Source organism: Ambystoma mexicanum, chromosome 8, assembly GCF_040938575.1.
Source record: "Ambystoma mexicanum isolate Mex_15411 chromosome 8, UKY_AmexF1_1, whole genome shotgun sequence".
Classification (NCBI taxonomy): domain Eukaryota; kingdom Metazoa; phylum Chordata; class Amphibia; order Caudata; family Ambystomatidae; genus Ambystoma; species Ambystoma mexicanum.
The window spans coordinates 509,797,633-510,085,990 of record NC_090929.1 but is presented as its reverse complement, the minus strand read 5'-3'; positions in this window follow the sequence as shown (position 1 = coordinate 510,085,990).

Sequence of the window (288,358 nt, the reverse complement as noted above, 5' to 3'; positions counted from 1 at the left end):
TCCGGGGTGTTGAAGACTATAAGGAACAACCTTACCCTGTCTGATTCCAGTCTGCGGGACTGCACCACTGCGGTTGATCCCGCTAAACTTGCACAAATCAATGAGGAACGTGGGGTCTTCGAAGCACATGTCACCAGGGAGGTACGCTACTTCAGTCACCACAAGCTGCACGGAAATATAGAGAGGGCGGTAGACCCGGGAAGACACTTGCCAGGTTGGCGAGGGAGGAATAGGGTCAGACCCAGATTGTGTCCATTAAGGATGCCCATGGTGTACCACAATGGTCAGACCAGCAAATACTGGGGATCTTTACTGAGTTCTACACTAGCCTCTACGCATTGCGGCCAGAGCATAGCGAACAACACATGAGAGATCTCCTCACCCAGATCCCCATGACTTACGTCTCTGACTCAACCAGGGATCAATTGGACTCCACGATCTTGTTGAAAGAGATTGTCAGTGCGATCTAGGACCTCCTGAATGGGCTAACCCCTGAGTTTTACCAGGAGCATGTCACCATTCTATCTTCCAAACTTCTGGAGATCTGGGATGAATCTCTCCGTCTGGCTGTCATTCCCCCCTCCCTACGTGAGGCTGTCATAACGGTGCTCCTCAAGCCAGTTAAGCCGGGCGATGAGTGCAGCTCATACAGACCCCTCCCACTTATGAATATTGACATCAAGATTTTTGCCAAGGTGATAGCTAACTGCTTTCTCCCGATCATGGCGCACCTAGTGCATGAAGAACAGGGGGGGTTTGTGCCTGGTAGGTCTACCTCCCACAACATTGGTCGAATTTTTAATGTCATGGACAGAATTGACCAGGACTCTTCTGCAATTGCTGTTACACTTGATGCCCAGAAGGCGTTTGATATGGTTTTGTGGAAATATACGTGGCTGGTCCTGGAAACTATGGGAATTGGTCCTGGTATAATTGGATATATTAAATTGTTGTACACTGCCCCGGTGGCTAGGGTCCGGGTCAACTCCTTGACTTCTGCGATATTAACACCCTTTACGGGAACCCGCCAGGGTTGCTCATTCTCCCCGATTCTGCTCGCACTAGTAATTGAGCCTACGGCAGATCATGTTAGAGCGCAACATGCCCACAGAGGGGTTCGATTGAAGGATACCCCGAAATAATATCCATGTACGCCAATGATGTTCTATTTTACATTAGAGATCCCACCACTCACCTTCAACCCATTCTACGGGACATCACACGCATTGGCACCTGCTCAGGCTTTACAATCAATTATGCCAAGTCGGAAATGTTCCCGCTCACCAGTAATACCCAACAACCTGTCTCAGAGTATCCACCCCCGTGGTATTAAATATTTAGGCGTCCAGCTGTCCCTGTCCAAGTCCACCCTATTGGCAGATAATTATGTAGCCGTTGCACAACTTGTCGAGTCAAAAATGGCCAGATGGCACACCCTTCCGCTGTCGCTGGCTGGGAAACTTTCCCTTATCAAAATGGTTCTGGTCCCCAAACTGCTGTATGTCTTTTGCAACGTTCCAATCTGGCCTGGGAAACAATATTTCACGAAGCTACACAAAACTTGTGCACAGTTCCTGTGGCATTCGGGTGCAGTCTGCAAAAAATGGCTGGGCATGGTGCTCCCATACGAGAGAGGAGGGTTTACAGCGCCTGATTTGATGTTGCATTGGACGGCCGCACATGCCCAATATGCAACATACTGGTACCCGAGCACTCTGACTCGCCCGCAAGTTAAATTGGAGACACTAGCTGCGGATAAGACCAATATTATGACTCTGATATTCCGGCACGACTATGTGCCTGATTCTCAATTTGATCTAGTTTCAGCTACCGTACTTGCTTGGGGCCGCCTCCTAAACATCACAACTGGCTCATGTCCCTATTACAAGTGGCTGCCCCCTTGGAGGTTTCCCGAGCTGGAACCCACACATGATGCAGCTCTTGCTCAGCACTGGGGGGCTTTGGGCTACCAGGCAATCACTGACTTCTTCCCCGATGCAAGAATTATCGACCAACGGTCGTGGAGGCCGGGTCATTCCGGGTCTGCAATTGAAATGCTACAGTATTACCGCCTTCCGGGCTAAAAGTCCCACCTTCCCTGATGAATCCCCTGATGACCCTAGGTTCGCCTTCATAGCCAACTCAGGCGGCATCCGTGGTATTGTTTCCTCTCTATACAAATTGCTGCTGGCTGGGATCCCAACCCAACCCTGCAAGGCCCGCACTGAGTGGGCGGACGAGCTGGGCCTCGAGATCTCTGACCATCTATGGAAGAAGATGTGGTCACACACCAAAAGAGTATCATTTAATTTCTGCTACTGTGTCGTGCAGTTTAAACTACTTAATAGGTTGTATCCCCCCCCCTGTAGCATTTCCAGATTCGCTCGCACAGACACACGCGTGTGTGCCCGCTGCTCGGAGGAGTCTGAAGACCATTTACATATGTTCTGGACATGTCATAAACTGGGAGGCTTTTGGGAGGGGATTGTGAGGGCCCTCTCTGATATCACCGGAGTGTTGATCGAGCCCAGCCCGCTGGAAGCCTTCTTTGGGATTTGGGAATCTGATGACATCAGGCGACTGGCTAAGTTTCTTGACATGAGCTGCATGGTAGCCATGAAATGTGTGCTTCAGTCCTGGAAAAGCCCCTCCCCCGACCTTTCAGAAATGGCTCAATGCACTTACCTGATCCCGCACCTGCGAGGAGGAATACCTGACAATGCTCCCAGCACACTCCCGCCCCAAGAACGTATGGTCTGCCTTTAACAGTTATCTTATGAATCAATCTGAGAGTGCATCCGGTAGTAGCTCACCTGTGGTCTCCTAGGTGTATTCTTGAATGTCATGGTACCTCATAAATGCATGCCTTCCCCGGTTCGATGTGTTATCTGCTTCCCATATGTACTTTTTATCGATAATCTATTGATTGTACAATATGCTCTGCCATGTGTGTTTGCTGTAAACCTCTGCCTTTAAATAAAAAATGTTAAAAAAATTAATAATGATAATAACATTGGTGAGCTCTACACGTTTCCAGCAATGCCCTTCCTGACGAGCAAATATCTTTTGCAAATTTCTACTTCTTCCAATTGTGTGATGTATCTAAAGAATAAGTACATAATAAACATATTATCAAAATCAACATAATAAACATATTATCAAAATCATATCTAATGACAATCTTCATTTACTTTCAAGCACATACTCATTGAGAACTGGTTAACTTAATCGGTTATAGGTTATAGTATCAAATCAAAAGGGTCGAATGACAAAAGGGTCGAGTCAATTCGACCGAAAAAAAGGATACAAATTTTTTAAAACCCCCGTTTTTGGTGTAAAAACACCTTTTTTAAGATAAACTAGAGCAAAAAATATATATATACATTTAAAAAAAAATGTCGATCCTTTTGTTTTCGGTCGAATGCACTCTCACCTTTGGCATTCGATCCTTTTGTTTTCGAAACTTTAACTGGACACCAACTTAATCACCTCAAAACAGAAGTCAACTAGGTGATTAAGCAAACCAGTCCTCAATGATGAGTGCGTGCTTGAAAGTAAATGAAAATTGTCATTAGATATGATTTTGTAATAGGGTTGTGTACTTTTAGAGGAGCAGCCGAATGCCTCTGCAGGAAGTCCCGCCCCCTACCCCCTATATGTTGTAGGCCTGAGATTGTGCTATGCTTGACACCAGCAGTTGTGACCATTCCGCAGCAAATCTTCGAGAAAAGGTATCCATTAAGAAAACCCTATAAAATGTACTCCCGAAGAGATGACAATCTAATGGAGGGAATCATAGAAGGAATATGAAAAAGAGCAAGAAAAGGAGTTGGTGATGTGACAAGAAACGGGTGTGATGCGCCGAGAAGACTGGCTGAAGAAGATGCATGACCCTTATGGAAACTGATGACAAAATAAAGAATTGAGTAAACTTTCATATGCGAAGAGAAGATTGCACGTGTGAAGGGCACTTCAGAAAATACAAGCTGTTTAATAACTGTATAGCTGCAGCAACGCAAGTAGACTAAGTAATCTAGAAGCTGGCTACACCTGGTGAATAGACTGCAGGCGGAGCTGCCATTAAATAGAAGCTGGACATCAGTGTCATAATTTAAGTGAGCTCAGACACATGGAGAATGAAGTCCGAGGGCTGTGTTGCAGTAAGAATTAGCTGAGATTGTGAAAAATGAATGGCAAAGATGCCTGGCCTGGTGTCAAGGCTGAAGGAGCCAAGACTGGCTATCTATTCTTGAAGGCGGTGAACGTGAGATGCTGAATCATCCTCTGTTAAGGTGCAAAGAAAAGAACACCATGAGTACCAACTTTTATACATTTAAGACAATTAAATGCAGCAAAATGGTCCAAATCGTGGTCTCTTGTCACGTGAGGCAAGGATGGAAATAGAGTTGGGCGAAGAGTTGTAGAACGATGATAGTGCGTGTTTGCACTCCCTTATATTCCCAGAGACAAGAATACACTTCAAGGCCAAGTTCAAAGACAATCTTCATGGCAGATGGCATGGGTAATGAGAAACGTTGTGCTAATTGGGTGTGGAGGTAAAGTCGAGTCCACCTCCTGGCACCTGGGTATGAGCTTACGTGCTGCTAAGTGAACCCAATGTTCCAGACATTGCACAAACGTGACAACCAATTGTAGAAGGCCATATAACGAAGGGCTTTATAGCTTGAGAGCCAATGATACACTGTGTACTTAACAAAGTTGAAGATGACTTGCACTAGAGGTAGGCACAATTTGTCCACCTGACAGTAGATATCCAATCACAATCCCATCCCTTTTAGAAAGTATACTTAGATGTTCCACCTGAGCGTATCACAATCATTCACAGTTTCTCGTATTTGCCACGTAGTATGACGTCACGTATGATGAATCTTTGCTATATAACTGTGATTTTTTATGAAATGTATATGAGCTTGAGCGAACCTCCGTTGATGTCCGTTGTAACTCGCTGTTTTAGACAATTGATATTAAAACCGACAACTTTGCTATCTTCCTGAGTTAGTTCGATTATTTGGTGTCAGAATTATTCTGCATCCCATCCATTGCATGTGTGTTACCAAAAAGGGCTCTAAAAGCTTACGTGTTAGCAGAGGATGGTTCAAAAAGATCCAATCTAGTTCAGCTCCAGTATTTTGGACAATAGGACATCCTCCACCATCTAGCGGGAAGATCGCGGGGTGTCCTGTGGAGAGAGGCCAAATAGAAATAAACTTGCAAGAAGAACCGAGAAGATGGACAGGTCCCCCTTTGTGAATTCTCCGTCCGGTTTTCACGGGTGCTCTGTGGACGGAAAGCAAAATGGTTGGTTGGAGGAGGAGATGATACCGAAGGCCTTGAGTCGATTAAAGAATTAATGGTGAGTAGACTAAGGGGAATGGCAAATTAAGGGGATGGGATTGTGATAATATTTGAGTAACGGGAAATATTGTGTGAAGAAGAGATAAGTGCCCAGAGTCCTAAACTCAAACGAGTTTCAGAAGGTGAAGTTGCAAACACCAGTGGGAGTAGAGTGAAATATATAATGCATGAACAGGTTTGTGTAAGGTGACGACTCAAACCCTGTATAGGGTGTAAGAAGGGCAAGGTAGAAGAAAAAGTGTAATCACAGTATTTATTTAATGTGTAAAGTTGACTAGTCTTTGTGTTGTTTGTTGAGTAGATATATTGAAAAACGATGGAAGTTGTGAAGTCATTGAGAAAAGGATTAAGGAGCTATAAGTAACTACCTAGTGAAGAGGTTGGTACCAATCCAGAGGTAGAGATAGATGATTAAAGAAACTAGAGGCTTGTGCAGTGATTGTTGGTGCACGCTCATATCTGTTGTTTTAGATTGTTGGAAAAGTTGTGATTTCAGTAAAAAGTATACAGGTTAATTCCTAAGTCTGGTAAGTATTGACAGTCAATTGGGACTTGTCATCATGGGAGACACTCCTCTTATGCACTTGTGTGAGACACTGCCAAAGCACATGCCCAAGCTCAAGCAGTATAGTGCGGAATGGGTGAATGGCATGGCAGATAAGATGTTTATGCCGTGGCCACAAGTGGGATTGCTGTCAAAAGCAGTATTGCAACACATGACAACATACTTGCACACTGCATACACGTGGAAGAAATTAGAGAAAAGGTAATTTGTTATAGAGCTCTGGAAGATGTACCAGGATGAGAGAGAGGATCCGCCATCTAAGGAGTGGGTGCTTAGTCAGCGAAAAGAGGAAGGTGTGAGCCTTCAGCTCCCCTAACCTCACCTGTAATAAAAAAATGATACTATGGAAGAAGCAGGGTTATATCCTTTAAAGGAATTGAAAGAAGCGACGGAGTATAGTTATCCAATATTCGAACCTCCGGCTTATAGCAGTGACAATAGCCCAGTGGAGACTAAGAGAAAGTAGATGATCTTTAGGATACTGCAAGCCAAAGAAGAGAAGAGTGAGCGGTCGAACATATTGAGAGAAATAGAAAGGGAAATGAAGAGATGGAAAGGAGAGAAGGATAAAGCTGAGGAAGTAACGCTTGTGCAGAACAAATGGATGGGTGGACAGATATTACTCAAACCAGATGGGAAAATCCTCGAGGAAGCTAGGCAAAGAGAAGATAAGGATGAACAAGATAAAAAGGACAGAGGACAGGAGAAGAGATTGAAAGAGGATGAGCAGAAAAGGAAGAACAGTGAGCGGCGAGAACAGATGTATCAGGAGGAGCAAGAAAAGAAAGAAGAAAGGGCAGAAGAGCAAAGAAAGTATGACAATAGACATTCATAAGGAGCCAGTAGGGCCAAGCCCAGCAATACAATGGGACAGAATAGGAGAGTTCCTTCCTATAAAGGAGGCAACGTCAGGGGCAACTAGAATAGTATTGGAAGAAGAAAACTTTGATATAGAAAGCATCGGAGATAGGATTGATAAGGCCTGTCAAGAATTAAAGAAAGGTAGCTACTACGGAAGACGAGGGAAGAGGGACCCATCCCTAGCATTTCAATCATGAAGCGAAGAACATAATCTGTTCAGTCTCGAGCATAGAGCATTGTCCTTAAGCAGACTGAACTTAGACCGGGGTGAAGGGGACGATAGTCACACTTCTTGGGGACGAGAAATGTCAAACAAGGAAAGAGAATCCTTCCTTGGGGAAGCAGGAGGGAGCGCATGCTCCCCGAGGGAAGCCTGCGGATAGGCAAGGAAGTAAGATGGTCGGATTTAGAACAACCTAAGGGTAGGGCGCCCGATCATATCATATATCCAGAGCGTCCAAAAGGACATTCGTATAGTGAGAAGGGAGAATCACCGCCATATGTGAGCAGACTAAGATCGCTACCATCAAGGAGACGGACAGGGACGATCGTCCCTGCCAGGGATAAACTGATGATGGGAGCCGACTGCGGGTTAGGGTTTACACAGTTTCCCTTATTGGAAAAAGGGGGAGTAAGACCACAGTATATTCCATGTACGCAGATGGACAAGGATAATTTAAGGTGCAAGCTCCCGAGTTTGACTTCGGGCGCTGGGGAAATGGACATGGGAGTTAGAAAAAATGACAAGAGGAAATAGGGGACATTAAGAGTCTCCTGGCAGCTTTCCTTCGAGAAAGGGCTGATGACATATGGAGGAGAGCAGGGTATTCAAGTGTGACAGCACAAAACACTGCGCACAACAGAGCGCCTTTTAATTATTGTAGAGCAGATGTGTGCAGGGCTCTTAGCGTACAGTATCCCAATATGTCAGATATGGGTGTAATTATGACACATAAGATGAGGGAAGATGAAGACCCTATTTATTTTATTCAGGATGTTAAAGAGAAATGGCAGCTTGAAACTCGGGAGCCTTGGGAAAAAACTGTGGCACTATTTTACCACATTTTATGTCAAGGGTTGCCTGAGCCAGTAGAGAGACAAATTAAGAAACAGGTGGGGATGGAAGCAAAACCATGGCCTGAGATACAGTTGATTATAATGCATCATTGTCAGTTATTGCAGGAGAAAAATAGAAAAAAGGATGAGGATATGAAAATCGAGAAAGCTAATTGCTAATCCAGAAGAAATTGTCAAAATATGCTATAGAAGGGGTGGTATTGACAGCGGGGAAGGACTGGGAATGCAGGAAGCAATGGGTGTATCACAGGCGAATAATCAGCACCCGATGGACCACGGTTGGTATGGGTTCATGCCACAACACAGAGGTATGGGCAAGAGAGGAAGAGGGGGATTACAAAATAATCAAGGTGGGTTTCCGAATGCACTGAATGAGATCCAGAGCACCCAGGGAGGATTTAACTAAGGGGGACTTGTCTGACGAACAGCTCCTAATATGCTGGATTTGTGGGATGGCAGGGCACATTGCACACGTATGTGGGAGCCAAGAGAATGTACAGAATGGTAAATTCTTAAGAGGGGGGACGGCTTATCCTCCACCATATAGCACACAAACTAGAGAAGGGTATGCCCAAGATCAAACAGTGTATCAGACACAAGCACCACAAGCACCACAAGTGCAACAGGTACAGCAATCAGAGCAAGTGCAAATGAATCCACCACAAGGACAGTCACAACACGCCCATATGCAGACACAGTAGTATGCAAACACAGGACAAGTGCTGACACCCAGAATAGGAGGTGCCACTGTCGTAGGAGGAAATCCATTCACAGGGACAGGAGGATGCCTGTACCAACAATAGGACAGCTCACAGGGTGACTTTATGTGTTCAGTACTATGTGTGACACCAGACCCCAAAAAGGCACCAAGGGTCGATGTGAAGATAGGAGGCAAATACCTTTCTTTTCTAGAAGACACTGGGGCTACTCGTTCATGTATATGAGAGGGAGAATATCCATTGTTTGGAATTTCCATTAATGCTGAAGTGTTCTCTGGAGCTGCGAGCTGAGTTCCTTTTACTGATGAATTACCAGTTTCTATAGGAGAGTGTGACATGTCTGTTCTTTATTATATTCGTGACAGAAACCAGGTAACATTTTGGGATGAAACTTAATGACAAAACCTAGCATTAATTTACTGATCAAGGGATAGTGTGTGCCACTCCAGGAATACACTATTTAAATATATGCAAATTTGTACTGGCGTTCCCAGGGCAAGTGGCTCTGTGAGGTGTTCCAGTGGATCAAGAAGTTTTTCTTTATGGAGTAAGCATTCTACTGACATGGCTACCTGGTTTAGTGGGAAAAACTGTGAGGATACCTGATGAATTCTTGTTTATGCCACAGATACCTATGGATGAAGAGGGGGGACAGACTATCCCTATAGAATGGGAAGCAGCCATTATATGGAGGGAAATGGTGTTGCTCGAAGAAATAGACGATGAGGGTAGACCATGGAGAACAGTAATTACTCTCGAGACGGGTACAAATTGACTGACATCACTGATGACGACATGCTTAGAGACGACCAAACAGACGATGAGGTAGTGTTCTTTATGAGCATCACATATTGGATAAGAATAGAGAAAAGGGAAGCAAATGGCAATATTGCGGCAGCATCCACCCTTTTTTCGGAAAGACTTGGAGAAGATGCCAAACGTCTTGTGGACCACAGGCCCTTGTGAAGTAGGCCTTTAAAGGGGATAGGGGAAGTAAAAACAAAACTGAAGCAAGGGGCGCTTTTACCTGGAGCAAGACAGTACCCCATGTCTAGAGAGGCTGATGGGGGAATATTTCAGACTATTTCAGCACTGATGAAACAAGGTATTCTGGTGCCATCAGAATCATTGTGTAATACCGCAGTGTAGGCGATCAGAAAATCGGACGGAGGGTCGTGGAGATTTGTACAAGTTATGAGACTGCTTAACCAGATTGTAGATGCAGCGTTTCCTCTAGTTCCCGACCCGGCGATGACACTATGCAGTATCCCAGTGGAAACTCGATATTTCACAGTGATTGATTTAAAAAATGTGTTTTTCTCAATCCCGCTGCATAAAGACTGGCAAGACTTGACTTCTTTTATGTTCTGCCAAACTCGACTGAATCCTACTCGTCTGACCCAGGGGTACTGTGAGTCCCCATCACATTTAATAGAGTCTTCAAGATGGACTTAGGCAATATTGATCTTAAGAGTGCGGTGGTACAGTTCGTAGATGACATTTTAATTTGTAGCACGACGGAAGATGAGTGCAGGCAAGACTCAATTAAGTTGATGACTATTCTAGCAGACAAGGGATACAAGGTAGACAAAGAGAAGTTAGAATACTGCCAAGAAGAAGTGGTACACATAGGGCAGTTGATTTCACATGAAGGAAAGAAGGTGACACTGGAAAGGGCTTAGGTGATTATGAAAACCGCAAAGCCAAACACATTGAAACCGATGCAACATTTTCTGGGACTATGCAACTATGTTAGGGCCTGGGTGTTTGATTACAATTCATACACAAGACCCCTTTTGCAAGCTTTAAAGAAAGCACAAGTGGATAAAGTGAACACAGAGTGGACTGAAGAAATGGAGGAAGGGTTTGAGGAAGTGAAAAAAACAATTTGTACATTGCCCGTTTTAGGAATTCCCAGTTATCCCCAGGAATGTTATCTGTTTTCACACACAAATGAGATGCCATGACAGCAGTACTTACACAGCGGACCACATTGGGTTACAAGCCTTGAACATATTACAATGGGATTTTGACCCACTTTCCTTGTGAACAGTCATTGGCAGCCACCATGTTCGCAATTGAGAAGTTTACAAGTATTGTCATGGGCTGCTCTATTACTCTCTTCGTGGAGCATGCTCAGTTTGCCATTTTAAAAAAATAAAACAAGGGTACATTGACATCCCAAAGAGCTTCAGCCTATGAGGTAATGATTTTGAATCCGATGATTAAAATTATGAGATGCAAGATAGTGAATCCTGCCACGTTTGTAGCCGAGCCAATAGCTGACGGCGCTCATGCGCATGACAGCGCAAATTGTGTTGTATTTTATCATGATATACCCTGTGTGAAAGAAATAGCTTTTTCAGGAGGGGAAATTCTCTTTATTGATGGTTCTTCAAAAATGTATCAAACTAGTGGGGATAGGCATTCAGGCGCAGCAGTAGTAAGGCACAAGTTAAATGGAGAATTTGAAGTTGTAGTAAGTGCAATGCTACTGTCTCACTTTTCAGCAGAAGCAGCTGAATTGGTGGCACTTATTGTCGCACTTGAGAAGCACAAAGGGCAGGAAATTACGGTGTACCGTGACTCCATTTATGTGATGTCAACCGTACACGCAGGGCTAGCACATTGGAAAAGGAGGGCCTAACTTTGTGCGGATGGCACTTCAGTGCAGCACGCATCCTTATTGTACAGGCTTATTAAAGCACTACAACTCTCAGTGGCCATAGTGGTCATTAAGTGTGCAGCTGACACTAAGCAAACAGATTTTGTCTCTTGCAGGAACGAAGCCGCAGATGTAGAAGCCAAAAGGGTTGCATACTCTCCAGATATTTAGAGTTTTGATACTCCGAGTGTTAAAGAAAAGGTAGTCCTGACCATGGTAGTACAAGAAGGGTTTAATAAATTGTCGATGACCCAATAAATGGAGATACAAGGAAGTGCAGGAAGAGCAATTATGGAAACAAAGGGGGTGTTCTTTATCCCCCACTGAAGCATTATGGTGACAAGATAGCACTGCAAAGCCGGGGATGCCAGTAGCATTGTTAAAAGTTGCGCTTGAACAGCTGCATTACCCTGCCCATGTAACTAGGGAGAGTCTTGCTGCAACAATTGCAGAAGACTGGTTAATTCCAAATCTTTTAGAACACATTGCATTCTTTATGGTGAATTGTATCTTGTGTCAAAAGTTTACTGCTTGTGCATACACTGAGAACAATTAGAGGGGTAATACCTCAACCAAATGATCCTTTTCAGCATTTATATATTGACTATGTTGATATGCTGCAGGTGTGTAATGGATATAGGTATCTATTAGTGGTGGTGTGTCCCTTCTCTAGGTGCATTGAGGCAGGTCCGTGTACACACCCTGATGACTCTTGTGCAGCAAAGTTATTTACTACGCAAAGTTTTTCCAAGATGGGTTGTGTGTGAGGTTCTGAGATCAGACAATGGGCAACATTTTGTGATTGAAGTATTTGAACAGATAGGGCTCATATTGAATATAAAACACAGGTTTTCTTCTGCTTATCACCCGCAAGCAAACAGCGTATAAGAGAGACTCAACGGCCTCTTTAAAGAAAGGATTGCCAAGATTAAATTAACATTGAAGGAGGGATGGCGATATTGCCTACCCTTAGCTTTGTAGGGCCTTCAGAATCAGCCTGGTTTGGAACACCACCTAACCCCCACAAACTAGTGACAGGGCGGAGAATTAGAACACCTCTCACACCTCTGTCTAGAAGTAGAAGTGATGTCCAGAATGTAGCTAAGACTTTAGGTGAAGAACTGCATGATTATTTGACATGTATGACCTCTAGCATCTCTTTCATTTCAGATCAACTCAAGCATCAGGGGGGTCGATCTCAGAACACAGATGAAGACAATTCAACAACCAGAACAATTAACTTTTCTCAACACCCATATTGTTTGTTGGAGATTCTGTATTAGTGAAAAACTTTACCAGAAAGTGGCACGAGCCACGTTTTTATGGCCCCTTTTGTGTTGAAAACATAACCCCCTTAGCTGTGAAGGTCCAAGGGAGATGAGCTTGGCTTCTCTTAAATGATGTACAAGACTATATAGGTAAGACCTACCCTCCCACCATTGATAATCCAGAAGCAAGACAATAAGAGGAATTTCAGTGTGTGCAGACTCGATCGATGACCAAGAGGAAGGACGATAAGGCGACAAGTTGATAAATGCAGATTTTGCATTTGGACTAAGACTCAAACGGACACTCCTTGCAGATATTTTAGTAGGAGTGCATACCAATGCTGAGAGTCTTAGGAATCTTGAAAACTGAACTTTTTAATTATATTGACATATCAAATTTATGCCTAAACGACAGTTCTTGATCAGAAATTGGAAACAAACTCAATATCCAGATTAATTTCTCGGTGCATACTTGTTCTAAGTAGGTAACGTCTATGGTCCACACAGAGAGTAATGTGCATAGGCTTGTGCTTGCTGTTTTTGTATTTATCCATCAAGATTATACTGCTCTTCTCAGACAAGACGTTGATATTCACACTTTTTTACAGGATCCCAAAAATGTCCCTGTCATTAGAAGGCTGCTAATTGCAATCATTGAGCAGATACTGCAACTGCAGGTATAAAATAAATTGACAAAGTGTATTAAAAATGAGACAGATAGAAGTTGAGACGGTTCTAGAGAATGGCCACATGCAACCAGCACCAGGATGGCACGAAAAGTGGATGTCAATGGTCTTGTGCATAGTATATGCCTATACAATTACTCCTTTTGTCTTTCTATTCCTCCTCTTTCAAAGTCTCTATTATACTGGTACTACTGCTGAGACAAAGACCCCTGTGGTTCTCCGCACTATAAAAACTGCTTTTGATTCACTTTGAGGGCAGTATACAAACCTTGCGTATGGGAGATATAGGAGAAATTCAGAGGAAGATAGTGAGGGGATAAATACATATCTAGACAATGCAGCACACTTGGGTAATAACATGTGGTATCAGAACATGAGGAAGTTGGGAGAGAGAACATCCAAGGAGAGTTGTTACGTCTGCGCTCTCCTACCTTATGCCATGAATACAGTACGAACTTTCACTTCAAGAGAAGTTCCAGAACACAATGCCAGATGTCTTGTTCATCTTGCAGCATGCATATCCAGAGGAATATTCCAGGGAAATTGGGCCACTCTGCGGTGGAGATTGAAATGGTTGTTTCAATTCCAGGATGATTATATTAAGATTTCACAGATGGAAAAACAACCTGGATGGGAGAGCAATATGATTGTGTATGATATAAGATATGATATGATAGCTTATTTATAACACGCTTAATACCCAGAGGTTTCTAAGCGCGGACCCGGTATCCTACAAGTTGCCAGGAAGAGGTAGTTATGAAAGACATGAAGAGGATGGAATGACCTGATAAAACAGAAATAGCTGAATCGCCTGGATGTCGGGAACAAACTCTAGCCTTAGACTACGGACAATTGAAATCCAAGAAGGAATGGGAAGGAGGACTGATGTCCTGTGCAGCTCATCTACTGAACGCTTGCAAACCTAAGAGAGACTAGAGGACATTTTTATGTGGACCACTTTGAAAAAGCCCTCTTTATATAACAACAATACAATATATTTGTTCAAAGGGTCACTTGCTTCCCATAACCATTTGTGTCGGCCCAGTCGTATGTATTAATATCTACTGAAGCCAGAATATGTGCAAGAGGTTCAGAGAGTAAACAATGGGTGTTTGAAGTCATGGGCCAAGTATGCCAAACTGCTGACATGGGTAGAAGATAAATCAGGTCCAATGATTGTGGTTCCATTAGCGAATGTGACAAAGGAAGCATGTTTGTTTGTTTGTTTGTTTTTATTATTTGTAAAGCGCACCTAACCCGTGGGTAGCTGGGCGCAAGCAACAAGAGGATTGTACAACTTAAGTTACAGAGCACGCAGTAAATTAATCCAACTAGGTTACAGTGTTGGAAGCATCAAACATTTGGACCAATACATCAAAGTATAAATTATAGGTGAATAGACATAGTTTACAAGTTGTGGATATATCCAAGCATAGAGGTGAGAGGATATACAATTTATACACAATTTACAATAGGCGCGGCAGTGGAAGTGAGTAGATGTCCTAGCATTAGGTGTCATGTTCCTTGATCCAGTAGATAGTATTAGATCTGAATTGTGGCTAGGTAAGGTCTTCCCTAAGAGATGGTGGTAAGGAATTCCAAAATTGTGCTGCTTTGACAGGAAAGCTGTTCCCTCCAGACATAGTACGTCTGTAATGCTCACCTGATTCCCGTAGAGGCGCCGGTCTTGACTGGGCGTATACCGGATCTTCAAAGGTGATGTGTAACACACGGCTGGCTCTTTGGGCTGGACCTCTGTGCACTGTATGTCTGACTCGAAGGGTAAGATGTCTGCAGATAGAAAATATGGGATTAATGAACTGGGTTATTGAATGTCTCTCTCTTCTTCCCTTTCTCTTCTCCTGTAGAACCCCAAAGGTTAACGCTCTCACCTTAGGTAAGTGAACGCCGTGCTCTCCATCTGCCTCGGGGCAGGGTGCTGTAACCAGTTTCTTCACTGGATAAGGGGAGCAGGCCTCTTGACTTCAGAGGACTGCTGTCCGTCGTTTACTGCACGAACTGTAAGTTTCGAGTAATTCTAATGTCTTTAAAAGTCTTTAGTAATGATGTCCCTTGTTTTGCAGGGTTCCGGCGATGGCGGATGACGGGCTGAAGTGAGTTGAAGATGGAGCCCGTGTGATGAATAGAAGCGCCTGGAAGCACGTAAGTAAGCGCTTGTTGCCTGCTTCACGATGCTCTCTAACTGTCTTTTTATTTTGCAGGTACAAGTTCGGAGCGGCTGCAGGGTGCCGGAATACCCACTGGGTTAGATGTGGAAAGGAGTAATGGCACGTGAGTATTAAAGTTCCCCAATGTCTTTAAACGCACCTTGTTTTGTCTTTCAGATGCGGGATGCAGCGCCGAAGGCCTCCGGAGCGTGCGAAGAGTTGGTAAGCTTTTGTCTTTCAGATGCCGGAATGCAGTGCGAAGACCTCCGGAGCGCACGAAGAGTAGGTAAGCCTTTGTCTTTCAGATGCCGGAATGCAGCGCGAGGCGTTGGTGACAGCCGATGGACCAGGTAAGTGAAGCGCTGTCACTGAAGACCGTAATGCTAACCTGTTCTTTCTTGTCTTTATAGGTATTGCTGAAGACTGGATTCAGGATGGTAAGCCTTTTTCCTTAGGCCCAGGATCAGATGCAGAAGACACGATGAGCGTTCTGCTGCAGAGGATGCAGAATAACGCAAAGCAAGATTCATCCATCGGGTGTGGTTTAAATAGCCTCCTGTAGTGCTTAGGTGTCTCCTTCCACAGCCACGCCTAGGTAAGAAAAGAGTTCCTGCTTTCCAGAAGAGTTCCAGTGTTCTGAACCTAGGGAGTGGCTCCTGCCCCACCCAACAGGAAAAGTAGTTCCAAACAGAAGAGGATCAGAGGCTCAACTGGCAGGCAAGTAAGCAGCATGGTCTGCTGCAGGTAAGTCCACCCAAGCATTATGAGCCCGGCGCTTCCAGCGCTGGGACTGGGCATATTTATGAGCCTGGTGCCACTGGCGCCAGGACTGGGTCCAAAAGGTCCCAATTGGGACTGGTTGGCACTCGGAACCTGGGTTATGGATCTGCTTCCAAGGGAGTTGGGAAAACCCTGACCTTTTGGAAGCAGAGATCATGACAACGTTTGAATCTTGGGACAAGGAGGAGGTTTGAGTTGGCCTTTCTAGAGGGGCGGCAAGAAATCGGCGTAGTGAATCCCGTTATCAAATATTGAGGGGCCGCTTGGTGTAGGCATTTATAGGTCAGAGAGACCGATTTAAGGAAAATGTTATCTTTTGTAGAAAGCCAATTGTACGATCTTCTAGTCTTTGACATATGTGCTTTCCTCGGGAGGCTTAGGGTTGCTCTTAAGGCATTGTTCTGCAGGGTTTGAATTTTATTTGTAATGCATTTGTTACTGCCTACGTAGAGCGCGTTGCAATAATCCAACTTGGATAGGAGCAATGCTCTGGCTAGAGTGATGCAGTTGTTTGGTGAGAGGAATGATTTGGATGCCCTAATGAGTTTACATGTATAAGATGTAGCGGAAGCCATGGCATTGACTTGTTTTTTGAAGGTGAGCGTTGCGTCTAAATAGAACCCTAAGGTTTTAACCTCCTTATCTACGGTGATGATATTATTGTCAATGACAAAAGAGGAGTAGTTTTTACCTAATTTATTGAGGTTGGGTGCGGTGCCTAGGATGAGGAGTTCTGTCTTGTCGTCATTCAGGCATAGACCATGAGAGGCCATCCATGCCTGGATGATGAGGTACACATGATTTACAAAGGCCAAACCCATGTCATAACCCCCGTCAACAGGATGAGGATCTGGGTATCATCAGCATAGTTCGTGTAGGTGAAACCCAGTCCATCTAGATCATCGAAAAGGGGCTTTGTAAAAATGTTGTACAGGGTAGGGGAGATGCAAGAACCCTGTGGCACACCACAGGTAATGGGCATGGGGTCAGCGGCTGCTGAAGGGGAAAAAACTTGCATAGTGCGGTTATTGAGGAAGGACTGGATCCATTCAGTTGCCTCCTGGGAGAAATGAGCTGCCGACTGTAAGTGTGTGCAGAGGATCTCGTGGTTGACCAGACCAAATGCAGCTGAGAGATTGAGAAGTAACAGAAGTGCTGTCTTGCCCTCATCTCTCAGCTCATCTATCTGTGCCTTAAGATCTATAAGCGCAGTCTTGGTCCCGTGCTGAAGTCTGAAGCCTGGCTGTCGGACTCCTAAGAGGTGGTTAAGTTCAAGGTATTGTTGAATTTGTTGGTATTTTATCAAGGATTTTGAGAAGAAACGGCACTGTAGTGATGGGACGGTAGTTGGTAGCGATGGCAGGATCTAGATTCGTTTCTTTAAGGAGTGGGAGGACCCAGTATTGTTTCAGGTTGTTGGGTATGGTACCGGCTGTAAAGGATGCATTTATTAGTTTAGTGATAAATGGTGAGAGTTCTCGAGCTGCATCTTTTATCAGTTGTGCAGGGCATAGGTCCCCATGGCAGTTTGAAGGTTTGAGTGCAAGAATAACTTTTTCAACCTCTTTAGTAGAGACTTTACTGAAGTGGGTTGAGGAGTAGAACTGGTGTTACTCAATTTGGAGGTGGAGAGAAGGGAATCTTTTTTGTTACTGATTTTAGTTTGCAGAGAAGTAATTTTATTAGCAAGAGCTTTTTGAATATCTGTGCACCAGTTTTTGTCCTTGATGCATGAGTCAGGCGGCTGGACGGGAGTTTCTATTTCTTTCAGAATTGAGAAGAGCTCTTTAGTATTAGATTTCGCTTGAGAGATTCGAAGGTTATAAGAGGTTTGTTTTGCAAGGATAATTTCTTTTTTGTACTGGGAAGCTAAATTACTTAGGTTTATATTATTCATTTCAGATGCATCTGATCTCCAGATTTTTTCATAGCGTTGTTTCTCCTGTCTGATAGCCTTAAGGTGAGGAGAGAACCAATTGTTCACATGTTTGCAAGGTTTGCTCTTTCTCACTTTGAGAGGTGCTATTGCATCAAGGGAGGATAGCATTACTTTATTGTACAGATCTACCATGGTTGAGGGATCCATATGGTCGGGAATAGCACTAAGAGTAGGTAGGATCATAGGAATAAGGTTTTCAGGAGTGATATTTCTCTTATTTCTAGTTGGGACAGCTGGAGCTATGCTGTTAGGTTGCAGTGATGGTGTGGGCTCTAGGGAGAATGTGATCAGGTGATGATCAGACCACGGCTGTGGAATCATAGATGAAACTTTAAGTGGGCAGTTATGCACAGCTAGCCAGTCCAAGGTTCTACCTTTGATATGGGTAGGAGCTGTGATTTTCTGAGTGAAATCTGGTTCCTCTAGGGTGTTGTTGATTATAGTAGCATTAGTGTCTAACGGGTCGCTAAAACCAAGGTTAAAATCTCCTAATATGATACTTTGGGAGTTCTTGAGATTATGCGATATAATATTTGTTAAGTCATCTTCAAAAGATCCTAATGGACCAGGAGGTCTGTATATTAGCTGAATGGATACAGTCTGCGTATTAGATAGAGTTAACTTGGCCGTTAAGGATTCACAAGAGCCTATGTTGTGTGGTGGTGAGAGATTCACTGATAGGTTGGTTTTAGCTATAATAGCAAGGCCACCACCTCGAGAGGTGGTATGGTTGAGTCTTAGGAGGGTGTAGTCATCTGGCACAGCTAGCATAATTGCTGGGCCGGCTGTTGGGTGGAGCCAAGATTCAGTAACAGCTAAGAAGTCTAAGTTTTTGTTGTGTAGTAAGTCAGCTATGTCAGTAGCATGGGCTACCATAGAGCATGCATTTATGAGAGCAGCTCTCATTCCAGACTGAACTGGTTTCAGAATTGCTAGTTGTGTTTTAGGTTTGCATTTCAGGGGCAGGATAGGTTCTCGGAAGAGTCTGCTGTTAAGTTGGAGTGGGTGCCGATGATGGCTTGAATTACGCAGGCTGCGAGTGGCATTACTGTGCGCTAGTTTGATTGGAGGCTCATAGAGCCTAGGTAGTCTTGCACATAATTTAAGGTTCCTCTGTGAGACAGTGCATGGTATGGTAATCATGGCAGCCTGTTTGAGGGCATTCTGCGCTGGCGCAGGTGGGGGTGGATTATGGAGCATGATGTGGTCATGTAGGCTAGTAATGTATGGGAGAGTTCTAAGTAGGACAGTGTAAAGCATTGGGAAATACATTGTATACAGAGAACTGGTAAGGATTCAAGCAAAGTATAGAAGATGTCCGTGCATAATAACATAGGTGTAACACAAGGCAAATGTAGAGACCAAATGCTAATCAGTGGAGGCTGGGAAAGTATCGCACAAGGTGTAGAAGCAGTCTAGGGTTAGTAGCGTCTAAGGCAATTCAAATTTAGGGTATCCGACACATTTAGGGCACATTGGCACTTGGTGCACTGCAGCAGTAGCTAAACAAGTACCGCATCAGGTAGGCTATAGGCAGAGTATTCTGGCATGCAATTGAGGCAAGATAATAGGGAATGCTTCAAGGTGTATAGAGGAGACCAAGTACAATACTGGTACTCAAAGTAGGCATATAGAATTCTGCTATGTCTAGGCTTGAATACTAGGCATGTGCAGGTTAAAGAGCTGTGTATGCAAAAGCAGTTGAACATCTAAATTCAATGTATAGCAATCAGGCTGAAAGTAGGGTCAATTACAGTATGCATAAACAGTGGATCATCTAGATTCGATTTTTAGCAATCAGGGCTAAAAGGTAGTATATATGCAACAAAGAGGCAATAGTCAGGCAATAGTCAGGCAAGTTACAACAATCTAAATGCAGTTACTAAGCAGGCAATCTAGATGCAGTTTTAAATAGTCAAGCAGAATCTGGGATACTCTGAGCGCAATTTGCTAATGCAATTGCTAGTGTGGCCAAAAGTTATGCAAGTGACAGCAATCTAAATGCAGTTACTAGGAAGGCACTCTAAATGCAATTGTAGAGCAGTCGAGCAAAAGCAAGTATACTCTGAATGCAATTTACTAATGTGACCATTAATCAGGACAGTTTCAAATAATCTAAATACAGTTTGCTAGGCAGGCAATCTAAATGCAATTTGTAAAACAGTCCAGCATTGAGCAAGATTTTGGCACTCTATATGCCGTTTTCTGGTGCACCACAGGCGAGCGTGGTAGTAAAAGACAGTAAAGACATGCGACTAGATTTTGCACCGCAATGTTACTACTATGAGAGTTTAAAAGTTACCTGGCGTGTGACAGACAGGGGGTCTGGCAGACAGCAGACACAGGCACAAACAGGTGCTGGCCTTGTTGCAGTGGGCTTTGAGAAATGTGGGCCGGCTTCGCCTTCCGGCTTCGCCTTCCGGCTGCCAATGGGGGATCAAGTAGGCACGGCAGCCTATCGGTGGTGAGTGCTGGAGCCTCGATAGGCACTGTGGTTAGGCAATAGAAAAGCGGTCGGCCATTTTGGAAATGCAAGTACCTCGTGTACTTGAATGGCGATTTCAATGCAGCAGCAATATTTTGATTTAGTTTCTGTTGATTTAGGCTGCACAGTAGCCCGATCTTCCTTTAAAATAGCGCAGATCGGTGGAAATTGCAGAAAACATAGGCTGCAAAACTACAGTTGACGTTACCAGAATTGGAGTAGGGACAGCTGTCCTGATGGATCGATATTGGGCTTGTGGGCCTAGAGTCTTCATGAAGCTGCCCAAGGATTGGGGAGGATCATGTTCCTTGGTGCTCATCCATGTTCCAGCGTTGGTGATTCCTCAGAGTGACTTGAACATTGGAGACTTTCCAAAGGTGCATGCCCATTTAAGAAGGAGAAGATTGTTTGAATTTCGCAATCGAAGCAAAAGGGAGAATTACTTCTCAGCAAAATCAATAGACGCATATGAAGCCATTCTGTATTCGCACAAGTTGTTCAGTAAGACTGCTTCAATTTTCACGACAATCCAGATGATGGCTAATGCCGAATGGTTGCAGGTTACCAGATGGGAGCTTCTGCAGTCAATCAACACCACCATAAAGGGATTCAATGCTATCAAGAGCTAAGGGCCATATGATTGAGGACCATGTAGAACAGATATGTCCTTGACATGATCACTGCGATGGAAGGAGGATTTTGCGCCAAAATCGGGCCATCATGTTGCACATTCATACCTTCTCACGATGACAAGAATGGAACCTTGACAGAGGCCATAATGCTGTTGACGAATCTGCACACCTGTCAGAGAGCACCAAAGTATTAACTGAAAAGGATACGGTACTCAAAAGGATACAGGTGGTAGGGTCTTCCGGATCCCTGTTCACACGATTTGATAGTTGTGAAGTCAAGTTAAGACCTTCCAAATGATACAACTCTCTGACTGGTAAAACAGGCAGAGCGATGGATCACTGGAAAGGGCGTGTGTAAGGTATAGGAAGTCAGCCTAGAACAAAATAAAGTATCATAAATAACTGCCCCAACCTGAGTATGATGGAACAGAAAATGACATGAATGCACACACTGACCTTAAGTCTAGGGCAGAAGAATCCAGCAGAGTCTCTTGAGGAAATCCAAGGTAGAACAAACGACAAGGAAGGGAAGATTAGTAAGGGAGACTTATCCCGAACGGAACGAGGCTCACGCTAGATACCGGGTTGAACGCACCACAGGATAGCGTCCAAAGTACTGTTCACTGTCACCTTCCAATAATCCTTGAAAAGCTTCCTTCCCACGTAGAGTAAAGTATAGAAATGAATCAATCCCCCTGTTGATGTCACAGGTGCAGGAGTTGGAATTAGCGCCCTTTTTATGGTATAAACAAAGTACACGCGGTTCTGTACAGCCGCGAAGAAAATAGCGTGTGCGTGTGGATTTACACGCGATTAGGATTCACGCAGTCCAGGCCAACAGCGCTTGAAGACAAAGTGTGCGTGTGGATTTACACGCGAGCAGGATTCACGCAGTCCAGGCCAAAAGCGCTTGAAGATAACATATGCGTGTGGATTTACACGCGAACAGGATTCACGCAGCCCAGGACAGCCGCGTTTGAAGACAACGTGCGCATGTGGTTTTTACACGCGAGCAGGATTCACGCAGTCCAGGCCAGCAGCGCTTGAAGACAAAGTATGCGTGTGGATTTACACGCGAACAGGATTCACGCAGCCCAGGACAGCCGCGTTTGAAGACAACGTGCGCGTGTGGATTGACACGCGAGCAGGATTCACGCAGTCCAGGCCAGCCGCGTTTGAAGACAACGTGCGCGTGTGGATTGACACGCGAGCAGGATTCACGCAGTCCAGGCCAGCCGTGCTTGAAGATAACGTGTGCGTGTGGATTTACACGCAACCAAACAGCTCCAGGAATCAGCGTGTGGCGGAAAACACGCTATAGAAGGCCCAAAAAGTAGCTGTAGTAACCTGCAAGGATGCAGAGCGGAGGCTCAGCTACACAACGCCAAATGATTCGATCAGAAGCAGCGAGTGAAGTTTCCACGCTGCTTAAATACGTAATGCCGTAGTTCACGTGACGAAGCAGAATACACGTGAGGTTAGCGACGTGAAAAGTGCAAACGTCGTTTTCCCGGCAACGTATCGAACAACCGCCATTTGGAATAGAACGGTGTAGCTGTTTTACGAGCGTAGGAGGTAGGACCACGTCCAGCATGCATGACAACACCAAGATGGAAGATGAGACAGAGGACATTGCAGATAACAGTTGGTTTGGGTTCATATTCACCTGGATTCGACAGTGGATGGCGAACATCTTCAAGTTTCTTGGAGCAGTGTTACTGATGGTAATGTTTGGATTCTGTGTGATTAGGGTAATAATTACACAGTGTAAGAAGACAGCAAAGAAAGCAGTAGGGATGAAGATCATGATCGATGTCGAATCATGGTTTGGACACAAAGAATTGACTGATGATGATGTCAGAAACTACAAAGAGGCCAGCATTGTAGCACCTGAGGTAATGAAGTTCCTGCACCCAAAGAATCACAAGAAGTGCGTGGGATGATGGGTCTATTGCAATCTGAATGGACACTGCAGTTACATGACCTGGAGTGTAGATGAACATGTCAAGTCAACTGGGTCCCTGAAGGAAGTGATGAAGATCTGGACTCCAAAGAAGCACTTCTTCAAGTGGAGGTATCAAGATGTGGAGATCGGTAAAGGTTTGGTCGATGACTCGACTAGAGGGGGGAGTGTAGATGACCAGCCGAATGCCTCTACAGGAAATCCCAGCCCCCTACCAACTGTATGTTGGGGGCCTGAGATTGTGCCATGCTTGACACCAGCAGTTGTGACCATTCTGTGGCGAATCATTGAGAAAAGGTATCCATTAAGAAAACCCTATCAGATGTACTCTCAAACAGATGACAATTTAAAGGAGGAAATCCCAGAAGGAATATGAAAAAGAGCAAGAAAAGGAGTTGGTGACATCACAAGAAGCGAGTGTGATGCGCTGAGAAGACTGGCTGAAGAAGATGCATGACCCTTATGGAAACTGATGAAAAAATAAAGAATCGAGTAAACCTTCATATGCGAAGAGAAGATTGCATGTGTGAGGAGCACTGCAGAAAATACAAGGTTTTTAATAACTGTACAGAGGCAGAAACGGCAGTAGACTAAGTGATCATAGAAACTGGCTATAAGTAGTGAATAGACTGCAGGCAGAGCCACCATTATATAGAAGCTGGGCATCGGTGTTATAATTTTAGTGAGCTCAGACCTATGGAGAAAGAAGGCCGGGGGCTGTGTCCCAATAAGAATTAGCTGAGATTGTGAAAAATGTGTGGCAAAGCTGCCTGGCCTGGTGTCAAGGCTGAAGCAGCCAAGACTGATTATCTATTCTTGAAGGGGGTCGAACGTGAGGTGCTGAATCATCCCTTGCTAAGGTGCTAAGAAAAGCACAACATGAGTGGCAAGTTTTATTCATTTAAGACAATTAAATGCAGCAAAATGATCCAAATCGATAGTCTCTTGTCACATGAGCCAAAGATGGAAATAGAGTTGGATGAGGAGTTCCAGAATGACGATAGTCCATGCTCGCACTCCCTTATATTCCCAGAGACAAGAATACACTGCAAGGCCAAGTTCAAAGACAATTTTCATGGCAGATGGCATGGGTAATGAGAGGCGTTGGGATAATTGGGTGGGGTGGTAATGTCAAATCCACCTCCTGGTATGAGCTTACGTGCTGCTAAGTGAACTGAATGTTCCAGACATGGCACAAGCGTGCCAACCAATTGTAGAACGCCATATAACAAAGGCCCTTATAGTTTAAGAGCCAATGATATATTGTGTACTTAATAAAGTTGAAGATGAAATGCACTAGAGGTAGGCACAAGTTGTCCACCTGACAGTAGATACCCAATCACAATCCCACCCCTTATAGAAAGTATACTTAGACGCTCCCCTTGAGCATATCACAATCCCTTGTAGGCTTCTCATATTTGCCACGTAGTATGACGTCACTTATGACAAACCTTTGCTATATAACTGTGATTTATAATGAAATGTATGAGAGCTCGAGCGAACGACTGTTGATGTCCGTTGGAACTCCCTGTTTTAGACAATTGATATTAAAACAGACAACTTTGCCATCTTCCTGAGTTGGTTTGATTATTTGGTGTCAGAGTTATTCTGCATCCCATCCATTGCATGCGTGTTACCAAAAAGGGCTCTAAAAGATTATACTTATTCTTTAGAGACATCACACAATTGGAAGAAGTAGACATTTGCAAAAGATATTTGCTCCTGAGGAAGGTCATTGCCCGAATTGTTCTATATTTTTTCATTAACAGTTTATATATATACTGTATCAGAAGTTGTGTTTTTATGAATTCTTTGTTGATGAAGTTTAACATTGATGACCATTTAATGGCAAGACACATTATTAAAAATGACATATGTAATTTACCACATTTTTGACTGACTCGCTCAGTTAAGAATGTGTCCAAGGGATGGGAGTGTCCATTACTTAAGGACACTTTTTTGTAGAATTGTTATTGAGACCGCTTTCAGTGCCAGAGCTGTGGTTTTCTCCCCACACCCATAACCTCCTTTGAGAAATAAAGAAAATGTACTCTAAATACTTGTTAATTTGGTGTGCAGGTTGCACATCCTTCTCTACATTGTTATTTCCCATTCATTTGGAGTGGCACTAACAGTGACCAGCACTCATATTCATCTACCCACTCGAGAAGGATGTCATTCTCAAATATTAATCTATTGCCTATAAAACACGCAACCACATTAGCTTTTAACGATGAAGAAGCCTCTCGTATATTAGCACTAACGAAAGACACAGAAAGGACCATACCAGCCACAGAAAACCCAGACAGATTAGTGAATAATTTGGAAAGACTTGTGAGAAAAGAAATCTCTCAAAAACTACACGAATTGACTCTCACACAATACTTTAAGTCACACTGGATACCGAGAGGACTAGAAATGTACTTGAAAACAACTCTCTCTAAAGAAAATACTGATTTCATCAAAAAATGGGGGCAAATGTTAAACAAATGTTCTCTAGATCTTATCTTACTAACGATTTCGGAATTGTCAAAATCATTATCAAAAATCGATTGTGAAATCACCAAAATGAAAGACCAATTTAGTTAACACATGAAGATCTTCACAAAATAGTAAGTTAGATTCCTATCAAAAAGATATTGAACAGTGGAAAATTAGAATATTTAGAAGATATATTTTAGAATATTTGAAAGATATAGTCCACTCCTGGCAGGAATATTTCCAGCAAACACAGGCATTTAGAGAACGTCAACAAGATAGGACCCCAAGACCTAACACCAAAGGTAGTGACCCCTCAAGTGGTGCATAAAGTAGTGGAAGGGAATAAACCACCATACTGACCACAACTCCAATAAGGCCAACACCAGTTGGCACATTAGATAATACACAATACCTAATCTCTTCTGGGGATTCAACATCAACCTCAATCAGCAAATGCCCTTTTTTAGGACTAGGAAAACCAGACAAGGACTCGAAAATACTCAGAGCCAAAAAGAAGACCATGAAATAGTTGTTAACATCTCTGACCATGACTTCACCAAACACCACATAGACCTACTAAGTTTAGGACTTCCGTTTGTTCCTAACAACAACTCCACGTTGTTCGAAGAACAAATTAACTTATCTAATTTGACCAGAAAAATCCATCTGAAACTTTTCTTTGACTCTCTCCCCCTATGGAAGAGAGATCTAGAACTTTCGACTTCCTAGAATTGAAACCCAAAAGCACCTTTAATCCGAGTGTAAAAATTCATCATTGGAATTACTTGAGGCAAAAATGGTCAAAGACCTCAAATCTATACATTTCTTTGATCTAAGGCAACATAACATCAGGAAACACCAAAACAAATGACTGCGCCAACTAGCAGAAGATCCCACTATCGTAATAAAACCTACAGACAAAGGAGGTGCGATTGTCATTTTGGACAATAGTAAATATATTACCAGCTGCACTGACCTCTTGAACGGAAGAGACACATACCTCCCTTTGGATAATGACGCCACTGAGACAATTAGACCCATTATCACTAGCGTACTAGAAAAAGATTTGGTGGAAGAGTGGATGACTCAAAAAAGATAAAAGAATTTCTCACAAATTGATTCCCCATTATGCCAGTCTTTTATGTACTACCTAAGATTCATAAAAATCTTACCAATCCACCTTTGCAACCAATTGTCACAGCAACGGGCAGTATTTTTGACCCTGTGTCAAAATACTTGGGCAAGATATCACAACCAATTATCCAAAAAACGCTTACATTCTTGAGAGACACTACCCATTTTGTCAACATTCTACCAACATTTTCAAACATTCAGCCTGACTGGACGCTGTTTGCTTTGGACATCCAAAGTCAATATACTTTGATTCCCCATAGAGATGATCTAGAGGCCTTAGAATGGATCTTATTACAAGAGGAGTATGTACTAGCCAATAAAATCTTCATACTTGAACTAACCAAAATGATACTATATGTCAGGACCTCGCTCAAGTGTGGTTCACATGCCAGGACATTACACCGGTTATCCACAAGAAAACGTAGCAAACTATCCCCTTTTCATTGTGTTGCCAAAAGGAAACGTATTCATAAAGCACTGAGTAACAACAGAACCCTGGTAACGGGTGGCTGGCGATTACCATGGCAATGTTGGCATGCCTTGCATAGACGCGCTCTCTCTTCCATACGGAAAAGAGTCGGGAAGCGGTCATGTGACATTGGGCCCTTAAGCCCCTGCTACGCTTTCCTCAGAGCTTCTGAATTCATTCTGCGAGCCTAGCCTGCATCCATCTGTTCCTTGTTCTCGAACCCTGAGTCCTGTTGCTCTTGTTTCTGAATCCATCCTTGATATTCCTTCATCGACCCTGAATTGTCTACTGGCTTTGATCCGTACGCCGATATTCTACTTTGCTGCCGTCTTGCTTCCCCGACCCGGGCTGCCTATGGTATTCTTTGCTTCCTGATTTTGTACTGTGGCTCTCGAATCCTTACTGACCCGGACTGCTATTGAATTTGTTTTGGTTCTGATTTTGTATCTCTTCACTCTAATCCCATTTCGAGCTGGACTGCTAATTGGATTGCTTTCCCGTCAACCCAGAACTTCTGCATGAACTCAGAACTTTGTTCTTTTCAACGTGCATAACACACTTGGACTAGAGACTTCCTTTGGTGTGTTTGGACACGTGTTAGACGTCCGCGTGCCATTGGGTCAGGTTTACCATTGGATTAACTTGCTGTCACGGACCCTGCAGCCTTTACCTTGACTTCTCTTTACTACTCATGGAAGACTACCTTGTTCTTTTCTCTCTAAGGCTACAATACGGTAAGGCAATTTTGTTTTGTATTTCTGGAATAACAATTATTTCACTCCTTCATTACCCTAAGACCTTTCTGGTTTGTTATTTCAGAAATCCTGTCTCACGCTGTTATACCACTGCCATGCTAACCTTTTGAATTATCTTCTGATGTATGTTAATAACAGGTTAGCCTTTGCACGCTTATGAAAAAGTACACTATTGTGCATACCAATTGTTTGAGTAACACATTTGTACTTATGTTTTCTTGCAGCCACCAGCAGCTTGTGTGTTATCCATCTTTCAATTAATAGTCTCCTCTGGATATTCATTTGTGCATTCAGAGGGGAACATTGGTAGGAAGAACTCTTCGCCTACACTACGGGGTCAACCACGCATCACCATAAGTATTTGGAGAAGAGTTCTGACACTATACAACAGTTACTTTCAATTTGATGAGAAATACTACCTTCAAATCTCTGGCACATCGATGGGTTCAGCAATGGCACCTGCCTATGCAAACCTATTTATGTACGCCTTTGAGACAAAATACATTTTGTAACAAAGAGAATGGGGTGATAAACTACTAGTATGGAAATGATACATAGACCACATCTTTGGTATTTAGAAGGCCTCACTAGCAGAACTTGAAATGTTCTTGACATATTTGAATTCTTGCCACTCCTGAATCCAATTCACCTTGGAGACTGGATCGACTATACATTTTCTAGATGTTGAAATCACCCTACTGGAGAATAGACTCACCGCATCAGTTTACCGCAAACAAACAGATGTTAATAATAAGTTACATTACTCAAGTTTCCACACAAGGCATCTCCAGGATAATTTACCGCAAGCCAGTACATGAGAATCAGGCAGATAGCATCTGACAACAAAACATATGGGCTCGCAGTCAACAAGATCACTGAGAGGTTCAAGGAAAGAGGTTGCCTTGAGCCCATAGTAGAAAAGGCAAAAGAAAGGAGTAACGAGTTCAGTAGATAAATCCTATTGCAATCCAAAATAGGCAAAGAACAACCACACCTGATGCACACAACAAAATACTCAAGACAAAGTGACCAAATCAATAGACTACTAATACAACTACTCGCAAGACCTTTCCCAAAATCACCTATGACAGCCTACAGAAGAGGTAGAAATTTAAGGGACAACCTAATTAAAGCAGAGAAACAAGATAACACAGGACAAACACAACTGAGTAAACCGAAGTGTGGCACATTCCCATGCCTCCACTGCAGCCATTGCAACAACATACAAAAAGGTGATTACATTGGACACCCCTATACAGGACAGAAAATTGCACAGGAAATGTTTGCAACTTGTGATTCAAAACACGTTATTTTTGGCTTAATTTTCCCATGTTGTAAATTTTACGTGGGACAAACTATCAGAAGAATAAGAAAAAGACTTACTGAGCATAAGCCAAATATTAGAAACAACAACCAGAAGTCACCCATAGCCAGACACTTTGCCAAGATGAGGCATACAATAGTGTAACTACGATATGTGGTCCTAGAAACTGTCTGCACACCTACAAGAGGAGGTAATGCAAGCATTCTGTTGGCCAAGATGGAAATGTACTGGATACACACACTAGATGCTATGGACCCGACTGGGCTAAATGAGGAATTTTCTTTGGCACCTTTTTTATAAAGTTAGGTTGCAGTTGTGCATGTGTTGCAATATTGCATAACCAGAGGAATATACACACATGTTCTTTATATGTAATATGTAGACATTTCAATCAGGACACTGTACAGAATATGCATAATGTAAATTTAGAATACTGATATGTAAATGGAACAAACCCCATACATTGTAAGTATTGGGATCTTGATGCAACATTGAATTTGGACATCTTGTTTGAACATTCTGTTGACTCCTAATACACTTCTATTAACACAATCTAGAGAGAGAGAAATCTTAAACACAGGTACACAGCCTGCATCTAAAACACAGCCACTAAATAACTATCATCCACACTTGTCCGAAGGTGGTCATTTACTGTTTATTTGTTAGAGTGATACCCTAATAGTCTGAAAGGATCAGGAATATGTAGCTCCCTTTAGCTGGGAGAGTACTGCAAAATCTGATTTAAGAGAGTTTTGCATGACATGATGTCCAATAGGACATATTGTTTTAGAAGAACTACATATGAACATGGTCTGTAGGTCTGCAGACCTCGAGCAGTTCATAAATTGAGATAGTGCAGCATTATGTCTCACATGGATCCTGCAGACACAGTTTAAAATGGAGGAATTGGTAATATGGCATCATCAGTGCCCGTATGAACTGTAAAAATCAAGCAGACACATTTAGATTGCACCTGGACTGTTTAATTTCAAGATACCGAACTTCTACGACAGTACCACTACAACATTAAAAGCATGAGAGTAGCTAATCCAACTTCAATATTTACTTTGAGAAAATGACGTCATGACGCTACGACGTCAGACGTACATGACATTTTACTAATAGCGGCTATCTTTGACGGCTCACTTAACGTGATGCTACGGGAGAAGACACTGCATACCAAACCCAGCTCCTAACAAAGCGATGAAACAGAAGCAAAGCTAACGATAATATTTTGCCCAATGGAAGTGCCAGTAACTGCTCCTTGGTGAGTTTGAGATTTTCACTGTTCATGGGCGAATTCACCGCTCCCTACTCAAGTAAAGCTTTCTTATGCTTTCCGGCCTACACTCCTGGTGGTTGCCATGGCGCCTCCATCGACGCCATGAGCTCACATCGAGCATTGTGCGTCCGCTCGGGAAGCTGACCCCTGTTGCCATGACTACTCAGCGCACAGCGGTACATCAGAACGTACTGTTAACATCACGCAAGTTTAAAGAAACAAACCTCCATGGCGTTGGTGCTTCTGATTAAAGTAAGTCCCCTTTGTGTTCCAATCCCGTTGTTGTAGTTTCCTGATCACCATTGCTGACCCCTGATTCTGCTTATCTGACAACTCTTTGGACTGCGTTTTTTGGTACTTCAATTCTGGCTTGGTTGAACAAACATTTCTTCTGTTTAAAGGATTGCCTTGAACTGTTTTCAGCTATTGAGTACTTGGTGAGAGCTATGTGTGATTTTGGAGGATTGCCATTATCCTTGCCAACGTTGTGCACAGGACTTTGGATGCTAAGCAGCATTATTAGTGTGCACTTCGTTTGCCGTTAATGCGTCCTCGTTCTGCCTGGGAGCTAGGTCCCTACTAACATTACTAATTTCCCTTCCTGCCCATCTACTCCTTTCCCTGATTCTTCCCCTTGCTACTTTGAGTCTCCTTCATCTGGAATCACTGGTTCCAAGCCCTGAGATTTTTTTTGCCACCAGCTGAATTTCTTTTTCCTCTTTGAGTCAACGTCTAGAGCTATTCAGGTTAGTGTCATCTGAAAACTAGTTGAATTGAACTCCTCTGTACTGAGATACTAAAACACGTTCCTAATTCCTTGCAGACTGGTGTATACCTGGTGGTATTTCTTTTGATCTTCCGTCTGAGCCAGAGCCCTGTCTGTATAGTTTAAAGGACAGGGCAGTGCTTCATAAGAAAGGTCGCCCTCTCTGAGGAGGCCCTTATTGTGCTAGCTGGAAGCAACATTGACAGCTTCTACTCCTCTCGTGGCCAACTCACTTTATTCGGATTACCTACGCATTCCACACGCGCGTACTGACAGAGATCAATGATTGGCACATACTAATTTGTTTCAGGACATTCTGCCACCATTATAAAAATGAACATCTGTTATTAGGAAAACAAAGTCATCAATATTTGAAATTAAGGCAAAATACTCCCAACAATGATGAGTATTAAATTAAGCTGATGAGCCTATATATATCACTAGCCGAACATGCGTATTAGGTCTTCTGACTACACTTAATATACGACTCCACAGGTATCAACTTCCGGGGCACCAGTGGTCCAGGGTTGAATATCGTTTTCTAAACCACCAATCAGCCCCACACCTCTAGTACACCAGAAGAGATCCAAACAGATTGGAAACACAAGCAAATTATAAACCTCCTTGTCCAATTTTGGTAACGTGAACGAAACGGCAGGCTTATCTCTGACAAGTTGTGGATTGTTGGTTAGTTGCTACACAGTGAAAATACTATTTTTACCCAAGGATAAAAAGAGATTATCCAGTCATGGTTGTATACAAATATCTACTTTATTATTATTCACCAGGCAGTTCTAGCACACTACAAAATACAACTCACGATGTAAAGGAATGCAGAGGACAGACAGTTTCAAGGAGGAAAAGGGATGCACTCTGGATACTGACAAGAGGGAGTTGGTAAAGCAATTAATCACAATAGTTCAAGGATACTTGGTTTCAACACAAAGGAAGAAATAGGGCCTTCGGAGAAGAACCAGGGGGACAGAACCACAATGTAACTTGAGCTTGTAGAAGTTCTTGGTGCTCGACAGGGTCAAGTCAGTTTCAGGGGGCTTTGCAGCTCCTGCAACAGTGTTCAAGACAGGAGACAGCTGTCGTTATCAGGTGGCAGGCAGTTTGGCGAGCAAGGCTGGACAGACGGCTTTAGGCTGGCCTACATGGCAGCTTGGGGTCAGGAATCGTCTCAGAGCTAGTCAGTCTGACAGTCATTGGTGCAGGCGGTTGCTGCTCGAGGGGATCGACTGGCTCAAAAATATCCTTTAAGGTGAACGCAGGTTGATGCTTGTCGATGCACTCACTGGGCTTGTGTCGTCCTTTAAGGCAGACGACCCAAAGCTGAGGAGAGTGTTGCAGGCACCGGCCTTGTCTTGGGTTTGGTTCACAGACATCTGGCATTTCCCATCTAGGAAGCTTGCTTACAGAGCCTAGCAGGGCATTCAGTGTGCTGACTAGGCACTGGTTCTGGAGCTACTGGAGGGTCCTCTGGATTCAGTCTCTCCTTCTGTTCCCTGGGAGATGTTTAGGGGAGGGATCTTGCTTCCCTCTTTGGGAATCCTGGTCTTCCTTTACTGGCAGAAGCAGACTGTACCGTCAGCCAGGGTCCAAATGAGTTCTTCTTGTTATTCCTTGCAAAGCCTTCAGATAATCTTCCCAAAAGAGGGGCTCAACCCTCTTTTAAAGCCAAATGGGCCACAGTGATTGGTGTACGCTAAGCCTACCTTAACGAACCAATGCTGCGTCCCCACCAACAATCCCTTTTATGCATGAGGTCATAGCCAGAGTGCTTTGTAGCAGAAAAAGTAAAGGGGTGAAAACATGTAATGCTAAGGGCCTCATTACGACCCAGGCGGTAGGGGGTTAACGGTGCCGGTAAAGGTGCAGGTGCCGTTAACCCCCTACTGCCTCATTACGAGGTCTGCTCGCGGGTAAATCCAGGCTTCCTTAGCGGGTCCCGCGAGCAGACCAGGATGCTAACAACAGGCCCATCATTAACGGGCCCGTTGTTAGCATCCTCCCCATTCCCATTGAACCCTATGGGGGCTCAAATGGGAATGGGGATGTGCCGGATCTGGGTTCCTTGAATGGGGAAATACCGGGCCCTCCAATGTCAGAATGGCCCGGTATATCCCCATTCAAGGAACCCAGACCTGGTACCCGGTATGGGCGTAGCCATGCCGCTAAAAGCGGCATGGCTACCCCCATACTCGGAATGAGGCCCTAAGTCCCACACATTCCCTATCTGTTGCAGATAAAAGGTTCTCTCTGGTTAATTGAGCTCTTTGGGGTTGCTGATTAAAGCAGCATGTCTCCCTTGAAGCTGCGGCAAGACCAGACATTCGGTCGCCACCAAACCACATACTCGAACCTTCTGAATGGGGTCCCCCTGCGGGGATGACTACTGTAAACAGTTGTCCCAGACATGACAGGCCACTGCCCTTGATACGGAGAGTCGGGAGATGGCATCAGGTTGGCACATTGCATATCAAAGTTTGTTGGGGTTTTCCTGTCTCCCTTGTTTTAGCCTCTGCAGCCAGGGCCATTGTGGGCCTGTTTGAAGTATACTCTATGAGTATGTTAATTTTGTTAATTGCTGGTACCATCTGCAGTGCTTACACAAAAGAACAAGGTGGATCCATGGATCCTTTGATAGTTAATTAGGCTGGCCATGGCAGGAGGAAGTTTTTGCCCTCCCTCTTCTGAAATGCCTTGATGTACTCTTGGCTGTTATATCCCAACTAAATATGACAGGGGGAACGGCACCTGTAGGCTGTTTCCACACATAGTACATGGGTCTATGTGTATGTCATGTCGTGAGCATAGGAAATGTGTGCGAATTAACCCCATACACTTTGCAGAGGTTCATCTACAATCAATTTCTTTTAAAATAAAAAATAAAAACAGGCTAGCGCACACCCATGGTGCGGATTGTCGAATTCCTCACAGTATCACATAAAAACAAGAAGCTGTTATACAGGAATTTTCCAACCATCGGGAAGAGACAAGATCATGCCAGCCAGTAAGTGACTATGGTATGTCTTGGTGCATCATTATTGACCAACACTTTTTAATATTTTCAAACATCACCCAGCCTATGGTAAAGCAGAATATATCTTAGTCTATTTTTTATTACAGCAATAGAGTTTGGACAAACGGACTGACCCTATGGAAGAGAGGGTCCCTGAAATGGCCCTTGTGTCACCTATACGCATGACAGCCCGAAGGATGAGTAACAAGAGATGCCAGTTGCTGTTTGGCCAACCCCCAGATGCTCACTTAGACAACCATTCAAACCCTATCCAGCTGATGTCTTTGTGGATACAGGGACTCATCACTGGACCAGGTTGACTAATGATAATGATAATGTCCAGCCGTGCTGATGTCACTAGTCCACTCATAATTAACAAAACAGATCCCACGGACAAGCCTTTGGAATCTCCGGACCACAACAGGGCACTATCCCTGTGGCTCATGTTCGGTCTGCCAGTTTACGAGGAAAATCCAACAGTTCCCCATTGGACAAATTACTTGGACCATGAAAGATCTGTCTAATTGTAAAACGAATCAAGTTGTTTACTGCATGGAATGTCCCTGTGGACTGCGCTACGTGGGTCAAACTATGCGAAACATCGGCACCCAGATATCCGAACACTGGTCATGAATTCGATGTAAGAACCTGTCCTCTCACCTGGTGCAGCATTACATCGAGAATTACCATACCCCCAATGACTTGAAATGGTGAGTTTTAGAAAGGGTCCGGACTGGTCCAAATATACAAGGACGCTTACTGGACCTTGAATGCAGATGGATACACAGGAAGGACACCTTTGATCATGGCCTCAATTAAAAATGTCTTCCTCACACCTAATCTTTTGACTTTCTGAGATCTTTTGCCTCATCCCAACACCCGAAAGGCAGATCTCGACCTGTGATCAAGAACTCAGAACTACTAAATTGCAGCTCTAAACCAGTACACCTGCTCACACAGCCCATCATTCATTCTAAACTCACAATGGTAACCACACTTAGCACAACATTGTAATGAGGGTTTTGATACATCCCTGTGTGCCCCCCGTTACCTCCCTATTGCATACAAGACCCATTGCAACAGTCTATCTGTTACACTGTTTTGATACACTCCTATGTGCCCCCTGTCACCTCCCTAATGCATACAGGACCGATTGCAACAGCCTGTCTGTTACAATACAGAAGTTGCCATTCTCAGCTTGCGATGTTCCCCTGCACTGAAGTTCGGAACTGTTTATGGTGGAGATTTTGTCCAACATGGACGATTGCCCATCACTCTGAACCCAATGCCCACTTCATCATTTTCTTGATCTGGTGGCTCCGTGCACCTTTATATAATTGATTTGAGTACTCACGACTTGTGTGTTTATTTGCCTGCAAAGAATTCACTCGTAGGTGCGGGCTCGCAGAATTGTGCCGGATCGACTGCGCCTGAATATTTCTATCAGTTCAGGTTTGCATCGCTGATTGGTGCCCCGACGCACACCCTTACATGACACGGTAGAGTGTACGCAGGATTGGCTCTTCTTTCAACACATCTCAGGTTTTGATTCGGCCGCATGAAAACTGCCCATCAGCCACGCCTATACTAAATCGCAGGGCACCATGGGAACGATTTCAGGCCTGGAATGAGAGGAGCGACGTCTCTCCATTCCCTCACGGAGCCTGGCTCACAAGTCGGGGAGTCTCCAAAGCAATGAACACTGCAATCGCCCCATGTGTTTCCAGTACGCAGTCCGCGCATCGTTAAGCCTTATAATGAGGTAAACTGAACGACACTTCTTAGAGTGTGGGCACAGACATACTCATACACTTCCATGTATAGATAACCAAACGCAAACCCATCGGAAACTCTTTAAAAAAAAATATCTTCTTTTCCTCTTTCCCACAGCTATTATTTCTCGCAACCACCTACTCCACGTGGGCTACATCGGCCGAGTGGCATTAATTTACCAACGGGGCTGTGCAGCAAGCACGACTCCGTCTGGCAGTTGTTCTGTTGAGTCTTTGAGCCACACTTCAGCAGCTGCCTACTATCCTCTGCATATGTCTAACCACCAGTCGGGTACATCGCCACACCAGATATGAGGCCTAATTGGGTGAGTTTTCTTTTGGTTTCCTTCGCTCCTCTTCCCTTTTCCCCTGACAAAATCAGTCCTCTCTGTAGTAGGACGTCCAGACACTCACATATGACTTCTCTGCATACATGTTTTATCTGTTTATCCGCACAGTGTCCTCATCACTCTCGAACTAACACTGCCATCAACTCAGGACACAAATCTTTTTTGAACATCCACAGTGTGGCGCTGGCCCTTTAAGGGTGCGCACGCGACGGAGTGACGTTCACTCCGTCGCGTGCGGGTATAAATAAACGGGATGTTCCCGGCTGCCTCAGAGCCACCGGGGATCCCACACGAACTACACCGAGTCTCTGTGTCTTGTGTATGGGAGTGGGTGGGGTTCACGGTACGGCGGTTTTGGAAGACTGCCAACAGTGGCGACGAACAATCGGATCCTCACCCGGGACAGGCAGTGATCTTTGCAAGGTGCGCGGATGATCCTACATGAGTTGCCCCTTTCAAAATATGCCGTGGAGAGGGGAGTGACACAGACAGTCGGCGGCCATTTTGCACAATAGGCCCTGGGAGGTCACAGCTTCATAACCAAGTGACGGTGAGCCATCCAAGCCTAATTTTTTGGACAATCCAGTGGCGGATAGCCACTAGAAACAGCACATGCCATTTTTATAGTGATTTATTTACAGTTTCACTGTTTTTCACTGAGTGATTGGGTGTGGCACCACAGAAGTTCTGCATTCTGTACACTTTGGGGCCCACCCTGCTCAATTTTTGGATCCTCTACATTGCATGGCCATCTGATCTGCTACATTGTGGGACTGCTCATGCCTTGCTGCATCTGAGGAACATTGGTATTTGTGGGTTGCCAGTGGCCACATCCAGGCCCATCTACTGCAGAGGAATACTGGTTGGTGTGGTGGTGAGTTGCGGCCCCATTTTCTCTACATCCCTGGGGTGCCTGTGTGCTTGCCACCAAGAGCCAAGGACAAGCTGCAGCTGCTGCCCAACAGTAGCCACCCCTCCTGACACCAAGACCTTTGCCCAAGCCACCTGGCGCCCTACAGCCAATGCCTGAGTTTGATGTCTCGGGCACTCCATCGAGTCTGGGACCGAGGTGGAAAATGTGGATGGACAGGTTAGAGATGTACTTCAGGGCCACAATGGAGACTATTGATGACAGTAAGTTGGCCACCCGCCTGTGCAGGCCCTGCGGTACATGAGATATTCCTGTCCCTGCAACCAGCGGATGGGTCATATACGGCAGCGAAGGATGCGCTCCACAATCATTTTCTGCCATTGGCGAATGCAGATTATGAACGTTTCCTGATCGGGGCTGCACGCCAAAAGGATGATGAGACTCTAGATGTATTCTATGGGAGGCTGCGCAGGCTCGCAGTACCATGTGCATGGAATGACCCAGACACCATGATTCGAAACCAACTCAACCAGGGGTGTGTGTCTGGTGAACTGCGCCATCAAATCCTACGAGAGCCGGGTATCAACCTTCCCTGCATCCTAGAACAGGGGAGGTGTCATGAGGTCTCTGAACTGCGGGCGACCAGAATGGAAGCCGGAGTGCGCCCCAGCAAGGCGGACGACATCTGCGCAGTTGGCAGAGGCCGAGGGTCTAGATGCCCGGCGGGTGGCCAAGGACTAAGAGGGCAAGCAGTGAACAGCTCATGCCTGAAATGCAGATATGATCTCCCGCACCCAGCGGAATGCCCGGCCATTGGAAAAACTTGTGGTCGGTGTGGGGGAGCTGACCACTATGCCCGGATGTGTAGGGCCGTAACTCCGACAGTGGTTCCCAGAGGGCCCGTCCGGGCTGGTTTCTTTTGCCCCCAGAGATCATCTAACGTCACCCAAGTGGACCAAGGGGATGATGGTGCCTCTCCCAAAGGTGACGAGGAAGAAGAGGACGAAGAAAACATGTTCTTTGTGTCCAGTGTGGGCATCCTGAAGAATAACTCCAAGAGACAGCCCAGGTCCAACGTGATGGTCAACGGGGACTCAATACCAATGTTGGTGGACACCGGTGCGTCAGTTAACGTGATGGCCAGGGAGCACTATGACACTATGCAATCCCCGCCAGCCCTGGCTGCTCCGAAGGCACTTATCTTCACTTTTGGGGGCGAACAGCCGATTCCTTTACTTTAATAGATTTGGAGTGCGCAATCCATGGACCCGTAGGCATCAGAGCATGGACAAACATAAAGTGGAGAAAGACCAAGAACAGTAGTGAAATAATCAGCCAAACAAGCCAGGGGTAGAATCAAACAAACATTAATGTTTTCAGCTTTTTCTTAAATGGATCTATAGTTTTCTGACATCTAAGATCTAAAGGTAGATTGTTCCAAGCTTTGGGAGCTGCAATATAAAAAGCTCCTTTTTCAGCCTTCCTGGTCCTACATTTGGGAAGAATAAAGTATTCCTGGTCGCTAGATCTAAGAGATCTCCTTTGAACTTTTCAGTAATAAGATCTTGCAGATAAGAGGGCATTAATCCCTGTCTACATTTAAAGGTAATGACTAATAGGCAGAAAATAATGCCAGCCTCCACAGAGAGCCAGTGCAATGCTTGTCTAGCAGCCGAAACATGGTCTCGACGGGTTAGTCCCATGACCACCCTCACTGCCCCATTTCGGACTACCTGTAGTTTATTGCCCTCTGAGTTGCTAAGTCAAAAATAGTCTATTTTTAACCCAACTATGGCTCTTGCAATTGTCTCTGCGTTGGTCTGTGTAATGAATGGTCTAAGATACGCAAGGAGTTTAATGTAGTAGACCACCGCAGACACAAGACTCCCAACATGGGCCTTCATATTAAGTTGCTGATCAAAAATAACACCCATGGTTTTTACCTTCTTCTGGGGAGTTAACATAACATCTCCAAGTTGAATATTTTTGTAGGAAAGATCAAGTTTAGCTAGCATACACTGAGTACCAGTAATCATCTCTCAGTCTTTTCCCTGTTCAGCACCAGATTGTTCCACACCATCCAGTTGTCAATGGAGGCATAAATTCTATTCAGCCTGGCTTCGTCCTATGCATGGGTTCCAACTATAGGGATGACACACTGCGTGTCATCCGTGTAATTTGTGAACACAACTCCTTCTTGTTCTAGTAGGGCGAAAAAGGGTGCCATGAATATATTATATAGGCAAGGAGAAATACATGCACCCTGCAGGACCCCAAATTTAACAGAGACCGGCAGGGTTAGTGCCTCCTCATGGAAAACTCTGCTCTCCCCGTTGTCCAGGAAAGAGGCAAACCAGCGAGCAGCTGATGGAGAAAAATTAGCCACTTCCTCCAACCTGGCGACCAGAATTGAATAGTCGACCAGGTCGAAGGCGGCCGACAAGTCAAGTAACATCAGCATGGATGACTTTCCCCTATACACACGTTCCAGAAGCCTAAACCTCAGTTCCAGTAATGACATCTCTGTTCCATATCCCTGTATGAAACCCGATTGGTGACAATTAAAAATAGGATGTTTATTCAAGTGTACTGCAATCTGCCCATATGCAACACAGTCCATGATTAGACTTGAAGAATGCCTTCTTCTCTATAACACTCCATCCACACTCACAAGATTTGACTTAATTTCCAAATAGAAATAAAAGTGGAAACACACTTGTCTTCCACAGGGGTACTGCAAGTCCCCTTCCATATTCAAGAGGGTCCTCCAGATGGACTTAGGCAATGTACAGTTATAAAGTGTTGTTATAAAGTACCTAGATGACATCTTGATCTGTAGCAAAACAGAAACACAATGTAGAAAGGACTCTGTGCACATGTTGACTGTGCTTGCAGAAAAGGGGTACAAGATAGACAAACCCAAATTACAATATTGCCCGAAGGAAGTATTGTATATTGGGCAACTGATATCACAAGAGAGGTGGAAAGTGACACCAGAAAGAACAGAGGCAAATTGCTAGACACCAAAACCCATGACCATAAGACAAATGCAACAGTTTTTAGGCCTCTGCAATGACTGCAGAATATGGGTATTCGACAACAGCACGTAGGGCCCTTGTTGAATGCACTCAAAGAAGCACAAAGATGGGAGGGTATATTACAGTGGACAGAAGAAATTACTGATGCGTTTGAGGAGCTGAAGATAGCAATATGCACAGTTCTAGTGTTAGGGATCCCAGATTATTAGGACGAGTTTTACTTATTCTCACAGTCCAACGGAGTAGTAATGACCACAGTACTGGTGCAGAAAACAACCATTGGTCACAAACCATTAGCATATTACAGTCGGAAACTAGACCCAGTATTGAGAGGACACTATTCTTGCGAGCAGGCACTAGCTGCTGCCGCATTTGCTGTGGAGAAATCAGCGAGTATTACCATGGGATGCAGCACCACTGTTTTTGTGGAGCATACTCTCTTCGCAATACTGGAGTGACCCAAAAGTACACTGACTTCACAAAGGGCTTCAGGGTGCCACTTGTGAACCCAGGGACATTTGTCACTGAGCCCATAGAGGAGGATGACTATGTACATGACTGCACTGCAAAAAACCATGCGTCATACCAAGGATAAAGGAAAACGCATGTGAGGGGGAGGACTACTTTAAATTGACGAGTCATCAACAAAAGACCAGACCACCACAGGAGAAAGACATACTGGGACCTACTAAGGGTAGTGAGAGGAGCCATACCTTGTGTCAGAAGTACACAATAATAGAGGAGAGAATCAACACTCTCCCCCGAACCACAGAAGTCGAATGAATTCAACCCTCCCACCGTGGTTGGCACAGGTGCCTGATATGAGTTCCACAGGACACCACGTGGCAGCCAATGGGGGGAAGAGGAGTTAGGGAGAGGTCATGGACGGGGAAGGGGAAAGAGGAACACTGGATAGAGGAATAGGAAATCTCCTAGTTTGGATAGGTAAAGGGAAGCACCGGGAAAGAACCCTCCCTATCTAAGACCTGCCTGAACTTATAGAACCTGATGGCACTCAATACCTGACCAACCTCCTGACACCCACACATCGATACATTAATACTGGTATGTACTGGACACACCTTGATACGTGTGAACATATAACATGGACAAACACTGGTAATAGCAAGCAGTATGGCACAAACCATGGACTTCATGCCCATATATGAAGAACAAACACATATGGCCCATTGGGCAAGCTTGAAGCAACATAGAAACCCAAGTGGGCAACTTTTAGCAACATATAAACTCCACACTTCACCCTCTGCAAGGACTGGGCTGGTGAGGATTTCATAGCCTGGTATAACGAGTTAGCAACACTCGCTATTAAATCATAGATTCATGAATCATAATGTTCATGTCTTAGTTGCATAGCATTTTGTTCTCCTGGTTTCCATGCAAAGAGAATATGAACATAGCAGAGTAAAACACACCCCGCCCCACAATAGCACGGGCACTTATCTTAGCTCCGAGAAGCACTTCTCGGAGGAACTGTAGCACGCCTCAATCAGCCGGCAGCCGAGCCGCTCCTTCTCCGTGTCCAGAGAACACGCCGTGCGCTGTCAGCCAGTCTGGCGGCTCCTGCTCCATACACGGCGAGCACGCTGTGGGCTGTCTGCCAGTCTGGCTGCTCCTGCTCCGTGCACGGCGAGAGCACCGTGAACCAATGCCTCCTGCCGGTCCTCGTTAGTGCCTCGGTCAAAGATTCATTGTCCAAGGAGAAACACGCCGTCCTGCATACAGACCGCACCCAATAATCACAATAAGCCACACCTGATTGCGTGCCATTCCCAACTTTAAGGCTGCTCTAATCCAATGTAGCTGGTCACGCGCACGTTAATTGGACTACACTCAGCCCCAAGGTGTACTGGGAGTTGTAGTTTCATTTAGCCTCCAGTTCCATAGGCAAACTTTGTCACTCCCTGTCGATGCCAGTCCTTATTCCTCACACCTCGCCACTGGGTCCATTCCAACAGCTTCATGTTGACTATGTAGTAATGCTCCAAGTATGTCAAAGATACCGCTACATGATAGTGGTTGTATGCCCATTTTCCAGATGGATCGAAGTTGGCACCTGTTCCAATCCTGATTGCTTGCGAGCAGTATATTTCCTGGTTGGAGAAATGTTCCCAAGATGGGGCGTGTGTGAGGTCCTGCGGTCTGACATCGGCCCTCACTTCGCCAGTGAGATGTTTCATCAGATCACAACTTTGCTAGGTATACAACCCAAATTCTCCTGTGCGTACCACCCACAAGTGGACAGGGTATGTGAGCGCCTCACCGGGCTGCTCAAGGAGAACATAGCCAAAGTTAATAAAACCTTGAATAAGAGCTGGCTCGACTTTTTGCCCTTAGCCTTATTTGCATTGTGCAAAAAACCAGGGTCCGACCACCATTTAACTTCAAACGAGGTAGTAACCGGGCGGCGCACGCAACTTCCCCTGGCTCCTCCCAATATGGCTCTGATAGATGCACAAACAGTGTCTAATATATTGGGCCAGGAAACGTATGATTAGACCACTGCTTTGATAGCTCTCATTTCTCGTCAACTAAATGTACAACAGGAGAGGCCCAAAGGAAAAGAAGAAGGCAACAATACCAAAACAAACAAGGAATGACTGAAACTGCCACAACTTTATCCGGGAGGCATTGTTCTCTTGCACAACTTCAGTAGGACTTTGTTTAAACCCAGGTTCACGGGTACCCATTAGACCGAGGAAATACCAGATTCAGCTTTGAATATAGGGGGTAAGAAGGCCTGGAATTACAATGGCGACATCAAGCCCTGTCGAGCAGTGGCCTCTCCCAGCAATGACAGTGAAAGGGCCAACGTTCCACAAGAGAAAGTACAAAAGGATCACCCAGAAGCATCACAGTGCAGCAGAGGCCAACCCATGATCACTCGCTCCCGAGCAAGTGAGATAGGGAAAGGGCTTCCTACACATCTAGGGTGAGGATACACTGTTTGTTTATTATCTTTCTTTTTGCACACTGACAGCATTCATCATGAAAATTACGACTGTTATCCTCCATGTCCCATGCTTCCGAAAGCCCCTCATCCCGCAACCTTTCAAGGCCAATTTGTCCCATTTGTTAGAAGATTCAACCATGTAAGAAGGCCCTCTGCCAGCTTATTCTTCTGTATTATACTGGCCTATTTTTCCCAAACATGCCCACGACTTTGTCAAGGAGGTCCCTCAGTAATTAAAGTTCTTTGTGACCCTAGAATATGTATACATTTCTTATTGCAGTAGAACAACATCGTGAGCATGGAGCTTAAAGATAATAAGTACTAACAACAAAATAACACATTTCTAGTGCATTTCAGGCGGTTCATAAATATCTTCAACGCTACACAAGATTCCGAAGCAGAGTAAGTAATGAATGCCATTATTAAAAGTGTGATAATGCTGACTTGTGTCCACTTTTCGGTTGGTATCTTTGCCCTTATTTTTTGGCAAATGTCTTTGGTTATAGAAAATAAAGCTGTGACCACTACTAAAACAACCCTGATTCTGGCAGGTAGGGCTACCATGTCAGGTTGGGAGGTCAGAATTGCCTGTCCAGTATGGAGAGGTATAAGCAGTGTTGATGTAGATGTAGGAAGGGCTGATTACTATCTCACAGATACTGCTCGAGTATCCAATGAAATGTGGTACAAACACAGGACTAAAGTAGGTAAACAGACCACTGGAGAGAGTTGCTTTGTCTACTCTCTCATCCCCTACGCCATGAGTGTAGATCTCCTCACAGCAATGGAAGGATGAGTGTGTGCTAAGATCGGGCTATCTTGCTATACGTTCAGCAAATGATGACGCAAACGGGATGCTGAGGCAGTTACCAGATTATCACAAATGCATGCCAAAATGGAAGAAGAAGGTTGGCTGTCATAAATCTTCTCATGGATACCTACATGGATGGCCAACAGAATGAAAGTGTTGCTGATGGCATTGATGTTAGTACTACTGACACTGTGTGGGATCAGGAGATGCCTCACACAATGCGAAAAACAACAGAGAAAACTGTAGGAATGAAAATATTAGTAGAAACTACTTCTGAAGAAGACAAGATAATAGCAGCTCGAGATACCCTATGGAGCACCTTTTGAGGACTCCAATGACTACAAAGAAAATTGGGGAAAATGGCAGTGGTGCAACCCTGAAGAGACTGCTGTTACGTGACATGGAGTTTAGATGACCATGCAAGATTCTATGGACAAGTGAGGAAGATTTGGCTCCCAAGGGCAAAGGTGAATACATTTGGAGTAGTGGTTGACAATTCGACCAGAGGGGGGACTGAAGAGAGGGTCCCTGGAATGGCCCTCATGTCCCCTATATGCATGACAGCCAGAAGGATGAGAAACGAGAGATGTCAGTTGCTGTTTGGCCAACCCCCAGGTGGGCCAGTATATTCCACATATGGGAACAGATACTCACTTACACAACTGTTCAAACCCTATCCAGCTGATGTCTTCGCGGATACAGATGCGTCATCACTGGACCAGGTTGACTAATGATAATGTCCAGCTGTGCTGACATCCCTAGTGACAACACGACATAGCAACGTTAGTCACGAAGTAAACTCACATTCCTGTACGAAGTTACGCAGACACACACATGCATACACAAAGAATATACACACACCATTTTGTAAATAGAGGACAGATACATATACATACTTTCAGAATCCTTTCCTTTTCACTAGCCAAACGCAGAAACGCAAGAAAGCTATATTCACACAGAGCAAGCTTGCAACCGCTTTATTGCAACTAACCATATGCAGCTACAGGGATGTATAAGGAACCTGGACGGGTTTGAGTACTACTTACCACTAAAGAAAATAATACCTACGTCAATCACCATCATATTAAGTTTATTCGGAAGCAAATTAGCCATAAACCATACACAAAATATAACTGCATAGTAATACAAAATCTAATTCAACATTTTTTTGGTTTTTAAAAGTGTTATGCTCACCTGGCTCCCACAGAGGCGTCGATCTGAACTGGACAGCTGCGGTCTCCGCCAATGTGATGCGTAGGGCCGAGATGACAAACTGGACTGGCCCACCTAACTTCGTTTGCTTGGCCCGTAGGAATATTCTTCTGCAAATGGAGAAAGGGAATTAACCACCCGTGGAGTTGAGCGTAAATCCCCCCACCCCCGCTGTTCTCCCCACTGATCACCTTTGATGTCCCCTCTTATAGTCTCACCTGATGGTTTGAAAAGATGAGCTCTCCATCCTGCATTGAGCGCAGGGGCACGTATATAACCAGTTGCTTCACTGGCTTGAAGGAATTGGTGAGTTCCAGAACAATATTGACTCCGAGATTCCCGGCAAGACGCCGTAAGTATGTAATTCGTAAGATTTAAAATGCCTGACTTTCACTCTTGTCCGATTCCTTGCAGGTTGCAGCTTGACCCTAGTGAAGAGTTCCTCGTGGCAACCGGTAATATTCTGGTAAGGATTTGTATTATCCAACACAGTTCGATAAAATAATGTCAATATGTAACCTGTTGCTTTCTCCCTTATTCAGGCGCTGAGAGAAAGTAGGAAGTCTCAGGGAATAATACCTCTAGCGGTAAAATCAGTTAAGTCTATAGTGGTGAGGAGGGTTCCCCTTGTTAGTCCCTTTGTTTCACCTTGCTGTCCTTTTGTTTCCCCTTAGGGACCGGGGTTCGGCGAAGATGCAGTGGAAGCTGCGCCGACCCGTGAAGAGAATAGTACCCCCGGTTGTAAAATCAGGTAAGTCTATGGGGGGGTAACTAATATTCCTCTGTGTATTCCCTTGGCTCATCTTGCTGTTCTTGTCTTCTCCTTCGGTGCCGGAGTGCGGCGGGAACATGCAGGAGGATGCGGTGGAATGTGAAGATGCTGCGAAGGCCGGTGAGTTCAGCGCGGCGCTGCAGCAGGTGAGGCGACGCGCATAAAATAACTTCTTTCTTCCAGCTCGAAGGCGCGATGGATCGGGAATTCAGGTAAGGATCAAATGTATTGCTCTTGTTCTAACCTTTTCTCCTTCTTTCTCCCTTTTTCTAGGAGCTCCAAACTCGAGGCGGGCGTGGCAGAAGGCTGGATGCAGACTTGCAGGCACGGTGAGCGTTACGCTGCTGGAGGCAGATTAACGCAAAGCGTGTGCTGCTCTTCAGGCGTGGTTTAAATAGCTACCAAAGTAGTCCCAGGTAAGTATTCCTTCCCCAGCCCTACCCGAGTAAAAAATAGTCCCTAGGTAAAGTAGTCCCTTCCAAGCCTCTTTTGGCTTGGAGCTCTTGCAGCATGGTCTGCATCAGGTAAGTTTGCAGCATGGTCTGCATCAGGTAAGTTTGCAGCATGGTCTGCATCAGTTAAGTTTTAATCTATGAGCCTGGCACCTATGGCGCCAGGACTGACTCTCCATATGAGCCTGGCGCCATAGGCGCCAGGACTGCACCCAAATAGCCCCTAGCAGGGGTTGTTGGGCTTGCTTGGGATAACTTGATGCCTGCTTCCGGGGTTGCTGGACTTGGTCTGGGTCCCCGGGGGTAGGCATCATGACAAAAAGTCCACGGTATAAACTGACAAACATTAAATATGTATGAAAAAGATTAAAATGTGCATGTGTGTAAATCAAGATAAAATCCACACGAAGCGTCCAAACGATTCAATAAAATGTTCAGGGTTCGATCATATTTTGGACAGTGAATTTAGTTCTCTGATACCAGGCCCTTCTCAAGTAGTCCACCATGGCCCAGGCCACTGGCATCGTAGTGGCTGAAAGCAGATAGCATAAAACAGGCCTAGCCTGAGACAAGCCAGCATACCTAAGTAGTGACAGAAGTGTTTTTTGTCTTAGGTCTGTAATGTGGGCAAAACAACACAAAGTGTAGAAGGTCCTCCACTGGCCACTGACAGCAGGGGCAAGCTGTGGGTTGCACATCATTAGTCCAGCTTTTTGTTCGTGCCCCTAGCCATAGACAATCAAGCCGGGCTCGGGTCAAGGCCCAGCGATCTGCAGGATTATCACTGCGGAGCAAGTACGGCTGAATAGCGTCAGCAGATGTTAACACAATATGCCTTCTGTTTACAAGAATACCCAAGGCAGCGGACTCCCTATTTGCCACCAAGATGGAATTTAACATTTGTTTGTATGCCCTGACCACACAGGGGGTCAAGAAGATTGAGGGGCAGACAAGATTAGCACAATTTAACTGTCTAATGCATTTCTGGATGTACATAATCCAGGGGATTTTCTTTACAGCTGAGCAACTCACCAGGGCTCTTATGATCTTATGAGAAAGAGTGGCTTTCTGGTTAGCCCGTAGTGCCAGCCAATGCGAGACTGGAGCCAATAGCCACTCATCGGCAATGTGTGGACATCCCAGTTCTAAATGTGTCCCATAGTTTGGAGCAGACTGTGGTAGCCCAAGCATTTTTTTAAGAAAGGAGTCCTCCACATTTTTGATTTTTGGAATCCTTTCCATACCCCACAGTGCTGCCCCATAATTAGTGGCAGTTTTTGTTTGAACCCTGTATACTTCGAGAATTAATCTGATTGGGTGCCCCAAGCAGTTATGTTGAAAGCGGGACAAACCCCCAAGCACCTGTCTCATCCTCATACATTGCTTATCGACATGGCCAAACCCTCGCCAATTCTCCGTAAAACAAATTCCCAGATAATCAAAGCTGGTGACCCTCGGGATAGGTTTGCCTCCACTCCATATCGTGCGCATCTTGAGATGTCTAACACCCGAACTCTTAGATGCCATAACTGCTGATTTTTGTGAATTCACAGTCAGCTTATGGGAAGCCATAAATTGGGTGTAGATATCTACCAGGCATTGTAAAGCTCTGGGGGTACGTGCAATTAAAACCATATCATCGGCATAGCCTAAGACTGGGAGGGGGACGCCACCCACCGTGATATAGTCGGTATGGGAGTTAACCAATGCCTGGTAGACACCATTTATCTAAAGGGCAAACAATATCGGGGCCACAACACAGCCCTGGCGGACGCCCAAGAAGGTCTCTAAAAAGGCTGTGCACTGTCCATGTTCCCCGAATCTGACAGAAGCCGATGTATCTTGACCAAATTCTCCAGGCAACCCATGGACCTGAGCACCGCCCAGAGCATAGCCCTGTCTACTTTATCAAACGCGGTGCTCAGGTCCATGGATGCTAAGTACAAAGGCTCACCCCTCACATGTATGAACGTAGCTCCCACCAAATACAGGTTCAAAGCCTGGTCCCTAATTCCTAGGCCCAGGCGAAAACCATATTGAGTCTCTGTAAGAACCCCAGAGTCATATTCCATTGTTCTAGTCGTGCCAAAACCGCACGGCCGAAGATTTTGAAGGAGGTGTCAAGAACCCCAGAGTCATATTCCATTGTTCTAGTCGTGCCAAAACCGCACGGCCGAAGATTTTGAAGGAGGTGTCAAGCAGAGAGATGGGTCTATAAGAAGGGGCTACTAGGGTCACCCTTCTTAAAAATAGGAAAAATGATTGCCTGCCTCCATGTTGCCGGGTAGGTAGCAAGCTCCAAAAATGCATTGACGCACTTAGTCAAAACTGGGGCCCATAGGTCCACCTCATCACAGAAAATATCTGCAGGGATGGTGTCTGGTCCGGGAGCTCGATTAGGGAGTTGCTTGTTAATAGCCATCTCTACCTCGTTTATGGTTAATTGGAGAGGGGAACCACTGGGCCTACTATAGGAAGTTGAGGGAATTGCCCTATACAGGGTGCTAAAATGATTAGACCAAGCCAGTGCACTAACATTATTCTCTTTGTGTGTTTTTACTCTTTTGTGGGGGGGTCCATTAGCCACAAATTCCCAAAAGGTCTTGGAGTCCTTTGACTGCACAGCCTGGATCAGGTCTTCCCAGGCTTGCTCTTCCAGCTGGGCCTTCCTTTTTGCCAAGACGCGTTTATAATGCGCCTGGGCAGTAATTATCTCTTGTCGGGTACTGTCTTTTTCCTCTAAAATACCTTTAAGATCTATCCGGCAAGTTTCATCGAACCATGTTTCCAGGTTCTTTTTCCCTTTTTTAAATTCCCTTTGAAAAGTGGCAGACATATAGTTCCAAATTGTTTGGGATGCCAAAATTATGGAGCCTGGGGAAGATCCATTTGCCAAAATAATAGAAAGTTCCCCCAAACTGGATTTACAAACGGACGATTGAGTGTCCACAGGGTCCAGTCTGGCCCATTTAATTCTCTGCTTGCACAGGGGATTGATGCCACACTGGTCCAGTTGGAGAAAATTGACAAATGGAAACACTGGCGGGTCTATTCCTATGACCAGCCGGAGTGCATGATGGTCACTCTGTAGGTTATTAAGTACCTCGAATTCCTTAATTAAATGCCAATCCCTCATGTGGGCACAGAAGTAATCAATCGTAGACGATCCCTGAGTGCCCACAAAGGGAATGGGGAAATCATAGAATAAATGTAGTGAATTCACATGAAGCCACAGGCCTCAAAATAGGGTATGAAGAGATGTAGACTCTACAGCGTGAAGCACAGAGCCAGTGCTCGCAGCCAAGGACAAGGGCCGGTGGATAGAATAAAATCCTCAATAATTACAGACCGAAAAGCTCAGTTTTGTGGTCCTCAACCACGTGACTCAGCCCAGCCGAAACAATGCCTTTTTACCTGCAGTGGGAAGAGGAGCTGCTCCCAGCCAATCAGACAAGATTGATTGATACATGTGTTGTCCACCAAACTTTGCATCCGGGAGGCACTCTCCCAGGCTAGGTGGCTATATTGATGGCAACAACGGGGATACACAGTCATTCCCGTTAACCTGAAAAGGTACACTGTGTGCTGTGAACAGAACAGGGTCCCAGGCCTGGGGAGACCCACTCCAGCCAAGCAAGACACTCAAATCCTCGGGTGGTGTGCGAGGATGCAAGGGCCAATGGTCATCCTGCGCCCCTGCAAAAAAGTTATAGTTTTTGGGGAAGTCTCAAGTGGACCGACCTGACATGGGAAGACCAATTGAATAACTCATATAGGGGATTTCTATGGGTGCTATTACCTGAGCTACCCAATGGGTGTGGTTCTTAGGTTTGTTGAGGCTGGTTTAAGATTGTGAAGATTGTGACATCATTGCGGGATGAAAGCTAGTGACACAAGCCCAGGGGGTGTGATTGCCAGAAATTCTGATGTTTCCTGCATGATCCCTGCCTGTTTGGAAAAATAAAGGACAGTTCTAATTTTCCCCATGGCTGAGTCCTCCATCATTGCCAGGGGAGGGTTTGTTGGGCCTTCTGTATTCTGCTAAGCTGTGATTTTGTGGTGCGAACCCCCGGTTCACTGGCATACTTTTACACTATTAACAGAGCACCATTGTACTGACATCCAGTACCTGTAATACTAAGGTAATATGACCTAGTGCTTTCCAAATGTAATGTACTGAAAGATTATAGAACTATGATAAATCTAATTGGTGATATTTTGTGAAAGGTACGAACTGAAACCATTAATGAGTTCCATGACATTAACGGACTCGGACATAGATTGAAGTAACGCTCTCAGAGAAGAAGTCAACCAGGTTATTAACCAAACCAGTCCTCAATGATGAGTGTGTCCTTGAAAGTAAATGAAGATTGTCATTGGATATGATTTTGATATTATGTTTATTATGTACTTATTCTTTAGATACATCACATAATTGGAAGAAGTAGAAATTCGTAAAAAAGATATTTGCTCCGGAGGAAGGGCATTTCCCGGAACGCATGGAACTCCCCATTTTACTAATTGTTTTGATAAAAAGTTGATATGTATGCTGTATCAGAAGCTGTGTTTTCATGAATTATATGTTGGTGAAGTTTAACATTGATGACCATTTAATGGCAAGATGCATTATTAAGAATGACATATGCAATGTACCAAATTTCCGACTGACTAGCTCAGTTAGGAAGGTGTGCAGGGGATGGCAGTGCCCATCACTTAAGGACACTTTTTTGCAGTATTGTTATTGAGAAAGCCTTTAGTGCCAGAGCTGTGGGTTTCTCCCCCACGCCCAAAAAACACTCTTTGAGAAATATAGAATAATTACTTTAAATACTTGTTAATTTAGTGTGCAGGTCACACATCCTTCTGCACACTTTGATATGAGGTACCAGAGTAGTTTTCAGATGACAATTAGAGTAAGCAACCCCCACAACAGCATATAGCACATATGAAAGCAGCTTGTGAATGTGAAGGTGATGAGAGCCACATGGTCAAAGATTATATCAGAAGAGTCTGGAACCAATCCACACTACTCTGATCCAATAAGTGCACACAGTCTGCCATGGGAAGACAATATCATGGCATTTTCTTAAGAGCCATTTTTCTCACCCCCCCTCTGCTCAGCGGCCAATGTTCCCAGTGAAACAGCAGTTTCATTCACCACCACTTCCAGAATTGCCTGCAACTGATATACAGCCCAACCCACTCTCAATTACACCCATCTGGAGAATTAATGTGGTGCAATACAGCTGTGGGGGTCACCCCACTATTGCACTTCTCCCTCTACCCCTTCCTCCAGCACTTATCCTGTAGCACTGCACGGTAGGATTGTCACATATCTCTTCCTTTTGATGCTTTTCGTTTGATCTTGTCTTGTGGCGCCTGGAAACACTTGTTTATAGACACCATAACAATGTCCAATGGAATAAAATAAAAGAGGAGGGAAGGTGTTCACTATGTCATGGGCTTGTTGTAGGTCACAGGCATTTTGGATCTTGCTGAGAGGTTTTTCTTTGGATCCCTGATGGCAGGCACCACTTGGCCCAGGGTGCAGCTGCCACTGCAGAGTTCAAGCAGCTGCTGGTAGACCTTGCTTCTATAGATCCAGCAGAGGTCTTCATGTACCAGACAGGTTTTTGTTGGCTTGCACAGTAGCTTCTATACCCGGCAGGCAATGTAAGGTAGGAGGCAGGCTGTATTATTATTTTTTATTTATTTAAAGCATTTACCATAAATTAATACAATTTATGCTTAACATTCTCATTTGTCTTGCTAATGCCAATGTTTTCCATTATATCTTGGCATTTATGTCTTCAGATGTTTAAGAGACCAGGCTCCATATTTGGAGTTTGTGCCTTTAGCACCTTGTATTGAGCGGGACAGTCACTAAGTTCTGCTTTTCTGTAGGTTGTCAACATTTTCCACGCCACTTGCACGTGTAGAGAGTAAAGTCCCAATTTGTGTCTTATTACTCCACTTGGGACACAGTTTGGCAGCCTTAGCATTCTTTTCCAGAATCTGGATTCTAGAAGATCCCAAGTTTCCCATGGCATTCTCAGACAGCACTCTCCCGCGTAGATGATTGTGGGTGTGACTTTTTGATTGTAAAAGTCAATTAAGCATTGTATTGAGAACTTCCCGAATGATTTCTTCAGGGTTAGCGCTTGGGCGATAAATTGGTGCGTTTTTAGCTCGAGATTTGTTTTCAATGGGCTGTCATCACTATCTGAGCTGATCATTGCTCCTAGATATTTCAAGTTGTTGGATAATTTAATGGAGGTATCGTTTAACCTCCAATATAATCCCTTGTTTCTTTTTGTCTTCGGTCTCCTAAAAATTCGAATTTCTAATTTCGTCATCTTTATTTGTTGCTTGCTGTTTGCAACATATGCTTGAAGAGCGTGTAGTTTTCTATGTAGCCCTATAGGAGTCAAATCGACCAACCCTCGGTTGTCTGCATACAATAGATGCGTTATAGCAGTTCCATCAATAGAAGGTGCACATAATCTCTCCGGATCCAACAAACTCCCAATGACGTGAAAATAAAGTTATATAATATTGAGGCCAAGGGTCACCCTTGCTTCAGCCCTCTCGTTGTTTTTATACATCTGCTGAGATTACCTTTTAGATCTAGCCGTATTTTAAGGTTGGTGTTTGTATGGAGGGCTATAATTTCCTTCAGTAGATCAGGTGGGCATCCCTTTGTCTTAAGTTTTTCCAAAGGATTTCTCTATCAATCCTATCGAAGGCTGATGCCATGTCGATAAATGCCAGGGAAATAGGTTGATTATCTTTTGATGATTCCATTTTAAGGATGTTGAGCAGGAGAAGGTTGAGACCACAATCAACCCGTTCCACGAAACCAGTCTGTCTGTGATCAAAGCTGCCGCTTTTGCAATCCACTCTTTTAATCTCTTCAGGAGTATTCCTGCAGATACCTTTCCAAGCACATCTAGTAGGGAAATCGGATGATAATTTTCTGGCTTAGTCTGATCCCCCTTTTTAAAAATTGGGATTACAATAGAGGTTTTCCATGACTTAGGCATTTGTCACGTGGTGTTAATTCTATTGAATAGGACATAGCCTAGATCTGCCCACATTTCTGGATTTAACTTGAAAGTGAAGTTTTGATAGCCCGTCTGGACTGGGGGCACGTGATCCCTTTGCTTTCTTGATAATTGTTAATATTTCACTTTTTGAGAAAGATATATTCCATGGGTCTTTAGCTGGGGTTTCTTTTTTTAGTTGTTTTGAGGTTTTTTTCTTTGGATCATATAGTTTTTTTAAATGTTGCACCCATTGAGATTCCTGGATTGGGTTTAATTGTTCATGTCCTATCGGCTTTGTGTGTTCATTTATTAGTGCTCAAAAAACTTTGGATTTTGATTTTCAATTGTCCAGATCATGTTTTCTCCATCCTGCTGATAAAGTTATTTTGTTATTTCTATTTTTGCTAGGTTGGGCTCGATGAGCCTTTGCCCAATTTCGATATTTTGTTATTTCTATTTTTGCTTCCAATCTTTTCTTTGTTGTTTGTTTTTTCTTCTTTAAGGCCTGCAGGTTTTTTTGCAATTGTTTATTTTTTTCAGCAAGTTGTTGGAGTCTTTTTACTTGGGCGTGTCCCTGCTTGGCGTCAGCAGTTCTAAATAGGCTGAGGCACTCTTCGTATTCAACATCTGAATTTTTTTGATATATCCATTTTTGGATTACTTTGTTTAGACGAGGTAGTTCTCTGTCTGTTAGTCGAAGCCTATTTAGACCGTTGTTAATGCTGACTTTGTGAGGCCATGGCTCTGTGTTTTTTATCTTTTTGGTCTCTCAACGTGCACCTTAGTTGTTCAAGTGTTATAATGAGTTGTTTATGATCACTTTTGTCTGTGTTTAAAATAGCCATGGATGTTACTTTTTGGAAAGTTCCAGAATGGACAAAGAAATAGTCCAGTGTTGCACTGGCATTATAGGAGGAATATGTGGCTGCCCCCATTTGGTCACCTTTGACGTTTCCGTTTACCATTTTTAGGTCTCTTATTTTAATTTCTTTCAGCCATTGTTTGGATCGAAGATTTTTGGCTGTTGTTGTACAGTGTCCCCTATGTTGTTTGTTTTTGTACAGTCAATATTTAGGTCGCCACAAATGAGTAGACTTGACAGAAGGAATTCTGCTCTGAGCTCGTCTATATGTTTCATAACTGTCTGCAGAAATTTCTCACCTTCTTTTGCCTTGCTGTTCCAATACAAGTTGAAAAGTATTTGGGTGATTTTTGCATCTGTTGTTATTTGTCCTTGTTCATCCTGCATTATTACAATTTGTATCAGGGGAGATGGAGAAAGGCATCGTATAATTGTTTTTCTGGCCATATTTTTTATAATGGTTAGCAACCCAGCCGAAGGCCTCCCCTTAGCTCCCTTTTGAGCTTTATTTAGGAGACACGTATGACCATCAATAAAGGGAGTACTTTGTAGCCAGCATTCTTGAATGCATATTATGTCGGCCATCAGAAGTTCCTGATTTATGTTCTTAAAACCTCCAGAGTTCCATGAGGCAATTTGTGTCCTTATTTGATTTTGTTGGTGGGCAGTCTATTGTTTACTTTGCCCTGCAAGATTTGTTGATAGCCATTCCCAAGATGCTTTGTTGTCAATTTTTGTACATATTTTTTGTGAGTTTGCAAAGTTTGTGGTCTCCATTTCCTCGGGGGTTCCTTTGACGATGATACGCAGGGCCTTTGTGCCTCTCAGAATTGTTGGCAAGAATCTGATAGGTTTAATGTTGATGTCGGCATCTGTATCTTCCATCATCTCTCGGCTTGGGCGACTTTGATCTAATTTAATTTGCCGTCCACTGGGCTTTGCTATTTTGGTCACTCTCCTGCAGACTGTTAAGATTGATGCCTATAATTCTTAAGTCTTCCGTTGCTGAGATGATTAGATTCAAGATGGTCTGAGAGGCAAGATGTATATGTATGAGGTGTTTTTGTTTTTCGTACTGAAAGGCCACTATCTTGATGTCTTTTGGCTCTATCACTCATAAGGGGGGAACTGAGTGTAGTAGCCTCATCAAGTTTGCCCTGTTCAAAATCAGACCCTCCTTTGCTTTCAAAATTCACCCACGTGACAATATCGGCCCTTTTCCATCTTCTCTGTTTGTTTTAGGCGCCCACTTTTTGACATTTTCAGTTTCCTTTTGAATGTCATGTGTAGAATGTCTGTTTGGCGCATAGACTTTTTTTAGAGTGCACAACCATGACATCCATTATTTGTCTTTGTTTAGTTTCATGTTTTTGTTTGTTTACCAAGTACTCTCTCTTTCTTTGCAGAGTTTCAAAGATAGGAGATATGGGAGGAGGAGTCTTCAGTTCGTTTCTATCATCAGTCGAACTCTGAGTCTCCTCCAGGTCATTTTCACTCTCTAACTCTATGATGCTTTCTGCCTCATAGGTTGAGAGGTTCAGGAGCACCTCTTGATCTCTTTCCTCTGACATGTTGTTTCCACCACATTTAACTGGTTATTAGTAAATTGTCTTGTGTTTATTTTGCCATTTCGTTCTTTATCTTCTTGTAGTGCTAATTTTATGGTCTGCAATGGTTCTACTTTGGGAGTTGGTTCTTTCATTAGTTTTATATTTCTAATGAAGTTCCTAGCTTCACCATTACAAGACAATTTTCCCATCAGTTGGTTCTTGTTTTTTTTTATTTGCGGAACTGTGTTTTTTTTCTGGCTCCAAGCTCCTTACTTTTCACTTCACCAGTTAATTTTATTGGCTCAAATACTGCCAAGACATCTTTTGTTGTTTTACTAGGGCCTATTTGGTATCCCCCGCTAGCCCCTAGGCCAGACTGTGAATGACCATTTTTCTCTGAGTTCAGAAGCGTGTTGTCTTTGCCTTTTGTCAGCTGCAAATGTAGGGGTGTTTGCTTCGTGTTTGGCAAATCTGGTACTGTATAGTTTACAAGTGGTGTGTTTCTTTTGCTTCCTGGGTTAATTGCACATGCACACATTTAACTGTCGAAGGTAGGAGACTTTCTGGTAGTAGATGATCAGTTGTTGTTTCCTTCCTATCATTTGATCTCAACGGCTCTTTGCTTCGCTCTGGCGTTAATAGCTGTCTCTAAAGCCATTTAGGAACGATCTCTTATCTTCGCGTGCATCCTCCATTAATTCAATCAGAGTTTTGAAAACTACATTTTCTGGCTCTTTTTCTCTGGCTCTTCTCTCCTTTGTGGCTTCAATGTACGACTGTATGTATATTAATTTTGTCTGCATAAGAGCCAGTAGGGTACACTGGTCCTTGTAGTTTTCGTGTAGACCTTCACACAGTTTAAGGAACGGAACCAAAGTTATTGTCAACATTGAGCCAACTGCCATTTGTAATTTGGTGCATTGATCTGCCCATGCTAGGATAGGATCTTTTGTCAGATTGTTACGCTCACCTGGCTCCCACAGGGGCGTCGATCGGAACCGGAGAGCTGCAACCTCCTCCAACGTGAAGCGTAGTGCAGAGATGACAGACTGGACTGGACCGCCTAACCTCATCTGCTTGACCCGTAGAAGCATTCTCCTGCAAGTGGAGAAAGGGATTTAGCCACCCGTGGATTCTAGTAATGGCACCCCACTGTTCTCCCCACTAATCACCACCGATTCACTTTCAGTAAGCTCACCTTATGTTTGTAAATGATGAGCTCTCCATCCTGCGTGGAATGCAGGGCCGCGTAGATACCAATTACTTCACTGGTTTGAAGGCGTTGGAAGAGTTCCGGATGAATATTGACTCTGAGGTTCCAGCCGAGAACCCGTAAGTATAAAGTTCAAATAGTTCAATATGTCCGATGTTCACTCTTGTACATTCCTTTCTTGTGTTGCAGCTGGGTCCAAGGGAAGATTGTCTTGTGGCAGCTGATGGTGTTCAGGTAAGAGTCTGTATTACCCAACACTGTCTGGCAAAAGATGCGTGTGTTTAAATTGCTGGTTTCTCTCTCCTTACAGGTGCGGCGTAAGAAGTTGCGGTTTGTTACAGAATAATGCCTCCGGTTAATCAGGTAAGTCTATGGTGCAGAGGTTGTATTTGTTGGCTTTTTCGGCTCACCTTATGTTTCTTTTGTCCCCTAGATGGTGGAATTTGGCAGAAAATGATGGAGGCTGCGCCGGATCGAAAAATGCTTTGAGGACTGGTGAGCATGGCACAGCGCTGCAGCTGGCGATGCGACGCGTGCAGAATAATGTCCTTTTCAAGTTCGAAGACGTGATGGATCCGGAATTCAGGTAAGGATTGAAATAATATCTGTTTTCTAACCTTTCCTTCTTCTTTCTTCTATTGCTAGGAGCTCTGGAATCGAGATGGGCGTGGCTGAAGACTGGATGCTGACTGCAGGCACGGCGAGCGTTACGCTGCTGGATGCAGAATAACGCGAAGCATGTGCTGTTGTTCGGGCGTAGTTTAAATAGCCTCCAAAGTAGTTCCAGGTAAGAAGTCCCTAGACCCACACCGAGTAAAAAGTAGTCCCTGTAGTAAAATAGTCCGATCCAGGCCTCACGTTGGCTTGGATTCATTTGCAGCATGGTCTGCATGAGGTAAGTAAAGACTATGAGCCTGGCGCCTATGGCGCCAGGACTGATTTCTATTATGAGCCTGGCACCTAAGGCGCCAGGACTGAACCCAGACAGCCCCCAGCCGGGGCAGCTGGGGTTTTATTAAATATCTGGATGCCTGCTCCCGGGGCTGATGGGCTTGATCCGGATGCCCGGGGGTAGGCATCATGACAGCACTCCCCCCCAAGGCCACTCCTAAAGTTCCTCTTCTCCTTGGTCCTGGTTTGTCTGGGAAGTTCCGATGGAATTTCTTCACCAACCGAGGTGCATGAATGTGGTCGCTAGTCTCCCATGACCTTTCTTGTGGTCCGTAACCCTTCCAGTCGATTAAATAAAAAAGTCTTGATTTAACCATCTTAGAGTCCAGAATATTCTTTACCTCGAATTCAGGTTCTCCATCTATTAGGATGGGGTCAGGTGGGTTGGTTAATATTGTCCAAGGTTGAACTGGTTTTAGAAGTGAAACATGAAAGACAGGATGAATCTGCATACTAGAGGGTAATTCCAATTTGACGGCCACCGGGTTGATAATGGCCTTAATGGTGTAAGGTCCCAAATATCTAGGATTGAAAGTTTGAGTTCCCTTTAGAGGTATGTGTTTTGTAGCCAGCCAAACTTGATCTCCAATCTGGTATTGTGGAGTTTAATTTCTATGTCGATCAGCATTTTTCTTGTATTTCTCCTTTGCTTGTTTTAAGTGTTCTATTGCTTCCTTAAAGGCTTGTGTAATAGTAGAGTGCAGATGAGTCACTGCAGGCATTTCTAAGTGTTGAGGCGAATCGAGTTCTGAGGTTCGAGGATGATGTCCATATATGGTATAAAAGGGGCTTTGTCTGGTTCCTGAATATACAAAGTTATTGTATGCGTATTCGGAAATCCATAAAATATCTTTCCAATTGCTTTTGGTTTGGTGTAGCATACAAAGTAGGTATTGTTCAAGAGTCTGGTTGGTCCTCTCCGTCTGACCATCAGTTTGGGGTGGTGACTGGTTGATAGCCTTACCTCGATTTGCGCCAATTGACAGCATTTCTTCCAAAATGGCGAAATGGATTGACTACCTCGGTCAGAGACCAATACAGAAGGAAATCCATGGATTCGAATAATGTTTTCGAGAAATTCCTTGGCCAAAATCGAAGCGGAAGGTAATCTTTTTAAAGGAATAAAGTGGGCCATTTTGGAAAAAAGATCCACACTAACTAGAATGGTATTAAATCCATTACACGGAGGTAGATCTGTAATGAAGTCTAAAGACAAGGTGTGCCATGGTGTAGGTGGAATATCCAAAGGTTGTAAAAGGCCAGCTGTTTTTTTCTTCTGACTTTTGTTTTGGGCGCAGATACCACAAGACATCACAAATGACTTTACGTCCTTTAGCCAGGTGGGCCACCAGAATTGTCTTTTAATTTTAGCTTCAGTTTTTGCGATACCTTGGTGTCCTTCCATAAGGGCGTCATGATAATTGGAGATGACTAGTTCTTGTAGTTCCTTGTGTGGTAGAAATAGACGTCCTTGATAGTAAGGCAGGTCATTGATGACTGAATAATCTTGGCCTTTCTTTACCCAGTCCTGCAGGGCTGCTGGATCGAAAAGTTGTTGGATTTTTAAGTGAATGTCTTCTAGAGTCTGTAGAGTAGTCATGCCAAGAATTCTTTGTTCTGAAATTATAGGCACCGGTTCCGGGTTCGAATATACTTCTCCCATCCCTATTCAGGATAGGGCATCTGCCTTGCCATTTTTACAACCTGGTTGATAAGTGATCACGAAATCGAATTCGGCAAAGAATAATGCCCACCAAAGTTGACGCGATGATTGGGCCTTGCCTGTTTTCAAATACTGCAGATTCCTGTGATCGGTGATTACAGTGATGGTATGCCTGGCACCGAGAAGATAATGCCGTCAAGCCATGAAGGCGGACTTGATGGCTAATAACTCCTTATCAGTAACCGCATAGTTTAATTCGGGTGCTGAGAACTTTCTTGACCAGAAGCATGCTTTGTACCCCTTTAACTGAACTGGGTGATGGCCACTTGAGGATTGCGTCCACCTTTCGAGAGTCCATTCGAACTCCTTTTGGAGTCAGGATAAACCCAGGAATTCAACTTCTGTAGAATGAAAAACACATTTCTCCAATTTTGCGTATAACTTGAGCTGGCGTAGTTTCTCAAGGACTGCACGAACGTGCTTCACATGGTCTGATTCTGAGGAGGAGTACACTAGAATATCGTCTATGTATACGACAACACAGACGTCAATGAGTTCACGAAGGACATCGTTCATAAAATACTGGAAGGCTGCTGGTGCATTGCACAACCCGAAGGGCATCACCTGGTATTCGAATAACCCGTACTTGGTGCGAAAGGCAGTCTTCCATTCATCGCCTTTCTTTACATGTACCAGATGATAAGCCCCTCAGAGGTCTAACTTAGTGTAGATACACGCATCCTTTACATGGTCTAGTAATTCGGGGATCAGAGGCAAAGGGTATCGTTTTTTTACCGTAATCTGATTTAATGCACGGTAGTCTAGGCACGTTCTAAGGTCACCTTCCTTTTTAGGCACAAAGAATAGAGCTGTGGATGCAGGAGATTTGGATGGACGAATGAAGCCATTAGCAAGGTAATTGGCAAGATATTGCCGTAAGTGAAGATTTCCGGGTTCCGTAAGGGCGTAGATTCTACTGCATGGAGGTTGTGCACCGGGTACTAGGTCGATTTGACAATCGTATGATCTGTGAGGTGGTAAGGTATTTGCCTGTTATTTTTGAAAAACATCTTGAAATTCTTGATATTCCTGAGGTAACTGCACAACTGGATTAGTAACGGTGGCCAGGCTTTTGTTCAAGGTTTTTTCCGGGTAACAGGTGCGTGCACAATCTGGGGAGGTCACTCTCTTCTCTCGCCAATCAATACAAGGATTATGTGTTTCCAACCATGGCATACCCAGAATTATTTGGAACTGCGGGGTCTTGATTAAATCAAACACAATAGTTTCTCGATGCCCATCTTGACCCAACAGTGTCAGCTCAGTAGTGGAATGAGTTACAGGCCCAGAGGCAATTTCAGTACCATCGACTGTGGTGATGACATCCGAAGCGGTCTTTTTGCAAAGGGGTCGATTCATCCTTGAGGCCAATTCATGGTCCATGTAGTTTCCTACGGCCCGCTATCAATGTATGCCCTTACTGCGTGCATACGTGATGGCTGCCTTGGATCAATTAGGACCATTGGTATAATTAGGTGGGAGGTCTGAGTGTCCTTCTTTATGCTCGGCAAGCGGACCTCTACGCTTGTCGGGCGTGGTTGTTTCCCGAATCAGGCTCTATTTGACTTTTGTCAGCAACTCTTAGTACTTTCTTGGGTGGTTTTATAGGGCAATCCCGTAGAAAATGTCCTGCGGTTTCACAGTACAGACACAATTGCATCTGCCGTCTCTTTTCTCTTTCCTTTTAAGTAAAGGAACCTTTGGGGGTATCATTGGGTTTAACCCATACCCGACTCTCGAATTTAGCTCGATCAGCCTTTCTATTCTGAAGTCTGTGGTCTAATTGGACCACTAAGTCGATATATTCTGCGCAATCCTGAGGTGGGTTCACAACTTGAGCCAAAACATCTTTGAGTTCTCCCCGAAGCCCACGATGAAATAATGTAATTCGTTTCTCCTCAGGCCATCCAGTTTCCACCACCAACCTATTGAAGGTTGCGATATAGGTTAGCAGATCCTGATTACCCTGTCGTAGGGATAAAAGTTTGTTATCCAGGGCCTGTGACTGTGAATGTCTGGCGAACAGTCTTTCCATGCTTCTTTGAAAACCCAGAAAATTCCGAAGAAGATGGTCATCCTGGTTGACTAGTGGAATTGACCAGTCAGCTGCGCTACCACTAAGATATGATAGTACAAAGGCTACTTTGGCTTGGTCATTCGGAAAAGCTCCAGGTCTGCATAAAAAGTGTAAGCAGCATTGATTCATAAACACTGCAAACCTTTTTGGGTCACCAGCAAAGCGTTCGGGTGGAGCCAAAGGAATAGCCCCTGGTAGTCTTACTTGCACAGGATTGCTCGAAGAAACAGGAGCTGGGTTTCCCCCGAGTCCAGGTAGGGGTGTTTGCCCAGCTTGATTTTTCAGCAGTTGTCTAGCAAGATCATCTGTGCGTTCCTTTGACACAATCAGTTCTCTCCTGAGGGCATTAGTCTCTTGGCACGCAGAGTGCACTTCCGCCCCAAGCTCCCCTAATAATTGGGCTAGTTGGTCTGTTTCGGAGGTTTCCATAACGCCCGGTGGGGATTTGTAGATAGGCTTTGCGTTCTGTTACGCTCACCTGGCTCCCACAGGGGCGTCGATCGAACCCGGACAGCTGCGACCTCCTCCAACGTGAAGCCTAGTGCAGAGATGACAGACTGGACTGGACCGCCTAACCTCGTCTGCTTGACCCGTAGAAGTATTCTCCTGCAAGTGGAGAAAGGGATTTAGCCACCCGTGGATTCTAGTAATGGCACCCCACTGTTCTCCCCACTATTCACCACCAATTCACTTTCAGTAAGCTCACCTTATGTTTGTAAATGATGAGCTCTCCATCCTGCATGGAATGCAGGGGTGCGTAGATACCAGTTACTTCACTGGTTTGAAGGCATTGGAAGAGTTCCGGAGGAATATTGACTCCGAAGTTCCAGCCGAGAACCCGTAAGTATAAAGTTCAAAGAGTTCAATATGTCCGATGTTCACTCTTGTACATTCCTTTCTTGTGTTGAAGCTGGGTCCAAGGGAAGATTGTCTTGTGGCAGCTGATGGTGTTCAGGTAAGAGTCTGTATTACCCAACACTGTCCGGCAAAAGATGCGTGTGTTTAAATTGCTGGTTTCTCTCTCCTTACAGGTGTGGCGTAAGAAGTTGCGGTTTGTTACAGAATAATGCCTTCGGTTGTTGATCAGGTAAGTCTATGGTGGAGAGGTTGTATTTATTGGCTTTTCGGCTCACCTTATGTTTCTTTTGTCCCCTAGATGGTGGAATCCGGCGGAGAAAATGATGGATGCTGCGCCGGATCGAAAAAAGCTGTGAGGACTGGTGAGTATGGCGCGGCGCTGTAGCTGGCGATGCGACGCGTGTAGAATAATGCCCTTTTCAAGTTCGAAGACGTGATGGATCCGGAATTCAGGTAAGGATTGAAATAATATCTGTTTTCTAACCTTTCCTTCTTCTTTCTTCTATTGCTAGGAGCTCTGGATTCGAGACGAGCGTGGCTGAAGACTGGATGCTGACTGCAGGCACGGTGAGCGTTACGCTGCTGGATGCAGAATAACGCAAAGCATGTGCTGTTGTTCGGGCGTGGTTTAAATAGCCTCCAAAGTAGTTCCAGGTAAGTAGTCCCTAGACCCACACCCGAGTAAAAAGTAGTCCCTGTAGTAAAATAGTCCCATCCAGGCCTCACGTTGGCTTGGATTCATTTGCAGCATGGTCTGCATGAGGTAAGTAAAGACTATGAGCCTGGCGCCTATGGCGCCAGGACTGATTTCTATTATGAGCCTGGCGCCTAAGGCGCCAGGACTGAACCCAGACAGCCCCCAGCTGGGGCTGCTGGGGTTTTATTAAATGTCTGGATGCCTGCTCCTGGGGCTGATGGGATTGATCTGGATGCCCGGGGGTAGGCGTCATGACACAGATCTTGCGGAGGTCTTTTCAGTTTATTATGTACTTTGGTTGATTTGCAGGTGCATTTGGCTTTATTTTCCTCTTTAGTTCGGTTTGTACGGTGATCTGTTTCTTCTGAGTCATCACTGTAAGTTGATGGTATAGAGGTATGTATTTCACTGAGGTCAATTTGTTTTTGAATCACTGACTCAGTTGTGGCTTGCTTTTGCCTTTTTGTTGTTGCTGGACTCTCATCCGTACTTCTCTGACAATCATTCTCTCTCTTGTTGCTTACACCTGTTTTAAGTTTTTTTTTTGGGCCATTTGCGCAGTGGAGTGGTTTGGATCCACTAAGAATATGGTCTCTACGACCTTAAAGAGTGGATGTATCTGGCTGTTTTACGGACGTTATGCTGCAGTTTCCTAGTTCCAGGGATTTAGACAAGGAAGGATTGACACAATTGTTTTGAACATAGTTGTTGTTTTCAGGTCCTTGTGAGCAACCAACATTCCTGTGCAATCTGGGCCATCAGAATCTTCAAATGACACTGCTATGATATTATTTTGTGCAAGTTCGTTTCATCCGGACGCTTCAAGTAGTTCGTTGTCCGTTAATTCCCTCCATATGTTTGAGTCAGCTTGGACCAAGGTAACTACTTTTTGTGGAGTATTAACCAGATCTTTATTTGTTACCAGGTGGTCTTTTGGCTGAAAGTGCCACATGATTGATTTTAGCTCTGAGGGTAGATTTGTTTGTGTTTTTGCTTGGCCCATATTAGTCCTTTGAGTGGGTATGATGGCCAGCGTCGTCTTTTTTTGATAGGTTTGAGGTTTTTCTTTTGCAGCAATAAATGTTTTCTTTGTGTTGGGATTGACTCGTATTACATTTTTTGGCACAATGTCACTTTCATGTACAGACTTTTCCGTTTGTGCAAAATTTATCTTGTCTTTTGGCCGAACTATGTTCAGTTTTTCCCTTTCCTGTTGTTGATTTTTTTGTACACATAAGGGGCTTTCACTGGGCATTTTTTTATTGTCACTGTTTGAGTGGGGCAGCCTGTTTTTTTCTGCTGTGAAATGATCACAGAAAAAACCTAGGGTGTCCATATACGCCGGTGATTCCTCGGGTGCTTCCTCCAGTTGAGATTTTGTCATCAAAGGGCCTTCTTGCGGTGTGAGGTGAAATTAACTATACTTTGAGGTGGGGCTACAATAGAGGGCAGAGGCCGGCATCGGAAGGGGCCTCGCAATTGATCCGCTTTCGATGGAATCAAGCGGGTCGACACAGGCAGGGCTCCCGCCTGCTCCACCCCCCGCCTCCTGGCACACACACGCCAACCCGGACAGAGCACCACAGAGCGCCCGCGCGGGAGCCAATCCATCTAGAAGGGGGAGCTATCAGCAAGGTAAACCGCGGAGGGGAACCGGGAAGAGTCAGGAATCGCTTGGGGTAAAGCGAGGGACTCACTTTGAAAGTCTCAGGGCCTCATTACGGGTTTGGCAGTAGCCATGCCCTTTACAAGGGCATGGCTGCCTCCAAAACCGTGTCCGGGTCCGGGTTCCCTGAATGGGGAATTACCGGGCCATTCAGAGTATGGAGGGCCCGGTAATTCCTGCTTCAGGGAACCCGGGCCGAGACCTTCCCCATTCCCATTTGAGCCCCCATAGGGCTCAATGGGAATGGGAGCGGGAGCTAACAATGGGCCGATTACCAGGCGTACTTACAGGGTCCCGCGAGGGGACCTCATAATATTGCGGAATGGTGTTAACGGGTCCGCCACCATTAGCGGCATCCGTTAATCCATTACGCAATTCTCGTAATGAGGCCCTCAGTGTCCACGTTTTCCATGTCCATGAATTTGGGCAGTAACGGTGCTCACAGTGCCCATGTAGCCTATGTCACCTTCGGAGCCTCAGCGTCAGTGTCCTTTTCGCTTATGTTTTTGCTCGTGCTCAGCTCCAGGCACACAGAGCCCTGCTTAGGCTGGCGAGGGCCCTCCTCACATCCCACTGAGAAGGTTTTCGTGCGGCTGCGAGTTCTGGGAGTGGGCTTAATAGTGTCAGGAGGAGGCATTTCCATGACTCAGCCCCCTCAGCTAACACTCAGCCAACACTCTGGGAACGCTCTGCGTTCTAGTGATGGAGTAGTAGGAAGCAGAAAATAGTGCTAGTAGACAGTGGGTCTCCAAAGTCTCCAAGTGTTTACTCTAGCCAACACTCAGCCAACACTCCGCCACTCGGAGGCAGGCTGTATTGTAACCAGGGGGCGCTTGTGCGACCAGAGCAACGTGGACTGGCATCTTTTGCTGGTGCCTGCATCTTCTGACCCTACTTGACTTTCCCACTAGAATCACACAGGGAAGATGGCCTTGTACCACCCAGTTAGAGCCGCTTTTCCCAGGTGTGCACTGGGCATCCCGGGATGGTAGAGGAGATACTGGCAGGTACGGCTTGCTGCAGGAACTCTGCGCCCTGATGGGAAGTCATATGGGCACAGACTCAGCAGTTGGTCTTATTGAGATTGCGTGCCACAAAATGGCAGATCGGGTGGAAAGAGTTCTCTAGGTTGTCTCTTAACACAGGAGAGAGGAGCATCAAGCATTAACTGGCTGATGTCGGATATTACGGTTGGCTTTGGGGGCCAACGGGGAGCAAGAACACCCGGTTGGAGCAGAGCGTGTGCAGATGAGTCAGAGTCCCTCTGTCCTTCAATTCCTTGGGGGAGCAGATGAAAAGTTCACTAGGTTACGGGGAAAGTAGAGATCTCACAAGAAAACAAGCTGAAAAGAAATCAAAGCTGGTACATAAAGACGGGATGATGGCATAGAGCAATAACCAAAGATGAAAGGCAAGTTTGGTAGGCTGGAAAAGAAAATGCAAAAATAAAATACACTTAAAGCAAAGTGAGCTCGGTGCACTGTAGCTGTACGATGGTCACACTTCAGAGGCTGGGAGACACTCAAAGCAGATCTGTCACACCCCAAACCCAGATCAGAATCCAAACAGATCATATTCTAAATATAGCAATTCCCAACTGTAAAAAATGCAAAAATATTCAATGTGATATCAAATTTTGAAAAACCAAAAAAAAATCATAATTCAGCAATATCAACATTCAAACATATCAATATACAAAAATATAAAACTTCAAAAATATCAAAATTCAGAAATTGAAAGATAAAAATATCAACAAAGTTCAAAAATATCACAGTTCAGGCAGTGCTGTCTACAGTGCTGTCTGCCGAACACAGGTCACTTCCCCACGGTGACCGAAGACAGACTGTTCACACAATGGCAGGGTTTCATGGCAGGGTTTGGCAGAGACCAACTCTGTCCCTTCACCTTCGCCAGGGACCATTGAGGTGATGCTGGAACAGGACCAGCCAGCCACAGCGGTACCCAGGACCTCACCATGTTGGAGGGCCCCTGATGTTGTGTGCCAGACTCCCCTGTGTTTGGGAGCCCGAGAACAAGAACCCATCCTGTCCCTGAGCCCCTGGATTCAGAATCACGGCAACATAAGAAGTGACCTTCTGCTGGAGCAAGTCTACCTCTCTGCCAACCATCGTGTTTAAGGACCCCTGCAGCGGTGTGCCAACCTCCCCTGTGTTTGGGAGCATAAGAAAAGGATGAATTATGTCCTGAGCCCCTGGATTGGGACTCACAGCACTCTGAGATCCATGTTGGCTGAGATGCTGGTGTTTTATGCCATTGCACTGCTTTCAGTGTGTTTCAAGAGCTGTTTAGCACATTTGGACCTGCTTTTTGCTCTCTCTCCCAATCTTCGCACAGAGTTTAGAAGTCTGATTATTGCTGCTGAACCACCAAAAACTGCAAAGGGGGTAAGATTGAAAGCTAACTGCCCCTTTAATCAATTTATGGACCCTAGAGACTGCTTAGGTCACTTTGAATCCTTTTTGCTCACAAGTACATATCCTTTTTCAAGAACATTGTTGCTTTTCCATGCCTTTCAACCCTGATTCATTACACAGAGTACTGCATCTACTATCTTTGCTAATTCTGTGTTTTCTACAGTAAGGCATCAAAGTAAGACAGACACAGGTGATCACAGTTCAAGGGTGTTTATTACAATGTAACATGGGTGAGATAAACACATAATCTTAACCTAAATCTATGATGCGAGCAAGCTACGACCATAAAATAATAATAATACAGTCCTAGAAGAGTCTAGTCAAGTAAAAGGGTCCTACACTAAAAAACCTATTGCCAATCCTTACCTCTATGCTATAGACAGAGTGTGGGATAATGGTCACAAGAAAAGAAAGAAGTGTTCACAAAATGATGAGTCAGGATATGATGCCGGGGGCTCCCTTCCCCACGTTTTTAGCACGGGAAAAGGTGGGACTCTTGAGCACAGCACACTCCTGAGCTTCTCTAGCATAAGCTTACAGTTCCTTTTATTTTTATCAGGGCCTTCTGCACCCAAGTCTCTTCTCATGCAAAGTCTCTTGCTTCAGAAGGCCTGATATGTCATGAACAACAAAACAAAAGTTCCTTCAATAGCTCCACGTCGGGCGATTACTCTTTACCCTAGGCTCCCCCTCAGGCGGTTTCCAAACCTTTTTTCAGCATCTGCCTCCCAAAGCACTTGCCAATTCAAACAGAGACTTCCGATGGGTGATCCCATCTCGCTGGGTCACTCTGTTAGCCCATGGCAAGTGCAGGCTTCAAAAAATCACAGATCGCACGGCGTTCCCCTCAGCCGGGCGCAAACACCATTTTCACAATTCCCTTAGTCAGGTTCACAATCATCAAAATCCTTCTGTAATGTGTCAAGGCCGTTCGATTGTACAGAGGGCTTGGCTTGACCCTTGTATGACCACCTTGACACCTCCCGCTGGCCTTCCCTATGGCCTCTTGGTACTTGTTGTTTCAATACTATTTTAGTTCAGCACATTCCCTTTGTTCAGGAGAGGCATGGCAGCCAGAGACCTTCGAATGAGCGCCCACGTGGTGCCGGACCACTCTGTCTCTGGTAGCAAGTTTGCTTAACAAAAAGACCTCTGTCTATTAATCTTCTTAATGTTGCCACTGCAACATTGAGCATACTACAGTCTGGTCCACTATCAGGTTCTTCCGAGTCACCGGCTGTGCTGGCCTCATTGGCGTTTCTTTTGCCGCTGGAGTCAGGATGGTACCACAATGGCAACCGCGTCTCCCTGCCCTGGCTTTCAGTGTGGGAGGGTTCCATGTACCGTTGACATCTGTCACACCATTCGCCTGCTGCAATTCCCAGTGTTATGTTTCCTTTGTCGGAGGCTTCACAGGTCTGGGTTGAATAGGGCCAGGGCAACTCCCTCCTTGACATCCTTTCAGGTCACACCGCCTTTCTCCTCCATTTGAACTGCCGTCCTGGAATAACTGCTTCCTCGTGCAGTCGACCTTGCTCAGAGTGTGCTCTCATGGTCTGCCTTTTATGCCTATGGGGAAGAGAAAGAGCATTCAGGTGTGTGGAATTGTAGGGAATTGCATGACTCTGCCTGACCCTTGTGTTGGGGCATGTCCGGTAAATGGCTCTGGTTTTACCCCGTTGTCGCTCACAGTGTGAGAAAGGGTTTGTGTTGGAAAGGGGGTGGGGAGTAGAGTTTCTAAATATCCTACTGGGCAGGATGGGGGAAAAGATGTCATAAGAAAGGGAATACCGCATCTCACCCTTCGGTGTCCCAGTTCAACTCCCCGAAGACCCCCCAGCCAGGTGATCCTCCCGCACTGGTCCACCCCCAGGACCTGGATCCAGTGGCGATAGCTGTGTCATGGCTATCTGGATGACAGATCCCTGGGGAAAAGCGGGTGAGACACCTTCAGGTTTCTCACATACCCTTCCACCATGCGATGTAGAAGTATCTGTTTCACAGGGAAACCGGGAAAGCAAATCTACATTCCTTTGGTCCTTACCTTTTCTGTGTTCTGCAGTGAAACAGTGGGGCTGCAGGTCTAGAAACAATCACATGACACAAGGATTGGAGTCTTTGCATTAGCTAACTCAAGTTAGGGGAGAATGGTCTGTGACAAATGTGAACTTCCTTCCTAAGAGATAGTATCTAAGGTGGATAATGGCCCACTTGATAGCCAAGGCCTTTAGTTCCAGCACAGAATAATTTATTTCACATGGGAAATGCTTGCGAAACAAGATGGGATGTTCTAATCCATTGCAAACCTGAGATAGGACTGGTTCTAAGGTGTAAAGGAGGCGTCTGTTTGCAGTATGAACTCTTTAGAGAAATCTACTACCTTTAGGATCGGGTTCTGGCACAAGGTTTGTTTTAAGGTGTTATAACATATATCATCCTCTTCCATCCAATGAAGTTTCGGTGTTCTTGAGTTTATCAGACAGCCTAGCTGTTTTGTCCGAAAAGTTTGGGATAAACCCATGGTAGTATCCTATTAACCCTAGAAAGGCTCTAAGATCTCTCTCAGTTTTGGGTGTTGGTGTATCTAGGATGGCTTTCATTTTCTCATGTTCAGGCTGCATTTTTCCTTTCCCTACAAAGAAGCTGAGGTATTTCACTGCTGATTGGGCCAGTCTGCATTTAGATGGATTAGCAGTTAGGCCAGCCTCTCTAAGGACTTTCATAATAGTAAAAAGATGATGGAAGAGATGGTCCTCTCAGGTTTTGTTACGCTCACCTAGTATCCACAGGGACGCCACCCAGCCAGTTGGTCGTTGGTGCCCTTCCCAGTGATTCCCTGGTGTGGTCACGGTGTCGATGGGATTCCGCCTGGTTGTCGGAATCGGTGGGCTCGCCGTCCTGCTCTGTGGGCAGGGGCGCGTTGTCTTTTGTGGGTGCGGGCAATCCAGTTACTTCACTGACTGTTGCCCTTGTAGTGTCTTTCAGGTAGGTCTTATTGCGATTGATGGCGTTGTAATTTATGCATGCCTTTTCTCTGTTCTAACTGTCTCTTTTTTTATCTCCCTAGGAGCGCGGAGTGTCCGCTTGGAGAACTGGATATGCTGGTTCTCACCGGGAGATGATGGCGCACTATAGCGCTATGATGCGGTAAGGAGGCGCTTTGCGTAGCGCAGCAATGTCTTGTCCTCACTGACCTGTGCTTTTCTCTTTTCGTAGGTAGCGGTGAGTTCCCAGCGCAGATGGAGTTCCGGAGCTATGCCGGCTGAAAAGCAACCAAACAGGTAAGTCTTTAAGCGCTTTGTGGTTGTAATGTCTCCATTACCTCTTTTAATGATGTCTTTCTCCTTTTCTCAGGTCCTTCGATCCGGGCGGTGAACTCCACCAACAGATCTGCCCAGGAGCTGCGAGCAGTGAAGGATGATGAATGCAGGTAAGATTCTGCTGCTAACAATGTTGAGGCCCAAACCCCTTCCAGTCGACGAGATAGTACAACTTGGCTCTAGAGTACTTAGAGTCCAGGATGCCCTTGACTTCGAATTCTGGTTCTCCATCTATTAGTATAGGTTGAGGTGCTGTCTTGATTCGTGTACCGGGTTGCATTGGTTTTACGAGGGACACATGGAATACCGGATGGATTTGTAGATTAGATGGTAAATCCAATTTGACGGCTGCTGGGTTGATAATTGCCTTGATGGTATAGGGTCACAAATATTGAGGATGGAAGGTCCGGGTCCCTTTGATGGGTACGTATTTGAAGGCTAACCAAACCTGGTCTACTTGATAGTCTGGGGCCTTTTTCCGATGCTGGTCGGCGAAGTCGGCGAAGTGCTTTTGTTTTTCTTTAGCATGAATAAGATGTTCCTTCGCCTTTCTGAACGCCTGAGTGATGGTTGTATGAAGATTCTTTACTGCAGGCATTTCCAAGCTGGCAGGAAGGTCAAGTTCTGATGTACGTGGATGTCTGCCATACAAGGTGTAAAAAGGTGTTTGGTCCGTGCTAGAATGTACGGAGTTGTTATAAGCGTACTCGGCTATCCACAGTAAGTCCTTCCAATCTCTCAATTCATGGTGCAGCATGCACTGTAAATACTGCTCGAGGGTCTGTTTGGTCCTCTCGGTTTGGCCGTCTGTCTGGGGGTGGTGACTGGTGGATAGCCGGACGTCAATCTGTTCCATTGCGCAACATTTTCTCCAAAAATTGGATACAAATTGGCTGCCTCGATCGGAGACCAGAACTGATGGAAAGCCATGCAGCTTGACAATGTTTTCCAGAAATACTTCTGCTAGGGTGGATGCATCCGGGAGGCCATTGAGAGGAATAAAATGTGCCATCTTTGAGAAGAAATCCACGATTACAAGAATGGTGTTAAAGCCTTGACTCGGTGGCAGATCAGTGATAAAGTCGAGGGAAAGAGTGTGCCATGGAGCGGAAGGGATGTCCAGTGGTTGTAGGAGACCCGATGGTTTCTGTTTCTGTGATTTATTTTGTGCACAGACGCCGCAGGACTGAACATACTGGACAATGTCCTTAACGCCAGGTAGGCCACCAAATGTTCTTTTTTACCTTGGCTAAAGTTTTAGCGATACCAGGGTGTCCTTCGATCAGAGAGTCATGATAACCTGAAATTATATGCTGTTGTAACTCCTTCTCGGGTACATATAGCCAGTCCCTGAAATAAGGTAACTGATCCTTGATGCAATATTGTTCTCCTTGAGTTTGCCATGCGAGGAAACCATCTAGGTTCATTGACTCGAATTTTGTTTCGTAATTCAGCTTGTGATAACGCTGTTGTGATACCCAGGAATTTGTCTTCAGGTATGATGGGTACCGGGTCTGGAGTTGTATACACCGTTTCATCGATGCCCATTCAAGATAAGGCATCAGCTTTCCCATTCTTGACCCCTGGTCGAAAGGTGATCACGTAGTCATATTCGGCAAAGAAGAGAGCCCACCATAACTGGCGTGAAGACTGGGATTTGGCTGTTTTGAGATATTGCAGGTTCCGGTGGTCTGTGATCACTGTAATGGTGTGTCTAGCTCCCAGAATATAGTGTCGCCACGCCTTGAAGGCGGACTTGATGGCTAGGAGCTCTTTGTCCGTGATAGCGTAATTAATTTCCGTGGGTGAGAATTTTTTTTGACCAGAAGGCCACAGGATGCAGCTGGCAAGTTTCTGGGTCCCTCTGTGAAAGGACCGCTCCCATTGCCATACTGGAAGCATCCGTTTCTACGACATAAGAGAGGTCTGGACGCGGGTGCCGCAGGATTGGAACTGAGGTGAACCTTTGTTTCAGTTCCTGAAAGACTCTTTCTCCTTCCTCATCCAAGCGAACTTTTTATAGCTTTTTCGTAGCAGTACTGTGATCGGGTGCACAACCTGAGAGAAGTCTGGTATAAACCGGCGGTAAAAGTTTGCAAAGCCTAGCATGCTCTGTATCCCCTTCAGAGATGTTGGTGATGGCCATTTTAGAATAGCGTCAACCTTATGTACGTCCATTCTGATGCCTTCCGGCAAAAGGATGAAACCAAGGAATTCTACTTCGGTGACATGAAAAAAACATTTCTCCAGCTTTACATACAAACGATGTTGGCGGAGCTTGGTGAGGACTGAACAAATATGCCTGATATGATCTTGTTTTGAGGGTGAGTAGACCAAGATGTCATCACTAAGGCGCAAACGTCAATCAGTTCTCACAAGACATTATTCATGAAATATTGAAACGCTGCAGGAGCATTACATAAGCCAAAAGGCATGACTTGATATTCAAACAAGCCATATTTGGTACGGAAAGCAGTTTTGCACTCATCTCCGCTTCTGACCCGGACCAGGTGGTATGCTCCCCGAAAATCTAATTTGGTATAGATCTGGGCATCTTTGACCTGGTCTAGCATTTCCGGGATAAGAGGCAAGGGGTAGCGGTTCTTCGCGGTTATCTGGTTTATTGCGCGTTAATCAATACAGGTCCTCAAGTCCCCTTCCTTTTTCGGTACGAAGAACAAAGGACTGGCTGCTGGGGACTTAGATGGGCGGATAAATCCGTTTGCAAGGTACTGGTCCAAATAGGATTTCAGGTGAATGTTTTCTGGTTCGGTAAGAGCATAGATCCTGCTGCAAGGGATTTGTGCCCCAGGAATAAAGTCAATTTGACAATCATAAGGCCTATGCGCCGGCAATGTGTTAGCCTGGTCTTTTTGGAATACGTCCTGAAAGTCACGATATTCATCTGGAAAAGTATTAGTTACTCCCAAAGTAGAGGCTCTAGTATTGGAAGTCTTGGAGACACAGGAGTCGGGTTCCGGGTCCGGGTCGGGTTCCGGGTCCGGGTCAGGAGAGTAGCAAGTTAGGGAGCAGTTGCTGGAGAAGGTTAATTTCCGTGCCCGCCAGTCTATCAAAGGGTTGTGAGCAACCGGCCATGGCATCCATGCACGGAAATTAACCTTCTCCAGCAACTGCTCCCTAACTTGCTACTCTCCTGACCCGGAACCCGACTCCTGAGTCTCCAAGACTGAGGTGCCTTTATAAGATCGAACGGAATACACTCCCGATGTCCATCCTGGCACAGCAAGGTTACTACTGCTGTGCACTGGGTTACTGGTACGGAGGCGATTTCTGTCCCATCAACGGTAGTCACCTTGTCCCTGGTAGACTTAGAACACAAAGGGAGCCCCATCCCTGCTGCCAACTCTTGATCTATGTAGTTCCCAACTGCTCCGCTGTCGATGTACGCTTCTACGGCATGCATCTTTGACGATTGTTGGTGATTTATTAAGATCACTGGTATCGCAAAGTGTAAGGTCACTGGCTCTTTCTCATCACTCGACAAACTGACCTCTACGGTTGCCAAGCTTGGTAGTTTTCCGATTCCTTAACTTCATCCTTTTCTGTGGCCCCGACTGTCTTCCTTGGGGGTTTAATTGGGCAGTCTTTCAGAAAATGTCCTGGTTTTCCACAATACAAACAAAGTTGCTGTTGTCTTCTTTCGTCCCGCTCTTGTTTTGTTAAGGGAGGTCGTATCCCTCCGATCTGCATGGGTTCTACGGCATTGTCTGGCCCCCGTGGCGCATTGTCTTTAGGCCGAACATAAACTACTCGAGAGTCTGCTTTGGACCGGTCTGCTTTTCAGTCCTGCAACCGATGGTCTAGCTGCACAACCAGATTTATGAATTCGGTACAGTCTCTGGGGGGATCAACTACCTGGGCCAAGACGTCCTTTAATTTGGCTCGTAAGCCTCAATGGAATAACGTGGTTCTTTTGTTTTCTGGCCACCTGGCTTCAGCAACCAGTCTATTGAAAGTCGCAATGTATGTCTTGGTTCCCCTGCCGGAGGGATAAAAGTTAGTTATCCACTGCTTGTTCCTGGGTATGGCGAGCAAACAGTTTTTCCATTTCTCTCTGGAACCCCCCATATTCCTGTAACAACGGATCATTATGGGTCACCAACGGCACCGACCAATCCGCTGCACTTCCAGTCAAGTATGATAGGATAAAATCTACACGAGCTTGGTCATTTGGAAATGCCCCAGGGCGACAAAGGAAGTGAAGGCGACACTGATTTATGAATGCTGCATACTTCCGTGGGTCGCCCGAAAACCTTTCTGGTGGTGCCAGGGGAGCTGTTCCAGGCAGCGTGATCTGTACTGGTGTGGGGGTATAAGATGGTGAGATAGGATTTTGCAGAGGAGTCTGCCCTGCCTGCGATTGCAAGAATTGTCTGCTGATTTCGTCGGTTCGTTCCTTGGTCACTATTAGGTCTCTCCGGAGTGCTTTAGTCTCTTGTCGGGCTGAATGAACCTCAACACGAAGGTCTCCCAACAATTGGGCCAACTGGTCAATTTCTGATGTTTCAATGGCGCCCAGGTGGATTATTTATGTGAGGCTTCGCATTCTGTTACGCTCACCTGGTATCCACGGGGACGCCACCCAGCCAGTTGGTCGTTGGTGCCCTTCCCAATGATTCCCTGGTGTGGTTTCGGTGTCGATGGAATTCCGCCTGGTTGTCGGAATCGGTGGGCTCTCCGTCCTGGTCTCTGGGCAGGGGCGCGTTGTCTTTTGTGGGTGCGGGCGGTCCAGTTACTTCACTGACTGCTGTCCTTGTAGTATCTTTCAGGTAGGTCTTATTGCGATTGATGGCATGCCTTTTCTCTGTTCTAAATGTCTCTTTTTTTATCTCCCTAGGAGCGCGAAGTGTCCGCTTGGAGAACTGGATATGCTGGTTCTCACCGGGAGATGATGGCGCGCTATAGCGCTATGATGTGGTAAGGAGGCGCTTTGCATAGCGCAGCGGTGTCTTGTCCTCACTGACCTGTGCTTTTCTCTTTTCGTAGGTCGCGGTGAGTTCCCAGCACAGATGGAGTTCCGGAGCTATGCCGGCCGAAAAGCAACCAACCAGGTAAGTCTTTAACCGCTTTGTGGTTGTAATGTCTCCACTACCTCTTTAAATGATGTCTTTCTCCTTTTCTCAGGTGCTTCAATCCGGGCGGTGAACTCCACCAACAGATCTGCCCAGGAGCTGCGAGCAGTGAAGGATGATGAATGCAGGTAAGATTCTGCTGCTAACGATGTTCTTGGTTTTTCTGCAGGTCCGGAATTCACCAGGCTCATGAGAAAGTTAGTCCGGTTAGTCATTTTGAGTGTTAGTCCCCTGGTGGCAGGGGCCAATTTATTTAATTGTTGTTCCATAGTTCACACTGTAGTACTTGTTGTGGGATTGGTCCATGCCATGGCAGAGTCGGATACCATCTCTTTTACAGAAGCTCAGATAGCTGAACTCGTTGAAGGTCCGTCAGTTTTTGAAAATCTAGAATTGCAAAATCCAGATAGCAGTACTTCATCTGAAGCACTGCTTAGGCTTAAGAAAAAACAATTTCGTACAGAGATGCATGGGCATGTACTAAAAGAATACCTAAAGTCCAGTATAATACCACAAGGGCTCCAAGTAAAGATTATACCATGCTTATTCCTAGATGACACAGAGTACAAGGTGGCAATTAGTCAGGTGGCTACCAAGTGTAGTAGAGATTTATTAGTACTCACTATAACTACAGCTCAAAGAGTAAGTCAAAAAATTAAAGAAGCGCTTGTTGAGCAAGAAAAACAATTTCTGAGCAATGTGTTGATAACTGAAACCAAACAAAAACTTGAATTAATAGAGAAAACTTTCCAAGAATTTAAAAACCTAACTATTGAAAAAAAGAAAAACAAATTGAAGAAAGACCTTTTACAATTCAAGAAGGAATTGGTATATCCATACTTGGCAGATGATTTTAACCCTCAGACTTTTTGGAAACATAATAATAATTACAACCAGGACTCAGGTAGAAAAAGATGGGTCAATTTTTCAGATACTTCCTCTAATAATTCCAGCAATGCGTTAGACCCTAATTCCAATATGGGAGCCCACCCTTTTCGAGGAAGGGGCGGCCGGAGAGTCCACAGAGGTTTCTCACAAGGCAGAGCAACCCGCTATATGCAAATGCAGAATGCCCTCCTACAAGGACCGTCACACAGAGAATTCCAAACGCGGAATCGGGCATACCGCTGGTAGAAGATCCATTACCAGTATTTAATTTATCATCAAGGTTATTAACCGAATCTGAGCTATCTATTCTTAAACAAGGACTCTCGTTTGTGCCTACACAAACAGCAAGTGCAATGACCCTTTTTGAGGAAAATCAGACTGAAGGCTTACTTTGTAGATAAAGATGGTCCAATGGAGCAAAACCTATCAGGATTGGCTAAACCATCTTCTTTTACTCCCACCGCATGAGAGGTCCCAGTAGAAGTGGTGACATTTGAAAAAATTGTTCTTAAAGAACTTGAAAAATCCATTCAATTTGCAAGGAACAATGGTGACCCTAGCCCTAGCTTGGCCGAGTTTCACGCCATAGATACTTTGTCCAATGATCCATCTATAGTGATTAAAGAGGCCGATAAAGGTGGTGGCATCGTGGTTTGGGATGCCAATTTATATGACCAAGAAGTACAAATGTTGTTGGCTATTCCAGGCCACTATTTGAGAATCCATGGAGACCCCACATTGGCAATAAAAGAAAAAATATTGGTTCTCAGTGAAAAAGCCCAATGGGAGGGCTATCTTTCCACAAAAGAGTTTGAATATATTAATCATTGTAATGAACGGATTCCTCTGTTCTACATAATCCCTAAAATTCATAAAAATATCACTCAACCCCTGAGATGCCCTATTGTGTCCGGCTGTGGCTCGATTTTAGAACCCTTGTCAAAATACATTGATTTTTTCATTAAGCCCCTGGCCATGGCAACACCAACATTCCTATTGGATTCTAGGGATGTTATCAATTTATTGGAAGGGTCGATATTTGATTCCACTAAACAAATTCTTGTCACCCTTGATATTGAAGCACTCTACACTGACATCTCACAGGATAAAGCAGTCAACAGCCTACGAATTATGTTGGACAGGCGCCCACTACCACATAATGTGCCAACTCAATTCTTGTGTCAGGCTGCAGAATTGGTCCTGGCAAATAGCTTCTTTAAATTTAAAGAAGCCTTTTTTCTGCAGAGCAAGGGAACTGCAATGGGCTGTACATTTGCTCCCAACTTGGCTATCATTTTTATGGCCCTAATTGAAGAAAATAAAGTGTTACATGCTAGTAATCCATTTTTCCAACAAATTAAGCTATATCGAAGATATATTGATGATATCTTATTAATTTGGGAAGGTAATGCGGACACACTTCTCCAATTTGTGAATTGGCTAAATCAAATGGATGATGACTTACACTTCACTTTTGAATTCTCCACTACGAGGATCTCGTTTTTAGATCTCTCTATTTACAATGAATCGGGCCTATACAACTGGAGTTATTTAGAAAACAAACAGAAAGAAATACCTAACTACAATTTACTAGCCAACATCCCAAAAGTCTACTACAGAATCTTCCACATGGCATGTTCTTACGACTTTGACGTAACTGTTCAAATATAGCCAATTTCAACAAGTCCTTCCCTATCTTTAGGAAACTTGTTATAGGCTGGTTACTGAACAAAGAGTAGCTTTTAACCTCATCTCGAAACTCTAACAGCCGTAACCACACCTGTATTATACGTAAATTGTTGTACGTTGTAAAACTATTTGATGTACTTTGTAATTGTAAATGCTCTTTGTAACTTGTTGTACTCTGTATCTGTAAATGCTTATTTTACGCCTGTAACCGATTCCTTAAGCGCCCTTTTACCCACGGGTCCGGAGCGCTCTACAAATAAATAAACAAACAAACAAACAAACAAACAAACAAACATGCAGAGGTTTTGGAAACTAGGCTCATTAAACGAGGATACCGCAGGAAATTGGTTAGACAATCCAGAAAGCGAGTAGGATATACAAATCATGAGGCACTTCTAAGTCCTAAAACTAAGAAGTCAGACCAAGAACAACTGGTGTGTGTCTCCACTTTTTGCCATCATAGTCAGGCGATTAAAGGCATTATTTTAAAAAACTGGATAATCCTCAACTCAACTGGTATGAAATTACCGAAACCACTCTTTGCCTTTAAGAAAGGGAAAAACTTAAGACAAAAACTAATCCGCGCTAACCGACTTCCAACAAAATGTCACTCCATTCGAGACATTGGGGGTCATTCCGAGTAGGGCGGTAAGGGTTAACAGTCACCGTTAACGAGACCAGTGCCGTTAAACCCTTAGCGCCCTATTCCGAGTTCCCATTGCGGGTTGGTACTTAACACCTGCTTTTTGCAGGCGTTAAAAAACCAACCCGCAAAGGGACCTAGGAGATAATTACGGCACCGTAATTTACGGTGCCGTAATTAGCGCCTTCCCCATTCCCATTGAGCCCTATGGGGCAAAAATGGGAATGGGGAAGGGAATGAGAATGGGGAAGGGCCCTTGGTGAATGGGGAATTACCGACCCCGCCAACCTTGGAATGGGGCGGTAATTCCGCCATTCATCATGGCGGAGTCGGAAAAATAACGGCGTCAACCAAAGCGCTAATAGCGCCTTGGTTAACGCCAGGGTCGGAATGAGACCCATTAACTTGAACCCAGTGGTGGGTCACTATCCTTGTACTTCATGTACAGCTTGTAAATATTCAAGAAAAATGGGACTTAAGGACCCTTACCACGTGTAAAAGCAAAAATGTGGTATATGCAGTCCAGTGCCCTTGCAATAAATTGTATATAGGAAAAACCTCAAGAGAGGTACATGTTCGTATCAACGAACATCGTTGAAAAATTCAAACCCGCAACCTCAATGCCCCCATGGTTCTTCATTTTGTGGAGGCAGGCCATAATGTAGAAGATCTCACATGGTTCTGTATCGAGAAAATTGTCACCAGTGGACTGATTCAGACTAAGAACAAGTTGTCATACAAAAAACAATTGTGGATTTTTAATCTTAAAACACTGGATAAAGGACTTAATACGGTGGAACCTTGGGAGTTTAATTCACGTTGATACCATATTATTTTTCTCTATGTTATAACATCTGTTTATTGAACACATTATGAGAGGCAAGAAGAAAAAAACTCTATGGTTGTTGAGTTATAATTGCAATTCTTTAGTGGCTCTGCACCATTTGATTAACAATTATCTAAAACCTTTTTTGTATGTGTTTTAACAATACACAGCATTAGTTTTGGTACTTAAGTGGAGCCTCCTTTTCAATTGTGTATCCTACTCCTTTTCAGTTGTGTATCCTACTCTTAAAGCTATTTTGAATTACGGCGGTACACTCCTTTTGGCCCCTTTAAGAAGTGCATGGTTCGGAATCATGTGACGGGCTTCCCCAGCGATCACATGACCACTGAGGGAACCTCCCTTCACTTCACGCATTTAATGTGTAAATATACCTGGCCCACCGCGATAGAACCCGGAAAACTTTGTGGTGTCGACCCAGCGGGTGAATGCCGATTTAACGGCAGAATAGGATCCAAACAGGTTCTTTGGCAGCATGGACGGCTGCCTCCCGCAGGCTTCGATTGTAAGTATATTCGCTGATATAACCCAACCCCATAATGAACAGCGTGAGCTCTTAGGACCTCACTTACTTGCACGCTCTAAGCGGTAATGCGTGCTTTTGCAATTAACTCACCATGAATGTTGTTTCTTTTGGGAACGCGAGCCGTTGTTTTGATTTCAACTAGGAGGTAATGCGTGTATTTGTATTCACGGACCATGTTGTTTCTTTGGGAATGCAAGCCCTTTTTTCTGATTTCAATTGGGCGATCCTGGCGGTGCTCGCTCTTTATTGTGGGTTTACACGGAGTGGGCCCCTGCATAATATAATGGCACAACGTGAGGTTTGTCCGTTTTAGGAGTCAATAATTATATTTGTTAAATTTAGCCTATTCTAAAGTGAACATAACGACTCAAGAGCTATTTAGAATTTCTGGAATTTTTCGAGTGAAACTAAAAATGATTTGATTCCATCACATTGAGTTCACCAACCTCCCGTCCTGGTTTCTTGTTCCCCTTTTCTGGACAGACTTGATTGAAACCTTAACCACCCGTGCCGAGTTAACATTGATACCGGCCACAGTTGTCCGAATACTGGAATAATTCAAGCTCATCTTCAAGGTGAGTGGCGGGTCACTTACGCCCGAGCATATTGGGTTCCTTTATTGCTCTTAGATATAACTCAAGCCATGACTCCTCAATTCAAGATATTAACATGTCATTTCAGATTCTTGGAATTTGGTGGATTGTCCCTGAGCCACATTTTGTGGTCCTTGATCCTTTGGAGCATATGACATTGGGAGCCAGGTCAGTCTGGTCCCTAGACTTCTGTATTGGGCCTTTGGTGTTTTTGATTCCTCACATGGTGGTGGTGTAATTCCATCTGAGACACAGTGGTCTGAATTGGTTTAAGGCTTCACATACCTTCGTTTCAGACACTTTGGAACAACAGGGACACTTTGGGAGTAGCCACTACATGGGGTTTCTTGTGTATTTTAAACTTTAACTGATGATATAAAGAATTGCATGTTGGTAGCTTAAGCCATCCAGTATAGGTAGTAGATTCCTTTATATAATTGGTCTGTCTTGGTTTTTTTACAGTGGTAATATTATCAGTTATTTCTCCTGATGAAGACGTTATTTCAATCACTTCATAAAACGTCGATACCGGTAGAGAAGAACATCCGGGGATGGAATTTATCATTTATTGTTGAACATACCCACTCCGTGGAATAGAGCACAATCTCTGGTTAATGATTGTGCTGCTACACATTACATGTGGATAAAATGAAATATTAAAGACTCTGTGGGGATAATTTATGAAATTCTACCACTTATGAATTGTACTAAATGTTTTAGTTCAAAAGTTTTTACTGTGAGTGAATGAGGCTGATTGATTTGTGTTGCAAATGCTGGTGTGACTGTTGATGAATGATGGTGATGTTAGGATTTTATTATCTGGTGTCTTATGCTCTCCTGCAATGGTAATGTAATTTCATATGTGTGTATTCATTAATGATGAATTCTTTTTTGTAAATGATGTATCTTAATAAATACATTTTTGATACCTTTAAAACTAAGAAACAACCTCTGGATAAATTATTTCAGTATACTGTGTTACATTAATACGCTAGTCCAGGGTGTGGGGTTTTCCTGCGGTTTTCAGAGTGCTCATGAGAAAGCTGGACATGGTGAGCATCACGTTGCTAGAAGCGAAGTAACGCGAAGCGTGTTGTCTTGTTCGGGTGTGGTTTAAATAGCCACTGTAAAGTAGTCCAGGTAAAGTAGTCCCTAGGCCACAACACCCAAAACACTAGACCGCATAGCTTGGTTCTAGAAATAAAGCTATGTGGATGCCTCCATGTTGGCTGAAAGCCTAACTAAAGTAGTTCCTCAAGCAGATGTCTTTCCTTACTGATGAGCCTTGCGCCAAAGGTGCCAGGACTGGACCCAAGAGGGCCTGAGAAGTGGGTGCCAGGCCTTATTAGTGATCCGAGCCCTGATTCCACCTGGCCAATGGGCATGCCAGTGGGGATCAGGGCTGAGGGTCGTGACAGGTTTTACTATAAATGACGATATCATCAATATAAGATCCACAGAAATCGGAATAGGATTGCAAGATTTTATCCGTGAGGCTTTGAAAAGTGTCTTGCAAGGTCTGTAAACCGAAACAGAGGACCTTGGATTGAAATAGTCCTAGGGGCATTGAAAAAGCAGTTTTCTCCTTACCTGGCCCGTATACTGGGAGTTGCCAGCACCCTTTTGTTAGGTCTAAGGTGGATAGAATGGTGGCTGCTCTCAGTTGATCAATTAGGTCATCGATGAGTGGCATGGGGTAGGCATCGAAGTCAGAAATTGCAATAACTTGACGGATGTCTATGCAAAACCTCCAGGAACGGTCAGGTTTAGTGACCAACACAATAGGGGAGGACCATGGGCTCGAAGAAGGCTTGATAATATTTGCTTTCAACATTTTATTTATCTCCTCAACACGATCTGTCTACATGCTTCCATGAGTCTATACGGTTTTAAATGAAACACTTTTCCCTTAGGTGTTCTAATGTAGTGCTAGGTGCCCTTTACTCTGCCTGAATTTTCTGAACATACATGGGGAAATGATGTGATTACATCTTTTAGATCTTCTTGTTGTTTAATAGATAGCTGTAGAGGACTTAATTCAAAGCTGTCTATTTTTTCTGGAACCAAACAGGATAGTACTTTGGCATGGGTGGCTGACGGGTTCTCTTTCCACTCTTTTAAGAGATTTACGTGATATAAATGTTCTAATATTTTGTAGGGCCCATGCCACTTATAGAGAAGCTTGTTTTCTGAGGTGGGTAAGAGGACCAGTATGGAAAAGGGTCTTAAGCTCACCTTCCTGTCATAAGTGGATTTTTGTGGACTCTGGGCTTTTTTTCAAATGAGTACAGACTAGATCTGGAACAAGACTCATATGTTCTCGCATTCTAGTAGCGGTTTGCGAGATGGAAATGGGTGCCTCTTTTAGTTCTTTCCAGGTTTTGCAGAGCATGTCCAGGATATCTCTGGGCTCTCTACCATAAAGTAGTTTGAAAGGAGAGAGTCCTGTATAGGGGTGAGGGGTTTTTCTCAATGCAAATAGTGCCCAAGGGATCATTCAGTCCCAGTCTTTCCTGTCCTTATCTACCAATTTCTGTAGGATTAATTTTAGTGTTTTATTGAATCTTTCCACCAAGTCATCGGTTTGGGGGATGGTACACAGAAGTTCGTAAGGTGGTAATATGAAGCATCTCTTTGAATTCTGCTATAAGCTTGCGCATAAAATGTGAACATTGATCGGTTAGTATTTCTTTAGGAAAGCCGACCTTGGAAAAATATGGGCAGAGATGTTTAAGTATTTGTTGTGTGGTATTGTTTTGCATAGGGAATGCTCTGGGGTATCTGGTTGCATGGTCAACAATCACAAGTACATACTTGTTGCCGAATTGGGATGTTTCTAAACAATGATGTCCATCCTGATTCTTGAAAAAGGGACTTCTGTGATTGGTAAGGGATTCAGAGGGGCATGTGTGTGATGTGTGTGCTAGTTTTTTGACAAATGTCACACGTCTGAACAAAGATTTTGATATCAGTGTGGATACCTGGCCAGTAAAACTTCCCACTGATATGTGCCTGAGTTTTGGATTGTCCTACGTGCCCACCCATAAAATGGGAATACGCAATCTCTAGTACAACCTTTCGGTGGGTCTTGGGCATTACTAACTGTGTCTTCAATAAGCCTTCTGTAGATGTTTCTCATCTATATAGCAACCCCTGCTTTAAGAAGAAAAAGGGGCTACCCTTCTCCATACCTTCTCTTTCTGGAAAAGCTTGTAAGAAAGCTACAGCGAGAGCTGGTTCATTTCGCTGGGCGAAGGCTAGGTCGGGATAGATGGTAGGTTCTTATCCCATTCTTTCTTCAAGGTTAATCGGTTTATCAGCTCCCCAAAGCCTAATGTACCTCTTTCTGTTTTGTCTGGTTCACTTTCTTTAAACTGAGAAAATAGAGCCCTTTTCAAAATTCCTTGAGCAATTTCATCCCCACAACGTACTTCAAATGAGATTTCACCATGATTCTGTAAGAGTACCTTTACGTCTCCTCGGAAGTCGGGAACGATGACGCCTGCTAAAACGTCTATACCGAACTCCCATGCTAGGCCAGATTTTGCAGCCAACCTTATGTACTCCCCAGGTAGAGGGTATCAAAACCAAATCGATAGGATAATAGCCTCCCTACTGCTACAGATATCAAAACCAATCAATTCTTTTGTGGCAACAGAGGGGCTAGAAGCTCTATGACTGTGTTTTTGAAATTGCTGGGTTTCCCAATAGTTTCAATTGAGTCGTATCCCACTTATGACACCATATGTAAGGAAGGCATGGTATCTAAGTAAGACAGGCACAAGTGATAACAGTTCAAGGGTGTTTATTAAACTGTAAAATAGGTGAGATAAACGCCTAATCTAAACTTATATCTAAGATGGGCGCAAGCTACGACCATCAAATAATAATAATACAGTCCTAGTAGAGTTTAGTCAAATTAAAAGGGCCTATACTAAAAAACCTATAGCCAATCCCTACCGCTATCCTACAAAAGAGTGTGGGATAATGTTCACAAGAAAAGAAAGAAGTGTTCAGAAAATGATAAGTCAGGATGTTTTGGCCAGGGTCTCCCTTCCCCACGATTTTAGCAGGGGACAATGCAGGACTCTTGAGCACAGCACACTCCTGGGCTTCTCTAGCACAAGCTCACCGTTCCTTTTCTTTTTATCAGGGCCTTCTGCACCCAAGTCTTTTCTCATGCAAAGTCTCATGCTTCAGAGGGCCTGATATGTCATAACCAACAAAACAAAAGTTCCTTGTGTATCTCAACATCGGGCGATTACTCTTTACCCTAGAATCCCCCTCAGTCGGTGTCTGATCCTTCTTTCAGCATCAGCCTCCCAAAGCACTTGCCAATTGAAAAACAGACCTCCGAAGGGCGATCTCATCTCGCTGGGTCACTCTGGTAGCCCATGGCAAGTGCGGGTTTCACAAAATCACAGTATGCACAGCGTTCTCCTCAGCCGTGCGCAAACGCCTTTTTTACAATTCCCTTAGTCGGGTTCATAATCATCAAAACCCTTCTGTAACATGTCAAAGACTTTCGATTGTACAGTGGGTTTGGCTTGACCATTGTATGACCACTTTGACACCTCCTTCTGGCCTTCCCTATGTCCTCTTGATACTTGTGGTTTCAATATTCTTTTAGTTCAACACATTCCCTTTGCTCAGGAGAGGGGTACCAGCCAGAGGCCTTCAAATGAGCGCCCATGTGGCACCGGACCACTCTATCTCTGGTACCAAGTTCTTTCACAAAAAGACCTCCGTCTATTAATCTTTTTAATGTTGCCACTGCAACCTTGAGCCTAAAACAGTCCGGTCCACTATCAGGTTCTTCCGACTCACCGGCTGTGCTGAACTCGTTGGCGTTTCTTTTGCTGCTGGAGTCAAGGACAGTACCATGATGGCAAGCAGTTCGGGCGAGAGGGTTCCATGTACCATTGACATCTATCACACCATTCGCCAGCTGCGATTCCCGGCCTTATGTTTCCTTTGTCAGAGGGTTGAAAAAGGCCAGGACAAATCCTTCCTTGACGTCCTTTCAGGTCTCGCCACCTTTCTTCTCCATTTGAACTGCCATCCTGGAATAACTGCTTCCTCGTGCATTCGGTCTTGCTCAGAGTGTGCTCTCGTGCTCCGCCTTTTATCCCTATGGGGCAGGGAAAGATCAGTCAGGTGTGTGTAGAGTTCAGCAATTGTTGAAACATGTCAGGTAAATGGCTCTGGTTTTAGTCCGTTGTTGCTCCCGTTGTGAGAAAGTGTTCATGTTGGAACAAGAGGGGGGTAGAGTTTCTAAATATCCTACTGGGCAGGATCGGGAAAAAGTGTTATAAGGAAGGGGATACCGTATGTCACCCTTCGGTGTCCCACTTCCACTCCCCGAAGACCCCAAATCCAGGTGATCCTTCTGCACTGGTTCACCCCAAGGAACTGGATCCAATAGCGATGGCCGTGTCCTGGCCACCTGGATGACATATCCCCAGGAACTAGAGGGCAAGATACCTTCAGGTTTCTCACACTGCCCAGCTGTGCCTTTTCTGTAGTGTTTTTCTAGTTTGTTATTATCGTACAGGGTGTGTTTAATTAAAGTGTATATAATATTATAGAACCTTGATTGGACACTCTTATATTTTGGACTGTAATGCTTCACTGTTTGGGTCGCTACTGACCCACATTCACACCCCTCTTAAGAGTAAAGCCTTCCCTAGGCCCACATTACCACAAAAGACGAAGGAGGCATATCTCTTGACTTTGCCTGTTTTACCTTTATGATTGTATTGGCTCTTGGTTTGTATAAGTGAGAATGCTGTGGTGTGTGAGGAATCCTTAGATGTCATTATTTTTCCACAAAGGGGAGCCCCTTCCATTGAGGCCAGGGAGTTGAGGCCGCTACCCGAAACACAGGGGGAGGATCGCAAGGGGAGAGACTCCGTCTCTGGGGACAGGGACCTGACATCTAGGGAAAAGGCATTATGATCCCCTCTCAATCACCCCTCCTAACCCTAGACCTGTGGTTCAACCCACTATTACACCCAACCACCCCATGTACCTGTGTAGGGCCAGTGACATGAAAACCACTGAGTTTTAGAAGAGCACAGGAAGATTAAAAATCAGTAACTGTCAAAGTACTGGGATGAAGAAGAGGCACAGAACCATAGACAATGCTCTATGGAACCAAAAGCCACGTTCTAGTGTTCCACGAGAGAATGGACCATACTTCGAAACCAAAGAAGGACTGTTTTCTGAGTCAAGCCATCCCTGGAAGAGCCGCAAGCAGGTGAGCCGATCGGAGTGGAAGACCGAAGAGGCTGGTGCCCTGGCCACTCGTGAGAAGGTAGGGGCATCCCTATACAGTCTGCCATGGACAGACTGACTGTAAAGCTGGTGCAGCAGAAGTCCAGGTGTGTGAGAAAGCTTGACTGCGCGGTTGAGTGAAGATAGCCAACCACAGGCTGTGGAGCCGCCACATCATGCTGAAAAGCAAAGCAGAAGAAGAGTTGGGATGGTTCGTGGGGGCCTAATAGAGTGGAGTAAGACTCAGAGGAACAGAGCAGACAAGAGCCCACAGAGCAGGGGCAAGAAGGGGACCTGTGAGGGGAGAAGTAACCACAGAGAGAAAGACAGGTCTGGGATCCACACCTACGCCATCATTAGAAATGACCGCCAATCCAACTTGTCCAAAGGAGGAGGAGTCGCATTTATACACAGGGACAATATCACCATGAGAACAACTCCCAACTCAGCTCTGCAGAATCCCTATCAGTGAAACTATCCCTTTCACCGACTAACACAGCTACACTACACCTCATTTACAGACCCCCAGGACCACCTGGCTCATTCACTGATGATATTACATCTATACTGTCTGCCAACACTAAGCCTAACTCACAGGTATTGCTACTAGGTGACCTCAATCTAGGCCTCTCCGATCCTAAGGACCACATGGCTATCGAAGTAGCCACCACCTTCGCCAATTTAGGATTCCAGCAACGCATTCTTTAACCTACTCACAATAAAGGTAGAATGCTTGACTGGATATCAGACCTCAATTGTAATACCACGGTCAGCTCTATCTCTGCTTGTGCTTGGCCTGACCATCATATCATTACTTTCCACATGCCAGCCACCAACCCTCAACCCAAACCCACCATAGCCCCTGCTATACCCACCAGGAACAAAAAAGACATTACTAGGGACAAATTGCTCCCTCTCATTCTCCCAATCCTGAACAAATGCGCCGCGCAACACAAGGGCCCCACAGTCTTAGTTGACACGTTCAATCTTACTCTGCTGAAAGCCATTAAGACTATAGCCCCGCTTAAAATACGTAAAGCCAAACAACAATCCCATCTGAACTCATGGTTCACCCCACAGCTGAGAGTTTTGCGCAAAGAAAAGTGTAAGGCCGAAGCTCTTTGGAAAAGTCTTCCTAACATGGCTAACAAAGGTTCCCTTCTCATCACCTCACTTAACTACAAGGAAGCCATCCTACAAGCCAGAAAAGAGACGTATAACCAACATATATCTCAAGCCGAATCCAACACAAAGGAGTTATTCAAAATTCTCAAAGAATTAGAATCCCCTTCACCCGTCCCCGATTCATGAAATAAAGACTGCACCTGGTGCAATAACATTCAAAAGGCACTTCTCAACAAAATAACTACTCTACAATCTAAAATCAATGCCAAACAAAACTCCCTTCTCACTCCCCCCCTAACTAAAACCCTGCCATCTAAAATGACCACTCCAGTCTCTCGCATGCCATTCAGTTTTACGCCACTCACCATCTCTGAGGTTGAAAAAATCATCTGCAACCTCAAACCTTCTAATTGTCAAGGTGACGCCTGCCCGGCACCGATCATTAAGCAATCGGCCCACAACCTCGCTCCTTTCATAACTACTCTCATTAATTCCTCATTCCAATCGGGAGTAGTTCCCAACAATCTGAAAGATGCTTGGGTCATCCCTCTCCTAAAAAAACGACCCTAGATTCAGAGATTCCAACTAACTACAGGCCCATCACTACCATCCCATTTCTTCTAAAAATATTAGACAGAGCAGCCTACTTACAGATACAGAATTACCTGGAAACAAACTATCTCCTAGTCACTAGACAATCCGGTTTCAGACCCAAGTATGGGACTGAAACAGCCCTCTTATACCTCAAAACCCAAATCGAGAATCTAAAAGATAACGGCAAATTGGCACTACTACTACTACTGGACTTATCTGCCGCATTCGACTTAGTCAATCACCAAATCCTTTGTCAACATCTGAAATCTGAAGCCCACTTTTCCGATAATGCCACCAAGTGGATCAGATCATTCCTAGACAACAGACACATGAGAGTATTTTCCCCAACCTCCTCTGCAGACCCAACGCCAGTCCCCTGTGGGGTCCCTCAAGGGCCTTGAGTATCCCCTACTCTCTACAATGTGTTCACTAAACCCTTGTTTGATGTGCTTGATTATCTGGGTGTCACTTACACTAATTATGCCGATGACACCCAGATACTCATCCCCATCTCTGGTGACTACACTGTAGACTTGAAATCCTTAAACGACATTTACCAAGTTATCCAAGCCTGGATGGTACAACATGAGCTCTGTCTCAATTATGACAAGACAGAGCTCCTCATCCTAGGTACACAACAAAGACTCAATAAGTTGAACCCTTTGTGCAGTTCCTTCAATATTGATGGCAATTCCATAAAAGTATCCAAAGACACTAAAACCCTTGGAATCCACCTAGATTCCACTCTCTCCCTCCACAGACAAACCAATGCAGTTGCTGCCGCATCGGCCTACACTTGTAAGTTGATCACAGCATGTCGCCCTTTTCTCTCCACTCAGAATTGCATCACCCTTGCTAGGACACTGGTTATGTCCAAACTTGACTACTGTAATGCACTGTATCAAGGCACCAACCAATGCAACCTTAATAAACCCCAGATCACTCAAAATAACACCATTAGAGCAGCCCTCAACATCCCTAGATCAGCACATATCTCGGAAACCAGGTAGAACCTCCACTGGCTCTCACTAGCCCAAAGGATTTCACTAAAATATCTCACCCTCACTTATAAATGGATAAATAACCAGGCCCCCATCTACCTAGCCTCACGTTTCACTCAATATGTCCCACCTCGGTCACTCAGGTCTGCTCATAGCCAGAGCCTCATGATCCCTAGGCACAAGCTCCAACCAGCCGGAGGGGTCAGCTTCCCAGTCCTGGCAGCCAAACTCTGGAACACTGTGCCTCTACCTATTATAAATCTATCATATCTGAACCTATTCAAACACAAAGCTAAACTCTGGTTAGCCACCTCAGATGACCAACTTTCAGCCTGAAAACCCGATTAACTTGACTTTATTTATGCCTGACTAACCTGTATGCACTGTGCCTGTATTTCTATGCTTTGCACTCATTGTTTTCTATAATGACCTCCATTGTTGTAACCACTGTTTGAAGATATGTGTCCGGTTGCCTCCGGGCCTGGTTTGCGCTATACAAATAAAACAAATACAAATACAAATACGAGAGAGAAGTAGTACAAATGATCTTTGTGGCAGTACCTGGCGGGAAGGTAAACCAGGTCTGCCAAACCAGAGCATCAGAGAAACACAGGTCTGGGACCCTGTCAGGAAAGAGCACTATTCCAGATGGTCCATGTGGTTCAGATGGGTAAAGCAGCGGTTTATAGACCATGTATTCTCTGACATTTTACTACTTACGTAGAAGTTCACTTAGACGACATTCTAGTTTTTTCCAACACCCTCCAGGAACACATCATTCATATAAAAGAAATGCTATGAAGATTCTGATAAAATCATTTGTTTGCTAAGCTAGAGAAGTGTACTTTCCATCAAGCAGAAGTACCTTATTTATTTTGTCTGAAGAAGGCACCTCATTGGATCCCTCAAAGATCAAAGCCATCCTTCAATGCAAGGCACCGTCTACTGTAAACGAAATTAAACGCTTTCTAGGCTTCTCAAACTTTTACAGGAAATTCATATCAAACTTCTCCAACAGGATCAAACCCATCACAGAACTTCTGCAAAATGGAAAAAGATTTGTGTGGAATGCTTCTGCTCAGTCGGCCTTCCAGGAATTAAAAGAATCGTTCACATCGGCTCCTATTCTAAAGATCTGAAACCAACAATGTCAATTTATCTTGGAAACCGATGCATCACACTCCGCTATCGGAGCAGTGTTAAAACGAAAACTTACAGACGGGTTTGAACACCCGGAGGCATACCTTTCTAAAACCCTAAGCAAATTGGAGTTCAATTACACTGTATTATAGAAAGAGCCACTGGCGATAAAGATAGCCGGTCAGGAATGGCGTCATTTTTTGCTAGGCTCTGTTTACCCGTTCAACATTCGAACCGACCACCGGAATCTGAAGGTCCTTCAACTAATGGAATGCCAAAACAGTAGACACGCTAGGTGGGCTTACTTCTTCTCCCAATATGACCTTGTTTGGCATCTATTCCTGGAATGCAAAATGTTCAAGCCGGCGCACTATCGCGTTCAGCAGAAGCCACAGCAGAAACCCCTCAAGGATTGAGAATATTCCCTCAGGCCACCTTTGTGTTTTCTGTAGGAGACCTTATCGAACTGATTAAAAGAAGGACACAAAGTCTACTACCTGGGTTACAACAGATTATCCATCAATATCAACTCCCAAAGTCTCAGGATTTATTGTTTCATGATCAACAACTGTTGTACCGTCCAAAGCACTGCAAATTCAAGGCCTATCAGTGTGTCATGATGCCAAAAGTGCAGGGCACCGTAGAATTCCCAATACTTTTGAACTCATAAATCAGCATTTCTGGTGGCCTACAGTTCATAAGGATATCAAAGACTATGTTTCTCCATGTAACGTGCATCTACAAGTTAAAGTTCCTCGTCGGAAACCATTTGGACTATTGGTACAACCTGATATACCCATGCAACCCTGGCAACATATTTCTACTGACTTCATAGTGGAATTGCCAATATCCTTTTATAACACCACTATCATGGTAACTGTTGATTCACTCACCAAAATGGTTCATTTTCTTCCTCTGCCACAGATTCACACAGCAAGCCAAATGCCTAGATGTTTTTTGCAATCTCTTTCAGTTACATTGATTACCTGCGAAGATCACCTCTGATAGAGGAACCCAGTATACCTCAGCGTTTTGATCTTGCTTATGCAAGTCCAGTTATTGGGAATAGAAAGAGCTCTGTCATCGGGTTATCACCCTCAGACAAACGGGCAGACGGAACGAGTAAACCAGTCCCTCAAACAGTATCTTTGTTGTTTCGTTTCTGCGACACAGGACAACTGGAGTGAACTTCTGCCCTTTGCAGAGTTCGCATACAATAACACTTTACATTCCTCCACTGGAGTTAGTCAATTTTTCTGATCCTATGCCTTCCATCCGGTTGCTGTTCCTACAGCCCAAATAACAAACCAGAAACTGCCTGCTATCGATGCTCTCATAGAGGATATCAAGAAAGGTCAAGCTACCACCCTTGAGGCATTAGAAAATTCCAGAGTTACCATCAAGAACAATGCCGACAAAAGAAGGACTCCATACCCTACCTATGCAGTGGACGATAAAGTTTGGTTGTCATCTAAGTTTCTCCCCAGTCGACCTAAACCTACAAAATTAGCTCCAAGATACTTGGGTCCATTTGTGATCTCCCACATCATTGGACCAGTGGCTTATCGCTTAACATTACCTCTTTCCTGGAAACAAATAAATCCTGTTTTTCATGTGTCTCAATTTAAACCACACATCGCAGACCATTTTAAAAGGGCACCTTTAAGACCTCCTGGGGTAGATACCATTCAAGGACCTGAGTATGACATTGCTGCAATTTGTGTTTCCCGTAACTTCCATGGCAGACTTCAGTATCTCAATGACGGGAAAGTGTACAGACCCGCTGAACATTCCTGGGAGTCTGCATCTGATATGCATTCTACCAGACTGCTACAAAGATTCCAGAAGAGACATCCCTGGATACCTGGGGCAAGTACGCTATGGCAGGGGCATACTATCAGCAATCAGCACTATTTCAGATGGTCCATGTGGTCCCGATGGGTAAAGCATCGGTATTGCCATTCATTATTACTTCCAAGATGGAAACAGACTGCTCCGGCATCGCAAACCACGCAACACAGTCTAGTTGTTTTCCAAGATGGCGGTCTCCCGTGCCTGGCACCGGCGGCAGAAGCAGATGATAGACCCGGATAAAGGACCTGCGTAATGGTAAGTGGATGCATTGATTCTGTTTTGTGGCATTGACGTTACCTAATCTGATTCTCTTCTTCCTTCCTTTTTACGGCACCTGTGTCGCCCTGTTACATTTGTTCCCTCTTGTTTCTCTCTTTCTTACGTGCTCTCGCAGCCCTCCAGTTTCTCCCCCTTCTGTCTTCTCCTTCTTCTCCCCGTGCTACCGCTACCTCCTGCTGTTGCCATTACGAAGTTGCTGCCTCATCTAGAGATTTCAGTCCACGCCTGAGTCACCATCCATCTCTCTGTCTTCCTGGCAATTCGTTGTCATCGGCTCAACACAAGAGTTTTTCTGCCACAAGAGGGTTTTTTTCCCTAGCGGACTTCCCAGAGGATTCTACTGATTTCCTTCCTATGGAGTCACAAGAGTCTTTGGGGCGGTGTTGCACATTTATCAGCAGCGTTCTTTGGGCAACTTTCAGGTCAGTGCTTACTCATTATTGGCAGGATAGTGGACCAGGTCTGTCCAATGAACCAAGTGTGAGTCAAAAGAACTTTGTAAATCATATTCTTTGTGACAGTTCTTGGCAGGATAATGAACCAGGTCTGTCCAACGAGCCGAATAGAGAAACACAGGTCTGAGATCCACGATCTGAAAAGGCAAGATAGAGTGCCCATCTTCCTAGTTCTTAAGACAGCCTGGAAAGTACCACAATTGCACAGAGGTTCCGGAGCCAGATCAAATTAGACTCAGTGACGGAAATAGGCAAAGTGCCCGGCAAAACCCAGCTTTAGTAAAATCCAAATAAAGCAGCGACAGCTTACAAGCATAAAATGTTGTTGTTCTCACCATACCTATCCAAACAGTTGCTTTAATGCTACAAATGTGTCATCGATGACATCATAACATAATGTCAGTTCACAAAACCTACAGGGAACGGAGATTGGATGTTAATAGTGACAGCATATACATTCTATAAGGGTTAGAGTTCTGATTGGGTTACGCCTGTATGATGGCTCCTCTTTAGACCACGGGCCTCATTATGAGCATGCTGGTCCCATTAGGACTCAATGGGAATGGGGAGTAACTTTTTCTGGCGACAGGGCACGGTTCAGGGACGCCCAGTGATTCCCCATTGCCAGGCGCCAGATAAAAAGCATAACTCCGGCGGCAGCCTACCGTTTTTATCAGCATGGCTACCGCCAGAGTTATAATGAAGCCATCATCTCGACAAAAAACTATTGGTTGGCATAAGACGTACTGGGCTGGCTAGCATTAGGGGTTTTCATTGGTTGTCTTCATACTAACCAACCTTGGGCAACTGGCAGGTCGTCAAGACATGAGCCACAGAGGAGTGGGGGGAGAGAGGCCCATGGACTGCTTTCCCTCAATTAAAGAAAATATCATCCCTCATTCCTAGGCCCATTTTCATGGTAACCTTGGCTTGGGTTGCTAGCTACTGTCTTATCTCTGCACGGATCTGTCTTATTGTTATTTCGGCACTTTGAGTTTTCATGAAGTCTTGAGGCCTTTCATTTACTTAGCAGCTTGTTGCGGCTTCCATTTTGAAAAAATGGCTGCCCATTTCTCTCGCGTTTCTATGTCAGTAAGCTTTAGTCGCGCACCATTTATGTTGCATTCAGCTTGTACATTGTTTATATTAGTGTTCTTCATGTCTTATGAATGCCATGTAAATATTCTTCATGTATAAATGCATGTATTAACTAGTGTTCTTTAAGTTGAGTGCACATTTGCTTCATTTCTAATGCATTCACATGTATTGTTTCATTGTCAGTTTATTTATTCTTGCCACCTTTAGCTTAGATCATGTCCATCTCCTGTTGTACCTGCCTGGGATATGGGCGGTATGATTGCCGTAGTGAGTAACATTTCTCACCTAAACGGTATTGGGTCAGGGGAGGGACAGTAGTTATTGAAGACCTATTTATCTGTCTCCCAACATTCCCCCTTCTGGTCAAATCCTCAACCACATTCTCCTACTTGTCCTGCCCCACATATTCTTTTTCGGGCATTGTGAGACAGGCATGATATCAAGAGAGACACAGACTCAAAGGTAACAGTTTCAACACCTTTATTTAATAAAGTTCTGGGTTGGTGTAATACCTAACTGGCCTTAGCTCTAGCTGATTGTTCCCTCAACTGAAGTTTCTAAGGGCCGTCGATTTCTGAAAGTCTAAAACCAAAATCTGTCTATGTCTAAACCTGTGCTTGCACTCACTCTTTGACAAAATGTGATAGGAAGTATTCTTAAAGAAGAATAGTGGTTAAAAAAGAAAAGGTATACTACAGCTGGTTTCAGGTAGTCTTACCAATAGGTGTAGTGCTGCCAGTTCAAAATAGTTAAACTCAAAAGGGTTGCCCTTGGATCCTTCCACGAAGGGCTCTTGCAGTAAGTCAATGGAGTTTACAATGCCTGTGGGTCTCTTGGGGTTGCCTTACCCAAGCTCTGATCTTTCCAAACAAAAACAAAAAGGGTTTCCCTTGGTTCCATGTAGGGCTTTTGTAGTAAGTCAATGGAGTTTACAATGTCTCTGGGTCTCTTGGGGTTCCCTTCCCCAAGCTTTGGTCTTTCCAGTTCCAGATAAAAAAGACACAGTTCCTGTTAGGCCTCTCAGGGTTTCCTTCCCCAAGTCTAGGCCTCTCTTCACAAAGTTCAACAATGCCTTTAGTGGGCCTCTTAGGGTTCCCTTCCACAAGTCTAGGCCCTCTTTACGAAGTTCAAAACAAAACAAAATTTAACACAATTCTTCTTAGGCTTCTCAGGGTTCCTTTCCCCAAGCTTATGCCTCTCTGTTTCCAAAATAAGTATTCAGCTTTATTAGGCATCTCAGGGATCTCTTCCCCAAGCTTAGGCCCCTCTAGTTTCAAACACAATTTCAGCTTGTCAGGATGTACCCCTTTCTTATATACAGTTTCTTTCACATGCAATAATTTGATGGGGTAGAATCAGAGACTTTCGAAAACGCCAGGCTCTTTGCTCCTCCCAAGCGCAACCACTCTGATCTTTCGACCCTCTCTTTGTTTCTTGTACTTGTTTTCCTTTTAACCTTTCATCTTCAGGTACTTTCTACACCCCTTTTATCTCTCTGTATTTCTTTCACTTTGTTGTGCACATTTGCACTTTCTTTTGCTTGACTTTCTCAGTGTTGTGCATCTTGCACACTTCCTTCTTTGTATCGTGCACACTTGCGCCTTTCCGTTTCCTTGTCGTGCCTCTTGCATACTTCTTTCATTCTTCTGTGCACTTTTTTCCTTCTTTCAGGTTGTTTGCACCCTTTTCTTACTTCTATATCTCTTTAAATGTCTTTACTCTGGACTGTGCTATATTCTGCGCCACTAGCGCACTTTCTCCTTTCCACTTTCCTTCTTTCATACTTTCTGTTCTTTTATGCTTTACCAAGTTATCCAAGCCTGGATGGCACAACATGAGCTCTGTCTCAATGATGACAAGATAGAGCTCCTCAACCTAGGTACACAACAAAGACTCAATAAGTTGAACCCTTTGTTCAGTTCCTTCAATATTGATGGTAATTCCATAAAAGTATCCAAAGACACTAAAACCCTTGGAATCTACCTAGATTCCACTCTCTCCCTCCACAGATAAACCAATGCAGTCGCTGCCGAATCGGCCTACACTTGTAAGTTGATCACAGCATGTCGCCCTTTTCTCTCCACTCTTGCTTTTTGCTCCGGGCTGCTTTACAGAATCTTGTCTTTCTCCCTTTCCGCTCCAGCCAACCGCATGCTTCCAAGTTTCTTTCTCACACTTGTTAGAAACTCACCGGGTAGCGTAGCGTTGGCGAGCAGCCTTTCCTGGATGCATTGGGTCGAGGTCAGGGTCTCACCACCTGCCCCTCAGGCATCCTTTTGACCAGCACACGTCCCAAGGGAATGAGCATTTCCCTGAACACTGCTAGCAGGATACAGGCTGCCTCGCTCCGGCTCATTGGAGACACGGCTCCCTAGCCACGCTGCAGTCCCTCACAAACACCTGGCCAGCGTCTCAGCATGCCGTTCTCCTCTGGATCCTCCAGGCTTCTCTTCCTGCAGCTCCCTGCTCCTTTGTTCCTCTGGTCCAGTCAGCATCCCCAGCTCGCTCTCTGATTCTGGAAGAACCACCCTTTTCATACTGCAGGTGAGAGTCAATTGGAGTCAGGTGTGCATGGTTGGGGAAAAGTGCCTGACCTTATCTGATTCTATTAGTGGGGCAATTCAAAGGTGTTAGATGTTAGGCCTCACTTTGCATCCCTATGTTGTTTCTATAGGTAATCTTCATTGCTCCTGATCACCTCTTGCTTGTCCTAGTTCTTACTGGAAATGGGGAGGGGGGAATGGGGTGTGATTGGAAAGACTGGAAGACTGAGGGAGCCTGAACTTGTCTCATCCTCTTTTCAGTGCCAGGTGTGGGGACTTGTTGGGACCCATTAAGATGAGGGAGTGATGCTAAATCCCCTTGTTTACTGAAGGGGGATATCTGGGAGGAAAAAGGTATGTTCCCAGTATACCTTTTGGGTTTTGAGGGAGGAGAGACAAGATTAGTGTTAAGAGTTGAATAAGGGCTTGCTCTCTCTAGATGTCCACAAGGTTTTATCTTCCCTTTTAGTGAGAGAAGGTTAAGGGGCAGGATGGGACTTGGGTGCCAATATCCCATGAAAAAAGAGGGTGGGTAGGATGGATTGGGGCAAGGAATGTGGGAATACCATGTCTCACCTTTGGATGCTCTCTCCGCCGTACACAAGGACCCCCTGCCCAATTGACCCTCTCCTGCATGTCCTCCAGGACTGGGATCCAAGAGCAATTACCCTCCCGAGGCCACCTGAACAAAGGATCCCTGGGGACTATTTGGAGAAGGCACTCAGGTTTCTTACAGTATCCATACTTTAGTCACCCTCCTCAGGGTGCTGGTATGTCTATCATGTTCGTCCATGCTCCAGGTCAAATAGCAGCATTCTCCATTGGAATCACAATATATCCAGTGCTCTGTGGAATTTGTGAGGGTCCTGAGGACAAGTAAACTTTGATTCTTGTGTGGCGATATGGATTTCCATTGCTTAGGCACGGGTTATGTAATCTTTTTGGGTATACTTATGCACATGAGCATCCACATCTATTACTATTTTCATTCAACCTGCTACTTTGGCAGCCTTTTTTCATCCTTTTATTGCTATTTTTAGAACACAGGAAGCCAGAAGTATCAGTACTACTATGGTTATTTATATTTTGAATGCACTAGCTAGCCAGGTGGGAATCCAGGAAAACAGGTAGCTAAATCAGTCATCATTTTCAATCTTTTCCACTTCCTCCATCATTTTTGTGTGCAGTTCTGTTAAGGTGACTGTGGCCTCTGTGAGGGTTCCATTCTCCTCATCGTGGGAGGGTATATATATATATATGTGCAGCAAGAAGGTCCAATTTCTGCACACACACACCCCCCTCCATGGCTGTTATCAGATTGACAGCAAACATGTTATGGATGAGTTTTACTGCCCTCTACTCTTATGTCATTAAAGCATGTCACGGTTGCATTGATTGGTTGCAAAAACTCCCATTTGGTTATTTGTAACCATTTTGCATTCATGGATGCCTGCAAACCGGGAGTTTTGAAGGTTGTAAAGAACACTGCCGTCCTACCTAACAATTTATGCACATCTAGTATGTGACCATAGGCCTCTAATGATTTAGCCGAAAAATAGTTTTCCATTTTACTGCATTTAAGGGTAATTATTCCCACCAGAGAGCACAACCATCCCCAATTTTGAGGGAGCTGTATAAAGCCTTTTGAACCAGAGGCCCAATAGTGATCCATAATTACGGCAATGCCAAATTTCATAACTGGTATATCCATGATGTGTTTGCATCCCTAATTTTTGCCAACTTTCACTGGCTCATTATTTCTAAAAACATAACTTCGGTGCTTGTATTTTAGCTTTGGGAAGTGGTCCTGCTTCATCTGCCACCCACGTTAAAAGTTTGTCAGTTTGGTTTCTTTCTTCATGGCAGACTTGCATATATGGATGCAGACACCACTGCGGCTGCTCTTCACCCAATTACTCTGTCAACCCATTCCCCTGAGGAGAATACATTTCCAGTTATCGACAATTGTGGCCTGTTAAAACGTAATGAATCTGCATTGCCTGGGCATCTATGCATTGTATCATTTCATGAGCCACTATCTGGACCTCACCTTTGTTTGGGCCTCTCAGCATAAGTTTTAGCACCTTCTGGGAGGTGCTTTATCTATCAGACATGCTTCAACATTATCCATCATGTGTTTCTCCTTTATATAGTTATCTAAATATGGGAAGTCTGCTGTGACATATTTTATACCAGCTGATTGTCCTTCAAATTGTCCTCATGTCAGGCACAGTAAAAGATGTAACAAGCAATCTGTGCTGGGTGCAATTACTTCTTGAGGTATGAATACTCTAGAGGCAGTCATGGCATTTGGGATAAGTGAGCAATCAAAACAGCACTCATCAGATGTTTTCTCTCCCTACTACGCTCGTGTGCTGGTACCACAAATTATTAGTGACATGGGCAGTGCCAGCCATATAGTTACTCAGGTGCATAGAGTCATCTAACACACTTCTTTTTATTCTTTTCATCTGCATGCTTACGATAAGGAATTCATTTGTTGCCATTTCACTTGTCATTTTATCAATAGTTTTATTTTTGTTTACTGGTCTAGCTACATTGTAAAGGACCACTTTACTTAATGCCATTTACATTGCAAAGGACCAATTCCCTTAATGCCATAAGAATAATAAAATAGAGGCTACAAAATGTAAAGAATGTTACTATAAGCATAATTGCTAATGTGTCTACATTTTGCAAATAATTGGAAGTGTTTCTCTTTCTGAGTGCTAAAAGCTAATATCTACCAGTATTGAATAATTACATTGTTTCCACCCGAAGAAGTCCTTTTAACTTTCTTTAAAGAATGTGTATTTACAGAAAGAAATGTGACAATATTGAAAGGAAACTTCTTTCTAAAACAAGGTAGGCTTTTATATTAAACAGTAATACGGCAAAACAGACGTTGCATGCTCCTAAAAAGAGATAAGTGTCCGTCAAATAGGATAAAACCAAGAAAATTATAATTGCTGTAGGGAACATTTGTTATTTTCTTTTTTCTGTGGAAGTATTTGTGCTTTATTTCAAGCAAGAGTCATTGCACAGACGTTGAACAGTCTTGTTTGTATATCTATAGATGTGTTTTATTCTTTTTTCTCCTGATTGGTCCTTGTCATCGATCTTGTTTGGACTCTTCCCACGTCTTCTTCACTTTTATACTCGATGTTGGCAGGCAGGAGGGGTCTCTCTTTTGTAGAGTTTGACACCGCCGAGGTGCAGCCGGGACTGCCTTTCTTGGAGCTTTACTGCTGTCGGTGTAACCGCTTCGACGATAAACTTTCCCTCAAAACGGGGCATGTGTCATCATCTCATAAACGTTTTGCAAAAGACTTTGTCTCCTTGAAATAGTACTTCATTTCATTGTTATTGATATACTTACAGCCAACTTGGCTTTGTATATACAAACATACACATAAAAACATAAAATAAAATATATATCATAAAATCTACATATCTTCATGTCGGGACAAATCTTGTCAAAGCCAAATCACTATAAAAGTCCTTGTGATAGATCACCTAAAATCTCAATGCATATTTGATAAAAAATGTAACCATATGATAAATAATATTGACATTATTATCTTCAATTAAACGTGTCCATAAATCAAGCATATCAGCACAATTCCTTATATTGCAATACAATTTAATGTGTTTGTTTCCAATAATATTCAGGCTTGGCTACTAACACAAGATTTGCTTTTTGACCTTCAATCTCAAGAACTTGAGTCACATTAAATTTGATTAATAAATATTGCCTCATTATATTGCTCCTTGGAAATGCTTCTATATAGGTCGGCACTTGTTTTTGCGTTAGGCAGTACTGGATGAAAGGACCACTATTTACAGTTGATACCAATCTTACGACATCTACCTCCTTGCTAAATTCACTTAATTTCCTCTTAGCCATTTTTTTCTGCACCAACTGGGTATGCCCAGGGATGGTTTGTTCAAACCCTAGCATCCAATTGGTGTGTTTATTGAACAATCTATCCAATGTACCAAACAGCTCATAATCAATCATATCTCTATACTCAAAGGAACACATCAACCATTATTGTCCCATTTCCAGGCTCAACAGTTTCTCATAGCACATCACCATTCTTCCATATGTCTCTTCTAGCATGCTTCTACTATCGAACTCCAGACGGAGATACTCCACTGATAACGTATTTGGCATTCTAAACAGTGAGCGCAGAATTTTATTTTCCAATTCTTTCATTTCTTCCATATGTTTTTCATCCCACACTTCCACGCCATATAGCATGCAGGGTACAATTGTAGAAGAATACAAAAGTAAGATTGTCTTAATGTAACAACCTCCCTGCCTGCTCATTCAGGCACTCAGTGTCTGAGCAATTCTCATACGATTGTCCTAGTTCTCTTCCCAGTGAACATTCCATTTTAGTTTCTCATCAACCAATACTCCCAAGTATTTATAACATCTTACTCTTTCAATGGGGTTCTGATTGATCTTCCAGACAAATTTCTATTCACAGTTTTTTTTGTCTCCCCTTCACCCCCACAAAAGCCATTATTTTCATCTTTCCAATATGCATAATCCATTCATCTTAGCATATTCACCAGGTGCATCAAGCATTCTTTGTAGCCCTCACAGAGTGTGATTTAGTGAGAGGAGGTCACCTACATATAGCCTAACTAACTTAATTTCAACACTCTTTCAAAGTTCAGGCCACAGATTGATTAAAGACCTCTATCAGGTCAGCAAGGTGTAGATTGAAGAGGGCCGGGGCCAATATGCAGCCCTGCTTAACACCCTGCAAGGTTGGAAATGATTTAGATAGTCTACCCTCACCATTCAGTTGCAATCTGACACTGGTATCTCAGTGCAGCAACATTATCATGGTCAACAGTTCATGAGGGATATTCCTTGCAACTAATGTATTCCATAGACGATTCCTTGTGACAGTGTCAAATGCTGCACTGAAGTCAATAAATGCACCATACACTGGGAGTTGGTGTCTGGTCCAGGCATGTTCAATTGCAGATTCCAAGATGAGCAAAATATGAGTTGCACTTGATTTTGCTCTAAAACCAATTTGGTTAGGAGGAAGAATCTTGTTTATTTATTTTTAGATTTGTAAAATGCCCAAACCCTGAGGCCCCCGGGCACTGTTGCAATGAGTTACATGACACAAGCTTAGATGAAGAAATTTTACAATCATTTACATGAAAGAACAGAAGCTCAGATGAAGAAATGCACATATTGGCATAGATGTAAAGAGGAAGGCTGTAGCACTTAGTTATATGAACAGACAACCTTAACAGATGCAAGGTACATATTGGCGTAGGTAAGAACGAGATTGCTGATGCTCGGTGTTAGACAAAGAGGTGGGTAAGGAGTTCCACTGGTGTGCTGCTATCGAAGGAAAGCTCACCCTACCACCCTTGGCTCTCTTGAATTTGGGGCAGGTGTGTCTGTGTTGGTAGGTAGATATGACTGGTCTAGAAGAGCTTGTTCTCTGTATCTTGTGGACAAGATAGGGTGGGGCGGTGTTACTCAAGCATTTGTGCGTAATCAATAGTGTCTTGAAGCTGATCCTTTCTTTGATTGAGAGCCAATGGGCATTTTTCCAAGCTGCTGAAATGTGATCTCTTCTCGGGATGTTCAAGGGCGCACGGAGAGCGTTATTTTGAATTGTCTGCAGTTTGTTTATGTTCTGTTTAGGGGTACTGGCATACAGAACATTACAGTAATCCAATTGTGCGCCTGTAATGGCTCCGGTGATGATCAGGCAGTTCTCAGGTGTAAGGATTTGTCCAGTGGCGGTGAGGAGCTTGGCCGTGTAGGCTGCCGATGAGGTGACAGCACTTACTTGTTTGGTGAGGGAGAGGGCAGAGTCAAGGTGGACGCCCAGCATTTTTACTGAGTCTGAGACTTGGATGAGAATTCTGTCTATGGTAAAGGAGGAGTATTGTGAACTGAGCATCTGTAGACTGGCAGGTGAGCCCGCGAGAAGGATCTCTGTTTTTTCATCATTGAGAAAAAGGTGGTTTATAGCCATCCAGGTTTGGGATTGGGGGTTTTGTTGTTGAGAGTGCGGAAGTCCTCTTCATAGGAGCCTGACAGTGGGATCAGGATTTGGGTGTCATCGGCATAATTGGGGTATGTTGTGCTGATGCTATCAAGAATGTCGAAAAATTGTTTAGTGAAAATGTTGTATGTGGATGGGGAGACGCCTTGGGGAATGCAGCAAGGAATGGATATGGTGGATGCATTAGCTGTGTCGGAGAAGACTCTCATGGTTCTTCCATTGAGGAAGGAGGCCATCCAGGCAACTGCATTTTCTGAGAAGTTGGCTGAGGTGATGAGATGGTGGCAATGGGTATCGTGGTCGACCAAGTCAAAAGCGGCAGAAAGGTCGGGAGCATGGCTGGTTTTCCCTCATTTCTGAGCGAGTCTAGCTGGATTTTCAGATCAGGTAGGTCAGATTCTGTGCAGTGCACTGGGTGGAATCCTGATTGACAGATGCCTAAGATTTGGTTGGTTTCTAGGTAGGCTTGAATCTGATTGTAGGCTACTCTATCTAGGAGCTTGAGCAGGAATGGGCGGGTGGTTATGGGGTGGTAGTTGTTGGTTAGGGAAGGATCAGGGTCAGGGGAGAGTTTTTTGAGGAGCGGGCGGACCCAGGATTCCGTAAGGCTGACGGGTACTTGTTTAGCTGCTAAAGAGGAGTTAATGAAGGTAGTGATGAAGGGTGTAAGAGATTCAGCACAGTGCTTGATTATAGATGCTGGGCATATGTCAGCCATGCAGTTTGCGGGTTTGAGGTTGTTGATAATTTTCTCGGTTTCAGCTTCTGAGATGTCTCTGAATTGGAAGGGAGGGAGGTATGTGTTATGACAGGGGGATGCAGTGTGGTGGCTAATTTGAGTTTAATCTTTTGCTGGAATAGGTGAATTTTGTCTCACATGGCACCATGATTCGTCCTTATCAATGATGTCAGAGGGAGAGGTGGTTGTTTCGAGCTCCATGAGGATTTTAAAGAGCTATTTGGTGTTTGAGTTAGCTAGTTGGATTCTTGTGTTGTATACTAGGGCTTTGGCTACAGTGATTGCTTGTTTGCAATCTTTTGCGAAGTTAAAAAATCTTATACTCCATAATTCATTGGTTCAGTTGATCCTGTAAAACCCTTAAACATATTTTGGCTGGGATGTCTTCCAGCAGCCTTAATTGTGAATAGGTAGTATGTTACTTTCCCTCCATGATGGTGGAACCATGCAATACTTTCCAATACTCGTGAAGCGTAAATGTAGTGGATTAGCACATGTGCTCGGAAACATCCTGGCCAGCCCATTGCATGTCTCATCAGGGTCAGCTGCCCGAGAGATATGCAACTTCTAAATTATCCTGGTTATATCTAGCACTGAGGATTTGCATTTCCAGGTCTCAAAAAACATGTGTACCAATTATGTCAGCTGGTTCGGACCCACCCAGTGTGTTCCCTATGTGCGTACACCAAACCTCCTCAGACACGCTATTAATGGGGAGCGCCTTCTTTGGCTGTCCTCTAGTCACCATCCATATGATATGGGATTTATAACATACCTATACACAAGTGTTTCATGTTGTTGTTATTCCTAGCATGATTGGCAAGCTGCATCCAGATTTCATGCTCGCATCATAAGTGATGGTCCCTTAGCCAACCTCGATATGTCACTTTGAGTGCCTTAATTTTCATAGTAACGTGAGAGGTTTTCAGTTCACTTGATCTATCACATAATATTTGAGCTATGTCATGTCTGAGTATTTTTTTAACTTGTATTCTTCAATCAAAGCGTCTACCATTACTAATAACTCTATTCCAAATTTCGCTAATGCTATTATTATTTCTTTTTTGTTGAGTCATTTATTTAATACCAAATGTTAGAGCTGAGAACTCCTCTATTAATAGAGGCCCACCAGTCTCACATTCACTCACCCATCTCTCACTTTAAAGCGTTAGTTCCCTTTTCGCCACTATCCTACCTTTTTCCAGGGAGGTCAAATTCCATTGTGCTCGGTTAGTGGCATTTATAAAAAATGTCTCCATTTAAGTCATGCTGTCCTGCACTTTCCTTAGATGTCAACATAACACAGATTGGCATATGATCGCTCTCTTCTCTTGTCAATATTGCTATGTCCTCTACCAGACCCAGTGCTACTTGATTAACAAACACATAATCTATGGTAGTGGCACTCTTTCCACGTATTTGTGTACAGGCTTTATGTGCATCACCCGCATAGTGTCCATTTAACATTATTAGTTTATACGAGTAAAGCATCGCTGCCCATGCTTTGCCCTGCAAGTTATAGGCTAACGGCTCATCTGGAGTCGAAAACCTGCAGTGTGTATGCCAATCTTCGCATTGATGTCACCTACTATCTAGATTGGTAAGTTCGAATCTATCCCATTCAAGATTCCCCTTACAGTCTCTACATTTTCTTTGCGTGTCACAACAGTCGGAGGATAATATATTTTTATAATGGTCATCTCCCTATACTCCCCAAATATACAGTTAATTTTAACTACTTGTACCATAGAGGACAGTCAACTAGTTTCAACAATACCCCATGGATGACGTACATATATCAATAGACCCCCTTAGGTCTATCAAGTGGTCCTTTTACAGACAAGACCTGTGATGTTGTTCTACCATCTATTTCGCATAATTGTGTCATCCATGTCTCTTGAAGAGCTACGATACTGAATACGTTTATGTGTGCCAGCAAGCCATCATCCGCAGAAAGGTGTACAAAGCCCCTTCTGTTTAATGAGCATAGCATACCATTGTCATCGTAACATGTTAGAGAAATGTGCCTTAAAAAGACCTTGGGCAGGTATTGCCAGTACCCATCATTGTTACTAACATCATCTTTGCTTGTTTCTTTCTGACACAACTCATCATAACCACCATTGGTTACATCTCTCTCTTCATTCTGTTCTGCATCGTATTTGTTCCATTACTCTGCATCACACTTGACCCAATTCGTGGGACATGATCTCCTTCAACATTTAACTTTGTTGAGCGTGTCACAATTCAATTTATTTCTATCAACATGATTACAACCACACAACTGTAGCCAATCTTGAAAAGATCATCTTCCTATTGCAGGATATAATCTATTATTGAGTTATTTCCAAACCATATATTGGATACAAAGTGGGTTGTGCACTCTGAATGGTCCACAATTTTCATCCACCTTAATAACTTGTAAGGGAACCATACTATGTAGCACATGCAACAAAGATGCTCTGTTTAAGGGAGGATTTGAGCCACAGAGACAGATTTCACCTGTTGGGCTTTGACCCCATCCACATTTGCTATTTATTTATTGGAATTCTTATAAACTTGTTAACATGTTTACAATCAACATTTTCACTCAACTGGGAATACTCATTACCCCTTGTTTGCAATACTATTTGGGTTGAACTGGGTTGATCTTTCATTGATGTTACTTGACATTCTACCACATTGTTCGGATTTGCACTTCTGTTTATTTCCCCATTCCTGTTCACCACTTCATCGCTCACAAACAGACATTGCACATCCTCCAATACCTCATTCCTGTCATCATCACCTGCCCTCTGTATATTCTTCCTACGTCTATTGTGTTGTACAGCGCCATTCATGTTACTACCATTTGTGTTTTGTTTTGTAATCACATACCAGGTTCAGACATATAATTACAGATATCACTCATCGACTTTGCTCCCCCTTGGAGAGACTTTCCTGTCGATGCTACAGACCATCAGGATCACTATTGCTTTATCTGGAGCTAAATCTCCTGGTTCTGGTTGTTTCCCTTTCTTTCTCTTTGAGGTCATTATAATCAAATTTTTCAAATCACACAGCACTCCACTCACTCCACTCACAGGAGCTATTTCTATTTGGTTTATGTTGTTATCCTTTTCATGAACAATACAAGCATCAGTGATTTTTGGTCTAGTCCGTTTAGCATATATAACGCATGTGATATTTTCTTCTTATTCCTCTTTTTTACACCTTTTTTAAGTTAGTAGGTGTGGGTATAGATGTGACTGCTGAGGACAGCACACATCTCTCAATAGTGTCAATGTGGAGTCTTGTGGTCAACATTTCAATAACCTTACATACACTTCTTGTTTCTGGAAATAGCACTGGTGGTCTTAGTAAGGTCTTAGGATCAACTTGTTCATTTGCTTCATCAGTCTTCTTCGAACCTCCTTGCTGCGATTGTAGCTGCTGAGACAAACATTTAAGAGATTCCATCATAGCTGTCAAATAATCGTGCATTTCTGTCCCTAACACAGTAAAAACATTTTTTGCATCAGTGTGAGCACGAGTGGTAGGAGCAAGGAGTGTGTGCAATCAGCGTACCATCACCAGCTCTGTGGAGTCAAGTGATGGTCAGATGCAGGCTGATTGCATAATACAAATAGGCCTATAGGCAGGCAATGGAGCCAACCTTTTTTCAGTGTCTCTTTCTGTTTGGCAATCTGCTCCTTTATGAGGTCATTGAAATCATCACAGATTCTGTTTGCTTATGGGTGGTAAGCGGATGAGAATTTATGCTTAATACCCAACAGGATAGTGATGTGCTCAAATACCTCATTTACCAAATGTGGTCCATTGTCAGACCGGAGCACTTCGCACACTCCCCACCTTGGAAATACCTCATGTATGAGGAATTTCACAGCACATCTAGCATCTGGATGTGTGCATGGAGCTGCTTCTATCCATCGGGAAAAGGGACATGCGACTACTAGCATATATCTATAGCCTTTGCAAATTTGGAGCATATTTATGTAGTCTATATGCAAATGCTGAAATGGTCCAGAAGGACAGTGTTTTGCTCCTGTCACGTTTTCGCAAATTATGGCCAGCTATAAACATCTGGCACGTCAAACAAATTATAACAAAATCTGCGACGTGTTCTGCCAAATCCGGGACAAACCAGTCCTACGAAATCAGTACTGCAAGACACTCTCTTGATGTGTTTGCTTGATGATGCAATTGGTCTAATGCTACTTTAAGTAGCCCTAGAGTCATGACTGATTTCCAGTTCTGCCCTGCCACCACATTGCATCTGTGGGGGGCAGTGAACACCCCTTTGTTTCCATAACTCTTGCTCTTCTGGTTGTACTCTTCCCTGTAATTCAGTTATTTTTATTTTGGGTAGTGTATTTAAACCCTGCTTCATCCCCATGTTGCATGCATGCGTGTATTTGTTCAGTGCGGTCGTAATATCAGATATTTCAGAAAAATATGCTGCTCTCTGTGTCATTGCCTCAATAAATCAAATCTGCACCTCCGGTGCAAGCTGTGCACCTCACCACGATAATGGACGATGGGAGTTTGAGTGCATCTATGAGTATGTCCAACAACAGCACATTCTGCACTGGTCTGCCATCTGCGCATAAGAAGTGTTACGCTCACCTGGTTCCCACAGGGGCATCGATCGGACCCGGACAGCTGCGGTCTCCACCAACGTGATGCGTAGTGAAGAGATGCTAGTCTGGACTGGCCCGCCTAATCTTGTCTGCTGGACTCGTAGAAGTATTCTCCTGCAAGTGGAGAAAGGGATTTAGCCACCCGTGGACTTTAGTGATGGCCCCCCAACAGTTCTCGTTCTCCCCACTAATCACCTCCGATATCCCCTTTTGGTAATCTCACCTTATGTTTTTAAATGATGAGCTCTACATCCTGCATGGCATGCAGGGGCGCGTAGATACCAGTTACTTCACTGGGTTGAAGGTACTGGAGGAGTTCCGGAGGAATATTAACTCCAGTGTCTATAAAGTTCAAAGAGTTCAATATGTCCGATGTTCACTCTTGTTCCATTCCCTCGTTAGGTTGCAGCTGGGTCCAAAAGAATATTGTCTGGAGGCCGCTGATGGTGTTCAGGTAAGAGTCTGTATTACCAAACACTGTCCGGTAAAAGTTGCATGAGTTTAACTTGCTGTTTTCTCTCCCTTTTTAGGTGCGGCATAGGAAGATGCGGCGAATTAAAGAATAATACCTCTGGTGGTAAAGCAGGTAAGCCTATGGTGGCAAAGAGATTGTATGGTGGTTTTCTCAGCTCACCTTGTTATTCCTTTTGTTTTCCCCCCAGGTGCTGGATTTCAATGAAGAAAATGATGGAGGCAGCGCCGAGTCGAAAAATGCGGTGGACTGGTGAGTATAACGCAGCGCTGCTGCTGGCGAAGCGACGCGTGCTGAAATAATGTCCTTTCCAGGCTCGGAGATGTGCTGGGTCCGGAATCAGGTAAGGAATCAAATAATTTCCGTGATCTAACCTCTTCTCCTTTCTTTTCCTTTTGTCTAGGAGCTCTGGATTCAAGGCGGGCGTGGCAGAAGACTGCATGCTGACTTGCAGACACGGTGAGCGTCACGCTGCTGGATGCAGAATAACGCGAAGCATGGGCTGCTGTTCGGGCGTGGTTTAAATAGCCTGCAAAGTAGTCCCAGGTAAGAAGTTCCCCAGAACCACACCCAAGTGAAAAATAGTCCCTGTAATAAAATAGTCCCATCCAGGCCTCACGTTGGCTCGGTCTAATTTGCAGCATGGTCTGCATAAGGTAAGTAAAGTTTATGAGCCTGGCGCCTATGGCGCCAGGACTGTTTTCTATGATGAGCCTGGCACCTAAGGCACCAGGACTGAATCCAAACAGCCCCCCAAAAGGCTGTTGGGGTTTTAATGAGTATCTGGATGCCTGCTCCTGGGGCTGATGGACACGATCCGGATGCCCGGGGGTAGGCATCGTGACAGCACTCCACCCCCAATCCCCCTCCTAAAGATGTTCTTCCCCTTGGCCCTGGCTTGTCTGGGAAGTCCTGATGTAATTTTTTCACCAATCGAGGAGCATGAACGTGGTCACTAGGTTCCCATGACCTTTCTTGTGGTCCGTAACCCTTCCAGTCGATTAAATAAAAAAGTCTTGATTTAACCATTTTAGAGTCCAGGATGTTTTTTACCTCGAATTCAGGTTCTCCATCGATTAGGATGGGGTCAGGTGGTTTGGTTAATCTTGTCCAGGGTTGAACTGGTTTTAGAAGTGAAACATGAAAGACAGGATGAATCCGCATATTAGAGGGTAGTTCTAATTTGACGGCCACCGGGTTGATAATGGTCTTAATGGTGTAAGGTCCCAAATATCTAGGATTAAAAGTCCGAGTTCATTTCAGAGGTATATGTCTTGTAGCCAGCCAAACTTGGTCTCCGATTCGATATGGTGGGGTCTTCTATGTTCATCAGCATTTTTCTTGTATTTCTCTTTTGCTTGTTTCAGATGTTTTGTTGCCTCTTTAAAGGCTTGTGTAATAGTAGAATGCAGATGAGTTACTGCCAGCATTTCTAAATGCTGGGGCGAATCGAGTTCTGAGGTTCGAGGATGATGTCGATATATGGTACAAAAGGGGCTTTGCCCGGTTCCTGAATGTTCAGAGTTGTTGTATGCGTATTCAGAAATCCATAAAATGTCCTTCCAATTACTTTCGTTTTGGTGGAGCATACAACTTAGGTATTGTTCAAGAGTGTGGTTGGTTCTCTCCGTCTGACCATCGGTTTGGGGATGGTGACTGGTTGATAACCTTACGTCGATTTGTGCCAATTGACAACACTTCTGCCAAAATTGCGAAATGAACTGGCTACCTCGGTCAGAGATCAATACGGAAGGAAATCCATGTATTCGAACAATATTTTCGAGAAATTCCTTGGCCAAGATTGAAGCAGAAGGTAATCCTTTTAAAGGAATGAAGTGGGCCATCTTGGAAAAAAGATCCTCAATAACTAGAATGGTGTTGAATCCATTGCATGGCGGTAGCTCTGTAATAAAGTCTAAAGACAAAGTGTGCCATGGTGCGGGTGGAATATCTAAAGGTTGTAAAAGACCAGCTGGTTTCTTCTTTTGACTTTTGTTCTGGGCGCAGATGCCACAAGACAGTACAAATGACTTTACATCTTTTCGCCAGGTTGGCCACCAGAATTGTCTTTTAATTTTAGCTTCAGTTTTTGCAATACCCGGGTGCCCTTCCATCCGAGCTTCATGGTAATTGGAGATGACTTGTTCTTGTAGTTGCTTGTGTGGTAGAAATAGACGCCCTTGATAGTAAGGTAGGTCATTGACAACTGAATAATCTTGGCCCTTTTTAACCCAGTGCTGCAGGACTGCTGAATCGAAAAGTTGTTGGATCTTTAAATGAATATCTTCTAAGGTCTGTAGAGTAGTTATCCCAAGGATTCTTTGTTCAGGAATTATAGGCACCGGTTCCGTGTTCGAATATACTTCTCCCATCCCGATTCGGGACAAAGCACCTGCCTTACCATTCTTACAACCTGGTCGATAAGTGATCACGAAATTGAATTTGGCAAGGAATAAGGCCCATCGAAGTTGACGCGATGATTGGGCCTTGGCTGTTTTTAAATACTGCAAGTTCCTGTGATCGTTGATTACAGTAATGGTATGCCTGGCACCGAGAAGATAATGCCGCCAAGCCTTGAAGGCAGATTTGATGACTAACAACTCTTTATCGGTAACTGCATAGTTTAATTCGGGGGCCGAGAATTTTCTGGACCAAAATGCTACTGGATGAAGTTGACCGGTTTCTGGATCCTTCTGGGACAGGACAGCCCCCATGGCTAAACTGGATGCATCGGTTTCAACTATGTAAGGGAGCTCGGGGGGGGGATGCTTTAAGACAGGTGCCAACGTGAATTTCAATTTCAGTTCTTGGAAGGCTTTTTCAGACTCTTTGGTCCACAAGAAGCATTTGTTTTTTCGCAAAAGTGCTGTGATGGGGTGTACAACATATGAGAAGTCAGGAATAAATCTGCGGTAGAAATTAGCAAACCCAAGCAGGCTTTGCACCCCTTTAACTGAATTGGGTGATGGCCACTTGAGAATTGCGTCCACCTTTCGAGAGTCCATTCGGACTCCTTTTGGAGTCAGGATAAATCCAAGGAATTCAACTTCTGTAGCATGAAAAACACATTTTTCCAATTTTGCATATAACTTGTACTGGCGTAGTTTCTCAAGGACTGCACGAACGTGCTTAACATGGTCTGATTCTGAGGAGGAGTACACTAGAATATCGTCTATGTATACAACAACACAGACGTCAATGAGTTCATGAAGGACATCGTTCATAAAATACTGGAAGGCTGCTGGTGCATTGCACAACCCGAAGGGCATCACCTGATATTCGAATAATCCGTACTTGGTGCGAAAAGCGGTCTTCCATTCGTCGCCCTTCTTTACACGTACCAGATGATATGCCCCTCGGAGATCTAATTTAGTGTAGATGCAAGCATCCTTTACTTGGTCTAGTAGTTCGGGGATCAGAGGCAATGGATATCGGTTCTTCACCGTGATCTGGTTTAATGCTTGGTAGTCTATGCACGTTCTGAGGTCACCTTCCTTTTTGGGCACAAAGAATTAAGCTGAAGATGCCAGGGACTTAGATGGACGAATGAAGCCATTAACAAGGTATTGGTCCAAGTATTGTCGTAGGTGATGGTTTTCGGGTTCCGTAAGGGCGTAGATTCTACTGCATGGAGTTTGTGCACCGGGTATGAGGTCAATTTGACAATCGTATGATCTATGAGGTGGTAAGGTGTTTGCCTGTTCTTTTTGGAAAAATCCTGGAATTCTTGATATTCCTTAGGTAACTGCATGACTGGATTAGCGACTGTGGCCAGGCTTTTGTTCAAGGTTTTTTCCGAGTAACAGGTGTGTGCACACTCCGGGAAGGTTACTCTCTTCTCTCGCCAAGCAATACAAGTATTATGTGTTTCCAACCAAGGTATCCCCAGTATTATTTGGAACTGCAGGGCTTTGATTAAGTCAAACACAATAGTCTCTCGATGCCCATCTTGACCCAACAGTGTCATCTCTGTGGTGGAATGAGTTACAGGCCCAGAGGCAATTTAGTTCCATCGACTGTGGTGATAACATCCGAAGTGGTCTTTTTGCAGAGAGGTAGATTCATCCTAGAAGCCAATTCGTGGTCCACATAATTTCCTACAGCCCCACTATCAATGTATGCCCTAACTGCGTGCACATGTGATGGCTGCCTTGGATCAATAAGGACCATTGGTATGATTAGGTGCAAGGTCTGAGTGTCCTTCTTTAAGCTCGGCAAGCGGACCTCTACGCTTGTCGGGCGTGGTCGTTTCCCGAATCAGGCTCTGTTTGATTTCTATCAGCAACTCCGACTACTTTCTTGGATGGTTTTATAGGGCAATCCCGTAGAAAATGTCCTGAAGCCCCTGTCACGATGCCTGCCCCGGAAAGCCAGACCAGGCCCAGCAACCCCGGAAGCAGGCATCATGCCACTTGAAGCATGCCCAAAAACCCCAGTTAGGGGCTGTTTGGCTACAGTCCTGGCACCTATGGCGCCAGGCTCATAAGAATAAAGTCAGTCCTGGCTCCATGGGCGCCAGGCTCATTACAGAAAACTTACCTGATGCAGACCATGCTCAATACCTACCTGATGCAGACCTTGCTGCACGAAGCCACAAGCCAAATGAGGCTTAGAGGGACTATTTTACCTCAGGGACTCCTTTCCTCTCGGGTGGGGCTGTGGAAGAATACTTACCTGGGACTTCTTCCAAGGCTATTTAAGCCACATCCGGACAGCCACACGTGCTTCGCGATATTCTGCTTGCTGCAGCGTAACACTCACCGTGTCTTCAGCAGCTCCAGTCTTCAGCCACGCCCGCTTCAGCCCTGGAACACCTGGAACAAGAAAAGGAGAAGGAGAAGAGGTCAGAACAAAACCCTTACCTGAATCCTTGATCCAGCACATCGTCGATCTGGAAGAGAGAAGCCTTCACAGGTGCATTGCCACGCACCTCGCAGCGCCGCGCTGAACTCACCATCCGGCGGCTGCATTCCTTTACTCCATCGCGAACCCAGCATCTCCAGGCCATTCTTCAACACCTGGGGGAGACAAGAACAATAGGTGGGTAAGGGCAATACAAACCACCCCCAAAGACTTACCTGATTACCACAGGGGGGTACTCACCTCATCTCGGGTCGGCGCAGTCAATTCTGCATCACCGCCGCACCCCGGCCCCCAAGGGGAAAACAAGGACAATACAAACCACCCCCAAAGACTTACCTGATTACCACAAGGGGGTACTCACCTCATCTCGGGTCAGCGCAGTCAATTCTGCATCACCGCCGCACCCCAGCCCCTAAGGGGAGAAAACAAGGACAATACAACCTAACCCCAAAGACTTACCTGATTGACCACAGGGGGTACTTGTCATGATGCCTACCCCCGGAGCACCAGGCCAGGCCCAGCACCCCCGGAAGCAGGCATCATGCCCTCGGGTAAAAGCCCAGCGGCCCCTTATAGGGGCTCTTTGGACTCAGTCCGGGTGCCTTTGGCGCCAGGCTCATGTTGGACATCAGTCCTGGCGGCATAGGCGCCAGGCTCATAAAGGGAGGTGTTTTGTGCAGTTACCTGATGCAGACCATGCTGCACGCTTCAGGCCTCCCTGAGACCTGAAAGGGACTATTTTTTCATAGGGACTATTTTTTCACTCGGGTGTGGCCAGGGAAGGATACATACCTAGTTGGGGAAGGATACATACCTGGGACTTCTTTGGAAGCTATTTAAGCCACGCGTTGTTCTGCTTCCTGCAGCTTAACGCTCACCGTGTCTGCTCCTGCTCCTGGACTCCAGCCACGCCCGCCTCGAACCTGAAAGACCTGCAAGGAAGGAAGAGAAGAGAAAGGTGAAAACCAAGGACTATTTCAAACTTCTTACCTGCATCCGGAATCTTCTCGCCAGCATCCCTGAAGAAAGACTTCCATTTAAAAGCATCGCGTTGCTCGCTGCAGCGCCACGCTTCACTCACCTGTCCTCGAGACATATCCCGGCTCCATCGCAGCTGTCAGCATCGGACGCCACATCTCTGCACCTAGGGGAGAGAGGAAGAAACAAAAGGTGAGCAGAAGGAACACAGAAGGAAAGCCTGATTAACAGCCATAATACTTACCAGCTTTTCTTCCACATTTCGGGTCGGCGCCGCCCCGTTGGCAGGTACCGTACCCCGGCCCCTATGGGGAAAGGACAAGAGACATTTCTTGGGAATGATAAGGACATTTAGAGGGATCGCCCTCATCACTACTCACCTCGGCAGTTTAACCCCTGGACGCATCGCCTTCATTCTGCACCTGAAATAAAGGACAGATCACAGGTTAGAAAGACAACATAAAGGGGGCCTCACTTGAACTTTGAACTTTCATACTTACGGCGCATCGCTCAGGAAAGTCAAGTGGATTTTGCCAGCGCCATTCTGAAAACCAGTGAAGTAACTGGACGAACACGCGCCCCTGCACCAGAAGCAGGATGGAGAGTTCATCCTTCCAAACCATAAGAAGGATATTCCTACGGGCCAGGCAAGCACGATTTGGAGGTCCTGTCCAATCGGTGTTCTGGGTCCTGTGCATCACGCTAGAAGAGGCCACAGCAATCCAGACTAGACCAGCGCCCCCGTGGGAACCAGGTGAGCGTTACAGAACGGGAAGCCTTCCTAGAAATTCCCACCCAGGCGCTATGGAAACTTCCGAAACTGACCAGTTGGCCCAATTACTGGGGGAATTACGGGCCGAAGTACACGCTGCTCATCAAGAGACTGGTCCCTCAGGAGGGAAGTGATTGTAATAAAGGATAGAGCGATGACCTGGCTAGACAGCTTTTGCAAGGTCAAGCTGGACAAACTCCTTTACCCGGTTCCGGGGGGAACCCCGCTCCTGTGGTTTCCAGTAACCCGGTGCAGATTAATCTACCTGGAAACATGCCGCTGGCCCCACCTGAACGCTTTGCTGGGGACCCCAAACGATTCGCCGTATTCATGAATCAGGGTCGTTTGCACTTCCTATGCAGACCTGGGGCCTTCCCTAATGATCAGATCAAGGTAGCCTTTGTGTTGTCATATCTCAGCGGCTGTGCTGCCGATTGGTCAGTCCCACTGGTAACTCAAGATGACCCGATTCTTCGTGATTTTCAAGGATTTCAATCAAGCATGGAAAGGTTATTTGCTCAACACTCCCAGGGACAGGCTCTGGATGACGAACTTCTATCCCTGCGACAGGGCAATCAAGACCTTCTATCCTACATTGCAACCTTCAATAGACTAATTGTGGAAACTGGTTGGCCAGAGAATAAAAGAATCACGTTATTCTATCGAGGTCTACGCGGAGAACTTAAAGATGTCCTGGCACAAGTTGTAAATCCGCCCCAAGAATGCACTGAATATATAGACTTAGTGGTCCAATTGGATCACAGGCTGCAAAACAGAAAAGCAGATCGGTCCAAGTTTGAAACCCGGGTGTTGGCCAAGACCCACGCTAACCCCAAGGGGTCTGATGCCTCGGAGCCTATGCAAATCGGAGGTGTTAAAGGACCCCTAACTCAAAAAGAACGGGAAAGAAGATGACAGATGCAATTATGCCTTTATTGTGGGTCCTCTGGACACTTTCTACGAGATTGCCCGGTTAAGCCGCCCAAGAAGGTGGTAGGAGCCGCTGATAAAATCCATGGAAACTCTGTATCGGGAAACGACCACGCCCGGCAAGCGTAGGGGTCCGCTTGCCGAGCTTGAAAACTAACTCTCAGACCTCGCATTTCATTGTGCCAATGGTCCTCGTAGATCCGGAACAGCCTAAACGGTTGCATGCTATAAAGGCATACATCGATAGCGGGGCTATAGGAAACTATGTGGATCGAGAATTGGTCTCTAGGATAAACCTCCCTCTGCATCCTAAAACCAACAAAGATGTCATCACCACAGTAGATGGAACCGAAATTGCCTCTGGACCGGTAACACATTCCACAGCTGAGGTGACACTTGTAGGTCCGGATGGCCATCGGGAGGCAGTTGTGTTTGATGTAATCAAGGCTCCACAGTTTCAGCTTACTCTCTGAATCCCTTGGTTAGAGACACATAATCCTCGAATTGATTGGCGAGCGAAGAGAATAACCTTCCCGGATTGTGCACAAACCTGCTACCCAGAAAATCCCAAGATTAATCTAGCATCAGTAACCTCTGTGCCCGTGCAACTACCTCCAGAGTACCAAGACTTTCAGGACGTCTTCCAAAAGGAACAGGCCAACACGTTACCTCCCCAAAGATCGTACGATTGCCAAGTCGATCTGGTGCCCGGTGCACAACCCCCTTGTAGCAGGATTTACGCCCTTACTGAACCAGAGAATCTGCATTTGAGACAATATTTAGATCAATACCTCGCCAATGGTTTCATTCGCCCGTCAAAGTCCCCGGCATCCTCAGCTTTGTTCTTCGTGCCTAAAAAAGAAGGCGACCTTAGAACTTGTATCGATTACCGCGCATTGAACCAGATAACTGTTAAAAATTGTTACCCTCTGCCTCTGATCCCTGAACTCCTTGACCAGGTGAAGGACGCTTGCGTATACACCAAGTTAGATCTCCGGGGGGCTTATCATATGGTACGAGTAAAAGAAGGTGACGAATGGAAAACGGCCTTCCGTACAAAATATGGACTATTCGAATACCAGGTGATGCCTTTCGGGTTGTGCAACGCGCCTGCAGCCTTACAATTCTTCATGAACGATGTCCTTCGGGAACTCATCGATGTCTGTGTTGTCGTGTATATCGATGACATTCTTGTGTACTCCTCTTCAGAATCTGATCACAGAAAGCATGTCAGGGCCGTCCTAGATAAACTGCGCCAGCGCAAACTGTTTGCCAAGCTGGAAAAATGTGTTTTCCATACCACCGAGGTTGAGTTTCTCGGATTCATCCTGACACCTAAAGGGGTCCGAATGGATTCAAGGAAAGTGGATGCCATCCTCAAATGGCCATCACCTAGTTCGGTGAAAGGTGTCCAAAGCATGCTTGGTTTTGCCAACTTTTATCGCAGGTTTATCCCGGAGTTTTCACGTGTGGTGCAACCCATCACTGCACTCTTGCGAAAAAATAAACGTTTTGAATGGACCAAGGAAGCCGAACAGGCCTTTCAGGAGTTGAAAGCTAAGTTCACGTCCGCACCTATTTTGAAGCACCCGCGTCCCGATCTCCCATATATAGTCGAAACCGACGCGTCCAGCTTAGCCATGGGAGCCGTCCTGTCTCAGAGAGACCCTGAAACCAACCAACTGCACCCCGTAGCATTTTGGTCCAGAAAGTTCTCGCCGCCGGAGATAAATTATGCGATCACCGATAAGGAACTATTAGCCATTAAGTCCGCCTTCAAGGCTTGGCGGCATTGGGCCTCATTACGAGTCCGGCGTTAACCGAGGCGGTAAAACCGCCTGGTTAACGCCGGACTCGTATTACCATTCCGCCTCCGTGACTCCCGGAATTACCGGGGCATCACAACCCCGGTTTTCCGGGAATCACGGAGGCGGAATGGTGTAAATCCCCATTCCCATTGAGTCCTATGGGACTCAATGGGAATCGGGATCATGGAAACACCGGCAGCATCTTGTAATGCTGCCGGTGTTTCCTCGTCCGCCTGCAGGCGGGCGGTGTTAAACCCGCCAGGTCAGACCTGGCGGGAACATCACCTCCCGCCTGCAGGGGTCGGGATCAGGCGGTCCGGAAACAACGGTGGCGGCGGGTTTACCGCCACCGTTATTTCCGGACCGCCACGATCGTAATGAGGCCCATTATCTCCTCGGCGCCCGGCATACCATCACCGTGATCACTGATCACCGAATTTACAATATTTAAAAACTGCCAAGGCTCAATCGTCTCGACAGCTCCGATGGGCTTCGTTCTTTGCTGAGTTCGATTTTGTAATCACCTACCACCCCGGCTATAAGAATGGTAAGGCGGACGCTCTATCCCGAATTGGAATGGAAGAAATAGACACAAACTCAGAACCTGTGCCGATAATTCCCGAAGAAAGAATTTTGGGGATAACCACTTTACAAACCCTTGAAGACATTCAAGCACGAGTGAAACAATTCCTGGACTCTTCAGCCTTGCAGGATTGGATCAAAAGGGGGTCTAACTTTTCAGTCAAGGATGGCTTACCTTACTTCCAAGGACGCTTATTTTTGCCAGAAAAGGAATTGCAAGAACTAGTTATTTCCCGTCATCATGATACCCTGATGGAAGGACATCCTGGCATTGCCAAAACAGAGGAAAAGGTTAAACGACAATTCTGGTGGCCTTCATGGCGAAAGGATATTAAATCTTTCGTGATGTCCTGTGGAGTTTGTGCCCAAAACAAAGGTCAAAAGACAAGACTCGCCGGTCTTCTTCAGCCCTTAGACATTCCACCTCCACCTTGGCACACCCTGTCACTAGATTTTATCACGGACCTGCCCTCTTGTAATGGTTACAATACTATTTTCCAAAATGGCCCACTTTATTCCGTTGAAAGGATTACCTTCAGCCTTTGTTCTTGCCAAAGAATTCCTCCAAAATATCATCCGTTTGCATGGATTCCCGTCCATACTAGTCTCCGATCGGGGAAGCCAGATTATTTCTCATTTTTGGAAAAAGTGTTGTCAACTGGCACAAATCGACATAAGACTCTCGACCAGCCACCACCCACAGACCGATGTTCAGACGGAGAGAACGAACCAGACCCTTGAACAATATCTACGATGTATGTTGCACCAATCGGAGGGTAATTGGAAGGACATTTTATGGGTGGCAGAATATGCATACAATAACTCGATACACTCCGGAACTGGTCAGAGCCCCTTTTATACCCTATATGGACATCACCCTCGTACTTCAGACTTGGACTCACCTCTGAGCCTTGAAATGCCCCCAGTGGACCATTTGCATTCTACGATTACTCAAGTCTTCAAGGATGCAACTGCACATTTGCAACATGCAAAAGGGAAATACAAAAAGAATGCAGATCTGCATCGAAGAGAGGCGCCTCCATACAAAATAGGGGATCAAGTATGGTTGGCTACCAAACACCTATCACTCAAGGGGCCTAGAACTTTTAATCCAAGGTATTTAGGCCCTTACTCGATCAAAGCTATAATCAACCCAGTGGCAGTCAAGCTCGATCTACCAGCTAACATGCGGACTCACCCCGTTTTTCATGTGTCACTTTTGAAACCAGTGCACCCAGGAACCAGATTAACAAGGCCACCAGAACCGATTCAGATAGATGGGGAGCCTGAATTCGAGGTGAAGAACATTTTGGATTCTAAGATCTCAAAATCAAAACTTTTCTATCTAATTGATTGGAAAGGGTACGGGCCTCAGGAAAGGTCTTGGGAACCCAGTGATCACGTACATGCACCTCGGCTGGTAAAAAGGTTCCATCGGAATTTCCCAAACAAACCGAAACCTCCAGAAGGAATGACCTTGGGAGGGGCCTTGGGGGTGAGTGCTGTCATGATGCCTACCCCCGGAGCACCAGGCCAGGCCCAGCACCCCCGGAAGCAGGCATCATGCCCTCGGGTAAAAGCCCAGCGGCCCCTTATAGGGGCTCTTTGTACTCAGTCCTGGCGCCTTTGACGCCAGGCTCATGTTGGACATCAGTCCTGGCGCCATAGGCGCCAGGCTCATAAAGGGAGGTGTTTTGTGCACTTACCTGATGCAGACCATGCTGCACGCTTCAGGCCTCCCTGAGACCTGAAAGGGACTATTTTTTCATAGGGACTATTTTTTCACTCGGGCGTGGCCAGGGAAGGATACATACCTAGTTGGGGAAGGATACATACCTGGGACTTCTTTGGAGGCTATTTAAGCCACGCCCAGACAGCAGCTCATGCTTCGCGTTGTTCTGCTTCCTGCAGCTTAACACTCACTGTGTCTGCTCCTGCTCCTGGACTCCAGCCACGCCCGCCTCGAACCTGAAAGACCTGCAAGGAAGGAAGAGAAGAGAAAGGTGAAAACCAAGGACTATTTCAAACTTCTTACCTGCATCCGGAATCTTCTCGCCAGCATCCCTGAAGAAAGACTTCCATTTAAAAGCATCGCGTTGCTCGCTGCAGCGCCACGCTTCACTCACCTGTCCTCGAGACATATCCTGGCTCCATCGCGGCTGTCAGCATCGGACGCCACATCTCTGCACCTAGGGGAGAGAGGAAGAAACAAAAGGTGAGCAGAAGGAACACAGAAGGAAAGCCTGATTAACAGCCATAATACTTACCGGCTTTTCTTCCACATTTCGGGTCGGCGCCGCCCCGTTGGCAGGTACCGTACCCCGGCCCCTGTGGGGAAAGGACAAGAGACATTTCTGAGGAATGATAAGGACATTTAGAGGGATCGCCCTCATCACTACTCACCTCGGCAGTTTAACCCCTCGACGCATCGCCTTCATTCTGCACCTGAAATAAAGGACAGATCACAGGTTAGAAAGACAACATAAAGGGGGCCTCACTTGAACTTTGAACTTTCATACTTACGGCGCATCGCTCAGGAAAGTCAAGTGGATTTTGCCAGCGCCATTCTGAAAACCAGTGAAGTAACTGGACGAACACGCGCCCCTGCACCAGAAGCAGGATGGAGAGTTCATCCTTCCAAATCATTCCTACGGGCCAGGCAAGCACGATTTGGAGGTCCTGTCCAATCAGTGTTCCGGGTCCTGCGCATCACGCTAGAAGACGCTAGAAGAGGCCACAGCAATCCAGACTAGACCAGCGCCCCTGTGGGAACCAGGTGAGCGTTACAGTACTCACCTCATTTCGGGTTGGCGCAGTTAATTCTGCATCATCTCCCCAAAGGGGAGAACCACAATAGACTTACCCGGATCTTACCAATTGCCACTTGGAACTCTTCTGGTGGTTTAAATCTGCAACCTGCAAGGAATCTGGCAGAGTGAAGATCAGACTTTTGAACTCTTACGAACAATTGGACTTTAGAGTCAATACTGGAACTCACCAATTCCTCCACACCAGTGAAGTAACTGGTCGTCTACGCGCCCCTGCGCTCGACGCAGGATGGAGAGCTCATCTTTCCAAATCTTCAGGTGAGATTAAGAGGGGACTTCAGGAGTGTTCTGTGGGCAGACAAGGGGAGTGGGAAGGCGGGTTAACGCTCAGATTACGGGAGGTTAATTCCCTTTCTCCATTGCAGAAAGATATTCGTACAAGCCCAACTAACGGAGCTAAGTGGGTCTGTCCAGTCTGTCATCTCGGCTCTACGTGTTACTCTGGTGGAAGCAACAGCGGGCCAGTCCAGATCGACGCCCCCGTGGGAATCAGGTGAGCGTAACAGCCCCACAGTACAGACACAACTGCATCTGTCATCTCCTTTCTCTTTCTTTTTGAGTTAAGGATCCCTTAACCCCCCAGATCTGCATTGGTTCTGATGCATCTGTTCCTTTGGGAGTAACATTGGGTTTAACCAATACCCAATTCTCAAACTTAGCTCGATCAGCTTTTCTATTCTGAAGTCGGTGGTCTAGCTGGACCACTAAGTCTATATATTCTGCGCAATCCTGAGGTGGGTTCACAACTTGGGTCAAAACATCTTTGAGTTCACCCCGAAGTCCACGATGAAATAATGTAATTCGCTTTACCTCTGGCCATCCGGTTTCCACCACCAACCTATTGAAGGTTGCGATATAAGTTAGCAGGTCCTGGTTTCCTTGTCATAGGGATAGAAGTTCATTATACAGGGCCTGTCCCTGTGAATGTCTGGCGAATAATCTTTCCATGCTCAATTGAAAACCCTGAAAATCCCGAAGAAGAGGGTCATCCTGGTTGACTAATGGAATTGACCAATCCGCTGCGCTGCCACTAAGGTATGACAGTACAAAGGCTACTTTGGCTTGGTCGTTTGGAAAAGCTCCTGGTCTGCATAAAACATGCAAGCGGCATTGCTTCATGAACACGGCGAACCTTTTCGGGTCCCCAGCAAAGTGTTCGGGTGGAGCTAAAGGAATGCTCCCTGTTAGAACCACTTGCACAGGGTCAGTTCGCTCCTTTGACACAAACAGTTCTCTCCTGAGGGCATTAGTTTCTTGGCGCGCGGAGTGCACTTCTGCGCTAAGTTCTCCTAACAATTGGGCTAGTTGGTCGGTTTCTGAGGTCTCCATTACGCCCGGATGGGGATTTGTAGGTAGGCTTCGCGTTCTGTTACGCTCACCTGGTTCCCACAGGGGCGTCGATCAGACCCGAACAGCTGCGGTCTCCACCAACGTGATGCGTAGTGAAGAGATGATAGTCTGGACTGGCCCGCCTAATCTTGTCTGCTGGACTCGTAGAAGTATTCTCCTGCAAGGGGAGAAAGGGATTTAGCCACCCGTGGACTTTAGTGATGGCCCCCCAACAGTTCTCATTCTCCCCACTAATCACCTCCGATATCCCCTTTGGGTAATCTCACCTTATGTTTTTAAATGATGAGCTCTCCATCCTGCATGGCATGCAGGGGCGCGTAGATACCAGTTACTTCACTGGGTTGAAGGTACTGGAGGAGTTCCGGAGGAATATTAACTCCAGTGTCAATAAAGTTCAAAGAGTTCAATATGTCCGATGTTCACTCCTGTTCCATTCCCTCGTTAGGTTGCAGCTGGGTCCAAAAGAATATTGTCTGAAGGCAGCTGATGGCGTTCAGGTAAGAGTCTGTATTACCAAACACTGTCCAGTAAAAGTTGCATGAGTTTAACTTGCTGTTTTCTCTCCCTTTTTAGGTGCGGCATAGGAAGATGCGGCGAATTAAAGAATAATACCTCCGGTGGTAAAGCAGGTAAGCCTATGTTGGCAAAGGGCCTCATTACGACTCAGGCGGTAAGGGGTTTACGGCAGCGTAAACAGCGCCGACCCTTACCGCCTGATTCCGAGGTCCCTTAGCGCCATGGCGGATTTAATACCTGCTTTTAGCAGGTGTTAAAATCCATGGCGCTAAGGGACCATGTTGTTAATTACGCCACCGTAATTTACGGTGGCGTAATTAACGCCTTCCCCACTCCCATTATGCCCTATGGGGCAAAAATGGGAATGGGGAAGGGTAAATGGGGATTGGGGACTTACTGCCCCGCCGACCTCGGAATGGGGCGGTAAGTCCGCCAACCACCATGGCGTAAACGTAGTTTACGCCATGGTGGTAAAGGTACGACCCAGGCGGTAACTTACCGCCTGGGTCGTAATGAGGCCCAAAGAGATTGTATGGTGGTTTTCTCGGCTCACCTTGTTATTCCTTTTGTTTCCCCCCAGGTGCTGGATTTCGACAAAGAAAATGATGGTGGCAGCGCCGAGTCGAAAGATGCGGTGGACTGTTGAGTATAACGCGGCGCTGCTGCTGGCGAAGCGACACATGCTTAAATAATGTCCTTTCCAGGCTCGGAGATGTGCTGGGTCCGGAATCAGGTAAGGAATCAAATAATGTCCGTGATCTAACCTCTTCTCCTTTCTTTTCCTTTGTCTAGGAGCTCCGGATTCGTGGCAGAAGACTGGATGCTGACTTGCAGACACGGTGAGCCTCACGCTGCTGGATGCAGAATAACGCGAAGCATGGGCTGCTGTTTGGGCGTGGTTTAAATAGCCTGCAAAGTAGTCCCAGGTAAGAAGTTCCCCAGAACCACACCCAAGTGAAAAATAGTCCCTGTAATAAAATAGTCCCATCCAGGCCTCACGTTGGCTTGGACTCATTTGCAGCATGGTCTGCATAGGGTAAGTAAAGTTTATGAGCCTGGCACCTAAGGCGCCAGGACTGTTTTCTATGATGAGCCTGGCGCCTAAGGCACCAGGACTGAATCCAGGGTTTTAATGAGCATCTGGATGCCTGCTCCTAGGGCTGATGGACACGATCCGGATGCCCGGCGGTAGGCATCATGACAGCAGCCACACCTCTTCTAACGTGACAGTCCTGCATGTACTGTTGATGTCACATAGGTGGAGTCGGAATATACCATTGCCGCCTCTTCTTCATATGCCTCAAGTGCCAGAATGTGCACTACCAATTCTGCTGCTTGTGCTGAGAAATGCACGGGCAATCTCGCACTTGTCACGCTCTCAAAGCTGTCATTCAGTTTTGCTTTTACTGCTGCCGTTGCGCTGTGTTGTTCGCCAGTGTTCTGGTCTATTGATAATGGCCGTCAATGAAGAGAATTATCCCCCACCTAGAGAATTTTCTTTAACATGTGGTTTTTCATCATAGTATTTATTCAGTGTACCTAGTGCACTCATGCACATTGTCTCCTTCGCTCACTGGATCCACTATGAATCCAGCTGGATTCACCACTCAACACCTGAAAATTTGTTTTGATGGGTTGGATATGATTACTTCATAACCGGAGTCTCTTTGTGTGGTCAGTGTACTTTTGGGCTTTTCAAGTATAGCAAAAAGGGCATTGTGAGACAGGCATGCTATCAAGAGAGACACAGACTCAAGAGTAACAAAGAAAACCTTTATTATCAAACTTTGTGGGGTTGGTGTAATGCCTATCTGGCCCTAATTCAAAAGGGATTGTTCCCTCAACTGATGCTCCTATGGGCTGTTGATGTCCGTAAGTCCAAAACCAAAGTTCGTCTGTGCAAACCTATGCTTGCCCCCACTCTTAAACCAAATGTGATAGGGGGTCTTAAAGGAAAAATGGTGGTTAAAAAGGAAATGTAAACCACAACTGCTTACCAATGGGTGTAGTTCTGCCAGTTCAAAATAGTTCAATTGAAAAGGGTTGCCCTTGGAAGCTTCCACGTAGGACTCTTGCCATAAGTCGATAGAGTTAACAATGTCTCTAGGTCTCTTGGGTTTCTCTTCCTCAAGCTTTGAACCCTCTAGTTTAAAAAGAAAATCACTGTTGTTTCCAGGCCTCTCAGGGTTAAAAAGATTCACAGTTTCTTACTTTACAACGCAACTGATGATTCACAGTTCCATTCAGGCCTCCCCAAGCTCCCTTCCCCAGGTCTAGATCTCACCTGTAAAGTTCACAATGTCCTTGTGGGCCTCTCAGGGTTCCCTTCCCAAGCTTAGGCCTCTCTTCACAAAGTCCAACAATATCTTTTGTGGGCCTCTAAGGGTTGCCTTACCCAATCCTAGGCCCCTCTAGTTTCAAACAAAAGTTCACCTTGTCAGGATACACTGTTTTAACACACAGTTCTTTCTATGGGGTAGTGTCAGAGACTTTTGATAACGCTGGGCTTTTGAGCAACCACTCTGACTTCTGATCCCTTTCTTGTTACTTTGTATCTTTCTTCTGGCACCTCTCCCTCCTGTGCCCTTTCCACTCTGTTTTTCTTCTCTTTCACCTTTCTATCCTTCTGCTGTACACACCTGCACCCTCTTCTCACTTTACTGCGCCTCTTGTACACTCCTCTTGTCTTTATCATGACCTAGCACACTTTGCTACTCTGTTCCTTTGGTTGTGCACCCTTGAACCTTCCTTTCTCTTTGTCGTGCCTCTTGCGCTTTCCCTTTTCAGCCTTTGGGTTGCTGGTACCCTCTTTTCCTGCTTTCGAGTTACTTGCACTCTCTCTTTTCCAGTCCGTCGGGTCACTCGCACCCTCTTTCCTGTTTTGGGTTGCTTACACCCTCTCTTGGTTTTCTCTCGCTTTCTCACTTTCAGTCTATTGGGTCGCTCGCACACTTTTCCCATACGTTCTTTACAGTTCACTTTCCTCTTATTTCTCTTTACTTCTGCACTGCTAGTGCATCTTTCTTTATGCTTTTCTTTCTCTTGCTTTCTGTTTTCTTTACCTTCTCTCTTTCTTTCTGCTTTCTGTTCCTTTGTGCCGCTTACAAATTTTGTTTGCTTCCAATCCCGCTCCAGCCGCCCGGAGTTGCCTGAGTTTCTATCTTCACTGTCACGAAACTCACCAGAAGCGCAGAGCTGGCGAGCGGTCTCCTCGGGATACACTGGGTCGAGTTCAGGGTCTCACCATCTGCCCCTCATACACCCTTGGGACCAACACACATCCTGAGGGAACCAACATTTGTCTGGGCTCGGCCAGCAGGCTTCAGTCTGCCTCAATCTGGCTCTCTGGAGACATGGCTCCCTAGCCACGCTGCAGCCCCTAGGACACACCGGGCCACCGTCTCAGCATGCTGCTCTGCTCCGGAATCTCCAGGCTTCTCCCACTACAGCTTCCTGCTCCTTGGCTCTCCTGGTCCAGTCAGCAACTCCAGCTCGCTCATACTCTTGGGCAGAACCACACCTTTTATACTGGTGTAAAGAGTCAAGTTGAGTCGGGTATGAATAGTCAGAATAAAGTGACTGACCTTGCTTGACTCTATTAGTGGGACAATTCAAAGGAGTTACATGGCAGGCCTCACTCTGTGTTTCTATGTTGTTTCTATGGGTAATCGTCATTGCTTCCGATCACCTCTTCCTCGTCCCAGTACTTATTGAAAATGGGGAGGGGGAGATGAAATGTGACTGTAGATTAGATTTATTTAGTGAAACATTAGTAGATGACTGACAGGGGATATAGGAAAACCCTCTACCCTTGGTTTTATTTAAAGGAATAGCTTTCCCTCTCAGTAGGTCACCCTGTACCTCTGACATACTGACATACAAGCATGGCACTTGACAGTATTCCCTGTGGTCTAGTTTAGTGAAAGGTGAATGGATGACTCCTTAAGGCTGTGTCTTTGTCTCATTGGATCTTTTGTCTCCCCTTGTTTCCTATAATAAAATCCTTTCTTGTCCTCTCTTGGATCAGGGTTAATGAGGCCTGGATCAGGGATGATGGAAGCAGCATATCCCATAAAAGCTTCTGGACTTCTTCTTCTCCACTCATTGGGCTTCATTACAAATGCGGTGGTCCAGAAATAAGGGTGCCGGTAGCACCGTACCGGCACCCTTTCCGTCCTGCCACACTACAAGTCTGCCAGCAGGGGCTGTTGAGCCCTGCAGGTCTGACCTGCCAGGAGCACCAGTCTTGGTAGGCAGACTTGTCACAGAAGCACCAGCACCATTAGCAATAGTGCCAGTGCTTCCGTCTCACCATTCCTATGGAGTCATATAGGACTGCAAAGGAATGGAAAAAAAATCATTTTCTGGTGCCTGAATTCCCAATCTGCCGGGACTTGTAATGTCTGATGGCACCAGGATATCATGCTCCAGAAAAGTGTTATGAGTCTGGCAGAAACCCACCGGTAGCACTGGGGGGTTGCCGCCGGACTCGTAATGAGGCCCATTGTCCGGTTGGGATACTGCATCTCGCTTTCAGACGCTCTACCTGCATTTCCCAAGGACCCCCTGCCCAGCTAATTCTCCCTTGCCTGGCCACCCCCAGGGTTGGTATCCAAGAGCAATGGCCCTCCCCAGGCCACCTGAGCAACGAATCTCCAGGGACTATTTGTGAGAACACCCCCCATTTTTTCACAACATTCTCAACATATAATTTAACTGTGCATCCCATAGTTATGCTGGCAGATTTTTTAATCACAAAGGCCGCTGCCACCAGTGCTTGCTCACAGGTATAATGACCTCTCATTAATGGATCTAAAATCTCACTGTAGCAATCTAATGGTTTGTGTCTCAGGGTAGTTTTCTGTGTGAGGACAGCCGTCATCACTACTCCATTTAAATGGGAAAATAAAAAGAATTCTTCATTGGAATCAGGGATCCCTAACACTAATTGCTAGCTTCAATGCATCAAAGGCATCTATAATTTTGCCTGGCAGGCTATATCACTGTTTTCACTCTGTGCCTCCTTGATTACTTTTAGAAATGGCCTTACATAAATGCTGTAGTCAAAAATCCACAACCTGCAATAATGGCAAAGGCCTAGAAATTGCTGTAACCCTTTCACCGTCTCTGGCTTGGGTAACTTCATTATTGCTTCTGCTCTTTCAGGTGTCACTTTCCTTCCTTATTTTGATATTAGCTGGCCTATATAGAGTACTTCTTCCTGGCAATATTGCATTTTTCTTAGTCAACTTTGTACCCTTTTTCTGCTAGTACTCTCATCAGTTTTATTGAGTCTTTCCTGCACTCTTCCGCTGTGCTGCTGCACACAAAAATGTCATCTATATATTGTATTACTGTGCTGTCAAGTTGTTCATTTCCCAAGTCCATCTGCAGAACTTTGTAGGGAGTTTTCAACTTTAGCCATTTTATTAAATAAAAAGGTTGGATACACGCCTCACTAGCTCTACCCTGATGAGGATTTCCTTCCCTGCCTAAAATAAACTAAAGGAAATACTCTAACAAAAGCATATCTGTCCCCCTCACACTTGGACATTGTATAGAGCAATAAGGAAATACTTGGCAGTTCAATAAAACAGTGATATATAACATAGTATTGGATTAACAACAAAATCAATGTCTCTTCTAATAACATGGATGAGTTTCCCTTCTCCAGATCTGAGAAAGGGTTTTCTCCACAGTTCAAAAGGAAAAAGGAAATCAGCTTTGACACAACGTTTCAATACAGTTCTTGTACTTGATCACATAAAGTTCTGCTGCTTCAATAAGGGATCAAAAGTAATAGTTGGTTGCAAATCCTCCTGGAATAAGAACTGTCTTACACTTGCCACCTCCAAGTTGTAAGGAAGGCATGGTATCAAACAGTGAAGACAGACACACGTGTTCACAGTTCAAGGGTGTGTATTGAACTTCAACTGGGTTGGTTGAATGCCTACCTAAACCTAAATCTAAGGATGGGAGAAAGCTACGACCATCAAATAATAATAACGCAGTCCTAATCGAGTCTCCGTCAAAATAAAAGGGCCTATATTAATAAACTGCCAATCCTTACTTCTAAATACATAAGGGTGTGCGACAATGGTGTATGCAAAAGAAAGGTGTTCAAGAAATAATATGTCAGGATGGTGGAGCAGTTGGCTTCCCTTCCCCACATTTCTAAACCAGGGCAAGGCAGCATGTTCGAGCTTCGCACACACTCTGGCTTCTCAGCCACGAGGATACAGTTCATAGCACATACTTCAGGGCCTTCTGCCAAAGGTTCTCTTCCCATAACAGTCTATTACTGCAGAGGTTCTGGCGTAACACACAAATCTCAAAGTTCCATTCCTACCAGAATGTTGACAGGCACAAGTTCTCGCTTTCAATGTTCATCATGGGCCTCCCTCCTTCAGGCTGAGACCGCCATTTTATCACAATGTTCACACTTGGTCTCCCTCGTTCGGGCTCGGATCACGGATCTCTCTCGTTTGGGCTTGAATCCTCTTGATATGGATCTCCCTCATTCAGGCTTGGATCCTCCTGATATGGATCTCCCTCGTTCGGGCTCGGATCCGCTCAGTATCAAAATCGAAGACTATTGAATGTGCGATGGGTTTTGCTTAAACCATTGCAGGACCACTTCGATTCACTTGCACATTCAAAGTGCCGGACCACTCTGTCAATGATATTGTATATTTTCTTCCTAAGTTCAAACATTAATCATCAGTTTTGCTTTTACTTGCGTTTTTCATCACGCACGTTTAACATTCTTAGTTCCAGCGCTCGTTATACAATGTTGCCGTTTACAACCTTGATTTCAGCACCGACCGGTCTTGCATCTGTCTTGCCAACTCACCGGCTCTGTTAATCTCTCTGTCGCTTCTTTGTTCTTGGAGCCAAGAGCGATGCCACGGCAGCTGCTGCTCCTCCCCGCCTTGGTCAGTTACGCAGGCGAGCCCTCAGTATCTTCGAAACACAATGTAGGATTCTTCAGTCTGGTTTCCTGGCCTTATGCTTTCTGCCTTGAAGGTGTCTTGAAAGTAACAGCGTCTTGCCGAAAAGGTCAAGGCTATTTCCCTTCTTACGAACCCTTCTTGGTTTGCTGTCTTTCTCCCTTCGTTCAGCTGCCGACTCGAAACTGCTGTTTCTTTGTGTGCTTTGCCTTGCTCAGAGTGTGCTCTCATGCTCTGCCTTTTATCTGTGTGGGGAAGTTTAATGGAATTCAGGTGTGAGTTATTGCCAGTAATTGCCTGACTTCACCTGACCATAGTAGTGGGACATGTCAGGTACACTACTCGGGTGTGAGTCCGGTTTCTTCTAGAGCAGGCTTCATGTGTGAAAGTTTTGGAGAAGGGAAAGGGGGGGTAAGGGTCTACATATCCTACCTGGTTGCATAGGGTAAACGTGTTGCAAGGGATACTGCATCTCGCCATCCGGTGTTCCACTCCCACTCCCTGAAGACCCCTCACCCAGGTGATCCTCCAACACTGGTCCACCCCCCAGGAACTGGATCCAAAAGTGAAGGCTGTGTCCTGGCCACCTGGATGAAGGATCCCTGGGGACTAGTGGGTGAGACACCTTCTAGTTTCTCACAAAGTAAACAACAATTGTCTTTGTCAGGATGATTTGCCACAACTTTGCAACTCCTCCTGGAGTAAGAACAGGTTTCACCTTTGTATTATTTATATGAATAACAAAAACTGTCTTTGTCAGGACGATCGGCTCCAACTTTGGTTTCACAAGAATTGTAACTTTTCCTCAACAAGTTCTCACAATTCTTCATCACATGTCACAATTTAACATGAGTTGTTTCTGTTAGAACCACAGCTCAGCACGTGTATCAACTACTGCCTGGTTTATGTCTTTGCCAGTCATTTTTAGGCAACAACTTCTTGCCTTACCGGTATACAACTGCTTGTTTATTTCTTCACCAAACATAACAGAAAGTGCTTCAGTGGTATCTTTCAACTTAAGATAACAACAACTTCATACAACTTCTTAGGCATCAGACTTTAAACAGGTTTCGGGGAAACAAGGAACCACATTAGTGCTCTTTAAGACTCATTGGCAACTATGCTCCTCTCTCTCTGGATAACCTTCTCTAGAAGGACAGCCTTTTGCCACCTTTCTTTCCCCTCTGCACCAACAACCAAACATTGATCAAAAGATAGTCTCACTTGTCTTCTATCTTGGCTTTGGTAATGTAGGTTTCTATCACCTGATGGTCTGTGATTCATGGCACATAAGCAGCAAGCCTTACAACTATTAAGCCTTACAACCATATGGTCCCCTCTTGTCTTGAACACTGTTATATTGAAATTGCTGGCTGTTAACACACTCTTGGCTTGGGTATTTTATTTTTTATTTTAATGTATTTGTGTTTAATTCAATAAGGAACTTTTACAAAAATTAAATATTACATTCACAATAGATTTAATAACATTTATCATACATACATAAGACAACCTAATTCATAAAACAGCTTAATTCACACATATACTTTAGACCAGTTTATAAAACAGATAAGCATATTTCTTTCACACTTTTCAATTCATGTGTTTTAAAATTTCATGCACTCGAAAAGGTAGATAGGTCCCTGTCAATAATATATATTAATACCGCTGGTGTGGTCCTTTTCAGGTACTCGATGCTCTGTGAGGTAACTCAACTATTGGGATTATCAAAGAGCATTTTCACATGGCACCAAACTCTATACAAAGCAATGTGAACAGACCCGTTTTCTGTGTTTAGGCAGTATGATCAGAATTCAAGTGATTTTATCACCTCATATTGGTGTGTCAGGTGGCCTAGCAGAGTCATGTAAATATGTCCCAATCTGGGGCATTCAGTGAGTTTCTACACCTGAGACATTTTTGCATATTGTACAGAATCTCCCCTCCCGTGGGATTTTTCATGGGCCCCCCGAATAGCACGGACAGGCAGCTGGTTGGTACGCATTAATAATCTAAATCGACGCACTTCAGGGTCGGGGCAACGTAAGAGACAACACTGTGGTTTCATGTACTTGTGGGTAACCTGCGCAATTTGCCAATATCCATGACGTTTTGGCAAAATGGTCATAGTTGCTAGCCCAATCCCATTTTCCCATGTGTCTTGAATACGCCTCTTTTAATTTCAAGTAATTTGCACATCGCTTAAAATCTGGTCTCCAGTCTATCATAGTGAATGCCTCTTTTACCAACTTTACAAACCCATTGTTTTGCTCGGGTATGTGTTCAAGGCAAGAATTAGCTCTCAGCATTGTTAGCACAGGACAGTCAGAGTTTTAGATTTCATAAAAAGTTCTCCTCTTCGTTTGAATACTAGCGCTTTCAACAAATGGTAAACCCAATTCTAAGCGTGTATACATAAACGATGTCGAAGGAAGTAGCTTTAACACACAACGCCAAAAGAAGTCCTCAAGTACTTGCAACCAATCCAAGTCATGGGCCTCATTATAAGTATGTAGGTCCGATAACAACAGTGCCCGTAAACTACCGGCACTGTTGTCACCGGACTGGCATACTCCGAGTTCTGCAAGCGGGTGCCGCAGACCTTTACGGTAGCACCGGCACCATTCATCAATGGTGCAGGTGCTACCATCCTCCCCATTCCCATTGAGTCCAATACGACTCAAATGGGAATGGGGAGTCATTTTTTCCGGTGCCCGGCAATAGGGAGTTACCGGGACCACCAGGGCTGTAATGCCCCGGTAAGTCCCCATTGCCAGGTGCTGGAAAAGAAAATGACTGTGGCAACAGCTGTGATGTTTTTACCAGCACGGCTACCGCCAGACCCATAATGAGGCCCATGGAGTTCAAGTGCCTCCAACCCATACAGAATTACTGGACAGAACCACTGCTTATACAATACAAGGATCCCACACAGTGAAAACCCTGCATGACCCAGCACAAATTTACAGACAGTGAAAATGTGTTTGGCTTTGTGAGATTTAGTTATGATCTTGCTGTGTCCCTTTTTAATAGACATTTCTAATCCTAAATCGGAATAGCACTGATTATAGTGTATGCAGCCACGGTCTGTACTCATTGTTTGACTCTTTATGTGGCAGGATGTAAACAGCATGATTTTAGTTTTTCTTAAATTAACAGTCAGACTATGTTCCTCTGCATACAATGCAATGGCATTCAGCATTGCTTTCATCCCTGAAAAAGGGTGGTCACATATAACAAGATCATCCGCATATAACATGGCTGTGACCATACACTGACTGATCTTCGGAGGGCATTTGGCACTCAATGACATCACATTTGTTGAATTCGAAATGGAGAGGTTAAAAAGCAGGGCAGCAAGAGTGCAACCCTGCTTTACCCCTCTGTCAATACGGATGTCCCTGGAAAGTAGTCCATCATCACCTAACTGTATCTGTGCTGCTTATTTTGTGGAGAGCCACAATGATCTGCAATAGCCACTTCGGACAGCCAAGTGCACAGAGCTTTTTCCATAACAACTCGGATCACTTGGTTGAAAGCAGCACGAAAGTCAATATACGTAATGTAAACAGATGGACTATCTTTAGCTTTTACCTGCATCATGACGGCATCTAACACTCTGATGTTATGGGTGGTGTCGGACCCCTTCTGGAATCCCGTTTGAAAGGGGTGTAAGATATTACTCTCGCTAACCCAGGCCTCTAAATATTCCAGGACAAACCCTGCAAAGACCTTTCTTGTGATGTCTAAAAGGGATAGCAGGCGATAGTTCTCCGGGGAGAGATGGTCCCCAGTTTTAAACAAAGGTACATAGAATTTCCAGGAGCTGGGGATACATCTCTCTCGTCAATCCTTTGTATACATATCACAGAGAATAATAGCCCATAGTTCATAGTCACCTTTCAATACAGCTGCTGAAAGACCATGAGGACCCAGAGTGCGCAGGTTTTTCAATTTAGTTAGATGGCCAATCATGTCGGATGTTATTTTTACACAGCTCAGGTCTGTCCATGTTGACACAATACTGCATTTTTTCTTCAATGAATGTTACCCATACACTCTCTGGGATCAGAATTATGATTGTTTTCACTGTAGGGGGTCTGGCTAGGTTTAGAATACGCCACATTTCTTTAGTATTTCGGTCATTGAGTGCCCTGATCATCTTTTGTCAATTAACAGTCTGACCCACATGTAATTGTAATTGGTTATTTATAACGCGCTTAATACCCCGAGGTTTCTAAGCGCGGACCGGCGATCGAACCTGTGCTGCTCCGCGTCGTCTTGCTTCCAAGGTGAGCACGCTGCCCCTGAGCTATCCTCCCGAGACGTTTCCTACTTTTCAACTAATTAGTGTGTTGGTTTTTCATTTTGCAAATTGCTTTCTGTACTTTTACGGTCGCTCCACCCACTTTTTTTAACCTATGACTTTGCATGCACAGTCTACGTTTTTGTGATTGAATTTCACAATCAAAGGTTCGCTCATGCAACTTCCCAGGTAGGATGAATATATTCCTTAGGCCTGCCACTTTTGAAAGAAAACCCCTTTAGCCATACTTCCATCTCATCCCCTGTATAAACTATAGATAGGAGTTGTTTGTACATATTGTCTGGTCCGTCATTCTACATGCTTTATTAATATTTCCCTCCGTCCAAGCCGGTTGGTTTCTACTTTGGCTAGGGACTAGGTCTCAAGCGGCATACTATCAACTTTCTAATAAGTACTTAGAGTTGTGTGGTCACTGTTCTGGTTCTTTCTAATAAATAGCTGTTTAATCATTATCTTAGAATTGCCGCAAAGATTATCAATTGTGACAATTTTGGACCCACAATGCCATGTAGTTACTCCAAGCACATCGCCAGGCATACGCCCATTAAGTATCACCAACTCACATTGTTTCAAGAAGCACAACCAGTTTTTACCCCTAGAATTTGAAAACTTCTGTACCAACAAAATTTCGATTGCGACAGTAGTGTGCCTTCCATTGATGGAGTGTTCCCCACACCTTGCGTTTAAGTCACCGCCCAGCAATAGCAAGTCGATATCCATGTTTCCTCCCCATGTGGTAATAATTGATTCAATGGGCCTCATTACGAGGAGGGTGGTAAGGGGTTATCGGTGCCGGTAAAGGTGCCGGAGCTGTTAACCCCTTACTGCCCTATTACGAGGTCTGCTCGCGGGGCCCGCTAAGGCCGCCTGGTCTTACCTTGTGGCCTTAGCGGGTCCCGCGAGCAGCCCAGCATGCTAACAACAGGCCCGTTATTAACGGGCTCGTTGTTAGCATGCTCCCCTTTCCCACTGAGCCCTAAGGGAGCTCAAATGGGAATGGGGATGTACTAGGTCCGGGTTCCTTGAATGAGGAATTACTGGGCCCTCCAAGGTTGGAATGGCCCGGTATTTCCCCATTTAAGGAACCTGGACCCGGTACCCGGTAAGGGGGTAGCCGTGCCGCTAGTAGTGGCATGGCTACCTCCTAACTCGTAATGACCCCCAATGGCCTCAAAAACATTATCGGTAACATCAGCCCTTGGGGGATCGTACTGATTCACAATAAGCATTCTGCATTGGCCCATTACTGTGTCAGAAACCAATTCCACAGCGAGAACATTATCACAGTTGTATGGTTGTGTTATCATTGAGAATTCCACTTCTTGTTTATCTCCGATGATAAGAACACCAAAAGGACAGTTGTTAAGCGTGGCTCCTTAGAGCCACGCTTAACAAACGCCTGAGAAATCACATAACCATCAATTAACACTCTATGGGTCAACCATGTCTTTTGAAGCATAAATACCAGGTATTTGACCAAAGTGTCAGGTAAAAGGGCCATTTTGTATAAAGTGTGTGTGGCTACGGGTGTTCCATGAAAGTATTTTGAAGTATCACTTCTGAGGTACTTCAATCCCTGGCAGCAGCTTTTTTAGCCATTGCCACCCTTTTTTTATTGTCAAATTACATACTTTTTTACAGCGAGCATCTTCATGAGGGGTTAACTTTATATAAGATTTTTTTACAGTGCTTACAGCAGAGGGCTAACATTGATGGAGCATATGGTTTGTGTAGAGCTTATCCCAGAAACTCCTTGGACTCTGTTTGATTTATAGTTAGCGTTGCTGTGCACACGCCATGCCACCAGGCCCCCCTCGCTCAGGTGCTAGGAAATAAAAATCACATGATTTTAGGATCCGGAGAGGGAATTTTCGCAAAATGTTTCAGTAGGGCTTGGGTATTGCTTGTAAGCTTATCGATCTTCTAAAGCTTCCCTATAGGGTTTTTGGGCTTTCCACAATCTCTATGCTTATTTACACAGTCACTTTGTTTCAACCGGTATAGCTTTTGCTGGTTTCGTATAGATCGGTATTTAAAATTATAGTTACGGTTGCTTCCACTCACAGGCGAGTGCAGCTGCCTGCCGTTAACACGCGGAAAATGTTGGTGCTCCCGAGTCACTTGCAAGCTGTGAACTCATTGGATAAGTCACTCGATCAAGCTCTGCTTGGCGTTTGCAGGTCTTCTGTGCTTGTGGCTCTTTTTGGTTAGGTGGAAAGCCTCCTCTGGTACTCCTATGCTCACACCACTGGGAAACGGAGCTCCTTTTGCTACGGAGAGGGTCAGGTGCAACACAGTCACATGGATCCAATAAAGAGGGCACACTTCCCTCGATACTGCTGCATTCCGCTGCGCAAACTCTGCACAACGAATCTTCACTGGGCAAGCATCTCTTCTTTACACTTCCCGCTGCCCGCTCTCTGCAACAGGGAGAGTTTGAGATAAAAACTTTCTCAGGACCCGCCACCGCTTCAGGCATTACAGTGACCCTAGGGTCTTCTTCCACCTCCGGCTTCACTCTCAGTGTCAACCAAGTTCCGCGCTGCTTTTTCCTCTTTCGCCGCTCTACTACTCCATTTGCCTGCTTAGTGCCTCCTTGTTTACACTTAATTCAGCTGGGGAGAAGCATTGAAGTTCATGGAGCCTCGATCTGAAATCTACTTCCTGCACAGCTAAGGAGTGAACTCAACATCACTACTAGCCTCTAATTGTCACTTGGGGTCTGGCAACCCAGGGTGGATGTGCACAATTGTAAGGTATGGCAGCAGCACTTCATATCCTCGGATCTTCAGTGCAGTACAATAATTTGTAATATAAATCAACACAAATAAAAGAGAGAAGATCCCCCTCTAAGGATTTTTAAAAGCCAATGGCCACCGACACCATTAAGCGTTGGCGGACATTAATTATGATAATACCACCAAAACAGAATGACCGTTTCCGCAGACATGAAGCTTCAGGTAACAGAATGGGTCTGCAACGTTCAGAATCACAAGGACCCTTCCGTTATTCCCCATTTTGAAATCCCATAGTACTCTGTTGGGGGAAATTCGACATTACTGCATGGAGTATTATCACATGCTGCAATATCACATGCAGTAATGGTGTTGTCTATATAATATTTCCACCTCACAAAACTAAGTGGTGTTCATGAGTCTCAGTACTGAATATTTAAATGTGGCAGTGCGATTAAAGAGGCAGTAATCCTATGACTTCCACTTTTTAATACACCACAAAACTCTTAATTCCCCATGTGAAGAAGACTGTGCGACTGAGAGAAGGTTTCGGTTTTGTGTATGGAAGGGGTTTGTAACTAAAAATAAACAATATTTGAACTTCTTCTTTAATGCCTAATTAATGAGGCATAGTTTACGTTTCAGCAACATAACGCCCTTGCGGTAAATAGACCTTAAGCTAAGCAAGCTCAGCAGCTAGCCTAAGTATAGCCTGGACTTCTTATCTTTTATGAAAGGTCGTGTTGCCATGTTACATGAGGTGAACCAGGAACCATTTCCGAACAGGAAATAATAACAAGTGAAGAACTAATTCGTTCATTTAAAACTGCATATTGCCAAGAGTAAGTGGGAATGCACTAAAAAGCAGAGGATATGTAGCGTCCTGGTCAGCCCCTGCAGCTGGAAGAGGAGAATGGGGTTTTCTCGCAGGTTGACTGGGGCGCCTCAGGTCCTGGTTTGATAGCAATGGCTGAGTGTCTCGGGAACTACACTACCCATCATGCTTTACTCAAGATGCCCACTACACATGCTCTTCTTCATAAACACTGATACCCACAGGGCATGCACAATTCTAGGACAACATCCTTCTTGTGATATTCTCAGTAGGCCACTCTCTTGATGGAACAGTAGAGAGAATGGTGTTAGAAGCAGACAACTAAATAAATGACCAGGGTAGATTCCTCTTCGCCTATATAAGCTGCCATTTTCATTAGGTCCCTGCTCTGCACCTGAGCTTAGCCTAGGTCCTGCACCAGTTATGTAACCCTAACGTGTTCTACACCCGCCTGTTCGTTGTTCCAGACCCTGTCACTCTTTTGGCCTTCCCTTGCTCTTGCAGCTCCTAATTCCTTGTTTGGTTCCTAGTTTCGATCTGGATTTTTCTCTGCTTATCCCCTCTGCAGGAAATATCCAGGTTCTTGGTTGTACCTACCTTTTGTTAACTGTACTGTGCTGTGTCCCAGGGAAATGCTTCCCCGGAAATCAGGGGAACAACAGCCTCAAACCTTACCCAAGGCTGTTATCCGCTTTCAACATTTGCTTTCCCCTTTCAAGGTGGAAACCCTGTGAGACTATTCACCTCAGAAGATCTTTGGCCTACTCTCTCTCGCTCGTTTAATCAAGGGCCTTTAGTACTTCAGCCTCTGTCAGTTCTCTTATAATTAGTATTTACTTGGTTCTCAAGTGTTAAGACAAATATTGAACAAACTGCCTAACAGTTCAGGAATCCAAAAACATATTAACATTTGGTTTGTTAATCACACACAGACGCACGCACGCGTGCGCGCGTGTGAACACGCTTACTCTCCAGTGTTCTCAAGGATGTTCTGTCCTCCCTCCCCCATAACGAGACTTGTCTCCTTTCCTACCACTTGTTGTCGCCAGCAGTGTTTTTCCATTGCACTTCTTGCCTGAATAACCCCCTGTGCTCTCTTTGCAATCTCTTCCTCCCTCTGGCTGAGTTGCATGGTGAACATAGGAGAGAGGACGTTTGGTCAGTTTTTGCCTCTAATTAATAGTAGCAAACACATATAAAGGTTTGCATGTGCCTGCATTACACCTGTTCATTTTTGGTTTCGTCGCATTTTAGCTTTTGTACTTAAAGGGCACTGCCAAGAAGGCAGGGCTGGTTAAGATGGCAGTAGAGCTACCCAAGCAGCTGTTAGCTCCCAACATATGTGCTGGAGGATAGGCAGGGCTCAAGTCGAGTAAACACGCGGGTGGACTGAGTCCCCCCACTTTTTTCAAGCTTCTCCCCACTTTTTTCAAGATTCGTACCACTTTTTTCCCAGGGCACCTTGATATGCTAATTTCTGATGAGGCCATATTCCATTGGTATGTTAATGAGTCCCCCCCACTCTTTTTTTTAGGACTTTACATCTGGGGCCTGGTGAAATGAATGCCAGTGAATTTAAATGGGCGAAATTCACCGCCCCTATTGCTGGTAAAACAGATTGGGGGTCATTCCGAGGTTGGAGGTAAGGGATTACCGGCGCCTGTAAGGGCACCGATGGCGGTAATCCCTTACCTCCGTATTCCGAGTTCCCTTTGCGGGTCCCTCTTTACCTCCTGCTTTTAGCAGGAGTAAATTACGGGACCCGCAAAGTGACCTTGGAGTAAATTACGGCACCGTAATTTACGGTGCCGTAATTACCTCCTTCCCCATTCCCATTGAGCCCTATGGGGGCAGAAATGGGGATGGGGAAGGGCTATGGTGAATGGGGAATTTCCGGTCCATCCATGGAATACCGGCATGGTGAATGGAGTAATTTCCGGTCCATTCCAAGGTTGGAAAAGAGGGACCCGCAAAGGGAACTCGGAATACGGAGGTAAGGGATTACCGCCATCTGTGCCCTTACAGGCGCCGGTAATCCATTACCTCCAACCTCGGAATGACCCCCAATGGCCTCATTCCGGGTTTGGGGCTAACCATGGAGTAATTAGCTCCATGGTTGCCTCCGAAACCGTCACAAATCCGGCATGGTGAATGAAGTAATTACTGGTCCATTCCAGGGTTGAAGGGACCTGTAATTACCCATTCACCTTTTGTCCTTCCCCATTCCCATTTCTGCCCCGTAGGGCTCAATGGGCCTCATTCCAAGGCTGGAGCTATCCATGGAGTAAAGAGCACCATGGTAAGCTACCATGGAGCTATTTACTCCATGGATATCCGGCATGGTGAATGGAGTAATTACCGGTCCATTCCAAGGTTGGAGGGACCGGTAAGTCCCCATTCACCATACCGGTTCCCCATCCCCATTCCTGCCCCATAGGGCTCAATGGGAATGGGGAAGGAGTAAATTACGGCACCGTAAATTACGCTGCCGTAATTTACTCCAAGGTCCCTTTGCGGGTTGGATTTTTAACGCCTGCTAAAAGCAGGCGTTAAATGCCAACCCGCAAAAGGGAACTCGGAATATGGTGGTAAGTGTTAACGGTCACCGTTGCCATTAACGGTGACCGTTAACCCTTACCTCCAGCCTCGGAATGAGGCCCAATGGGAATGGGGAAGGAGGTAATTACGGCACCGTAAATTACAGTACAGTAATTACCTCCGAAGTACCTTTGCGGGTCCCGTACTTTACTCCTGCTAAAAGCAGGAGGTAAGGAAGGACCCCCAAAGGGACCTCGGAATACGGAGGTAAGGGATTACCGGCATCAGCACCCTTACTGGTGCCGGTAATTCCTTACCAACAACCTCGGAATGACCCCTGGCAGTTTCACCTATCGGTATACCGGAGACTGCTGCGTCAGAGTATGTGCTCCACGTTGCAGCTGTTTGTCGTATACTCAGAATAGGCCTTTTTTTACTACATTGGCGAAATACCAAATTGGTAGTTTAATAAGGCCTGGAGGCGGTGCAATGCCGCGTGAGGAGGATATTAACACACACACACATCCATGTGGCACAACAGCAAAAATAAAAATAGGAAGACTTCATGTGGATATGTGGAAGCACAGCTTATCTAACTGTGGCCACTTGTGCCCGAATTTCCTAATGAGGCTGGTGATCTGTTCGATATACGTAATCCTGATATAAAAAAATAGAAAAAATAAAGCATCCAATAAATACAGGATCTCTTTATAATAAAAGGCCAACGTTGGTTTTCGGAAAAGGGAGAACAGGTCGGAGGGTTAGGCTAATCTTTGCCTTGCAGGGAAGCCCAGATGTGAAGGATTTTTATTGGGTTGGAAGATTTATTTTCCATTCCCCTTAGCGTTTCCTGTCATATCTTCTCGTTTGATTGGGATGAGTACAGAGAGGAACGTAGGAGGCTGCTGCATGAGGGCCTAATTAAGATGGTGGATATTATCACAATCTCTCCATGATTACAAACATCCTAAATGCGCTGATTGCAAATTCTAACTCATTGTGGTCCCAATATTCAAAAATAAATTAGGCAGCGTGAAATAAAATAAGGTGGCGACGGGGAAGGCTTTTTTTTTTAATTATACGAAGTGCGCTGGAATCAGTGTGGAGGTGGGACCGAAGCAGAGTCTCTGCCCTGCATTGCTGTGGGCGACTCTGCAGCAGCAATCCTAGGCGCATGCGCAGAAACCAAAGGGGAATGCACTGTGAACATCTAATGAAGCTTTCTCCTAAGCCATGCAAGAAGAAACACGAAGAAACGAATTGAAAATAGGAAAGCCTATGCAATGAATTCAAAAGGGGACTGTAAAGTGGGCAGGCCATGCAGGGTAATCAAGCCCTTCTGTCAACCCCTACCCAGTGCTGATTTCTGAGAAGGACCCTTACAATTAAACAAACAGCACACTCCTGTGAGTTTTATCTACACAGAAACTATCAGTGACCTCCACTGGCAAATTGTGCAAGAATTTATGAAAAAATAACACCATGTTCAGGGCCGGCCGTAAGGCAGGGCTGCCCGGGCAACCGCCCGGAGCCTCATTAGCCCCCCGCCATGCCAACTCGGGGGAATCTTTCAAGGGCATGGTTGGAGAAGGCCGGCAGGTGCCGTATTGAAATTAAATGCGCCCTGTTCTTGTGCTGGGGCTGGGCTTTCCAGTGCGGAGGCGGTGCGCATTTAATGAGAATAGGAATAGGGTGCTAATGCTTTTACATTAGCACCCTATTGAGGTGATTACCTACCCGCTCTGGCACGGGAGCCGGGCGGTTTTCATTAGAATAGGGTGCTGATGCTTTCACATCGGCACCCAATTCCAGTGATTAACTCTGTGCACCGGCATAGGAGCAGGGGGTTAAAAAAAAAATGTGGCACCCCCCTGCATTGACCAGGGGTGCATGTGGGGGGGGGGAAGGGCACCACGTTTTTCTTTCCTGCCCCAGGGGGACTGCTGGGGTCATTTGCTATTCACGCACAGCCCCACTGATTTCCCTCTCTTGCCTTCCCATTGGTATCTCATCATAGCTCCCCTCCCCTTGCACACCTTGCCCCCCTTCACTGGAATCTTTTTCCTCTTTCTCTACGTTCTATCACTTCTTATTCTTCATTTCGCAAATCACTGAAACTTCATCTGATCCAGCAAGGCTGATTCCGTGCACCCAATGTCAATTTTCATTTGTTCGCTTTTGTACCGTTTTTATATTTTTGCTATGTTAAGCGCTTTGGTTTAAAGTGCTACATGAATGCCAAAAAAATACAAAACAAAAATACTCTGGTTTCATCTGCGTTGGCACCTTGCTGAAAGAGCAATTACTAACTTTTCAGTGGTAGTATGGTGTCCCGCTGTTTTCAGTGGTAGTATGTTCAGTGGTAGTATGGTGTCCCGCTGCCTGGATTGTGAGCTACGAGCTACGGCAGCGGTGGAATTGAGACGTACCTGTTTTGACCCCGTGACATCTAGTGAAAATCATGCCAGCTGATTGGACTGTGTTAATCCCGCCCACCTACCCGGAAATAGTAAAAAGAACGGTGCACGCACATTTGCGCGTGCACATTTGTAAAGTGCTTTTGGCAAGTGTTTTTGCCTGCTGTCTCGCTGTGTCCCGCTGCCCGGATTGTGAGCTACAACAGCGCTGGAATTGAGACGTACACATTTTGACCCTGTGACATCTAGCGAAAATCATGCCAGCTGATTGGACTGTGTTAATCCCGCCCACCTACCCGGAAATAGTAAAAAGAACGGTGCACACGCATTTGCGCGCACGCATTTGTGAAGTGCTTTTGGCAAGTGTTTTTGCCTGCTGTCTCGCTGTCTAGCGGGATAGCCAGTAGTGCAGGGGCAAGTACTCTTAGTAAGCAGTAAAGGTAACATTCAGTCTGGTTTATTCAAATATGGTGTTACATGTGTGGTGGCCACAAGAGTGATATTAACGCCAATAGAAATCAAAAGCATTTAATAATTGTCTAATTTTGTGTAGATGTATGTTCAGTGAATGCTAATGGTGTGAGGGTCTCCCAAATACCAGTTGAAAATTAGATAATACACTCTGAAATAGTGATTGTGATCCCATTGAGTGTCACCGACTCATAGTTGAAGGATTGTCAAGCCGCTTAATGCCTGCTTGTGATATATATTGCGGCTTAAATCGTGTAAGAATGATTTCTCCCATTGTAGCACATATACACCCCTGCTATAGGAGAATGGAGAAGGGGCAGTTCACATTGAGAACTGGAATGCCGGCTGTGAATGTGGCTTTATTTAAGGAAGGGACTAGTGTGACTTCAAATGTCTCCCTAGCAATCTTTAATACGCCAATACAGAAACAGCCAAAAAAATATATTGGGTCGGAAAAACGACGTAAGAACACTGAATAAAAATAGAAATCACTCTATTTCAAGAGGATCTGACATTCGCCAATATTACAACCCTGGTGTGATACAGGGGTCTGAGTCAAGTAAAATTGAGATGCCTAAAGGGAGCCACACAAAACAAGATAAATTGCGCGAATTGAACTGTCGACTTAATAAAGAGGTGGCTGCTATTAAGATCAATGGGCCAATAACGAACAGCGATAAAACTGGAAGCATGATATCGGACATAACCATGGAAAATGAAAGTAAACGTTGTGATGACAATATATTGGAGTTGTATAAAAAACTTGACAAGATTAATGAGAATCCACCCAAACCATGTACTGTAGAATCTCAGCAGAGACTAACCTATCAAACCATGCATATCGCAGGGCAAGTAGATGAAGAGGCCCTCAACTTCATGATCATGAGCTCGGCCTCGGTTTATGAAGAAGAGGTTGTATTTTTGCACTCTAATACGGGGGACTTAATGCAAGTTGATGATCTGTCTCCAATTCAAAGGCAAAACTCAAGTGACTGTATCCTTCCTGGGAGAACGGAAGGAGACAAAGAGATGCAAACATCAGTGAACAAAAGGACCGAAGCACCCGCTGAGCTATCAGTGTGCTCAGAAGAAGAAGCATCTGTAAATTCACTTTTATTTGTGCCACCAACTCTAAGACAACCGGCTAGACCTCGGGATGGGCAAAATGTTTTACGACCTGCTGATCCATCCACTGAAGAAAACTTAACACAACCAGATATGAGTACAACACTGTTGTCCATGAATACAGCTCTATTATCTCTAGCCAAATTGTATGAGGCAATGGATCAAAAAATCAACTATCAAGCTATACTGCTAACAAAACTGACAACTCAAAATAAGGATGGGGTGCAGGTTGGAGCTTCAAGAGAATGTGAACCACATTATGAGATCTTTAGACACTGTGGTGTTAAAGACTCTGATACTCAAACGGAATCTTTGCAAGAGTATGGAAATAAGGGAATGTTACAGTTAAAACAGTTTAACTTCAGTGGAACCACCCTTATGAAAAAACTGGTTAAGGATCTCGAACTCGCCCCACAGGTTGCATCATGTGGTGATGTTGGGGAAAAGGTTAAAAGCGACTCCATCTGAATGGAAAAAGTGGAGGATGAATATTGTGAGAAAAACCAACAAGAAATGTCTACGATACCTGCAAGAGTGAACACAGAAAAAAATAATTCCAACAAATTGGTAAAGGTCGTGAGAAACAAGGCAAATAAAGGTGCCTGCTACTCAACCAGCTAACAAAACAAGTGTGAACACGAGATGATTCTTGAGGATTACAAATGTTGCAAAAACAACTAACGATGGAAGGGAGGGGAACCAGGGAAGTACTGGCCAATTGTTACAGCGACCTGAAAATGGTAAAGAGAAACCAACCTTGAGCTTGTGCCACAAACCATTAGACGACCTAGTGGCAGAGGATGATCGTATGAGAGAACAAGAAAGATCTCAATCGCAGCCACCTATTGTTACTACAAGTTCCCCCGAACAGACGGAGAGGAGATTGAGTGGACTAACGGATGCCCAAATGAGGGAAGAGATAAACAAAACTGTAGAACGATACATGGTCAACAGACAGAAGGAGAAGCCACAAACTGAAATAGACAAGGACGCCCAGAAAAACTGGCCTAACTCTGAAATGCGCCCTACTAAATACTCCGAACAAATGTAGGTGTAAACCTAACAGATAGTGGCAACTCGAGTCAACCAGCACAATGGAAGAACAATATCAATTTAACCAAAGATCACACATTTAGCTCAAGGGTGGTGGAACAAAATAAATCTCGTTGTTTTATCTTGGAATGTGGAGATCACCCGTTTGCTCAGTTTGATCTAAATCAATCAAGCATCCTAAACATTTGTAAGGAGATATCAGAACTAAGAAACATAACCACATCAGATATAGACAGAGTCGAGTTTTTAAATGATCAGGATCTCACGAGATCTGGAATCTCTGTTCATTCGGCCGTATTAGCTGATATTTTGTGGTATGCCAGGGACACTCTTTTTCATATGGGCTTAAATCTATACAAAGATGAATTGCAGGTACTAGAAAGTGACAGGATGGGACCTAGGAAATGGGCCCGCGCATATATTGGTCCAACAAGAACGGACCAAGCAATGTAGAACGACAACAGATAGATCACGCATAACAATCCAGAGGGAAAGAAAAAATCTAGTTTATATGCTGGAACACTCGTGGCTTTTCACACTTCACGAATGCACAGAACACAGAGCTTAATTGTTTTGATATAGTGGTGTTACAGGAAACATGGCTGGTGGAGGCCCCATATGGGATGGCTATGAAATAATCCTAAAATCAGCCCTATGTATGCCTAGGGTCGACCTATTGCAGGGCTTATGATAGCAATAATAAAATCAAAGGGGTTTAATGTATTAACATATGTCCTGCATACACCCTTCATTCAATCTGTTAAGCTGACAAGTGATGCATGTTCCATCCTAATTGTTAACATCTATTGGGGCAGGGCCCATCTGTCACCAGACCGTTTCTTTGCACTTCTTGAGGAGTTTTTTGTTAGAATTGCAGCTGAAAAGCATGTTGATTACGTGTTAGTCATGCGCAACATTAATCTTCACCTTGTTGTAAAAGGGAAAAGGCACGCAAAGGTAGAAGTACATAGATGGCTTAAAATCATGAAAGACATGCAACTAGTACCTGGCATAATGATCCAGTAAAAGTGACCACAGTCAGCTTTGTGGAACCTGGGAGATAGAAAGAGGACAGCTCATGGGAAGATGTAAAAAATATGGAGGAAATGTAATTGCAAACAATATGAGGAACCGAATAAAATGGTCAAATACTTTGTTAATCAACTTTGATAGGCAACTGTCCTTGGATTTGGGGAGGGATTATGTGTCATATATACAAAATATGTGTCGGTAAAGGATTGTGCACAAGGTCATAGTTATAAACACTCTCACATTTTTGACATAGATGTCAAAATTAAAAAGGCTGAGTTAAGACAACAAATACGTGCACTAAAACATTTCTCAGCAGATGACAAGGTGCCTAAAATAAAACATCTTTGTACAATTTACAAAAACTGCCAAAGAGGAAGGAAGGCACTATGTTATCAGAGGGATAGCAAACATATGCTAAAAAGAATAGCCTCTAAGTCATCTGCGGAAATCTGCGGTGTTTTAAATCAGGTCACGTATAAAGACCAGTCTTCTATCCAGGTAAATTCCATCTCAGCAAAAACCTGGTGTGATTACTTCTATCAAATATACCAGACTATAATACCAAATCACCATTTGGCCCTTAAGAGTGAAAATTGGGATCACTCAATACAATTTGACAAAGAAGTTATATTATTTTATATCTCTAAATTGAGCAACTCAAGGGCCCCTGGCCCTGATGGGTTTGACAACAGAATGCTCAAAGAAAATCCAGAGATCTGGTCTAATATACTAATGAAGATATTTGAAGAAGTGATGGGCACAGAGATCTTGCCTGAGTCATGGAAGAAGTCAGTACTTATACCGCTGGCCAAAAAAGGGGATAGATTAGATCCAGCATCCTATAGGCCTATTGCCCTTTTGGATTGCCCGGGGAAGATATTTGCGCGTAAATTGCTCCACAAGTTCAATTGGTGGTTAAATAAAGAGAACCTAAGAGACCCATGGCAGACGGGGTTCTTAAAAGTATTAGGCACTGGTATTAACCTTTTGTGTATAAATGCAATCATTGCTAAACAAGCCAGCAAGAAGTTACCTTTGTATGTCCCATTTGTCGATTTTAAAACAGCATTCGACTCAATCCTAAGTGAACTCCTATTCATGAAATTAATGAAAAGTAACTGCCCATGGAATATTCTAAAATGGATCATTGCCTTTCATGAGCAGACATCGCTCCAGATAAGGTTAGAAACCGATGGTTCATTATCTGATCCCATTGTTACCTCTAGAGGCCTGAAACAAGGGTGTGTACACGCCTAAGCGATATTCAACTTTTTTAAATCGGACTTGGGCAAGGCATTTATTAACATCATAACTGACTATCCGAAAATTGGGCAAAAAGAAGTCAAATGGCTGCTATTTGCAGATGACCTCCTACTGCTATCCAAAACACTGCTAGGGCTACGTAATATGTTACGAGCGCTGGAGACATATGCCAACTGCAATAAAATTATCATAAACATCAAAAAAGACCCAGGTAATTCAGTTTGGCAGCCAAAAACAACGAAATAAGAAGTTTGGATGGCAATTAAATAGCGAAGAGGTAGAATCAGTGCGTGAATACATATATTTGGGTATAAATATTATTAATGATCCTAATGACCACCCTTATGAGACTACCTTAATGTTGAAATGGAAGAGTTTATATCCCAGTCCAGAATTATCAACGGAAAATATTACAAATTAACTGTTGCTCCTTTAATTACATGCTATAAACAAAAGGCTTTGCCTATACTGTTATTTGGAGCAGAAACAAAAGCGTATAAGCCTAATAACTACTGGAATAAAAAAGAAGGAGAATATTGGAGGAGATTATTAAGCTTGCCCAAATCGACACCAATAGCCCTAATAAGACATGAACTAGGGCTAACATCAATATATGCCGTATACCAATGCAAGGTTTGCATGCTTTATAGAAAATGTGTGTTGGACAAACACCAGAATGGCTTGACTACGCAGTTGGCAGACTATCTGGGAACATCTGAGGACAAATTCATTAAGCAAGGGAAATCCAAGGCGCTGGAGTTCATGCAAGAAGCTGACATAACTGGTGAATTACTTCTGCAAAACCCAGACAAAGCCAAGCGTAAAATGTGGGAAATGGATTGGATTACGAACAGGGAAACTTGCTCTAATTATAAATGTTTCAAACAAAATCCCTTTGCTCTGAAATCATTCGGGTCTCCTGAGGCTTATCTATTGAAATCACCAAATGTCATGCATCGAGCAGGACTCCTGCGTCTAAGGTTGAATCTGTGGAAAACGAGAGAAGTGACAGCGAAATGGGTTAAGGATAATAAAGGAATATATATGTGTTGATTTTGCAATGGTCAATTAGAATCTCTTGAGCATCTCATCACTGAATGTATAGAACTAAACAGCATAAGAATCAAACATTTAAAGAGCCTATTGGAACACATGGTACACATGGAGTTCAAAGTCCTATGGAAATATGTATTTCATGTGTATTCGAGAACGGTGGGATATGCCACAATGAATTATTTGAATGAATTGAAGTTAGATAATGATGTATGTAATGCTGGAATCTCATTGAATAATTAGGATATGTTATACTTTGCCCGTCCTTATTTTAATTGAAGAACCCAAGTTTTTTTTAATTATTATTTATTTTCTGATATTTGGTGTTCTTCTCTTTTATGTATTGTTCTTTATTATGAATTGATGTAATAGCTATATGTTACTTTTTAAACTTCTAATTGATGTACACTAATGTGAAGGATGATTACTGAGTATATTTACAAGTTATCTTAGTTTTACTTGTTTTTGCTCCGCTTGTTTATATAATGCTCGTAGATTGAAATTAACAGTTTAAATTTGTATTGAAAGGTTGAATTTTCCAGTCAAACCAATAAAGATAAAAAAATAAAAAAAGGTGTTTTAGCTTGCCTCTGGTTACCTTCCTTTGTATTCATTCTTATTTAAGCAACCCAAGGGTGCCATAGACTGTGTCCAACCGTCCTCACTGTAGGAACGGGGGGCCCAATCACATTGAAATGGGCCCTCATAAGTCCTGACAAATGTTTAGCCGGGCCCTGTGAACGAGCGCTAAAGCTGCTCTTGGTTATCCCAATGTGCCTGACTGCCAGCAAGGAGGGAGGAGGGTGTGTGTGTTGTGTCTGTTGTGATGAGATGGGAAGGTGTCGGACCAAGAAACTGCAGGGCCTGGTTGCCTTTTATCTGTCAGCCAAGTGTGCTAAGTCTACCTCTGAGGATATGCCCTTGGAACTCCTGCTACCCGTGCCTTCATACTGCGTTCCACACTGTTATGAGATCAGAGGTACACCGTACCGAATGAGCTTTCTACACACGGCCTGCATGCATACACTGAGGCATGCACACAGTGATGCAGTGACACAGCATAGTGTCACCATGTTAACAAAAAGCATGGTGACAAGGCCGGCACATGTACCAGTGGCCTGTGCAGAGCACTTGCAGGTGGTCCTGAGTCATTTGTGTGCTAGACCTCCAGCATGTCAGTTTGGTCAACCTGATATTTCGCTCCCTATCAACAAGAGCACACTGATGATCATCCTAACTTGAGGGGTGCTCTACTATTTAGCAGGTGCTCTATTATTTAGCAGGTCCTTCATCCAGAGGGAAATCCAGCACAGAAGATCAGTGACCCTCCCAGAACCATACCAGGTTCTCTCTCCGCTGCTGTCCTCTCTCCCTGTGCCACTCTCCCTGTGCCACTCTCTCTCTCTGTCCTTCTATCTCGCTCACTCTCTCTCTGTGCCTCTCTCTCTCTCTCTCTCTTTGCCACTCTCACTGTGCCTCTCACTTTACCTATCTATGTGCCACACTCTGTGCCCCCCTCTCTCTCTCTCTCTGCCACTCTCTCTCTCTCTGTGCAATTCTCTCTCTCTGTGCCACTCTCTGTGTGCCACTTTCTCTGTGCCACTCTCTCTATGTGACACTCCGCTCTCTGTGCCTCACTTTCTTTGTCTGTGCCCCTCTCGCTCTCTCTGTGCCTCTTGCTCTCTTGCTCTCTTTCTCTCCCTCTCTTCCTCTGGGTGTGCCTGGCCAGTATGCCTATTATCAATGCCCTGCCTTGTGCCTGCAGCCCAGTGCAAACAATCACCTGTGTTCAGTGTGTCTAACTTACTCTGCTGGCAATGAGCCCACTTCTTCACCTGTTATAAATCTATTCCTGATTTCCGCAAAGACTTTGATGCCTTCTTTTTTGTTCCCACTTTTCTGTGTAGCCTGTCTGCTATTGCTAGAGGGGGGACCCAGTCAGCATACACAACACAGCCTCACCAGGGTCTGTCAACTCCCTGGTCCAGAACTGTGGCCCTGCCTGGGGTATCTCTCAAGGCCTCCCCCATTTTGGCCTGCCTCTCACTTGCACAGCTGCTGTCCTACCCTCTTGTCTGCACGCGGTTGCAAGTTCCCTGTCCCTGGTTCATTCTCCCCAATTTACCAGTGCAAGATCCTGTAGCAGAACTGACAACGTTGCTACACACACTGCAGGCTACTCTAGGGACACAATAGCTAGGAGAACATAGGAGGCTAGGGTGCACCCAGGATGAATCAGGTGTCTGGCACTGCCCAAAAGGGAAACCAGGCAATATCAGCTTTTGCCCACGAATACCTGATTCACCTGGCACACACTGCCACACATCTGGGTAGCGATGCCATCACTAGAAAAATTGGGAGCTACAAGCTGGCATAAGTCTGCGCACAGAGAGCAGTAAGTTGGCAAGACGTGTACATGAGAGGTCTGCCCAGCCGCTTTGCTAGACTCTGTCCATTTGAGATCCTGATGGCAAGATCAATGCCCCTGCCAGCAGTAGCTCCTCCCTCTGTGAATAGGTTGCCTTTGGCACTGACTGATAATTGAGTTCTGGCATATTTCAAACACCTTACTTCAGTTTTACCGCCAGGTCAGCGAGGCACAACGTGTGCCAGGCCAGCAAGAACTAAATTCATGCAGGAGGGAGGCCTAGTTATACTCAAGCACTTTTCCTATGCTGCTAGGTGTAAAGTCCTGGGTTCACGCCACCCATAACAAAAAGGCGAGGCCCCCTGCTGCTCCTGAAGTAGGACCCCCAGTGCTGCCTACTATAAACCTGGGACCCTGTTCACCTCACCAACCCAGTGCTGAAGGGTCAGGAGCTCGACTGAGTGAAGCCCCGTTATAACCTGCAGCCCAGGAATTAGCACAGATCCTGTGTTACAAAGGACACTGCATCCCCAGAGCATGGACTCTATATTTTTCTGAATTTCTGCCCACAACCCTGTCTGAAACCCTGCGGCTGGGAACAGTCTATCTTCTTTCGCCGTGGGGAAGGTACCTGTGGTCGGAAGACAGCACTGTGAGATTTTGAACATTGATATTTTTGAACTTGGACATTTGTGGAGCTGTGATTGTTTAACATTGATATCGGGTTTGGGAGTAGACCACTTCAGGTTTATCCAGGCGCAAATTCTGAAAGAATGCAAGAGGAACCTGAAACACGCTTGCATACTGAAATACAACAGAGAGAACTGTGATCTAATAAGAGCCATAACTATGCATGACACTAGAACTATATGGCGCACGATCAAAAAGGATGATAAAAGAACTCCCCTGATTACCCTCTCTTGTATATCTGAAGGAGTATGGTATGATTACACATCAGCTAAATTTCGCATCCCTTTGAGATTTGAATCTGTGCCAAATGTACAATTGTGTTATAGCAGGATCGCCCGATTGAAATGGACACATGATGATCTTAAATGGGCAATATCGAAAACATCTTATTCTAAATCAGCAGGCCCGATGGGATTCCTCCCTGCCTCTATAAAGCTGATCCTGAGTTTTGGATAGAAATTTTGAAACCTAAATTTGACTCAATCATTAGTACTGGTCAAATTCCTCCCTCATGGACAACAGCGAATATTGTCCCACTATTCAAAAAGGGCGATCCTTCTCTTCCACAGAACTATAGACCTATCTCATTGATTGACACAGATGCGAAACTTTTTGCCATTCTTCTCCTGCACGACCTTGAAAAACATATCGAAGAGAACAACTTTTATTCTAAATACCAAACAGGTTTTAGGAAAGGAATGAGTACCTCGCCCAACGCTGCTGTCATGTCTCATCTTGTCGCGGTCACAAAAGGCAAGAACTCTCAATCCGTATATATGGCTATGATAGACATGACATCAGCTTTTGATAACGTTGTACGAAACCTATTATGGAATAAATTGAGATCAATGGGAATTCCTACAGTATTACTATATTGGTTTATTCAATTACATACTAACACCTCGTATAAAATAAAAATCTCTGCAGATGGTAGAACAACCGATCCCATAACCACATCCATTGGTCTTAAACAAGGGAGCAATTTAGCCGCAACTTTCTTTAATCTTTACCTTTCTGATCTTGACAAGGAGTGGGATCACAGTAATTTATTTTCAGTTAAGGTTGGTGCTTTAAGACTTAAATGGATTGCGTTCGCAGACAACATCATAGTCTTTGATCCTACGCTTGCTGGATTGCAAATTAAGCTTTTGCTTTTTCAAGATTTTGCAGTTGCTCATAACCTCACTCCAAACCCTGCAAAAACAGCCATTTTAAAATTTGGTACTAAACAAAATAGTAAGGGATACAAATGGGAAATTATGAAAACTCAAATCCCATGTACCTGTAGTGCGATATATCTTGGCTATAACCTGACAGATCAAAACTCATTAAACGCTTGGACAGACTTAATCAAAAATAAGTCGCAGCCTTTATTATCTCAACTAAAAATGATCTACGCAAAATATTGCACATTTTCACTAACTCCATTGATTGACTTTTTGACACTAAAAATTGAATCGGTCATTTTATACTCCATTGACATGTGTCTAAAAGATGTTACTGCAATTTTGAATACCATGCAAGGATCATTGATAAAATCTGCTATGCACCTTCCCTTGAATATACCAAACGCAGTGATACGTCACAAGCTCGGGTTGGTTGCACTATCCACACGCTGGAAATAGCGTCAAATATCAGGTTATGTTAAGATTCATTTTGCACCCAAAAACTCCTTGTACGGTGATTTGAACAGCATGCTGAAGTCCTCCTCTTCTGCTTCCTTTAATGAATACAATAGCAACATGCAACATATCTTGAACTCCTTAGGTATTACCATAGAAGACGTATATCAACGTCCTGCTTTTGCAAAAAATAAACTTTTTGAACAAGATTGGAGGAACACAATCAATACTATATCAACATATCACATGTACAGGGAGTATGGTGCGTTCTTAAAACGACGTATGCCCCGATATGACCATGTGGTTTTATTTCCATGCAACCATACCCGACAAGCCTATATTAGGTACAGGTTAAATCTATACTATACAAGAGAACGTATTGCTAATTGGGCTAAAACTGGTGAACCCAAGGTAATGAAGTGTCGCTTTCCATCGTGCAAGGAACCGATTGAGACAATGAAACATCTTATACTAGAATGTCCACATTTTAGTTTAATGAGGACAAATCGGTTCTCGAAAATTTGTGAATACAGATTTTGAAGATTGCTTGCAATTTCTATGGACATGCATGATGCAAGGCACCCACAAACCGATGATATTTGAATTGGTCAGCTTGTGTAAGCATATCGAAAAAGAATTGCTTACATTTTAAGACTTGGAGGATATATAGTGTATGACACAATATCCTCCATTTTTGTAACCTGTGAACAATATGATGTAAAGTTTTATGTTGAAATATGAATTTAAATGATAATTGAAATGTAAATATTGTATTCTTATTTTTTGTAATTGATTTTGTAAAGGTTCTACAAAGTAATTTTTCTTTGTAACTGAACTAAATACAAATAAAAGAAAAATAACATTGATATTTTTGAACTTTGATATTTTTGGAACTACAATATTTTCATACTCTGATCTTTTGAACTGTGACTTTTGTTGGACTATGAACATTTCGTATTTTTGATATTTGTAATAATTTTCAATTCCAAATGTTATGTTTTGAATTTAAATAACTAATTATAATTTTGATATTTTAGAATGTTGATTTGTGTATTACTATATCTGAATTTTTATATTTTTGAATTCTGATATTTTTTAATTTTGATTTAGAATTTTGTTGTTTTGCATAGTTTGATATTTCTTTGAAAGATAATTATGAATTCCAATATTTTTAAATTTTGACATTTGTGAACTGCGATATTTGGAATAGGATATGTTTGGAGTTCGATCTGTGTTTGGGGTGTGACAGTTCTGCTTTGAAAGTCTCCCAGTCTCTGAATGCGACCATCATACAGCTACAGTGTACCAGACTGCTGTCTAACTGGAAACATTAATGGCCAAGTAGAGAAAGTTGAGAAAACAGACTCTCCAAAACCGTATGGCCCTCAACATGATGTTGGCTTCCCATGGCAGAGTATGTGCACTTATTGGATCAGAGTGTTGTGTATTTGTTTCAGACTCCTTTGATGAAATCTTTGACCACGCCGCTCACATCTCCTTCCTTGGGCCACCCCGGGGATACATCCAAGGACTTTCTGGATGGAATAAAAGACTGGTTAAGTTCCTTCTGGGGGAAACTGGGGGAAACTGCTTTAATATGTCCTGTATGATATGATATGATATGGCATTTATAACACGCCTATACACAAGTGTTTCAAAGCGCGACCAGTCAAGGGAGCGGGAACAGAGGGAAGACAGAGACAATGATCTTACTAGGCCAGGTGACATTGAGATCATGCAAGTGCAGGGGAGGAGGGAAAGGGAAAGTGCGGGCAGGGGGAAGGGGCAGTGCAATACATAGGATCAACAGTAACAAATAAATAAAAAACAGTAGGTAAAAGTGCAGCCAGCTAGTGGCAAGTGCAGGGGTAAGTGCAGACATCAAGTGTCAATAGTTGGTGGAGACTGTAGGGATACAGAAACAACTCCCAAATGCAGGGGTTGTCCAGGAGGCAATGCTGCTAGGGTGCTGCTTGTACTTATTGTCATCTGCAAAGTACTCTAGTGCCTCATGTCAAGGTTTTGCCAGACCACTGGGCCCTACATGACCATGGATCATATCCCCCTCACATGCTGGAGTCCAGACTGCCTAAACCAAGAACTTTACAGACTGGGCAGGATTGAGGTGTGGTGCTAGTCCACAACCAAGTTGATGAAGTCCCTTTTGGGACCGGAGGTAGACTGTGGAAATGGCAGTCTCCATGTGTCGACCACTGACAGCCTTCACATGCCTTTCACACGTATGTCACTTGAGTTTACAGTGAGTTTTCATTTTATCAATGCATTGCATGACTTACTTTTATTTTTTCCAAATGTATTTTCCATCTTGCACTGCATGTGACTCTATATTTATTTTCCCTGCCTATGAAACTACCCCTGGCTACAGTTTCTACACTGTTTATTACAAGCCCTGACTCATATCCTGTGATTATGGTTTATTTCTACCAAGTGCTTTCGTGTTCTCCTGTGTTTGTATTTTGTCCTGTATTTGGTTATTGCATTGACTCTTCACTGTACTTGGTTCCAATATTGCCAGCTCATTGCGTTTTGTACTTTAACATTGTGAGCCCTATGGTTGCTTGGTTTCTGGCACACTGGACATTGACCACCTTTTACCCTGTGTTCCTGCACTGTATGGGTAGCAGACATTGGCCCTCATTATGAGGTAGCCGGTTAGGCCGCTGGTAGCACCAATGGCCTACCGGCAACCTTGTCTTACCGTTTCCACTGCCTGATATCCTGGTAATACCGGTGGCAGCGGAACGGTAGGTCCCATAGGACTCCACGAGAATGGGAACACTGAGGCAAAGTGCTTCAGTGAATTATCTGCTGGTAGGGGCATGAACTACCAGCAGCCCTATAAGCGTGTGAAGAGAGGACCAGGCTCTTTTTTTAGTTGCTGGCGTTCTGAACGTGTAGGTGAGGGCAGAGAAGCTGAGGAGACCCTTTTAGCAGGTATCATTTTCCCCTGTCTGCCCTCCTTCATTCGCCCCTTTCTCCCTCCCCTTGTTCTACTTACTCCCCCAACCTGTTCTATTTTTCCACAAGTCGGCCTCCGAGCCCATCTGCTCCTTCTCTTTTTTTATTTCTCTCTTCCTCTCCCTCTCTCTTTCCTGACTCTCTCTTTCCCTCTCTTTCTCTCTCTTTAACCCCTTCTTTCACATACTCTCTCACCCTTTCTCTTACTCACTCTCTTTGTCCCTCTCTTTCTTTCTCTCTATTTTTGCCATTCTCTCAGCCCTCACCCTCTCTACCAGCCCCTTCTCTCCCCTCTCCCACTATCTCCCCACTGGCTATTTTTCCTCCTCGCTCCCCACTCTCTCTCTCTTTCTCTCTCTCTCTCTCTCTCTCTCTCTCTCTCTCTCTCTCTCTCTCTCTCTCTCTCTCTCTCTTTCTCTCTCTCTCTCAATGCTCCCGAGCTGTCCATTCTTTCTTCTCTCTCTTCCCTCTCCCCAGTCTCTCTCACCCTCTCTCCTTTTTCCTAGTACTCCCGTGACTTGGCTTTTCTCTCTCCAACCCTTCCGTTGGTCTCTTTGGTGTCCATTCTCTCCCCGCCCATCCAAGGGCACTCCACCAGTCCCCAGGTCCCATGAAAGTGGTTGCGCCTAGATTGTATGCCTGCCATCAATGCCCCACCTTGTGCCCGCAGTCCAGTGCAGACAGTTATCTGTGCCCAGTGTGCGTAATGTACTTGGCTGGCAATAAGACTACCCCTCTGCCCGTAATAAATCTGTTCTGCATTTGTTGGTCTTCCCACTTTTCAGTGTAGCCTGCCTGTTATTGCTAGAGGGGGGAACCAGTCCGTCCATACACAAAACACACCCTCACCCGGTCTGTTAATTCCTGGCCCAAAACTGTGGCTCAGCCTGAGGTCTCCCACACAGTCTTTGCCATTTTGCCCTGCCTCCCATGTCTACAATGGGCTTGTGGACTCAGCTATGGGTCTGCAGATCGACCCATCGTTTGCCAGTTAAAGCAAGGTGTCAAACCTGGCCCAAACCCAGCCCATGAATTGCATCTCAGGCAAATAATAGCCCGCAGGCCCCAAGGACCATAACCAGTGGCCTATTTAGTTGGCCTTTTGTGATCTTAGGCATGATCAGTTGCCCGTGGACCAAAAATGGGTGACAGAACGGACATTGGGCCTGACGTCAGGCCAGGCCCATAGGGCATTGTGGGTGGCTTGGTTGGGCCTGAGTAAAGTAGCCTGAAGGCAAGGCCTAGTGGTGACCGCAGGCCATGACCAGTTGCCCAAGGACCTGCAATGGGTGTTAAGTGACCACTGGTCATGGCTGGACACCAAGCACAATGATCACTTGTGGGCAGCTTGGCAGTGTTTTATCGGACAAAATATAATGGATTATTACAGTAGGCCATGGGTACTGGCCCACAGACTGACAATGAAGGCTAAGTGGCTACTGGGCATGGCTGTAGGCCAGGTCCAGCAGCTATGTTTGATGGCTTACCAGGGCCTGCAGCACTGCCAAAGGCAATCCCTGGTGAGTGATATAGATATAATATTCTGTGTATCATAAAGAAATTACTTAGTAAAAATAATGTTCCTTAAAGGAACATTAGCACCCTGAACGGGGGAAACAGCCAATTAGGTGGCTAGGACTGCAGGCTTGAACCGTTGGTACAAGCCTGTGTTCCAAACCACCTGACGGCCGATTCTCCCCGTCACCATCTTCCCCCTCCCCCACCCTCAGTTTCATTTTTGTTATCACCCCCCCACACATCTACTTACCTTATTTCAGCAGTGGCGGATGCCGCCGCTGCATCCGCTCCTTCTCTTCACCTCTTACAGGCCACCATGGAAAGGGAAGAGGGACTCCGTACAGAGCCCCACCTTCACTTTCCATGGCAACCTTTTTGGAAAAGGATTTTCCTTCCTACAGCGGGATTCCGCGTGTGTCCCGCTGTAGGAAGGAAAATCCTTTTTTTAGATCCCCAGGTTACAGCTTTGGCAACCCAGGGTGCTAATGGCCTTCATCCCCATTCCAGGGCGATTCCCAATTATGTTCTAAAGCAACCTGAACTGTGCTACTGCCATCTATTGTTCTGTACACGTTACAAACTACGCACATAAAAAGCTGGAGCCCTAAAATAAAACAGGTTTTACAGAGTCTGCAAATATTGTAAATGAAAAAAAGCTATATTTATTGATTAACTAGATTTTGTAAGAATTGAGCAAACTATTAGTAATTACAAAAGTAGAAACAAATATATGAAATACATTCTAGGGCTAGCTCCTATATATTGGGGTGGGCTTGGGCCATAACTGTCACATCCCGTCCCAGAAGGCAGGCCTTAGTGCAGTGTTCTTCAAACTGTGAGGCCTACTCACTGGTATGTTCTGCCATCTCCTTCTGGCATGCAGGTTCTGCTTCTTCGTTCGTAGGGACTCCCTCAGCGTTTGACAGCTCCTGTCAGTCTGAGGCTGCTCGTGCCGACCGTCAATGGACCTTTCACAAGTCTGTACGCTCACGTGTGAAAACCTTACACCGGAGCGGGATACATTGCGTCCTGCTGTCAGCTCAACAGGGACTCCACCTTCTGCGTCTTCTTGCTGTTCCTCTTTGGCCCACACCTGGAAGGCTTTTACATGTTTAAAGGTCCTACTCAAGTGTGGGTCATTACAACAACTAGACCGCTCCTTACAGTTTATTAACTCTAGACCCCTCTTCCTCGTCTCATTACTAAGAGCATGTTCTTATCTGTTTCACATTATTTCATTCACTCTGTTTGAGTGATTAATAGGATGTATATTTAAGGGAAGATTTCAAAGGAAGTAATAGTTTTCTCTTGGATCTATAATCCAAACACAATGTAGAATCATAACTACTAGAAGTAGTACTATTAACTCCCTGATTCTTATATACATAATTTTCATGTTTACAAAAAGGGTTCTCATACTTGGCCCCTTGGGTAAGTCTGCGAGGGGAATCCCTACTGTGACAACATGCCATTAAATGTTCAGGCACTATGGAAACCTCATCCTCAGAATAGGATGAACACTGCGTCTCCCCTGTCGGAGTCACCACATTCCATTGACAGCCTTCTCCTCCCCGTGATCCTCCCTCCTAATACCACCCTAGGGTTAGGATCAGGTAGCGGCTGCCTTTCCCTGGCCACATGGGAGGAGACGTTAGGCTGGGATTCTGTGATGACTCCACAGGATTCATCACATAATGCATTCATACCAAACAAAATTGTTGTGAACCTAAGCTACGTAATATCCCTGGTTGTTGAAATGCCATGTTGGCGTATTATTGAATGTGTTCAATAGTTCACCCCAGAGAGAGATACTTGGATGTGTAAATTGTTATTGATAAAGGTATGTTTATACACCATGGGCCTCATCACGAGTTGGACGGTAGCCCCGGTGCTATTACCACTGAGGCTATTAGCGCTACTGCCAAACCCGTGATCCAGTGCTAATGGCACCGGGGAGTTTGGCGGAACGGTTGGTTCCCATTCCCCATTGGGCCCATTCTGGAATTCCTTATTCCCCATTGGGCCCAATGGGGAATTTTCACGCTATTACCGCCGGCAGATTGCCCACAAATTTGGCGAATTTGCCGCGGATTTGCCCCACCTCTGCCAAGCCCATGATCTGGCGGACCCTTAAATGCGGAAGTAATAGCGCTACCGCCGCATTTAAGGGTTACCGCCAGACTCGTGATGAGGTCCCATCCCATGTGTTTTAAATCCCACGAATATGAGAATTAGGTAATCCCTATGTAATGGAATTTACATATTTTGCTGTAATCCAAGACCACAGTGAGTGCACTTTTCATCTGAGTTTGTACTTTTTAAGATCTCATTAATTGGATTTATTTTTAACATCTGGAATATGGAGAAAATAACATTTTAATTAAGTGCTTGTTGGTGCCGCCGAGTTGTATGACAAGAGCCACATTCTATTCAGAAGGGCAATTAACATCTATTCATTGGTTAATGTTGCTTGTTTGGAGTTGTATAGTAGTGAATATAGACAACAATTCCTAAGCACATTGTTTTTCACAATTTATAAACTTGTATTGCTGGAAATAATTGCCAAAAGCAGTGAGTGTTGAACTGCATCTATTAGTATTTGATGTGTTTTGAGTTATTTGTGTCATTAAATGTTAAAGGCTACATTCACTTGATTTGTTGTGGCACTTTGGAATTTTTAACTACAGCACAAACTTAAAGGAGTAACTGTAGCGTTGCATTTGCATTTATGAATGCAGCAGCACTGTTTTGCAAGAAGATGACATTTTCAGACTTCTTTCTCAAGTACTTACTTTGTGGCTCAGTATAAGTTGCCTGTCGCGGTAATAACGTGCTAGTATTAATGTACACCAGCACGTTACTGCACCGGCTACCTACACGTTTGCTAGTAGGGCACCTGATTTACCTCCAGCTAAAAGCTGGAGGTAAGTCAGGTACCTTACTGGCAAAAATCGCTGGTATTACCAGCACTGGTATTACTGGTGCCGGTAATACCGGCAAATCCTCCATGGAGTTGAATTGGATTTCATGGAATGGGGATACCGCCGGACCGAGTGCCGGTAACGGTAATAATGTTTGTTGGTATCCTGGCAGATTTACCGCCATCATACCTGCAAACTTGTAATGAGGCCAGTTGTGCTGAGCTATTTGTGTTTGATATACTGTTAGGTAATGCTGATGTTTTTGGTCTAGATGTTTTAGAGTTTTTTGTGCTGTGAGGATATCAATTGAACTAGATCTGGTGCATAGAGAGGGCATTGTCGGAGATGTTTCTTTTGTACATGGTATGTGGGCAGTTATTTTTGAGTGGTCAAGATCAAGTATACACAATTCAGGGGGTGTACATAGTCTGAATAGTGTGAAATAGCTCCTTCCATTGGTAAAGACTTTGGGTCCGATGTCAATAATATCTGTGCCTGACCTCAATCCCAGTGATTTATATTGTTACTGCATAGAACTATGTAATGGGGAACTGTTTTTGCTCGCGTAAACCTCTTTCAGTAGCTGGAAATATACATGTACTAGTTTCATAGGATAAACCACTATAATTTTGTTAAGCAAAATACATGTCTAATGCCACAATGTACACATTACTGCTACGTTTTTGGACATCTACAACATATCCAATTGCACTATTGACCAATCCCTGTTTTACCTTAACGTTTCAATAGAGTATTTCCTTGTATACATACTTTTAAAATGTTGTCTTCTTCACACTGTGGGTGTAGTTCTTTTAATCGTTTTTCCACTCCTTCATTCATTTTGCTAGTTAAGCCACGTTTTAGGATTCGATCACAAGCTTTAAAAGCATTGATGTTTTGATGTCTTTGGTTATGTTTCTCTATTGCATTTTTCACAATCTGCTAAAGTGGTCATTAGGTAGACTGGCTTCATACATTACTTAAATACTTTGGGTACACATTTGATGCTGCAACATTTTCAGGATAAAGATGAGTAATTAGTCTACTAGAAGGGACGAAATTTCACCAAAATGCCAGGGGGTAGCAGACGTGACATCACACGACCATTGAGCTCTGATGACATCACAGGAAGTGATGTCATTTGACTCCACCCCAAAGTGACATCACGGGAAGCGACGGAACACAACCTTTCACACCTTGACAAAACAGGAAGTGGCATCACATAGCATTGTCCCTAAGTACACTATGAAAAATATGGGTACGATATCACTGTCATGGGGCAAAACTCGGGGCTGTCTGTAATGGACCCATTTAGGGACCATGGCCTAATGGCAATAAGCAACAAAAGAAGCAAAAGGATCCAACTCCACCCTTACAAGAGGCTTCTGTGCCCTTATTGCAGGTAAGCAGCCCTGTGGACTACACTACTTAGACATCCCCGGGCCAGGAACTACTTGAATAAGCCCAGTAGCCCTGTAGAAGTCCATATGTAATCTACCCGTGACATAGAGGAGTGTGCATGCGAATAATGGGTGAATCCCTGTTCCTGCCCTTTTACTACCCTCCAAACATCGTGGAGGGCAAGTGTGGCCATCTTCTGCAGTAATGCCTTAGATGGGCCCTGTGCTCCTTGTGCTGTGCTCCCACTCCTATCCTGTCTGGAAACCCATGGCATGTTGAGATCACCCGCTAATATGATGTCCCCTTTAGCAAAGCTCTCTAATTTCCACAGGGCTTCCCTCAAGAAACCATCCTGTCCCATATTTGGGACATATATCGACACCAGTGTGACCATTTGGCCTCTGATGGCCACATTCAGAAACGTCTACCTTCCCTCTTTGTCCAATATGGAGTCCTTTACTTGTGCCCCCAACATTTCTTGTAGTGCAATCAACACCCCACCTTCTTCTCCCCTGCATTTGCTTGGTATATTTGAGTATATCCTCTAATTCTGAGTATCCACTTGTCTTGTTTGTGTACATGTGTCTCTTGATACATGGGAATGTCCAATTTGTCCTCCGACAGGAAGTGGTCCACTTTTTTCCTTTTAACTCGGGTATTGAGTCCCCTTACGTTGTACGTTAATACCTTAAGAACCTTCATGTAGTTGCCCGTCTTCCCTTCTCCCCCTAACTCTCCAATTCTTACTCCATGTTTCCCCCACATCTGGCCCCCTCATTTATCTCCCCTTCCCGTTCCATTCCACCCAAATGTGAACATAAATTCCCAACTCGAAAAAAAAACCTGCCCCTCCCTTTCCCTGAAGAGGGGCCATGTTCCTAGGACCGCTCCGACGATGTGTCTGCCACGTCTGACCCTCATACCATCCCAGAGAAGTCATCATGGGGATTACTAAACCCCACTAAGGATTCCAAGATGCGCCCACCCTTCATAGCCCCTTGGGCTGCAAACTTATTTTACATGTTACCGCCTTACCCCTTTCACTGGGGTGCATCTTATGTCTGCTTATCCTCCTGTTATAGTCCACCTCACATCTGGTGTTCTCGATCTCAGTCTCTTTTCTCTCATTCACGTATTGGTTCCACCTTTGCCCTTTCTTGTTACTGTTTTCCATTCCCACGGTTTCCTGCGTCCTCCGTCTCCTCTCTGTTGTTTCTCTGTGCCCTCTCCGAATTCTCCTCACAGGTTTAAAATCTGTTCTCCCTCCTCACACATTGTGATCCTATGTTGTCGTCCTTCCCATGTGAAGAGTAGGCCAAAGGGAAACATCCACTTACATCTCTCAAATCTCAGTGTGTTCTTCTGTACCAAACTGCATTGTGAAACTTAGGCCCCTCCCCCACGACACAGGAATTTCAAATCTCAGTGCGTTCTCCCGTACCAAACTACATTGTGAAACTTAGGCCTCTCTCCCACTATACAGGACTCTCAAATCTCAGTGTGTTCTCCTGTACCAAACTGCATTGTGAAGCTTAGGCCTCTCTCCCACTATACAGGACTCTCAAATCTCAGTGTGTTCATCCTGTACCAAACTACATTGTGAAACTTAGGCCGCTCTCCCACTGTACAGGACTCTGAAATCTCAATGTGTTCTCCTGTACCTAACTGCTTTGTGAAACGTAGGCCTCTCTCCTGCTATACAGGACTCGAATCTCAGTGTGTTCTCCTATACCATACTGCATTGTGAAAGTTAGGCCTCTCTCCCGCTGAGCAGGGCTCTCAAGTCTCGGTGTGTTCTCCTATATCAAACTGCATCGTGAAGCGTGGGCCTCTCTTCCGCTATACAGGACCCTCATTCTAAGTGTGTTCTCCTGTACCAAACTGCATTGTGAATCCTATCCTCACTCTAAGTGTCCTCTCTTCTACCAAATTGCATTGTGAAACATAGGCCTCTCTCCCACAATAAAGGACTCTCAAATCAGGGGGTCCTCTCCTGTACCAAACTAAATTGTAAAACGTAGGCCTCTCCCGCTACACATAACTCACAATCTAGGTGTGTTCTCCTGTACCTAAACTACACCTAGGTGTGCTCCCCTGTACCTGAACTGCATTGTGAGACCTGGGCCTCTCCGTCACTGTACAAAAAGTAAATTCTAGGTGTGTTGCCATATCTGCCTTATACTGTGAAACCTGCTACACTGTGAGGCCTGAGCCTCTCCCGCTGTCTAGTTGTCCCAGTGTAGGTGTTCAATTGCTGCCTGCCATTCTGTGAGACCTGGACCTTCCTCCCGATGTCTTTAAAATGAGGCATTAATTACCACCTACATCTCTCAAACCTAAGCCTCCACTTTCAGCTAGGTGTCCCAAACCTGATACTTGATCACTGCCTGCCTTCTGTGAGGCCTAAATCTCCTCCCGATAGCTAGGTGTCCCAATCTTGATCACTGCCTGCCCTGACATTTGCGGAACCCAGGCCAATCGGCTGTCGTTCAGGGATCAGGAACCAAGGTGTTCAATCCTCGCTTGGCTCCCACGGAAACCTACATCCCTTTGGCCATCTGATATCCTAAACCCAAGAGTGCTATCTCATTGTGAAACCATCTGTAAAACCTAGGCTCTCCACTTCTTGTTGTCTCATTCTTCTGGATATTATCAGCACCTGCCACAATAGAATCCTAGGAACCAGACAACCTAGAACATCCAGAAACCACCAAAGCCATTAACTACTACTATAATCTCTACCCTAGTTAACCTGCACCCTTAGCCCATAACCAGTCGCGCCACCCACCAACGCCCAGTACTCCCTAGGATAGCCCTCCCGTTGTACGAGGAACACACCTACCCAACCAACTGAACAAAGACACAGCCTCGGAAAGCATCCACACACCAAATAGGATTACACTCTACACCAGCCTAGCACAAGGCACAACAATTGGGCAACTTCCTCGTAAACTCAAGACCCAGTCCAACTCCTTCTGTAGAGGACCCAAAATGCCCTGATGCAGAATCGGATGCAGACAAAGAGAAAAGGAACACGGTACAAATAATATGGATACAAAAGCTCAACCTCCCCAGTAGAAGACGCTTTCAATACAGAACACACCCCGCCAAATAATACAATCGACAGAACATTGTAAGAGAAAAATCTTTAAACCTTACACCGTACCGCGCACAAACCAAAGTACTTAGATACTTCAAAGACAGATGGAGAAAGAACTCCACCGAACAACGGACCCAAGAAGAGAATGGGATGACGCCAATCCGCTTACTCCCTATATCACACGAACAGAAGGGCACTATTGATACCCACATCAAATGACAGGAGATGACGAAGCAACCGAATCATCAATCTTACAGACCGATTCAATGACGAAGCCGCATCCACCGAACCTCAACCAATCAGAGTCAACATAAAAGCACCACAATTGAACACCCACAAATCAAAACAGGGAACAACAAATAAACCAAATCACACCAAAAAGATCCACTGCAATCTAATCAATGCAAGGTCAATGTCCAAACATGACACCGATATCTAAGACCTCCTAAGTGACGAAGGTATCGACATCCTATTCGTAAACGAAACATGGCTAGATGACAACTACAAGATCACCCTCAATAACTGCCTGCCGCTATCCTCAAGTGCGTCCAAGCAAACAGGAAAACCAAAAGAGGTTGTGGACTGGCAATCATTCACAAGGAACACTCGGAAATTAAAGTGGAAGACCCATTAAACATCGATAAATGTGAATCCTTAAACCTCTGTCTATCAAAATATCCCAGAACAAACCTGAAATTCATACTGGCATACAGACCACTAACTTATGATGCAGCCTTTGTAGACACCTTCACGGAAGTAATCACCAACCTAGCTATCGAGCATTACCACCTGATTATCCGCAGAGACTTCAACATCTGGTTCGATAAAGAAACCACAACCTCACAAAAATCCCATTAATGACGGGCCCATTGTTAGCATCCTGAACTGCTAGCACGTCCCGCTCTGCACGTCTGGTCTGGCCAGACGTCCAGAGCGGGACCCGCTGCAGACCTCGTAATAGGACGGGCCGGAATGAACGGTGCCAGTCCCTTACCGGCACCGTTCATTCCGTGGCCGCCTTCCTCGTAATGAGGCCCAATGGGTTTGTTACTTTGTTTTCCCCGGCAGCTCTGCCTAGGAAAACCAATGTGAACGCCTGCATGATGCGCAGAAGTATATTGCATCTATGACAGAGACAAGCAAACACATTCATACAAAGGTAAATAATATTGAGCATTGTGCACCCGCTCCGGCAAGTGTTGCAGGGATTAAAATACCGTTCTCAAGCACTCATCAGAAGAAACAAATGTAACAATCATGGGCCTCATTACGACCCAGGCGGTAGGTTACCGCCTGGGTCGTACCTTTACCACCATGGCATAAACTACGTTTACGCCATGGTGGTTGGCGGACTTACCGCCCCATTCCGAGGTTGGCGGGGCGGTAAGTCCCCAATCCCCATTTACCCTTCCCCATTCCCATTTTTGCCCCATAGGGCATAATGGGAGTGGGGAAGGCGTTAATTACGCCACCGTAAATTACGGTGGCGTAATTAACAACAAGGTCCCTTAGCGCCATGGATTTTAACACCTGCTAAAAGCAGGTGTTAAATCCTCCATGGCGCTAAGGTACCTCGGAATCAGGCGGTAAGGGTCGGCGCTGTTTACGCTGCCGTAAACCCCTTACCGCCTGGGTCGTAATGAGGCCCCATGTCTCCAAGCTTACCAGGGCAATACTGTATAATAAAAACACATGTTGGATGCATGGACGCACCCACAAAGTAGCATGCAGCCACAGGAGAGTTCCAAGGGTTGGGGAATGAATGCACTCATGCACCCGAAGCTGAAATGAAATCCAAAATGGTAGCTAACACTTATATAGCTTTAGGACAGTTCATGAGAGACCATCGAACCAATCAGTGAAACACAAAACCCACAACAAACAGCTCAGCCTAATGGAGGAGCTACAAACCTTTAGAAATCAGTCAACCCGGTCAAGAATTGTCAGTCCCTGGGACAACTACTAGCAGGAACAGTGGACTACCAGAAAGACCGGTCAGAAGAAGACCTGGGAAGAGCTTGGCAAAAAAAGCAGATTCCAAGCGATTAGACTTGCCAACTGAAGGATTGACCTGAGGAGAGTTGGCCGGAGGAGCAGCAGCCCCTGGCAGAGTTGGACCAGGCAGGGTCTTCATGCAGAAAGAAATGCAACAGTGAAGTGCTGCACGGAGAAAACATTGGTGAGAGGTAAGTTTGGTGAATAGGAGTTAGAGGGGGAGAGAGAAAGAGAGAGAGATAGACAGAAAAAGAGAGAGAGAGAGAGAGAGATAGGTGGGGAGGGAGTGAGAGACAGAGAGAGAGACATTAGAAGAGGAGGGTACCAGATTGGTGATGGAAACAAAGAATGCCACCTGGGAGGAAAAGGAAACAGTAAACCGGGAATATTTAAAGAGAGCGGGAAAGGTTGATTGGCATGTTAGCGAGAAGGTTACCAGCTTGGTGAGGGAAACTAAGGATAACATTGGGGAAGTAGGAGGGAATGTGGAACAGTAGCAAGAAATGGAAGAGAGAGCTAGAAAGAGATTAATCTGGACCAAAGTAAGAAGGATATCAGATTGGAGAGAGAATGTATAGGTACCGTCGGACAGAAGAAAAGTCATGGGAACAGAAATATATTCTCAGTTTTATGGAGAAAGAAAGCAGAAGAGATGTAGGATTGTGAAGAGAGAAAGAAAGATCCTGTTCATGAAAGGAGAGAAAAATCTACCACCTTAGAGAAGGAAGCAAGGGGTACAAGCTGCATAACATGTGGAACAGAAATGTGAAGTGATCAAGATTACACCAGACAGAAACAATAGCAGAGAGCCAACAGAAGAAGATAGAGAGTCAAAGGAGGCAACAGAAAGGTACGAAAAATCTAGAGACAGAATAACAAGTCGGAGGGAGACATTTGGTGGTTAAGAAAAAGAGAGACATAGCTTGGCGGGAAAGAAAACCAAGGTCCAGAATGGATTGCTTGTAAATACGGAGAAAGCCAAAGATCAGGATAGTGAGAGTTGTTGTATGGTGAAGAGGACGTTTTAAAAATGTTTTAATATATTTATTGTATGTGGTAAAAAGATACCTTTAAAATATATATCACAATCAAACAATGAACACATTTAAAAAACATTTTCATGATATGTTATGATATGAAATTATATTATATGGCATTTATAACGCACCTATACACAAGTGTTTCAAGGCGCGACGAGGCAATGGAGCGGGAACATAGGGAAGACAGAGACAACGATCCTACTAGGCCAGGTGACATTGAGATCGTGCAAGTAATGGGGGAGGGGGAAGTGGAAAAGTGCGACCATTTCACAACCATGTGTCAAAGACTATCAGAACTCAAAAATGTTATTGCATTTAAAAAATTCAAAAGCGAAATAATTACTTGATTGGAATGACCACACAGTAAATAAAACCATAAATCATCACAATCAATAACATTGTGTTCATATATGAAATGGCTAAAATATATCATTTCTTTATAGTAAAGCATTGGGCAAATTACAACAATGTGTTTTAATGTTTCTACACTATTTGGATCTCTACAAAATCTACATACTATCATTTCCTTCGGTAAACTGTTCCCTCTAACTAAAACTTCTCATGTCAGTAAAATATTTAAATGAAACCTCATGAACAGATCACGACCTTTCTTATTCGGGAATAGGTTTAGATATGTCAGTAGCATACTCACCTTTGAACGCTCATTGCTAAGGTGGTCAAGAGAGCTATAACTATGTAGTCTCTCACTTGTTTGACTCCAGTCAGCTACATAGATTGCTTTTTTTAATGAGCATTAATTTGCTTGATATGTCTTTAGAGGTATAACCCACTTTTCCCACAATTTCGGTGCATAATCCAACAGATTGCATCAAGGTTTTATTCGTACCCTTTTCTATGAATGGCCCCACATCCCCATAAAGAGAATTTTCCACCGGGACAAGAAATGTCCACATGAAACGCAAGTATTTCCACTTGATCCTAGCCAGGAGAGAAATTAAACTCAGTGTGTATCTAATAAAAGACATCGGCACACAGATTGGGAGATTTAGGGCTTTCAGCCAGATATTCCAGTTTCTCGCTCACCCAAAAATGCATAACCTCTGGACCATACACCATTTTTGTCACCACTTTCCCTTCAAAAAATTGCACCAGAGGTTTAACAGAACATTTTCCATATTTTTTAATTGTCATTCGTATCTGGGAGTCAAGATGGTCAGCCTTAATTTATTTTTAAATTCCATCCCCTTCACTTTAGATGGTTTATAAAAAATCAGAAAACCTAGATTAATAAAACTTTCTGACACTTGCAATTTATCTTGATTAAAAACCATGAATAATTTAAAAGTTTAATAAAACTACTAAAATCCATAATCTTTGTTTCATCAGAGTCAATATTTTAAAAAATGTCTTAGAATAAAGTGCAAAAACAAAGAGGTGATGGCTGGAAGGTTTAGAATTAATCTTAACCACTGGCAATGCTCTGGGCAACCCTCCAGTCCACCGTTCTTCGCCTGCCAAGCCATTACAGAAGGGAAAGACCATATGCAAATCAGGCTTGGCCCCACCCCGGGTCTCACCCTAAGTTACTAGGGGAATCCAGACGTGGACCCCTTGCTCACTATTTTTAAAGAGGCACAGATCCACCCTACTGATGAGGTCCAACCAGACCGAAACATGTGTCTGGGGTTTCTGTTGGTACTCTTGTTCAGAGGAGAATTGCCTAGCATTTTGGTGCTGGACTGCCCCAGGGCAGGACAAAGACTGATATGTTTGGGATATTTCTTCTCTGTGAAAGATAGTGAGCTAAAGACTCTGGGTAAGTCTCTCATAACCAGGACTAATGTCTGGCAGAGGGACTCCCAGGACCCCCCTTGTTAATTAGAATAAAGTGCAAATGCAGAAATCAATTTCTGGAGGCCCGCTGTGTACAATCAAACAGCATAATATCATCGGCGTAGGCCATCCACTACTACTTAAATAACACTATTCTAGGGGATGCGAAGGCTGCAGTAGATATCTCCTCCTCTAAATCCAACAGATAGAGGAATTCCAAACCCTTCAGAGAGGGAGACACTGTACCATCAGGGAACACAAGAGAAGGCTAGAAACAAGAATGGGGGTTCCTGAGGACCACATGGGTGAAGGGAAGAGTGTAGTAGTGGGAGGAGGCTTGTAATAGAGGGAGAAGACTTGAAATAGAGAACAGGAAGGAGAGACTAGAAATAGGAATGGAAGAAAGGCAGTCCTGGGAAGCAGCTTAGGAGGTAGAAGGGGACAGTGTGGACCTGGCCTCAAATCTCCATCAAGCCATACCAGGGCAAGCCAGAGGTTTTGATAAATGAGACCTTGAGTGAAGATATTAAAAGCGTTTTTTGAAGTTGTACAATTGTTTTGAAATGAACAAACGAATTGGATAATGATTTAATCAAATAAATTGAGGTTTGATGGCTGTGCTGGGATGTGTTCAGCCCTCATTATTTGTTATGGGGTGTTATGGGGTGTTTTGTTAATTAATATGCGACTGATGTGGTACAACAGAAAAGACAGATTATTAAGTATTCATCCTGTGCAATATGATACTCAAGTTATAAATGCATCATTAGTCAGGGCCAAATTTGTTTTATGGGACAGTATTTATTTTTCCATTTACATTGATTCTTTTTTGTGTGTAAAATGTGTGTTGAGACCATTACCCCATATGCAGTGGGTATTGTTTCATTTCAGATGTATATTTTTTTTTATATTTTGTGTGTTTTGTGTACTTTGGAATACTTTGTATGTTAGTGATTCCATCTTTAGGTGATATGTGTGTATTTCAGTGCACATCTATTCTTCCTTTTCAACCCCAAAGAAACAATGTCCTATATTTGAGAATTTGAAGGTTACCTTATATTGTGCCGTATCATATATTAGGTTTAGGGTTTCCTGTCTAAAATGTTTGTTTTGTTAAATGCAGTGGCATTTCTCTGGTACTTTGTGAATATTTAAAAACATATATTTGTTGGTGCTTACACTTGAGGACAACTGTGATGTTCCAGTGCTTACAAAAAATTTGATTTTTTTGCTGCATGTATGAAACATATATTTGTCTTGAAGTCACACGTTCACCTTCACTAGTAGCAGTTAAAGACAATAAGACTATATTCTTAACTGTTTGACCTCTAAAATTGGGAAGAGCATAGGGTGCTTCCAGAGCAGGGGCTCAACACATGAAAAAGACCAAGCCCCTATTGATGTGCTTTGTGGCAGCTCAGAATGTTGGCTAAGATGCTGTGTGGTGTTCTAAGAAAGAAGTGATTATTCTGCAACACCTTAACTTTATTTGAAGGAGGTAAATAGAATAAATGTACTGGTCCACTGCCACATTCCTTGGTATACTGACACTTTCAGTACAATGGACATTTACAATCAGTAAGGTGCCTTTTTCATACAAAACTAATGCTGGGTAGCTTAGCCCCTGGGAGTGATGCCTAATTAGGGAAGGTGATGCAGTAAGTAACAAATAGAGCTTTAAGAAGGAGATCAATCATCAACTGACCCCAGAGATCTCAATTTGCCCCAGATACGCCCCTCCTTGCATTCTGGTATCTGTGATTCTGCATTTGCAATTGGGAATCTCATATTAAACACTCCCTGAACATTGTTGTAATATAATCTTCAAGACAGGACAGAGCTGTTAAAGAAAGTTATTTTTCTGAAGAATTACTTTGCCTTTTAAGCAATATACAATACTTATATTGAGTACAGCGCCAACTATGTCTGTAGTTGTTTCTGAGTCTCAAACTAGCATTACAACCGGAGCAACCTTATTTGGCCCCAGACATTTCTGTGAATTCATACTTTTTCATTACATTTTCATTTTCACTACACAACTGGTCCTGTGAGCCCCTGCATACAAAATTCTGTTTGATGAAAAGCTATTACTGGACAAAGGTGACCCAAATGACATGGGACCAAAAACCGCACCCTCTGATATTATCTGATAGCTTCTTAGTAGCAAATCTAATTCAATGAATCGAGCCATAGAGCACCGGTACTGCTGTGTGTCTTTCAGATACCTTTACAAGAAAGTAAAATAAACACTCAAAAGGGAATGTTATTTCCTCTGATGTTTTATCTGTGATTTTAGATTTCAAATGAAAACACATAAAACCTGGTTACACACTAATCTATGCAACATTTCTGCAGATATTCTAGCTATGTATATTCTCCATCATGTATTAATGTATTATGAAGAGCAAAAATTCTAATTTTGATTAATGTACTATTGCATTATTCCTTAGAACGAGAGGAATTGTGATGTCCCCATATAATGTATAATGTCAAATTTGACAAGGTGACTATTTTGAAAGATTTACATTTTAACCTTGTTAAGTGCTAGAGTATTTGTAGGCAAGTGAAACGTTTTTAATGTCTCTTTGGTGATATTATGTACGCCTGCAGAATCCATTGTTTGACACTTTTGGCATTGACTCATGTATCAATTATGTCGTCTTATGTTTCTTGGCTAACTCGCATTTTGATTTTGCATAGGGGCAGACTTTTGGAGCTTTTCAATGAGTTGTGCAATTTTCCATCTTTCCATTGAAAAGCATTGTCTTCTCTAATTTAGGCATATACTAAATTGTTAGCAATGTTGTGCGCTCACCAGAAGAAGGGTGCATCCATTTTCCTCTTAGGTTTTGTTTCGGTTTGCCTTGGACGAATTTGCCCATTATTTTAAATTGTGGTTCATGTGCTGCAACATCTTTTAGTAAGTGAACAATAGAGCTGACATTTATTTTAAAGTTTATTGAATGTGAATTGGTTTGAATAAACCTTCCACTGTTTATAAACACTTAAAAAACGGATTTACGCAATATTTACAGAAAGGAAAAGTATATAGAACATCCTAATCCCATCAATTGAATCAAGTCTATTTTAAAATGCACACATTCTTATTTTGTAAAAACCTCATTACAGCAATTGTGAGTGAGCGTTCATGTTCCGCAGATAAACAAAACCAGAAATCATCACTAGTTAACCGGTCAATGCTATATACATATTTCTCAAAGACCTGACATTGCAGGGAGTCTAGAGGTGGGCATTGTACTAATAGATGGTAAACATACTCAATAGTTTGAGATTGTGTGCAATGTGAGCAATGGTATGGCAAAGAATTGTTGCTTCGGACACTGATGATTTCACCCATGGGAAGCACATTTACGCAAAAACAAAGAAATTGTGTTTGCAATAATGCGTTTGGAAATTGAACTAAATTAGGAGGAAGATGACCTAATCGTTTCTCGTTCAGATAGTGTACATGTGATAATTTTTTTTGATGAGCCTTAATGATGGTATCACACAAATCTTGATAAAAGAAATCTTTTTACATCTGTATAGAAGGTAATGAAAGAGAATGGAATCATACGTATTGCATTAAGTAATCCATTACATTTCAGTGTAAAATTTGCAATTACACCGATCTTGGATGAACATTTGTTTGGATTTTAAATACTTTTTCGGCTGTGACATTCACACATTTTCTTTCATGTATCTACATGTTCCTTTATGAATATTGCTTGTGTTCATTAGGTATGCTTTTGTTTATTTGCTGGGAGTGCAGTTAGTCTGTATACTACTCTTTTCCTTTTGTAGTTATTGTTTTGTTTTGTTGGTGTGTGTCACGCAGAAGGGATTGAAAGATTTTGTTGGACTGGAAACAGGGTGTCAGGCGGACCCAAAAATAATGTGAGTCAATCAAATATGCTACAGAGTCACTATTCCATTGTTTCTTTCTTTGGTCTTGTAGTTGGAAAACTTGTCTTTCATCGATCATAGAAGGATGTTGCTCCTTCTCTCTGCAGTAGTCACCAACACCTCTGGTTTGCAAGACCGTTGGAATGGTGATCAAAGATCACTTTGGCCATGGGGTTTGGCAAGTTCAGCCCCTCTACCCCCAAGGGGCTAATGGCAGACTCTGCCAATTTCACCTTCAGCACTTGGTTTGCAACCTTTCTACCAGGTAGTTGCACCTTATCTCCTCTTCCTTTTCCTCCTTCTCCTCTGTTGACTTATTCTCATTGCATTTCTCCTCACTGACTTGCAATGCTCTGCACCTCTCCTCCACCCCTCTTAACTTTGCTCCGTTTAATCTCCCTTTTCTTCCTTGTCACCACAATTGTTCTTCTCCTCTCCTGTTTCTTTTATATTTCTTTCCCTCCTTCTGATGTCTTCCATCTACTCTCAGCACCTCCTCTCAACACTGGCTTTTCTCTCCCAACTCTTCTCCTCTTGATATTGGCTCGTTCCCCAACTCTCGACTCCTCTCCTCCTACATCACTGCTCTTTTTGTCTTTATTTCCACCTCATCAGTCATAGATGTTACTCCCACAACCTCTCCTTGATGACCCCTCTCTCCCTTCTCCACTATCCACCACACCTCCTTCTCCGCCTCCTGCTCTGCCACCTCCTGAACACCTTCAACCTCCTCACTGCACAGATACAGAATCTCCAACTCCCTATGCTTACAACTACCACACCTCTTTGTGTGAGCTGGGACCTTTTACACATTGGTGAGGTCACTCATGGAACTAATAATTGTGATATTGACTTCAGCTGACAGTTTAGATGAGCACAGGAGAGGGTAAATTGTGTGTAGCCCCCAGTCATGCCTCTTAGGCCAAGGAGAATGTTGGGTGTAATGCCCCTGGGCAAAGTCATCCAAGCCCTGCTGACGAATCAAACTGGAAGGGATTTCATCTCCCATAATGCCCTGCTCTTCCAGCCAGAAAACTCAGACCGGATCAGGGAAACACAATTGCTGATTAAGGGACAGGAAGACAAAAAAGTTGGTCAACATTGTGGACTCTGGTAAGGTGGCCTTATTACTGCTTCTCGACCTCTCTGCAGCATTTGATCTTGCTGATCATAGCTTGCTGCTCGAGAGGTTAAACAAAATTGCAAATTGTTCCAAATCTACTCTATGCTGGATGGCATCTTTCTTGTGTCTAAGGATGGCTAGAGTGGCCTGCGAGGGCTTTCAGGCACCTCTGGAATTGTTGACTTGTGGTGCTCCACAAGGGGCATGTCTCTCTCTGTCTTTGTTCAATCTGTAACCTGCCCGCTCTTTGACCTCCTGGACAACATCAGTATTAAATATACCAACTATGTCGATAAGATCCAGGTGGTCTTTGAGCTGAGGGGTGACTATGAGAGAGACACACTGTTAATTCCTCAAGCATACAACATGATTCAGGGCTGGATGAACACCAACTCCCTGGCTTAAAGTAGCAGCAAGACCGAATTCATGTTGGTGGGCTCCATTCAACCTTTGAGAAGGTCGGAGGCCAGGTACAGCCAATTTGAAATAGCTGATTGTGTCATTCAGGTGAGCCGTTGGGTGAAAACACTTGGAATCCATTTGGACTAAAACCTAAACATGAAAAAGCATGTGACGCAAATCAAGGCCTTATGTGCCCACATGACAAAATTAATTAGGCAGATCAAACCTTACCTATCACCTGCCAAATATCCATGGTGGTCACAGACTATGTGAACTCGAGAATAGACTATTGTAATAGTCTCCTCGTAGGCACCTGTCATACCGCCGAGTTCTTGGCGTCTATGGAGCCGCTGGCGACGCGGAACCTAGCTTCGTTCGCTTCGGCCACGCCCCCTGTTTCCTGGTTTCCTTTTTCTGATTCTGATTGGCTAGACGCTCCGCGGCCCGGTGTTTTAACCAGCCACTTCCGGGTCACGGACGCGTTGCAACGCTTCCGGTTTCGTCCGTAGGCTGAGTTGCTTGCTGCCTGTGGCTTTCGTGCTGCTCTCTCGCTTGCTGCTGGTCGGGTCCTCGTGCCCTGTCTGAACCTGTCTGTCATTCATTCCGCTGGATCTGTCTGCCTTTCCCTTTCTCTCTTGGTTCGCAATAATTCTCCTTTGCCCTCCTTCCATCTTGCTTCCCCTCCCACCTTCCCATCTTCACTTACCGCATTTTTCCTTTTCCTGTCTGTTATTCTTCCCGCTCTTCCTTCACCTACCTTCAGTATTGCTTCTGTGACCTCCCGTGTACCAGACTCCGGCCTGTTCCCCTGGACTGCCTTTGCTTGCTGCATCAGTACTTCCTCACTTAGCCTGTGTACCAGTTCCTCGGACCTCTTAATGGACTGCCTGTGTTTCTGAATCTTCACTCCACGTGTTGTCTTCAGTCACTTCTACCAGATCTTACCTAGAGTACTCCTGGTTCCACGTTTACAAGACACCCAACGATTCTACAGGGGTTTTTTGTGCCTAAGGCTTTTTCCCCTCTTGGTCGATCCCGGGGGTGGGCCCCCTGGTCTCCCTTCTTTGGGGAGCACGGTGGCTTCCTTCCGGGGTCGTCCCTATCTTCATAAAAAAAAGGTGTCTACTCGAAGAAAAGAAAAGAAGGGTTCTTGGAAGGAAGAAGAAGGTGAGGAGTCGGGGGAGGGGGAGATTTCAGAAGCTACACTTTCGGACGAAGATATCACCGACCCCGGTGACAGTTTGCAACGCCAAAAAGAGATGGCCACCCCACAGTAGGTACAAGAACTCGTAGCCGCTGTACAAAGTCTAAGTCTAGAGATGCAGAACCTTAAGACTGCTAACGCCACCCTTCAACAGCGTATGACGGACAGAGAAAGACCTTTAGCCGATTTACCTCCACTTCCCTTAGTATCAGGGAAGTTCGATGGATCCCCAAAGAAGGTTAAAGAATTTCTGGACGCATGCAATCTTCATTTTACCTTTCGCCCTCTGACCTTCGCCTCAGATCACGCCAAGGTGGGGTTTATGATCACCCACATGATCGGAAATGCCCTGGCTTGGGCTACCCCTCTAGTAAACCAGTCAGACCCGGTTTTACAGGACTACGATGCCTTTAAGGCCCTGATTCAACAAACCTTTTTGCGAACAGAGAGTACATACTTGGCCTCGGAGGACCTCCTTGACATCCGTCAAGGGAATTCTGATTTACTGACATACATCACCACTTTCAAACAGGTGGCTGCAGAGGCAGGTTGGCAGGAACAGGCTCAGTATGCCATATTTCGGCGAGGTTTAAGGGAGGAATTGAAGGACGAACTTGCCCGAATAGAAAGACCGGTGTCTTTCGCCGAACTTCTGACAGCTACCCTCCGAATTGACTTCAGGATGACGGAAAGACGTCAAGAAAAGAGGAAGATCAGGCTAAGCGTACCCCCTCCCGTGGAGACTCCTTCACCAGCATCTGTACCCTTCCAACGGACAACTAAAGAAGAACCCATGCAGATTGGGACCACCAGAGCCCCACTGACACCGGAAGAAAGGAAACGGCGCAGGGAGGGTTCCTTGTGTATGTACTGTGGATCTTCATTACATTTATTAAGAGATTGTCCGGAAGTACCACCCAGAAGATCGGGAAACGCTCGCCCTCGGTAAACATTGGGACGCATTACCGAGGGGCTGCTTTTAGTCCCTACGCACCACTTTCTGTATCCTCTACAGAAACATCTGAAGACTCCCGGTTGATGGTGCTCACCGTTTCTCTCAGAGTAGGCCCCAAAGAAGTAACCGCTTTAGCACTACTCGACTGTGGAGCAGCAGGAAACTTCATGGATACCCATTGGGCAGAACGACATGGAGTCAAGAGGATAGCCAAGAATGAAGATCAAAAGGTGGAAGGAGTTGATGGCGAACCTTTGAGCTCGGGTTTGATCACTCATACCACTAAAGCACTTACTTTATCCATCCAACAACACACCGAAAGTATCACATTCGATATCATCAGAGCTGCTCACTTCCCTCTTATCCTGGGTATCTGTTGGTTACGCAGACACAACCCCTGTATTGACTGGTCTAGAAACCTACTTAGCTTTCAGTCCTCACTATGTAAATCGGAATGTTTGCCAGAACCAAGATTCGAGACCGTCAAGACCACTAATAGCTGCGAAGTCAAAACGGTGCACTGTCCTCCCCACTACCTGAAGGAGTTCAATGAAGTGGCAACTGAAAAGATACCCGTAGAGCTCCCTCCTCACCGGCCTGAAGACTGTTGCATCGATCTCACCCCAGGTGCATTGGTACCCTTCGGTAGGATGTTTCCACTATCATTAGAAGAAAAACAATACCTCCGAAAGTACCTGGACAGCAACATGGAGAACGGGCTAATTAGGCCTTCCAAGTCCCCTGCAGGGGCATCACTGTTCTTCATCTCAAAAAAGGATTCTAAGGAGTTGAGGCCGTGTATAGACTATCGCGGCCTAAACAAGGTTACCATAAAGGACCGGTATCCTATGCCATTGATAACCGATATCCTACAAGCTGTACAGGGTGCTACCATCTTTACCAAACTCGACCTGAGGAATGCGTATCACTTACTCCGGGTGCAGAAAGGAGATGAATGGAAGACAGCATTCCGGACTCCTTTCGGACTTTTTGAATACCAGGTAATGCCGTTCGGATTGGTAAATGCCCCGTCGGTATTCCAACGATTTATGGACAGACTATTCTCAGATCTCCTGTGCCAAACCACATTGGTTTATTTAGATGACATACTGATATACTCTCGTACTCCTGAAGACCATGTGGAACATGTTAGGGAAGTATTCAGAAGACTACAGAGAAACCAGTTGTCGGTTAAACTCACCAAATGTGTGTTTTCAGCCTCCTCCATTCCTTATTTAGGATACATTCTGTCAGACCACGGAATCTCCATGGATCCTAATAAGGTGTCTTCCATCCTTGAATGGCCCTCACCCACCTCAGTCAAAGAGATACAAAGATTCCTGGGGTTAGCAAACTTCTACCGAAGATTCATCCCAAATTTCTCTCAAAAGATATTACCTATCACCTCGCTCTTAAAGAAATCTGCAACTCCATTTAAATGGACAACGGAGGCAGAAGACAGCTTTGGTACTCTTAAAGAAGCCTTCTGTTCAGCACCCATTTTACAACAACCAAACCAACATCTACCCTTCATTCTAGAGACGGATGCTTCTTCAGCCGCAATAGGGGCTGTACTTCTTCAAGAAATCCAGGGTACAGAACATCCGGTGGCTTATTTCTCGAAGACCCTAACCTCCAGCCAAAAGAACTACTCGGTTATTGAGCGAGAACTTCTAGCCATGAAAGCGGCCTGTGTAGAATGGCGTCATCTACTTCAAGGAGGAAGGTTCCCGTTCACCATAAGGACTGATCATAAGAACTTACAGGTTCTCAAACAGTTCGAGTGTTACAATACTCGACAGGCCCGATGGGCTCATTTCTTCGCACAATTCGAATTCAGCATAACTTACATCCCGGGAAAAAATAACGTTGTAGCCGACTCTCTTTCCCGCCGGTGTGATTACCTGTCAGAGTCAGAGACGAATCTTGAACGGATGTTTCCCCAGTCCAGGACCATCGGAATAATTTCTAAATTCCTTCAGCAGGTACAGGAGGATTCTGGAGGTCGTTTTGAAATTGAAAAACACTCTAAAGATCTGGCCTATGAAATCAGGAACGGTCTTTACCTTGTAGGAGGAAAACTTTATCTACCCACTCCGGCTTTTCGTAAAACCGCACTTGTCTGGTGTCATGACTCTAAACTAGGAGGACACAGGGGTGTGGCTGGTACTCACGACTATCTTCAAAGACATTTCTATTGGCCTACAATGAGAAAGGATGTAGAGCAGTACGTTCAGTCATGCATCATCTGTCTGAGGAGTAAATCATCCCGAAAAAGACCAATTGGTCTACTGGAACCTAATGCTGTACCCAAGGGTCCCTGGAGCACAATTTCAACTGATTTCATAGTGGATTTACCTCCGTCTGAAGGATGCACCTGTGTCATGGTAGTAGTGGATTCATTTACCAAATTGTCTCACTTCTCCCCATTACCTGGCATCCCTACGGCAGCCAAGATGGCGGAAGTGTTTCTCCAAGACATATTCCGGTTACACGGTCTACCTAACAAGGTTATTTCAGACCGGGGTAGTCAGTACACTTCCCAGTTCTGGAAGGCCCTGTGTAGCAGACTAGGTATTGAAAGAGCTCTCACCTCTGGATTTCATCCACAATCCAATGGGCAAACTGAACGTTTGAACGGAACCCTGGAGCAGTACTTAAGATGCTTTATCAACAGCCAACAAGACAACTGGTGCACACTACTCCCTCTAGCTGAATTCTCTTATGATAACTCCACACATGCAGCTCTGGGGTTCAGCCCTTTTTTTGGTACTTATGGTTTTCACCCTCGCTCCATTCTTCCTGTCTCAGGCCTTTCTACTAACGTACCTTCAGTAGATTCTTCACTCTCCCTCCTTAGAGAGACACACAAGAAGGTAGAAGAAGGCCTTAAGTCAGCCCAAGCCCGATATTGCATTCAAGCCAATAAACATCGTAGACCTGTACCAGGATGGGATGTGGGTACCCATGTTATGCTCTCCACTAGATATTTACCTCGTTGGGTACATCCCTCCAAGTTATCTCCAAAATATCTAGGGCCATATGAGATCATACAGAAAATCAATCCTGTGGCTTTTCGCCTAAGACTACCAAATAACCTAAAAAGGGTACACCCTGTTTTCCATGCTTCCCAACTTAAGTCATTTCATGCTGATACATGGGCACGACAGGTTAGACAGACTCCTATTCCCCAGGGTTCCACTCGAGCTGAATATGAGGTCGCCCAACTCTGTGACTCCAGGTATCATAAGGGCAGGCTGGAATATTTGGTTAAGTGGAAAGGCTACCCTTCTTCGGAAAACTCTTGGGAACCCATCACACACATTAATGCTCCTGTCCTACTTCGCAAATACCATTTTTTCCATCCAGGGAAACCCGGAGGAGGAGCGTATAGGAGGGGGCATACTGTCATACCGCCGAGTTCTTGGCATCTATGGAGCCGCTGGCGACGCGGAACCTAGCTTCGTTCGCTTCGGCCACGCCCCCTGTTTCCTGGTTTCCTTTTTCTGATTCTGATTGGCTAGACGCTCCGCGGCCCGGTGTTTTAACCAGCCACTTCCGGGTCACGGACGCGTTGCAACGCTTCCGGTTTCGTCCGTAGGCTGAGTTGCTTGCTGCCTGTGGCTTTCGTGCTGCTCTCTCGCTTGCTGCTGGTCGGGTCCTCGTGCCCTGTCTGAACCTGTCTGTCATTCATTCCGCTGGATCTGTCTGCCTTTCCCTTTCTCTCTTGGTTCGCAATAATTCTCCTTTGCCCTCCTTCCATCTTGCTTCCCCTCCCACCTTCCCATCTTCACTTACCGCATTTTTCCTTTTCCTGTCTGTTATTCTTCCCGCTCTTCCTTCACCTACCTTCAGTATTGCTTCTGTGACCTCCCGTGTACCAGACTCCGGCCTGTTCCCCTGGACTGCCTTTGCTTGCTGCATCAGTACTTCCTCACTTAGCCTGTGTACCAGTTCCTCGGACCTCTTAATGGACTGCCTGTGTTTCTGAATCTTCACTCCACGTGTTGTCTTCAGTCACTTCTACCAGATCTTACCTAGAGTACTCCTGGTTCCACGTTTACAAGACACCCAACGATTCTACAGGGGTTTTTTGTGCCTAAGGCTTTTTCCCCTCTTGGTCGATCCCGGGGGTGGGCCCCCTGGTCTCCCTTCTTTGGGGAGCACGGTGGCTTCCTTCCGGGGTCGTCCCTATCTTCATAAAAAAAAGGTGTTTACTCGAAGAAAAGAAAAGAAGGGTTCTTGGAAGGAAGAAGAAGGTGAGGAGTCGGGGGAGGGGGAGATTTCAGAAGCTACACTTTCGGACGAAGATATCACCGACCCCGGTGACAGCACCTCCAAAAATAACTTGAAGATGCTATAGGTGACCCAGAATGGGGCTGTAAGAGTGGTATGTGGACTGGCAAGACTGACCGTGCTACTCAGGCCTGGAGATCTTGACATTGCTCCGGCCACAGGTTCTCTTTCCTCAAACGGCCTTGATAAATGGCATAAACCAAGTCACAAACCTAAGAACCTTGGAGGCACTAGCATCGACACCTCTGCCCCAAGCCTTTGGAATTCTATTCCATTGGAATTGAGAACAATCCCAGGCCTCTTTAGCTTTAGAAAAGCTATTAAGACCTTTCTTTTTATCTCCAAAGATTAGACTCCTTTTCTTGGATCTTATGAATAACACAGATTATCTGACATTTACATATCTGTCACCCAGACACACCCCTTTTATGTTTGTGCGTTCTGGTTCCTCTTATTTGTGCACACCGAGGCCTCTGGGCGTGCTGCACTCTATAAAAACGACCTAATAATAAGAATAATAGGGTAGACATATGCATTCACTGAGGTGCTTACCACCCCTGATAAGGATGGCACATAAGATCCCCCTTTAAGATGGGGAAATGTGAAGTCCTTTGCAGTACGGTAACAAGAGAACCACAAGGGACCCTACCACTTCCCCACAGCAAAAAGACATCTGACAAGAGGAAAACACATGTCTTGCACACAGTGATATGTGTGTGAGTTGCTCTAACCTCTGCCCCCCCCATCTCGACGTCACTGGGGAAAACAGCCACTTGCAATATAAGTTGGGGAAAAGGATTGTTCAAGCTTTACATCCCTCAATGGGTAGGCTCTGCACTAACGCTGATCTGCTGGCTATAGAAAACAGCAAATCGAACTCCATCTCCTGCATTAGACAGAAATGAAAACTGCAGTTCCCCCACTGCACCCAGCCTTCCCTCACAAGAAATTGAATTAAAATGGTGGCTAGTCCATTTAAATACTTACTTTAGTGGGACAAGGATAAGCAGTCTCCCTGCCACTGACCATGTCCAGACTGCTTACATGATCTCTCCTACCCATCCGAGGGAAGCCATTCAGACCGAGTTCTATTTAAGATCTAGCTCACAGCACAGTTTGAAGAGGGTGCCCCGGAGAGCAGAGCTGGATTTTGGAAAAGGAGCATATTTGGTCAAGGCTGGAGGGGAGAGCAAAAGATGCTGGAGCAGGCAGGAAGAAGGCCGCTAGATAGCCAAAACGCAGGAAAGAAGTGGAGTGGAAACCATCAGATGAGTAATTCAGAAATATCCTGCAATACCTGGCATGAGAGTCCAGGACTGAGAGAGGGAGGTGGAAATCCTCAGAGGAGTGAACAAGTACGCTGGAAGTCCTAGACTGAGGAGGGGCAGTGAAGACCCTTATGGAAGTGAAGATGTGTCTTGGAATACCTGGAACGGGAAACCAGGACTTAGAAAGGGGAAAAGGAGATCCTCAGAAAAGTGAAGGATTAGTGTGATGGAAGACTTTGAGAGGGAGACCAGGACTGAGGAGGGGAAGTGGAGCCCTGTGAAGAGTAAAGGAGCAGCATCCTGGAAGACCAGAAGAGGTAGATCAGAACTGAGGAGTGGAAGTGGAGAACCTCAGAGGAGTGAAGGAGCAGTATCCTGGAAGACCTGGAAAGGGAGTCTAGGACTGAGGAGGTGAAGTGGAGTACCTCAGAGAAGATAAGGAACAGTATTTCACAAAGCCGAGATACAGAACCTCCTCAGAGGAGAGAAGGAGAGTAAACCCAGATGGAGCAGATACGAGGAAGGGATGTGACTCAGGAGGAGTGAAGGCGAGGCGAACCAATACAGGCAGAGCCAAGGAGGGAAGAAGCAGAGGCCAGGATAGGGGCTGAAAGAAAGGAGACAGAATTCATGGATAAAGAGAGGGAGACAGAGGACCTGCCCAAAAAAGAGGTGAAAAGAGATGTGGAGAAAGCCCTAGTCATGAAAGGGCTGGGAAACAAGAGTTTAACGCAGGAAAGTAAAGGGTAGGTGCCGTTTAAGTGTAGTCCCAATTATATTTCCCCTGGCCTGGCAGCTGGTCATCGCACCACCAGACCAGGGAAGAGAATACTCTACTCAACCTCATCCCATTCCATCTTCGGAGAAGAGGCAATGTAGTGAAGCAACCTGTAATAAAACAAGGGCTACAAGACACATTAGTGGGCTACATCCTGATTTGTTCGTGGTTGGCAATAAGCACAACACGCTTAGAAAATGGCTGTTGGGGCTGAAGATGCAAGAGGAGCAGAGCGGAATTGGGAGAGGGTTGAGGCCTGCTTAAATGGGGAATCCTCACAAAAAGGACAGGAGATAAGATTGGGCACAACGTTTAGACAAAGGGAGAATATTCCAAACTGCTGTGACTTTCCATTTAAGCTCAGTTATAATTCAAGGGAATGCCAATAAATGCCACATCCTTAAAAGAAGTGACAAGCGCTTCTATTTCGATGCGTGTCTGCACGTGGCCTGACGAAAAGTGGGTTGCCCAAAAAGAAATCCCACAAAAGAAATCCAAGTTCAAGTTAAGAAAGGTAATCAGATAAGTGCAGTTGCTGTTTGTTGTATTTAATTTCTGGGATGGAAAAGTTAATACTCTTCTATTACCGTTTTCTGCGTGTTATCATCTGATCAATAGTTTGTAGCATTTCTGTATATTTTTGGGGACACATTGGTCTGAAAAAAGGTAAATCGTCCTCCTCAAACAGAACGATGATGGGTTCATTTTGTGGGGTATGTGTTGGATGTAATTCCTGCTCTTGGGGCTTGCGATCTTCTCAGCTTCTGCCATCAACAAGTACTACAGGGATGCATAAGAGCTAAAGGGCAGGATGGGAAGTTTGGTTACCTAGTGATGTTCTCATTTTTAAAAACAATGCAGCTACATTAAGGCACACAATATATCTAACATTATCAGTGCCACATGCATGGTCATTTGCTGAGGAATGCAAAGGGGGAAAAGCTTCGTGAAATTAGCAGACAGGGGTCTATGAATATGGTAACAACTACTTTGCCTTGCATCCTGGTTTCTCCCTGAGATTGTTGTGCTGTGATCAAGGGACCTTGTCCACAGAGCTCCATGGCAAGGTTCAAGAACATGACCCTGAATTGACAAGGTCTAACTCCCTGAGTCAAGCATAGCTGCCTGCTAATGCACCAATGGTATCTTGGCATTGATATCAGCCTTCTAAAAGTAGGACACCTTGTAAGAGGGTGCTCATGATAATACAATTTCCCAAGTAATTCAATCCGTCCATCAATACCAAATCTAGAGGGGTTACTACCCTGAAGAACTGTAATTTAAACTCGAATGCAAACATTCCGATGGAATATAAAGAAGGGTGTATGGTGGGCATTAGTGCCTGTCTCCAGCAGCCGTGCTTCCTCTCTATGTATGTACCCATTTAGCAGCAAGAGATATGTTTTGCTGGTTTGCTCCAGAGAACGCATCCTTCCCTTAGGGGAGCTTCTCCTGGGTGTTAATTGGAATAAGGGTCTGAATCTGGCAGATCTAGTCCTGACAACTATGTGCTACAATACCTTTACCGGGGGAATTCAGGGTTTGCCTTTGACTGATATTTAGATTAAGAGGAACTTAGAATTGAAAGACTATAGCAATCACCCATGCATTCAGGGACATATATGGCAACTAACATCTTGTCAGCCTGGGCCTAGGTAGGGCCGACTGAAGCAAGGGTGTCGGCTAACTCCCAGGGCTGTTACTGGCCCTGAACACCCCTATCAAGTGATGATAGCTATTCGCACTCCAGTGCTCCCTCAAGGCTGTTTAGAGTTTAAATTTGTTTTTTTCCCCTCAAAGATGCCACCATCACAGTAAAAAGAAAAGGGACACTGTCATCTAAGTATGGGGCATGGGCGGGTGTGTGAATGCGCGTTTCCAGCTACCTTATTGGCTGAGCACCCATCCCTGGGCGCAAATTCACATTACACTTGATCGTCCAAAAGAGGGATGCACCACTTCCTACTAAGCATTGATGCAAGGGATAGGATGCTACAGTAAACGTGATCCGAGGGGAAAAGATCTTCGCTGGCCATGTCAAGTCTTGGGATGCAACTCCTTGGGTGGAATGCAGGTGCAGGAAGCATGAACTGGCAGCAAGAGACACCGTCCTTAAATATGGGATTCAACAGATCATAAATTCCTAATTTTCTGAAAACTCCTTATCTGATATACTGATCTGAGAACCCCCAAAAGGCGGTTTTGATTTGGAAGTTGATAATACTCAAGTACTTAAATCAGCTCTGAAGTCTGAAATGAAAGCAGATGGGGTTAATCTTGGCCCAGCTGAACGTGCTAGAGGAAAAACACAACTTTGACTGAGCAGTACCCAGTGTCTGAGACAAACTAAAGCCCATAATCAAAGCTGACGCATCTGACAGTATACTACGAAACCAAGCAGTTATATTATGGCACATGCTACAAGGGCCTCGATGGCATGCACAATCCAAGCCAAGCAGAATATCCGCGTACACGTAAGAGAAGGCAGAGTCGCTCTACACACAATGTGTGCGCCAGGCTTCACAATTCCAGTACAATTTTTGCAAAAATGAACATAATATAACTCTTGCAAATGACGATTGAAAGAGTTATCCAGTTGCGATCCACTAGGGAATGAGTTGGGCGGAAAGTTTGGAGGTTTACCTCCAGCTTTTGGCTGGAGGTTAAAATCCAGCTTTCTGCCTGTTTTCGGCCGTTTTTGCCTGCTAATAGTGCCATGGACCCAATGGCAAGTGGGAAATAACCGTTAGCCCGCTACTCGTGATCTGGCGCTAATAGCGCTAGACCGAGTAGAGGTAATGCTATTTGCGCTGGCGGTATCCCGGCGGTATTACTGCTGGGATACCACCAGACATCGTGATGAGGCCCTATATTTTTTAGATAAAAGGTCATTAAAAATGGTATATTTTTCGACAAATTATGTAAGACGAATTGTATTTTAACAAATGTATGCATGTGCCCATATACCCATGATCATATAGTTTGGTGATATATGCATATTTCCATCTTGATGTACACCTTAAATCTAAAAAATAAGAAAATGTGTTTAGAAAGTGGGATTTGCCAATATTCAGTTTTCCATTCCCCAAAAAGCTTCATCCTCTTCATTTAGACTAGCAGCTCTCCAGATTTGGGATTTTACTTTTCTACTGGAACCAGATTTAAATAATTTATTGTATGTATTTTATTTCAACTTTTATACAGAGCTGGTCCTACCCAAAGGGTCACAGTGCAGATTACAAAGTTGAAAAGGGAGGAGGTAAAAAAGAAGTTCCAAAGCTTCCAGAACAGGACAGGAAGATTAATACGGGAAAAGGATAGCAGGGGAGGTGATTTGCCTCGTTAGGTGCAGAGAAAGAGGTATGTTTTGAGTGTTTTGCGGAAGGGCATGATGGAAGGTGCAGCATGGACATGGGGTGGGAAGGCGTTCCAGGCTCTTGGTCTCCATTGGGCGTTCTTCATGGATTGCAGGGGGGTCACAGTGTTAATGGGAAGTCCAGTGAGGATAGCGTTTTTGTAGTCCAGCTTGGAGATCACTAGAGTCTGGACTGCCATACAGAAGTCGTTAGGATGGAAGATGCATCTTATCTTGCATATGAGGGGTTGATGTAAGTTGCATGTTTTGGAGATAGCAGCTATGTGGTGTGTGAAGGAGGGTTGGGGTTGAAGGTGAGGTGAAGCCCAAGGACTTCACTGGTATGGAGGGGGATATGTGTGTGTTGTCTGTGGTGAATTCTTTTATATATGGGGTGAGATTGGGTTTGTGCCTGTGGGGCAGGTTAGTAAGTATTCTGTTTTGGATGGGTTTGAGCAAGTGGATGACCATCCAGGTGATAATGGAGGAGAGCTAGTGTCTGAGGGTGTGAAAGTACGAGGGTGAGGATATTGGGAGTGAATTTCTGTGATTTCTGCATATTGGTAAATATGGATGCTGTGGTTGCTATGAGTCTGTCTGAGGGATTCAACATATGGATTGAAGAGGTTGGTAGATAGAGATGGCCCGTGTGTGTGTGCACATTAGACCACAGTGGGGTTTGATTGATAGGAGGGCATGGAGTCAAAGCTTGTCCTGTCAGTGAGGAAGGAGGTGAACTAGTTAGCTAAGAACAAGCGGCACCCGTGATTTTCATTCTGTGGGATAGGATGCTTAGGAGGAGGGTGCTATCAATAGTGAAAAAAGCTGCAGAGAACTAGAACTGCTCCATGTCCTTTGTCATTGATGTTGTGGAGGTCATCCAGCAATTGATATGTGGCAGTCTCAGTGCTGTGTCTGCGGTGGAAAACTGATAAGAAGGGGTTGAGGAAGTAGTTTGGGAGCATTGTTGGAGGTGGCTTGTGACAAAGTGTTGCATCAATCCAGTGAAATACAGTGGGAATGTGCTTGGGTGGTAGTGTTCAGGGAGTGTGGGGTAGAGAGATAGTTTCCTGAGAAGGGGGAGGTTTAGCCTGATTGGAGAGCTGGAGGATGGTGACATGTGAGAGACATGAGCAGATCATGTTGGCCCAGTGCTTAGCCAGGGTTCATATGCAGTAAACTTCGTCCTGAGCTGGGCATGCATCATCCAGCTGTGCTGGTTTAGTTTTGCCTATGAGAATAAAGGTGTGTCTTGGTTGCTTGATTAGAATGTGTCCCATGTGTTAGAGGACCTGTGAGTGTGTGGTGGGGGGTGAAAGAGGGGCTTTTGTGGGGAGGGCCTGTCTGATGTGTATTTTGCAGTTGAAATATTCCGTTAGGGAGTTGTATACTGAGGTGGTTCTGGGGAGGAGGATGGTAGGGGTTGGGGTTGTTTTGGAGAGTGACTTGATGATGTTAGAAAAAAGATTCTGTGTGCGACTGGGCTGGATTGGGCTACTTGGAGGCAGTGGGCATCTTTGCTATTTGGCTCTGCATTTGACCACCTTGCATTTGTCTTTGAGATGTGTCCTGGTGGAGGGGATTGAGTTATTTTTCCAAGCTGTTTCTAGGTGTCTAGCTTCCTATTTGAAGGCAATCCGGGAGTCACTGAATCATGGGTGCTGGCCGTGCGGTATCTGTATTTTGTGGGGGGCAATTTGGTCAAATGCTACGGTCATTGTGGTGTTGTTATTTCTGAGAAGTGTGGTGGGTGAGTGTGGGAAGAGTTGGGGATGGCATGTGTGGTGCAGGTGCTGTGCTTGTGATGTGTTTGATTTGTCTGGATGGAGGGTGAGGGGTGTGTGACAGGTAAGGGGATGTTGTGTGAACGTAAATTGACTGGGAAAGTGTTCTTACCCGGTACCCAGATTCGATTTAGCAAAGAAACCATTTTTTGAGAAACCAATTTCTCACTTCTTTTTCAGGATCACTCGTGACATATTGCACTGAGGGCCCAACACTAGCAGCCTGAAACCGGACTGTGATATACCATGAGTGGATTTGTATCATTGATTGGTGCACCTTCCAGTTCAGCCCCCTTTCCATGCGCTGCAAAGTAGTCTGATATTTTCTGGAATTGCTTCACCAGTCTGGGCATGCCATAATGGCCAACGCCATTATGGGGAGGAACGGTTGTGAATGACAGTCCTTAAACAATACCTTATGAAGGTAAAACATTGATGTAACATTGAAGTTAAATATTGAACTTAACTAATAGTAATTTGAAAGAATGTCCTTGGGATATTTTATGTGTGGATGGATACATATTTATTTCAACAGATGGGTGGATCCTATTACATCTGCAACTTTCCTTCGCAGCATATGTGACACACCCAAACATCTGATGTGCCCTCCCTGCCTTACACAATAGTGATTAATTGGCGGTGAATCTGCAGAATGAGTCACACAATAAGTGGGTCAAACTAAATACTTAAAAAACAATCTTTGTTTCTAATCATCGGAATGAATTAGTTTGTCGATGGCTTCCTGGAGAAACAAACATGGTAAGTAATTTGGGGTGGATTAATTTCTACATTATTTACATTACAGAGATTATTGCACATACAGGTGCTCTATGGCCAACGTCCTTTTATTACTTTCGATCTTCTAAGGCCTTATCACCAGGCCAAGTAATATAGTTGAGATATAGACTGGGAAATATAGATAAACCAAGGTTAATGGAAGGATATTTACTTGTGTTCAGTCAACATAAATAAATCAAGCCAACGTAAACAGTTTCACCAAAAGCAACCAGATTGCTTCTCCTTGAGTTCAACAGTTCTTAGTTTTGCAAATCTTCATCCGAGTTCCCTTCTCTAACATGATCATCTCACATTCACTCAGAGTACTGGGGTTTTTAAGTTTCCCCAACACTTTATTCTTGTCTTCTAGACACGTAGGCTCCAGTTATCTGCTTGTGTTTGTTCCTACCCACGCATCTCCAGGACCACATGCGCCTGCACACCCGGTCTTGCAAGTGGCAGAATATAGGACTCCATAGGAGCTGGTTGTGCACTACCTCCCTGTCCCAGGACCCTGGCTTTGTCCACCAAAACCACAACCTCATCTTCCTCCTCGACAATTTGCAATGGGATCATTCCTAAGGGCGCCTCACCTGCTCCTTCTCTCTCTTCTTGTCCATACAATTGCCTCTCCTGCTGTGCCTCCTTTCTAGCACGCTATGGGCTTGCAACTCTTGCACTTTGATCTCAGATAGCCCTGCTCTGTTAGGTTTTATGCATGTGTCCTCTGGCTTCCGGCCCTCTCGCTTATCTATCACTCTCTCCCATTCTCAATCTTCACTCTCTCTCTCCAATTCATCTTCCTAGATGATGTCAGACTGCAACTTCCTCTGTCTCCGTTCTTGATTCGCATACCCTCCTCCTTTATATTCTCTGTCTATCTCTCTGTCTGTCTTTCTCCTTGTTTTCTCACTAGATAACTTCCCCTTTTTCTGTTGTGTTCCTTACACCCTCATATGTGGTGTTCTCTCTCTCTCGCTCTCTCTCTCTCTTTCTCTCTCTCTCTCTCTCTCTCTCCCTCTCTCTCTCTCTCTCCCTCCTTTCCTCACTCATTCTCCTTACTGTTTCTGCTTCTCTCTCTGTTTCCTTTCAACTGCTTCTGGGGTCTTCTGACAACTTACCTGGTAGGGCTCTCGCCTTCTTCTCCCCTTCTTTACCCAGACAGTTTATTATCGCTTCTTTCCACCATCCTCCTGATGCTTCCTCCAACCTCTTTCTGAAGTTTTCACAGGCTTCTCCATTGCAACTCCTTCAAATATCCTTTCTGATCCCTTTTTTTCTTTCTACAGCAATTTTATCAGAAATTACACAACAACTGATACAGAGGAAATAGAATATATATGCAGGAATACATTGCATTCATGGGGATCAATGGATGTAAATTTTAAGAGAATAATGAGTATGGAACAACAAGAAAGCAAAGCCTACAGAAAGAGACAGCACATTCCAACATTTAGGGGCTGAGAAAGCAATAATTACCAAAATGAAATTGTGCATGCGGACATGGAAAAGCTTGAAGAAATGAAGATATGAAGAAAAAGAGCGGAGTGAACAAGGGAGAACATTAAATGATATCAGAGAGAAATGATAGGAAGGGGCCAAGAATGTGAATTCATTAAAAAGAAAGACAAAATGAAACTGAAGTCGATCTGGCACAGGAAGCCAGTGATTAGAGGCTGAAAAAGGGGAACCATAAGAATAAGGAGGGAGTGTACGAATAGTCACATTTAAAACAGATTGAATAGGAGCAAGTGCACAGGAAGGCAGCCTGACAAGAAGAGAGAAAAAGTAACCAAGACGACAGAATACAGACGTCAAAATGAGAGTCTTTGCAGCTGAGAAAGCAAGAAGCAGGCACATTTGTTGAATACTGTAGAATTGATAACCAAAAGCCTGAGTGAGAGAGTAAAATAATGTGGAAGAGTCAAAGATTACTATTAAGTTACAGGCATGAGAGGACAGATGAAGAGAATGAGGGTTCACAGATATATAAAGGGGAATCATGCATAGAGACAAGGGGCAGGAAAGAAGGGAATCTCAGTTTTAGAGTTGTTGAGATTAAGAGGAGAATGGGAAACCATCTAGGATTTTGCAGTGAACAGGCAGTTAGGCATATGAATGTAGGCAATCAGGAAAGAAGGAGAATGTACAAAAGATCTGAGAATCAGCAACATAGAAATGACAAGAAAAAAACAAATCGCTAAATGATAGAAAGAGGCATCGTATAAAACAAAAATAAGAGATCCAAGCAATGAGCCTTGCGGATCGCCATGAGGAAGAACAAAAGAATATGAAATGTTTCTGTGCCATGTTATAGCATATGAATGGTCAGAAAGATAAAAAGAAAATCAGAACAGAACCGCAACAGATACATTGAGAGAACAAAGAGAAGAATGAGCAATAGAGTGGTCCATCATGTCAAACGCAGCAGAGAGATCAAGAAGAATTAACAGGGGAGATTGCTTTACATGACCAGAGGAAGTAAGAAAGTTGGCGATGTGCAGAAGAATAGTGTCAATAGAATGAGCAGGACAAAAGGGACGGTGAAGTAAATAATTGTCTTTCAGTTAGGCAGGATGTGAGGGATAAAGAGATGTTCTTCAAGAGTAGCTAGAAAAACTGTGTAAAGGAAGATGGGAAAAACACCAGAAGGCAAAGAAGAATTAAAGAGAGAAGTTAGCTAAGGGAGAAAATTTGAATATACCAGAGAAATAGGAAGAAAACGAAAAGGGGTGGTAGAAGCTGCAGTGTGGTTCGCCTGTTGGAGCAGAAGGGACAATAGGCCTTATTACGAGTTTCGTGGTAATTTGGTGGTTAATCCCCATTTCTCAAGTCCATTGGACTCCATGGGGATTTTGGCAGAATTACCGCAAGTGGTAATTCCACCATGGTAATTCTGCCAATAGCTGGCATTGATGTGCCGGATTTACTTCCATCATGATGCTGGAGGAAAATCCTCCACTTTAAGGCCAACATTGTAGATCTGTGATCTGGTAAAAATGGTGGTAATTCCATTACTACCAAAAAAAGTGTTGGTAACGGAAATACCACCAGTTTTTTTCTGCACCACCAAACTCGTATTGAGGCCCAAAGAGTCTTCAGAAAGAATAGAGAAAAAAGAGACTGATGAGGAACCGTATGGAGAAGAAGAGGAGTAAGTGATTGAGGAAAAATAAGAACATCGTTTATCAATATTAGAAATAGAATTCGAAGCAAAATCAGAAGATGAGACAGAAGAGTTAAATGAAGCATCTGGAGAACATGGAGACAACAGAATTTCAAGAAGGTTAAATACAGCGTGAGTGAGGAGATAGAGAATTAAGTAGAAATTGAAAGTAAAGCCGTTTTCAGTGAAAAAGATCATGATCAACTGGAGAAGCACCATTCATTATAGTGTTACACGCCTCACAGTGGTTTGAAGAAATTTGACCACCTCGCACTGGTGACCTATCCCTAGCAGGATTCTCTTAAAAAATGCAAGCATCACATGGAAGTCAACCTCAGCCCAAACGGCCATCTACCCTGTTGCAAAATGTATTACCTCCGGTGGCACACGCTCTACTAGGGCTGGCATGTAGGGAGAAGATGAGGAAATAGCCCTTATCCTGTTATTACCCAGCATACTAAAATAACATTCCAGTTGCGATCAGGACTGTGCATGGCAGAAAACCATTTATGACCCTGCTTTTCAGGGAATTTCTAGATTAGATTTTTGATGATCCACTGTCCCATATTAACACAGATCCGGGATTGTGTTTTACATTTACTCAACCTGTTTTCTCTAACGGATGTATGGAGCTCCATTGCTCTCGAGCTAGGTTTGCCCTGTATGAAACACAAATATAAGAGTACAAGGGAAGGCAGTATAATGAAATCAGATTAAGAATGGGATTTTTTACAAGAGCATTCGAATTTGTGAAGTTGCCTGCAAACGGATTACAAGGGAGAAGTAAGCCAAGGATGAAGAGTTTTACGAGAGGGGATCAAAGGAAAAGACGGATGAAGGAAGTCTAACGAGGAGAACAAAGAAGAAGAAAGACTAGAAGAGGATGAGTTAGGATGGAGAGAAGAGAAGCCATCAAGAGAGGGAAGACAAGAGTAAACATGAGAGGACAATAAGAAGAAGCATCAAAAAAAGTTCACAATGCAAAATGGACACCTCAGAAGAGGAAGATGGGAATACCAAGTGGAAATTCTAAAAGAAAAAGAAAAAAAAAGGTAATCAGAACAGATTCCTTACAATCCTTACAGTTAATTTCAGCAAGGAAAAGCCAACACAGCACAATCAGACAGTTGAGTAGTAAATATGAAACCAGGTTTCAAACCAAACATATGTGAAGCAAGAGTAGATAACTGAATTAAATGAAAGGAATCAACAATAGAAAGAAAAAAATGTGTAGAGTGAAAAGATGAAAGCTGCAAATTAAAATCATCAAGCACAATGAAAGGAGATTTAGAGGGGAGGAAATACTTTTTTATTTTTATTTTAATTGTGTATCAGTCAAAATGTGACTTTCATAAACAAAGAAGTAAACAATTCCATACAATCTTACTAAAATCTATAAAAGAACAACATTTTAAAACAATTAAACATGACATAACAGACTTACAATTAAAATAAAAAACACATTCTCCAATTATTAAATCAGATCATACTAATTAATCCAACTAGACCTTAAAACAGTTCATAAACTACATCTCTAATTAATATATAGAAACCAATACCATGGTCAAAAGATATTTAACAAGGAAGGCCATACCCACTCATAATACTATAAGGGGTTCAATATCCTTTAGGAACCTGAACACTTCCAATGTCAAAAATGTCTCTTTCCCTTCCCAGAGGTGATACCAAAATTCATCTGTTGATAACCAATCTATATTGTGCACAAATCGTGAGAAATGCTCCCTCCTGTGGTTACTTGTAGCTGGGCATGCCATCAACAGATGTTTCACATTTTGTTCCCCCTTGAGATCACACAGATTACAAACACCTTCCATTTTTGACCCCTTATTTCTCATTCTGAGTAGCTCTCTAGTAACAATGAGATTCATACTAAATCTCAGAAAGTTTGAACGCCAAAATTGGTTTGGAAACCTTCTGAGATAAAAAGGCAGGTAACCCACTGGTTTGTCCAAAGGCCTGCGAATCTGAAAGCTTGTCATATTTACGAACGAGGCGCTAGTTGCGATACAATCATTCAAAGCTACCTGTTTCTTTACCTTCAATAGGTTTTCAAACAGGTCTTTCTCAGACATACAACAGTTTACTAAGTGTACTATACTTCATGCCTTAGTTCATTTAGAAAAGCATTAGTGTTATTACCCATGAAGGTTTTTATATCCACGTAAAGAGAGTTTTTTTTAGAGGGGCCATGATCAATCTAAACAGTGAGATCCTTTTCCATGCTGCATAACAGTGCAGTGACTGAAGGCCCAATTCATATCTCAACCTGGACATTGGCAAAGAAGGCGGGAGGTTAAGAACTTTTTTCCACATACCACCCTCTAAACGTGTCCAGTTGATCTTCAAAGCCAAAGTTTCAATTTCAATACTGTACTTTAAAATGGGTATTACTTTTCCTCTATAGAATGTAATTAGAGGAGAAAGACTAAATTTACAGCATTTGTATAAGACTTTTTCAATTTGGCTAGTCATTTGGCTTACTTTTCCCTTTGATGCAACTCTAATGCTAGCATTGATGGATTAGATCGGATCATGAACCCCAAGTATTTTATTTCCCTTACAACTGTCAGTTTCGAGTCATCCAGTCTCCACTTGAAATTTCTAGATCCAAAATGTGGTGGCGCTTATATGCCATAGCATCTGTTTTATCGGGGTTGATCACAAGATCATTCTCTTCAGCATAATTTGTAAAGGCTGTGATAAATCGTTGCAGACCTATCAGGGTTCAGTCTATCAAGACTACATCTTCCGCATAAGCGAGACCAGAGATTTTCAAATTACCAATTACAGAGGCGACAAGGCAATGCGCATTCAAATTGATCCAGAGATCTGCTAGAAAAAGGTTAAAGAGATACGGTGCTGCTATGCAGCCCTGTCTTAAACCTTTGCATGTCACAATTTTTTATGTTAAATTTCCATCCAGATCCAGATGAACTTGTATGGATGTTGACTCATGCAGATGCATGACAATGTCCAACAAACCATGTGGTATACCCCAGTCTCTCAGTTCACACCGTAACATGCCCCTGTTAATTGTGTTAATCGTGTCAAAAGCCTGAGATAGATCTATCCAAACCATGTAGAAACCTGGCTGTTTTGTTTATTTAGTATTAAACTTATTGAGCACCATACCATTTAAAGAAGTTGATAGACCCTTGCAAAAGCCTGTTTGAAACTTAGATATGATATTCCACTCTGCCCAATCTTCGAGATCTTTCAGGATTAACCTTGTGAAAATTTTATTTTCAACATCCATTAAGGCTATTGGGCGATAGTGTGAGGGATTCGATCTATCTCCTGTCTTAAAAATTGGGATTATTATAGCTGTACTCCAAGAAGGGGGACATTTCTGAGTTTTTATGATCTTTCAAGAGAGTACCAGCGTCACTATTACAAACTGAAGGAGCCACAAGACTTTTCTTTACCACATTCGACAAATGACTTGACTTTGCAGACTATTTAAAAAATGTGGGCGCCAAATGAAGTGGACGCTTTTCCACCACTTTGAGATGTTCTGTTTGCAAGCCTACATGGATTTTGTCTGTTCTTGACCCAGGCTGAATTTTTTGCAGAACAAATGGCAATCTACCAGAATCCTCATCAGGTCCTTGTAATGAGACGTTCATATAAGTTTGAGTCGAGTTGTTTGTTGTTGACTCTGAAGTATCCTTATTAGCTATGTGATTCAAAGTCTTAAAGAACTTTCTTTTCCCCAATGTTTTGTGTTGTACTTGTTTTTTATTCTTTGACCTCTGGGGTTGAGGCTTCACAATAGAAGATTTCTTTAGCTGTGTCTCGTTTGATTTTCCATTTTTATTTCTTTGTCTTTTTTTCTCCTTATTTTCACTCAAATCCTTTCGTATCGGGATATTCTGTGGGGTTCTGTTTGAGGTAGATACCCACCCATTGAGAATAGGTGTTATCTCTTCATTTCAAGGTAAAACCTCAATTTGTGTTGGTATCAGACTAGACTCAGCCATTTCCGCAGACCTTTGTTTAGTTTTTGTCAATACCATATCTCCCAGCTGAGCAAGCCTAATACATTCCTCGAGAGTGGATAGAGAAAGAGGGGTGTCATCTAGAGGAGCTGATTCCAAAGGCTCTTCCACAGTTGAAGATTTTAGATCTCTCCCCAGTTACTTTAATTCCAACTTCATTGAGTGAAATTCCTGTTCCAAAGTAGCCAAGTATGATTTAATTTCCATCCCTGTTATTGTTTGATTTTCCTCCTTTAGAAATCCGAGATCTTTTACAATGGATGATTTAATCAAACCATTGAGGCCTATATTGTTGACTCCCAAGCACCTACCTCCTTAGTTAGTTCAATTAAGGTGCCCGAGTGTGTCTGGACCTCTGTCTTTAACAGTTTAAAGACGGTGACCAATGAATTTAGGACAAAACTCAATGCAGACAGGGTGGAATCGGGTACTGCATCATTCGAGGATATGGTAGTTGAATGACTCGATTGATTCTCAACCAGTTGCCCTTTCCCTTTGGATCCAGGCTTCGGAAATACACAGCCTTGAGTTTCTGAGATGTTTATGACCTCTTGTATGAGGCATCAAGCCCCCTCAATCTGTCCACCTCCACACATTTCTTTCCCAAATTCAGTCGACCCATAGACCCTCCTTCACACAGAATGCTATCACACAAGGCTCTTTTACTATTTCTTTTTTTTTTTTTAATTTCTTTATTAATTTTATTCAACCAACAATACAAACCAAACATGCAGTACAATTTATAACAGTTCCATTAATCACCTTCAATTTTTAGTCACTGCTTCCCCAGTCCCACCCCCCTTTATGAGCCTGTTTGTTCTTTGTATTCAATATCTGCTTTGCGTGGCTGGGCTTTGCCGCCCTCGGATTCTATTGGATCCGATACAACTCCAAACATTTCCGCTATCAATGATTTCCATGCCATCAGCGAGCCCACCTCTTCTTCTCCACCCATACAGCTCATCTCTTGCCATACCATCGGTTCGGCCTCCGCCCATTTCTGTAATTCCCTCCACCATACCCCCACCCGTGGCTTGTGACAATTCTTCCAACCCATAGCAATCCTTCGTTTTGCAAGCACATATGCCACATCTTTCCATTTCCCAACATGTTTAAGTTTCCGTGATCTGGGAAACCCTCCTAGCAGACAAGCCCAAGCTGTGTCTATGACAAACGTGACCCCTTTCTCTACTAGTTTCTGTGCCACCTCGGCCCAGAAGCATTCAATTACCGGGCATGACCAGAACATGTGTGTCATGTCGGCGTTCTCCTTGTCGCACTTAGGACACGCCTGGCGCCCAACGTTTTGGAACTTTGATATCCTCAGAGGGGTCATGTATGCTCTGTGTGTTATATATAATTGTATTTGTTTTAATCTGGCATTTCTTGACACCTTCTTGTGGTATCCCAAAGCCCGTCCCCACATCCCATCCTCTATTGGAACTCCCACCTCCGCTTCCCATTCCAATCTCAAATGTATGAATTCCTTCCCGACCTTAGCCATCACCATCTCATACAGTCTGGAGATCTCATGCCCCCCCTCCAATATATATCATATATTGTCCCACTAGTAGCATCTGGTTCTTCTGTTAAATTTATTTCAGGCCACATTTTCCGAATTTTCTGCACTATTCTATGATACGTAACATATTGACCCGTATGTAATCCCGCTACTTGCCCAAGTTCTTCAAAATCCCTAGTGGTCCCTTCTTGCCAAATATCCCCCAACGTAGCAAGTCCCACTGATTCCCAGTAGGTCCTAATAATCATCCTCAACTGCTTATCTCCCCCTGCCAGTGCAACCAACGGTATCTGCGGGGAGCATGGGAATGGGTCCCCCATCATCCGACAAGCTCTACGCCACATTTTCCACCCAAGCGTCATCATCCCAGGGCGCTCATTCATTTTTGACTCAGGCAACCAGATCATTTCTTTTAAGTAAAACGGAGTACAGTTCTGCCCAAACAACCTATGTTCGGGAGTATTTTCATCAGAGAGCCACTTGGCCACATATTGCAGTTGACCCACAACATAGTAAGCCTCGAAATTAGGCAGTTTAATACCACCTTTTTCATAGAAGTTCTGCAACTTCCATAACGCCACTCTATTACGGGTGCCATGCCATATGAAGTCCCTACACATACTATTCAATTTAGCAAAGAACGTCTTAGGTATCATATATGGGATATTGCTAAAATAATGTAAAAGCCTAGGTAGGACCACCATCTTAAGCATCGCTCCTCGTCCCATCATTGCTAAGGGCAACTTCTCCCAAAACTTCATGCATTTCCTGATTTTCTCAATGGCTATCTCGGTGTTACACTTATGTTCCTCTTCTGCCGTGTGGTACACATCTATGCCAAGGTAGCGGAAAGAACTCACCGTCCATGGTATTGGCAGCACTGGCAGCCTTTCTACAGGGGTTCCCACATAGCCCCCCAGCGGGAATATGCTAGATTTTTGGGGGTTCACCGCTATGCCGGACAGTCTGGCGTACCTTTCAAGCACTTCCAAAATATATTGGAGATTTTCTTCTGGGTATTTTAAATATAATAGCAAATCATCTGCATACAAGGATATTAAGTGTAGCACCCCCTACCTCAATACCCAGAGCATCATATTATTGCCAAAGGTATATTGCCAGGGGCTCCAAGGCTAAAATATAAAGCATCGGGGACCAGGGGCACCCCTGCCTAGTGCCTCTACTAAGTTGCCATCTCTCAGATATCACTGATCCTGTTCGAACTCTGGCTAGCGGTTCACTGTATAACATCCTAGCCCATTTAATATAACCTGGCCCAACACCATATCCTCCTAGGGCCGCCAACAGCCATGGCCACTTAACCGAATCAAAAGCTTTAGCTGCGTCCAGTGACACAATCGCCATTTCGCCTTCACTCCTACCCCCCCATTCGACCACCCGATGGAGTCGCCTGTGGTTGTGAGTTATGTTCCTATTCGGGACATAGCCCGTTTGATCTGGATGAATTAATTTGCCAATTACTCTCCGCAATCTGTTTGCTAGGACAGCTGTCAATATCTTACTGTCCTGGTTCAGCATCGATAAGGGCCTGTAGGAGCCACAACTGTGTCCTGGTTTATTGGGCTTGGGGAGCGGTATTGTGATCGCTTCTCTGAGTGACTCCGGCAACCGTCCCACCTCAAACGCTTCGTTAAGCATTTCTAGCACTGAGGGGAGCACTTCCGCTCTATACACTTTATAAAATTCGCTAGGGAACCCGTCTGCTCCAGGGGCTTTACTGGTGGGCAACTGCTTCACAACCTCTTCCAATTCCTCTAAGGTAATTGGTGCATCCAGCTCTTCCTTCTCTTCTTCACTTATCTTGGGCAATCCTATATCCTCTAGTGTTTCTATTATCTCTTCTTGGCTGCTTCTCTCTCTATCCTCATATAGCACCTTGTAATACTCTGCAAATTCCTCGTTGACTCCTTCCTGGGTATCCACTTCCTCGCCATCCTAGTTATAGTCCTAATCGGGGGTCTAGGAGTTTCATTCTTGTATAGCTAAGCTAGGAGCCGTCCAGTCTTATCACCTCCTGCATGCTGTCTCTCTATGTACTTTTTATAATTGAGGTTGCAGAGCCTCTCCCAGTGCTCAACGCACCGCTGCTGTAGTTTAAGTACTAGTTCTGCATCTGCATTGCCTCTTCCTAGTGCTTTTTCTAATCCCTCCTCTACTCTTTGTAGGTCAGCTATTACACCACCCTGCAACCCCCTTGACTTGGATATGGCAACCCCTTGCATCACCACCTTAAAGGCCTCCCATAGTGTTCCTGCCGAATCAACACTGCCAGTATTCATATCAAAATAGTTAATTATCTCATCTCTTATGTCCTCCCTAAAGACAAGATCCCTGAGTGCCTCTGTGCAGAGGTGCCACGTTGGAATCCGTGCTCTCGGGGGGCAATATTGCCATCTTAGGACCAGAGGCGAGTGATCCGAAAGGACCCTCGCCTTATATTCTATATGGGTACTGTCTATCATCACATCTGGAGTGGAGAAGACATAGTCAAGTCTTGTGTGCAGCTGCTGCGGGGCCGAGTAATGTGAATATTGTCTATCATTAGGATGCTTGGTTCTCCAAACGTCTACCAAGCCAAAATCGTCTAGCAGCATCCGCAATGCTCTGGCCGCCGGAGTGGGCCTATCGATCCTGTCATCCGACCTGTCTATTTTAGGGTTCATTACACAGTTCAAATCCCCGCCCCAGATCACCGCACTGCCCACACCCAGGGTGGTGCTCAGAGTCCTAAAGTATGCTGCCGTATTTTGGTTAGGGGCACACGTGTTCACAATACATATCTCTTTATTCTCTATTAGCCCCTTCATTATAACCATCCTCCCGTTTGTCTCCACCACTTCTTCAATAAGTTTAAATGGGACATGCAGTGCCACCCAAACCAGCACTCCCCTGGCATAAGCAGAGTATGATGAACCCACCACAGTCCCTTTCCATTTTTTCCTCATCAGCTCCACTTTCTCTCGTGTCAAATGCGTTTCCTGTAGCAACGCAATATCTATCTTTTGCCTTCTCAAATACAGCATAACCTTATTCCGCTTCAAATAACTATTGAGTCCCCTGATATTCCACGTTATTATCCTAAGCTCCCCCATGGTCCGTTAATATTTCCTCTTCTTCCCTCCAGACAGTCCTTTCCACCCACACAAAGCAGTTCCCTCTCTTTAGTCCGCATAGGCTCTTGTTTAAATGTAGGCTCCCCATAACTATATGAACACCAAACTCCCCGTCTCCTACCCCTCCCTCCTCCCTTCCCCAACAAAACCCTCCCCAACAATTGCCCAGCTCCAATCCTGGATCTCAGGCATCCCCACATCTAGTCCTGTCCGTACTAACTTGTACTCAGGGCTCAGTAGGGTGAAGTCGCCCTAATGGTCACTTAACTATGTAATCTTCCTGGATAGGTTATCTTCTTCCTGTCGCTTCTATTTTCAAATTCTTGCGCTAACTATTAATACTATATAGTTGTCCAATGTATCTTACCCACTATATTCCAGTCCATACAGAGATCAGGGCTCATATGTCTATCATTATCCAACGGGAATTGCTTCCACAGCATACTAGGATCATTTTCCCACTTACCCCCTCACTGTCCACAGCACCAAATCTTTAATTATCTTGTCCATGCCGATCTCGGTCTGCCTTTTGTTCCGGGCAGCCTTGCAGGTCTAGCCATGTCGCCACTTCCTCCGGGGTATAAAAAAACCCCACTTTGCTCTTATGTAGAACTTTCATCTTAGCCGGGTACAGAAGGATGTACCTTATGCCTGCCGCACGCAGCCCCCTCTTGATTGTCATGTAGCTGTATCTCTGCCTTTGAACCTGCATTGTATAGTTCGGATGTGCAGTGACATTGGTGGATGCTCTCTCTATTGTTCCGCCTTTGCGAAAGTATTCCAGGATCTTCTCTCTGTCACTGTAGTTCAGAATCCTTGCGATGATAGGTCTCGGCGGGGCCCCAGGCCGTGGCTTTCTCATTAAAGCGTGATGCGCTCGTTCTACCGTGAACCCCTGCGACAATTTGTCTGCTCCTATCTCTTGTAGGATCATGTTCTCCACGTAGTTCGTGGGGTCCTGGCCATCTTCCCCTTCTGGTAGGCCGACCACCCATATAATATTTCTCCTCGGCCTTCCTTCCGCTTCTTCCACCCGATTCTCGAGATTGGCCACCTGCTGTTTTAGCACGTGCACTTCCTTTCCATTAGTCGCACTGACGTCTGTGTTAGTCTTAACCGCTCCTTCGAGTACACTGTTCTTTCTGCCAATGCCCTGACATCTTGCCTCAACAAAGTAAGTTTAGTTCCCACCGTATCAATTTTATTCTCCAGGGCTGTTCGTAGATCCGCCATTGCCGACCCCCATTCAGTGCTCAGTTTTGCAATAGCCTCCAGGATCTGGTGCTTGTCTCCATCTGGGGCAATTTCCGCCGGAGTCACTACCGTGCCCTGCGCTGATGTCGTGGGGGTTCTTTGCGTTTTTGCGAAAGCCTCCATTGTGGGTTGTTTAGTCTTGGTTCTGGTGCTTTTTATTGACATACTGTCCCCCTTCAATCGTATATCCTCCAAGTTCGTGTTGGGTAGTAGCTCCACTGGTTCTCTCGATTGTAAGGATGCTTTTCTACTTGTTGTATGTATCAGGTCCCTTGAAATAATGACTTCAATGGATTGTAGCCTCCCACATAATGCTACCAGCACACAGTGTTTGTTGGCACAGGGTCGCTACAAAGGGGGCTCCATACCTGGTTGTTCTAATTCTGCAAGCATCCAGCGCCCCACGGGGCAAAGCCCATTGGCTGTACACTGCAGTCCCCTTGCTGTTCCCCTATGCAGTGCCCTTCACAGCAATGTCAACAGCGCTGCCTGCATCTCCCCCCCTACAGGCACCTATCAATGATGTACTCCGTTCCTTATTTGCGCAAGCAGAGCACCAACCTGTACTCACTCCTCAGGGCTCATTGTCTTGCAGTTTCAGCTCAACTCATGTGTGTAGCCAGCTTTACTCTCGTCGCCTCCTCTTTAGATTCTGGCCGCCTGAATTTCGTCAGCCCTCAAGGTTTCGTTCAAGCGCTCGTCTCCGTGTAGGTGCTCACAGCAGGGGGGTTTCCTCACTGCGCCCCCTTCTCGGTCTTTGATCTTTGTCGGACTATTGCAGCGACTTTCCACCGAGGCCCCCGGCTTCCAGGAGTGCTGCAGCAATTGACCGCAGACTACTCCTGATGCTGCAAGCTCTGTCCGTTTACTTCAATACCTGTGTCCTCTTAGTGCGCCCGAAGCGCGATGCGCTTCTTGCAGGCCCGGGTGAAGTTTCGCCCAGCTCGGCTCGTATGTATAGCCAGCATTACCCTCGTCGCTGCCCTCTTCAATCTGGCAGGCAGCCTTTCTGCGCTCCGCTTCGGAGCAGTTGTTTACGATAAGCTCCTGTTTTCAAGATGTAGGTGTATACATATAGATTCCGGTCACCCGTATTTCTTCGGCCCTTGAGGTTTCCGTCCCAGCGCTCACCTACATGCAGGCGCCCACAACCAGGGGTTTCTTCGTTGTACCTCCTTCTAGACCGGGTCTCTGGTCCTTGTCGGGCTACTGCAGCCGCTTTCTCCCGAGATTCCCGTCCTCCAGGGGTGCCGCCGCAATTGCCAAAATATTGCTCCTGATGCTGCGGGCGCGACTCGTTTGCCTCAGTGACTGTGTCCCCACAGTGCACCCGAAGCGTGATGAACCTCTCTCCGCCTCCCGCATTGTATGTCCTGCTCGTGCATGCTTGAGGCCTGGGAGGAACACTGCAGGTCCATCCGGGATTCCACACTCTCCTTTTCTCCCTCTAGACTCCTTCCTCAACAGAAATTCCACCACCTTTCTCCGTTCTGCCACAATCTCTAGCACTTTTTCTCCTCCCCCTACAATACTGCAATGGTGCCCAAAGCCTTCACCCACAGTAGCCCCTCCCTCTGGCCTGTGCTCCCCAAATGCAACTGCACTGGTGCTCTGTAATTGGGGCCAGGTTGGGAATTGATGCAGCAGGTCCTCACGCTTTAGCACACCCGATAGCAATGAGGGCTTTTGTGGCTGTGCAGTACAAAGGAACACACTTACTTGATTCTTCTCCACTACTTCATTGATAGCCCACTTCTACAGAACTAGGAGTGGTGGGCTGATGGAAGGCAATGACAGCATCACACCCGTGTGGTCCCCATTGCCACCCCATCCAATACCCCTAAAAAGCGGCAGGGGATTTCGTCACAGGACACAAACTACCTCTTTGAAAGCCATTCAGATCCTGTGAATAGACTGTTATTTTAATTTTTACAGCAACATTACTTACGTAAGTGATCAACTTGAATATCACTTTCCTGTTTTTGACTTTATTATCTTGTCCACAGCATGGATGCAGTTTTAAGACTCTGCTTCTAAGTGGCCCTCTGCTCTCAGTAAACAAGATACACCCATTGCATCTGCTCCACCAAAATTGGAAGCATTGCTGGCTCTATCCTCCCCAAGAGCGTTTCTGACATCCCTGCCACCGCATTGAAATGCTTGATTATCTTACTTCGATGCCTCATTAGTCTGTATGTTCCCCTACTGTCCCAATCTCTGCCAAAGTCAGGAGTCATTTTAGGAGGTCACCTTACTTCTGGAAACTTTACCCTCCCACCCCGTTCTCTTTGGTCACATCCGCCTCAACCTCAATGTCTTTGCACATGATGTTCAGCTTGCTGCACTGCATACTGCTGTAATCTAATCAGCAAACTCGCTGTGGAAATGACATCAACCTCATTTTCCTCTCCTTCTCCCTCCAGATCTTCAGATGCTGATCATTACTTGCTGTTCTGCAGTCGCCCGTCAACGTGACCATCAAAGTCTCTCCCTCACCCTTCTATCAACCCACTCAATTTACAGCTCCAAATAAAAAAGTTCATCCTAAATCGCAGCTCTGTTCTTGCATCGTATTCATCAGTTTGTCTCTAAACACCGTGCAACTCCCGCCTAGCCCTCGGGGAAGGGGTCCTTTTAGCCTTCAATGCCTTTTTTTCCTTTCCACGTCTTCACCCTCTCTACACCACAATGAACACAGACAGTTCTCAGTCTCACTGCGTTGAACAGTGCAATAGTGACAGGTGTTCCAAGTAATTCAAAGAAGGAGGGATTTCTCATGAGTCCAATGAGTTTAATAACGAAGTAGCCTGCCACGTGTTTCGAGTCATTAGCGACTCTTCATCTGAGGCTGAAACTTTCAAGAGCTAACCTAACCAATTAAGTATATCGTGGCCAGTGCCAGATGCACTCTCTCACTGCTTCGCAATTGCAGAACTCTGTGCAATGCTGCTAAATGGAATTAAATGAAAGTACATCCTGGTCTTTTCATTCATTTCATTCAGTTCAGCAGCATTGCACAGAGTTCCGCAATTGCGAAGCAGTGAGAGAGTGCATCTGGCACTGGCCACGATATACTTAATTGGTTAGGTTAGCTCTTGAAACTTTCAGCCTCAGATAAAGAGTCGGTGATGACTCGAAACACATGTCAGGCTACTTCGTTAATAAATTCATTGGACTCATGAGAAATCCCTCCTTCTTTGAATAACTTGGAACACCTGTCACTATTGCACTGTTCAGCGCAGTGAGACTGAGAACTGTCTGTGTTCATTTAGGTTATTAACTGTGGGTGGCATCTGGCAGTGCTCCCACACCCCTCAGCCACCTGCAGCTTTAGTGCTTCCCTAATTTCTTCAGTGTACAAGCGCTGTGGACTTTGACTTGTTCTGCCAAACCTGTGTGTTTCCTCTCTACACCACATTCTCAATCCTGGATCACTCTTACTATTTAGTAGATGAGAATTTGCATGCCCGCTTGCCTTCAGAAAAGGTGGGCTTCAAGTACTCTTTGATAGCTTTGAAAATTCTCTTCACATCCTTAACGCTTCAATCATCATGCCATCCCACTCCCAGCCACTTATATCTGCCCACAAACATTCCAAACCCTTAATCCCAATCTACTGGTGTGATTTGGCCCATTCCCCTATGTGCCAATCCTTTCTATGTCCGGGCTAACCCATTTGCTACCCAAACGATCAAAACCCTTGTCGTTCTTATCAGCTATTCAGCCAGTGCTTTATTTCATGCCTGTGTCCTCCCTGCTTCAAATTACAATGGTCATTACCCATTCTGAAAGAAGCAAGCTTATATACAGCAAAACATTTTCCAAGGTGTAACTCTTTAACCACTTTTTGTCAAAACACCATGACACAAATACTTAACAAACTAATGGGCCTCATTACGAGTATTGTAAGTGGTAAAGTTGGCAGCACATCCGTTACCGCCAACTTTACCACTACTCCAAACTATGAGGTTGGACCTCGAGTGGAGGCTTTACCTCCAGGAAAATCCTGGAGGTAAATTCTGCCACTCAGCGCCAAAACTTCGGCGGAATCTGCAGAATTACTGCAGCAGAAATTCCGCTGTGGTAATTCCCCCCCAATAAAAACCATTGAGTCCAATGCACTCAAAAAGAATGATGAATTACACCACCACCACTTGTAATCCGGTGGAAATTCCGTCGAACCGAGTGGCGGTAATGGTAATTCAGTTGGGTGGTATTCCAGCAGATTTACTACCGGGATACCACCGACTCGTAATGAGTCTCTTTGGCATCACCCCATCCAATGGTATGTACTGCTGGCAAGAGATTGATATTCAAATATATATTTTTAACATCACATGTTTTCATTTGCTATGTCATCAAAACATTTAATATAAAAGTGAAATTAAGGGCCAGGAATCTTACATGAATATATTTCATTTTTCTTGAATGAAAAGAACAATTATATGTCTGAAATTCCATACTACAACATATGAGGACTCATGCCTATTCACTCCACACATCCACATAGCCTAGGACAAAAAACACGTACATCCACGCCACATTGAATTGCAAATGCATGACATTTTGAAGCAAACATTTAAAAAATAAACAAAGTCAAACATCAAACATTAATTTTTGAATTGAAAATTCAATTTCCATGATTTTGTTTTATCTCAATGTTTATTTTGACAGAGGCCATGATATGCTCATATCTTAACATCTGCCAACCAGTTTTAACATTCAGGTCATCACAATTTTACAAAGTTCCTGTTCTCTTCAGGGTACACGATTGTAGATACAGAGTTGGGTCATAGTCCTTATTATTGTCCATTCACTGTTAACAAAACATGAGACCTCTGCAGAAAGTAGAGTAAAGATCTAATTTCGTGACAAATAGAATTCATATATCCAAACCAGATTCATTATTTCCTACTGTCCAAAATATTTTCTCCATCATACTAATGAAAGCCAATGGGGGAAATAAAGTTACATTGAGCAGAAAATTGTCTTCCTACGAATCTTGCTTTCTTCTTTTTTTCTTGTGGAAAGAACAGAAGTGACAGACCGAAAAGAGTTCTCAGCTTCCTTTCTCAGTGAGTCTTTTCTTGCTTGACAGATTTTCATTTTCTGTAGTATACACGCTGCAGAATTGACACTATTCTCTTCCATGAGCAGTGTCTCCACCATACAGCCCTAGTAGTTTCTCGTCTCCCTTTGGTCTAGTGCCGCCATCACAGAGGCATTCTCTAGAAGAGTGCCTGCGCAACAGCACGAAGATGAGAACACGTGATGAGCTGTTTTATAAGGGAGGGAGCCAAATGAGGCGTATACCAGGAACAAAACAATACAAAAAACATAAATAAACAGGTGACTTACAAGGGTGACATTAAGCGAGGGGCGCAAGTGCTGAAAACTAAAGAGGAATGCCATACAAATGTACCAAATTACATTCTTATACGGTACGGGGGACGGAAGGTGGTGTCAAGTAAGTAAGGAGAATGGGGAATGGGTTTGTGGAAGCTCCCTCGTGGGCAGTAAATGAACATTAAACCAAGCTTTGAGGAGATGCACTGTCAGACTGGTTTTGATTGTGGTGGGCAGTGGATTCCAATGGAGCAGGGCGTGTAGGGTAAAAGAGCGGCACTGAGAGGAGGCACGGGAGCATCATGCGACAGTGAGGTTGAGTGCAGAGGCGAAGGGAATGAGATTGTCCATGTGTGTATACATATATATTCAACTCATTGATCAGGAATTCCCAAGCAAGAGAACAATACTGAATTTAGTGGGTGAACTCAGATTAAATTGAGCTGATAGAAACATGGACCCCTTAAGGGAAAATTAGGAGCACAATGGCTAATTAAAGATTCTTTGCGGCCTCACATGTGACTTGTTCATTAGGGAAAGTTAGGTAGACCTTAGGCAGAAGTTCTCTCAGGCTTTGAGGGAATCAAAACAGAGAAGTGTTCAAATCAACCTCCCAGCTATCAGCAGAGGCTCATCAGGTGAAAGTGATTCTTGGTGGGAGAAAAAGAACTGTGAGTGGTTGAGAAGGGGCTAGAGGGTACTAACAAGTAGTGCATCTTTTCCCCCTTCTCCATATATATCTCATTAAATGAGGAGTGTCTGATTTAATTATGTTGTCCCAATCCCCTTTCCCCGAGGGGTGTTGGGAGTGTAATACGTATACAGGGACTGTTGCACACTGGATGCTCACGGGGGTCTGTCGAGCCAGAATCAACTCCTGCAGAATAAGTTGGAGGCTGAGTCCTGACAAAAAGGCAGAGTATGGCAGAGGTGTTGCTAGGTCTGGAAAAGATCTGGGGCAGTACTAGTTTTGGGAATGTCGGGACTCAGGGCTAGCTAGGCTTTTGGTTGTAGCCCCTGAGCTTCTGACTGGGGCTACAACAAAAAGACCCACGGCTATGGCCCCTCCTTCACCCCCTGGACATCCTGCATTTTACTTCTCCCTTTCTATGGAATCGCCACCCTCATGTTTTGTTTGTGATATTTGTGGATGATTACAATGATCACTTTCCTAGACTTGCTTTGGCGGTCTATGCTGGGTCACGGATTTGAGCGAATTGGAGGCAGTAGTTCTGCTACCATTCCTGGGGGGTAATTCATGGAATAAATGTGCACCGAAATTTGTGGCGCAAGCTGCCGCAAGCGTGAAAAAGCTGGTGCACGCATGCGATTCGCACGCCTGTGATTCATTGAAGGCCCTGCGTGTGTTTTTCTCGGGATGTGCGCCTAATCCGCGCTTACCTTACACGTCAGTGCGACTTTCCAAACGCGTGCGCGACAGGAACGGGGAAATCACACAACTTCTCACGCACCCACCTAAAAAGGGGGCGGAACACGGGGAATGGGGAACAACGCATGAAAATGTAGGCATAACGTGGGTGGGACTGTGGGGAAACACACGCAACACCCACACACTAGTGAACAACATGTATTCATGGAATCAAATCGGGAAAATCTGCACACGTCAAAGCACACACACACGCACAAATACGTCCACCACACGAAAGCAGGCGGAAGCGCCCCTGCGCAGAATAAAAGTGTGCGCAAACAACAAACAAGCATATACAGCTACGATGAATGTCCCATTCCTCGCAGCAGTGATCGTGGGACACCGCAGGAGGAGAATAGCCAGGCCCCGCATTTTTTTGCCCATGACCAGCCTTTTTGGGATGCCTGATGACCAGATCTATGGCAGGTATAGGTTTCCACCTCATATCATCCTAGAGCTGGTCACTGAGTGGGAGGATGACCTCACATCCCCCACCCGGTGCTCCCAAGCATTGAGCCCCTTGGAGAAGGTGCTCAATGTACTGCATTTTTTGGCAACTGGGTCATTTCAGCAGACAACTGCTATAGTGGGGGGCGTCTCAAAGCCCACGCAGTCACGTTGCCTACACCAGGTGTTGGCAATCATCACTGCGTGCCCCTCAGTTCACAGGCACATATACATGCCCAGAACACCTGCAGAAAGGCAGGCCATGGTCAAGGACTTCTACAAGGTGGCACACTTCCCCAAAGTGCTTGGTGCCATAGATTTCACCCATGTGGCCCTACGTCCACCTATGGCCACTGAAAACATCTACTGCAACTGCAAGCACTGGCATTCCATCAACGTGCAGGTTGTATGCAATGCCAAGGGAATCATCACCTCTCTCTATGCCAAGTATCCAGGGTCCACCCATGACACTTTCATATACAGAATGTCTGCCCTGAGCCGAGCCCTGGAAGCTGGGAAGCATGGTGACACATGGCTCATAGGTGAGTACAAATGCCTGTGCACATGCATGCTAATGACAACCATTATCACCTTACCAGGGGACAGTGCTTACCCTCTGAGCACCTGCATGATGACACCAATACAGAACCCCACCACAACACCCCAGGTAAGATACAACGCAGCCCATATTTCAGCCAGCGGCATAGTGGAGAGGACATTCGGAGTGCTCAAGTCACGCTTCCGATCCCTTGACTGCTCTGGTGGACAGCTACTATATGCACCTCCAGTAGTGTGCAGGATCATTGTGGCAGCATGTGTCCTGCACAACGTTGCAACACAGAGGGGTGTGCCGGTGGACATGGTGGTGGACACGCACGGCTGCTGCGCATGGGAGGGGGAAGGGCATGTGGCGAGGCAGCACGTACCCAACTTGTGGCAACATTTTTCATCTAAACTCCAATCCCTGCGGAGTGCACACAGGCCTGCCACATACCAGGTGACAATCGATGATGAGAAAGGGACAGTTAACTGGCACAACCTTGCCACCCTGAAAATATGTCCTCGGAAGTGCCACATTGTGTGCATCCCTAGCTACTTAAACACAACCAATCCCATGTGACCAAAAGGAACACATGCAAGGTGCATATCCCCATCCCCCCCCCTGCAAAACAGGGCATGAAAGTACTGGTATGCCACCCAAACCCTCCCAACCCCCATGACCCCTGTCTGCCACACCATACCATGGTATGAAACGGCAAAACATCAAATCATGTGCACAACACATGACACAATAGTCATGAAGTGCCACGTGAGAAATGCAAATAGGCACCAGACAATTACACCTGACATGGAATCTGAAGAAATGACTGACTAAAACCTCACACCCTGAAAACGGTGGCACAAATGCATGCCACCAGTGGTGCAAGCAACAAAAGTCAGAATACCTGTTGCCATGCACATTGGACAATAGCAAATTGGCATTACAAACACTGTGTGCTGCGTGTGTGTCCCCTGCAACACACCGCTCACCGGACAGCACAGTGAGTGTGCATTGCGATGGGGAAACCCTTTGAGCATCATGAAAAAGAAGTACAATCAACCAAATAGTACCCTCTCATGCATGTACACAATCAATGAATTGGAAGTGAACATGGATTGTAGGGACACAGCATGCCTGAGAAGGCAATCTGGGTGCACGTGTGTGCATGGTGTCGCCGTAGTTGGTGTGGGGGGGGCGTTGCCTAAGTGTTTGTGTCAGTAGGGACTGCATCGAATACATGCATGTGAAATGAAGTGAGCCTCAGTGTCCTGTACACAGCACATGTGAACATTGCACTCAAGGACCCCCTTGTATGCTAAATCACACCATTCCCCTGGCACCTCAAAATAAAAACCAACATAGGATCAGCCGTTGACCAGCAGAGCATATCATGTACAGAGTACCCCACATCAACATTGGCATACAGTGAACAAACACTGATTCATTGAAAATCCTTATAGGGCTTGCACACAAAGTGCATCAATCGCCTCAAGAAGGGAGGGAACAAGGGAGAATAATAGTACATTCATACAAGTCCTTCAAACAGTCCAGAATGTGAAAATGAACTATCAAATCAAAGTACATAGTACAAGTGATTGGAACAATAAGGGAGAGTCTAGGGAGGGAATGTGGGAAAACAAAACTAGCATCATCATTGCTATGCCTGACGGCAATAGTTGCAGTCCAGGAGTCAAATAAGGAGGGGGGTGAGGGAAGAGGAGGGAAGAGTTGAGGAGAGTAACAATACAAGTGACAAACTATGGAAGGTCAATGAAGAATCAAGATAGTAATGGGCGGGGAGAAGAATCAAAGAAGGGAAAGGGGGAACAAACGACCTGTAATCAGTGGTGGAGGGACTGATGATAAAAGTAAGTGCCAAAATAAAACTGAAAAAGGTGAAGGTGGAGGGTGGATGGACGGAGGCAGAGGGGAAGTGTCTGCAAAGAACAAGTGGCTGCGTATCACCATGCCTGACGGCAATTGGGGTAGTGCTGGAAAAAGACAGAGAGAGGACAAGGAGGAGGGGAAAGGGTTTTGGAGAGGGAGAGGGGGAGGTAAGGGGGCCAAGGTGTAAATGCAGGAAGGGGCAGAGGGAGAAAGAAAGAACACACAGGGGGCAGAGGGAAAGAAGACGGTGCAGAAGGGGAGGGGGTGTATTGGGGAAGGGGGAAGACAGAGGGAGACTGACGGGAGGCAGGTGGAGACAGGCGGGGCAAGAGAAACAGGGGGAGACTGGCAGGGGGCAGGTGGAAACAGGCAGGGGCAGGGGAGACAGGGGGATAATCCAGGGACCCAGAAGGGTGGTGGACAGGGGTGGACAGGGGTAGACAGGGCCTCCATTGTGGGCCTTTGGTAGTGGTGGCAGGCTCCAGCCTCCTGGTTGGCCGGATTGTCACAAGGGCCAAGTGCAACCAATGGGAGGGGGGGAGCAGGTCCAGGCCACAAACATGACAGTCAAGTCAAAAGCAATGCGCCCATAGTTCCAATGGAACAACAAAACACCAGGCAGGGCTGCAAGAAGCCAAAGCAGGGGAAGCAAGGAATGGGGGTAGTTGAAATGCGTGGTGACAAGGATAACTCAGCGTGCAGCGTTCATGTGACATATCAAAATCACTGTAGGCAAAGTGTCCCAATGCAACATTGTCAGCACACGGACCTCTCCAACCATCAGTGTGTGTTACATAGCCAAAGGGTGTATGATACCGCCTACAGCAGGAAGTGCATGAACATAGGCAGTCAATTCATAAAAAAAATCATAAGCAACATGATGAAATGCACTGCCAACAAAATACTCACCAAAATGAAGTGCATACATGTATTGGAGAAGCCATCTGGAATACCCACTAAGGGTGTACACACAAGTAGGACTGCAGGCTGGCCACAGATATAACGGAAGCCCAATGCCCCTGTGTGAGATGCTGTCACACCGAGCCATCCTTGCGAGCCTATGGAAAGGGGAAGCAGGAGTAGCATATGTGTCAGGACCCCAAGCAAAACACATACACGAGACAAGCCTGAATGGGCCCTGCTGGAACACGCAGTGGATGCCTTCAAATGCCACAAAGCACCACACTGTCACATGAGTGCACAATAGACAAAAAAAAGATTACTTGCAGGAAAAAAATAAAAATAAATGGTCACATATGACCGGGGTGGGAGGGCACCAAGGAGGGGGGAGGTACAGGGTGCACCTCAACACCCACATGTGTAGATGCTGAGATAAAAAAAAAAAACTCACTGGGCTCAGCGCCTGCACGGCCCGACCCATGTGGGAGATAGGTTGTCATCGTCACCCTCTGGATGGAATTCAGAAGGTGGACGCAGCACAGTTGCCTCACCACGCCTATCCGCAGCTTGCCTCTCAGCAGCAGCAAGCATGCGGGTCTGGTAAGCCAGGTCCTGCTTGGCAATGACATGTGTAAGACGGCATTCAGCCTGCATGGCTTCACATGACATACGAAGTACCTCCCGGCTTGCATGGAGTTCAGCTGAGATGGTTCTTTCAAGCCGCTCCATCCTGTCTTCTGCCCGCCTACTGTCGTCCAACATGAGAGCACCCGGAGTAGATCGGAGGGTTTGGTGTTTGACCCTCAGGGCCTCACGGTGTGCCTCTGCCTGAGCAGAAATAGCTTGACGCAGAGCCAGCATTTCAGCCCTGCGTGCCCTGTCAGAGGCCGCCATGCACAGCCTGAGTGAGTGGCACATGGACCGCTTAGCCTGCGGCTGGAGCTGCACTTGCCTTTCAGAGGGAGGATGGAACGGGCCACACTTTCCATACCTTGAGCCATCATCTCAACTGCTGCCCCCTGTTGCTGTGCTATGGCAATAACGGCATGCTCCCACTCAGTTGTCCCTGGCAGCGCACGCCACCGCGTTGCCGGACACGACACCTGCCGGGCCGAAGGAGCCATGGTCCTTGCTGGGTTGGTGCCGCCCGCGGCTGCAGGACTGCATCCCTCCGTCGACCTGATGCCCCAGGAACATGGCCAACTAGTGTTGAGTGTAACCGTGCTATATAAACTTAGGGGGAAATCAGGTATAGAGCAAGTGAGGAGCCAACCTGACATATCTTGTTAAAGGATCAAAAACATAAAGCTCCCATACTTTATAGGGTTTTAGGCATTCGAGAGAGATTTTCTTTGGACACAAATTATCATACTACAACATAAATCAGTACGATGGTGTTGAGAAGTTCAAGGAGTGTGACCGTGCACCTATAACCACCACAGGCAGACATTCCAACCCCGCCTGGCTCCCTACTGCAGGTGTTGCGGACAGAAGATCATCCAACACAGGATCACTTACCGGCAACGACACATCATGATGTAGATCCGGCTCAACATAGTGGTCAGAGGATACATCAGAGCCTGACTCAGAGTCCGCTCTGGACATGATGGCCTGGAGCACCAGTGGGTTCTTGTGGGCTGCCGCCCCACGACCACCACTGGTGCCTGGATAGTCATGTGAACTGACCACCGTGTCTGGGATGACATCTTCATCCTCTGCCTCCAGTGCTTCATCACCTGGAACATAAACAAAAGAAACAAGAACACGCATGTCAGTAGCATATATCACACACATACAGATCACAACATTGACAGCCAACACATGAAGCAGACATGTCACATGCAACTGAAAGCCCAACATGCACCCAGTGGCATTGCAATGCAAGGGTATCCCGAAACCAGAAAAGGGTATGTGCAAAATGTGAAGCCAACACATGTTTTGCGTGTTGCCGATCACCAGCATCACATACAACCTCTAGCAGGCACATATCCAAGGCATAAATGAGAGATGGCAACAAAGAGATGGCACGTAGCATAAGCATGTGGGAACACACAAATAGCCACAGCTGGCAATCACACCAAACACACCATGACACATGTAACATGCATGTTCACGTGCATCGCTCAACAACCATTGACTATGCAGAGTACATTTGTCACAGAAGGCACCTACACTACTGCGTTTCGATACAGTGAAAAGGGGGACATGGGTACATACATGGCAGGTCACTATCACACAGCAGCATTGTGTTGGCATGTTGAAGGACTGAACTTGGCACAGGATTGGGTGTGTGCGGTGCAGTGCATGTGTACCCTCTCAACTTCCAACATCAACACATATGCAGTGTTACCAATCTCCAAACGTGACATCAGTGTAAGGGCAATTGCAGCCATCATGTGCAAATGGCATGAACCATGTAGCATGGATACCGTGAAACACCCATCCTCTGGGCAATAGCAGGGAAGCACTGCATGGCAATGAAAGGTTCCCCACAGAACTGTGCATTGGCAGAGAGTGTTGGCATGCGTCTATTGCATGTCGTCAGTCAAATGTCACTACAGCTGATGGGAAGTAGACATGATGCAGGACAGATGAGGAACCATCAATAGTACACCCATGCATGCAAAAGACACAACACCAGTTGAAAAGAGGCAGTGGGCCTGTAACAGGGGGAACCATGTGCACGACACAGATGTGGACACCCTAAAGTCGTGCGTGATGACGCACAGACCCACAGCGAGCATGAAATGGCTGTCCAAATAACATGACACTTGGATCATCCTGGAGTCATACTACAATGAGCAGGCGGTCAAGGACACGTAGGGGCATACATGGAATGCACATGGAACATGAATGTGCACACATGTGCACGGGGAGCCACTGCCATCAGCACAGTCAGAGTGAGACACACTGCACAAAGGATGTATATGACATGATATGACATCTCATCAAGATTGCCCTCATACTCAAGTAGCTCAGAGTGCAACCAAGCAAAGGGAGGGGAGCAAGGGAGAAAAGGAAATGAAAACAACGATCATACTGGGCACAGTGACATTGAGAACATACAAGTGCATGGAGAAGGGATAAAGGGTTGAAAACCCTGGAAGGGGGAGAAGTGGAATGCGCCAAACAGAGGAAACCAAAGAATGAAAATGAAGTCCAATGAAAGAATAGGCATTCAAAAGGTGCTAGTGCAGCCAGCAAGTGGCAAGTGCAAGATAATTTGGATAGGGTAAATCTGATGAGAGCAGAAGAAGAGTGGGAGACTGTATGGGTACACATACAGGACCCATTGCAATGGGAGGCCTGGAGGCAGTGCAGCAGGGAGGCAGGGTGAGCAGGTACCTCGGCCCGAAGGTGTCCAGGTGCACAGTGCCAAGAGAGGAACCTGTTCAGCTGGGGAGAAAAGGGGCTAATACAGGAGCAAATAGGAAGGTATTGAGGTGCTTCCAGAAGTAGAGATGTTTCTCCTCAAGTTTCAACATGGCAGGTAGGCTGTTCCAAAGGGAGGTCCCAGCCGTAGACACAGGTCTGCCCCCAGCTTGTTTCTTCGATTAACGACTGACCCAGAGGGAGTGTGAGGTAGAGGAGCAAAGGACTCGAGAGGGGAGGCATTGGCAGAGGGATAGTTGAAGGTATTTTGGACCCAGTCCCCAGAAAACCTTGTGCACAATGCAGAGGGTCTGAAGTTTTATCCTTGCATCCACTGGTAGCCAATGAAGGGATTTCAGAGCTGGAAAGATAGGATCCCAGGGCTTGAGGCCAAGGACAAGTCTCGCAGTCCTGTACTGGATTAGTGGTAGAGGGCGGAGTGTGGAGGTAGGTAGAATTTTGAAAGAGCCTTTCACAGTAGTCCAACCTTGAGACAACCGGAGCTTGAGAGACTGTGAGCTTGTAGGTGAAAGAGAGGAAAGGCACAGTACCCCTGGGGAGGTTAAGCAAGAAGTTAAAATATCTCGAGAAACATCAGAAATGTGTGCGGAAAAGGAATGTGTGGAGTCAAAGGTGACCCCGAGGTTGTTGGCCTTGCAGGTGGGGGTAGGAGGAGGGCCAAGGGGGGCCGGCCAGAGAGTGAGGGGAAAGGATGGTGAAGGTGTACCAATGAGGAGGATGTCAGTCTTGCTGGCATTTAGACAGAGATCGTTGGCAGTGCACCAATTTCAAATGTCAATGAGGCAATCAGAAAGGAGGGAGAGTGAAGAGGTGGCCAAGGGCAGCCTAGAAATGAGTTGAGTGTCATCAGCATAGCACTGGAAGTTGTAGGAGAAAATGAAAATGCAGTAGGCGATAGCTGCCAGGTGCTGATTGGAAAGCCAGGCCGAGAAGCCATCTCCCTCTCTACCTGTGAACACCACAGGTAGAGAGGGAGATTGATGAAAGGAAGGACCCAAGTTGTAGCTGGGAGGATCACACACGCCAAACACACATGTCATTGAGCAACATGCATCAATACTCACCGGACCATGCATCATAATCCATCCTCTCTCCCACTCCATGGATTTGTTCTTCCGGGAAGAACTCTGCAGCAATCTCCTCATGCTGAATAAGTTCATCCTCCTCTGGTGGTGGCCCACCACCAGTCACCAGAGACAAGGAATAATTGGAAGCACGCTTTTGTTTTGCACTGCGTCGGAGGTCATTCCAACGCTTGTTGCTGTCCTGAGCCATGCACACCTGGAATCCAATGGATGTCACACCACCCGCAACCAGCTGCCAGTGGACCCATCACTGGTGATGCGTTGTATGGCACTGTGGGCCCACAAGCATATCGCGTTGGTGTGCTGATAAGTAGTCCACAAGGAAGTACAGTTCCTGCTTGCCAAAAGGCTTCTTCCTCGACGTGCCGGAGGCCGGAGCCGTGTCTGGGGTCACAGCATCATGCACAGGAGCACACTTCCTCCTTTTGGGCGGTGGTACTGACCCTGAGTGGCCAATGTGGCCCTGATCAGTGGGGGCAGTGGCGCTGGTGGACTGGACCAAGGCAGTGGGTGTTGGAATGAGGACGGAAGGTCTGCTTGGGTCTGACTCACTGCCGGGGTGGTGTTGGCTGCATCTGCCCATGCAGTTACTACCACCCGGCTGCTTGGGGCAGCAGATGTCCTAACTGCCCCAGATACGTATGCCCCAGTCACAGCTACACTGGACACACGTGACCCGCACCTCTATACAAGATGGAAATCATCCTCGGAGTCCTCGTCACGCAACGCAACATGCGTTGCCTGACACTGACCCCGGGTGGTGGTCCCCACAGCTGCACCTGCAGCTACCACCACAGGTGGGCCCGTGACAGCAGATGTAAGTTGCTGTTGGGTCATATGGGCGCCAAGTTGTGATGCAACAGCTGCATCTCCAGGAGCCACAAGGGGTGGTGGCCACGTGCCCGACCACGCCCAGCCCTGGGAGGACGGCCAACTTTGCCGCCCTTAGCCTTTGATGGCCTCCCAACCATGGCACTGATGGTAAATAGCCGATGGGAGGTGCACTCAACAATTGTCCTAGGCAATTGGGTTGAAGGGTGCATGGTACTGGATGGTATTGGTACCCCTGTGCTCCTGCAAGGCTGTCTGTGACCCCGGGGGAAAAATGACAGGTCACGCAATGCACACAAAATGATTCAAAAATAGTACAATTTGCAAAGAAAAATGTGCACGCGACCCCGGTAGCCCATGTGCGTGGATTATACCTCCAGCAGTACTGTGTGGCACCCAGGAACACAAATAACACGTACGCGTGCAACATGCGGGCTACTATGACCTTGAAAACGGTACGCGATGCACAGGGGGAACCACAGTGGGAAAAATAGCGTGCGCAACTCACAACCTGCCTTACGTGGAAAAGAAAAAGAAAAACACACGTACTTGTTCGCGTAGGCAGTACCCCGCCAAAAAAAGAGGTACGAACTCCAAACGCAGTGAAGTAATCGCGTGTGAATCCAGAAGAGTAAACACATGCGTCGGTCTCCACGAACAGCATGTACAGTGGACTGCTGGCCCGCGCTCACCTTTAACCTGTGCTGAAGGCAACACCCGTGCGCATAACCTCACTGGCGCATTTACGCGCTAAGGCCCTTTCATTGAATTACACGCATTCACACGCGGACATGCTGTTTTTGAACATGTGGATTCACTATGCACCCGTATGAGGGGAAACACCTGTACGCATCACGTCACTTATGCGCTTATGCGCTAAGGCCCTTTCCTCGAATTACACGCTGACGTGCTGTTTTTTCACGTGCTAATTTACTCTGCATCAAGCTGGCCATGCAACAACACACGGAACACCACGCACCTGCCCAGAAGGCCATTTACCTGCCCCCCAGTGCCCCGGAGAGCCTCCTACAAGCCATCTGCTGCTGCCTGCCTGCCTGCTGCCAACAGTGCCCTGCCATTTGGTGCCTGCACATCAGCCATCTGCAGGGGTCCAGTTGCTGTGACCACCCCTGCTGGAACAGAAGACTCCCGACTGGTGTTCCATCGCTCCACAGCCCAGCCCCAGGACCCAGTTGCCCACCCACACCTGCCTCGGGGGTTGCCATGTCTGACGTAACACCACCCGGCACCAGTGGCAACCCCCCAGCAGAGAGGCAGAGGGCTGCCAGCTTCAGTGCAAATGAAGTTGGCATCCTGGTGGAGCAAGTCCTGGGGCATTATGATGCCCTCTTCACAACATCGCGCGCCGACAAGAAAGGACGGAAGAGGATCTGGATGGACATAGAGGGTGCCATCAACGCGGAGGGGTTGGCACCCCACCACCTCAAACACGTCCAGAAGCGCTGGGAGGACTACAAGTCCAGGGCCCTCAAGAAGCCCTGGCGCCTCTTGGACGCAGAGGATGCAGTGGGGTGCCGGGGCCACCTTACCACCCAGCAGATGAGGGTCCTGGAGCGCATTCGCCCAGTCCTTCACCACCATATCCTCAGGATGCAGGCCCGTCTGGAGTCGAGCGGTAAGTGCCCATGCATTCCCGTTTAAAACAGTGCATGTGGTAGTGTGGTTGTAGTTATCTACTTGGCTGTCTGTGTGCCATGGGTCATGTATGGATGTGTGTGTGCAGGGACATGATTGTGCTGCATGTGAGTCCAGTCAGGCATGACCCACATGGATGGTGTATGTGTTACAATGCATCATGCGGAGCAGCATGCGGAATGAACACATGTATGCATGCCCGTGTCTGTACTTGGACATGTTTGGGGTGTGAGAGATGAGTGCTGCTGTCATGGACATGCATAGTGTACATGTCTGTGTGTCTGAGTAGTGTGTGAGTGACTGGTAAACACCATGGATGCATGACATATGTCCGTAACGATGTGTTGATTCACTGATACAGCCTAGTCATCCTTGTATCCACTGTGTCTGTGGGTATACAGGGCCAGATGCATGACCCTCCGGTGATGTGTGTGCATGTGATCAGCATGTCCCATGATGCATGTGAGTTTCAACCCACCATTTGATGTTTCTACGGTGCCTTGGATATGGATGCAAATGTTTACTGCATGTGCCATGCCTGTTCCTGCATGTGTGTTGCCTGCACTGACCCATGTGTTGTGGAGGGACATGATGGAAGTGACGTCTGACAGTGCCACTCATGTGCTATTGCTTTGTGTCTAAGGGATTATTGTACAGTAGCCTGAGGCTTGTGTTCAATGTCTCCCTTTCCACAGCGGCGAGTGAAGAAGAGGGCGGAGACGGCGCTGTGGAAGAAAGTGGCAGGGAAGCCTCCACCGGCCGGCAACGCAGGGCCCAGTCACCCTCCCAGGAAATTCTACCATCCGGGAGCGAGGGGACTGGTGCCGCGTCTGCCACTACGGCTGCAGTGGAAGGGGCAGGAGAGCCCCCACAGGGGCTGACGACGGCGGAAGACGGTGCAGAGCCATCCAGGTTGGTGGTGTGTACGGAGGAGGAGGCCACTTCAGAGCTGCACATGGGACCTGGTGGGGGTGGTACCACTGGTGCAAGTGGTGCAGTCCAGGGGCAGGGGAAGGAGGCAGTACAGGTCGCCGCGGAGGGGCCTGTGCATATCACTGTCCCTGACACTGTGACTGCATCACCATGCACCAGCAGGGATGCCCCGTCCCAGGCCCGTCCACAGGCACGGGGGAGGTCCATGTCACCTGGCACGCCTGTACCTGAGGACGTGGGGACCCGTGACAGGATTGAGTCGTTCCTGATTGGTGTCGCGTTGCGCACATGTGTCATTCGTGATGACGTGCGTGCTTCCTGGGGGGACCACGCACGTCATCACGAAGAGATGTTTGCCACCGTGGCCCAGTTGGGAGGGCTCATGGTCGGGGGTTTCCTCCATGCATCGCTCTGTCTTGCGGCCTTCTCCTCCTCTGTGCACACTATATGCCAGTCGTTCTCCGTGCCGTCTTCTGGCCCAGATGCCACCAGGGCCCCCTGTGGACCTGCCCCAACCAACGCAGCCAGAGATCCCATCCCTGCCACAGTCAGGAGTCGGAGCTCTAGCACAGGTGGTCACCCCAGCAACTGGACCCCTGGCAACGGACAATGTGCAGACACATACAAGCAGGGCACCTGCACGATGGCCCCGGGTGTTGCCATCTACCCGGAGGCATTCGTGGTGGCGGCGGCAGGCAGCAGAAAAGGCGGCGGCAGGCTCGGCGTAGGAGGCATGTGTCCTCGGGGCCCTCTACATCATCGGGGCAGGGATCAGCCAGCGGGCAGGAGGACCCAGGATTGGGAGTGTCTTCCGTGTGGTAGTGGTTGGGCCAGCGAATGGGTGCGGAGCGGCGGCGGGCAAAGAGGTCACTGCTCACAAAGGTCAGGGTGGAGAACTCCATGCACTTGGCTTTGAGGCGGGCTGAGTGCCTCGAGGCAACTCGCAGGGAGTTGGAGGAGGCCATGGCTGCATCTCTGCAAGACCTCGAGGCCAGGGAACAGGCCCACCTCCGGAACATCGACATGGAGTTCAATGATGCCCTGGCCCGGGACATCAATCAGTGAGCCGTCGGTCTAGTCCAACGCCTTTGAATATAGTTATTTAGGTTTAGGTTTCATTCGGTTTTTATTATTATTTTGAGTTCGCTGACTTTGCTCCACTTTTTCTATATAGTTGTATTTTAGATAGGGTTTTAGGTAGGTTTCCTTTTGTTTTGGGATAATGGACCCTTCAGACTTTCGTTTTCAGGAGGATAGCTCAGTGGCAGCGTGCTCGACTTGGAAACAAGATGACACGAAGCAACACAGGTTCGATCCCTGGGTCCGCGCTTAGAAACCTCTGGGTATTAAGCGCGTTATAAATAACCTATCATATCATATCAATATTCCGGACATGTACATACTTAATTTTATTTATTTTGTTTAACCTTTTTTTATTAAACAGCTTGGCAGCAGAACACAGGCGAACAATACACAAGGCAAGCAAAGGTAGGTACAGTTAAAACAGTACAGGCATACAGTCAGTGCATCTAGTATAAACATTTTCCATCAAGGACACATACAGTGCGAACGCAGTATAAGAGAGCCCTTAGCTCAGGATAGACCACCTGCATGAGTGGGTGTATTAGTTGGGGAAGGTGTATCTGGCGTTGCCTTTAAATCTGACATATAGGAGCTAAACTGGAGCCAGACATCCCTAGGCCTCGAGTGGGCTGGTTGTAGGCAGGCCCACGCTTCCTCAGTGTCTGAGGCCCATGTGAGAGCCCTGAGCCATTGCGCATGCGTGGTGGGTGCGGGGCGAAGCCAACAGAGCAGAATGGCTCATACCGCAAGGAGCATGCAAAGGCCGGCCACTTTCTTGGAATTTCGGGGTAGCCCTGGAAAGTCATGGAATAGGCCCTTCATTGGGGAGGGGTCGATAGGTTGATCAAGTATAGCAGATACGGTTGTGAACACCAGCTCCCAAAATTGGGAGAGGCGGGGACAGGCCAAGATCATGTGTGTATAGTCTGCGCCATCCTGCCCACAACTGGGGCATCTTGGGGAGAGATCACTAAGCATACGATGCAACCTGCTCGGGGTGTAATGAAACCTATGTAACACCTTTAGTTGAATCAATTTGAAACGGGAATTGAAAGACACCTGGTGGGTGTCACATGCATACATGTGAGCTAGCGTTCATCCGTCACCTCCACCCTGAGGTCCTCATCCCACGCCCGCCTTAGTGTCTACAGGCACACATCTGAGCTAGCGTTCGTCCGTCACCTCCACCCCGAGGTCCTCATCCCACGCCCGCCTTAGCCCAGTGAATTTCGGAGTGGATCTGGATTGCATCATTGTGTATAACCTAGATATTTTCCCTCTGGTAGGTGTGGGGGAAGTCAGTTCTTCGATAGCGGGATCGTCCGGTGGCATTGCTGGAAACATGGGGTAGTTTCTTTTAAGGGTTTTACGTAGAGATGAATACTGAAGCCATGCACTCGGGCCACCCCTCAAGGGCAACGGCAGGTCGGGCCACTCAACAAAGCTACCCTGCTCGAATACGTCACAGAGCAACTCGTATCCCGCCTCAGCCCATCTGCGCACCGTCGACGGCGGTACTCGTGGGATCCCGGGGAGAAAGTTCCACAGTGGGAGATTGCCATGAAATGGATGAGGAGTATCTAGCAATTTCCACGTTTTCGTTAGCGCCAGGGAGGTGCAAGCCACCGGATTCAGTGTATCCCGTGCCAAAGGAATGGGTTGTATCACCAGGGAGCAGATGTCCCAGTCACTGAGCGCCAGCCTTTCGAGTCTAACATGTGTAGGAGGGTCTGCTGTGTTAAACCAGTAGGATGTGTATTGGATTTGAGAAACCAACCATAACAATCGGGGGCCCCAAAGCCGCCATCAGCCATCGGGGTAGATAAGGTCCCGAGCTTGAGCCTGACCGCACCTGAGTGCCACAAAAAAGAGTTTATGCTGCGTGTCAATGCTTGGAAGAAGCCCTCGCCCGGCCACAGGGGGACGTTGGTGAACCTGTATAGTAATTGGGGTAATACTATCATTTTCAATAACCCTATTCTACCTGCTAGGGAGATCGGCAATTTGCTCCATGCCAGAGTCTTAGCCGCCAGGTGCGCAAGGTAGTTTTGATAGTTCTCCTCGAAGGTCGACTCAAACTGACGTGTTATTTCAATCCCCAGATAAGTGAACTTCGATTGCGCCCACGTGAACCCCATAGTGTCAGCGGGGGGAGGGTGCATTCCATGAGCGGAAAAAGCGTAGATTTTGCGCAGTTCACCTTGAGGCCTGAGATGTGCCCGAAGTGGATAACATCTTTGAATAGCGGGGGTAAATTAGTGGAGGGGGACCGCACGAGAAGGAGTGCATCATCAGCATAGAGGGATACAATATCGGCTTAACCCGCCGAGCGAAGCCCTCTGTGCGAGTGGAGTTGTCGAAGCATGTCAGCGAAAGGTTCTATCACTATAGCGAAAATCAGGGGAGAGAACGGACAGCCCTGTCTCGTTCCCCTATCAATATTGAAGAATGGGGTGCATCTGTCCTCCATGCGGACACTGGCCACAGGGCCTGAGTAAAGTACCTTGACCGAGGAGCGAAAAACCGGCCCGAATTTGCATTGTTCGAGCACCCGCCAGAGGTATCTCCAAGAGACTGAATCGAACGCCTTCTGCATGTCGAGGGTTGCGGCGACCCCCTGCACATTGGGGCTAATCCTGCTAATTATATTAAAGAGCCGTCTAAGGTTCAGAGCGGTGGAGCGACCTGGAATGAATCCCGCCTGGTCCGGGTGTATAATAGATGGCATACAGGGGGCAAGCCTGGTCACTAACATTTTAGCAAAACTTTTTGTATCACAGTTTATGAGGGAAAGTGGGTGATATGAGCTGCACTGGGTGGCAGGTTTACCAGGTTTGAGCAATACCGTAATTGTGGCTTCGCGGAGTGATGGGGGGAGTATGCCTGCCTCCACCGATTCCTCCCAGAGAGCTATTAAGTGAGGGAGTAGGAGAGTCTTATAGCATTTATAGAATTCAACCGGGATGCCATCGGATCCGGGAGCCTTCCCCGAGGAGAGAGAGTCTATGGCCTCCGTAAACTCCTCCGGGGTGAGTGGAGAATCGAGGAAACCAGCGGTCTTGGGAGAGAGGACTGTTAGGGGGAGAGCAGCAAGATAGGAGTCCACCTCCGCCTCCGTGGCCTCGTCCGAATTGGAGTATAGGGCTTCGTAAAAAGCGAAGAACTCCGAATTGATGGCCTGTGATGTGATAGCTAAGGAGCCATCCGGACGAACAATCCCAGGTATATGTGGAGCACCTAGCTCATGACGGATGAGTCTAGCAAGGAAGCGGCCGGGGCGCTCGCCCTCTCCGTATCTCCTCGCCAGGCCGGGGCTATCTAGGAATTTTTGTTCCCGTTCCGCCAGAGAACAAAAAACGTCCAGCTCCACTCCTATAGCTGCAAGGGTCGCAGGGGTTGAGGACCGCGAACACTGGGCCTCCAGGGTCGATAGCTTGGTTTCGCTGACAGCGATATCCCTTTGAATTGTTCTAAGTATGCCACTCTCTTTGGACAGTGCTATGCCCCTAATATATGCCTTAAAGGCCTCCCACAGCGTGGCCTGCGAGGACACCGAGTCCTTGTTTATTTCAAAATACTCCTCAATAGCTACCTCGAGCTCCGATCTGAACAGAGGGTCAAGGAGAGAATGAGGTTTCATCCTCCAGCGTCTGGTACGGTCACAGTCCAGCCCCCAGCCCATGGTGATGGTCACCGGGGAGTGGTCAGATAGGGTGCTAGGGAGGATCGTTAATTGTACCACATTTTTGATCACTACATCAGAGATTACCCACCTATCAATTCGGGGATAGGAATCATGGACTGGAGAGTAAAAGGAATAGACACAGGAATCAGGGTAGAGTAGTCTCCATGCGTCCACAACCGCAAGGCGGGGAAGGGACGACAGTGCAGCATAGGCTGCCCTGGTGAGTTGGCGGGGCCTGGACCCAGACCTGTCAAGGTCTGTATCAAAAATGGTGTTGAAGTCCCCACCCCAGAGGATAGGAACCAAAGGGAAACCAACCAGAAGGGATGCGAGGTGTGTGAAAAACTCCGGGTCATCTATGTTGGGGCCATATATGTTCAGCAAGATCACCTCCCGATTCTGGAGTGTAGCATGGAGTAGTACATATCTACCCTGGGGGTCTATTTGTGAAGAAATTAGTGTAAATTTAAGACTCTTATGAATAATAGTCTTAACCCCACGACTTTGAGTAGAGAAGTTGGTGAAGTATCTCTGGGGGCCCCAGGTTCTGGCAAATCTCATACAATGTTCAGAACGCGCATGCGTTTCCTGTAAGAAAAGGATCTTGGATCCATGCCGTTCTGCTTGCAGCTGTATCTGTCTCATTTTTTAAAAATTGCCCAGCCCCCTCACATTCCAGCTCATGAAAGTTAGATTGTTCTCCATCAGAGGAGCGGTGGCGTTCCTATCGCCAGGATGATAATGTCCAGTGGGCCGATGTAGCAGCCCTGTAGCCCCATTAACACTGCATTACCCTGCGGTCCGCCCTCGCTGCCAACGCCAAACTTTTTTTATAACAAAACACCCATCACAACCCACCCCCACCCACATCCCTCCCCCAACTAGAGGAATGACAACCCCAAAACCCCTTAACCAAATCCAAACCAGTGGCATCAACGCCTGGGGGCCTGTGGGCCGGACTGATGACGCCGCTCCGGGCCTGTGGCATATCCAGCGAGAACATGGTGCCTACAATAAAGCTTCGGACGTAACTTGACGACAATATTTGGCACAGTTTAACTTGGCACAGTCATGCAGAGTAATCCAACTAACATTTGTTGAGGAGTACAAGTGTGGTATATTCTTGGCGTCGGGGGAAAGCTGGTGTCGGCGCCTCCCCAACGGGCAAGCTGAGTAGCTGTAGAGGAATAGCTGGGGAGGAAGGTCAGCCTGGGAAATGTTCATCGATAAACCTGGAGGCCTCCTCCGGAATCGTGAAGAATGACACCTGATTGTTGTGCTCGACTTGCAGCTTAGCGGGGTATAACATGGAGTATTTGACTCTGTGATCTCTAAGCCTTCTTTTTACAGCCAAGAAAGTCTTGCGCTCCGCTGAACAGCCACCGAGAAGTCAGGGTATAGGTGTATCCTTGCTCCGTCCAGTAGAAGTTCACCTTTGAGTCTTGCGGCTCTCAGGAGGGCATCACAGTCTCGAAAGTTAAGGACACAAGCTATAATGGGTCGTGGAGGTGCACCCGGCTTGGGTTTAGGCATCAGGGTCCGGTGTGCCCGCTCTATAGCAAACTCCGGAGAGAGCTTTGGTGAATCCAGAAGCGAAAGTCTTCCATCGGCTCTCCGATGCCACTCTCGGGGACCCCAATGATACGGACGTTGTTACGCCGCGAGTGAGATTCCAAGTCCTCATTTTTCTTCTCCACCTCTAGGATGCAGTTGGACAGTAGAAGTTCACCTTTGAGTCTTGCGGCTCTCAGGAGGGCATCACAGTCTCGAAAGTTAAGGACACAAGCTATAATGGGTCGTGGAGGTGCACCCGGCTTGGGTTTAGGCATCAGGGTCCGGTGTGCCCGCTCTATAGCAAACTCCGGAGAGAGCTTTGGTGAATCCAGAAGCGAAAGTCTTCCATCGGCTCTCCGATGCCACTCTCGGGGACCCCAATGATACGGACGTTGTTACGCCGCGAGTGAGATTCCAAGTCCTCATTTTTCTTCTCCACCTCTAGGATGCAGTTGGACAGAGCCGTGACCTCCGAACGCAGCGCCCCCAGACCATCCTCGGCAGAGCTCACCCTGGTTTCAACCTCCAACACTCAACTGTCAGTCCTCTCAATGTGGGCCTTGATAGAGGAGATAGTGCCATTCATGTCATCTAACTTCGAGTGGAGCGTGGTAAAACCCTCACGGATAAAGTCCATCATGTTCTGAGATTCTGAGGTAGCAAGGGATGAGGTAGTGGCAGGGGTCTGCTCAGAGACCTCCTCAGCAGAACTGACCGGAAACTTCGTGAGCATGTTCATGGAGCTCTGTTTTTTCCCAGTCCCTTCAGTCATTGTGGCGGTGATGCGACTCAGGAGAGATGAGGGAGAGCCGATGGTATCCCTCGCCTCCACAGACAGAATCAACGAGGTACAGCCCCCAGGGGGTCCAAGCTTCAATGGCAAAGGTTGGGAGCCCGAAGTCAGGCGCCCTGGAAGGAGGGAGAACGGGGCAAGGGCAGAGCTTCGGGTGTCGTAGGGTATCCGGCGCGGGGCAGCAGGGCCGGATGACGTGGACCACAGGGGATCCCAGCAGGCCGTTGCAAGGCCACCAGGGGTCCAGGCCCCTCCAGGTGCAGACAAGAAGCTAGTGCGGTCTGCGCCGCGCTGGGAGGGTGCAGGATGATGTTGGTGCGATCACTCTGTGCGGGGTTGCAGGGGGCACCCTGCGTGGTGAGCCGGGGCAGGGGCCGGGCCACAGCAAGTCGCTCGGCGGGAGCAAGCTGGTCACAGGGCGTCCTCTATCGGGTGCGGGTGGTTGGTGACCCCCGCGGAGCAAAGCATCGATTTGCCCTTATCTCCGCTTCGAGACGGCCAGGGGTTAGCAGCATCCCCATCCCCCATGTACCTTGCGGCCGCCAAGGGTCGGCAACCTAGTCCACGTCAGCGGGGGAGCGCAGCACTCGCCGTCCGTTGGTGTGCCGCAGCTCTACCCCGGACGCTGAAATCTCGTTGAAGGGGGGGGCCCAGCGAGGGGGACAGCAGGATGAAGGCCAATGTAGGAGTCGATGAGGGCCTGAGTAGGAGCCGCCCAACGCGGGTGCAGGTCCAGCACACGAGCGGTTACAGTTCTAATATCTGCAGTGCTCTGCGCCGGCACTGTACGGCCTAAGCAATCGCGTGGTTTGCTCCCGGTCGGTCGCAGAGGTGTTCCACCACCACACGGGCCTCCACAGGGGCGGCGGGGTGTCACGGTACCGGGGGCCTGGACCGTCTGATTCTCCTCGAGTGCCGGATTTCGGAGAGCAGATGCGCGAGCGATGGGTGATGGTCGCGGCAGTTCCCGATCACAGGGTTCCTGGCACTGTTTTTATTCAGGATTTGGACCAGTTGGTCCCTGATCCAGCAGCTCGCGAATCGTGGCAGCCTGGTACAAGTTGTAGATCATAAATGCACAAGATCAGGATCGAGTGATCTGCCTGCCACGGAGCTCACGTTTCAGGCGGCCATCTTGTTCGGCGCACAACAGCACCCCTCCACTTTATTTTTTTGATATTCACATGGAGTCATGTTTTATTATGCTTTTCATCTTAGGATTTATTTCTATGGTCTTTGGGAATGGACCACTTTTATATTTTCATGTTTTGGATTTTTATTTTTCCTATTTCACTTTCTTTTTCATATTGCAATCCTTATTTCTTCATTTGCATGTGTGATTTTAATTTTGTCATTTGTTTTAATTTTTAATACATTTCATTATTCTTCATTCTTTGGTGGTCTACTATGATTTCTTTTGGGCATGTCTCCATGCGCATTGGCTCAGTCATGTGTTGCCACTGTGTTGATGGGCATGCTGGTTCTTTTCAGACTATCGTGGAATGGGTAATTTAGTAGGGAGTGGGTGCAGTGGATCGTTGGGTGTTTGTACTGGGGGGCTGGGGGGTGGGATTTGGGTTCGCATTAGGGCCATGGGTCTGTATAGTTATGACGTGGTGTTTGGGGGGACATGAGTCAGGGCCTGCTGGCAGGTGCCCGTCAATGGAGGGTACATGAGTCGGGGCCTGCTGGCAGGTGCCTGTCAATTGGGGGTGAGTGGGGGGGGACATGAGTCAGGGCCTGCTGACAGGTGCCTGTCAATGGGGGATTGGGGGGGACATGAGTCGGGGCCTGCTTGCAGGTGCCCGTCATTGGTGGGTGGGTGGGGGGTCATGAGTTGGGGCATGCCGGCAGGTGCCTGTCAATGGGGGGTGGGTTGGGGGGACATGAGTCGGGGCCTGCTGGCAGGTGCCCGTCAATGGGGGGTGGGTGGGGGGAACATGAGTCGGGGCCTGCTGGCAGATGCCTGTTAATGGTTGGGCGTGGAGGGGCATGAGTCGGGGCTCCCAAGTGCATGGTGCCATGTGGCCTGCCTGGAGGGCATGGGGAGGGTGGATGGGCTGCCTGCGGGGCATGGGGAGGGTGGATGGGCTGTCTGCGGGGGATGGTCAGGGTGGATGGGCCGCCTGCGGGGTATGGGGAGGGGTGTAGGGTGGACCCCTGTGGCGTGATTTGGCTGCAGGGGGTGCATGTGGCTTCTCACCACACTGCTGCGTGAATCTGGGGGTACAGGAGTGAGAATTACACGTGATTGGGCTGATGCGAGCGGGATACGCATATTCCAGGGGTGCGCAGGGTGTTTTACAAGCGATTTCGCTGGCACGAGCGGGGTATGGGTATTCCAGGGGTGCGCAGGGAGTTTTACATGCGATTTCGCTGGTGTGAGCGGGGTACGCGTAATCCAATGGGGGCGCGGGGAGTTTTACACCCGATTTTGCTGGTGCGAGCTAGGTACGCGTAATCCGAGGGGTGCGCGCAGAGTTTTACACATTATTTCACTGGCGCGAGCGGGGTATGCCTAATCCGACAGGTGCGCAGTGAGTTTTACATGCCATTTTGCTGGCACAAGCGGGGTGCCGGTAATCCGAGGGGTGCGCGGGGAGTTTTACGCGCGATTTCGCTGGTGCAAGCAGAGTACGTGTAATCCAAGGGGCACGCGGTTAGGTCAACAAGTGATTGCACTAGCACGAGCGGGGTACGGGTAATCCGAGGGGTGCGCGGGGAGTTTTACACGCGAGCAATTTTGCTGACACGAGCGGGGTACAGGTAATCCAAGGGTTGCGCTGGGTATTTTACACGCAATTTCGATGGCGCGAGCGGGCTACACATATTCCGAGGGGTGCGCGGGGAGCTTTACACGTGATTTTGCTGGCACGTGAGGGCTGAGTGGCGTTTATAGCGCGTTTTCGTGGTTGGGGGGCTGTATGCTGGTCCACTGGTCTTTGCGCTATGTAAGGGATTTGTGCAATGTTTTTGGCGCACGGGCGGGGTTGGGGGCGTAACTGGCGCTGCTGCAGGGTCCCTGCGCCACTCTGCGCCACGGCTGGTTATGGTTCTAAGTATCCATGAATACAACAGTTCTATGGCATGCCCCCACTGTTACATCACACTGCCCCTTTTTGTTGCTACTGTTCCCACCACCACTGGATTGCTCTTGCTACCGGCCATCAAATAAATCCAATCAATAAAACAGTTCAGAACAAGACTCAAGCTTTACTTGATAGCCTAAGAAGGGGCATCCTTAACCCCACTTTAAACAATATGCCACAACTGTCCTCACCAGATGTGAAACAAATGTACATATGTAAATTGTATTTATACAAATACTTTAATGCCTAATTGTATACAATATTCATGTGTGCTGCTGCTGCTCCGTTACCAAATGTAACCTTTTAATGCACCAATGCTGCAGCACCTGGCTGGCACTGACCTACATAATCCCTCTATAACTTGAAAGGTACTATTTGATTATATTTGATTTATTTATTATGTGCAAACCTGACAAACTTAATCGCATTTGGGCACAGATGACATATGAACTTGTAAAAAGAGAGAACAGAAAGAGACAAATTCCAACATTCCACTGGCAAGTAATAGGTGAAGTCGGGTAGTGATTTTACTGCCCGAATCTCTAATAATAGTCTGTTCCAGACTCTCGGTCAGTAGACCGCAAAACTCTGGTCACCCCTGGACACACCGGCAGATGGTGGAATCCTTAGTTGGAATTTTTCCTCAGAACGAAGTGAGCGAGCTGAGCTGTTTCTGTGACTTTTGTCTGCCAAGTAGGCCGGGGCCAGGTTGTTTAGGCATTTAAATATAAGGCAGAGGATTTGATGTCAATTCTGTGCCTCACCGACAGCCAGTCAGGGAGCGGCAAAATCCCAAGATGTGAGCTGATTTCTTCACCCCCACCACCAATCTCATTGCATCATTGTGTGCTCTTTGACACCGCTGGAACTGTTTCGCTGGAGTCCCTGCTATCATGCTGTTGCAGTAGTCGAGTTGGGAGTTTACTAGTACCCTGACCCATCCAGCCTGCTTATCCTATGGTACAAATGGTAGAGCCTGATGCAGGAGACGAATATGATAGAAAATGGACTGCACCTTGGCACTCACTTGGGCCTCACTGCTCAGGTTCTCTGACCATACACAGCCCAAATGTTTGATCTTGTTGCCAAAAGGGTGGTCCATTTCCAAATGATGAGGAGCCTGAGGGCGGTTACCCGCTTTCAAGAGGTGTTTTGGTCCGAACAGTGTCACCTCCGTTTCCTTGGCATTAAGCTGGAGCCAGTTAGCAGCCACTAGCTACTAACCTCTTCCAGGCAAACCTTAACTCTCAGGAAGGAGTCTTCCACATTGCCAATATTAACATACACCTGCGTACCATCAGCGTACAAGTGGTAATGCACCTTATATTTCCTCAGGATATCCATCAGAGGACGCAGGTATAGATTAAATAGCACAGGAGACAGAGGAGATCTCTGCAACACTCCACAGGTCTGATCTAGGGAGTCAGACACCTAACCTCTCAGTTTGACCTGTTGTTGCTGTTCCGTTAGAAAAGATTCAAACCAGGGAATAGTCTGTGCCGAAACTCTTTTGGTCGCCTTTAGTCATTCAATAAGGATACAGTGATCCACCATATCAAAGGTGGCAGAGAGATCTAGCATAACCAACATTCACTATAGTGACTCCCTTTGCCGTCTTCACTGCTGTCCTGTATACAGCATTTCTGGTACAATTGTCTGCACAACCTATCAAATATATATAAAATACTTATGCACAGTAACATTATATCAGGAGGAACTGAATCACATTCATGAGTCAACCCGTCAGACATTTGGTGAGGGATCCAATTGGGAAAAGGCACATTCCCTAATCTAAAAAAGCTCAACCTAAATTATACCTGAGAAAATGTTAATGGTCATCTGCTTCTGGAGGCTGAAAAAGAACCAAGTATCAATCTTTCTGTGTCGGTTACGGGGAACCCATTTTGTATGCCCACGAAAGAGGCTGCACAGGAAACGTTGCTCACAGAAAAAAAAGAGAGGATGGTGTTGCTTAGATTGATAAGTGGGTTTGGTGTAAGTGGGACCAGGAGGGTGAGGAGCAGAGAAATAAAAAGGAAGAGTATGGGTGAGCAGGCAACAGGCGATTTTGGAAAAAAGACAGGAACTGGTGGGTGGTGGGTAGTGAGATATTGGTTTTTGGGTGGGTGGGTTAGGCCTGACAAGGACAGGGATGTGATGATGAGGGTGGAAGAAAACTCTCTCTCGAATTTTGGTGTGGTGTGGCTGAAGCGAGGAAGGCCGATAGAAGCTGGTATTGTTACAGTCAGCAGTAGGTGTTTCAGGATGCATATGCTGGTAGCCACCTTGTAGCAGTTCAAAGAGAGAGTTTGAAGAGTGACTAGAGGTTAAGGAAGGTGACAGGAGTAAGCTCTATGATCATTTAGGGTGCAAAGGGATCAGTAGGAATACGGGATGAGGTGGCTTAGTAGAGAATGGTTGTTAGCTTAGCAGGGGAGGTCAGAGTGAAGTTAAATAGAAAGGATATGCTTCAACAAAAAGCGCACGTGTTCTTCCTAAGGTCAACCATTTTACAGTAGTTCCATAAAGTTATCACGGGACAATCACGCCATGATATGTTTGTGAAGTCAATATGGGAGTCTGCCCATCTTGCAGCTTACTGGCTTTTGGTTGGGTACAGTCTTTCTAGGACTGTTTAACATATAGTGTGCAGCGGTATCTTTAAAATCATCTCGAGAGTCAGCTTTCCAGTGATAGGCCTGCAGAATCATGTTGTGAATCAACTGTGCAGCTATAGGCCAAGAAGGAATCTCAGACGTTGTTCATACAGTGATAAGACTATCAATCTTGGAGGTTGTCGTAGCAGTGATAGGTCAAACAAATGATTTCATGGTTTGAGTGTCTTGGAAGTCAATTATGCAGTCATAGGCGTGTGATGTCACCTCAGCAGCCCATTGTACAGTGATTGACCTGTATAATCGTCTCAGCCGTGGTTCAGCAGCAATGGGCCTTTTACATCATCCAAAGATTGGTAGTTTGGCTCATGCAGTTGTACCCTTGATCCACTACACACACACAAACACCCTACAGATGGCCACCTAGCAAGCCTAGCCATTGGCATGTCAGCAATAATTGAGCCATGACCAAGCACTCCTCTTTAGCACTTTTCATATCAGTGGCTGACTGAACCTAAAACCGCTACAGTCTATCAGATGTTGGGCTCTTCCCTGGGCATAACATACTTCCAAGTCTATCCACCAAACCCATAGAGAGGAGATTGGTACACAAACAATGGGGTACTTACAACCGCCACCCATCAACATCACAGGCCACACATCTGCCTCTCCGACTGTCACACTAGTTACCCCCTTTTTCTTACAGAACCACATGCAGCAAGGCCACCAAAGGTGGCAGCAGGGCACTAGAGAAGACTATTTACATTACCTTGCATCACATCTGGCACCAAACTTCAAAATGCTTTAGTGAGGAAAGCTATCCACTAAATTGCATCTAATCCATGTTATGGGGTCACGCTTCAGACAACAGAGCTACCCCCAAGTGAAGAGACCACGCGTCATAATAAGGTAAACAATTACTAGATAATCAAAGAGAGCTCACATGGCAAATACATTCCATGCTTTTGGAACCAGCTTCAAAACTATGCAAGCACAGTTCTCTGACTGTCCCAGAAATCGTATGAAATTTTGTAAATATTGTAAATAAGAGTAACAATCAGTGAACCCCCACCTTACTCCAGAAATGCAGCCACGTTCCCTTGGTTTCTTTTGTAGTGTAAATAGCTGTTGATGGCTAGGTATGTGCCTTCCTGGCTCCATGAGAGACCTCCAGGGAGGAAAGCTCCCCATATCGATATGCTAATCCATATGCTAATCTATGGCAGCCCCTTCCAATCCCTGGTATGGGAGCCCTTAAAATTTGGATTACAACTTCAAACCCTTTTCAAACTCGTTTAATCTTTTAGCTGTTACATAAAGCTGTGTAAGAAACCTACTTATCAAGAGGTCAAACAGACTACTAACTCAAAATTGCATTCTTATTGGACTTTCCATCCTATCCCCACAACCAAACACCTCTTCTTTCACTGCCAGCATGTTTATCTGCACCTTAGTGAAGCCGAGACAACTCCTTTACACCAAAGGATGGTTCATCCAGCTTCAGGGAGCACTTCGAGGAATCCACACTGGGAATCTGTAAGGTTTCTGCATCAGTCCGAAGCCTAAGTTCTAGTGTGGAGTCAACAGCTTGTGAGTTGTGGGCTTTGGGGGAGGTGAGAAGTTTAGTTTGGCCTGTGATTGTGTGCCCTGTATGGAAGGAGTTTGGGGCTTGTGATAAGCAGCAGGGTAGACCTCTGGGAGAAACGAACAGTGATTCTGGCCCTGCACAACCTTCTGACAAATGTGTGGCAAAGAGATTTGCTGCCCCTGTCAAGCAAATGTCCCAGCAGGCCACTGAGCACAGCACCTAAACATGTCATGGTGAGGCTTGAAGCAGGGTGCAGAGGGACTGTTGTCCTCAAATTTCAAGCAACACGTTCTCTCAACCAAACGTTCTGGCCTCCCATAACCCTTACAATGTGGTTTAGGTCTGCTTGATCGAAAATATTTGACCTTTTCCTTTTTGACCGAAGTATTTTGGTCGTTTTTTGTTCTAAAATGCGTGGGGAGGCCCCCGGCACCCCTCCTCCCCAACTTCCTCCAACCTTTACCTATTCCCTTAAGCCACCCCATATATATATATTTAATTTAATTTGACCGAATTTCCCCCTAAAAAACGATCAAAGGATGTGGTCAAATTAAAACCGTCAAATAATTTTCTATCAAGTATGCTAATACCTTAGAAGGTAGCTTATGGTAATGGATTGTGTTTCCAGACTGCCAGATGCTTGTTTTGTTACACTTGGGGTAAAAGGTATATCCCTCTCTCTGAGAGAGAGAGGGGGAGAGATAGAGGGAGAGAGAGAGAGAGAGAGAGAGAGGATGAGAGAGAGAGGGAGAGAGAGAATGAGAGAGAGAGAGAGAGAGGGAGAGGGAGAGAGAGGGAGAGAGATAGAGAGAGAGAGAGAGAGAGAGAGAGGGAGAGAGAGACAGAGAGAGAGAGAGAGAGAGAGAGAGAGAGAGAATGAGAGAGTGTGGAGGGGTAAAATTGAAAATATAAGGCAGTGAAATGAGACCTGTCTCAAAAAGGCCAGTGGAAGAAGTGCAAAACTGCAGGTTGTTTTTTCTGCCACCTTACACTATACATGAAATCCCCCACAATCAACCGTCACAGGCGTAGCCGTTAGCACATCAACACCAATTGAGCCACGAGTAAGCTCCCCTCTATAGCTCTATCACACTCTCCCACATCAGCGGCTAACTGGACCCAAAGTACTGTGGCCCATCAGATTATGGGTTCTTCCCTACAGATAACCTGCTCCCAAGTCTCTACGCTAAACCCACAACAAGCAGATTCACACATAGCAACCGAGCTGCACCCGTCAGCACCACAGGTTTCTCATCTGCCTCTCTCACTGTCCGACTAATGACTTCCCCTTTTTATTTATACAGAGCCACATGCAGAGAGGCCACCACTTACATTACATTACAATTGTAGTTTTTGTTGAGTTGATCATCCTCCTCTTATCCCTACATGGCATTTACTAGTTGTTTAACTTGCCACCTGCTTTGTTTGTTATCCATATTTAATCTGTCATTAGCACACTGTCAGTGTTTATTCACAATAATTCACAGTGCATTTTAGAATGTTTTAAACTTAGATTTTGCCAACTGCACAGTTTAACTAATCATTTTTAACTTGCTACTTATACTCAATGCGCAGCTCGATCCTGAGACCTGTGTAAATGCCTAATGGACCTCTATTGGCCCGTAGTCCTTTTGTAGTAGTTCTACTGGAGCTCTTATCCTCTGATACTCCAGTAACAACAGTTCCTGTGGGCCCATGACCTACTACATTATCATAATACACCACAAAACCAGAAACACTTGTGTGGGTTGGAAGTGCCTATGCAAAGACTCTTATAGCTTGCTAGGGAGCGGATCATCATTTGGTGTGGTGTGTTGCTCATTTTTCCACATTCCGTGGCTTGCTCAGTTCTGACCCATCTGAGCGCTACTATTTTGCTACAGCCAAAAGACTTTCAGATGATTTACCATTTCTCTCTTTCTCTGAAGCCTAGAATCACTCTGTCAACGGATTCTCTACATTTGTTCAACAAAAATAAGATAAGGGTCATTGGGCTTGGTACTGCTACTCAGTCCTGCCATGCCTCGCTATCTCTCTGGAGTCGGTAAGTGCACACACCGGGTTCCACTTTTTCATTAGACTTCTCCAATTCCTCTAGCAGCTTCAGCTCATTTGAGCCATGCTCAATGCTAGGTTTGTTACCTTCAATTCTTTTCATATCACCAATGCACTTATGAGGTGAAATTGGGCTTGCCAGTGCCTGTTCGGTTGTGTTTCATAGTTAAACTCAGAAAACGAAACTCTTCTATTGGGCAATGAAGAATTTACAAGTGGGGGAGGTGTGACCATTATATTTAAAAGAGGGGCACAGATTACTGTATGTGTCTCCGCTGCTAACTTTATCTGTGCTGTGTCTGATTTTTTACTTTGTTATCAATGGCAACCTGACCATTACCATTCTCTTGTGTTATTGCCACTCTGGTCGTGAATCCTTATAACCAGCTTTTGCCAACTCATCTCCTCCCGGTACTTGGGAGTTTCCTGCCCTGTAATTGTGGTCAATTTCAATTTTTGTGTGGACGTTCCACTCAAATCAGTCATCACCAAATTCCTTCAAATTATTACAGACTATGATCTTAATTTCTTCACTACTACTACTGCTCATGCTAAGAGCCATTTTGTGTACCTAATACTATCCTGTTTTCTTGTGGGTTCACTCACCTACTTGATCTGACCCTGCTCTCTGTTTAACCTTTTATACAGCCCCACTGTTGGTCCTCACTCATCCATCTTTCCAAGGTAACTCAGCAGGGTAAAAAGCAACATAATCTCATCCCAAGTTAAATAAGTATTCTTATACCTTAATATACTGGGTCATGACACTATGTCCTGCCGTTGCCTGTTTTTATGAACTTTTCATGTGGCACTTGAGAAAGCCAACAATCTTGTTGCCCAACCAAAATAGGTAGAGTCAATCACATAAATTCCTCCTGGTTCACGCCCGAACTACATCTGCTCAAATGTAGGCAGAAGTAAGCATTTGGATTCTAACTGGAGGACACTGAAGGCTGACTAAGCAGCGGATTGCCCTAAGAAAGGCACAATGCTGCCATAGAAAATCAATTCTTCAAGGTAAAAATCCTTTCTGTTAGGTAAAATACTCAAGGCCACCAATAACCCTAAAGAACTGTTCCAAGTGATTCAAGATTCCATATCTACTTTATGTATTATTATGTCTCCACTGGAAAGATGCAAGGCCTTCAACCTTTACTTTAAGGAAAAATATAAAAACAATTAGGAAGCAATTGCTAAGGATATGGCCTGGTACTTTCTTTAGTTGTTACAGACAATCTGTCTGTAAGATCTCATGCCAACTTTGTTTTCAGAGACATGTCCTCCGTAAACATACTCCCATTATTAACTGCACTACACCCCATATCCAGCCCCATTGATGCCACCTTGGTCGTGCATGCTAAGGAACATACATAGGCTCTTTGGTCTCTAAATTTGTGAATCATTCTCTCTCTTCTCAATATCTTCTCCAGTCCTGAATGAGGCCATTTTGACTTTATTATTTCAAGAAAACGTTTCTGAATCCCAATCAAGTCAAGCAACTATCAACCAATAGCTGGCATTCCTTAGCTTTCTAGATTTTGGTGAAAGTAGTTACTATGGAGCTCATTTTGTTGTTCACTTACATGCAAAAGGTTTCCCCTTGGGGCAATTTTAGTAATTTGCATATGTGACGATTCACTCGGTCTCGTCACTTCTCCCCAGAGGGGAACCCTTTCCTATGAAACTAGGGAGTTGAGGCTGCTACTCAAAAGTCCCCCTAGGGGTGGTAATATGCAGGAGTACCTCATAGGAGGGGACTCCCCTCTTGTGGATAAGGATGTCCAACTGGTTAAAAGCCTCTCTACAACCATGTCAAAGAACCCCCTACCCTCATGGTCACCCTTTTCTCCCACCATTGATAGTGGAAGCCAGTGTTACTGTAAAGCCATGCCTGTGTCAAATGTAGATCATACTGGGACGAAGAAGAACATGAGAAGTCCTATGCAAAACCAGCCTAGTACTGCAACAAGGTGGCTCACTACAGGCATGAAGTGCCAAAGAGACTTTCCAAGATAGTTTTGGCGTTATGGGAGGGAGGAGTCAACAATATAAAGAAGAATGCAAGAACGGACTAGAGCTCTCTCATCGCGGAAGCCAGCAGCACGCACATCCTGCCCAGGCGATTCAAACTGGGAGTATCAGAAGCGGAAAAGCTGTGCCTCCAGGCGAAGGCTGCAAAGAACGGGATGCTGCTACAACATCCAAGGAGAGAGCTGGGAGCTGACTCGCCAGAAGGAAGAAGCAATCGAGGTGATGGCGCAAATGCTAAAGTTGGACCATGAGGTCTGTAAACAGTACCTAGACCACCAGCTGGAGCATGCTGTGGAGCCGTAGAGGTGTTGAAAAACACAGAGGAAGGAACCCGCAACCCTGGGAAGAACCGGAGCCGTGTCCCAACAGAGAACTAGGTAACAGGAACAGTGGGAAGATGGGAGCGGTATGGGGAGCCAAACCAAGGATCCAGAGTGCATCAGGCGTTATCTCCCTCGTCGCAGTGGTCAGCCAAACACGTAGAGTGTATCAGGAATCAGCTCCCTCGTCGCAGTGTTCAGCAAAACACCACTGCTCAAGCAGACCTGTGTCAGGAGTCATCTCTCTCACTGCAGTGGTCTACCAGATACTGCTACTCAAGCAGAGTGGAAAGGGAGCCATCTCCCTCAGCAGAGTAGTAAATGGAAGCCAAATAGTTCCATGAGATTTTCTACTTCTTGGAAGGAGTTAAAGAGACTAACCTGGTTTTTCTGCAAGGGTTCCTACATACCACAGGGGAGAACTTTGATAGAAGGACCAGGAGAAGGGAGGCATTCCCCTGGTCCTTTGTGATGGAACATTAACAGAACTACTTCTACTATGGGACGGAAACAAAAAGACACCAGGAGAAGGGAGTCATTCTCCTGGTGAAGGAAACATGAACTTCACTTATGTTTATATGGTTTGGGTCGGATTAGGTGGTTTCTGGAAGAGGGCGGAGAAAATTTCCTTCTGATGGGTACTATGACAATTCAACAAAGTTTTCCTAGGTTGAGGCAGGGCAAACCCCTTAGACGTAGGGAGAGAGAGGTTTCTTTATTGATTTAATAAAAGTGTGTAGCCCACAAGATGACCCCTCCTTGTCAGTCTCCTTCTTCTGTATTCGCACACACTGCAGAGTGCAAGTGAGAAGTGTAAAGAGGTGGCAGAAGTCTCTTTACACTGCTATATTTGCACTCTGAATTGCAAATAGAGTAAACGCTGATTGCCATGTATGCATGTCAAGCAGCGTTTACAATGATTTCCTATTGAAACCTCCTGTTGCTGGTGGAAAAAGCAGGTGGTTCCCATCGGAAATCACTGGTTTGACACCTGCATGAAAATCTAATGCTGGTGTGAAGCCAAGTTGTTTTTGAAGGCGGAGGGCATATGGGAGGTGGAAATGCAACTCCTGTCATGCCTTCTCCCTCCACCTTCAAAAGTAATACAAATCCCCAGAACGTGAATGGAGGTGTTAAGACAGGCTTAACTGTCCATTTATGCTCTGAGACCTACGGAATTGAGGTCCTATGTACTTTCTGGACCATCTGGAGCAATTAGTCATACAGGATATTTGCCAGCCTGGCTTCCATTCTAGGATTTGTATGTCAAGATCTCTCGTTTCTGTGTAGCATGGTATCCTCGCAGAGGCTGAAAATATCTACCTTCCACTCCTTATTCTTAGATCTCTCTCTGACATTCAACACCTTGCAGTATGATCTCCTTAATAATCATCTGCCAGAGATGGCGCATATGCCCGTGGACAGCTATAGTCAGGTTCTGCTTCTACTTTGAACTAAGGGAACAATGTGTTCAACTGGAACCTATGATGAAGCCACATAGTTTGGCCTAACAAATAGGACTGGAGGCACGTTGCGGCCCCGGCACCACCATTCACTATGTGGGGTAGTGCCTGGAGGACAAAATCTTAGAACCCCAGGTTCCCCAACCCATCAGCACACTTAGCAACAGTATGTTCACCACAAAGGAAAAGACTCCTCCAGACAGAGGACAAAGGGACCTTCATAGGAAGAAGAAACATGAACAAGTCCAGAAAGTCCCAGCCCAAATTAAGAGAAACCCCCCCTTGCATAAGGAACAAGGAAGGATTTTTTGGGAGAGGGGAAATCCAGAACAAAGCATATGTTTACCGTTTCCCATAAAGAGGTTCTCTAAACCCCCTTGACTTCAAGCCCAAGGAACAGTCTTCCTGGTTATCTGCAACATACCCATAGCAAATGAGTTTGTTTGCCCTATCACCTCGACCTTTCCAATAAAATCCCTCACCCACTAAGTATGGTAAAGTCTGTGACTACCCAAAACACTCACACTTAAAATGCTTTGCGTACACATTTCTTTTTATTATTATTATTGTATTTCAGTTTACAATGAAACTTTTCACACACTTTATCAAAATAAAACAAAGACCTACAAATATCATAGAGTTAGAAAACACTAAAATAAGAAACTTATTAGAGGTTAACAGCTGTCTGCCCGAGAAGCTGAGTGAATGAAGGGACCCAAGTGTATGAGCCTCTCCTTCAAAAATGTTGAACATTCCATTGCCAAATGGAAAAGGGATTCCATGGGTGCCTGCCCACATAGTCGAGATCCACAGAGTTCCCTAGACAACCCTGTTTTAGGACCCATGGACCTCTAGTGTTGGGAGACAATTGAAACAAAATTTCAATTTCCATTCCCTGTGTTTCTGAGATAGAAATAAAGATATAGGTTTCTCTGAGGGAAGGTGAAAGTTAATTTGCTCCTTAAACATTTTTGGCCTTGCTAGGTCTTCAAAGTCCGTTCTCCTATCCCAAAGATTTATTTTATTTTTCCTTACATAATCGGAATCTAGAAAATTGAGAAAAATCATTTGTTAAAAAGTTAAGCAACTCTTATAAAATTGGGTTAGAGAGGGACTAGCGTTGTGCCTCTTTGTTAAATGTTCATAGAGGTCAGAACCCAGGGCAGGTATTTCAGAATGCATTATTTTATTTAGGTAAGATAAACTCCTTTTAGCATATTGTGCCCACTAGGAGATCAGACCCAATTCCAATCTGATTACACTGATTGGTACTGAATTTGGAAGGCACAAGACTGCCTTCCAGATTTCCCCTTCCAAATAATACAGAAATGTTGTGTTCCTAAATGCAACCATTTCGTAATCATACAAGATCATTCCAGTTACCTCTAGCCTGTACAACTCTATTAGCAGTGCCATAGAATAGGCACATAATTAGCATTTTAACATCTTCATTAGAGAAATACGTGAACGTGTTTTTCCCTCCACTATCTCTTTTTGGATTTTAAGTTAGGCTTTGACTGATATGGTAAAACCCAGGTAACTTAATGAAGTTACCCTTGTGATAGGGATTTTATTCAGTCTCCAAACGTACGATCTAGTTTTGTGGCTGATAGTGCATATCATTATATAAGATTTTCTCGGTATGATTGCCAGTTGGTTAAATAACTATCGACTCTGTCTAATAGCCATTGCAGTCCTGCCGGGGTCAATTCCAGCAAAATAAGATCATTGGTGTAGGCTATAAAATTAACCCCGAGATCTGACCATTTAGGAGCACAGCCCTTCCAGGATTTACTTTCCTCCCATAGATCAGCCAGGTAGAGATTAAAGAGGGTGGGGGCAAGAATGCACCCCTTTCGCACTCCTTTCCTTAGTGGTATACCTCTAGACAGATCTCCTAAAGTGTTTAACCTGACTTTCATGGAATTCCTAGTGTATAATAACTGAATAATACGCAGGTGTCCTAAGTACTTATTACATTTTTGCCATAACCTTGTGATGTTAATGTTTTCAAACGTGGCTGATAGATCAATTGTGGCCACGTAAAAGCATTTTCTAAAGTTCCTACCTAAATCTGAGGTACATACACAAAGTGCAAAAGCACTCATTAGGGCCCCAACACTTTTCCTGAAGCCCGTTTGTAATGGACTGAATCTATTAGTTGATTCAGTCCAAAGAGTTAATTCCTTTAATACCAGGTTTGTAAACATTTTTTATGAGTAGTCAATCAAAGCAATTGGAGGGTAGCATGACAGGTGACTGCTATCCCTTTTTTAAAGATGGGAACCAATAGTGCTTGTTGCCAGGAGCTAGGACAATGTTCTCCTGCAGCAATATGTGAGAAGAGCTTAAACAGAATGTCCGACCCATAGTGCAGCATTGTCTTTAAATATTATGTTTGCAACTGCATCCGGTCCACTAACTCGAGAATTGTTTGACGTTCCAATTACCATCTTCACATCCGTTTTGTCAAGTGAAAATGTCCAGATGGGTTCCGTCTGAGCATGGGTTTCTTGATTCACTAAATGATCAGTGATAGCTCTAAATTTATTGGAGAAGTGAGCTACCGAGGCTTCTTGTGACACACAGAAAGACTGTATCATCAATTGGGCATCATTGGTATTACATTCAGAATTTCGCCAATTTGATCGCGCATCTTTCTTTAACAGTTTCTTAAAGAGAAGCTAGTTTTAGCTAATATATTGCTGGATCCTGTGGGACTTAAGCGATGTGTGGTAGGTCTGTTTCAATATTTTATTTGCATTTGCTATTTTATCTCTGTTTAACAACGCAGCACCTTTGTTCAACGTTTTAATTGTTCTCCGCAGCTCGATTTTTAGCTCAATCTATTTGTCAAAACAGGTCTTTTGGCCTGAAAAAAAGGGAGCCCAGGGAAAATCAGACTGTTTGATGGTAGTGTTCCTCAATCTAGATAATATTGCTGGAAATTCTTTGGGTAGAGAGTATACAACCTTTTCATTGGTAGATAAACTCTCCCACCATCTTCTTAGTCTGCCATTCACTTTATTAGTGTTACCAAGCTGTGAAGGTCTATTATTTTTGCCTGTCACTACTAGATGTCAGAGGCCTTCAGATTTTGTTTTCTTATTCCATGCCACGCTTAGAATTAAATGTAGCATGGCATGGTCACTGAGAGAAGTTCTTACTACATCAAAGGTAGGAACCTTCCTCATGTCTATGTTCTTTATAAACAAATATTCAATGGTAGAAGATGTTATAGAATTATACAATGTGAGAACCTTCTTCAGTTGGCCATTGGATAATAGATTTGTTTGCAAGAAGCACCATCTAAAAAGGAAAGATGACCATATTGTACCGTAGGTGCCCCGTTTCCCTGTGCCATAACACACTGGGCTAGAAATGCCTTAATTCCCATCAAGTGCGTCCAGATCAACCTCAGTGGGATTACAGTTACAATTAAAATATTCTCCTATAATAATTGGACTGTCTATGTGGTACTCTGCCACTTTATCAGTATGTTTTCAATTTTGTCTATTAAAGTATCTATGTCTGAATGGATTGAGTTGAAGTAAATGTTTAACAATAGCATATTTGAAAGATCTTGCCTGTTGAAATCCGTGATTTCGGTGACCAACAAAGCTTCTGACAAACATTTCTGACACAGTATAGAATGATTTTTGCTGATCTTAATAGCAGTTGTTAGACATTCCATTGGTCTCCCATGAAGAAATTTTTTGCCGGTTTGTTATTGACCAAAAACCCATCAATCACTGGGCAGCCAGTCGTCCATGTCTCTTGGAGCAGTATGACATTGTGGTTATCTAAGGAGTTAGACAAAACACTCTGAATAAATGAGTTGTAACCACGTGAGTTCCAGCTCAGGATAGATAATTTATTGTCCTCTAAATCCTGGTCTGATAGCTGAGGTTGTCGGGATGGTGCAAGCAAGCCACTCCCATCCGGATAAAGAATGGTCTCTGTTGACATGCCTCCGTTGGTCGTAATAGGTCACAGTCAGGTTCTTACGAGGATAGCCAACAGGGTCATCTGAATGCTGTTGATAGTAGCTTTCAAACCCCTTTAGCAAAATGTCTTCTTGATGGTTGTACACTAGGTTCTCAATTAGTCTGGAAAAGAAGAGAACAGCACATTTTCCTCTGCATGATTTGTTGAATAAATGCACACATTTTATGTCAGAGGATACAATGAAGCTCAATTCAGGAAACAAAGCTAGTAGGGCCACCATTCTAGATCTATTTAAAGATGAGTTGCACTACTCTTCGAATACTGACTTAAAGATTATTGCTTGCGGCATCTCTGCTCTGGCAGGTAGTTTGCAGTTCTTTCTTCTTCATGATTGGTCCCGACTGTCTGCAGGCCAAGAAGGTAGTGTCAGATTTAGATCTGTTTCCTTCCAGAATACCTGTGGTTGCATGTTGTATGAATCGATTTAGTATGCGTGCCACTCAAGCTGTTGTACAGACGGCCACTGAGTCTTGATCCGCAGGGGTTCGTATCACAGTTGTGGGTCATAGGGTTCAGACTACAGGGTACAGGACACATGATTCATAGGCTGTGTTTAGGATGAGGCGGTCTCTGCTGGTCCCTTGCTATTCCACATCCCAGAGGCAGAATTCTTTAAGGGATGTTTTGAGTAAGATTGAATCATGCACTCGGAATCTGTAGTTGTTTTAGCAGACCTCCCTCTGGCAGGGCTGTCTGTAATGGTGATAGTACTGGGAGCCTGCGCCCCAGTTGCTCCACTTCCTGCTAGTCTCTTGTTGGCAATTTGCAAAATGTTTGTCCTGGAAGACCCCTTAATGTTTTTTTACATTCTCGTTGTAGGAATGGTAGCTGAGGGATCTAATCGATTATTGCGATGGCCGAAAATGCAGACTTTTTTTTAACCCTTTAAACCACATATATATGGGGAGGGAGACCCCCGCAGCCCTCCATATTAATATTATACTCTAACCCCCCCCCACGTATATATGTGGTGTATGGGGGGATTACAAAAAAGTCAGCATTTTCAGCCATCGCAATTCCCAGGTCGACATTTTTGTACGATTCCGGCACTCCTTACTCTTGCTGTGTCATCACCATTATAAAAGTGTTTTATTATGGCAGTGGTAATATTGTGGTTACGAGCATCACGAACATGAGATTTTTAATGGCAGTGCTGACTAATGTTGGGAGCAAAGGAATCATGAAAATGTGTTGTAAAATTGCTCCTGTGTACTGTTGCTTACCTGGCATCTATTGGATTTTTCATGTATTGTTATATAGAACTGTTTGAATATTGTGTGGCGTATTTGGTGTAAAATTACATCAAGGTCAGTAGCTCTTAGCAATTTGTGGGAAATAATGATGCCCCTCGGAAAAATGTCACCAGCCGCCACTAATTGAGGACATAACTGGTTCCTCGTTGCCTATGGAGCCCCTGGCGATTCTGCTAGGTGCGCCTGTGGAACCAGCTTATCCTATGCAGGGCTCATCTTGCTGATTACTCACTTGTTGTTGGTGGCTTTTATTGCTCTGGCCAGCAGCTGGAATACTGTGGAGGACCCTCAGATCAATGTCTGGTGGTATAAGGTTTGGCAGATATCAGCGACAGGAAAGGTTTGCGCTATTTCTCTGTGCTCCATGAATAGACATGTTGCGTCCTGGCTTCTCCTCCACGAGTTTAGCGAGAGATTTCCTGCTCGGGCTGTTAAGCCACAATTGTTGAGATGTTTCTATTTTATTTGATGTTTGTCCAATGTGGTCACATTGATGTATGACTCTTGATTCAGCCTACCTTCTCTGCCTGTGGCCCGCTGCCCTTCATCTGCTGCTGCGATATCTTCTTAGCATTGCTGCAGTACACCCTTTGTGTATATCTCTCATTTACCCTGATTGCTGTTATTTTGTTTATATTTTGTTTTGTATGTTTCTCTACCTTTTGTATTGTTAAAATGATACATAAAGTCTTTAAAAAAAAGATTTTACTCAAATCCTTGCTGAGTATGACATCTGTACCCTATTACACAATGTCGCCAAGAAAAAACTTTTCCACACAGATGAAAGCTGATACCTCCTGAAAAGGCATAACTCACTTCTTTCAGGAACCCTTATTGCCCTCTTCTCTGTTGGCTGTCACTTTCTGTTCCATGTTATGGCGGTTGTCGGTCAACTCATGGGACAGTGTAAAAAGGCCTTCTCCCAGCATGCTCGGTACTGAGGTAAGTGGGTGCACGCTGTCCACTGATGCTGACACATCTCTTCCTACACTGTGGCATAAGGGGTAGTGAAAGGCCTTGTCAGGTTCTGAGCTCACCTGGGTTCTTGTATAGGGCCGCTGATGTGGGAACTCTGTGACGTGACTGGTACAGTGGCACTGGTTTAAGCGAGAGTCATGAAGAAAAGGTTGATCCGCTTTTGCCGCCATCCTGCCTTTAAAGGTATTTGATAATGGGGAGGGTGATGTCTGGATGGAGCCTCCTAATGATTAAGGGGAAAACCCAGTAGGGAAAACTCAGCAGCCCGGTTGATTCAGGAGCAGACTTGAAGAGGGGGCTAGTGATCTATGATCTAGGAGCAGACTGGAAGAGGAGGCTGGGAACAGGGAACAGACGTCCAGGGTAACACTGAGTAGCAGAAAAGAATGGAGGGGGAGAAAACAGGACGAACACAAGACAGAATATAGGTAGGAGGAACCACTAGTGCGGCAACAGGGTAGAGATCACCTGGGCATTGTGACGCACAGCTTCAGTGGCGGTTCTTGATCAAGTAGAGGAATGAAGCGGGAAACATCACTATGACGGTTGCATCAGGCCATGATCCCGAGGCGCCATCTTGGAATGGGCATGTATGACACAGGACACACTGGACGTTCTGCCATCTTGGGAAGGGCGCTTTGTCATGTGTGTGCTGCCATCTTTGCAAAGGGCACGTAGTCACATCCTCCTGGGCCTTTCAGGGAAATGCTTCCATTGCCACCATAGCGACCGTCCGTGCCTCTGACCCATAACAGCCCTGTTGGTTCTTGCATCCCTTTCGAGCATGCCGACTCTGGCTAGATCCAGGGTTGGTGGGCTTGTTTATGCATGCTGGGTGTCCTGGTCATGGTCCTTCTGTTGATCTTATGGTTCATGTGAGGCAATGTTTGGCAGCGTGAGTAGCTCACTTCAGGGTTGCCCCCTCTGATTGCCTCCTCCCTCTCTTTTTCTCCCATGAGAGGTGGTCTAACAGGGTCTGATGCACCCATGTCCCCTTCTGGTTGTTCGGGCTATAGAGGGAAAGGGGATGGGAACAAATTGAGATTCATGTACAGGTTCCATGTGTTTTCATGTAATTACAGGCATATATCTGGAGAAGCATCTGACTATTTGGTCCCCTGTACAAACTTTCACTGCTTAGAAGGTGATGTTTTTTAGACCCGACTGTGTATGCTTTAGACAACTATGTCTCTGTATGTTGTTCAAAGGCTGTGCACCTGGTTGTGGGCTACCATGCATAATGGGGTGTTGAACCACCACATGACATGATCCACCTGTCTGCATGTAAGTAGTATTATGTTGTAAAGCACCCATATGACATCTGTGGTGGCCTACCTGTGTGTAACTTTGTGGGAAATAAAATCATGGGTCATTAGTGGGACACTGGCATAGGCAAATGTGAAATCTGTGGTGTTGATGGGTACAGGTTGAAATTACCCGGTTCCTGTGTTACAATCTGCTTTCAATATGCTTGGCGTAGAGTATGTTATCCAGAGGTAAGAGCCCACACTCTGATAGGCTACAGCGCTTTGAACCTTCTTAGCTGCAGATGTGTGAGATTGTGATCCTGGGTGCCATAGCCTTCACATATAAGGGTATGATTTTTTTTCCCTAGTCAGCAGGGCCTTTAAATGTAATTGTGACAATGCATTACTCTACCTTACTATTTCAACTGTTTGGTCTCCATCCGTATTGATGACTTTGCACAGATCTTCCAAAGGGCAAAATCCACTGACTACCTTCATGAAGGAATGCTGTTGCGAGGTGGGGAGTCATAATGTCGAAAAAAAAATGTCGACAGACAAAAATGTCGACAAAATAATGTCGAAAAAAAAAATGTCGACTTTCGTTTTTTTTAATTATATATTTATTTTAGGGGTTCGGGAGTAAAAAAAAAAGGGAAAAATAAAAAAAAAAAAAAAAAAAGGGGGGGTGGGGGGGGAACCCCCCCATTTCGAAAAAAAAATGCATTGAAAAAAAAAGTCGACATTTTTTTTTTCGACATTTTTTTTTCGACTTTTTGACTGTCAACATTTTTGTTGTCGACATTATGACTATAAACCCTGTTGCGATATAGCCAATCGCATTGGAACCAATCCTTATTTATTCCTAGATGCTTCAATATGGTTCAACCCAGCATTGAAATCACAGAGGAAAGTGGCTATTCTGGCCAGCGTGGTTTCTGGCGGGAATCAAGTACATTAAGGATCTGGTTGAAGGTGACAAATGGATCCCATTTGCACGATTGTGCCTCACATTCAATATGACTAATTGCACTTATGCGGAGTACAGAAAGTTGAAGAATATTATCACTGCGAATTTGGACACGTCACAGTTGGCAACTCAAAGTATGGTCAGCATTGGAAACCTGCAAAGGTGCATCTCACCCAGAGGCTCCTATGTACGGAATCTTTAAGGCTTGTCGTATGGGAGATCCAGAGTTGGTGACTGTTTGGGCCGAAGAGCTGGGTGAAGTGATTGATCAGAGTTGCTGGCAACAGTGCTGTGGTAATGTGCGACTGATGAGCATGGGCTGGGGCCTAAGGGCATCACAAACCAAGCTCCTTTTTAGGAGTTACTGGACGCCGGTACGCATGTTTAGGAGGCCTCTTCTGGATAGCGACTTATGTTGGAAGTGCAAATAAGGAAGGGGCACTCTCAGTCATCTAATCTGGTTTTGTCAAAAAACTAAATCATTCTGGGAAAGGGGCAGCGAAAGATTGGGTCTAGTCCTATGTTGTACAGTTCCGCTGGCTGCAACCCTTTTGGTGCTTGGAGACGTGTCTCTGATGGAGGATCTTCACTTCAGTGAAAAAAATATGGCTCCTCTGAGCTTGTGATGGCCAAAAAGATGATTTTAAGTTCCTGGAAATCGCTGGAAATCGTCTCCCTCTATCTGCATTGGCAATTGGTTGGAAGAGTTACTCACTGTTTCCACCTATGAAAGGGCAATCTACAAACAAGCAGGGGATATTGATACATTTATGGACATATGGGGGAGCTTCCTTGATGACTATGGTTAATGTGTCTGAATCTCTGCATATACTAATCTGTTCTCTCATAATTATATGTTATTTGCAAGATATGTTGATCTGTTCTTTATGGCTTTATAGACCAATGTTATTTTGGCCAGAACAAATGTCTTGATGAGGATTGTTTTGTGATTAATAATGAATTATACAGTACATATGACTTATTTGTTCATTAGGTGGTTCATTTTTTTCTCTTCTTTTCCTTTTTCATCTCTTTTTTCTCTTCTTTCTTTAATTCATTTTTAAGTATATTTTAGCATGTTCTTGGTTGGCCACCGAGGTTGTGAACTCATCTGTATTCTTCATGTAATTATCTGAACCCTTGTTGTTATGCTTTATTTATTTGTTGTGATATAAAATAAAAATGTAAAACCCACATATAAGGGTATGATATGGTATGGAATTACGATGTGAAGGGACACATGGTGCTGGATGACATGCACATTTGCAGGGTTACTAGGGTTCTAGCATGCTTTTCAGGCATCGGTGTGCAGGCCTAATGACTGTATATGACACTTGAACATTATATACTTTTGATATTGATGTAATTATGTTGCTTTGATGCAACTGTGTCTGGTCCATCAATGCATTCTACTGTGACTGATTTTTGAGTGCATGCCAATACCAGCTCTGCTGGGGTGAGGGTGTTGTCTGCCGCTGGTCCAACCCTGTGCCACTGGATTGAGCATTCTGGTCCGCCAACTTCTGCTTTGTTTGCTGCATGAGGCCTTCCCTCTTTTCTTTATTTCTTTGCCCAGTCCTCTGCACCGCTCATAGGGCATTCACACTGTTTGTCAGTTCGGCCCAGAGGGGGTTTCTAATGGCAAAGCTTGCTCCTTTTCCCTTGACTGTTTTATAGGATCTCCTTATGGTCACTTATTAGGTAATCAAGAAGTCAAGCTCCTCCTGGGTGAATTTGGGAGCATGCCGCCCTGTATCCCCATATTGTGGCTACTGAGATGGCTAGACCTGACCCACACAGTGACAAACCTGATCTAGAAATCATGCTTAGAGAGCTGATAGCTAGCCAGCTGAATGTTATTGAGGTGCTCAATGACGGGGTTGGTCAGCACCACAAGAGCACCCCTTGATCCCTCTAGTGGCCTACAAAAGTTTATTTTTGGTAAAAACCCAGGATAATTTTCCACTCATTTCAAAAGGTTTGTGTAAACAGCCAAATGGGAAAGCCAATACTGAGGAAACTTACTTTCCGCTTTATTGACAGGGGAAGTCTTGTCTGCCTACCAGCTTCTTATGGAGCGACTGCAACCATATGTGTTCACATGACAGCTTCTCTATTGCATACAACATTCTCTAGGGAATTGGATCAAGGGTATCTCACTGCAGAAAGTGAAGGAGCTAGTGTTATCAAAACAATGTTGTGAGGAGACCACCAGTGGGGAGAAAAGGGGAAATGGCAGCCTAAGTGTTCGCTGCCCTGAAAGCCCACAGAGAATGGGCGCGTTGTAATGTTTGCCCAGCCTGCGACAGAAACAATGCAGCTGTGAGGGCGGTGGAAACGGTCGTCGTTCTGCAGGTCTAGTTTGGGAAGAAATCGGAAGAGATTTCATCAGGCACCCGGCGTTGGAAGGAGAGCCACCCCGCCGCCCTGCACCGACTGAGACTGCAGCCGAAGTGGAGGAGCAGCAGGACCACGTGGGCGCTGCTGGGTGCAAGCAGTGAGGGATAAACTAAGCGTAAAGTCGGAGGATAAGGAAAGAAAGTGACTCATGAGCAGAAACACATATGCCGGAGCGCAGGTACGGCGACTGGTGAAGGGAAGGACCACAAATATCTCACCCCACAACCGCTGCTATGAAGCAGGGGAAGCGAGCACTGCGGGGGAGAGGTCGCAGCGGAAAACCGCCACAGCAGTAAGGAGTAGGAGCGGTCACAGGGGGCCGAGGCCCCACGAATACGCTGCAGCTAGTAAACACGTCCTTCTCTACCTGGGAAGCGGGGGGAAGAAAAGCGAAGCTGCGCTCCCGAGCGCCAGCAAAAATCAAAGATCATCGAATTTGTCATTAATTACCCCATGGAGGGAAAGCAATACAACGCGCTGTCGAGTGCAAAGGGCAATTGATCCCCTGCACCAGCAGAGGCCACGGCTTTCCCTCCAGGAAGAGGGGGCCAGTGTGGTGATAATTTCAGGCGCAGCAAGTGCAGACATTCACAATAGAGCTCCCCTCCCCAGGCAACTACCGGAACAGAGTCCCCCACGAGCAGGGATAATAGCAGAAGACAGGCGGGGGACGGAATAAAAGCACTGCACAAGGGGGGGAAGCATGGATTGGAAAGCGGCTGGCCACAAAGTGACCAGTAAAGCAGCACCCCCAAACAGGTGCTATCAGGAAAAAGAATAGGCCTTGCACAGGAGTGTAACACAACAGAGGGGTCACTAAGCCTGAAGCGGGTACCCCCTTGAAAGGAACTGCAGGCCTAAAATCCGTAAAAGGCACCGCCACAGAGACACAGACACCCCCAGACCAAGGATTTAACACCAGGCTGCACGATGCCACAGGGAGGGAAAAGCTGAAGATGCCCTTGCCACCAGCACAAAATTAGCGGAGGCCTCCCCGAGGGCAAATCAAACTGCACATGCAAAACAAGATCAACCCGGCAACAGCCCAAAAGCTCCAGGGATATCGCCAAACTGACCCCTCAATGTCAATGCAGACAACTCCAGAGGCTCCTCTCATACACGGGGAAGACCATGAGAACCCGACAAAAGCAGACATACGTCTCTTGCTGGACGAAATGAGAGCCTTACGCAGTAGCATGACCTCAACAGAAAACACGCTCCAGGAGAGGGTCCTCAAAATAGAAGACAAAGTGGAGGCACTTGAAAATTATCAACAGTCCACGGACCTTATGGAGATGCGGTCGGAAACCGCTTCCAAGACCTCGAGCAAAAAAACGTGGACTTGGTAGCTAAAGTTTATGACTTGGAAAACAGGGAAAGAAGGGCCAACATCAGGATACAATGCCTTAAGGAACCACCCACCGAAACTCTGGCGAGTCTAGAGAGATGAGTCAAGGCCCTAGTGAACTCGCTCTTTGCATCTCCCTTGACCCTAGACCTGGAATTTGAGAGAGTCCACAGGGCAGGAAGCCCCCCGAATGGACCAAGATTGGTATTGGCCAAATCTCATCACTATAGACAAAAGTTGGAGATAGTGCAACGAGTTAGAGACCGAGAATACATCGACTTTGAAGACTCTCGAGTCAAAATTTATCAAGTCCTGTCAGATGGGGATTCCCCTTCGCACTATTTTTGGAGCACGGCAACAAGGAGTACAGAGTGATCTCGAGTGAGGAGGCAAGCAGTGTCTTCCTCAGAGCCGATCTGAAAACCCATAGGCCCCTGACAAAAGAGAGGACGCTCCAAAGGTACAAGAAAATTCAAGAGACTTAACACTCCCTGAGAAAGGGAGGCACTTTGTCACGGAAAATACATCACAGAGCTCACCGAACAAGTAAAGCGAGGACGGCAACGGGTTTGCAGGCATAACACTTGGCAGGATGTGCAGGCGAAATGTTACATATCCAAATTAAAGCAGCCAACTCCCCCTTGATTCCTCACTCTTTGCTAGCCGGGCTGGGTGATTAAGACTGTGGTTATTGTGCATTTGCGCCTACCATTTGCCGACATGTTGAAGTCATAAATATTGGGCCTTCTGGGAGTCTCTCGAAGTGTGGTCCTATGGTTTTTTCTTTCAAGGGCATCTCCAGTTACAGGGGGAAACCCCTTTTGGTTGGTTTTTCATGTTTTTTACATGGGGGAGGTGGGGAGAGGGAGGAACCAGGGGAAACATCACACAAACAAAGGGGTGAACAGCGGGTCAAAACCAAAGGCTTCTCAGCAGACAACTTCACTCAGTAAAAGGGCACATAACATATTGGCACAACAGAGCAACTAATTTATACAGCAAGTCATAGAGCACAAGGTCTCCTGGGGACATGACATCAAACATGGTGAGGATGGGGTCACTAAATGTGAAATGTCTCAACTCGCCCCAGAAGAGTTCGATGTTGATGAGAGCCCTTCATCGAGCCAACCTCGACATACTCTTTATACAGGAAACCAAATTTAAAAATGGAGAAGAAATCACTCCCAAGGGTAGATGGCTAGGGGGAGCCACATGGGCATTAGGGCCAGCCAAAGGGGGCGGGTGTGTATTATGCATCATGCAGCCCTGGGTTTGCAGACCACAAACGTCCACAGGGACCCAGGCTGAAGGTATTTAATCATTAACGGCACCATTAGGGCGAAGGAAATTACTTTGTGCTCAGCGTACGCACCGAACAGCCAGCAACTGGAATTTGGTAGAGAACGTTTTGCGGTTTTAGAAAGGGAGAGAACTGGTGTGCTGATTTGTGGAGGAGATTGTGATGAATTCTGCAGTAGACTTGGCATCATACAGGGAGGCAGCCATCCTTCCCTGGGAGAAGGGGCCCGTTCTCAGCGTAATACAGGAACACTTCTTGGTGGACGCATGGAGGGCCCAACAACCGCAAGAAAAAGCATACAGGTTCTACTCACCCCCCCACCAAACATTTTCACACATAGATTACATCTTCCTAGAAGCTGTGCAAGAACACGACATTAAAAGCGCAACCATTGAGCTAGTAGGTTGGTCAGACCACGACATTGTCGTCATTGAGCTGAACCTAGGTCCAGGCACGGCCACAGATAAAAGGTGGATCTGCAACAACACTCTTTTTAAAGAAAAAGTCTTTAGAGAGTCTCTAGACTCCAGAACGTGGGAGTTTTTCAATTGAAATGATTTGGGGGATCTCCCGCGACAACAGTGTGGGAATCGGCAAAAGCCACATTAAGAGGTCTGTTGTTTGTGCAGAGAACATTCATTAAAAGGGCCAGACAACTGCGAGAAACAAAATTGAAAATAGAAATAAGCCAGAGGGAAGCGGTCTTAAAGGGAGGAGGGGGGATGTGTCAGGGACACTAATAGAAATCAAAGAGCTTAGACAAGAGCTGAAGGAGGTGTGGCATGTCAAAGCGTTAACTCACCTCTGATACGTTAAGCAGAAATATTATGAGAAAGGGGATAAAGCCCATACCCTGCTCGCGGCTAGATTGGGAGGACAAAGAGCTGAAAGAGCAGTTTATAAAATTAAGTCGCAGAAGAGTGTAACGCTAGACAAACCTATAGACATAACTGCACGCTTGGCCCAGTTCTATGGGGACAGCAGTTCATCTCATGATAGCATCTCGAAGTTCCTAGAGCCCCTGAAACTGCCCTCATTAAAATCCCCGGAATCAGACAGACTGAGTGCACCCATGACTGCGAAGGAGGTAGATGCTGCCATTTCCAAAATAAAAGCGGGTTCAGCACCAGGCCAGGACGGCACACCCCTGCATACTACAAGACTCTGAAGGGAGCCTTGATGCCTTTTTTGATCCTTTTATTTAACATCATGGACAAGAGGGAGGCTCCGCCTTTGTTCACGGAAGCTAGGATCATTTTGTTGCCCAAAGAAGGCAGGGACAGGCTCGAGTGTGGGTCATATAGGCCAATCTCTTTGCTAAATTAGACGCCAAAATGTACGCGAGCATACTCGCCAACAGGCTCAGTGAGGTCCTGTCAACGCTAGTGCATAATTACCAAGTGGGATATGTGAGGGGGCAGTAGGGCTCTAACAACGTCTGCAAGACTTTAGATTTAATAGCAGCAATTGATACCGGAGACACATGCCCCACTCTGATCTCGGTGGATGCTGAAAAAGCCTTTGACAGAGTGGAGTGGCAGTTTATGCACCAGGTGTTGAGAAAAGCAAACCTGGGATCCCGCTGGATATCAGGTGCGCAAGCGCTATTTACTAAGGCTAAGGTCATAGTCAATGGCATGGCGTTCCCCTCCTTTGCCTTGACCAGAGGAACCAGCCAAGGGTGCCCTCTATCACCCCTGGTCTTTGCTCTAGTAATGGAACCTTTGGTGCAAAACATTCGGCAGGACCCCACCATCATGGGTATTAACAAGTTTGGTAGGGAATATAAATTAGCGTTGTTTGCTGATGGTACCATGTCCTTTCATCGCGGGATATTTTTTCGCGGGGTTTTATGCCACAAATTGTTTTTTGAAAAAAAAACATCTAATTTTTTGGGGGGGTCAGTAAATTATATATATGGGGTGTGGGTGTTTGGGAATAAATATAAATGAAAGAAAATGGGGAGGAAATTAGATGGGTTTTTTCATAACAAAAGTGCAGTAAAAAACCCAGCGAAAAAACATCCTGCAATGAAATGACATGGAACCTTGCTGATGACGTCCTAGTCTACCTGACACATCCGCACTGAATTGTCCCAAGGCTATTGTCCAGACTCGAGGAATATGGAACCCACTCGGGTTTTCGCGTGAACAAAAGCAAAGCGGTAATGCTAGTCCTAGGAGAGGCGAGTAACCGGCCAGGCCCTGAATCCTATAGCATGGGGCATAAAGGAAGCTGATAAAAGCATCCGATATCCGGGGATAACCATCACAAAGAATCTAACAGACCTGTACCAGGCAAATTGCATGCCGCTTTGGAAAATAATTAAGGGAGACACTATGAAATGGGCAAAACTAAACCTTTCATGGGTGGGAAGATATATGGTGATAAAAATGAACGTTTTGCCAAGGCATCTCTTCTTTTACCACTCACTCCCGGTTATCCTCCCCAACGCTTTTCAAACCGAAACCAAGCACTTCCTTCTGGCTTTCTTATGGGAGGGGAAAAACCTTGCATCGTGTACAATACAATGATTCTCCCCAAAAACAAAGGGGGAATGGCATACTCGGATTTCCACGAGTATTAAAGACCAGATTAAAGAGCAGCACAGTTGAGGGTGCAATTAGACCATCCCAGGGAATCTGACAGCAAACAATGGGTACATTTGGAAAATGGTTATTTTTCCCCGGTCACGCTGGGAGAATGGCTCTGGGCCCCTTTAAACACATTTCCGTGAAGGGCGCTAGAAAACACCCAATCCTATGGGTCTTGTGGGCACTGTGGAAGAAAAGACCAGACATGCATGGGGTCACCACCTGGCCCTCCCCCTTAGCTGTATCTGGGCCCCTCCGATCAGAGACATCATAATAGATCCGATTTGTTTTCAGGCTCAATACGAGCTAGGGCTGATTAGGGTGCGACAGATGCGGAAGGAGGGGTCGTCCTTGATGGGGGAAGAGCTAGAAGAAGCACAACAGGACCTAAAGATCCAACCACTCCCATATTTACAACTAATGGGGGCTCTCATAGACCCAAGATGGGATGACCAGCTCCGGAGAGGTCATCCCCATCGAATCTACATTGAACACATACACAGACTCACAGGGGCTGATTCGAAAACTCTACTGTGCTATTTTAGAAAGGGGACACCTTTCAACTCCACACCCCCAAATGAAGTGGGAGAGAGACTTGGGGTGGCAAGAAAATCAAAAGGGATGGGCTGCAATATATAGAGCGGTCTGGAGCTCCACCATATCACTTCAATACACGATGCATAACAGTAGACTTCTAATGCAAATGCATTCAACCCCACAGCGCCTAGCAAATGTGTACACAGGCATCAGCCCCTATTGCTGGCGAGGCTGCGCGCAGATCAGCATCTACTGGCAGCAGTGGTGGGATTGCCCCTGCGTTCAGGTCTACTGGAAGGAAATCTTGAGATGGATACATGATGTAGAGGGTATAGAGAGCACGTTGACTCCCCTACAGGTTCTGTTTGGAGTCCAATTGGTGGAGGATCTGCACCTAGTCCTCGCCCATTTGCCCAGGAACGTACTCCTAGCAGCGCAAGTATATCTGACCATAAAATGGAAAGGGAGTGCGCTGACATCAAAAACCGGATGAATATGCAAGGCCAAAGAAATTTACGAAATGGAGAGCCTCACGGCGGCATTACTGGAATCCCACTCACACATAGAATGCAATGGCTTCCCTTCCTGGAGTACTTGGAGCGGCATATAATTACACCCCAAAGTCCTTGACAAAAGAGTGTGCTATAGAGGAGGGCAGAGGACCCTCCAACTCTGAGCCCCTGGGTCTCCTTCAGAGACAGAGACCCCCAATCACGCCTGAGCGCTAACAATCAGGAGAGGTGCTGTTGAGGCCGTAGGCTTGGCAACCTGTAGAATACGGATTCACGACATGTGTGTGCTTTTAATGACTTTTAATAACTTTATTGTTGTTGTTGTCATCAGTTGACTCTGACCCGCACCCACTCCCCCAACACTATTGTTAAAGAAGGGGGGGCGGGCGGGGAGGGAGTGAAGGGGGGAGACTGGAGACTGGCAAGTTATTTGAAAAAAAACTGATCACTCATTTGTTCTGTTTGGATTCTGAAAAGCCATGTAACCTTTGAGCAAAAGTTGATCTGAATAAAAACATTTTTAAAAAAACAAAAAAAACAATGTTGTGTGTTAAGACAAATTGGAACAAGAAATGCAAATCACCACTGGCTATCTCTGAGCTTATCCGACTGAGCCAAGTCCACCTGAAGCAGTAACCCAGTAACCTGAAGTAGAGACACATGACTTGCAGAGAGACTGGCTCATTGTTTTTTTCACCAAGATTTTTCAAAGAGACCATAACCCATACGAGACTTCACACTAGTCCTCTTCTCTTTCTAAATCTTCCTGCCTCTACTCTTCGACCTTTACAACTTATCCATTACAGGACTGCGAGACTTGTCCTGGGCCTCAAGCACAGCAATTGTATCTCTCCAGCTCTGAAATCTCTGCACTGGCTCCCCGTGGCTGCAAGGATCAACTTTGAGACCCTCTGCATTGTTCACAAGGCATTCTGGGGACTAGGACCTCTGTACCTCCAACCTTCTCTTCTGAAACATCTTCCTTCTCAAGCTCTCCGCTCATCCACCTCCAACTCTCTGCGGGTCAGGCACTTCCCCAAGCAGAGAGTTGGGGGCAGATCTATCTCCTCGGCTTGGGCCTCTCTCTGGAACAGCCTCCCTGCATCTCTCAAACTTGAGCTGAACGACCTCCGGTTCCGGAAGCAACTCTAGACCTTCCTTTTTGCTTCTGCTTTCTCGCTTCCTCTGCCCTGCTGATGCGCCTGACTGCTCTGCGCACTGATCACCTGGTCACCCTCTGAACTCAGGCCCAGGCTCCTGCATGTCCAGTTGCCCTCATACTGCCTCCGTGCTCCCCAGCACTTAAGGGTCTGCATCTGTAACCCTACAGTCCTTTCTCACTGCCCTTATGAACCACCCGCTGGCTGCACTTGTGAGTTAACTGCACTTCCTCTTTCCCCTCTCTCTTGGCATTTCTCCCCTTCCGTCTTTCCCCCTCTTGGCATGGCGTGCCTAGAAACACTTGTGTACAGGTGCGTTATAAATGCCATATCATATCATATTGCAGGAGAAAGTATCACAAATACCAATTCCAGAACCTGTGGAGAAAGTGGTGGTTGAATATCTCTCTCAAACCAGGCTGAGTAGCACAGCCCTGCCTAGAATAATGGACTGAGGAACCCATAGCTGCAAGCTACTGTCAACCAACGGTGGCCCACGATAAGAAAGATGGATCAGAGGAGTGGTGATATTCTTAAGGGGGACGAGTTAAAGGGGAGAGCAGCGCAGGTTTAAATGCAGATGCAAGTATCTGTAGGGTGCAAATGCTACCTGCCCATGACTGTAGAGGAACAACCAATAACTGCCCTTTTCAATTCAGGAAGTCATCAAACAGCTATCTGAGAGGATCTGGCATGCTCAGATCAACCGAGAACAAACAATTCCCAGGACCTGTGTGCATGGCGATCAAGTGATCTATACCTAGCCCAATGTCAAATGAAATTCGTCAGCAGCAAGGACTCCAGAGAAGCAGCGTAGATGCTGGGCCTACCAGAGGAAATAATCCAGGGGAACACATTTTCAATATGGATGACTGCTGCCCAGAATCATTCGCTGGAACCAAGAAACCGTCACCAGTGAGAATAGCACTAGAATGAGAGGGGCTAGACACCTGGGATTTCATAGAGACTCCAGGCGCCCTCCCGATGGGCCCTTTTCATGAAGTCAAGCCAGTGAGGGCTATATCTAAGGACGTTTTTTGATGCAGTAATGTGCTTTGGGCTGATTAATGGAACTAAAGGATGCCTGCTCCTACGTGATATAGGGCCTGCAGGAGGGGCTGGAGTTCCCCAAGGTTTCACAACTCAGCAGCAACCTAAGAACGTGTATGTTTGCCCCAAAGCCAAAGGGAACCCAAGGTACACTGGATGGGATCACCTAACAGAAAGAAGGTCAAAGGCCAGAGATTGCCAAACAGAGCTAATGGAAAGCATGAATTGACTAAACAACAAGGAAGTATTCTTTGGGGGACAGGGACTCCGGAACAAGCCCTAAGTGTCCCCTCTCCCATAATGAATCTTCCTAAAACCTGTGATCTCCAGAACAAGGAATATCTCCCTAGTTGTGGTGCTGTCCCTTTAAAGGACTAGCACGCAGCTGAGTGATGTTGCACTCGGCCTTGTGCCCTATAAATAAAAGGGGCGTTCCCGGCCACGGCAGTCCGTGGGCTCACGGAAGATCGCTGGGGGGTCAGGGACACCCCCACAACACTAGTGATCTAGAAAAGGCCCAGAACTAATGGCACTTTGCTCACTCTATCGCCCCGGACCTTCCCGCAAAAAAGCCTTCCTCGTTAACTATAGTAAAGTCCCTGCCTGCCAAAAACACTTAGGCGATCATTTCAAAACATGTAACACAGGAATCGGAGGTGTAAAGGCAAGGTGCATTGCTTTCACGTCTCCATTTCACGCTCCAGCTCATTTTTGAATGCACACAAGGCAGAGAAGGGGCACAGAGCAGAATGTACAGCTCTCCTGTGCGTTCCTCCTCCATCTTGTGCATGCACTTGGTTTTATGCCTGCGTGAGGTTTTCATGGAGTTTTATGAAATCCGCCTCAAATTAGCACTTGCTAAAGAGTAGACAAATTCCATAGGAATTAATCCGTAAATGCAGTCTGCAAAGCGTAATTTGCAGACAGTGTTTACTTTTTTACAAGATTGAGAGTAAAACTGAAGAGCAAAGGCAATTTTTCCTGGTTTCCACTTTTTACTTTTACATTGCATCTTTTAAATTTTGGACAAATGAATGCAGGGAACTCAAAAGCACCTAAGTACTAACATTGGTGGCCGGCCCCCTGCACGCAATTTGCATTTGTTATAAAAATCGCAGATTTAACGCCTGTAAGAGTTACTGTTCCCCTTACCCTAATGAATCCCTGTAGCAAGACAGAATTGTCTTTCATATTGTTTGTCAAATTTTGATCATCATATCTGTGCACCAGAGGTGTGATGCTTTGCAACAGGCCCCGCTGGTGAGTCCTCTGCCTGGCGCCTACCATTAAGAAGAACGCAGCAATGGTTCAGTGCTAGGTAACCCATAAAATACTGCCATTTGGTGCATGGTGAACACTCAGAATGTCTCCCTGCAGTCCTGTGGTTTTATGCCTGCGTGAGGTTTTCATGGAGTTTTATGAAATCCGCCTCAAATTAGCACTTGCTAAAGAGTAGACAAATTCCATAGGAATTAATCCGTAAATGCAGTCTGCAAAGCGTAATTTGCAGACAGTGTTTACTTTTTTACAAGATTGAGAGTAAAACTGAAGAGCAAAGGCAATTTTTCCTGGTTTCCACTTTTTACTTTTACATTGCATCTTTTAAATTTTGGACAAATGAATGCAGGGAACTCAAAAGCACCTAAGTACTAACATTGGTGGCCGGCCCCCTGCACGCAATTTGCATTTGTTATAAAAATCGCAGATTTAACGCCTGTAAGAGTTACTGTTCCCCTTACCCTAATGAATCCCTGTAGCAAGACAGAATTGTCTTTCATATTGTTTGTCAAATTTTGATCATCATATCTGTGCACTAGAGGTGTGATGCTTTGCAACAGGCCCCGCTGGTGAGTCCTCTGCCTGGCGCCTACCATTAAGAAGAACGCAGCAATGGTTCAGTGCTAGGTAACCCATAAAATACTGCCATTTGGTGCATGGTGAACACTCAGAATGTCTCCCTGCTGTCCTGTGGTTGTTCCACGCCAACCAATAACCTGGCGTGACCGTGAAAAGTAGCAGCAGCGGAGCCGAGAGTGACATAGAAAGCAAGATGGTGGGTACCCCTCTTAATGACTGCATGGAGATATATCAGCAACTTCAGATCAAGCCAGCACAATTGAGGGAAGAAATTCATATGTCTGGCCATTCCCTGCATTGTACAGGCTGCATACAACAGCGAAGGACCATCTGCTACTCGCGGACTGAGAGGTGGGTGTGCAGGTGCATAAAAGACAGCCACAGTTCAGAGGTGGTGTGGGTTTTCAATACAAGTTAATTCAATTTAAGTTTATTCCGGATAAAAACAAAGCCATAAAACTTGTCCAACAAAACATTCAATTACATTGATAACATCTTAAAAAACAGAGGAATATGAGCCAATTAAAATCCATCTGTGTGCCCAGTAAAACCAACAGAATGAACATCTGTTTAAAGAGGGAACAAGGAATCCTTCTTCTGCAAAATACCTCCTCCACCTTGCTCTCCTTAAAGAGCATGTAAAGGCATAGATGACCTTTATCTCGGTTAGGTTAAGCAAGAACATTAGTGCGAGTCGAAAATGTATCCTCCGTGTTCTCTTAAAATTCCAAATGAGAGATATTTACTAATGTCCACATATAATGGACAAAGCAGGACAAAATGACTCAGTGTTTCCAAAACCCTGCATAAACAAAATTGATTTGTTCATTCTGTGCCGTCCTTTGACCAGTTATGGGTTGCAGCTCCAGGCCAGATGTTGAATCTAACTTTGGTAAGAAACTGCCTGTGGTGGATGTTTGTTACCAGTGAGAGATAGTGTATCGTGGAGTTGGGGAAAGCAGTAAATAAGCCCTGACCGTGCTTTGAAATCATAGTGGCCTCTCTGTTTTAACCGAGAAATTGCATGATGTTCGTTTTTTAGCCCCTATTTTGATATACCATGAATGGATTCAGGATTTTGGTTCAAAATAGGTGGCAATCAATAGCTTCTGTAACAGGCACTTAACATGGAGCAGCCAACCTATTTTGCTGTAATAACCCAAAGAAATGAGGATCCTCGTCAAGTGTTTTGTTAGAGTTCCTTCATGCCCCTCCTCCCCACAACTCTTGCCATGCTAAAATGGGTCTTAGAAATAAAAATTGCTTAAATAGTTAGAAGCCATTTTGAGATTAAGGTTATATACATGGGTGGAGTGGGGACCATTAGTAAACGTGGTTGGAAGGCCTTTTGCAAATGGTCCACATTCCCATATTCCCAGATTTTGCAGCCATAAGAGGTGACGGCTGCTGATTGGCCTCCGTTTATTAAAGCATCTGTTCTACTGACAAGTGCTGAAGAGTTCTTGCAAAGCTATAAATGCCTCCTATTAGTTGATTCATCTTGATCGATAGTTTGAGGTCATGATCATACCAGGACAGCGTTCTATTAATCCTGATCCCCAGGTAGTCAAAGGAAAAGCAGCAACAAGTCCTTGTCCATTCGGTTCAATTGGGAGAAACCTACTATTAGACGTGGAGACACAATTGACCATACATTTGCATTGGTTCGCCTGTAGTCCCCTGGACCCAATATAGGTTGTGTGCTCCTATACCAGTATCTGCAGATATTTTGGAATTCTGGCCAGGAGAAATGCGTCATCAAAGTACCTGAGGACAGGCAGTCTCTCGGCTTCACAGCGAGGAACATCAGTCTCTGTGCCCTCTAGGTAGGCCGCCAGAGAATTTATGTAAAGTTAGAAAAGTAGCAGGCCTAAGACACAGCCTTGTCTAACCCCCTTGGAAACATTAATTGCTTGAACTTGCTCATCTTCAGTGCCAAAACAGACACAGGCTTGCGTGTCCTTGTGTAAAGATTCAATCACACAAATCAGTGAGACAGGGACCCTGATGATGCCAAGATTCTGCCAAAGCATTCTCCTGTCCACATGGTCAACAGCGGAACTAGGATGCATAAAGGCCCCTTGTACTGGAGAACCCAAACCCATGGAGAACCCGTATTTCGCCAAAAGAAAATATTAATTCAAAGCCCGATGTACAGTGCCAGCCCTCGGCCGAAAGGCTAGGTGGGTGTCCATCAGAATTTAATTCTCAGAAACCAACTCTTCTAGCCTATAGAGAATAATATCCAAAAACATCCAACAGAGTCACTGGGCGGTAAGATGAGGGAGAGGATTTGCTACCCTTTGAATAGATGGGTACTATGATTTCGACTTTCCAGGTTCTTGGGATTCAGTTAGTTTGAATGATTGCATTGAAGACCTGAACCAGGAAGGGAAATCACAATTCAGTCTATGAAAAGAAGAGATCTGCTATCCCCAGAGATTTGAGAAGCTTTTGACTTCTGAGAACATATTCCTTCTCACTCACTGTGTGGTTTTTCATGAGGATGGCTTACAAGGCGAGGAGGATGGGTAGGCAAAAGGCGGAGTGCGAAAAGAGCATGAGGGAACAAATGAAGTGGGAAAATCTAGAAGGGAGAAAGTTGCAAGAGGAAGGGGAACAGAAAGATTCCATTTGGAAGGGTAGAAGAGTGAGTAAAAGAACCAGAGTAGTTCTTTAGGAAAGAGGGCAGAGTATAGGGGGTACAAATTATTTGGAAGGGTGGGGATTAAGTCGAGAATGTGGGAAAAAGGCGGGAAGAGGAGGTGGACAATGGGTGGAAAATCTCTGAAGTGAAGAGGAGTGTGTTCAGAATTCAGAATAAAGCTGGAGAGTAAAATAAGTAAAATGGTGCTGCAGGGGATGAGAGTAAACCGAAGAAGGTGAAGAGAATTGAAAAATAGATAAGGAGAGAGGGGAGAGTGGTGAAAGCCATCAAAGAAGAAGAACAAGTGGCTCTAGCAAGGGAGGTGAAGAGGGCTCGATCATTGTGGGTGTAGAGCAGGGGCAAGGAGCCAAGACAGAAAAGGCTTTACTGCATGATGTGGAGCAGGGGAAAAGAGAGGTCCTACAGAAGGAGAACCTTTGCATTTTGTACTGGCAACAATTGTGGCAGAGTCAGTTGCCAGTAGTCCAGGTACAGGATACATCCAAAGCTCCTTGGTCCCAGTGAGGTCTGGCAAAATGTGACCCAGGTGTGGGTACATAGGAGGCACATCTGGGCTGAACTGTAGTAGCAAATAGCGAGGACCACATAGGCAAACTCAGCATTCTGATTACAGGGATATCAGTGGAAAGACCCAACAAAGGCAAGAAAGAAGTGTAACTGACATTTGAAACACTTGAAACTCCATTGACTCTGACTGACTTAGGTTTGGCCTCTAGTACGTGGAACGCTAGAGAGTGGAGGATTAGACTAATGGACAAGAGACCTCAAAGAAATTGCTCCCTTTTGGTTTCTTTTGGAAAACACCTATTCAGTTTTGCAGTCCTGCTGAAGCCAGAAGCCTGTTTTATTTAGTAAAGTTAATACATTGGCACCTTATCTCTCAGGTTCTGAGATGCCCACTGATCCCTCAGCTGTGGCAAACCATAACACTCCTTTCCTTTCCTTTGGTTGTGGGCTGTGGGATGCTGTGTGGGCTCCCTGCTGTCCCATATGTTGTTCAACGTGTATATAATTCACCTCCTGAGATTTCTGACCTCTTTTGACCTCTCTTTTGACCTCAAGCATCATTCCTATGTGGGTGATATGCAGATTTATCTGTCTGTTGATTGTCCAGCGGATGATTTCTCTGAACTTTCTTCAAGTCTTGAGCTGTTCAGCTGCAGAATGAAGACAGTGGCCTCAATCTTAGCTCCTCAGAAATAGAGGTCCTTAAACAGGGCCCCGGTAATTTCCTGCACAAACGGACCCACCTGCCTGTTCCCTCATACATCCTCAGTCTCAATCATACGTTTTCAGAGAAGGTTCAGAAACTTGAGGGCACTGTGGGAGTCCATCCTCAGCCTTGACGCTCAGACTGGCACTGTGATTCTGAGCACATTATTTGAACTCTTGAACTCCTCCCATTGAGACGTGCCCTTCCTTTCATTCCAAGGTATCTCCATCACATTGTAGTGGCCCCCCTCACTGATCCCAAAAGTGATTAAATGAACCTGATCTATATTGGACTGCCATGCTTTTCGTTTGGATGCCTGCAGTCTGTTCAGAACGCTGCCATCTGGCTCATCCTATTTCTTTAGTTGCATTTTATTAATAGTTGTCTCCTTTTAAGGTTATACCTGACGCCTTTTTTTTCTTTTGCACAAACTTTTATGTTTAACAATTTGTGTACAAAATGTCTTTGTCTGTTTAAATTAATCATATTTAATAAATGTATGGAAAGTGACAATATTGGAGACATAGTACAGTGTGTTTTGTTCTGATAGACACAGAACATTATGAATCGCTCCCGGTATTACTTAGAAGTGAGACGTGTAAAATAATTGTTGTTAACTATTTACACTGAGTTCCACATTCAGTGATCCAATTTTCGCTAGAATAATGCTGTGTAGTTTTCCCTGTAAGGACACCCTTGTTATATTACGACACCTGGACTTTGACATCATAGTCTTGGGGGATGATAGGCTTGTGGATGGGCTGCCATACCTGCAGTAAAAATGGTGGCACTTCATGGCAGCAAAAGTGGTCAAAGGATTGATACTACGAATATAGAAATCCAACATGCCCCTTATGAAGGAGGACTGGGCAAATTATGTGATCTAGCAGGTCGTGATATGTAGACAGAAAAAGGACAGGCTATTCGAGGCGATGTGGTCAGGATTCCTATCTGAATTTGCATTACATGATGGGGGAGTGGGATGGTAAAGGTGAGGTCCGGAATGGTGTGGACAGAGGGTCGTGGTCGTGGACAGGGCATGATCAGATTTTGATATCTTGTAGAAGTTGTCACCAAGTTGGAAGTGAAAGCACATTTATTTATTGCTCGCTTGTTAGGCGCTTATACAGGAAGTAAATACTGTAAATACTGTTTCAAAGCTGGAGCATTAACTCGCTGTACCTAAAAGCAACACTTGATCATATAAAAAAAGGAGGGGATTGTACAGCCATAGAGATGTACATTAAGCTCAAGAGTTTATTTTACAGACATAGGTTCTTAAAATTACAACCATGGACCAGTAATGTCACGTTGGGAATCGATCATGCAGCAATCTGAAAAGCCATTATAAGAGTTAAAACGTGTAGGATTGGCCTATAAAGTAATCGTGGAAGCCTATCTTGCAGCACTGAGCTTGGGAAGGCCTCTTATCAGCACACACATTGCACCCAATGCAGGCTGTGCTGCCTGTCCCCCAGTCTCATAAAATGGCAAACATGGACTATTTCTTTGTCTAAACTCGACCTTTACAGATAGGCTTTCATCCACTGGTGCTGGACATACAACCATCTGAAATGAAGCAGAAGGAACTTCTTCACGTTTATAGAAGGGAGGAAACAGGCAGCCATCATGGGCCTGTTGCACTTCCTATGATATGATAGGTTATTTATAACGTGCTTAATACCCAGAGATTTTTAAGCGCAGACCCAGGGATCGAACCTGTGTTGTTCTGTGTGTCTTGCTTCCAAGGCGAGCACGTTGACCCTGAGCTATCCTCCTTAGACTAAATACAATTCAAGCCCCTCATGGATATGGTGGCACTGATTTAAAAGTTTTGGAGGAAGAAACAGGAAATAATATATAGCACAAAACTGACACGTTAGCAAATTAGTTCTTACGTAAAATAAGGATAAAACGATACTGAATTGACCATTGTTGCTTGAAAAAAGACTCCAGCTAAGGGAGGAGTTAAGTCATGTAAATAATGATGTATAAAACCACGGTACATAAGTGCTGTGGGTTTACAAAATTGATATTGATTAGACCGTAAAACTCTTAAAATGAGTGGCAGAGTGGCAACATTTTACTTTTGCTAAACACTTGTAAATTACAAATGTTGCCCTTTTTGTTGTATACACGAAACGGCTATGAGCTTTCCACTGCTTTGTGTGTATTTTTGTAACGTGGGTGAGGTCAGAACAGGTGGCAAGTTGCAGAGAGGCTCACAGGGGTCGTGCCAAAATGTGAATGAAGGATGTCAACGGACACGCAAGCAAGTTGAGAAGACTTAATGTTGTTCGGCTGCGACCCCACCAGCGACCTGATATTCACCCACACCAGTCTCAACTTTCTCTTTTGGAATCCTGAGAAAGAGATCAAACAGCCAATAAGCTGTGGCAACTGGTGCCCGGGTTTGACCTCCAAGTAGAGAGGGCAGTCAGAGATTGCATACATGAGGCGCGTGGCTTGGCGCCTATGGGAGCGGATGCCTAACGTTCGCGCTCCACTCTGCCGAAACTTTATAAATATATACTTTGCTGCCCGCTTACCTTAAATGTGCTTTTATGTCCCCCATAACGTTTTCCTTGAGCATGTTACTGCTCATGGCCATCTAGAGAACTAAGTGCTGCAGCATTCTTGTTGTCTCAGGACCTCCAGAGGCAGGCCTGAAGCCGCGTCATCCCATGGAGTGAATAACTGACGTTCCAGTCACTGGTCCGCAACCGCGAGTGGGTTGCTCGCCTCACGCTGGGAAGCAGTTTTCTTTACAACAAAGGTCTTTTCTACCTTTTCTTTACTTCTAAAGACTTAATAACATTATTTGACTGCCTTTACTTCAATTCAAGTACTTTTTTCAACCATTTTTGCTTATTTTTATCACTTACTTTAATGACTGCCTATATTTCTGGATATTTCTGAAGAAAAATGCCAAGAATACATCCTTTTTTTCCCACTTCCCTGGTGTTTCACATATAAATACTGCCTCTCCTATATAAATTTATTTTCAAACGAACCCATTATAGGGTAAAATCTCAATATTGACACTCTGAGTACCTGATTCTCTTTCCCTTGCCAGTTCTGTGAATAAGAAGAGGAAAGGACTGGAGGAGTTCGGTGTTACAGGGAAAAGATGGTGCAAGATTACTACTGATATATACTGTTTCTATATTCTTCCATGTATACACTATGGCTGCAAAAAAAGGTCAAATAAAAGAGACCTCTGCATCATCCCCTACTACCTTAAAAAGACAGAAAGGCGAATCTCCACTACCCAAAGAAGATAGTATGGACTCTGTCATGCAGACCATTTTATTAGAAATAAGAGCTCTTAAGCACTTTATGGAAGATACCATCGCTAAACTGCAACAACTAGACAAGTGGTCGGCCTTTGAATCTCAAATGAGTGAGGTAGAGAGGAGAGTTAGTGACGTAGAGGACGTTTCTAATAAAGTCACGAATTTGGAAACCACAATAGCCTCCTTACAACAACAAGCTGGGAATCTCGAAAACACGAATAGAAGGAACAACCTTTCTATTGTTGGCCTCCGTGAAGGAATTGAAAAAGACAACCCTATTGCATTTGCATATCTGTTTCTTCCTCAGATTCTCAACCTGGCAGAATCTGTGCAGCTCAACATCCAAAGAGCACACCACATTGGTCCTAACAAACCATCTCTAAGTACTACTCGTCCACCCAGAACCTTTATATTAGCTCTCCTAGACTTCAACCATATCACACTTACTATGGAGAAAGTCATGCAAATTAAACACCTAACATGGGAAGGCAGCAGAATTTTCATCACACAAGATGTCTCCAAGATAAAGGTGGTGAGAAGAAAGGAACTTTTGGCATTTAGACCGCCCCTCAGACAGCTAAATGCTAGATATAGCATTATTCATCCTGCTACTTTAAAAGTTACCTTGACTGGACAGTCCTCCACTTTCCAAAATGCCATAGATCTAAGACCTTATATCCAATCTCAGAAAAGAAACGACATGGATACTTCTAATCCCGTTACTTGAACTTATTCAGTACATTTCATTTTCTGTATGACATGTTTTGATATTCTTCGCCGGAGCTGGGATTGGTGGGCCCTCTTTTTTTTGGCTCCTCTCCCCCCAGTACATTAGTTTTTGACATGAATTGGTGTGGCTGGTTCCTGTTAGCCACTGTTCTTCTCACTCTTTTTGAATATTTTTCTCTTTTACCATTTTTCATGTCTTTACTGTTTGTAATGCTTTCTCCCTTTTGTTTCACTCCCTATATGTGTCCTCCTGTTCTGCTGGGTACTTCCTAATTTTCTAGGTTAACAGATTTTATTGCCTTAATAAAAGTACAATTTCTTATTTGTTGTTTATATCTATACCTACGAACCCACTCTCCAAATCGATGAATCTTAATACAATTGCTTGGAATGTTAAAGGTTTACATAATCCTGTCAAAAGTGAAAAGGTTCTCTTGCATTTTAACAGATTAAAGCACTGAATTGCATGCATACAAGAGTCACATCTCTCTAATGAAAAAGCAACTAAACTCAAGCACCACTGGGTGGGTCAGGTTTTTTTCTAGTCCTGCCAATGGGGAACAAAATGGTGTCATTACACTCATTAACAAAGCCCTTAAATGTAAAGTACTATCTACATAATCTGACAAGTTAGGAAGATGGGTTATTCTTAACATATTAGTTGCTTCCACAACATATACTATTCTCGACATATATGGCCCAACTTCAACTGATCCCTCCTTTTGGAGACAACTTAGAGATCATGTGCTTAATTGTAATCCCCAACATTAAATTGCATTTGGAGACTGTAAACAGATCATAGACCCTTTTATGGTTAGGAAATCTGATGTGCGATACACCAACACTACATCTCACATACAACTTTTTAATTTTATATCTGAAGTTGGCCTTACCGATGCATAGCGTATTCTCCACCCCACAGATTCCGAATGTACCTTCTACTCCACGCCCCATAACTCCTTCTTGCAACTTGGCTATATTTTTATCCCTAACTCTATGGTTAATCTCCTCCTTGATGCCCAGATAGAATCCATTACAATATCTGACCACGCACCAGTTCACATTACAATTGCTTCCCCAATGAACTCTCATTACTCCAATAGATGGAGATTTAATACTACCCTATTAAATGATGAGTCTTTTATGCAGTTCATCATACAACAACATAATAACTTTTTCTCTGAAAACAAAAATCAAGACACTTCCATTACCAATAATTGGGACTGCTATAAAGCAGTTCTAAGAGGTCACATTATTGTTGCAAAGAAAAAGAAAAAACTTAAATCCGAATTTGAGTCCATTCTTAGACAGCTTAAACCCCTAGAAACGCAATTCGCCCGTACTAACTCTATCGTCACCCTAAAGGAGATCCTGAAACTTAGATTTCAGTATAAAAAAATCATCATGCAATATTCATGTACCAACCTAATCCAATATAAAGCAAATATATATCAATTCTCCAATAAAACTAGTAAATCATTGGGCAGTTACCACAAATTTAAGAAGGAAAAAAACAAAATTGTTGCTATAAAAGATCATTTAGGTAATAGGAAATTCTCGGATAAAGAGATTGTTCAGCATTTAAAAATGTTTATTCCAATCTATATGCCTCTGAAGCCCCACTTAATAATCCCGCTGTCAATGACTTTCTACACAATTTACCCCATAATTCCTATCCTCAGCCCAATCTCAAATCACTTAATGTACCTATAACTCCCTCTGAAATACACTCAGCCATTAAGACTCTGAAAAAAGGAAAAGCCTCTGGACCAGATGGTTTCCCTATAGATTTTGTTGCCCATTTTTCTGATCTATTAGTCCCTAAGCTTAATGAACTCTACTCTCATTTAATTTCAAATAACACAGCCGAAGGCTCATTTCTGGAAGCTATGCTAATTGTATTTCCCAAACCTAATAAAGACCCCGAACTCCCCCAAAATGATTGTCCTATCTTCCTTATCAATACAGACTGCAAGATTTATGCCAAGATTTTAGCCAATAGAATCCTCCCATTTCTACCTAATCTTCTTAAACAAGATCAAGTTGGATATGTAAAAGGTAGAGTCTGTTCCTCTAATATTAGACTTTTTCTGAACATTATTGATATATTGCACAACTCATATGACCCCCCATGCTGCAATTGCTCTTGATGCAGAAAAAGCTTTCGATAGAGTCGAGTGGGATTTTATGTTTGAGGCTCTATGGTGGCATGGTTTTCGTCCCCCGTTTCTATCTATGACTAATGTCCTATTTTCTAATCCCAAAACTGCTATTTTTGTGAATGGTCAAATGTCCCCTTTCTTCCCCTCTATCTAGAGGCACTCGTCAGGGCTGCCCTTTATCCCTGATTCTTTTCATTCTAGCATTAGAACCCTCCCTGAAGCTGTAAGACAAGATGATAACATTCAGGGAATTTCATGTGATCATTTACATATTAAAATGGCCGCTTCTGCGATGATGTACTGTTATTCTTAAAAAATCCACAGCATAGCGCCAATATCTACTTTCTATTGTCGCCAGGTTCTGGAAAGCCTCAGGCTACAAACTTAACATAGATAAGTCGGAATTTCTTCCCCTTAACTACATTGTACACGTGATCATACCCAGGCGCTAGGTATGAAATGGTGCCCCCAGGGACTCAAATACTTGGGTATCCAGATTTCTGCCTCCAATAATAGTACACGTAAACACAATTCGGACATCTTATTAGCCAGAGTTAAAGGGTTAGTATCCGCATGGTCCCCTATCTATCTCTCATGGTGGGGCCGATTGGAATCTATTAAAATGATAATTTCCCCAATTATCCTCTATTTTCTTTATATGTTGCCAATTCCCTTCTCTTTGTCCCTTTTAAATCATTAGACTCCTGCCTTATTAAGTTCTTATGGGGGAAAAAGAAACATAGAATTTTGCTCAGCAAACTTCAAAAATCCAGTTTGCAAGGTGCTGCTAGTTTTCCTGACTTCAAGAAATATCACATGGCATTTGTTATCAAACAGACTCAGTGGTGGTTTACTCAAGATTAATCATTCCATATACCTAGGTGGGTTTGCCTGGAAAGAAGTGTGGTGTCTCCAATATCCCTTGCTGACCTTTACCTTATTAAAGGAAAGACTACATTTACTAAATACTCTTGCATACATCAATCTGTCCTATTTCTTAGGCTATATATGTTCCCATATATAGCTAAACAATCCACACTCATATCTCCTTTTATTTAGCTTAATCCCCTGATTAAAATCAATGGTAAATCTATTTTTTGGAAGCCATGGCTCTCTAAAGGTATCAATTTTTTTAATCAACTTTTTATGCATGGTACCCCTATTACATTTGATGAATTCATTGCCAAGTTTTGCATGCCTATTTCTTCTGTGAAGCAATTTCCTGCCATTATCGCTGCAATAGTAGAAAACCTTGAGTTATTGATGCATAGCTACAATATCCCTGATGCACAGAGATTACTTCATATGTTGAACTCAGACACTACAGTTGCCTTTGCCTACTCTAAGAATTGACTGTCTTCACAATGATTTGAAAGATGACTGCCCACTGTTGAATAATCAATTTGGTTGGTCCCTATGGCAATACATCTCCAAAATTACAGCATCCGCTAGCCTAATCCAAACCCTATTCTTCTTTCATCACTAAGCCTTTATCACCCTAGTCTCACTTTTTAAATGTGGGTTATCAGCTAATCATAATTGTTGGAGTTGTTTATGTTCTCAAGGTTCTTTCAAGCACATGTTCATAGAAAGTCATTATGTCATACCATTTTGGAACTCAGTGTGGAATATCATCAAATGTATTTTTAATCTTCATCAAGATTTCTGTTTTGATTTTCCTATTTTAGGTACTTCCATGTTGGATAACATTTCCTGCAACAAACATGCATACTATTTGTTTGATTTATGCTTAATGGTTGCAATTCAAACTATCACTACAAATTGGAAAAACCTAAGTCATATTCATTACAAATTTTTTCTGTAATATCCACAGGTTAGAAAGTTGTAACGCATCCTCCCCTGATCTACTTAGTACATATCAGGCAATCCTTCATTGATTTTCCTATCTGTTACTAACCCACATTAATGTCTTGTATGTTATTTTCCAGCTTAAGGTACATACTATATTAGTACCCGCAACATACTCCTCCCTCCATCCTTCCATGTCTAGTCTTGTCTTGTTTTCTTGTTCGTCTTGTCTTCCCCCACATTTCTAAAAAGTTCTTAAGTCTGCATAGTAGAATAGGATATTACGATACTTGGCTTACAGATGTATTAATTACCTATAAATTCTCTTATGCTGTCTATATTGCAAACATATGGATACCTCTTGAGTATATTAATTGCCTTGTATGCGGAACTTCTATAAATAAAAATCTTTTAAACTAAAAAAAAGAGATTGCATAAATTGTCAGAACAGTGAGATAGGCTTCAAGGCTCATTGTCTTCCCAAGGTTTCCTCTAAGCAATGCGCATGTGGGCATCCCCGGCTTCCTTCTGGGTGCTGCTCAGAGGATTTTTAGCAGTGCACACAGACAATTTCCATCTTCTCAAGAATTGATAAGGCACAAGCCTCAGCATTTACATGGCATTTGCTTTCTCTCTTAATGAAGCTAAATTATATTAACTAGTGTTTCTGTTCTGGTCAAGCCTATTTGCATTACCCAACTATGCAAGCATAACCTTAAAACCCCCCAAAAACAGAATGCACCCTCAAAAGGTTGAAAGCAAGTATATAAAAAGGCATCTCTTTGAACAGAAAATCTAAGATATGCCTGCACACATAACCCAAATAATGTTCTGTCCCCACAAATGACTCCTTTAGTGGATTCTACAACACTGATACCTTATGACTATAACTTCCACCATAGGCAACATTTAGATATTACCGGACAACCTTGAAACTGCCTGCCTTTGCTCTGCGAAAGATTACAAGACTGGTACCTATGTCCACTTCTTTTATGTTTGTTGTAATATGAATAATGTTTGAGCACCAGAATTTGTGTTACTTAAGAACTTTAGCAAAAGCGACACCCACACTATGTAACCCACCTGTCAGCCCAAATATCTGATACTTGCTATAAGGAAGCAGGCTACTTGGTTGTGTAACCTCATCCCTGTACATATGTCACACATGTGGTTTGAAGTGGAACCCTTGCAACTTAATGCATTATAAAACTCAAATACTTCTCCACATTGGGGAGTCACCCCCTTTGAGGCTTGGGAGGTGAGCCTGCTCGGCAAAACCCTCCCTTGGGGTCTGAGTAAAAGTAGGACATCACTTGTAGTGACTCCCATCTTGGGGACAAGGACTCCCATTGTGGTAAGGAACTCCTAGTCTCGAGTACAGTGTCTGCCTACGTTGGAGTTGGAAAGACTGTTGCTACTTCTGTTGTAAATCCACCAAATATGGGCATTTCTTCAATCTCTTTGGCTTTAGATTCAACCTGAACTTCACAGTCAAAAAGAAACAACAGAACCTTTTTGGTTGTAATGATGTACATACAAAGATGAGGAATCTTGCATGGAGGAGGAAGAATCCTACTCGGAAGCGAGCCTCGGAAGGGAGGAAGTCCTGGAGGGGCAGAGCCACGCTAGATCATGGAGCTGGCGGTCGTGTGGATAGTGAGAGAATCACTAGCGTGATGCCGGAATGCTGATGTCCTGACCGGCTAAGAAGCCAAGGTCAGGAGAGAGACAGAGACAGTAAAACGACCACCTCGCCTTGTGGTGCAACCGCACGGAAGCTGTAGTGGGCATGAGGCCTATTAAAGGATGCTTAGACCAGACCACGGGGTAAAAGTTGCATCCCTGATCTCCACATGGGAAGTACATTAGCTGGCAAGCAGCGGAAGGGAAGCAAATGCTCCCCAAGAGGTAACGCTGTTGAGAGGGTCGAACAGTCATTCAAGAGGCTGGAGAAGCCACAGATTTTACGGGACCTCAGAAAAACCGAGCAGAGTGACGCCCTACCGAAGCCCTGCTAAAGCAAGCCTGACAGAGGGTAAGGGGACTTTGGGGAGTCCTGGAAAAACAAAACATAGTGAACAGAACGGGGAGGAGAGGAAACCTGGAGGGCTTGTGGTAAGGGAGCCTTGTCTTTCCTGAGAAAGGGGAACCATATGCAATATCTGTAAAGACTTATACATTGGCATACAGAACCTGCAGAGAGTCTGAGGACTGTAGTGCGAGAAATGAATGAACTTTGTGGAAAGCAATCCAGAACTTGACGAACTTTTAAAACTTTCTTTTTGGAAAAGAGATCCAAGTGTTGGGCTAGGCAAAAGCCAATGATAGAGGCTATTGCTCCAGCCTCCTGTTTTTGTTAAGTTTTTCTAAGTGGTATTAGGATTTGCACTAAGGATTATTTCTTTTGGACTTTGGCGAGCACCATTAGTTTGGTAGGCATGGTACTTCCCTCATAGCAGTAGGGTTAGGTGTTTTTTTTTTAATTTTGAATGAAAACCTTCAAACATATCTCTACTTAGTCCGGCTCTTATCCCTGGCACCACTCATTCATAGTATTAGGGCAACAGATATTCAGGCAGCTACAATGCTTTTAACACAATCTGCATCCCTTCCATGTTTTTAGAATTCTATCAGGCATAGACCATAACAAAGTATGTCGTAAACCTCTGCTATCAAATAAGGTTTTCACTAAGCATTTGTCTAATCCTATCCAACAATACTTGGGTGGAGAATGTTGCAAACATTCTTGTATGCACTGCAAAACAATTGTGTACATGCATAATCGTGGCATTTTCTTTAACTGTCCATAATGTCATGGTGATATGCTTTGCTTACAAAATAGTGTGGGTATGCAAATAACCCAGTGAGTGTTTTACTGTTATAATGTCTCACTTTTTACAGAGCCCTGACAACTAGGATTGGAGGCTAGTGCTGGTAGCAGGGGGTGAATGGGGGACAGGCACAGGAGAGTCCTCCTTTGGGGTGAAAAACAAATCAGCAATTTTCAAACACCAAGTGAGAGGTTTCAGCAGTACAATAAAGTCTTTGCTAAACGTTAGGATACTTTAGTAAAAGTCTAGGAAACTGCTCCTTCTGTTTCTTTCTATGCTCAGCTGCTGAGGGCTTTTCAATATAATCATGTGTTATGTGTTCAGTGCCTCTAGCATCCCCATGAATATTGTTTAACTGATAACAGTGAATTGCAGAAGAGGGGCTCCTAGTTACAGAAAAAGGCACTCAATCGGGTGTACCACTGAGCACTGCTGCTATTAACTTAAAAGGCAAATTGTGCGATTTTCTTCAACAGGCCTCCTTAGGAAACATCAGTGAGGCTCTGGCTGAATTTCATATAGGCTGTGCTGAGGAAGGGTTAGGACAACTACAGGCTGTATTATTTTCCCTGTCATTTCACTTACTATCTCAGGGTTACAAGCAGGGCTCTGATGTAATATTACTCCCTACTTGGAATCAAATGATTTTTCAGTACAACTGGGTGGTGTGTAAGCCTCTTAGCTGTAAGGATGGTTTTAAATAAGTGTTGCCATAGCTCTGTTTACAGGACGATGTAATTTGGATGGAGTGGCACCGGAATTCTAATTGTCGTATTCTCTGTTGCAGTCATTCGGATGCTATTATCATCCCTACACAAATTATGAGAGGCATGTTCTGTTGGCCCCTGAATTCCATATTAAAATGGCACATGAACACTTACTGGCATGTCTTCTGGCACATTCCTTTTAGTGTCATTATCCCCACTGCAAATAATGTATCCTATCTGCCAGCCTCATTAGTTATAATAAGCAATACTTGTTTTTTGTAATACAGAGGAGTATGTTTTCAGATGGCATAAACATTTTTTGCTTTTTCTCTGAGCAGTGCAGACAAATGCATAGCTAAAACTAAACCTATTGTTTATAATGAGGATATAATGTTTTTTGTGCAAACACATTTATTTCTGCACATAAGTACTTTTTCTAGGTACTGTGGCAGATCATGAAGTCTTGGACTGGTTAATGAGCTCTCTTTATAATCACATATAAAATGTTTCTTTTTTTAGCCTATATCTTAGGAAAAAGTGTTGTAAAATGCCCCTTTTACACTCATTTGTAAATAATTGCAGTGGATGGGACGAGGAAATTCCCTTCCAAACTCTCTAGCTCACTAAATACACATGCTCACTTAGTGGTTTACCTCGTTAGTCAGTTGCAAACATGGAAATGAATGTGTGCACAAATGCCAACCATTTCTGCACTTTGTGAAAAATAATTAGAGGGAACATTGAGAGACCCAATTCGCAGTAATCACTTTGCCCCAGAATAAGGGGGCTTGGACATTGTGGGGCTCAATTGCCGTGGGGGAGGAGGTGTGTTCCTTCTGCATAGTTTTTGTTGACCTACCAGGTCATGAGCTGGATGGGGATGGAGCATAGCGGGGGCATCTGCACCAAGCATATTATTATTACTTTCTTATAATAAATCTTTAGAGGAGAGGGATACTCCACCATCCATCTCACAGACAATGGTATCCAATTTACGTCAGAAGAGATGGGCAAGTCCATGAAGGAGAATTGGATTGTGCACTAAACCGTTACATATATCACACCTTAATTATTCTGTTAACATATTAATAATGGTAATTAAAGTCAGTGTGGAAGGGGGCCTGACCTTTGTCGGGAATTGGAGAAAAACTGCTAATGATTTTGTAGTAGCACACAGATTGTCCCCACATTCAGCTACTAAAAGTGTTCACCCTTTCAGATGTTGCGAGGAAGAAAGCCCAACACTAGGTTGTGTTCTCAATGACTCAATAGAGTGATCATGGTCACTCTTGATCAGAATGCCAGTGGGCACAGGTTGAGGGCTAATCAAGTAAGCAATAAAGTTGCCTATGACAGGCACACTGCTGTCAACGTCACTTCAGTGAGTAAGAAGGACTGGGCCAGGATTAGGTTACCACTTTTGTTGCGCCAAGCTACCGACTCATGGTTGAAGGCGATTATGGTGCAGGACATTATTCATGGATCTATTACAAAGACTTTGCCTTCTGTGACCCTGTCCTTGATCCATGGTCAGTTTGAAATTACCCAAGGAGTTCCATAAGTGTGACTCCATATACGACCTATTTCCGAACCCTGGATCACAAATCCTGTTTGGAACCAAGGTGCACTTATACGTAAATCCACCATTATCTCTTTTGATTTGCCCTGCACCATGATGCTTGATATGGGTCCTCTGACTTTATTTTCTTTAATTTATTTGGTTGTTTATTTATACGATGCACTGTACAGCAAAAGCTGTTTCCAGGCACCACAAGGCAAAGAGCGAGGGAACCAAGGAAGATAAACAACAATAATGGTCCTACTAGGCCTTGTGACATTCGGATTGTGCAAGTGCATTAATAGGAAGTGCAAGAAGGGCAAGGAAGAGGAGAGGGGAGGAGGGTATGGGCGAGAGTCAGGGGAGGCCCAGGAGCTAAGTAAGTGCTATAGGGAGAGCCCGGGGGCAAGTGCCATGGGGTGCCATAGGAGGCTCCCCGCTAAGTGCGGGGATGAGGGGTGTACCAAGGTGGGAGGCCCGCCCAACCCACCAGGCTGGTTAGGGAAAGGGGCCTGGAGAGTAGGGCTGGAGAGGGGTAGGGGGACGCTGGTAAAGACTGGTCAAGGAGGGAATGGTGCCATGTAAAACGCATAAGGGACCAGGCCACCAGTCGCAGCAGCAGAAGGGGGCATTTGCAAGGGAAGGCAAGAGGGAAGAAAGTAGAGCGAGAAGGGTCTTCCAAAGCTTCTGGAATTTAAGGAGGTTCGGCTCAGAGCGAGGCACCTGCAGAAGAGAGAGATCTACCCTCTACTCTTTGCTTGAAAAACACATCTGGTCTGTAGAGAGTTAGAGCTAGAGGACCGAAGGGGTCTAGCAGGGAGGTATTTAGGGTGAGAGAGTTGGATGTAGGGCACTCCCAGGCCTCAGAAAGCCTTGTGGATGATGCAAAGGGTCTTCAATTTGATCCTTACAGGAACCGGGGCCATTGGAGAGTTTTTAGAGGTGGAGAGATGCGGTCACTGGGTTTAAGGCCAAGGATAAGTCTTGCAGTCCTATTCTGGATTAGTTGAAGGGGCGTAGGGTGGAGAGAGGCAGATTGAGGAAGAGGCTGTTGCAGTAGTTCAGCCTAGAGAGAACCAGAGCTTTGGAGACATTGAGTTTCTGGGGGAAGGTAGTGAAGGGCAGAATGCCTCTGAGGAGGTGAAGTTGAAAGTGGTCCTTCTTGGCAAGGTCTGTGATGTGAGGAGAGGAGAGAGAGGAGTTAAAGATGGCATCAAGGTTTTTAGCCTCACAGAATGGCGAGGGGGGGCAAGGAGGGCAGCTGGAAGATAGATGGAGGGAAAGAGGGAGCCGGGGTCCCAATAAAAAGGATCTCAGTCTTACTGGCATTAAGACAAAGATCATTAGCCATGCACCAGGCAGGAATAGCAGTCAGACAGTCAGGAATGAGAGAGAAGGTAGATGAGATAGTGGAGGGAAGCTTGAAGGAGAGCTGAGTGTCATCCGCATAACACTGGAACAGAGGAGAGAAGGATAAAATCAAGTGGGTCAGGGGGGCAAGGTAGATAATGAAAAGCCACGGCAATAGAATAGAACCCTGGGGGACGCTGCTGGTGTAGTTTGAGCTGGAGGAGAGGAAAGGATCCAGTTGCACCTGGGAGGAGTGATTGGAAAGGAAGGAGTTCAACCAGTCCAGTGCCAGGTCTGTGATACCAAGGGTATCATGGAGTCATTTTATGATGGTGGCATGATTGACCATGTCAAAGGCAGAGGACAAGTCAAGGAGGATGAGAACAGAGGGAGAGAACAGGTTAGAGAGCAGGTCTTCACGGGTGTTCAGGAAAGCGGTTTCCGTGCCTCTAGATGCTCTGAAGCCAGACTGGTGGTCATGGAGACAGCCAACCAATTCTGTGTGGTGGGTCAGTTGCGGGATGACCAACTTCTCCAAGGGTTTGCCCAGGAAGGGGGTAGTGGAGATAGGGTGGTAGTTAGCTGACAGGAGGCGTTGGCTGATGTTTTTTATAGGAGAGGGAGCACAAGGGATTGCTTGAGGGAAAGTGGGAAGGAGCCAGTGGAAAATGAATGGTTACAGAAATCAGCCAAGGCAGGCGCAAGAGAGGAAATGTTGCCCTTGATAGTTCTGGAGGAGCAGGGGAACACCTGTTTTGTGGACACATTCATAGAGCGGTGTGTTTGCAGAGTGTTGAGTTCTGTGAGAGTTCCTGGGATTCAAAGCAACGCTGCTACCTTGCTTGAGCTGAGTCTTCCTTTGCTGTCTACTATCTTCAAATATCATCAAATACTCCACCCTGGACGCAGAGCGTCACAGAGTGTGTGCACAGTGTTTGCAGGAGGGGTCGCAAAACACTGCAAACTGAGATTGTTGAATATGTTCAATGGAACCTGAACGCAACGGCAACGGGATTCAGCGTACAAGAAGTCAGGTATATTTAAATGCCGAAGTGAGCATTTCCGAGACAGACTGTTGTTTGACACATGCGCTGCCAGAGGCGCCATCAAAAATACTGCGAACGTACGCATTAAATGAATGCTTTGTAGGTTAGAAACAATTCATACAAGCCAAAATGCATATAGCGAGTCACACTGAAGGAAACTGCATCCTGATCGAGTGAGATAAGTCCCTGTGAGCTTCACAATTGTCAACATCGCAGAGAATCCCAATATCTCCAATAACAATATGTAATCAAGAATTTAACTCCCCAATGGAAAGGGATGACATTGAGGCTAACACGGCAAATTGGGACATCGGTGCAGTAGAACCGAGCGTGCAAAGCTGTATACCAGCTGCGATGGCAATAGGAAATGTTACCTCTGCGTTGACAATGGCAGCGAGGGTAGAACTCCTGAACGCGGAAGCGGAAGCCTTAGAGAATGCTGGCGGCCTGACAGGAGTGTTGGGAGTAGGAGAGGTCGAGGCGACTGGCGAAGTGAATGATGTGAATGATGGGTGCAACAGCAGCCAAAAACATGACCCGCCCATCCCCCGAACGTACTCCAGACTGATGCATGGAACAAAATGGGAATGATTGGCGAACAAAATCAGTTGCCCAAGTTGAGCAACAAGAGGAACTTATCATGCTCTGACGTGGGAATGCTGAAATGGCACTTTAGAGCAACGCCTAAAGTTAATTTAAAGCAACATCTCTCGTCTACAGAGCAACAGAAACTGAAAATGAAGACCTCTTAAATGCTCAGAGAATAAACTGATGAGGACTAATTGAACAGTACTGCTGAATTGCAATTAATTCAGCAGTACTCAACAAAATTAACCCCATAATTGGGTGATGTTTTATCATGTGCCGAAGCCGAAAATAAAATAAAATCTCCTGAATGTCAAGCAGAAGATGTGTCTAATCAAGAAAAAGGGGGTGTAGAAAACAAACTAATAAAAGAGGCTGCAGAGTATCCTGTAGGAATCATTAAGGAAATCATACCGTCCTGCTCCCCACAAACAGAATCAGAGAAATGTCAATGAAATGACGAAAAACATACGTGTTCAAATGTAACATCCCTAAACACCCCCCCCAAAAAGTGCTGAGTTATCCTGCCCAATCGACCACGCTGAGAAAGAAATGCATATGATTGAGACTGAAACAAACCATCAAATGCTGGCGGCGGAGAAAGAGAGTGTTTACCATAAGAAGAGACTGTCCAACAAGCACCCTAAAGAAAGAGAGCTCCAAAGAACTATGGCTAGCAGAGCCTAAAGAAGAGTACAAGGGCACAGGAGTGACAACAATCCCTCTAATTACACGGATGGGCTACATTCGGAATCCTCTGACAATGGAGAGCATGAAGCCTATGATTTAATACCAGCTAAAAAAATGAAATGGAGCTGGAATGCTCCCCAATATAGCCAAACAAATTATTTGGCAACTGCAAAGGAACTTAATAAAAATGTAATAAAGACGAATGTAAAATAACCAATAAAAGGTGGCATATATATGCAGAGTGACTTTTCAAGTTCCTCTGATTTGAGGACGTCGGGAGACAGTGACCACGAAAGTGTGATGCAAGCGGACCACAGAGGTTTGCAGAAAAAAGCTGCCCCAAAGGAAAAGAATTCAAACTACAAAAACGCTGTACAAGAACCCAAAGTGATGCCAGAGTGGGCCAAAGAGATACAAATCTCTATATCCTCAGCGGTTACAATATCACTAGCGCCGTACCTTAAATTGTACAAAAATTTCAGTGAGAATTATAAAGATCAATCGACACTGATCGCCATGATGAATTCAAAATGAATATTCGTGGAATCAGTAATAGAATCATTACCAGAAAAAAAGGGGCGAGAAAAGGAAATGGAAGGCATCATTCTAAAATCTTAAATTGACCTATTACAAGATGTGAGATCTGAAAAGAATATTTTTTGGGGGAGTTCGAGAAATTGCTGCCCTTGAGTTCAGTCACAAAAACAAAACAAAGACGGAGAAGTCGTAGTGACAAAAGTGAGAGAGAATTCTGCTAGTAGCACCTTAACCCATGTTGCCATACAAATTGGAGAAGAAAGCCCTACAAGTAACCTAGCCCACTTGTTACAGAGAGAGAATGAAACAGATGAAATGGCGCTAAAGATCCAGCAAATAGCCCAAATACTAAAAGGGCGTCAGAAACCAACTCTAACATGAGCCCAAAAAAAACCAGAAGAACGACAAAGAAATGGAAAGAAATAACCCTTTCTCTATTTTTGCACGGGGTCAAAAAGGGGCAACAAACAAAAAGGCGAATGGTATAGCGTACCTAGTAGTGAAAGTAAAAAATGCTAAAAAATTGATCAAACATAAAAACAATGGATCCAGAAGTTTTTTAAGAAGATTGACTATACCCCCAGTTGGTAAGAAAACCGAGAAGCTAAGAAAAGGCACAAAGGAAACGGAAGTAGTTCTTACAAATGTCTTTAATGATGGATTGGAGGATTTCATTTCATGAAGAACTAGGTGAAGAAGTGAGCGATGAGAATTCTCTAGACCTACTCGAATTATCAATATATGAGGATGAATGCAAACTGGTGCGAGAGAGCCCTGAGCGAAAGATAGAAGGATTCTCAGAAGATGAGTTAACTAGTGTAAATAATACTTCTCTCAGTGCTTTGCCATTCTTGTCCCTTGGACAAAAAAGAGAAAAAATGCACCAAAAAGATACACAGGAAAAAATAAAGAATCCACAAATAAAAGTAATAAAAGAACTAACTGATACATCAAAACAAGATCACACGTCAGCCAGCTGGGAAATACAATACATTACAAAATATGAACCATCTCAAAACACAAAAATCACTAAATTCGATAAAACAAACAATAGGAAAAATGAAGAACTTTGGGACTGGAACAGATCTGTTACATTGGAAAGAGTACTAAGATTGGAAGATGGGTTAATCTTAAATAGATCTAACCTGATGATGCTAATACATCACATACCGCGACTAAGAGTGATCCAACCAGAAGACATTAGGATAGTACATTTCCCGGATGAAAACATAAATGACAGGGTTGCCATAGTAATGAAATCTGTGGCATTAGGAAGCGTTATGATAGATTCGAGTAACAGCTTTTGCTCATTAGGATTTGACATTAGCAGGACAATGTCACCACGAAAACCAGAAGAAAATAAAGAAGATCATAAAAAACATTGGGCTTGCGTAATATTTTGGAAACACATAAAGATAAGGGAATCCCTATAAAAAGATTGTATGCTATGGTCACTAATATACCTCAGTGTGAACAAAGTGAGAAGAAAGAGCCACATTTTGTGTGGAACCCAAAAGAAATTGAAAAGCTAAAGAAGATTCGTATAATCGTCAAAGGTAGAGAAAAAGCAGACCCTTCTGGATCCACAAAGCCCACCATATGTAAAACACAGCCACTATTGCAAGATTCAAAGTTATGGGGCTGACTAGCTGGCGTTTTAGCCTCAGGAAACAAAAATTAGGGCCAGAAGAAGTGTTTGGAAAAATTGGAGATTGGAATTTGGAACACCCGAGGTTTCAGGCACCTCTTTAATGAATTGTCAGCAACGATTGCAAAACTGGATATCGTTTGCATCCAAGAATCTTCACTGAAAGAGACACCTTTAATAGATGGCTGATGTTTTTCTAAATCCAGCAAAAGGGGGCCTTGATCATGCTAAAGAACGCATTGAACATGGAAGTTCTCCATGTCCACAATCCCAATCCATGTATCCAAATACTTTGGATAGAAAAAAGAAAGAAAAAGCAAGAAAAAGATGGACTCCTATTGTTAGTAAACCTTTATTGGAACCTAAATAGTGCTGATAGTGCTGCATTTTTAGACACAGTCACAGACTGGATCTGCTTGATGTCGGTGAGACATAGAAACATTCAAATTATAAGATGTAGGGATCTAAATGCTTACTGTATAATGGGAGACGAAAAAGCGAAATCTCCATAATTTGGAAAGTAAGAAGCATAAAAATCAAAGGGAAAGAATGTGGCTTGAAGAAATGGAACAAAGAGGAATCCATTGTTTGAATGGATCTACTATGTGAGACGTACTAGCTGTTTATTACGCTCACCTGGTCTCTGCGGGCGCGTTGGAGCACGGTTGGATCCCTCCCTCGACTTGGCTCCCCTGGATCGCCTCTCTCTCCCTGTTGCTGTAGAGCCTGCTGTTCTGGATGCTGGTATTGCCCCTGAGAGAGATGAGAGGCAATGAGAATGGCGTGGTGGTGTCGTGACTTCCCTCGACCCTCTCGTGCCAAAATGAAGTGCACAAGCGTTTTCCCATGCAAGCTCACCTGTTGGGTTGTAATGTTGAGCTATCCATCCTGCTTCTTATAGCAGGGGTGCTTAGAGTGGACCTAGTTGCTTCACTGATCCGTGGAAGTGTTGATCCAGACCGGCTGCGACCAATCCACTTAGTAGGTAAGTCTTTTGGTTATGATTATAGTTTGTTCATTATAATGTCTTTTGTCTTGATCATAAATAGTAATACTTGCAATGTCTTATCTCTTCCCAATAGGTGTGAAGATGCAGATCGGAGTCATGGAGCAAATCCGGGGATTCCCCTGAGGATGATGGAGCTCCCAAAGTAGCTGGTAAGTAGGCCTTTATGATGGAACTCC